General features: G+C 42.5%; 3 protein-coding genes and 2 long non-coding RNA genes across 8 annotated transcripts; 3 read left to right on the top strand and 2 right to left on the bottom strand.

The window, feature by feature from the left end:
- The first annotated feature begins 55,046 nt into the window (after nt 1-55,046).
- TMEM207 (transmembrane protein 207) lies at nt 55,047-74,377 on the top strand. The gene is made up of 5 exons (XM_072621054.1): nt 55,047-55,311; nt 58,630-58,667; nt 64,556-64,600; nt 64,722-64,864; nt 73,179-74,377. Exons 1-5 carry the CDS (start codon nt 55,237-55,239, stop codon nt 73,313-73,315), a joined length of 438 nt encoding a protein of 145 aa, XP_072477155.1. The 5' UTR covers nt 55,047-55,236; the 3' UTR covers nt 73,316-74,377.
- Nucleotides 74,378-92,223: 17,846 nt separating this feature from the next.
- On the bottom strand, nt 92,224-179,275 carry CLDN16 (claudin 16). Of its 4 annotated transcripts, XM_072618857.1 has the most exons (9): nt 179,092-179,275; nt 133,506-133,674; nt 128,016-133,211; nt 127,762-127,882; nt 123,439-127,379; nt 109,672-109,774; nt 106,643-106,807; nt 104,405-104,596; nt 93,399-94,113 (listed from the first exon to the last, which is right to left on the bottom strand). In XM_072618857.1, the coding sequence occupies exons 5-9, from the start codon at nt 123,550-123,552 to the stop codon at nt 93,980-93,982; spliced, it is 708 nt and encodes a 235-aa protein (XP_072474958.1). In that variant the 5' UTR covers nt 123,553-127,379; nt 127,762-127,882; nt 128,016-133,211; nt 133,506-133,674; nt 179,092-179,275; the 3' UTR covers nt 93,399-93,979. The 4 variants fall into 4 exon arrangements, with proteins under 4 accessions (XP_072474955.1, XP_072474957.1, XP_072474956.1 ...); XM_072618854.1 differs by lacking the exons at nt 127,762-127,882; nt 128,016-133,211; nt 133,506-133,674; nt 179,092-179,275 and having other exon boundaries at nt 92,224-93,535; nt 94,005-94,113; nt 123,439-127,751; XM_072618856.1 differs by lacking the exons at nt 109,672-109,774; nt 123,439-127,379; nt 127,762-127,882; ... (1 more) ...; nt 133,506-133,674; nt 179,092-179,275 and adding an exon at nt 109,775-110,222 and having other exon boundaries at nt 92,224-93,535; nt 94,005-94,113.
- Nucleotides 179,276-179,400: 125 nt separating this feature from the next.
- On the top strand, nt 179,401-200,776 carry LOC140510328 (uncharacterized). The gene is made up of 3 exons (XR_011969196.1): nt 179,401-179,779; nt 196,732-199,715; nt 200,323-200,776. It is a non-coding gene; the product is annotated as an uncharacterized lncRNA (long non-coding RNA).
- Nucleotides 200,777-202,182: 1,406 nt separating this feature from the next.
- Nucleotides 202,183-226,752, top strand: CLDN1 (claudin 1). Its single transcript, XM_072618853.1, has 4 exons — nt 202,183-202,993; nt 217,241-217,405; nt 221,234-221,318; nt 224,043-226,752. Exons 1-4 carry the CDS (start codon nt 202,771-202,773, stop codon nt 224,203-224,205), a joined length of 636 nt encoding a protein of 211 aa, XP_072474954.1. The 5' UTR covers nt 202,183-202,770; the 3' UTR covers nt 224,206-226,752.
- Nucleotides 226,753-233,412: 6,660 nt separating this feature from the next.
- LOC140511844 (uncharacterized) lies at nt 233,413-270,018 on the bottom strand. Its single transcript, XR_011969684.1, has 3 exons — nt 269,923-270,018; nt 235,999-236,163; nt 233,413-235,113 (listed from the first exon to the last, which is right to left on the bottom strand). It is a non-coding gene; the product is annotated as an uncharacterized lncRNA (long non-coding RNA).
- Between the last annotated feature and the right edge of the window lie 18,340 nt (nt 270,019-288,358).

The following is a 288,358-nucleotide window of genomic DNA, read 5'->3' as shown; positions in this document are numbered from 1 at the left end:
GCTTAGATATCTTGGGTCAATTTCCCAAATATCTGGTATCTGTTGTGTGTCATTCCTTGGGCATGCAAGGATGATGGACATAAGGGGCAGTAATGCAGGATTCTAATTGGTGAGAATATGGAGTGAGTACATTTTGGGGAACTGGAATGCCTTGAGCACAGCAATGATATGGAAATTGGCAAGATGCCTGAGGAACAAAAAATAGACCAGGATAGATAGAGGCACACCAATGAATGGTGTGAATGAAGGCTGCTCATACAGGATAGAGCCAGAGGACTCTGTAGAGGACTGCAGAGGACTTTGAATGAAAAACTAAATGTAGAAGCAGAGTTGTATGGGATGCTCAGGAAGGTCTAGCATCTCTGGTGTAAGGGTTTGCCAAGTCCTTTTCAGGGTGACTCACCCACCTTTGGTAGCACTGAATTCTTACCATCAGCTCCAAGAAGCTGTTGCATGTGCAGCAGTCACATTCCAATGAAACTTTCTCAGCAGACAAGCTAAACCAGGTGGAAGATAACTGACAAACTTCAAGTCAGTGATTTAGGGGGGATGTCTACCCGCAGCATGTGAAGACTTTCCCCAACAGAGTAGGCGGAGGAGAATAATATGTTCCAAGAGCCATGAAGGTGATTGAAACAGGTACTGTGGAATTCTGAGCGTTTGATCAGGCATTGAAGACACCAAGGTTACTGACCGCATCCTTGGTCATTGCCAATCATCTCGACTTTTGTCTTGTTACTGGATTTCATTGACTCTGGAAGAGGAAGTGAGGCTGGCAACTTCGTACAACTCTGCTTGACTTAGATCCAACTCAGGTGCAAGTCAAGACATTCTCATGACATCACTGGTCTTCTCCAAAAATGCAGGATGTACAATAACAAATGTAAATCTTATTTGGCCAGGTTTTTCTTATCTCTTTTTTTAATAAAACCAATTCATAGCTATATTTATTAATGCAATGGTTTACTTATATTCAGTTTTATTAATCTCACCTTTAATTTTCAGTATTTCCAATTTAGTGTTTAATTGGATATTTTAAATTTGTTTTTTCTGGTTTTTTTAATTGCATACTCAATTCATTAATGTGTTATTTTTTCTATTTTATTAATTTAACCATTTAGAGATATAAACTTTCCTCTGATTACTACTTTTGATGCATTCCAAAAGTTTTGTCTCATTGTTATCATTTTCTTTAATAAAGCTACTTATTTTTTCAATGGCTTGTTCTTTAACCTACTCATACTTTAAAATTAGATTATTTAGTTTCTAAGTAATTTTAATCCATATTTCCATGGTCCTTTATTAAATATAATTTTATTGCATTATAATCTGAAAATTATGCATTTGATATTTCTACTTTTCTCCATTTAACTATAAAGGTTTTTTGCTCTAACACACGGTTAACTTTTGTGAAGGTACTGTGTACCAGTGACAGAAAAAAAAGGTATATTTATTTTACCTATACTTTGCAAATTTTAAAATGGTGTAATAATATTACTTAGAATTATTTCTGCTACTAGAAAAGATAAACTACTAGGAAATATGGTACAAAGGAAAAGAAAGCATGCTATGAATGAGTTTTTTCTTAAGATGATAAGAAGCATCTACCTAAAACCATCAACAAGTTTTAATTGTAATGTGGATGAGCTAGAAGCCTTCTCAATGAGATCAGGAGTGAAATAAGCATGTTCATTGTCACCAATATTATTAATTATTGTTTTAGAAATACTAACAACAGCAAAGAGAAGAAAAGTAAATTGAAGGAATCAGAATGGAAGAAATAAAACTATCTCTCTTTGCCGATGATATGATGATTTACTTGGAAATTCTAGAGATTCAACTAAAATGTAGTTAAAATAACTAACAACTTTAACGACTTAGCAGAATATAAAATAAGCCCACAGAAATCATCAGTGTTTCTGTATATCAACAAAAAATCCTGCAAGAAAAGATTGGAAGAGTTTTCTCATATAAAATAATCAGACAACCCAAAATACCTGGGAGTATACTTTCCAAGACAAACCTGGGAGACACCTGAACATAATCATGTCACACTTTTTACGCAAATAAAATCAGATTCAAATAATTTTAGAAATATTAATAGTTCATGGGTGGGCAGAGTCAATATGATAAAAACGAAAATTCTATCGAAACTAATCTGCTTATTCAATGCCATCCCAATTAAATTACAAAAAAAATGAGCTATAAAAATTAATAACAAGATTCATTTGAAAGAAGTCAAGAATATCAAAAGATTTTATACCAAAAAAGAGGGTTATCAGTACCAGATCTTAAACTGTATTATAAAGCAGTGATTACCAAAACCATCTGGTACTGGTTAAAAAAGAGAGAGGTGAATCAGCATCACAAAGTAGACATATAATATATAGCAGTAAATAATTATGACAGCCTTATATCTGACACATGTAAAGACTGAAGTTCTTGGGATAAGAATATACTATTTGTTAAACATTGTTGGGAAAATTGGAAAGTACTATTGCAGAAATGGGGCACAGACAAATATCTTACACCATTTATTAAGATAAGGTCAAAATGGATACATGAACTAGGTATAATCATAAGAAAACTGGAAGAACATGGAAAACATTACTGATCAGACTTATGGATTTGTGAGTAAAAGAGATAGAAAGCATTGTGAGATGTAAAACCAAACATTTTAATGACACAAAGTTAAAAATTTTTTTGTACGAATAAAAGCAAGCTTAGAAAGAAAGCAGAAAACTGACAGGAAATTTTATAGACTGTTTCTCAGATAAAGATTCCATATCTCAAATATATGGAGAACTTTGTCAAATTTATAAGAATAGGAGTCAATCCCCAATTAATAAATGGTCAAGGATATGAGCAGACAGTTTTGGAGTGAATAAATCAAAATTATGCATAGTATATGTGTGTATGCATGTATGAATGTATATATACACATATGCATATGTAGATATGTGTGTATATGTGTAGATATATATGTAGTCATATAAAAATACTCTGACTTTTTATTGATTAGAAAAATGTGAATGAAAATAATTTTCAGATATCATCTCACACTTATAGGATTGTCTAAAATGCTAGAAGGGGAAAATGGTAAATGTTGAATAGGAAGTAGAAAAATTGAGAGGCTGTGAGCTGATCCAACCATTTTGGAGAGCAATCTGGGATTATGCCCAATGAGTTGGGAAACTGTGTATCCCCTTTTGATGCAGCTGGGACTGTTTTCCAAGGTGATTAGGGGAAAAAAGAAAATAACCTATATGTTCTGAGATATTTATAGCTGATATCTTTGTGAGGGAAAATAATTTGAAATTGAAGGGATACCCATCAGGGAATGACTAAACAATCTGTGGTGTATGATTGTGATGGAATACTGCTGTGTTGTATGGAATAATGAGCAGGTTGGCTTTACCAAAAAAATGGAAAGACTTGCATGAAGTAATGACAAGTGAAATGAGCAGAATCAGAAGAACATTTTATATAGAGAGTAACAGCAATATTCTTCAAAGAATAATTGAATTACTAAACTGTTATAAATATTCAAATCAACTATAAAGGATCTATGAAGGAAGATCCACCTTCAGAGAAAGAACCAATAAATAGAAGTATGTGTAGTGTGTGTGTGTGTGTGTGTGTGTGTGTGTGTGTGTGTGTGTGAGAGAGAGAGAGAGAGAGAGAGAGAGAGAGAGAGAGAGAGAGAGAGAGAGAGAGAGAGAGAGAGAGAGAGAGAGAGATGCTGGTCTTTTCTAGTATGGAGTGGGAAAGGAGGAAGGGAGATAGTTCAAACTTTAAAATGTAACTAAAATCAAATTATTTTTTTCAAAGTTTTAACTTCCCACACGTGGAACAGAGAGTTTAAGTGACTTGCCCAACGTGATCACCTTAGGAAAGTGCCTGAGGGAAGATATTCTTGACTCTACATCCTGTGCTCTATCCACTGTGCCACCTACCTGCTTCAATAAGATGATTTACTCGGTTATAGACTGATTTGATTTTAATCACTGAAAATGGGATCAAGACCAAGGAAAATACAGGCCCTGGAAGCATTGATTTATTGAAATAAATTAGTAATGAAAAATAATCATGCCTCTTAACCTTAGTTCCCTGGCCTTCAAAATGAGAGAACTGGCCTCAATGATCTGATGAAATCATCCCAGGCAAATATTCTACCCTTGTCTTCTGCACCCCAGTGAGGATTCACATCAATGTATTACCTCTGTCAGTGATATTTGTATTTTAAATTTCCTTTCTAATTGAGGACGAACAGACCTCAAGAGATTTCAGGAATTACTCCATTCTTCATTTGAGGTCAAGGGAACCTTCTTTGGGCTACTGAAATCCTATCACAATGGATGATGACCTTATTTGTGTGTAAGAGCAGTTTTTATAAGATTTCATCTCTTTACTCTGAGTGGAACTTTTGCCTTCGTGAATATTTCTGTGTCCCAAGGGACAATATGAGAAGAGTCCATGTATTTGAGACTTCTCTCCCTCTGGATTTACTATTAATAAGTTTTTTTTAATGACATTAGGCAAATAAACTGAGATCTATAGGCCTTCATTTAGAGAAAAAAAAATCAATCAATCAATTAACCTGAGCCTGAAAATCCATTTTTATGAGTCTCTCCTCATTGGTGGGTATTGACTACTGAGTGCTCTAGATATGTGATATGCTGGGTTGGTGAGAGCTTCAGAATTGGCTTCCAGTTTCAAGAAAGAAGTCCTGCCATACCAGACTCTCCTTGTATCTCTGAAGGGAGAAAGCATCTGTGAAGAAGCTGACATGAGAGGAGCTACAATTTCTATCACGTCCCTCTCCCCAGCTTGTTACAATACAGAGTGGGGAATTTCCCCTTGAATGAGATCTCTCTCTCTCTCTCTCTCTCTCTCTCTCTCTCTCTCTCTCTCTCTCTCTCTCTCTCTCTCTCTCTGTCTCTCTCTTTCCCTCCCTCCCTCCCCCTCCGTTCCTCTTTCTCATTAAATGATCTTGCTCTCAAAGGGAGAACTCCTTCATTCTGTGTATCATCTGGTATGTAAACTTGTATATACTTTCTCTGATTTTTGTTTGTTCTCCAGATAAATGGGTGTACTCATTATTTGCTATGGGTATTCATTTTGGAACTGATATCATGTGTGACAGGAGACAAGACTTAGACTTGTGGCTTTGGATCTTCCTTCCTCATTAAGGGATAGTGATTAGGAATGCATTGCCCTATAATAACAATATTTAAGAGAGCAGATAGATCTAATTCTATCCTTGTACCCCTTGTCTCTGAGAAGAGCAGAATGACCAGACTCAGGCCCCAGCCTCCTGCTTCCTCTCCTGACAAGTATCAACGTCTTCCTTAGACAAGAGTAGGGTGAGAAGACACTAGAACAGGGATGGGGAACCTGTATCCTCGAGGCCACATGTGGCCTTCTAGGTGCTTGGTTGAGGTGTTTTGACTGAGTCCAAGTTTTACAGAACAAATCCTTTTATTAAGGGAATTTGTCCTGTGAAGTTTGGATTCAGTCAAAGGGCCATGCTTGAAAACCTGGAGGACCACTTGTGGCCTCGAGGCTGTAGGTTTCTCACTCTTGAGCTAGAGAGCCTTGCCTCCCTGAGTGCAAGATCTAAGCAGACATATATAGACACGCATAACCTACGTAAACAAAGCAAAACAGTGGTGGTCCCTCTTACACCCTACATAAATAAAATGGATTGAATGACCGCAATAGTTCCCAATCCATAGAGCTAACTCGAGGAGTCATTATCCCATATGTCTTCTTCATCATCATCCTCTTCGTCCTTTCATCCTCATCACCATATCATGATCTTTTATGTTTCACAAAGTGCCTTACAAACATAATCTAATTTGATTTTCATCATAGTTTTATGCTGTAGGTGCAATTATCATACACAACTGACCGATGAAGAAGTCAGTCTTTGGAGAGTTGCTGTAATTTGCCCAAGAGCACATGTACCCTAGTTAAATGTGTTTGGCAACATCGGAACCTAAGCATTCCTGACTCCCTATATAGGGTTCTGTCCACAATGCTTCCTACAGGCTTCCTAAACCAACTAACTGATGCTAACATACCAAATACTGGAATACAAGTATAACAGGGTTAGTCAATTAGCAATCAACTAGCATTTATAAGTACCTATTCTGTATCAGATGCTGTGTCAAGTTCTGGGGACACAAAGAGAGGCAAATAATTCTCAAGGAACTTAAAATCTAATGGGATCTTGGCAAAACATATAGCATCAGAATATATGCATTCAACCTATTGTCTGATTATAAGTGATACATGATGTGCTATGATTTTATATGACAAATATCATTCTTGTAGAATAGTATACTTTCTATTAAATCTGTGCTAACTAAATAACTTGTGTGAAATGATGCTTGGTACTCTCTAAAGTACTGGTGTCTCCTAGCAATTTTTAGGAGAGCATTCTTTCCCCTAAAGGGGAGTGGTGTATAATATACTGTAACCTAGTGAAACATGACCAAAAACATAAAATTACAAAGAGATGGAAATATAGACATTGAAACGTAGTGGTGATTGCCTTCAGATTCAAAATCTACCTTCCACATCCTAGAAAAGTCGAAGAGTTGAATAATTAAGTTTCCTATGGACCAGCAAGCAAAGAAACTTTCTTGTAGGTCATGGACTGTATTCTCACATTTCTCTGTATTCATTCATTTTCATGAATGAACCATGCAAAGTGGGGAGTCGTCAGCTGAGAAGGGGAGCAGATTGTCTATCACCAGTATAGCCTGCTGTGAACTTCAAGAGAACCATTTGGAGGATGAAAGAACACAGAGACCCTGAGGCCCCAAGAGGCTTTGGCTAAACAGATCCCTTACACATGTGCTACCCTTGTATTTTAAATCCATGTCCACTCTTCTGTCCATGGGAGAACATGCTCCTGCTTTGGGAAGAAATGCTTTCTAACTATTGTTCTAGGTATTCTTTTGGAGAAAATGGCCTTTACTAAAGATCTAACTGAATCTACGGGCAGATTGCTAGAGAGAAGTCTGTTGGTAGGGGCTTGTGAACTGGAGATTAGGAGCATAGTCACCAATAGGGTTACAGCAGAACTCTGAAAAGTAGTGCAACTGCTGCTCTCGGATCAAACCTATAAGTGTGCATTTTTACTTTTGGTGGGGTGTTAACCCAGTTGGGTTATTATAGAGAGTTTTGAGAAATTTCCTGGTATTTGTAAGCATGAGACTCAATAAATCTTAGGTTGCTGCTATTAACTCTTACTGAAAACCTGATAAACAAACTTTATAGTCCCCCAACGCTATCTTTGGCTGGTCCTCCTGACTTCATTAGAATGCTGTCCATTATCGCCCTTCCCCTACTGCCTCCATTCCTTCCCCTCTCCCCAAGTTATTGTCTGTGGGGAAAGGAGGAGTCCTTGCACTATCAGATTCAATTCCAATGCCATTTTGTATTTCTATTAGCTGGCACACAAGTGTATAGGAAAATGGGAAATCAGGGGAGAGAGAATTTCTGACTACTGACTCAGGACCGTCTCTTAGTGAGGGCAATAGAGAAGAGACAGCATCTGACAGCTGAGTGTACAATCCATTACCAAGTGCTTTAAAGGTCAGGATGCAGGTGACCTCTTCTAATATGAGAATTTGATGATGACTCAAGACCCAATGTTCTGAAGAGATTAGTGGGATAAACTCACCATTTATGGATGTCAGAACAAATGGAGCACAGTATGTGCATTTTTCCCTTTGAATTTCAATTGAGCTATGATGGGGGGATTCATTTGGGTTTAGAGAACAGGACAGGAAAGACGAATTTGGAATGTGATCAGTAAGAACTGTTTGTCTAACGTACCAAGCTGAAGGAACAGATAGCATAGTAGACAATGGCTAAGTCCTTGAAAACAATGATTTCCTCTAGGAAATGTGAAGGTGCCAGGTAGATGAAGAGTATTTTTCTTTGTTTCTTTCTGCCTAAAATGTTGCCCAACAAATACTTCATTATCATTCTTATCATCAAATTCCTCAACTATATCACCATTGTCCCACAGTCCCAAAGATGTTTTAAATGGACATCTATCCTTGGCCCATTTCAGTTCAAAATGTTTCAGAACACATTAGATAAAAACACGGGTCAAATTTTTATTTCATTTGCCAAGGGCAGGACCCCAGGAGGGGTAGCTAGTACCCTGGATCCTGGGATCACAGATCAAGATAGGGAACACAGAGACTATGTAGTCCAAAACTTCATTCTCCCAGTGTAACGAAGCTTTCTGCACAAGCACTAGGGTTTTTGTCTGCTTCTGCATGTATGTGTTGTGGACTGGTGGAGAGAATGCTGAGCATGCTATGACACTGAGTACTGGCATAATGGACTGACTTTTGGGGAAGTTTTGGAGAGTTTTGGGGAAAAGATGTGTATAAGATTGGAAATAGCATCCGGGGGGGAGGGGGAGGGAGAGGGAGGAGAGAAGGAGAGGGAGGGAGAGAGGGAGAGGGAGGGAGGATGAGAGAGAGAGAGAGAGAGAGAGAGAGAGAGAGAGAGAGAGAGAGAGAGAGAGAGAGAGTTTGGAAGTAATAGATACAGAAGTATCTGGATGCCCTGTATGTGCCTGATTTCTGCTTGTCTCCTGAGAAGACTTTCCCATGAAGTGAGATTGAAGCCTCTATCTTAGTTTAAACTGAGATCTACTCTTAGTTCCAGCAAAGTGTTCATTGACTCTTGTATATTTTCTGGGGTGTTCCAATCCATAGAATTCATCCAATGTCTTTTTGCACTTTTGCTAAGATAAATAACTTTAATAGTTATTCATTATTTTTGGTAGTCTTTTTGTAGAATTTTTTGCAAACCTGATGTTTAGTGGCTGGTGGGAATGAATGAAGTTGGTGAGGACAAAGTAAGGGTTAGTGACCAGGGAAGTGGCCTTTCCCCTGGCCTGAACTTGTAGTAATAAAACAGAAGTATTTACAGGTGTGGGGGAATAGACATAATTCTAAATCAGTATCTCTCCAGCTCAGGGTTCTCCTGGGGCTTTCCTGATTCTCTTCCCAGCTAGTGTGCTAGTGGTAGTACAGGGACTGACCTCCCCCTTTCCTTAGAGGTCATACCTCAAATCCTATCTACCCATATCTACCTCACACTGCCAAAAGACAATCCATATGGTCACACATGTTTTACCTGGGCACGTAGATCTTAGTAACATAAGGAAATAAGGCTAAGGTAGGTAAATGACTGACCCGAGATCATCTACGTAGTTATTGTTAGACATGAGATCTAAACCCAGATCTTGTGACTCTGGAAACTATCTGCATTCCACTATGCCCCACTGCCCATTCCCCACAAAGTCAGCATCCAAAAGATCTTAGCAGAGGTGAAGTGAAATGTAAGGGAAATAAATGTAAAACCCAACATTTGGAGGCAAAAAGCCAGCTGTAAGGGGAGAAAGACATAACGAGACAAAGATGATCTTTGAGAAAGATCTTGTGGTCCACTCCCTCAATGCCTGTCTCAGAATCAATTCCAGCCTTTCAGAGTTTGCAGGGACCTTAGAAGTCCAGCATTCATCTGAAGAAAGACAAGTAGGTGACGTAGTTGTCATCCTGTCTCTCTTTGAAGACCTCTCCTGACACACGTGCCCCTTCAGAATACCCATGTTCAGATGTCCCTTAAGTCAAGTGGAAATCTCAGGTCAAGTATCCCTGGGTCTTCAACACTTCAACACAGTTCCTTGTTAATCCCACCTATGAGTTAGATGCAGAATAAGATGAGTGGGGAGCAGTTTCAGAATGGTACATTTTGTTCACTAGGTGGCGTAATCACACACCATATTGGGATATTCCCAGCACAATAGGGGATCATCAAAAGAGCTAATGTTGCCTTGGGTTACATTAAGAGAATCATAGCGTCCAGAGAGAGGGATTTCTTGCTCCCCAGGATGTGCGGATGCCCCCTCATCAGGGGACATCTGCAATATTACATTCAGACGTAGATGTCACACTTCAGGAAAACCATTAACCAATTGGAACAGATCTTTAAGAAGATGACCAGCATGGGGAGGAGCTTCTCAAAAGCATAAGAAAATCAACTAGCCTGAAGAGACTCCCTTGATGGGAGGGGCTACCAGAGATCTCTGTATCTGGAGCTTATCATATTGAGAAGGACTCAACTCAACCTACTGCAAGCCAATTGACAAAACAGAAATTGTGAGTGGAGAATACAGAGAGGCAGATGGTTTTACCCAGTGAAAGGGAAAACTTCCTAATAATTAAAGCCATAAAACTGGCATATGCTATGTCAATAGGCAATAGGTCACACATCGTAAGAGATCTTTACACAAAGGCTGGGTGATTAATCCTCAGGAAGATCATAAGAGGGCTTGTTAACTCAATCACTCATTCACTGTCCAGATGCAGGGTAGACTAGATGGCCCCCGAGGTCCCATCCAACTCTAATTTCGTGCTATTAACTATCTTAAGTCAAGTTCAAGCTTGTTTAGAAATCATTTCAATTCAAGCATCACTGACTTAAGTTCCTAGATGGCTAACTATAACTTAAAACCAATGACAGCAAGGCAACATGTACAGTGCTTGCATATGTTTATGTGTATACAGATGTGAATGTCAAGCGGACCTGGGCTCTTGTTATAGGGATGCAGATCACAGCCACTCCTGGCCTACCCTTCCTCTAGAACTCCCATCCACAGTCTCCCAAAGTTCTCCACTCAGAGTGCATCCCGCATGCTTCTGCCTTCTCTCTTCCTCCTGATACCAACAGGGTACCAACGGAGCAGTATGATCAGCCTCTGCTTGTCATGTTAGGGCTTCACTCTCACCATGTGGCCAACTCATCTGTTATACATTTTTTTGGTGGCACCATTTCCTTCCTTTTCTGTTCTGGAGCTCTCCATCAGTTCCGTGTGGCAGCCTCCCATCATGTATGGTGCCATTTTCATTGTGACACTCCTCTTTAGTTCTTCAGAAGCACTGGGGTTCTAGGGGTTGCTTCCATATGTGAACACCAATAAGATGATAGGATTAAAAAGTGGGTGATCTTTTGCTGTTATGAGAAGCTTAGGAGAAGCTAGAGGACTGTCCAATTGGAACTCAATGATCTTAGAAGAAAGGGAAAGACTTGCCTGAAAAAAGGAAGAGCAAAATGAGCAGTGCCAAGAGAACACTGTACATATAACAGCAATATTAGTTTAAGGATGACTTTGGGCAAATAATCACTTCAATTATTATAAGTACCCAAATTAATTACAAAGGACATATGAAGGAAGACACTGCCTGCATCCAAAGAGCTAATAAATAGAGGCATGCATAGAATAATTTTACATATGCATGTGTGTATGTATGTATGTATATATGAGTACATATATATGTGTGTGTGTGCGCATACATACATACATACATATATATGCATGCATATAAATATATGCACGCATATAAATATATACACATACATACACGCACTCATATACCTATTTGTGTCTAATGGCAGGCATCTCTAGGGTGGGGGGCAAAAAAGGATAATAATTTACACAATAACTTTATTATAAGTTGTACATAATAGATTTGCAGTTGTTGGTGCAATCTTTTTTATTATACTATGTGATGGTTTTTTTTAAGTTCATAAATTAAATTTAATGAATTGATTAATAAAAACCTAACCCAATCTACTCCCCTCCATCTTGGTGACTGGACTCAGCTGCCGGCGTGTCTTTATTGTGTGATCCTGGCTTACATGCTGTGACACTGCCCTCCTGACCTCATTCACTCTGAAAGCTCATTCCACCCCTGTGCTCACATTACAAGTGCCTTCACCTCTGCAGCCTCCTTTGATAGCTTGGAACATTCACAACCTCCATTTTAAGTAGAAGACCCAGATAACAAGGCATTCCTTTCTCTTCAGATTGTCCCGATTCTCCATAGGGATTTGTCTACCATGTACCTGCTCCAGGTTGTTCATCTTTGCTATGAGGGGAAAAAATGTTAATTATAAGTGAGAATGACAAAGATTAGAGTATGGAAAATGTGGTAAAGATCATTTTTACATGAGCAATTAACTATTAAAAAAAAATTCAAGGTTAAACCAAGATCAGAGAAAACTCAGGTGATTCTATGAAGATCTCACGATTTTTAGAATGTTGTAAAACCTGCAACCAAATATGTTGGTGGGAATTTGATGTGATTTTTACTTTGTAGAGGTGGAATGCTGAATTCCAGGAAGAAATACCTTGATATCCTGAGAAGCAGGTATATTCTAGCTTTCTGAAAATTCCCAAATGAAGATGGAATATGAACCCATAATCTTGCACCATCCATGCAGCATAGAAATTTCAGAAATTTATCCATTAGCTAGAGGTGAAGAGACTTCAGTTGTCTGGGAGCTCTCCTGATGGAAAGTCCCCTGAAAATCTATGGGCTATAATCAGGGATGATTTGGAAAAATGGACTGTTTTTCAAAAGTCTACTTAACATCCAAAGTTATTAAAATATAGTTTCATGATGAAAAAATTTTTAAATGTGTATGAAATCCTTTGAACTCAGTGCTAAATTTTGTAAAAAGAAATTGCAACAGAAGAAAGCTCTATTAAATTATAAGCATTATAAAGGTATACAAATTTGTAAAGTGTATTGCATGTCAGTAAATGTCACTATTTTACTCTGTTCCACTTAATCTACAAGTCACCATAACGTGATCAGAGGTAAGTCTTCAAAATCAAGTCTTCTTGCCTGTCCAGACAGCTTTCTCTTCACTAGGACATCTGTCTCTCCAAATAGATGGATATGTTTTTGTGTATGTAACGTATACCTATGTGTAGTATGTATAAATATATTTTTATATATGCATATGTATATACATATTTAGACACGTGTATGTATGGCATATTGGGTATAAATCTAAGTGTATGCAAATGGAAAGACAGCATGGTATAGAGAGGTAGGTTTCCTCATCTGTTAAATTAATGAGTTTGGCTAGATGTTTTCTAAAGACACTTTGAACTCCAGACCTCTGCCCCTATGAAGTTTGACCCTCCTAAAAAGTGAATTATTCCAGTTCTCTTTGACAGTGTCTAGAATTCATTACTTCTAATCTAGGCCTTCTCATTTTGTCTTTCCGTTGGCCACATAAGTAGCCAAACCCGAAGGAAGTAGACACAACTGTCCCTGGACAGGGGGACAGTGAGTGCTGGTGGCCGTGCAGAATTTACAGTCAGGAAGCAGGGCCATTCCCTTGCATTTTCTCTGACCTTGTACGTTGCTACCAGTTTGCAAGCCTTCAAGAGCCTTCATCCGTTCGGATCCCTGGGCCCCATCTCATCTGAAAAGAACTCCCATGCCATGGACTGCATACATTTTTCTCCTATCTTTTATTGTCTTGGACACTGAGAGCAATTATCCTCCAAGGGGTTTGGACAAAATTATCTCAAAGGCTCAGATCTCCATGTTTCTTCCATCCTTTATAATTTCCTATTTCCTGCACTCCAGGTTGTAAGGTTTTTTATTCTCATTTTTAAAAAAGAAAAACTATAATTTTCTTCAAGAGTTTCAAAAAGCATTTCTTTTTTCCTTTTAAAATCTTCTCTCTGTGATAACTAAATACATTAGCAAGTAGCTAACAGCAGCTCTTGGACGTGGACTTGTTTTGCTGTGCAGAATCTCATGCAGTGTACCAGCCAATCTGAAAGCTTCCTGCCTGTACCAATGTCTCTCTAAGAAAGGGCCTCAAATGTCCATTTACCCACTGGCTCACTCTGGGGCCTCGGCAGTCCTCCTGGCCTCAGCCTCCTTACTGAGACCATGAGGGATCCCAAAGCCCATAGATCCCTCCACTTTGACTCTGTTGTCAATGGGAGTAGACCACAGCTTATATCCTATTTGATTGTATAGCTGAGGAAGCTGACACCCAGAGACTTGGGCAGGTCCAGCGGCTGGCTAAGGACTTACCTAGCATTCAAACTCCACAGCTCTGTTATTCATGATACCATTCTGCCTCAACACATAGAAAATATTCGTTGATTTATTAATCGTAGCATTTTAGAGCTAGAGGGAACCGTGGAATTTTAAAGACGTAGAAACAGGTTCAACTCAGTGACTGGCTTGGTGGAGGCAGAGCCAGGTCTGGAACCTGAGATCCATCTTCCAAGGCGACTATTATTGTCACTCCTGATTTCTATCTTGGAGGAGGCCTGCACTAGCTGAGAGATGGGTTGCCATACCGGGATGTTCTGACAAGACTAATCTCAGAGAAATGTATTTTCTCAGTGTGGCAGATCTGATTTTGGCAGCTCCTGAGATCTTGAGAGGAGCACATCATAAGTCCAAGGTTAACATAGTCTCCCCAAAATCATCTGACATCTTGTCCCTCAACTGTATATTCAACCTTCTAAGTAAGGAAAGTAGCTGAACAGCTTCCCCCAATAGGCTCGCTTGCCACCGATAATATGTAGACTATGTAAAATCAATCAAAAACATTTATCAATCATCTCCTACGTTCCAGGCTCTGTGCTAAGTAGTAAGGATGCCAAAAGAGGCAAAAGACAATCTCTGTCCTCAAGGAGTTCAGGATGCATGGGCACCTCCCTTTGTTAAGCACCTCGATATCCATGTGGCAACTGCCAATCAGCTAATGCTAATTAAAGATTTTTCTCTTCTAGCTTTGCCTCCTGATTGGCTAACCTGCAGTAAAAGGGACCAGGGTGAAAGGAATTATGCTAAGAGGATCCTCTGGTTTGAGGAATTCCCTACACAGACCATCTCTCTCATTCACGAGCCAGGCTAGGTTGGCCCTAAGCAGCTGTGGCCTCGGTATTGTCAGTCACTCCTGAAATGTGATAGAGCTCAACCAGGAGACCAGATGTAACCTTGACCCCGTGACAATCCTTCAGAAGCCTTTGCTCTACATAAAAGTGGAAACAAGCCTGAAAAAGCTTACAAGGAAAAGTATTTTTAACTGAGTAATTGACTTTCAGAGCAGCTGCTGGACCCAGGATATTTCTAACCACCCACCCTCCCTCTTTCCCTCAGCTCTCATAATCAGACGACTGGCTTCTCAGTTTCTATGAAGGATTATTCAAAGTAAGGCAGGCCACTGAGTTCACACACATAAAGCTTAAACACTGATTCTACCACTTACTCCTTGCATGACCTTGGCCAAGAAAATAGAGAATTAGGGTTAGAAGCAGCTAACACAATGGCTCAATGGTTATAGCGCTGGTCCTAGAGTCAGGAAGACCTGAGCTCAAATGTCACTTACAAGCTGTGAGACCATGAACAAATCATATAATCTCTGTTTGCCTCAGTTTCCCCAAGTATGAAATGAGGCTGTGCTTCATGGTGTCTTGGGTAATATATAACTCAATCTGTTACCTGTCTGGGCCTCAGTTTCCTCATTTGTAACAGGCAGGGGTTGGGCTACATGAGTTCTTAGGATTCTTCCAGCTCTAGATGGATGATCCTGTCAAAATCACTTTTTTTTTGTCAGGTACTTGCCTTCTGACTCCTGGAGAGGAGGGGACCCAGGGGAAAGGCTTCAGAGACTTTTCCAATCCAAATGCAAATGTTCTTTAGGGTTTCTAAGAACCTTTCAGAAAATGGTCCTGGGTTGGAGCCTAGAGAAATACAGAGGCTTACCATAGGGATGGGCTTCATAATTCTGCCTCTGGTCCAAAAGTTGGCTGCTACTGCCATTAAAACATAGAGACTCGAGCCCTTGAACCACTCACAAGGACTTTAAGTTTGTTACTTCGCTTTTCTCTCTCCCTTCATCCAGCTCTGTCCTTTCTCTTCTACTCCCCCTCCTCCCTCATTTCTGTCTTCTCTCCTTCTGTAGTCTGGGCTATTCTCTCTGTCTTATTTTTCAGCCTTTCTTCTCCTCATTTCTTGTTCTCCCTTTTTTCTTCCTTTCTCACTTCTTCTCTCCCTCTATTCTCTCTCTCATTCCTCACATTAACAGATTGGATGTTTTTCTTTCCCCAGAAGGAAAGGTCAAAATTCATTAGGTCTCCAAAATTTGCTTGACCTTATTCCTGTGAAGTTTATTATAAATGCAGAGGACACAGACATGCCATGAACTAACTCTCACTCACTCTCTCTCTCTTTCTCACTCTCTCTCTCCTTGTCTCTCTCTGTCTCTCTGTCTCTGTCTCTGTCTATCTCTCCCCCCCCTTCTCTATTCTCCTCACCCTCTTTTTCTCCTTTCTCTCCATAGTAAGGGTGATCAGGTATTCAATGAAAATTGATCAATGGCAGCACATCCATTTGTAGCAGTAAGCACCCTGGCATACACAGGAGAGCCTTCTACACAGGTTCTTAGATCTGCTTTTCTAAAAGAAAAGCAACTCAAGAGGTCATCACTTTAATTAAGAACATACACCAACAGAAAAATACAAGCGGAACCAACAGACAGGGCTTCTAACTGTCTGACCATGGGTGATACGTCATTGCCAGAGACAGAAGCACCAGCATCTGGGTTTTCGTAGTGGGAATAGGGGGCTTCTTAAAATGGCTGCCCAGAGTCTCATCTGGCACATGGACCTTCTTCCAAAAGCTAAGCCCCAAAGCAAAACCTCACTTTAAAGTATAGATACTCTTTACAGAGCCAGAGGGTATGATCCCTGCTGACCCAGTGCCTCTCTAGCAATCAGCAATAGGTGTGAGCCCCCATACAAAACAAGACTCACCTAATCAAGCCTCCCTCTGTAGCCCCACCTGAGGCCTATTAATGGGCAGGGAAGATTTTAACTCCTGTTACAACATTCTAGTTCTCAGATTCTGATACAACAACATTAATCTAATTTTGCCTAAAATGTGCCCCGGCCCAAATCCAGGTGCTTTAACAACACAAACGTCTTGCAAATGGCTCCTGTCCTGCCTCTACAAAGATGGGTTCTTCCCTCAGCCCACCGTGGGAGGTAATGTTGCTTTTCTCCAAGCAAAGTTCCAGCAGAAGGAGCTAGGTGGATCCATGGATGTATAGGCACTGGTCTTACAGTCAAGAAAACATGAATTCAAATTCAGATACAGACATTTTCTCTATACTTACCAGCTATGTGACCTTGGAAAAGTCACTTTCCTTCTGTCTACCTCAGTTTCTTCCTCTGTAAAATGGGAGAAATAATATTACATTCACCTTCCAGCATTGTTATGAGGATAAAATTAGATCACATTTGAAAAGTAGTTTGGAAACCATAAAGCACTATACAGGTTCTAAATATCGACATCATTAATATTATTACTGGTGATTTTAGCCATTATTTCTGTTTGGAAAAGCAGTTTTCTTGACAAACTTTGGGATCCCAAGTCTTGAGCGAGCGACGGGTGAAACAAGGAGGATTGGCTAAGGAGATTTAGGTGATTCAATGAAAAATCAAAATAATTTCTCAACTTATGTTAATTCAAATAAATTCAATTTGGCCAATATTTTTGAGACTCTATAATGTAACAAGCTCAATACTAGACTCTAGAGAAACAAGCACCAAAAAGGAGATTGTCTTGTGTTTGAACAGCTAACATTTTACAGTACAATTTTTTTCAAAGAAAAATAGTGGTTTGACACCTAAAAGTAAAACAAGTGATCAGTGAACTGATTTTTAGCAATATTGTTTTAACATAATACAAAATTTTAAATTTGGAAAAGATTTTACTTTGGCAGCTTGATGGAAAAGAAGGAATGCAACCTATGGAAAGGAAGAGAAGTTTGAGAGATATAGACTGACTTCTAATTAATTGTTGTGAGAGCAATTCTGAAAGACAGAATTCGGAGCATGATCCATTTATTAGCAAAACTACCAGTTACCAATAAATGGGGTCAGTGGCTTTTCAATGATCAAAACCTCCAATAGGGTCTGACCTCCCTTTACATATATATAAAAACCTAGGGTATATAGATATACGTACATATTGATTAACAAGGTGACAGGGCAAATGCTTGAGCACCAGAGGTGTACCTTCTTCTGCCTGGCTAGAGAGTAAAACCCTCTCACATCAGCTTGATTTACAACACTTGGACCTCCCCTTCTGCAACTTCCTTAAGCACCAACAACACATGTGACTTGGGGAATTTAGGTGTTGTAACATCTTAAATTGAATAAGTTTGATCTTTAGGTTAAGTAAGTTTCTCCAGAATATGGGTGAGGGATGATTTTACAAAAGTAGAGGAGGAAGTCACAAGAAAAAAATTGTGATCCAAGTGTCCTGAGGTTACCTCAACAAACTTGTAAAAGTAAGAAACAGTGAGGGAGGATCTTAACTCTAGGTTGATTAGGTCAACAAAATAGAATCAAAAATCTATTTTTAAATTTCACACAAGCAATCAATTAGAAAACATATAATGCAAGTCTACCACATGCCAGAGACTGAGCTAGATGCTGAGAGTGAAAAGACAGATACAAAGCAGTTCCTTGCCCTTCAGAAGCTCACATTATCTGAAGGCAGAAAACATGCATACATTACAGTAACTACAAAGTAACGTCTATGGATTGGAGACATTTGAGAGATGTGGGAAGTCTTCATCTAAAAGTGACTGAGTTAATAAAGTGAGGACATAGGAGTCTCATAAAAAGCACTGAGTAAAAGTAGAGATGGGTTGAGATATATGTCAGAGGAGGAATAATTGCATCGATAAAAATTATGGATTCTGAAAGTATTAGATTCTTGTCATTAACTCAAGGGTTGTGTTGTTACAAACAATAAGTAGTAACTATTAGTGTTGGAGAAAATAGTAATAATAATATTGTGCTAAATATTACCTACAAAATGTGCTTCATAGCACAAGAGTTTCCCTCAACAGTAACAGGAAAGTGGAACAGAGGAGGAGTTAGGGGAAGACATAACGAGTCCTGTTTTCGACATATTGAGTTTCAGTTCTTTACTGGACACCAGCTTGGAGATAGCTGAAAGGAAGTTGGTATGCCATGGTGGAGATCAGCAGACAGGTTAGGTCAAGATCAGTCAGTTTGAAAATTACCAGTCTAAAGAGGATAATTAAATCAATGGAAGTTGATGAGATCACCAAGTGAAGTAGTATAGGAGGACAGAAGAGGGCCCAGACAGAACTTTATGGGTCACCTGTAGTGAAAACTGGATGCAAATCCAGAAAAGGAGTCTAAGACAGAATAGTCTAATCAGTAGGAGGGGAATCAGAAGAGAGCAAGGTTCTGAAAAGTTCACAAGAGGAGTGTAAAAGAAGAGAGAGTGAGCTATTGTCAAAGGCTACAGAGAGAGCAAAGAGACTGAGCCCTGAGAAAAGTCCGTTAGATTTGACCACTAAGATGTCACCAGAACTATTCTCTTCAAAGTTACCAATTTTGGTGGAATGAACATGTCAGCTTGTAGGTGTCTAATGGTGACTGTAATGACGACAATGATAATGATAGTGGGGTCATGTTCAATGCATGTATGTGTGTGTCTATATTACATCTGAAAATTTCACCTGTATATAGTGATCAAGGCTGCCAAGGTTTTTATTGTACAATAAACCTGCAAGGAAGATGGGACAAGCTTTATTCTCCCCATTTGACAGATAAAGAAATTGAGAATTTGAGCTCATTGTTCATGGACACTCTGCTAGTGAGCTCTGGGATGGATTCAAACCAGGGCTCCTGAGTACTGCTGCTTGCCTTTTTGCCATAGTTCTAATCAGAGCTGTCAAATGATAAGCTTAAGGAACCAGATATACCTGTGTCTCTGCTTATTCCAGTAGCCGCATGGAATTCAAGAAGGCAGATCAGCTCCTTCATTGTGCTCCAGAGCTCTCAAAATAGGAATGTTTAGTGGGGGATTTCATCCGCTGTGCTGGAGAGAAAAAAAGAAACAAAAGCCAGATGGGCAACTGAGGTGGGAGAGGTTCATCCTGACATTTTGGGAATGTTGGGGCAGATGGGAAAACCATAATAACTGCTCAGTGTGACAGCTTCAGGGGTTTTGTCTTCCTCTGCAGGGAGACTGTTCAAAAAATACTCAGCAAGGACCAATGCCCTAGGCTTCTGGCTAGTCAGCCTTCAGAGTAGGTGGAGGTTCTTTATCTAGCATGTCTGAGGGGGAGTCATGTCTGAGCTGGGAGTTTCCCAACAATAATACTGAAATCTCCCCCCACTTGATTTAAGTAACTTCCATCTCAGAAGATCCAAGGTTTTACTGGTGGGGGGAGGGGGGCATCCTCCAGTAAACATCTCAATCTCTCCAAATTTAGTAAGCTATGCTCTAGAGTTACTGAGGTCAAATAACATATCTCCGTGGAGCCAATCTGCTACCAGACCCTTCTGGCTTTGCTGAGTTTCCCCTTCTTGGAGGTCTTCAGAGAGTTTGGGCAACCACTTGGCAGGTATGTTATAGCAGGGACTGATTCCCTATTAGTTTATGAGTTGGACTAAATGACCACTGAGGAGCTTTCAATCATCTACCCTTTGGTTCTCTAAAGAACAAAGCCTTCGTACAATGGAAAGACTGCAGACCTTGAAGTCAAAGATCTGTGCTCACATCTTGGCAGCAGAAACAATCCATCCCTGGATGTGGACTCCAAATCTTTTGCAGGTATAATAGCAAGCACCCTGACATACCCAGGATGATCTGCCAGCACAGCTTCTTGCATCTGCTTTTCTGAAAGGAAAGCAACTTTTGAGGGGTCAACAATTTACTTTAATCACGTTCACCAAAAGAGCAAATAGACCAACAGAGAGGGCGTCTAACCACTTGACCATAATCAATACATACATCACAGATCAACAGATGTGTCTGACCATTCCATTCCATACATACATACATACATAGTTACCAGAAGACAATCACCAATATCTGGGTTTTCAAAGCCGGGGCAGGGAGGGGATGGGAAGGGGGGATGCTCCTTCATGGCTATGCAGAGTCTCCTCTAGCATATGGACCTTGTTCCACTGAGTAGGCCCCAAAGCAAAACCTCACCTCAGAGTACACATACACTTTTCAGAGCCAGAGGGCATCATGACCCTTAACCCACCTGACCCAGTGCCTCCTTAATTAACAAAAGGTGTGAGCCTTCCTACAGAAACAAGCCTCCCCTAAACAAGCAACTCTCATTAACATTACGGCAGGGCATAGCACAACTTGGACCACATTGAAATAGTTAGAGGACTGTCTAAAAAGGCCTATTATATTAAAAAAAAAAAAAACAAAAAACTACTACTAGGGAAAGCACATTTGCTAGAATTAATGTATCCAAATGGATCAACCTAGAAAGACTTCCACAGGATTCTAGAACATGCAGAATCTTAGATCAGGGTTAACAAGAGTTCAGTGAGTCCAACCCTTCATTGTACAGAAAAAGAAACTGGAGCCCTGTTACTTGCTTGAGCTGAAATAGCTTTTAAAGGACAGAGACAGGAGTTGAACCTAGATTTTTTGATTCCAGGTTCTCATTGTTCCATTGCACTAGATAGTCTACTCTTCCAGAATCTGAGAGCTAGAAAGGGTCCTAGCAGCCATCTAACTGAACCCCTACACCAAAGGAGTTTGCACTATCAGATACCTACAAGTAGTAGGCATGCCCCAAAAGAGGGGGGATCCCACAATTCCTTAAGGCAAACTGTTCTACTTTTGGACAGCTCTAATTGCCAGAAAGGTAGTTCTCCACCTCCCTGACCTCCGGCCTCAACTGTCCCTTTGTAATTCCACCCACCTCCTCCCCGCCCAGTGCCTCTGATTCTGTCTTCCTGTGCCAATCAGAACAAGCCTGACTCCTCTGCCACGTCACCACTATCCTGCCCCCACCCCTCACCCCAAGCTATTTTCCCTGGCTAAATGACTAAATACACTAAGTTCCTTTTTTAATCAATACACATACGTCATGGACCTAAGGCCCCTCACCATTCTTCTGTCTCTCTTGGACTCCTTATGGAATGCAGCTGACACTGAATCCTTGAAGGCTGGGCTCCTGGAGGTCCAGTCAAAGACTTATTTGAGATTATTCAAGGATATGGTCCAGAATGTGGTATTTTCTGCTATCGTGCCCATTTGTGCTCTATCTCCCTCCCTCTCCTCTCTCTAGCAAAGAGAACTGTTGGATGAGAGTCAGAGTACGAAAAGCAAAAGACCTGAGTCATTAGGAACATGATGAGTTCAGATCCTGATGCATCTGACCATTTTTTAAGACTAGATCTCCCCATCTAGTCCAGGCTGGAAGAAGTTACTCCCAGGTCTTGCCCTGCTCAGATCAGCACAGGAGTTTGACCTGCTCTATTCCTTTCCTGCTCTGATTCTGCTGTCCTTAGGCAGTCAGGTTCCTCCCCTTCATCTTCCAAGGGGATCGTCAAATTAATTCTCAGTCAATAAAATGAGTGCTGGAGAGGATGCTAGAGGTCATAGTGGAACCCTCTCATTTTATGGAGGAGGAAATTGAGGCCAGGATAGGCTAAGTGACTTCTCCAGGGACACAAAACTAATATGAGAAGGAGCTGCTTAATTTATACCAAGATCTTTCTCATTTCCAGTCCAGTGTTCTACTCACTATGACATTTTGCCTCAGTTTCTCCATCTGGAAATGGAAGATAATAATAGCTTCTTCCTCACAGAGTGTGTGTGTGTGGGTGTGTGTGTGTGTGTGTGTGTGTGTGTGTGTGTGTGTGTGTGTGTATGAATGAGAGACTCAAAGAAGAAGATAAAAACAGCTAACATTTATCAGCTGCTTTAAAGTTTGCAACATAATTTACAGGTACTATTTCATTCGAGTCACAACAGACTTACTTGAATTGGTAATATTATCCCCATTTTACAGATGAGGAAATTGAGGGTCACAGAGGTTAAATAAGTTGTGTCACACAGCTAGAAAGAGTCACGTCTTCCTTCTCTGACTCAGCTTCATGGCTTCCCTTTCCCACCTCCCACCTTTGCTCTAATGTACAGAGAGATCTCCACTAGCTTTGCTGGTTATTGTACAGATGGGAGGCACAGAAGGTTGAAACAACACTGATGGCGATAGTGATGATGATGATGGTGATGGTGGTGATGATGGTGGTGATGGTGATGATGATGATGGCAGTGGTGGTGGTGATAATGGTGATGTTCAAGATGATGATGTGCCCTTGTCCAGCACTGACCTCTGGGTTTGTCATTGTGAACTTCACAGACACATTATTTATGTTTTCTGTGTCCTGTGATTCTCCCCTAAGGGGGTAAGGAAGTTCAAGCTGATATTCCATTTATTTCTTGCTTACCTAAGTTCCTAATGTCCTCATGTTTGGTGCAGGGTTTCTCTTGTAGCATTTAGACCCTAAACTAATGTTACATTAACTTATTAAGTGATTCTGTAAAGAAGACAAGATCCCAGAGGGATTAAGGCCAGTGCCCCTTTAAACAGGATTTAGCTTGTGTGTTTTGAATTCATTAGGTATGAGACTTTGGGGGCCTATTGGTAATATAACAGTTTTGCACCCTTGCATCCTGAAAGGCTCCATTCAAACAAGCTCCAATCTGCTCACACGCTCTAGGCACCATAGATAGATCTTCTCATTAAGTTATCCTTGTTTGGTACAATCCCTGCAGAAGCCCATGGAGTCCGAGTGATTAATTGGTACCAGGAGCTCATTACCATTCTCTCCATCCTCTGCATTCTTCTTCCTGATCTGTTCCTTTCCTTTTTTCCTCCTCTGTTGGGGCTGCTCTGATTTTTCACTCTAAATGAGTGAAACCCTGGTATCTGCAATTGCCAATGATTCAAGACAGGCAGCGTTGGCATGACCTAAGTCTAAGTGGTTTGGAAGCAGGCCACAGGAAGCACCTCTGTCTTGTACAAAAGGGTGTTTGATTTTTAGCTTTAAGCTACTTTCAGCAACTCTAGAGCTAATTAGATAAGAACTTGACCACATTCCCAGTGGCACCATAGGTGGCTCATAACATTTTGTTTTTCCCTTTGACCATCAGCTTATCGACCCAGATGGTGTTCTAACACTTCCATTCATGCTACTCTGCATGGATCTGCATTCCAAACACCCATCCTCCCTCCAATACTCTTTATTTACCAACTAAAATTCCACCTTGTGCAGGAAGCTTCCTCCAACCTCTTCTCAGTCTAATGTCTTTGCTCTGTTAATTATTTACTATCAACCCTGTACCTAGCTTGCTTTGTCATCTTTGTTTGCGTGTCGTCTCCTCTTTAGATATTAAGCTCCATCATTGTTTCTTTTTGTATCCCCAGGGCTTAGCACAGTGCCTGGCACATAAGTGTTTACTGAGTGGTTGGACCATGATACTGGTCTCTATTGTATTTCTTCTCTTTCCATTTTTATCTCCTTCTTTTCATATAGCCTCTGAACTAGCAGGGGGCAAATGGTAACTTGTCCTAAGTCATCATGATCCTGGGAGCGGAGGAGATGCTTCCTGCAATGATTCCCATCCAAGCCACCCAAAAGATTCCAATGAGGGTATAATTCTCCCAGGTCCTTCTTCCCCAGCAGTCCCAGTGGAGCAAGAATGGATCTCCAATTCCCCTTCACTTCCAACCCCTCATCACACAGAGACACATGCAAAAGCTTCTGTCCTTTCTCTAATCCTGAAGAGCAGTGTGCTGTCTCTTTGTTCTGATAATAATTCAACAGATGACATGATGATGATCATTCATAGCCACAGGCAGATGGTCTGAAGTGAATGTCTGTGATTCCTGGGGCGGAACAAGGATCCAGAAGGCTTTGTTCTTCAGGGTGTTCCTGAGAAAGATGGATGACTGGGAAGTCATGTGACTGATTTTTAAACAAAGATACAAGAATTTAAACTTACACATGAACATTCATTTACTTGATAAGCAATTACAAACTGTGCCTGTCTCTTTACTGAGCATGAGAAGACAAAATTGCCCATACCCCCAAGAAGCTGACTTTCTGTTGGGCTTCCATTCTTCCATTGAGTCCACAAAGGCAGTTCCTGATTATAACCAGATAGGGTTCCAGCCCTTCCCCAATATTCCTTCTTCAATGACTCATTGAGGCATGGATGTGACCTGAATGTTCAAAGGCTTTAGTAGGCACCAACTCAATTAAGTCGTTCCAACCTGGAATGCTTTCTTCCAGTGTGGACCCAGAAAAGGATTACACATTTGTTTTCTAAGGACAAGTCTAGTCAAATATGCAGAGCTCATCACCTGCTGGTTTGGGAGGACATGCTTCTGTTTGATGGCCACCCTTGAATGACTGTCCTCCATGGTAATCAATCATTTACTCAGCACATATTTATTAAGCACTTCTATGTGCCGGCCTCTGTGCTTAGCACCATGGATACCAAAAGAGGCAAAAGAAAGTCCTTGCTCTCTAGGAACTTGCAATCCAATGAGGGAGGCAGCATGCCAAAGAATAGATACAAAGCAAGCTAATGCAGGACAGATAGGAAACAGAGAAAGTGCTGGAATTAAGAGGGGAAAGGGCAGGCTTCCTGGAGAAGGTGGAATTCTGGTTGGGATTTAAAGGAATTCAGGGAGGTGAGGAGCAGAATCCTAGGCCTGGGAGGTGGCCAAAGAAAATGCTGGGAAGTAGTTACTAGAATATCCCAGAGGCCAGTTTGACTATTCAGGAGGAATGTAGATCTAAGTCAGTGAAGGAAATCCCCACACGCAGGATTGTGAATCACTAAAGCATTGAATTACTAAGCACAAGAAGTTCCTTTTGACCACAATTGTTGGGAATTTGGAGAACATTTTCCCAAGGACAGAATATCATAAAGGACTAGTTGGTCCTAGTTCAGTTTGTGACCAACAGCACAAATGCCTTGTCATCAGCGAGGCGATGCCCTTCACTCACAGTTATGGCAAGGCCTCCACACTTTAGTACAGCTCCGTGCTGGGGCTGGGGCTGAACAACTGACACTCTGGAAGCCCACCTGCCCATGACAACCGTGGAATTTATCCAGGCTGATCATTGGATTTGCATCACTGAAGTAGGTAGGATAGATTGGTGACTCCTGTCTTTCTCCCATACTACCTGCAAGCCAGTAGAAATTCTTGTTTTGCAGATAAGGAAACTGAGTTGAAAAGAGGTTAAATGATTTGTTTTAGGTCATAAAATCAGCAATTGGCTGGGGTAAGATTGAAACTGAGAACTTTCTGAAGTGATGCGTTAATCATTTGGCTAACAAACTGGCAGTTATCCATAATGAGTAGTGGGAATAGTTCAACGTTCTCACTCCATCCTCTCTCTCTCTCTCTTTCTCCCTCCCTTACTCCCTACCTCTCTCTGTCTCTCTCTCTGTCTCTCTCTGTCTCTCTCACACACATACACACACACACACACACACACACACACACACACACACACACACACTTGGAGGCTCCCCAAGTGATCTACAGCTCCAGAGAGGGCTCTCAGGGTGCCTCTCTTGTCCTCTAATCTAGATTCTGCCGTGAAGAGGTGAGACCTCCTTCCCTGATTATGGTCACTGGCCCAGGGCTTGTTGTCTCTCCTGGAAGGAACATGAGTCTCCTTTCTGTCTAGGATTTTCTCCTCACTTTCCACAGCTTTCCCCTACTATTGTTACCAGAAGTCCATGGTATTACCAGAAAGAAGACCAGATGTTCTTTCCTGGTGCATCCAATCCTACTGCTGTCAGCTGAAGGAGCCAATCAGTCTCCCAGGCAAGATCAGCTCAGAGCCTTCCTGCTTATTGTTTTATCCTTAATAGTCTAGCTCTTATTTCAGTTCCAGAAAAATCAACCATGCCTTGGCCAGAGCATACCCCAAAAGGAGGACCGCATATTTTAGGCAAATCTTTCCCTCCTGGACCTCTCTTGTATCTCCTTACTGTATGGGAACTAAAGAGTAGTGGGGAGGAGGGAAGACATTGACTTTGAACCTGTACTTAGGTGGGGTCAGTTGTGATGAACTTCTTCTAAGGCCCCCTCCTCACACTGACATGGCCCCAGTTCAGGTACCCATCATCCCCAACATGGGCTATTGCAACAAACTCCTAACTTCCCCTCTCCAATCCAGCTTCTGCAGCACTGCCAAAAGAATATTACTAATCCAGAAGCCTGACTTCATCACTTTCCTGCTCACAAATCTTCAGTCTCCCCTGGCAGTTCTCAGATAAAATATCAATTTATCCACTTGCCTCCAGTCTCCCTTTTCTGATTTATTTTCCAGTTTTTTCCCATCACATTCTATCAGTCACATTAGCTGACTTGAGTGTATCCTCCCTCCTGGCTTTCACCTAGGCTCTGTCTACACCTGCCACACATTCTCCCTCAAGAACTGGCTCTTAGAATCCATGAATTCCCTTGAGGCTCCACTCAGGTTTCACCTCCTCTTTCCTGATTCTCTCTGCTCTCCTAGTTTTTAGCATCCTTTCCCTGCGTTCATTTATTGGTCTCTATCTTCTGTTTGCCAGATCACAACCCATTTCCTGTCGGAGACTTTCCCTGCCTCCCAGCCCCCCATTATTCATGCCGTCTGTTCTGAGACTTCCTTCTGTCTGTACCTAACTTATTTACAGGTATCTCCTTAGAATGTGAGCTCCCTATGGACAAGGACTGTTTACCACCTTGTCTTCTAGACTCAGCATTCAGCGCGGGGCCCAGCATACAGTGCACATTTAAATAAATGCTGTTATTGATTGGCTGGCTAATTGAAACTACCTGATCTGTTAATGTACACTGAAGGGGCCTGAGAAGCAGCACGGAACAGTGGGCGGAAAATAGCTTTCTTTTTGTGTCTTAATTTTTATTCATTTTAAATTTAAATATAAAAAGGAAAAAAGAGCATTTTTATGTACGCAGCAGAACATAGAGTAATCAATATAAAACCGTGAATTTCCATTTCATATTGTTTACTTAAAAAAACCTATATGATAAATACCACGCATTGTTTTGAAAGCTACCCAGCTAAAGAAGGCTACAATTAAATACAAAATCGTGTGTATATGCATATATGTATGTGTGTTTATGTATTGTATCTATGTATAGGATAGGTGTGCATATACAAGTTCACACACATATGGACAATATATTTATACCTGTACAATATACATACATGTGTAATATTTTCGTATACATGTATATAAACATACATATATGTCCATGTTTATACATCTGTCTTCACACAGAATATATACAGTATATATGCACATACGCATATAGGGAAAACCATACTATACACACTTCTGTTGGCAGGTTCTCTCTCTAGAGATGGATAACATCTTCCTTCATAAGATCTCGTATTTGGTCTGAGTGTTTACGATACCCAAGATGAATTAGTTATTCAAAGTTGGTCCTAGAGCAATATTTCTATTACTATGTACATCATTAGGTTCTGCTCATTTCACTTTTCATTTTTTCGTGCAAGTCTTTCCACATTTCTCTAAGTTCATTGAGCTCATCATTTCTCATAGCACGGTAAAATTCCACTACAGTTATACACTTGCTTAGTCTTTCCCCAGTTGAAGGGCATTTATCATTTCAATTGACCTACTAGAAGAAAGAGGGTATCTCAAAATCACTCTAATTTGGATTATTTTCTCAGTAATGATTTAGAGCATTTTTATATGACTACATATGGTTTAGATTTTTTTATTGAAAAGCTTCATATCCTTAATATATATCCATATTTTATTGGAAAGTTCATATCCTTCGACCATTCATCAGTTGGGGAAAGCTCTAAGTTCAGATTTTGCTTCTGACCCCTCATGTTACAGCTGAGGAAACTGAGGTCAGAAAGCTAAATGATTTTTCCAAGGCTACATAGAAAGTCACCCCAGTTCTCTGACTACACATTCTGTGCCCCTGAACTACAGCTTTCTGAGTCATAGTCTAGTAAGTGGCAGACCTCAGACTAAATAAACAATTGAACTACCATCTCTTTGTATGACGTGAACCCATATCATATGACTCCATATGACATCACAATAGTGGTCTTAAATCAAAGGAATGTATTTCTAAATGTGGATTTCTGAGAACTGCAGCACCCCCTCTCCCTCAGTAGGCACGGGGAGGGAAGTCAGACTGGGGGAAGGGGTCACCTTCTCTAACAATCTATTCTGCCTTCAGGGAAAGTTAGTCTTGCCAGTGTGGATGAAGAAAGAGATTTTTTTTTTTTTGAGCCACTATTCTGTTCAGTTGCATGAAGGAATTTAGAGAAACTTGGAATTCCCCAACGATTCATTTCCAGGCATGGGGAAAATTGAGCAATGAGTTCTGTTTGTCCTAGAGGTCCACACTTAATTCTTACCTGTTATTCCATTTTCTTTTCTCCCTACTTACCGCCTTCTATCCCATTCCCACTCCCAGTGCCTGGCCGCCACACCAAATTCTTCCAAAATCAAAACTTTTGCCTCTCCTTTTCCCCCTCTCCAACATGCCAGGGTAACCTCACAATCATGGCCATGCTCTATTGACATGAACTGGTACATAGTCCAACCCAAAGGTTAATTGCTGATGAGGCTTTGATATTACATGCAATAAGGAACATTGACATAACTCTTTGACATTTGCAAAATTCTTTATACAAGTTGTAAAAAGAGTAGCAGCACACATAGCTTGATGGGTAGAAAGCTGGCCTCAAAGTCAGGACAATTTGGGTTCAAGTCCCAACCATGATCCATAATCACTCTGTGAACTTTGGCAAGTTACTAAATTCTCAGTGCCCCTAGGAGATGCTCCAAGATGACAAGTTGTTCAGAAGGGATCTACATGCATGAGGCTGGAGTGGGGCGAACCCTCCTGGGCTTTGCTATTCCACTGAGATCATGGTTCAAGTAGGAAAAGGAAGAAAACAATTCAGGATGTTGCTCAGAGAATGCCCTTTGCCCAGTGCCAACCTGGAATGGTCCAATTTCCCTTTTGGAGTCTCTAGAAACAAACGAATAATGATAACGTTGGAAATTTCAAACAACATGGTGGATCAGGAGAGGCAATGCTTAGATAAATTCCCATTGCTGTAGAAGCCAATCTTGGTTCAGTTGGTGTCACACATATCCTGCCTCCTTGGGCTTGGGATGGATCCAGGATGTTCTGGTGATAAAGAACAGGCCCCAAGAGAGTGTCATACCCTACAGAAAGGGGTAAAGGTTTCAGTTCTCATTTTGTAGAGAGTAAAAAAAGAGAGAAAAAAGCAGAAAAACCTGCGGGACGCAGATCAGCATCATTCGCCCCAAATTCTCAGGGCACGGCTGAAGACAGGAGCTAACCATGATGGTTCAAAGCCATGCAAGTTAACAGATAGTGAGTCAGATGGGAAAAGAAAAAGAAAAAGCCAAGTGACAAGAAAATAAAAGCAAACAAACACAAGAGCACCATAGATTACCCAAATGACCTTCAGCAAGTCACTCCATCTCTTAGCCTCTACTTACTCAGGCTTAAAGAAGAGACAGAAATTATTGAAGGTGCTACATCACCATGGTGTGAGTCTCCCATGAGATATTGTCTATCAAGGGCTTTTCAGATCTGCTGTGGGTGTGAGGAAAGAGGAAAATAGAGAAACAATTTTAGCATCATCCTGGAGAAGGAGATTGTGCCCTTTTTAGACAGACTTCCTTGCTGCCTTGTGGAGCCATAATGAGAGACCATTCAAAATATAGGACATGAGCGATAATTATAAAAATAGCTCACATTTATGTAGCATTTTAAGGATTACAAAATTTCCACTACATAAGCTCCTAAATTTAATATATTCTCTCAACAGGAAGAAATCTGGACAAGAAAGAATGTTGCTCATCTTTCCATGGGCAGTGGGAACAGTGAGGACACTTTGGAGAGAGAGAGAAGCCTTGTCAACTGGAAGAAAGAGGTTTCTTTAAAGAAAGCCCCAACCCAAACAAACACATCCATTTACGAAGGTCAAATAAGAACCACTGGGAATGTGATGTTAACTGCTAGTTAGCATTCTGGGATAACTGCCTTGCAGATCCAAAATGTTAATACATTTAGGGGGCTCTGGTTTCCTATTCTGGTGTTTTCTTTAGAGACCAGGTCTGTGGCTTTGGTCTGCAGTGGTCATTCCCAGGCCCTACGAGGGGCTGTTCCCATACTCCCCTTTTCCCCCAAAGAGCCTCCATGGATCAATCCTTGGGGCATAAACAAGAGAAATCTCTCAGGATTCACCTTGAATCCCTGGCTGACAGTGCACTATTTACATAAAATATTTCAGCTGCCTTCATTAAGTTAAATTGAGAGGAATTAAACGGGAAAGATCTGTTGTACAGAGCACTTATTCAAATGTAGTTTGGAGGGGTAACGAGGTCAGCACAAAACTCTCATTGCATGCACAAGTTAGGTCGAGAGTAACTGAAGTCTGACCAGTGGGCTCAGTTTTGGCATGTAAGCTATCTCTTTTAGAGAAAGGGAGGAAAATAGTAAAAGAAGAGGGAAAATGAGGGAAAACAACCAAAAGACAATCAGGACACAGGGCTCTTCTTCCAGGGGTTGGACAATGGAGAGAAAGAAACAATGAGACAATGAAACAAATGAGGACTTTGATAAAATTCTTTCCTGGTGCTAAAATAAGGGCAAGGCCCAGTCACTTTATTTATTAATCCAAGCAGGATATATGTTCTACATTGCAATATTTAGCCATCTTGTAGGACAACGGATTTAGCTACAGAAGGGATGCTAAAGAAACTGAGGCACCAAGAGGTTAATTGACTTGCCCAGGTACAAATCTTATGAGGTAAGATTTGAACCCTATGCACCATACAGTGCTACCTCTATGACACAGGCTCAAATAGGAGGCCAAAAATATTGAACAATCCCTAAGAAGATATTGAACAATTCCACTTCAGGTTGATTTCCAAAAAGAGTTTTCTTACATGGAATGTGAAAGGGCTGGACCAAGTGACTCTGAGGTCCCTCTCAATTCTAAAGCCATCAGTGTTTCTGATGATTTTCCCCAAGGCTGGAGAGAGCTACTGTCACTTAAAATGAGACATCATGAGAGCTGACTCATGGCCCTCAAACATAGGATTATAGGTATGGAAGGACTTTAGAGGTCATCTAATCTTACTCCCTCCTTTTACAGATGTAGAAACTGAGACATAGGGAGGTCACAGTCACAAAGTCAGACCTAACACAAATGGGATTGAAAACTCAGCTTTGATGACTCCAAATCCATTTTTTTTCCATAGCCTCGTGCTGCCTACACATTCTGTCATATGTGTAGAAATTAATTATGCCATGGAGGGCCATGTTGAGAAAGCATATACTTTTCTTCAGTGTGGGGATCATGGAATAATTTGCCATCTCAATCTGGTTGTCATCTTGAAAGAGCCCTTGTTCTTTCCACCCCTCCCTTTCCCCACTACAATTGTGGCATTTATGGTCACCTGCACTCACACCTACTACTTTGCAATGTAAAGGACATTGGCTCTGGGTTCAGAAGGACTGGATTTGAAACCCAACTTTTCTGTTCACTTTCTGTGCCACCTGGGTTGATTATTTCCCTCCACAGGGTTGCAGTTTCCTCATTTAAAAACACAAGATTGACCTAGAATCATCAGGAATTCTTCACCTGGAGTCTGGAAAATTGTTCTTTTAATATTATAATCAATGTACTTCCATGTCATTGATTTCCTTTGTAATGCTGTATATTTTATTCTGTGCATTTCAAAGCATCCTTCTGGGTAAAAACTTCTCCATCCTGACTGCCCAAGTTTCTAGGAAACAGAGAGTGAAGACACCCTGATGTCTCAAGTGCTTCCCATCTTAAAACCTATGATCTTATCCTTTGGTTGTTTCCATTTTAGTTCATTACAATACCGGACTGCATGCCGGGTGTTGTAAAGTGATAATGCCACAGCCATTACCCCAAAGTGCCTTTCCAAACAAAATGTAATGGATAGATACCTACAGAAGTACCACAAGTGAAATTAGACCATATGTCCCCTGGAAGGCTACCTGCCCCAGGCTACACTAGCTGCATCACAGGCTTTTAGGCCTTAAAGAGCTTGCCCAAACACATCCTCATGCAGATGAGATCAGAGAAGAGCCTGCCCTTTAACAGAACCCATCGAGCACCAAGATCCCTTGACTCTCACATCAGCCCTGAAGAGATGCTAGCTTGGGGTTACAAATACAGGAAGTAAAACAGTTCCTGCTTTGCATTTTAATAGGGAAAGATAACACAAAAGGTGAAGGAGAGAAAGTGATCAGAGCCAGAAAATGGCATGGGGAAAGGCTCAAGGTCTCAGGGGCAGACGGCAAGGTCCATTGGGAAGAAAAGGTGTGTGTGTATGGTTGACAATGCCAAATGCCATGTGTGCATTATATGTGTATGTATATATGTGTGTGTATATATTTGTGTTCATGTATGTATTTGTGTATGTATGTATGTATGGAGAGAGACAGAGACAAAGAGAGACACAGAGAAAGAAATGCACACACAGAGAGAAATACTCTCCATGAAAAGGAAGGACGCCTGCCATGTCCAGGCCTTGCATTTTCGCTTTCTGTCCTGTAGCCTGAGCCTGTGGGTGATCTCATACACTAGCCTTAATTCACCTAGGCCTCAGTTTCTCCTCTAGTCACAGAAGAGGATCTGGTTCTTGTGCCTCTGAAGGTTTTGCACCTTTTAATCCTAGGCCTGTAGTACTTAGGTTTTCTAGCCTTGAGTCCACGTTTGGGCCTGGCCTGATTTTTCAGGTCCTTCCAGAACAGACAGAATGGCACCTACAAAGACCCACAGTTTTGACAACCAATGAGTAGTTAAAGCATGTTGTCTTCTGAAGACTGATGGCTTATCCAAGGAGTTTTGAGTACTGTGTAGACAGTATTGGTAATAAACGCTCACTGAACTTTTACGTACAAAACGTGAGCTGAGGACCTAGGCATGGTTACCTCAAGTAGCAAGCTTATTAAAGTGAGCTTATTATTTTGTCAACATTTTCCTTTTTCCACCTGGTTACTTTAGAATCATGAAAAGAGACAAAATTTTATGTGCAGAACTGGGTACAAACCTAGATTAATGTTATCCCCAGTTTCTAGTTATGTTTCAACTTGAAAAATGACTTTCCGTTCGCTTTGGGGACTTTTATGACTGTGACCAATGCTAGTGATTATCTTCTGGGGTGGCTCACAGTGAGATGAGGTCACTTGGGTGAAGGAAGCTTCCCCCAGGCAGTTAGCTAAATGCTGTGGGGAGCAGAGAATTAGGCCTGACATCAGGAAGACCGCAGTCCAAATACAGCTTTACCCATTTAGGAATGAGAAAACTGAAGGATCGTTTAAAGTGGCCTGTCTAAGAGGGTCCAGTAGAGAAAGAGAAGAAAGGATTTATGAAGTACCTACTGTTTGCCAGGCACTGTGCTAAGGACTTTACAAACATTGTACCTGAGAGATGTGTCATTATCACCATTTTACATTTGAGGAAAGTGGGGAAGACAGAGGTGCATGTAAATGTGTACGTATATATACATATAGAGAGATATACATGTAGTAGAATATTGTTGTGTTTAAAAAAATAAATATTGTAGAGACATATGGAAGATTTATATGACTGATGCGAAGTGAAGTAAGCTGCACCAGGAAAGCTATACACAATGACTACGAGAGTATACATGCAAGCCAAAACAATCCCAAGGCAATTACAATTGTATGTTCTAAAATTATAAAGACCAAGGTTGGCCTCCAAGAAAAGAGAAGGCACCTATCCCTTTTTCTTCACAGAAATAGGTCACAGGTATGGATGTGGAATATAATCAGACTTTTTCACTGTATTTACTGGTTTTCTTAGTTTTTGTTTTTCTTCATCTTGTTAAAAAAAGTCTTAATAAGGAAAGGTTCAGGTGGGAGAAAGGGAGGAATACAACAGAGAAAGTAGATGATTTAAAAATAAAAGGTAACGATGAAAATCTATTTTTAGGGAACCATGCCTGTGTTCTGACCTGTGTTCTATTTCCCAGACTTGATATCTATTTTTTCTTTCTTTCCATATCATCTGTAGGATTGTCTGAACACAAAATTGCTTCTGTTTTCCCTTTCCATTGATCTTTACTCAAAGATACTCCACCATACTTCTGCCATCTCTTTCCTAGATTTCTTGATGGGAACAAACCTTCCCAAGAGACAATGCCAGCCCACCCCATTTTTCTTTTACCTGTCTTGTTTTCTTCTCAAACAAGTCTCCAGCCCTTTTCATAGTCCAGCCAGGAGTCTCACCCCAACAAGTCACAGTGATAAAAATTAATGGTCAAATTTGGCCAGTCCCATTAAAATCCCTAGTATATCTTGTTTGATCCTCACACGTGGTGATTTTGTGGGTCATCATTAGGAAGCTTTTTCTACTGGATTCTTTGTTAACTTCTGTGTCTTGCTTCTGTCTGTACATTTCTAATGAAATTCTGGGTCTTCCATTATAGCTTCTCTTTAGGATGTTTCTAGCTTGGTAGATGTGTGCACATTTAGAGAGGTTTGTTTGTTTTTTCCCCTCTCTCTGTCTAGTTTTAGTTTTAAAGCTTTTTTGATGAAATAGGCAAAAATCCAAGAAAATATTTTCTTATCAGTCCTTGTGAAATACACTCCATGACAAGCCCAAGAGATTGGCATTACTTTCCAAACCACAGCCCCTAAACCCAAAACCTTGGATCTTGTTTGCTTAATTTGTAAAATAAAGGGGATGCACTAAATAATCCTTAAAGGATCTTGAAATCTGATTAAATAAATATGAGATAATATCCCTGTAACAGTGAACTTTCAGAGAAGGAAACAAAGCAATCCATGGGCTAGGGAGAAGAAGCTGGCAGGGAGCTGGAAAGCTGCAATTCTAAATGGATTGAAGGGAAATCTGTAACAAAATTCACTGAAAAAACTATTTTAAAGGGAGTAGGATAAATTCCACCCAGTCATGAGATTTCTGAGGTCTATAACAGTCCTTTTTGGTATTTGTCATGAAACAGTCCTTCCTTTATCCCATGTCAATAGGAAATTTCTGATAACGTACATGAATTAGCTGATAATGGGCCTTAAGCCTTCATATATTTCCAAATTCATTGCTAAATTATTCACTTGATAATGCTTCTCACAAAGAGCCAGATATCATCACCTAATTTTGTAGTCCAGTCCTTCCATAGCACATGAGAGACCATATCAGTAACTCCAAAGCAGACAAGAAAACACAACTCCTTTCTTCACAACTCCTTTCTTTTTTTCCTCAGTTATTCCCCCCACTCACCCACCCCTGCCTGTGTCCTTCAATGCCCTACAAGAAGTGAGACAGAAAGCCTAGAATACGGAAATAACCTTTTTTTCTGCTTTTTTTTCTTAGCTATTTGGTGGCTTAAAGGATATTTGGGCAGAATTCCAAATAGACTCTTGTGGGAGGGGGTAAAGGAGCTGCTTAAAAGGCTAAAATGTCTCTTTCAAATGACTCATGAGGTTCTTTAATGGAGAGGCACTTTAAGAAATTAAAAAATATATGCTTGGAATTTCACAAATTTTGGATATAACTAAGCAGATGGCTCTATCCAAAGAGATAGAGACCATGGAGAGACCTCAGGCAGCCTCTCTGCTGTGAGCTCATTCTCATCTTCATCAGCTTACCTTGTGAACTGGATGGAAATTAGACATGGTGAAAGAAGAAGCATCCTGTTATACAAATATCTAATGCATCTCATCTTTCTCACTGATTGGCTTATTTCCTTCCAAGGGACAGACCATGCATGCCCTTCCATAGCTGTGTGATCTTTTTTCCTTGTCCTCCAATAAATTTGCTAATAGGTATCCCCTGAACCTTTGGGGCCCCCTCTTCATGTCTTCCTGACATTCCAAGGACGCCAGTGAGCCATAGGACTGTCTACCTGTCATCCTTCTTTTTTGCCACTTGATCATCCCATCTCCTTTTCTGATTATATATTTTCCTGATAATGTACTTTACCTGTATTTTTCTTTGAAATGTCTCCTATGTGCTCATTTCTGCTGCTTTTATCCACCTGTATTTCTTCAGTAATCTGTATGGTCACTGAATATTTCTTATTATAGAGGTCAATTGTAACCAAGTCCCCAAAAGAAATCAGTAGGAATGAACACAATGGTAATACAATTATTTACATAATTTAGTGGATTCAGTCAAGGCATTGGAGGGAAGGAGAGGATGGAACCAGGGAACAATCAAGAGAGGAGAAACTGTGCATGGGTCTGCTCTGAAGCAAGACATAAGACATCTTCTCTTCCTTTGGCTTCCCATGTCTTTTCTTTTCCTTTCTCTGGCAAAGCAAGCAGCACTGTACAAAGTATTTTGCTTGTATTCACGGAGCTTGGCTCTGACGCTGTCCAGTGGAGGGACTATGTTCACGTTACCTCCTGACTCTGAAACTCAGTTTACTCATCTGTACAATGGAAGAAATTAAAATGGCATCCCCTTTCTCCCAGGAACATGCTGAGCAAAGTGCTTTGTAATCTGAAAAAATGCTCTATGAATAAGAATAATATCATTGTTGATACTATTAAAGTTTTCATTGTCCTAAAGAAGCTAAGGAAATGATATTTCAGATCTCCTTTGACAGTGTTGGGAGGCTGTTGAGGGAGTGCAGAGAGCAGAGGACTGCCTAGGCATGATCAGCGCTGGGCACTGAAACTCCCCAGATCCATGGTACAGCTCTGACTCTTTGCTCGGAACCAAGCCGCTTCCATGATGATGCCCCCCTCTCACATGTTCATTTTTTCAGTCCAAGCAGAAGAAGCTACTTGGAGAATTTAGACTCCGGATCTCATTCTAATAAACAATAAAGACCTGCTTATGTGGGAATGATAAATAATAATGATAAATCACATTTAGGCAGTACTTTAAAGCTGGCAAAGCATTTTATTGGTATTCCATTATTTAATTCTCCAAACAACCCTGCAAGTGAAGTGCTACTATCTCCTTTTTATGGGTGAGGAGATTGAGTGACATGTCAAGGTGAACCAGTTAGGATGTGTCAGAAGCAGGATGTGTATCCTGACCTCCAGCCCAACACTCTATTAACTGCACCACCTAACCACCTGAAATCATGGGAACCTTGAAGGGAAGAGAACTCCTTTATCCCAAAGAAGAAATCAGGGAGCCATTGGTGATGCACTCTAGATACCAAAGGAGTAGATTTCGAAATTTTCCAAGAAAGGGCCCATAGCTTGCTAAAAACTAAAATTCTACAGAGGAAAAGTCATTGCAGAAGAGAAGCAGAGCTTCCAAGAAGGAAATTCCAAAGAAACAAATGAGGAAAACAATCCCAGAGAAAGTAAAGTGGAAAATGTCTGGTGAGGCTAATATGGATACACAAGGAATCCACCAAGCCACTTAGATTGTTAGTGGATAGGATGCCATACATATAGACAAGAAACTCTGGTTCTTCTTCTCTGTTTTATTTCCTAATATGCAAAATGAGGAGGTTGAACATATTATACCCTAAGGCCCCTTTCAAGTCTAAATCAATAGTCCTACAGTTCAATGTTCCTTTAAAAAAGTGGAACCTAAAGATAAAATTCCATTTAAAATAACTCTAAAAAGTCCTATGTTCTACCATGACCCATGTGTCAGCAACATTAACACTCACAATGAGTTGAGTTTGGTGAGACAACGTAAATAGGACCAGAGAGAGACAGAGACAGAAAGAGACAGAGGCAGAGACAGAGACAGACAGAGAGACAGAAAGGCACAGGTAGCAGAGAGGACATATAAGCATGAGGAAGAAGAACAAAGAGGTGATAAGACTATACCTGGGAATAGATGAAATTATGATGACTGACAAAGAGAATGTAGAGATATTCAACTTTTATTTGGCTCCTTTTCAGTTGTTTGTTTGTTTTTAATTCTCCCAAAGGTAGTTTATTGATATTACAAAGGATAGGACAAAATAAATGCTAATAAGGAATTGAAATCCAAGTTAACGGGTCTAGGTAAGACAATAATTGCAACCCTAGGCTATGTGTTTAAGTAAGACAATAATAAGAACCAATCTAGCTAGTCCATCTGAACTAAAAACAAAGAGAATATGGAAAGGACTACAAGGTGTGGCTGAAGAACCACTGAGTAATATTTGAAAATATGGAAGGAGGGGTGTATCAAAGCGTTAGAGAAGAATAAATGTCCCAAGAGAGTTATGTCTACAAGCAATGACTCCAACAATGATAGCTAAAAACTAGTATGGCTTGTTCAAGATGAGGTTATGTCAGACTAGCCTCTAATTTCTTTTTCAAATCAGTTTACTTGATGGCTGGATCCAAGGAAAACTATTGTTATGTACAGGATGTAGCGATGTGAATAAGATGATCACTCTGTCGAATGAATTTGAAACAAGAATGCCAGGTTCACAGTGCTGTCACTGATAGTTTCAGGCCAGTTGGTACAGAGGTAGTGCTCCAAGGGTGTGTGCTTGTCCTGAGCTGTGTATATGGTTATCAATGATTTGGATAAAGATATAGAACATAGAATTGCCAAATTTGGAGATGATATAAAACTAGGAGACATCACTCCACACAATATAGATTTGATGAGAGAACACTGGGTCAGATCTAATACTATCAAACTTAATAGCCACCAGGATAAAGTTTTATACTTGAGTTTGATAAACCACTTCACACATACAGAGTAACAGAAGAGCAAGGGAATGGCAGTTTATCTGAAACTGGGAGTGTAGTAGATCATAAACTCAAAACGAGTGGACATTAGGGTTAGTTCCTTGAGGACAGGGATGGTCTTTTCCTTCCTTTTGTATCATTGGCACTTAGCACAGTTCCTGGCACAGAGGAGGTACTTAATAAATCTTGATTGATTGATAGATTGAACATTGTGATATGCTAGCAAATAAAGGCTAGTGAGATTATATTAAGAAAGATGTAGTGTGTTCAGTCCTGAGGAGGTGACAGTTTGTCACAGTCTCACGCTGCCTCCCTCTCAGACTCCGCTGGGAGTATTATGAACAATTGTAAGTGGCACATTTTAAAAAGGGCATTGGTACGGTGAAGAGAGTCCAGAGACCAATCAGTAAGATACTAAGAAATTTTCAAATCAAACTCCATGAAGATTATTTGAAAGAAATGGGGCTGTTTGGCCCTGGACAAGAAAAAAAAAATTGAAGGGAAACCTGTTTGTTATCTCCAAGTATCTGAGAGCTTTACATATTCAAAAGGCTTTCTGGTATCAGATACTCAAGTTAGTAATGGGTGGAAACCCCAAAAAGGAAGATTTAGATCTAATGGAAGTTAACATTTCCAAAAGATGACAGCTGTCCAAAAGTTGAATGAGTTGCCTTGGGAGGAAAAGGACTCACCCTCCTGGGTCTTTAACAATAACAGAGATCACTTTGATGTTTACGAAGCACTTTATAAATATTATTTGATTTTTCCTCATTGTAATCCTAGGTGGGGAGTTCTATTATTACCCTCATTTGACATGTAAGGCAGACAGAAGTTAGTATCTTGCTCAGGGTCACACTGCTAATGCATCCGAGGCTGGATCTGAACTTAGGTCTTCCACACCTCAGGTCTATCCACTGTACCCCCTCACTACCTACCTAGTCTTAAAAGCAAAGGTTGATTGACCAATGACTTCTCAAGGCTGGTGTAGAGGAGATCTCTATTCAGGGAGAGGTCAAACCAGAAGACCAGAAGTTTCAGGAACATCTAAATCCAAATCCAGTCCAGTCTCAGATACTTCCCAGCTGTGTGACTCTGGACAAATCACTTAAGTTCTGTTTGCCTCAGTTTCTTCAACTATAAAATAGCAAAACACCTCACAGGATTGTTGTAAGGATCAAATGAAATAATATATATTTTAAAGCACTTAGTACAGTGCTTAGCACATAATAGGCACTATATAACCCCAACCCCTTCCATAGAAGGTTACAGGATTTTTTTCTTTCCCTTTATACACATAAAAAGGCATAATACCATCTAATTAATGCACCGAGCTCCTCCATTTGGAGAATTTATTGCCATTCTGGAGCTAGTTCTAGTCAGATAGCGACATGATGAGGAATCACATGGTTGCTTTACCCATGTAGCTAGAAATAGTATGTCCAAAAGGTGCCGGTCATGGGGTAGGGGTTGTTGCTGGTTCTGGCCTGTTCTGGTCTGGCTGTTTGGAGGTTAAGATGCTATGGCCTTCTGGCTGTAATCAGAGCTTTAGTCTGATGAAGTTCATATGAAAATGACTTGGGAAGTTCAGGCTACCGTGAACTTGGTTATGATCCAGCACCCAAGAAAGAATAATGAATTAAACCCAATAAACAATGAAGTTAAAGTGGTGTTACTGGGGACAGAGAGGTGGGGATAGACATGGGACACATTGCCAAGTCTGAATGGGCAACACTTGATGAGTGAGAAGATATGCAAGTCAAACAAGTGGATAGTATGGAAGATGATTTCAAGTTTGGAGAAGCAGAAAAATCAAGCAGAGTAGCTAGAATCTTTTATGAGGGGTATGAAATCGGGTGGAATAATATAAATTTGGCTTGGATATGTTGAGATGGAAGTATCACAGAGTAGAAATATCCATTGGTCAGGATAAAAGAAGGTTTGATGTTCAGGAGAGAGTTTGGGGCTGGAGAAGGACAACTGGAGTTGTGAGCAGAGTCTATTGATGAAGTATTGATCATATGTTCTCCCAGGCACTGGAGCTGTCCAATCTGTACCTTCTCTCTTGTTTTTTCCTTCAGTTGTGCAATGGTAAATACATGGTTTACAGTACATTTTGGGGTCCTCTAGTTCCATATGAACAACCTCACCAAAGACAGCTCAGTGGGGGTGTAGAATATTACCATTAATTGTTTACATAGCTGCAAAAGTCAGCGTGTAGATTGGTAGTTATTGATGTTTCCATAGTTTCCTATTTTAGATAGTAAGATGGTATCAGATTGGGGGGGAAGTGTATCCTTCCCTCTTTCTGATGCCTTGAGAATGGATGTCTTAGTGAAGGGACTCTATTTACACAATTCCCAATAGTTTTTCAGAACATCAGTATTGACTCAGTTTGAGTAGCTGAGTATGAGTGGGCCTTGACACTGTGCTTTTTTTAATCACCTTTGCTGGTTTGCCAGGGGAAGGTGAAACCTCAGATTTGTTTTGATTTGAATTTCTCTTGTAATGAATGATTCGAACGCTCTTTCATATACTTGTGGATGCTTAGCAATTCTTCTTTTGAGAAGTGTTGCATCATATTTTAACCATGAGAGAATAGTATCTGGTCTAATATATTAATTTCATAATAATATTAATTTCTAATATATTAATCCCATGTACACCTTGGATTTCAGATACTTTTCCATAAAAGATAAATATTTTTTCCTCCCTCTCAAACACTTCTCTTCTTAAAGTAATTGTATTTGAAAAATTTTAAATAAAGGAGAGATGAGAGACTGTCCCACATCCAGACTCAGTCCATACATATGCTTTCTCATGTGGAGTTCAAGAAGATTGTGGAAATCAGGTAAGAAGTTTGGGGGCGGGGGGGGGGGGGGGGAGTAGTTTTCCAACTTTTATCCCAATACTGAACCCTTAGGAAAAGTGCTTGCAGTAGTCTTTAAAGGGAATGACCCCCTGAGGGAATATTCATAAGCATTGGGGTGGACTTGCCATGCTTCTAGAAACTGGGAGGTATATAGAGATATTTTTTTTTTTCAGAGTCCTGAAAGGGAAAAAGTGCTGGCACATGCCTAGAATTTTTGTATTGGGAAGTCTGAGGCTGGTGAATCACTTGAGCTCGGGAGCTCTGATATGTGATAAAGTTAAAGCTGATCAAGTATCTGCACTAAGATTAGCACCAATATCATGGGCCCACAGGCTTCCAAGGGTCAGCAGGCTGCCAAAGAAGGGGTGAAGCAGTTCCTGGAATAATCATTTCTTGTTCAGTCATGTCAGTAGCGTGTGACACTTTGTAACTTTTTAGGGTTTTCTTAGAAAAGATGCTGGAGTGGTTTGCTATTTCCTCTTCTAGCTCAATTTACAGATGAGAAGACTGAGACCAACAGGGCTAAGTGAGCTGCCCAAGGTGACACAGCTGAGGCCAGATTTGATCTCAGGAAGATAAGTCTTCCTCATTCCAAGACCAGTACTCTATTTACTGTGCCACATAATTGCAGATGAAAGCTTCCATGCTCATCATCAGTGTGATGGAGTATGTGAGCAATTGTGCTATATTTCAAGACTTGGTGGGATAAAGAGACCAATTTCAAAAAGAAAGAGAAAGAGGGAAAGAGAGAGAGAAAAAGAGAGAAGGAAGGAAGGAAGGAAGGAAGGAAGGAAGGAAGGAAGGAAGGAAGGAAGGAAGGAAGGAAGGAAGGAAGGAAGGAAGGAAGGAAAGAAGGAGGGAGGGAGAGAGGGGGAGGCAGGAAAGGAGGGAGGGAGGAGAAAGGCAGAAAAGGGGAGGGAAAGAGTGAGGGAGAGAAGGAAGAAGGGAGGGGGAAGGTAGAAAGAATGGGAGAAGAGAGATAGAGAGGGAGGGGGAAGGGGAGAAGTGAGGGAGGAAGGTCCTAGCCCCTTTTGCATTTTGATAGTTCCATAATGGCTCCCAAGCTAGAGCTCTGCTGAGCCTGGAGGTAATGTTCTATCTGAGGAGCATTGGGCACAGTGAGCTCAGAGGAGCCGTAGGTTTCCAAGCTCCACAGGTTCACAAGCCCTCGAGTCTCTCAAAATAGTGCATGGTATTGGCATGAGGCCACTCCTCCCAATATAGACCCAAAAACTTGGAGCATGTCCCCCCTAATTTTTAAATAGAGCAGTTGAGATCCAATTCCCATCTGTTACCATTATTCAGTCTTTCAGGAGCCTACTGAGGCAATGAGTCTAAATTGTAAGGGACACCACTATCTTGGGAAGCTTGTCAGACCCAGTGGGACAATGGCACTTTCAAATCACCCATCAGAGAATTACCCTCAATGCCCTAGATACCCCAGTCGTATGTGGGGTAGAGTTTCCTCACCACCATCATGGTCTACACACTGCTGCTGCTTACCAACTCTCTTCTCCTCCCCTTGATTTCCAATCAATAAACCTTTCTCTGATCAGCCACTTAGCATCTCCCTGTCAAGCCCACACTCCACTCCAAATTATGGAGAGGAAAGCCTCCTGCCCAAAGCCATGTGGGCTGGAGCCTCTCGAGAGGTCAGCTTGTCCCTTGAGGCATGCAATTATCAATCTCGCTTCAAATCCGCTTCCCAAATGCCTTTCAGGAGTGGAGCAGCTGGCAGACTTCTACATAGAATAATGAATAATTTGTCTGTTTGGCACTTGTGGATAGTCAAAGGCTGGCACCCTTTCAGGATTCTCTTAAAATATGGGTCTGCTTCACCCCAGAACCCAGAATCTTTGAACAAACTTTCTATTAGGAATGTGCAGGAGCTAGGCACTTTCAAGATGTGAGACACGAGGAAGCTTTTAACATGACATTTTCTCCAGCCAAGGCTATACATAGAGGGAGAGTAGGAGCAAATTATACTCTGTGGGGTTCTTCCCGCATCTTCAATTTGTATGCCAGAGAAATATGGTTAAAAATGATTTTATAGGTATAATGGTTCAAGATATCTTAGCTCCAAACCATCAGAAATAATACAGTACATAGAGAGAAAAATAGGTTGGGAGGGAGTTGTATACCCATTTTTCACTGTATCATTGTATTTCCTCCAGTTATAAGTAAAATACATAGATGATAATCCTCCTGGGGGCAAGGTCTATTTCATTTTTTTCCGTGTATTTCACAATCCTACACAGTGCCTGATACATAGTAGACAGGTAATAAATATTTCTGGAATTAATGAAAGCAATTCTTAACTGAGTTTTTAGCAAATATGGCTAACATAACACATGTTAAAGGGAATGGTTAAATCCAGTTAGGACTACCTTTATTGCAACCCACAGAAAATTTGGTAGATGTCAAGGACTCACCAAAGCCCATAAAGAATCAATGAAAAGAGATAAAATACTTCTCTTCAAAGGGGAACAAAGCTTTGAGGTTGCCAATAGGGGAACCCTTTGACACCCTGGTGAGTCGACACATTTCCGTAATGTCTTACATGGTCCTCTCCCACAAAACCTGAAGCACCCCCTGAGGTTTAGAACATTCCCAAGTGGGCAAACATACCTTGAAAATATTATACAGGTAATTTCTTCCCAGTGGATACACACTGACCACATAACACAGCGTTATAAAGCAGAGAGGTGTAATTGTCTACATTCTTTGTTTCTCTAAGTCATGGGTTCCCTTTATCAAATCTCCTTAACTGTGAAGTTCATGTGGATGGGTCCGTTCTTTTTCCAATAAACCATGCTAATCCAAAACTACTCACCACTTTTCTAACTACAAGATCTGATCCCTGAGTTCTTCAAATTGGGAACAGCTCTCAAACTTGGTGTTACCAATAAATTAATCCCCAAGGCTAAGACTGCCCAGGCAGTATTCTTTATCTGACCATAAAGCTGGATTATATGATTATTGTACCAGAAAATAAAAATCGCCCCTTTTCTATCCAAGGCGCTGGATCAGGAAAATTGTCCATGAATTCCATACTTGAACTGAGCAGACAAGTGTGGCATGTCCTGCCATGTGCTAGGTGGCATGGTGTGAGGAGGTTCAGAGGCCATCTCAGGTGTTTACTAGTTGTGTGTTCTTGCGCAAGCCAATTAATCACTCCCAACCTCATTTTCCTCACTTTTGAAGTGGTGATATTAGCAGCACTTATTTCTCAAGGTCGTTCAAATGAGATAATTTTTGTAAAGCAATCTTAAAATAAATGTGGTATTTTATAAGACACTATAGAGGATATTTGGCAGCTGGGTGGCACAGTGGATGGAATACCAAGCTAGAGTCAGAAAAATCTGAATTCACATCTGACCTTAGACACTAGCTGTGTGACTCTGAGTGAGTCACTTTACTCTATTTGCCTCAGTTTTCTCATCTATAAAATGGGCTGTGGAAGGAAATGGCAACCTATTCCAATATCTTTGCCAAGAAAACTTCAAATGAAGTCACGAAGAATCAAACAATATTAGAAAGCAACTGAACGAGAAAATATAGTATATCACAGTTACATTGTATAAATATTAGCCGGTATTAGTCAAAATGATCAAAACTGGGACAAGAATGAAAAATTTTCAGAACTCTCTCTGACAATGGTCTGATACTCAATATATAAAGAAAATTGTCTAAGAGCAAAAGCCTTTCTACAAGAGATAAGCAGCCAAAGGACATGATGTTGCAAACTATTAAAAATATATGAAAGTGTTCCAGATCACATAGAAACTAAAGTAGCTCGAAGGTTTCAGCTCACTTTAAATAAACTGGTCCACAGCTAGTAAGTATCAGAAGTAAAATTTGAACTTAGGTCTTTCTTAACTCTGGATTGGGCTTCCTCTCCCTTGTAATTTCCCTTAGTTAAGTAATTTTTTTAAAAGAAGGTATTCACGAAGGTAGTACAATAAGCATATTTGGTAAGCTTTTTTTAAAATGATGACATACCTTTTATCAAGTATATACAGAGTCTAAGGGAAAGTTGATATAAGTTTAGAGAGTACATGTGACAAAAATCATACCTCCTATTGAGCTGCTCACTCTCCTTAGATATGGTATAGTATAGTTCCTTTACATGGAACTTAAACAGATATCCAGTCTGTCCTTCCCTGCAAATGTCTGATCCAAAAATGCTTTTAGGACAACAATGGAAAGATGGAAAGTCCAATTGATCCTCCAAACTCTTTGAAGTTCTCAAAGTCCTCCTTCAGCCAAAGAAATAAAAGAGACCTAGTCCAAGGCCAAAGATGAAATCCTTCCCTGCCTTCTAGGAGTTCTTGATAAAATGATCTATGTCTTAGATCACCACTCCCAGGAACTCCCTGAGATTCTACCTCTATGCTTTTTTCCATGACCCATAGAACACGATGATATCCCTCAAATAATTGGAACCGATGTTTTTTTTTTTTTCATTTCACTTCATCAAATATTTTTCAAAGACTTCTCACAGTTTAAATTGTATGATTGAAACTAAGCATTTTATGATTTACACTAAAAGGAGTAGGATGACTTGACTGAGTAAATATCAATCACCCAGACCCTCACATGTAGATGAGGGAGTAGGGATCCTTTCTACTAGAATTTAGACTTCTACTAGAGACAGGAGATTTATTGGGTAGCACCAAATCTGAGGGCTGCCTCAAGAATAACCCTAAATCTGAGAGTTTCACAACACAGTCTTCAAAAAGGGCAATGCTTGAGTGACTTGTCTCTCCAAGAAACAAGGGAGTCACACACATGGCCCTGTAGCAGAAGGATTACAAAAACCAAGAGATGGAAGAAGAGAAGACTTAGAGTTTTCCATCCTCTCTGCCTATTTTTTAAACCATGGATAATTCCGTGAAAGTCCAATGGCATGAAGGTCAAATGTCTGGCATGTCCAAAGAACATTTGCCTTCACCCACATGCTGGAGTGTTTCTCTGATGGCAGTCCTTAGGTAAACTCCCTTCGAAGGTGTGCTCCATCATCATGGGCTACTGTGGGTGCATTATGTGAATTCCATGTCTCTTTTGTGGATCCTATCATTCCCTCACACCATCTACATCATCTGTGAGCTGAAATAGAGGTGTCCAATATCAATTTTGTATTTAGTAACTTGAGTGCTTAATGCTGACTCTGGAGACCCTGTTACTCACATTTCAGAAAATATAAACACAAGCACTTTTGTCCTCTTCCCATACCCTGGGTGGGAACATATTAAGCCAAGGAGAAAGTAATCTCTTTCTTTCTTTAAATTCCCAAAGCTTAGCACACTGCCTGGCATATAATAAGCATTTAATAAATGCTTGTTTGTTGACTGACTGACTGTGAAGTATTCCAAGGTATGACCCAGTTTATATGAAACCAGAGTTCTTGGGTCTCTGAGCTAATTTTCAAACCTTTCACTCAATAGTGTTTTAGGAACCCCAAATCTAAAACATTTCTTTTCATCTAAATTAATGTAATATCCTCCTATTAGATCTTTCTGCTTGAAATCTCTCCCCTTCCCAATTCATCTCCACATCCCTTATCAAATCATCTTCTTAATATACTGTTATCGCCCTGTGTCACATCACTCAGAACCTTCATTAGCTCCTGACTGCTTACTAAATACGGCATAAATTTCTCACCCCAGCACACAAGGTCTCACATGATCTGGCTCAAACCTACCTAGCCAGTATTATTTTGCATTAACCCCTTCACATAGTCAACATTCCAGCCACACACTGATATCTTTTGTTTTCAACTCTTATCCTGCCCTCTCTCATCCCTTAGCCCTCATTATCCTCTTGGGCTGGATGACAGTTCCAGGCTCATTCCTACAGTCTCCATTTGGTGAAGTGTCTCACTTTCTTTAAGGTCCAGTTGAGGCCCTCCCCCTCCCCCTCCCCCCAGCCCCAAGCTAATCTTAGTCAGTCCCAGGTAAAAGTGGTTTGTCTTTTCTACCTCCAGTTTCCTACTGCCCTTTGCCTGGCCTTCCCCTTTACCCTTAATTTGTTCCCACTGGCGTCCTAGTTGTTTGTAGACTTGTCCTTCTCTAGCTTTATCTCAAAGTTCTTAACTTCTGGGTCCATTCTGCAGGGATTATTGTTTCCCTGGTGATGAGAGTCCTTTTACATAATAACTGCTTGATGAGCCTTTCAGAGGCCAATTAATTGCACAATCCTTGTCCTCTAAATAAAGGGCAGCCTCAGCTACCAGTTCTGTTCAAAGGTTTAAGACAAAACCACCAATAACAAATGCTTGAATTTATTTGGGGGGCACTCTTATAGAAATCCCCTTAGTCCATCTCATGCTAACCTGGCTCGTCAATCATTACCTAAGTGATGGCCTTTGTGGCCACTATTTAACCTTAAGTTATGTCAGAGCACTTTTCAGAGTGCTGCAGTTTGTGTTAAATCCACAAAGAGCCAGACTTAATGGTCCATCACGGACATGGTCCCACAGTTGCTAGTACAATCTAGTAATGAATGTCGAACAAACCAATGTCAAGGTTTGTTTGGTTGCTTTGGTTTGGTTGGATTTTTTTGATCAAAAGACAAAATAAAATTACCTGCTGGCTTGAGGCACATGAAACTATTGGGACCACACAACATCTAAGCTGAAGTCAGGAAGATCCTTTGGGACCATGTCAAGCAGGGTGGAAGAAAAAGAGATGCCCTTCTTATCCCTGATGCTCCCACAAAAATGACAGTGCTAGAGATCTAGGTCTGCTCCCCTCCAAGAATTCACTACTAGGTCAATCAGCTCTTTGCAATTCTGTTTAAGATCCACAATCCTCCAGGACAGGCTCATTCTGGCCTGATTCTCATAAGCGTGAGAGTAGTGGAAAGAAAGGCAGTGGAAGTTGAGTTAATTAACTGCCTTAGTGTCCATGTTTCTATTTTGTTATTGGACTCTGGGACCAGGAAATTGGGTACACTCAAGAGCAATAAAAGATGAACATTTAAGTTAGAAGTCAAATGATAAAAAAAAAAAAACAAAAACCATAGAATATAAGAGGTATGAGAACACAGGGCAGAATGAATGCGGTCAAAGTACATGAGAAGAGCTTTGGGGTTACAGACATGGAGCAGCGTCGCGTAGCAAGGCAAACATTGAACAGGGACTTCATTAGGGAACTTGAGTAGAATGGACACAACTGGAACGCTGTCGCTGACTTGGTGATCAGAAAACAACAGTGTGACTTCAAGGAGAACACATGAAAGCACACTTCCTTATTTGAGAGAGAACTATTCATTGGTCCAAACATTTTGGAAAGCAAATTGGCATCATATAAACAAAGTCACTAAAATGTCCCTAGCCTTTGAGGCAAAAATTCTGCTGCTAGGCTTATATCCCAAGACGTTCAATGAAAGACTTAAAAAGACCCCAGCATCAAAACATTTCTCACAACACTTTGGGAGGGGATAATAAAGAACCGAAAGCAAAGTAATGTCCCCAAATTGGAGAATTATTGAACAAAATGTAGTATACGAACATGATGAAATATTACTCTAAGAAACAATGAACATGATGAATACAGAAAAGCACTGAACGACTGATGCCAGGTGAAGTGAGCACAGCCAGCAAATATAAAAGCAACATAGTGCTGACAATAATATAAGTGAAAAGAAAAATCATAATAAGAAACAATCAAACCGAATGCAGTGAAGCTCGAATGACCACATCTGACGCCAAAGAAGCGATACGAGAAGGTGTCCTTCCAACTCCTTCTCAGAAATGAACTGCCTTGGATCTGGAGCACTGCACGGAATGGCAGATAATTTGTATATAATTCTTAATTTGGGGGGATATTTTTCCCCATCTAAGAAGCCTCACCCTGAGAGATGCCTCCACACTATGGCCACCTATGTGGACTGGTGACTTCCTCCAGATCACCTCCATCTGGGGAAAGGTATGAGCCAGCCATGCTCACTCCTTCACTCCTCTCCTGACTCTGCTTCTGACTTTCTAGACTGCTCCCCCAGGACTCTTCTCTCCTAAGTCCCAACTGCCTTTTGATGAGTTTTAGTCACACTTTAGATGGTCCTTGAGGCCAAAGACTCGCTTTTCACTTGCATTTGTATTCTCAATGCACAGCACAGTATTTGACCATAGAGCAATTTCTTCCCAAATTCTCTCTCTCTCTCTCTCTCTCTCTCTCTCTCTCTCTCTCTCTCTCTCTCTCTCTCTCTCTCTCTCTCTCTCCCTTCCTCTCTCCCGTACATAACTACCTATCCATCTGTCCATCAATCCATCGATCTTACTCTTTTCTTTCTTCTTTATTATAAGAGATAGGCTCCCTGGCATGAGTGAGATAATGTTGGGGGTGTAAGCTCAGTTCCATGAGGACAGTCTCGGGCAGGTAAAAGTGAGGACTTCTAAACCTTAGAGTTCTCATGAGGTTCCCCAGGGAACAGCTGGGAATTGAGGTGTGAGACCCGGACTATCTCGTACATCTCTGAGCACACCTGTTGTTGACTAACAAAAGGCTGAGAGCACACCCGGTATTCAGGTGCAAACTATGCGGCGGGAGAACTTAAGTAGGGTCAGGAAAGCCTGAAGGCGCTCTTAGCGCTGAGGGGCCCTTAGAGGACAGAAGGCCCCTCTTCCCTCTCCCCTCTTCCCTCTTCCCTCTCCCACTCCCGCTTCCATTCTCTTACTGTAAGATCTTTGCCTCCTTGGGAGATTTCTCTCTCCCTCCTAAGGAAGAGTTCCCCCTGCACATGTAACCAAGACCCTGAATAAAGTCTAACCCTTGTTCGACTCTGGAAAGTCTCTTCTCTCATATGTTTATCCGGTTTGGCCAGCCAAAGACCTGCGACAGGTAAGGAAAGACTCGGGTAGCCCTCAGGCCTCTAGGCCTGGCAAGATAAGGCACACAGTAAGAAATGTAGGTGATGTAAAGACAAAAGACCTTAATACAGGTTATTTGTTTTAATGTCAAACTGGAATGGCAAATCCCTCAGGCATTTTTTGTTTGGTCCTGTTCTATTTGACATTTTTATTAACAATTAGAATGAAGGTACAGATGTAGGCTTATATAATTTTTTTTTTTTAAGTTAAGAGGGATAGCTTATATGTTGAATGACAAGAATATGTATACATGCCTTTACATATATACAGGTATACATACATCTATGTTATGCCCACACATATAAAGTCCATGCACATATAAACACACACATACAATAGTGAATTCAAATAAGACGAATTCTTATGGGGAAAAATATAAATATTTCACTTGGTATCAAAAGTCACCCTCACAAGTATCAGATGGAGCAAAACGGAACGTAACGGGCAAAGCCTCCTCAGCTTTACTGGCTGGCGAATTCCACACAGGCGAACAACACGACAGGAGGCGCAGAAAACACTTACCATCATTTACAGCTGGATTAAAAGAAGGCTGGGATCCAGAGTGGGGCGGAGAAAGAGGGCATATAATAACTGTATTATACTGTCCCCTACTCAGATGACACGTGAGATGGTTTGTACCCAACAGCAGCAGCAGCATCAGTAGCAGCAGCTGACATTCAGAAAATGCTTTCATGTGAGCCCAATGACTTGTAAACATTATTACATGTGATTCCCTCCTGTGTTCTCATTTTATAGATGGAAAAACTGAGGTTGAGAGATGCTGAATGGCTTCCCTATTCTCATTCAGCTGAGGGCTCAGAAAATGTTTGAACCTGGCTCTTCCTTGACTCCAAGGCCAGAAAGCCACAATAAGAGGAGACTAGGGAGGTAAAGGGCTTGGACATCACATGGACTAATGCCTCAAACAAACTTGGAATGATTAGCCTTGAGAAGAGTAGATGGAAAAGTGATGTCTGCTAACTGTCTTTAGGCGTTACGTGGAGACGTATAAAACTTTTTCTTTGGACCTTAGAAGATGGAGCAAGAAGCAATGGATGGAATTTGCAAAATGTTAGATTCATATTGGATGTAAGGAGAAACATCCTCCCAATTAAAGAAATCTGTATGTCAAATAGGTTGGGGGAGGGTGTCTTCATGGGATGTACCCAACCCAGAACTGGACAATCCCTTGGCAGACAGATTCAGGGTAGGGTTTCACAAGGTGACTAAGGAGTTTCCTTCCAAACCTGAGATTTTATGTAGACAAATATAGTTTCTAAATTCAAATTTCAGTGTCACATGCTTCCTCTCTAGGGCTCAGTTTCCAAGATTCTCAGAACTCCAAACCAAGATGAAAGACATCTGCCATTTTACATTTGTAAAACTCTCATTCGATCCTGGCCACAGCCCTGTAAGTTAATCAGTGTGAGGATTATCGTCCCTATCCTCCTAGCTGAGAGGAAGAGGTTGACTCCACAAGATGGAAAATAAGTGCAGAGGACCAGAACTCAACGTGGGTCTTCTGAATCCAGGTCCACTGAATCCAAAAGGGAAACAATTGCTATTTACATTAACTCTCATCCAATCAGGGACCAAACAATGGTACAGTGGGGTTTGGCCTGGCGTCTATCATTGGCCAATCAATGAGAGCCAGGGTCATTTAGGTTCAAAGTATGACTATAAAGAAAGAAATGTAGCCTAGAAGTTCCAAGATCACCTCCCTGATGTCAGGGTTCTCTTCGGGAAGGACAGAAACCAAAAGCCAATTGATCCAGTTTTCCTGAATCCTCCCATTCTTTTCTGTTTTAATAGCCATGCTATACCAGACACTTGGCATCTTCACATCTTCTTGGAACTCTCCTTCACCAGATGGGAATACAGCAGATGGGGAGCCAAGAGTCAAGCTCTAGAGTCAAGAAGGCCTAAGTTTGGATCTAGCTTCAGACATTTTCCAGCCTTGTGACCCTGGGCCAAGTAGTATAACCACAGTTTGGTTCAATTTCTAATCTGTAACATGGAAACAATAGTTGTAGCTACTTTTAAGGGATATTTTAAGGGATATTCTGAGGAGATATATATATATATACTTCTATCTCATAGACAATCTGAGAAGTCAAGAGTCCAGATGGATTCCAAGAGGTCCCTCCCAGGAAAGGTAAGAAAGATCAGAAGGGAAAAAATAAAGTGAAAGGAAAATTGGAAAAGAGCTGGGCATCTTCCCTTGAAGACTGGCCTTCCCACCATTTCTTACTGCCTGGAGGGATCCAGATGCAGTTTGGTCTCCACAGGAAAATAAGGTTGAACAAGCTTAAACTCATCATTCTGCTCATTTTACACAATCTATTTTAGCTGTCCCTCTGCAGCATACCAAATTGGTCACCTTCACCATTGAGAATGGCCATTTAATGACTAAAGGAGAAAAGTTAAGTCCCAGCCTTCTCTGAGCTCACTTGTTACATGACCTGAAGACTCAAATAAATGTTTAGTCCTATGACTTTGAGAACCGAGATGGATAACCACAATAGACCTCTCCATGGAAAGAAGGGTAGCCTGTGCCCAATGCAGGCAGCTATGATTTGTGAATGTTGGTCAGCTGTCCATGACACACAACCAACCAAGTCCTCCCTGGCTTGTATCTAGGAGAGAAACCACCTTCCTACAAAGCATAGTCAGGTTAGTGAATTTCTTCTTCATACCTAGAATGATCCTCAGGATTGTAGGGATCTAAATTGAGAGCTGGAGGTCACAGGATGGGAGAGCTAAAGATGGAAGGGGCCATAGAGACCATCTAGTCCAACCCATTTATTTTATAGGGTCACAGGGCTCAGTGACTTTCCCAAAGTCACATAAGTAATGAGTAGCAGATCCTGGATTTGAACACAGGCTCCAAATATAAGATTTAACTGTAGGATAATTGTCAAGTGTTATTACGCTCATCTGAGGGAACACAAATAACCTGAATAACACACAAATGCATAATCCATGTGAATATGTGTATATACAGGAATGGTACTTTCAGAGTTCTCTAGTTCAAAGAGTTGTTTGTGACTCATAGCCCATGTCCCAGAATCTCAGCATAGGAAGAGACCTTAGAGCTCATTGAAAGCTTCACTTCAAACATGAGAGTCATGTGCCTCAGTGACCTGTCAGCATTGAGAATTACAGACAGATTTGTTTAAAAATAAAAATGTCCTTTGTCCTCTGACATTAACACATAGAGACAGGGAGCTTGGCTGAGCTAAAATCATTCAGGAACTAGGGAATTATTCTTTGTAACTCTCTATCTTGCTCTCCTTTTGCTGTATGATCGCATTCAGAACCAGCTTAGATCAAGGTTTACTGGGGCTCCTAGAGAAGGCAATGGAAGAAAGGAACTTGAATTGCTTGCAGGATGGTGAGGATTTGGAGAATCATCACCAACGTTTGTAGGGCATTTTACACACGTTATCTCCTTTGATGTGTGGGTAACTAATAAAAATATACCATTATATTCATTTTATAGGAGACAAAACTGAGTCTAGGAAGATAAGTAATGTGCCCAAGGTCACACAGTCAGTAGGTATCGATGGGGAATTTGAATTCCTCTCCTGATTCCATGTCTACTGCACAGCCAAGGCAGCTTGAGGGGACAGTGAAAGCATCCTAACTGAGAACAGAATCAAACAGAGATGCCACTGGAAAGAGAGCAGGGTCAATGAATAAAGGGCATAGCCACTCATGCGGTGGCCTTTGGATGCCACCTTTCACAATCCCCTGCAGCAAAGGGCCAGCCGCCACATGGCCAAGGGCTTGACTTTTCCATGAGAATTCCTTGGACTCCAGTGCCTACTGGAGTGTGTGCGGGCAGCTAGCATTCTTTCCCCAACCACATAATTTGCCAGTCACAAGCAGAGATCATTAACACATGCCATGCACAGGGCATGATCCAGAGGGCAACACCTGAGTTCTGAAGCCCAGGAAGACACGCTCGACCACCAAGCAGCCAGCTAGCCCAGCACCTTCCTTGATCAGAATGTGGCCACCCAAAGGGGCATGTCTCACCTCACTGCTCTCCAGGACTGCAGCCGGGGTCTTGATGCTCCTCCAGGTACAATCTTTCCTCTGGGTATAGACTTTGGCGTCAGGTAAGGTTTATCTTGTTTGTCCTCTGAATAATTTAATTTTCAACAGTGCCTTGTTAGGCATTTCTGCTTTAGCTGGCAAAGGAAAGAAACATGAAATATGTATCTATTCCAACCATATCACTTCTCTGTCCCACCTCCTCTTTCATTAACTCTGTTCCTTTAGAAATAAAATTACATCTCTCTGATTAAATGCCGGGGACTTTTTTTTTAATCAACTCATTCATGGGATCAGCCTCTTAAGTCTAAAATGTAATGTGAATAGGATGGTGAAAGAGAGAGAGAGAGAAGAGGATCTGGGTTACATCCCACTTCTTCCATCTCTAGGATTTTAAGAAAGTCATGTGGGGTCTCTGCACCTCAGTTTCCTCCTTTGTAAATTGAGAGGGAGGGGTATTAGATGACTTCTAGATTCCTTTCCAACACTGACATGTGAAGTTTCTTCTCTTGATTTGGAATTTGAGGGGAAGAGCCACATTCCAACTGGGACAATTCATAGGATCATAAAATCCCAGCCTTAGAGCTGGGAGAGACATAGGAGTCTGTGTAACCGAAAACCTTCATACAGATAAGGAAATGGAGGCCCAGAGAGGAAAAGAAGCTTGTCACACTTCATAGCTAGTGCCTCCATTTCCTCATCTGGAAAATGAGCAAATTGAATTCCTCTAAGGCACTTCCTAGCGCTAAAATTATTTCAAATCCTGTGAGTTTAGAAACTTGAAATGCCATCCCCAGCTATACATGAAGAACTGTTCTCTTTCTGAATATTCCCTCTGGTTCCACTTATCTATCAATCAATCAATCAGCCTGCAGATTAAAAACATCTATGCTAGGCACTGAAGTAGGTACCAGGAATAGGGGAGGGAGAGAGAGACAGAGAGACAGAGACAGAGACAGAGATGAGAGACAAACAGAGAGAGAGATAGAGACAGAGACAAAGAGAGAAACAGAGAGAGAGAAAGAGACAGACAGACAGGGAGAAGGAAGGAAAGAAGGGAGGGAGGAAGGAAGGAAGGAAGGAAGGAAGGAAGGAAGGAAGGAAGGAAGGAAGGAAGGAAGGAAGGAAGGAAGGAAGGAAGAAATCATCCTGATAAATATCTGCATCTCCACACCTAAATAGCTGAACCAAAACACCAGATAAATGGAGCCACTTCCAAATTGCCTGCCAGTATCGCCCTTCCTAAAGCTGAGAGTGTCCAGGAGGTTTGCTGGCTTCTCAGTGGATCATCAGAGGCCCCCTAATAGCATAGGAGTGGACATTGCTCACCTCTGTAACATGTGTCAGTCAGAACAGGTTGTATAGGTGAGAGAGAACCCTGATACTTGGTGGTCCTCTCAGTTCAACTTGATCCCCAATGATGAATTTAGTTCATAAATAAATCTCAGTATAGATAACATTTGCAGGTTCATTTTCATCTCGATTAGTATGCAAACTGACTTGTGATGGTTGAACAAAATGGAAGGTAACTCATTTTCTCTGCTTATAAAGTGTTCATTACCAGGCCCTCTGATGACTGATTCAGTTCTCCATCTGCACCCCCACAGATCTCTGTGCTGTGAGATACTTGTGGAGGAAATCAGAGATGCCAAGGGATTGGTGATAGGCATGGAGAGAACCCCTTAGGACTGTGTACAGAGCAGCTTCCACACCACACGGAAATTGAAGAGGGCACTCCTAGGCTTCAATGTTAGCTCACATGTGACTCTCATCAATTCCGTGAGCCAACTGTCACTGGTGGTCCTTCTCTAGTAGAACCAATCAAACACTTCAGCTCAAGCAAAGACCTCCCCAAAGGGAGCTAAATATCCTGTCTCAAAGTGGGCATCCAGGGAGGACAAACTGGTGTAACCAGAAATGCTATGAGCTATGCCTACGGCAATGCCAAAGCCAGCTGGACAGAGGATAAGGGGGTGGGGTGGGGAGATATGGTAATAGCATTTTCCAGGGCAGTCACACATGGAGGGCTTAGACTAGGACTGTGATGGAACTGGAGAGGGAGCCAGGGTTTTAGTCTGGAAGTAGTTATATTCCATGAAGGGTGGACTAGAGGGGGATCTCTAAATATAGTGTTGAGACATCGGTTTCTGTAGAGGGAGAGTACTTCCATCACAACTCCCAAACAATACCAAACAATATTTTTAATACCAGGCAAAGTCCTGGGTCACCTATGCTAGTTACAGTTCTGAAGATGGTTACTTTGCAGTACTGCCTGGCAGTGGAGACCTTTTACAAAACTGGATGCAATCTGATTTGGGTTAGATTCTGAAATCCAGAAGGTATGATTTGATTTGGCTTTCAGCTCTCAAGGACATCTGATGAACAGTGCCCAGAGAGTCTCGTGAAAGGAAGGCAGGCTGAACATACTTCGATAAGTACTTGTCTCCCTCTTTTAAATAGAAACTCTTTGAAGTCAGAGGTTTTTCCATAGGTGGGCTGGGGGAGGTTCATTCCATAGTGCAAACACTTGATGCCTGTTGAGGAAAAGGTCATTTGCCCATGTTTCTAGGCATGGTGAAATGAAAAATGGGAAGAACTCCCCAAGGATTGGGAAACAGAGGACTTGGTGACTAGTCCTGGGCTAGTCACTTGCATGACCTGGATGGCCATAAGCAAGACCATTCTCTATAGTGTACTCATCTGTCAGATGATGGCCTTGGACTCAAGATTTCCTGAGTCCCATTCCAATGCTCTGTGTAGGATCCTCTGAAACACTGAATTTAAACAGTGGATTGGCCAAGAGCTTTATGATCATTATAGCATTTGATCCTCACAACAACATTGTGAAGTAGGTGTTTTTATCTCTAGTTTACTATTGAGGAAAGTGAGGCAAATAGAGGTCAAATAACAAATAATTGCCACAAAATCCTTCAAAAAAATTGGAAAATCAACCCATGAAACAGAAAGGATTGTAATATGCCACCATCACCACCACCATCCTTGTACTTCGAACTCATGTATAAGGGCAAATTCCATCTGGAGCAAGAAAAGACTTTTCAACCAGCTCCCACTCCCCAGCCTGTACATGGGGGAAAGAGGGAAATGGGAATTCAGCGGGAAATAAGACATCCCTTCCTGGTTCAATACCAGTACCAGTAGGAAATAACCAGAGACAGTACTTCATTTGGAATTCCACTCCCTTTCAAAGTGCTCTGCTCCTCCAGAGCTTTTAATTAAAAAACAAAGGAAGCCCAATAAGCCCACATTTGTCTCCAGACACCATTTGGAAAAAGAGGATTAGGCTGATAAGATGCTCAGTGTTTATTGTTATAAATCTCTGTTTCAGCCAGTGAGCCCAGACCCGACCTGTGAAGAAAATGAAATGTAAGTAAATAACAAGACGGCTTTCATTTGGCATTCAAAATGTCAAAGGATCAAAGCCATTGGTGGAGCCTTGAAGAAATCCTGGATTAGTCAAAACCTAATAATAGAATCACTAGGAGAAAGCCTAATTAATTATTTAAGAATGCAAATAGGATTTTAAGGGGGTGGGGGAGATTTAGGTCAACCTGAGTAACCAACAGGCAGACAGATGTTGCGAGTCTATCCAGGATGACAGGCCCTTGGGTCAGGTGCCAAGGGCATTTTGTGAAAAGAGGAAATCCTGGACACCTGCAGAACGAAGCAGAGAGCAGAGGAGCCATCTCAATCATTTTCTTGGAACCATCCCATGGATGGTGTCTGTTACCTGTGTGATTCGTACAAAGTGGGGTGGGATCTGAGTTATTTTAATAATGACCTGAGGAGTGGGCAGGAGCACCGGCCAATCAATAGCTGATTCAGCAGTTTATCCACAGACCCCACTGGCTTCAGGGAGACTTGTAGCATCTCATCAAGGCCTTACAGACCAGGACATAACCCCAAGGCGGGGAGGCACCCTAGCAAAACTGAACTCTGTGTGATTAGAAGTCAAAACAAAGAGAAGGCAGCTTTGTAAACATGATGGCAAGGTATGGTAGCCAAATCCAGTTTAGGTTAGGTCGGTGTTACCAAGGTCAGGTCTACACTTGGTCCAGTAGGGGTGGAGAAACTTCCACCTCGAAGCCACATGTGACCTTCTAGGTCCTCGGGTGCAGCCTTTTGACTGGTTCTAAGTTTTGCAGAACAAATCATTTTATGAAGGGAAATTGTTCTGTGAAGTTTGGATTGAGTCAAAGGACTGCACTTGGGCACCTAGAGGGCCACATGTGGCCTCCCGGCCACAGGTTCCCCACCCATGACTTGTCCCAGGACTCATGTGTCCTGGACTCCTCTTGCAATCTAGTGGAACTTATGGAGTCCTCCTCAGAATGGTGTTTATTTTTTCAAGGGCATACAAAATGCATAGGATTACAAAGGAAACAAATTATATTGATATGTAATTATTCAAGTTTTTTTTTTAAATTAATGAACCCATGAAGGATAGCCCATCAGACCATTTTCTAGAGAAAGATAAATAAGCCCAGAAGGGAGTGGGTTGAGGCCAGGGAAGTTTTGACTGAGGAGGAAGTAAATGGAAATTGGGAAAATGGGGAAATGAAAAGGCAGGGTTTACCCATGTTGCCCTGGAAAAGGACACAGTGGGCAGGGGGAGAGGAGAGTTTTGAGATTCAGTCCTATCACTTAGCTTCAGATTGATGGTCAAAAGTTTTAGAGATGGAGGGGACATTCGAGATTTTCAGATCCAGTGCCTTCATCTTACAGGTAAGGAAACTGAGACTCAGGGAGCAAATGAGCTTTCCAAAATCACATAGCTAGGAAGAATCAGAGGTGATATTTGAACTCAGACCAGCACCCTCCAAATCCATCTGTCTTTCCAATAGGCAGTAGAGTCACCAACTTTGGAGATGCTTCATAAGTACTTGATTGACTGACCCTTCGTGTGTTGTTTGGGGTAAAATTCCTAAGTTGAACAGAAGGGACTCTGCAAACATTAGAAGTCATTTTATGTGGGTAGAGTATTAAAAATGACCTACTTCCTCCTCAGGGAAGCAAATGAATCATTTGACATTTCTGAATACTCTGAAGATGAAAAATATCAAGTGTTATTTTAATAATAGTTTAAAAAGAGAAAGAAGGCTTGAAGAACATTATTCTAGCCCTCTAAGAGTTCAGAAAGGAAATGAAGAAGCCCAGAATGTCACAAGTCAGCCAGACCCATCTCCTGAACGTGGGATGAAATTGTGGATAATCATATTCCCTTAGTGTTTACTTCCTCTACACAGATCACTGTGCTATAGACCTGGGAGAAAAAGCCATATAACAACCAATCCCCTCTTGTAGGAACTGAGCCTCAGGAAATCTGAAGATGTCTGTGATAGACCCCTCCTGTACTCCCTCTTCCCCCAGAAAAGGTTCTGAATATTTTGCCTGACTTGACCAGCTCACTTAGGTCTGTTTTATCTGCACAGACAAACTCTCATGTTGGTAAGGGATACAAACCTATTGATGATCACATTATCTTAAGTCGATGAGATGAACAGGACAAAGGGAGAATCAAGGGCCAACCTTGGGGGAGATGGTGAAGCAGCCTTTTCCTTCTCCCTTAGCCTCAATGTCCTTATCTTCCCCTTTTGTATGTTCTCCCCTGCCCCATTCCCAGTACCTGTCCTGTGTCTTTCCTATCCCTGCTAATATTTTTGGGGGGTTAATGGATAGCTAGAGTGAGCTGATGAGGGTTTAAGCTCTGACTTCATCCAGTATGACTTGTATTTAATGGCAGACTAGTCTAGAAGAATCACATTGATCAAGAGTCTTTGAGTGGGCAGGTTCAGAGACTGGCTTGTCCAAACTGTCCTTGACACATTTTCCTTTAGCTTGCCCTATCCCCAAGAGGTGACCAATGGCCTGAACTGGAAGCCCTCAGTGAGAAAATGCGGGCCCCCCCTTCCCCCCCCCCCCCCAAGACAGCCTCATGGACAGCTCTGCTCATTGAGGCAGCTTTCCCGCAGTCCAGCCTAATTGTTCTTTGCAATTCCTACCCGTTGGTCCCAGATCTGCCTTTAGGGGCCTAAAATGATGAACCTAAATCCTCTGTGTGAGTTCTCCCTTAAATGACATGGTATTTGTAAGACACTTACCATACTGTCTGGCACTCACATGGTAGACCCTGGATAAAGGCTTCTTCTTTTGCCTTGTCCCTCCTCCAGATCTCAGTCCTTCATATCTTTGAAGATGGCCATTATATCGCCAGTGAGTCTTCTCTTGTCTCGACTAAACATCTCTAGTTCCTCCTGTGTCAACAAGACATCATATTGAGGCCTTTCCTCATCCAGAGGAAGCCTCCTCTAGACATTCTCAGCTTATTATGGTGTGGCAAACAGAATTGGAGACAATATTCCCAATTTATCTTGACCAGAGCATAGTAGAATATGGCTGTCACTAGGACATGAGGTTTTTCTTAAACCTCCCTAAGAGCATAATAATTTCCTTGATGGACAGATCACCCTCTTGCCAAGTCTTGATCTTTCAAACCACTAAAACCCCAAGCTATTTTTCAAACTCCTGCCTAGATACATTTCATTGAACTCCATCCTGTACTAATGATCTTGATTTTCTGAACCCAAATGTACAATTCTACTTTGAATCTTATAAAATATCATTATTATTGCTGCTAGGTTCAGCCCAATGTTCCTGCCTGACAAAACTCTCTTGATATTTGAGTCTATCATACAGTTCTGATAATTCCCTGAGAACAATGCATTGGACCTGGTATTCGGAATTCACTAAGAAAGCCTTGGTCCAAGTGCCTACTGCCTCCTTGCTTCGCTTGAGTTTGATTTTTCTACTGGTTATTTTGATTCTGTCCATTCCTGCCCAGAGATGATTCTCCTTAGAAGAGAAAAGAAGCAAACTTAGAGGCTTATTTATTTATTTGTTGGTTTCTCTCCATTGTAAGCCATTCTCATTCTGTCTAGCCCAACCAGCCCAAGCGGTGACCTTTAACCTTCTACTTCTTTTTTCCTGTGAAAGTAAAGCAGAAGGACAAAGAATCCAACCCCTCTTTTTACTGTCTTTCATTTTCCTTCATAGCTTCAACACTCCTTAGACTATGCTTTAAAGATCACAGGACATTTGGGATCCCATCTCTGTTACTTTCCCTCACTTCCATCTTTTTTTTTTTTAATTGAAACTGCTTGGTGAGCTCCCTGTGCATCCACATTTGTGTCTTTAGTCACATAAAATTCAAATAGGAACAGGTCGATTAAACCCTATGTAAGGATCTGGGCATCTTTGACTTAGAAAATCACATATTAATGTCATCTATGCTGAATTGCCTTTTATTTATTTTGTGAAACATTTCCAACTATATTTTAATCAGGTTCAGGAGCACACAGAAGTATTTTGACTCTTCTGCCCTCTACAACTCCCTACCCTTCCCCTTCATCAGAGCTGCTTCTGTTTCACATCTTTTCTGGGGTAACTTCCTTTCTAGAGTGGCTCCTTCTAAGCCATTAGGCTTTGCTGCTGTTGTTAGATTTTGGGGTATCTGCCCTCCTCATCTCCAGACCACATGAGAAACCATACCTAGTTTTCTTTTCTATGGCAGCACTGGGACAGTTAGGACGCACAGTGTATAGAGCACTGAGCATGGAGTCAGAAAGACTCATATTAACAAGTTCAAATCTATCTTCATACATTCACTAACTGTGAGACCCTGGCCAAGTCACTTAACACTGTTTGAGTCACTTCTTAACGTATAAAATGAGCTGGAGAAGAAAATGACAAACCACTCTGGTGTCTTTGCCCAGAAAACCTCAAAACAGGATCATGAAGAGTCAGACGCAGCTGAACAACAATAAAAATGGCTCTGTCCCCTGGGGTTCCTTTCATTTACAACCCAGCAGCCTCTTCTTCTCGGTAGGAGAGAAACAGGTTCAGAAATTTGACTCACAGGTTTCTCCACTTTTCAAAAGAGGAAATTGTCACCAAGATAAACTAAGAAATGATTTGTTATTCTGCATTTGACCCAAAGAGACAGCTCCAAGAGATTTCCCATGTAATTTTCATCCTCCATGGCCATTAGAAAGCCTTTAAGAGTCGAAGGAATACCGTTCTAATTTTAGAATAGCGGACCGCGGCTATATATGAGGGCGGACCTACCTACTATTTCCTTCAAAGATAAGCCACCAGCAGAGATCACTGATCACTCCAGTCACCATTTCATGTCATTTCTATCTCCACAACATGTCTGTTAGTGTCTTTTCTTTACTCATCTCACTACCACCCACACTGAGGCCCTCATCATGTCTTGACTACTTTATTGTGTTGACCTGAAAACTTTGTTAAGAAAAGGCAACAGGCTAAATGCATACATTTTATGATTTCATTAATTAATTAATCAGTTCCCTATTAAAGATAACAGTAACATAATGCATTACGGAGCCAGAAATGTTCTGGCTACCCAGTGCAGAAATATTCTGGCTTAAATACATTTTGCTGTGAGAAAGGAACTCTCCTAGTTGAACAAATCATAAATTTGGTAAGACAGGACAATTAACAAAGCAATGTTGGTCAGGCCTTGGGATTTCAGGCTGGGTAAGCATATGGCTCGGTGATAAGGAAAGAAATCCCACCACTACCTAAGATGTCTATTTTTCTTTACCATTAATATGTCATAACATAGTATATGTCTATAAATAATAAGATACAAAGGAAAGTCCCATTATTCATAACATAGTAAATCTTTGCTGTCTCCCTATTTAGAATGCAAGCTCCTTGAACATAAGCATTTTTTGTGTGTGTCTTTGAGCATATAAAGGACACAGTCATTACCAGCAGTTACCGTTAGGATGCAGAAGGTCTAGGAGTAGTGCATGACCAATGCAAATATTGTGGGGAAAGTGAAGTTAGATTACCTGACATTAAATTCAGGTCCTACCATTTGCTCTATGTCTCCTTGGGCAAATCTATGTTCACCTCCCCAGAAGAGTCCCAGTCTCTTCATTTGGAATGTGAGCAAGTTGAAGTGATGGCTTCTAAGGATTTGACCAGCTCAAAATCTAAGATCTCATGAAACTCTGGCTCCCCATTTATTGTCCATGTGACCTTGTGACCTTCTCTGCTCTTTGCCTCAGTTTTCTTATTTGTAAAAGGAGAGGTCAGGCGAGTTACCTTCTAAGCAGCCACCCTTCTTGCTCTGAAGCTGAGATTATGGCCAGGGATAGCACCTTTGTCATTCAGTCCTCACTGCTGCCAGTCTCAATCTGAACCCCCTCTTCTTGTTTTAACAGCTGTGTGGGCCAAGATGAACAACCCCTCAGTGACTGGTACATCTGGTAAGGACACTCTCTGGCCAGAGCTTCAGAAGCATGGGGTGACAGATGGAACTGGGTTGTTTTTTTGAGAACTTTCAGCTGCTCTCTCCCCAATACTCTCCTGTGCTCGCTTTGGTTTCAGGTGCTTCATGCTAATCACCGTGATTGCCATCATATGCTGCATGGTCCTGGCCTGCCTCCAGTGTTGGCTGAAGAGGTCTCACCCCTGTCTCCCTGGGCGCACTGTGGCAGTGTTTGCTGTCAGTGATATCGAGTCTATTTCTGGTGTGTCTTGAGGCTTCTTTTCTTTGATTTGGCCACTGTTGGGGCACTGGGGGAAATGATGTGATTTCCCATAGGCCTATGGAACAAGAGGTTTATTCCTAAAGGATTATCTGAAGAGGACATAATTGGGGGATCAGAAAGATGAGCAGAGAGGTGTCATTTTCCATAATAGACACCCAGCTTCTGTCTCCTGGAGGGAGAGGGCCCAGAGTTTCCCTCATGGGCAGCTACTTTACATTGCATTCTGGACTTTAGAGATTATTGAGTCTAACCTCATTTTCAGATGAAGAAACTAAGGCCCTGTCCAGTGAAATGATTTTCCTAAGGCTACTCTACTCTCCTTAGTGTTCTGGTACTGAGTAAATGGCTGAGGGAAGACTCAGGCCTAGTCTCCTGCTCTCCCAACCCAATATTCTTTCATTCTCCCCCACTAGATCTATTTACCAAAGGCCTCACAATATATCAATTTAGGCACCATTTAAAAATGCTTAATGTTCTGGAAACCTACCACTAATGAGAGGCCTGGCATGGCATTTCAATTCATTTCACTAAAGATAATTAACTGCCTGCTCTGAGGAAGGTGCCATGTGAACTATCATAAGGACAAAGATGGATAGGGCCTGGGTTCAGTCCCCTCAAGGTGCTGATAATCATGAAAGTGAACAAAATGGTTGGGAATAGGGGAACTACAAAGGAAAAATCAGAGACCAAACCTGATGAGAACTTGAGATGGCTGGCAGCTGAAGGTAGGGGCTAAGGTATAATATTGAGGGATACTGTGTAGAAGATTATCTCTGAGTTGGACTTTGACAGAAGGAAGAGGCTTTGGCAGGTGAAGCTGGAGTAGGGAGATGTCCATTCCAGGCATAGGGGAGTAGGGAGTAGGTAAAGACCCAGAAATAGGAAAAGTTGGGACAAAAATGGAGAAGTCAGGGTGCAAAGCACATAAATGGGGAATTATATAAGAATACCAGCACCAGATGAGATAGGTCCCCAAATGTCAGGATCAAAAGACCATGCTTTCTTCCAAGGTCATTCAGGAGCCAGGGAATGTTTTGGAGTTAAGAAGTCATGGGAGCAGATCCATGTGTCAGGAAGATAGCTCAGGAAGTTATACAAGGAATAGACTTAAGAGGAGAGAGCCTAGAGGTGGGAGGGATGATAGATCATAGGCCAGTGGGTCACAGATTTAGAGGAAACTCACTGACCACATGGTCCAATACCCTGATTTCAAAGACAAGGAAAATGTTAGTGGGCTTTTGGGGATGTTATAGGAGTCATGCTAAATTATAAGGGGTGATTTTCCTGGGAATGGAAATGAAAATATGAGAGAGATAGCTGAGCTAGAACTGATTGAACCAATGGTGAGAGCTAAACTACAGAGGAGAGTAATGAGAATTGGGATGGTCTCAAGTTCATATCATATGAGAAGAAATTGAAGGAACTAGATGCTTAGCTGTGAGAGGAAGAGACTGGGGCAAGGGATTGGGGATGTAGATAACTTCTTCAAATAGTAGAACGCTGAATTTGGAGTCACATGGCCTGAATTCAAATCTAAGCTCCACCTCTTACTGCCTTTGTGACTTTGGGCAGACCACTGAACTTCTGGGACTCCATTATAAAGTGAGAAAGTTGGACAAGATGACCTCTAAGTTGAACCCTACTTGGCCAAGATTTGTGATGCTAAGATCCTCTAAGTTCTGAATGTCTGCCACGTAGGAGAATTTTGAGTAATAAAATACAAAACTAAGAGTGGGGAAGAAGCCTATTGTGAAAGTCAAACTTAGGCTTGAGGTCAGAAGAATTTACCAACAGTCAGAGCAAGGGTTGACATCCCCCAATTCACCAATGAGTTTGAGGTCTGTCTCTTACCCTCAACCTGGTTCAGCCTCTTTGCTGAGATAGGGTCCTTCTCAAGTATATTCTTTGCGTAACTTCCTGACCCATGGATCTGCTCTCATGACTTCTTAACTCTGAAACATTCCCTGACTCCTGAATGACTATGGAAGAAAGTATGACCTTCTGATTTTGGTATTTGGGGACCAATTTCTACCTTGGACACCTCTGGGAAGGAAGTGACCCATCTCCTCTCATTAGAGATCTTCAAACAAAGGTTAAATAACCACTTACTAAGGATTGGTCAAGAATTCTTTGGTGGCAGCCCCAGTCCCTGAAGACCCACTGTCTAGAACATACCAAGGTGTGCCTTCTAACGAACTGATTCATTTTGAGCCATGCCCAGTCACTAAGACTTGACCTAACTTTGGTCCAAATGTGCCAGTGAGGATATCCATACCTAAGTCATGGACAATTAATTCTTCTAAAAGAAATCTCATAGACCTGGTAACCTGATTAAAAAGATGTGGGGAAGTTCCCACATGGATTCCTTATGTGAAGATTTGGGTAAAGCAAAAAGGAGGGAGCAGACATCTAAAAGAGATCCATCTGAGCCAAAGTTCAGAAATAGGAAAATCCAAGTTGCGTCCTGGGGACAGGATACCAAGAAGAACTGTGGATATTATACTCCCTCTGTCACAACCTTTCAGACCTTACCTCATGTTGTACTTTGCAAGGAAAGCCAAGTCCTTCTTTGGAAGACTTTTGAAACAAGTGGACAAGAGGCATCAGTGGCATCATCAGGTTATTTTGCAAGCTACAGATCTCGTTTTGTGTTTTTGTTTTTTGTTTTTCAATTTTTTTGTTGTTGTTGCTTATTTCTGTGTTTCCCCCCTTGTAACTTTGGTGTCCTTGTAAGTTTAATCAGAGGTACTAAATTGGTGTGAAGAGAAAAACAATAAAGTATGTCCTCAACAAAAGGAATTATCTAGGTTGGATTGCCTGGACGTTATCGTTGACTGAATGAATGGTGACAAGAAGCTCCAGGCAGTAGGACCAACTCCTCCTATCCAGACAATCATTCAGTCACCTTTGATTCTCCATTGAATACACTTGGGGCTGTTCTGAAGGACAACACAGTAACTTCAGCATAAGTTAAAAGTAAGTTATCAACAAATACATGGCCAAGAAATGATGCCCGGCTTGGCTCTCAGTATTAGCCAGTAATGAGGCAGCCATAGCAGTATCCCTAGATCCAAAATCAGAGGCTACAAGCTCAAATCCTGACTCTTCAGCTTTTGTCCTATGTGATCTTGGGCTAGTCAATTCCCTTCTTTAGACTTCTGTTTCCTCTGAAAAATGAAGGGACTCAGCCAAAGATCCCTTCTTATTCTGAGTCTCATGATCCTTGAATACATTTTCATGTTAGCGTAAGCATGCCAATTGCCTTTTGGGTACTATCTAGATGTTCCATGTTTCCTTAATTCTCCATTACCTGATCATTGATGTGTCCTCAGGAGAATAATGAACTGGGAATTTAGAGCTAGTTACTGTGCTTGGCCATACCCCAAACCTCTCCTGTTAGTTCTTAACTTGTCATTCTCTTGCCTATGTCTCAATATGAATGATAATGCTTCCCAGAAGTATGGATGTGGAATTGTAAGGTTGGTCATATGACCAATTCTCTTTACATATATAAAATAATCTTACACATACAAATGAATGTGGTCTCTTCAAGATATTCACCGTAGGAGGCTATGCACTTATTTTAGCCTGCTTTACTTGATAGACAAGCGGCTACTAGTCAACTAAGTGGTGATACACTAAGTCTTAGAGTTTGAGTTCAGTTTCTATCTTGGACACCTCCTGATTGTATGACCTTAGGCAAGTCCTTTAATTTCTCTGTTTCCTTACTTTCCTCACCTGTAAAATGGGGATGATAATAACACTTCAAAAGAGTGTTGAAAGGATCAAATATGATACTATATGGATAACAATCTGCAAACATTAAAGTTATATATATATATATATACATATATATGCACATATATATTTTTGCCAATATGTTTTATTGATTACTTTAAAAAATAACATTTAAAAAAATTTTAATTGAAAATTCTCTCCCTCCTTCCCCTCTACCCTTTTGAGAAGGCAAACACTTTGATATAGATTACACATGTGAAGTCATACAAAATATATTTCCATATTAGTCATGTAGCAAAAAACAAAAGCAAGAAAAATAAAGTTTAAAAAGTATGTTTTGATCTCCATTCAGATTGTCAGTCTCCCAGCCCTCCCAGGGCAATAGCATTTTTCATCATAAGTGCTTCAGAATTGTCTTGCATCGTTGTATTGCCAAGAGTATCTAAGTCCTTCACAGCTGATCATTGACCACTGTTGTTGCTACTGCGTACAATGTTTTCCTGGTTCTGCTCATTTCATTTTGCATCAGTTCATGTAAGTCTTCTGGGTGTGGCTGCTGCACACAAGCTATAGCTTCTTGGAACCACAAATGAGAGTTGGGTAACAGGTGAATACAAAATGTAGATGAACAGCCCTGAAAAGGGCTTGACAAGCCTTCACACCAGAGGAGTCAGCTATCCTGAATACCCCATACTCCATCTAAGCAAACAGGCTGAACCAGGTTGAGGGTAAGAGAGTCTTCGAACCCACTGGTGAATTAGGAGGATGTTTACCCCAAGCATGTCAAGACTTCACCAAGGAAAAAAGGCAGATGAAAACAATGTGTTCCAGTGGCCGTGAAGGCAGTTGAAGGAAGTGTTTCTTTAGAACTTGGTCAGACATCAAAGATGCCAAAGCCATACTCTGGAACTGGGACATCTCCGATGGTTCTGACTTTTGTCCTGCCACTGAAGTTCAGTGAGTCTGGAAGAGAGAGTGAGGCTGATGACTTTGTACAACTCTCCTGCATTTAAATCCAATTCATACGTAAGTCAAGATATCACGATGTCATTGACACCCTGTGATGTCATTGGCTTTCTCTGAAAACAAAAGATGGTGTCTTTCCAGATTTTTCTGAAAGTATTCTGCTCATTATTTCTTATGGCACAATAGCATTCCATCATAGTCATAGACTACAACTTGTTCAACCACTCCTCAGTGGATGGGCATGCCCTCATTTTTCAATTCTTTGCCACCAGGAAAAGAGTTGCTATAAATATTTTTTTATAAGTAGGTCCTTTTTCCTTTTTTGCATCCTTTTCTGACTAGTTGTCTGACTCCCTTATTGTCTATGGGCTGAGATTTCCTGAAACTGCTTCTGCATCTGTTGCAACTGCCTCCAACACTGCTGCTATCGTTGCCATGGTGAGGCTTACAACACGCTCTGATCTGACCTCTGCTCCGGCATGACATAGCTTTCAGGCTGACCTCATAATTTGTCTTGTGCTGGAAGATTGTTTCATCCTGACCATTTTTTGGCTCTACCAATCCAGAATTCAATTCACAGTGTTATTTTAAAGTTGTTTAAAGGGGAATGTTGGGAGAGTTCTGAAGAGTACCTGCCTCTCCTTTGCCATCTTGGCTTTGCCCAGCCTAAATGTCTATTATTACCACCACCACCACCATCACCACCATCATCATCATCCTCCTCCTCCTCAGTATATTCCTCTTCTGAGGACTACACAAGTGTCAGTCTGTGATGAATGGATTTTCTTTATGGACATGTCCAAAAATCATGTAGAGTCATATCTGTTAAATTGAAGAAGAAGATATAGATAGGCAGTCCTGGCTGGAGTCCAAAGGGAGGTAGTGACATAAAGTAACACTGACTCACAGAATTACAGAATTAAAAGGGACCTCAAGTTATTTTCACTATTGTAAATACCCAAATTAATTGAAAAGGACCTATGAAGGAAGATGCTATCTGCCTCCAGAGAAAGAACTGATACATAGAAGTATATGTAGAATAATTTTACATGGATATACATATTTGTCTCTAATGGTAGCCATTTCTTGATAGGAAGGAGGAAAAGGAAGAAAAAAATGAAAAGAGAAATGTACTTAATAAATTTATTATTTATTTGAAAGGAATAGCAAATTGTACATAATAGACTGCAGTTTCATGGACAATCATCTCTCTCTCCCTCTCTCTCTCTCCCCTAACTCTCTCTCCCCTACTATGTTATGGAACTGTCTTGTTTTATTTCTTAAGTTAAGAATAAAATAAATAAAAATTTTTATAGCTACCTCATTGGTCATCATCACCAACTTGAGGCAGCTGGTGGTACAGTGGATTGAAGAACTGGGCTTAGAATCATGAAGACTTGAGTTCAATTCTGGTTTTTTTACTAGCTGTATGACTCTAAGAAAGACATTAACTTCTGATTGCCTCAGTTTCTTTATTTTTAAAATGAGGCTATTGATATCACCTACCTCCCATGGGTGTTGTGAAGATCATATGCTATACAGACAGTTTTCTCTTTATGTAAGTGGACAGACCCCTACAAAAATAAATTTTAATGTAATACAAATTTGCCTAATGTGAATTTACGTAAATTAAGACAAACAACTGTCTGTATTTGTCATTTGCTTAGCCCTGGGCCTGACCCTCAAGAAGCACTAAATAATGCTTATTCCCTTCCATCCCTACCTTGTGGCTGTATGTGATTGTCTTCAAAAGTCACCTGCCAAAGGCTTTTCTGGAAGATATTCCATCAGGAAGTATTCACTGTCCCCATGTCTGCCACTGTCTCTCCTAATATTTGCACCTATTGTTGTAGATGATGAAGACCACTATGGATCCTCAGTAGGTTTCTGGCATGGCTTTGTAAAGTGATCATTTCCAAAGGACAATGCAGATTAAAAGGGATGGACTCAAAAGAACTTGGGAAGGATGATGTGAATGAATGCAGAATGAGGAGGGTAGAACCAGGAGAGGAGTTTCTACAACTACAACATGGGAAGGGGAAGGTTTCAGAATTGTGAATAGCGCAGTCCACAAGACTGTTGCAGAAGCAATGCTCACCTCTTAGTGCCAATGGGGCATGGGCTTCCTCACATGGGCAATGTGTCATTTGGTTTTACTTCACTGAACATATTTGTTATAAGAAAAGGGTTTGGGGGAGAAGGGGGGAAAGGAGTTAAATTTGTCAGGGAGAAAAAGGGAGTTAATGACAGTGGTGGCAAAAAAAAAAAAAGAACAAAAAACAGGGTATGGATAAAGCATTTGAAAAATGTACAGACAAGAAGAGAATGAAGTTCAGAGATACAAGGGCAAGCAGGACAGTTTTGGAACTATCATGTTGAATTTATTATATGTGGAACTGAAAGCAGCTGTCCATAACAGTGAAAGAACTCTTTTAGAATGTTAACTCTGTGCTGGTCATTGCACCATCGTCGCACCGTGGCGACAACCTGATGTTTTCTTAGCACGGTACCTGGGGCAAAGAGTGTACGTAATCAATACTTGTGGGTTGGATGACTTTTCTGTCCTTTATCTATTTGTTTCTGGAAAACCTTACATTTTGTTTGCTGATTTCAGAACAACAACAACAAACAAGTGCTGTGTAAACTTAAAAGCTTTACATAACCGTGGTTAAAAAACAAAACTCAAGGTCACAAAATATCACCACCATTGAAATAAAAGTAGAATCACCCAAAAGGGCTACTCTAAAGTGGGAAAAACTCCTTTGGTTGCATCCGTTCCAAAGTATTTTCCCAAGACTATTTTCTCTTTCTTATCTTCTGACCTGGGAGAAAAGAATTTTGATTGAAAATAATGCCGAATGAGATCCTGATCTCACTGTGCCCCACCTCCATCCCCCCACCTGCCTCCCAATGTAGTCAAAGTTGATTCTGAAGTTGGATAGATTCAATATAGAATTCAGCTGAGCCTTTGGGTTACATTTTAAAATCAGAATGGGCTTGAAAGTCATCACTCCTATTTATTATAACTAATGATTGAATAACCAATTAAGAAAAGACAAAGGAAGAGCAGCCAGGGAGCCAGGGACACCAATCCCAGGCTGAACCTCTGCCTCCCATAATGAAGCCGTTTGCATTCGTACTTTGTTTTCACATTTGTTGGGACATTATAGCTACCAAAGGTGATGGGATCTCTACTTTGGGCTGTTAAATTGTAAATGTTTCCTGAATTCCTGTCACCCCTGATTTCATTCATCCCAGCTGAGGAAGTGGCATTCCAGGAAGCAAATTATTCTAGCTATGTGTAGGGTAATGGTGTGTGTGTGTGTGTGTCTGTGTGTGTGTGTGTCTGTGTCTGTGTGCATCTGTGTATGTGTCTATGTGTGTCTGTGTGTTGTGTTTGTGTGTGTGTCTGTGTGTGTGTATCTGTGTGTGTGTGTCTGTGTGTGTGAGAGAGAGATATTGCTATGTATAACTTTCTCTTCCCCCATCACTCCAAAAAGGGGCAGATTTCAATGGGCTATGGGTGGATGATGCAGTTCTGTTTTATGCTGATTAGAAAGGTCACTCCACTTCATCTTTATTCTTCCAGGCAGAGAAGCAGTCACCGGTCCAGCAGCAAGTGATGACCTCCATTCTCCACCCCTTGTGCTCTGTCCTCCATCCTGTATTGTCCCTCTGGGGCCACCGCCTCCCTATGAAGATGTTCAGAAGACCAGCAGATTATAATCCAGAGCTTTTTCTGTGAGAAACGTTATTGTGAGAAACGAGCCCAACTGACAAGCCCCCAGCTGTGACAAACATGTTCACCTTAAACAAAGAAGAATACTTGATGTGAAATTGGGAAAGCTTTTATTAATTTCTATGTTCATTCCCCCTGAATGGACAGGTAGCTCCCCAAGCAAGGTTCCAGGAAGATTACAATTTGTTCAGACCAGTGGAAGCTTCTTATACTGTTAGGAATTTTTGACTCACACCACACCATTCACTGGACGTGTCACTTCATGTTCTCTGACAGGCTTTCCCTCAAACAGCTGGTCAAGCCTGAGCACAAGCTCCTGACCTTTAACCTGACTGTGCTAGGTCACAATTCTGATAACTTCAAGCTGTGGAAACAGCTTCTTCCTTGCTTCCTACATTAGGTTCCCTCCAACAGCCAGCCCATTGGAAGATCATTCTTCCATTTTCTGACTTCTTAGTGCAGCCTGCATGAGAGACTGATATCACGGACACGTCTCATTTTCAAATGTAGTTCTTTATCTGACATGGCCCAGAGGAGGACAAAGAGAGGAAGGATGCCCAGTCCCTGGCAATGTGCTAACACCAAAGTAAGACTATTCTGCCTTCTAGTTTCCTTCCTATCAGGGGGAAGATCATATGCATATATTAGTAGACACAGAAATGATGGGGCAGGAGAGGATTCCAAGAAATGCAGGTGAGGAAGCAGGAGGAACTGCCTCTGCAAATCACAGAGATGAGAAGTGGAGCATTATCTGTGAAAAAATAGCTAAGAAGGCTAGTTGAGCTGGATCCAAGAGTAAATTGTACAATAAGATTGGAAAAGCAGTTTGGAGTCAAGCATGGCAACCCTGAGAGGGTGGGAGGGGAGGGGTTTTACTCCTGGTTCAGACGTTATTCTTGGCAAGGGACATCTTCCTGTACCTCAGTGTCTCTTTCTGTAAAGTTGGAAAGACTTGTCCCATGAGGGTACGGTCGACTAACCCCCCCTAAAAAAACAATACTATAAAGCATTCTGTTAATTTAACAAATTTGAGCCTATCAGTAATAAAGTTTCTTCACATAAGAAACTCAAAAAAGAATATTTGTTTTTCTTCTTTTGGCTTTGAAAAAAGGTCTTCCATGAATTGAGCAAGAGACAACTTAGCTGAGAGCCAGGGCAGCCCTCTGTCCCTGAGCCCCTGGGGTCTTTTTCTTCTTCCAGGCACATCTGGGATCATTAGGCTTTGGCTGTCAGTGCAATGGGGCTGAGAGGACACACGTTGTGTCCTGTTTGTAGATTTCCCTGAAAGCAGACTCAGAAAGTCTCCCTCACTTTTCTTCTCCCTCTGGAGTCTCTCTAGAGACCCTTCCTTGCCGAACAGCCCTCGGTGGGGGTGGAGGTGGGGGCTTTCAGCCAGCTGCAGTGGGCTTTCCTTGACTACAACTACTTACCATGCTATATTTCTGTGAGAAAATTGCTCTGCTCCTCAGACAGAGAGAAGAAACATCGAGGTTTTAGCACTGGGAGGTTCTAAGTCCTTGGAAGATAGTCTAAAAAAGTCCGCAAATTAACCATTCGGACTGTATAGTTATAATCTTTGAAAGACTTTGGGAAAGTAGTTGCTTTATTGATTACTTTTCAACTCTAGAATCCACTTTTTTGCCCCTTCCCTCTTCGTTAGTCTTACTTTCAGACTAAGCTCCATGTATAATCCTCTGATCTTCTGAGTTGTGGGCAGTCTCCCCTGATAACTCAGGGTCCACGTTGTATGGGGGCTGAAAACACTAGGGAGAATGTTTAATTGGGAATCACTGAATTTGACTTCCGGGTTGGCCATTTTCTAGTTGGGCCATTTGGGCAAATCCCTTGATCTCTCTAAGCCTGCATTTCCCAGGTGAAAACGTGAGAGTTTGTTAGATGTCTCAAGCAGGGCCCTTCTAGCTCCACTGGCCACCTGTGATCTCATGAGCTTTCTTTCAGTTAAAGCATTGTCATTCGTTTTGGCTATTTCCATGTAAGAGGTAGCCATTACGGCAAATATCCAGCAGAGGGCGGGGAAGATCGCTGAGCACTCAGATTCATGACTATGTCAGAAATTTGCCAAATTGAAATAAATGTGGCCATGGGGCCAAGCAGTGCCAGATTTCTGAAGGGAGCTGGCCTTGGGCCAGTTTCCATTAGGCTCAAGGCAGCAGATTATTGATTGGGAGTGGGTAGGGGCCTCAGGGCCTCAGAGATGACAGAATCCTGAAAGGGAGGCATTAGATACTTGAATTTTTAAAGGGGAACCCAGAATCAAGTAATGAGCAGCTGTTAATGGAAAGTGCCTGCTATGTACCAGACCCTGGGCTGGGTCCTAGGGATATAAATCAAAAGTGAGACCATCCTTGCCCTGAAGGAGCCCACATTTTCCGAGGGTGATTGACACATGTTCACACACCAGGAAATCCAGGATAGTACAAAGTACTAAATGGTGATTGATTTGGTCCAAATTGGGGTGAGGGAGAGACCAACAACTCTGGAGAATGACAAAAAGCAGCAAGCTGTAGTGAACAGAGTGCTGGGCTTGGAGACGGGGAGATTTGGGCTCAAATCCCACCTCAGGCACTAGTTGTGCAAGCATAGGCAGCAACTCAAGTCTCTGGGCCTACATTTCCTCATCTCCAAAATCAAGCAGATGGATTCTCTGGCCTCTTCAGTCCTTTCCAAGATATAGAATGCAGAGGAGTTAGTCCTTGAGATGAGCCCTGGAGAGAGCTGGGAGAAGAGAGGCGCGAGAGCACATCTGGCAGAAAAGAGTCGAAGGTGGAATCCCATAGAAGTCATTTCACCTCTCAGATCTCCAAGGTCCTCATCAGGGAAAATTATGAGGAGAATACTTAGATTCTCCACTATTCAAAACTGTTGGGAGGGGAGAGCTATAGATGGAAGTTATTCTTAACATCATCATCCTCCTCATAGTCAGCAGCAGTGACAGTCACCAAGGGAATCGACTGGCTTACATTTAGATGAGCCACCCTTTCACTCACTAGTGTGAGTAGCCAGTGTTAGAGCTGCCAATCTATGTTGAGCTTAGGGTCAGAAACCACTTAGGTTCTAATTCCTACCCTGTTCCTTCAATATTTACTAACTGTGGGTCCATGGGCAAGTCATGTAGCCTCACCATAGCTCATTTTACTCATCCATAGCAGGGGTGGCTGTGAAGCTCACTGAGCTAATGTTTGTAAGCCGTCTGGTGCTGTATCTGGGTCATGGGTGATTGTCATTGATACTATTGCCCTCAGTGCTGGTCTCTTCTAGGGCCACCAAGTGAAGTTTCTCCCACTGTTATTCCATTTCTTTTTTCTCATACACCAGATTTTTTCAAAGCTTTCCTTCCTCTAACCTCATATTTTCAGTCATTTTCAGAACATCTTGAGAAAGGACAATTTTAATATACAACTCCTTCCATGAAATCTCAATAACCCTGAGAACAGTTCAATAAGTAGAATTCCCTGAAATAGAATTTGCCTTGTACATGACATTTTGGTTAAAATCTGGGCCACTGAAGGAGGCTCTGGGAGAAAAGGAGACAAGGACAACAGTTTGCTCAGAGAGGTGCTCTCTGGGTGGACATAATCTAAGGCATGAGTCTCCAAGTGGAGAACTGACTACAAAGGGAGAAACACAGAAGTGGAGCCACTCAACAGCAGCCTGTCGCATATTGTGCCCTTTGGATTTAGAAATCAGAGATTTTGTTGAAAGAATTCTAGGCAGAGGCCATCTTTTCCCAGCCCAAAGTTGAGCCTAGTTAGCTCAACTCATTCTCAGATCCCAACCTTGGTTGGGATTCTTGGGGCATCAAGAAAACAAACACAGCACAGTATGGCAATGCAGAAGAGATGATCTTGTCAAGTGCAGTGCACGTGCATTTAGGAAATCATCAGCTTCTCCTGGTCAGCCTGCTCCAGACACTCTGAAACACACACACACACACACACACACACACACACACACACACACACATACACACTCAGGATTCCAGAAAATTCCAATGTATTATCTCTGCAGAGCAGCTGGGCTGGGGAGGCTCCCAAGGACGGACTTTCCCCACCCCTGGTGGTCACCTTGCTTCCCCAGTGCACTGCAGTGGTCTTGTTTGTTTCAGAGGCATGTTAGCATCTCTATTTCCTGCCAGTTAGGAAAATGGTATCTTACTTTTATCTCCAAGAGCAAGCTGCCTTAATTTTTTTCTATCAGCTAAGTAGAACCGAGGTTACCGTATCATGGCCATGTCTGTTTCTTCTTTGCAAGCCAGGGTTTACCTTGGGATGCTCAAAGGCAGTAGCTGGTTAACATTGAGGGCCTGCGTTGGAAGTGCTAAGTACTTACTCTTGGTGTTTATTGTGGGAAATAACAAAGACCAGCAAAAGCCGAGATTCAATGACCCCTGAGTGTACTAGATTGCTTGGTTGGTGCCTTTTGGGGGAGGTGACTTGGATATGTGTGAAGGGATACACCAGGAGATTTAGCCAGTGACCTCTGTGAAAACCATCTGCCTCAATAACGTGGGAATCACCTTTCCTTACTGTTAAACCTTAAAATGAGCTGAGACTATACCTCCGAACAAGGAATCGGGATGTTGTGATGGTGTTTGCCATGACTGAGGCCGACCTGTTTCAAACCAAGAACAATTATTTCTTCTTTTAATTTATGTACTTTTATACTCATGAACCCTAATCCCTAATTTGTTCTCATGCATTCTGCATTTGATCTGGTTAAGAATTCTCTGCCTAGAATCCAGTTCATTTAGTTTTTTATGCACTGGTCTCAAGGTGTCATGTTAGAGATAAGAGATAGAACAACTCAAGGAAAGCTTCCATCAGAAACATTGTTTTGGCTTCATATTGTGATTCATAAAAGATGGTTAGGAATCTTTTTTCAAAAGAAATCAGGAAATACAAGGTCTGTGGTCTCAACTCTGTAACTTCCCACCTATGTGACCTTGGACAAACTACTCCACCTCTATGGGCCCCATTCCCTCTTGATGTAATTCCCTAACATTACTATTGACTTCTGGTGTTAACTCTAAAAGTTTCTGAGTCAGAAAATAATTTTCTATGCTGATTATTTTGGGAGGAAAAAAACCCTGTGCACTGTTAATTATTTGGGCACTTAAAGGCAACAGCAGATGCTGTAGGTGCCTTTCGGGCTACCTGGTTTCTAATTCTTCCCCCAATACAAAACAAAACAAAAAAGGAAAGTAGTTTTTCCTGTGTTTTCGTTTTGTTTCGTTTTGTTTTCTCCTAGCCCCAGAATGTGTAGATAAAGAAAAGCTGTCGCAGGAAAATGAAAGAAGAGATTTGGCTGAAAACTGAAGTTAAGACAATCAGAAGGATTCTATTCCGAACCAAGATTTCCAAAAGTTATTCATTAGTTCACAGCTGATCCTGACAGAGAGTTCTCTTTTCCCTGGACCACATCATAGGTATTGTCTATGGATGGAGTAAAGGGTCATGATCTGGTAGACTCACCATCCTACTCTATAAGACAGGGTCTTACTGGGGCTTTGGTGATGGCTTGGGCATCAATAAACACCTATCTTGTGCCCAGCACTGTGGCAGGGCTCTAAATTCAAGGACAAAAATAAAAGCTCCTCAAGGAAGAGAAAATCCACTGGACAAGAGATATAATAAGGACCAAGAGAAATTATAACAAAGTTTGTACCAAACAACACAAATTTCAAGTGGAAGAGAAGGCTAAAAGAGAGAGCTTCCCATTAGATGGAACTTATCTGTGTTTAGAAGGAAACTAAGTATTCCAGGAGAGGAAGTTAAGAAGGATGTGCCTCCAACAGGTAGGATCTCCTGGGCAAAGACACTGTGGTGGGAGATGGATGTTGTAGGGGCTGCTGGATGATGTTGGCCAGTGCATGAAGAAGACTGGCATAATAAGATGCCAATGTAGGTGTGATATGGTGGAGGGCCTTAAATGTCAGAGTGGAGATTGTATATTTTATCCTAAGGACAACAGAGAGTCACCAAAGGGACTTGATTTAGGGGTTGGGGCAGGTCAGGGCCCACAGAGCTGTCGTATGAGTTTCAAGGTTCCATGTAAAATAGAATTGTTATTATTTTGACTGAGTGAAGTTCATCACCAGAATGCTCACCCCCAGGTGATTGTTTTTTGGGTAACAGAAACTGATCTAAATTTTTCCATGTATAGAAAAAGGGGCGTATGAACATGCTGGGAACTGCTGCAATCTGAAAGTACTTTGGGGAGATTCTTGGATTTCAGAGTTGAAAGGGGCTTTAGAGGGTAAATCTTGAATAACACGTAGCATAAGCCTGCATTTTACATGGCTGGCTTCACTGTGGATTTGGAAATACCATTCTTTAAATGACACCCCTGAAATATAACCGCATATGGTCAGAGCTTCAAATAGCAGTTACTCATCAGGGGAACAGGGGTAGGAGAGGGGAAGTTCACCAGTGTTCTTCAATATGAGGGATGGAAAAGAGGATATTAGATTAATAGCCAGTCTTTCTATGGTACCTCCCAGTTTTCAGAGCCCTTTAAGTGCATTATCTCATTTTAGCCTCATCGGAACACCTTGAGGTAGATACTGTAAATATAATTATACCCATTTTACAGGTAAAGAAGGTAAGGTCCAGTGAGATTATGGGACTTGCCCATAATCACCTGGCTAGTCAGCACTACAGGTAATCTGTGTACCTTGCATAACTAACAATGACATCTCTCAGCTTCCCCCACAATGCCCTGGAAGGTTGGATCAGATTGGCATCTCAGTACTTTCCAGCTCTGACACAATTTGAAACCTTCATCAATTTGTCAAAGAATAATTTCTAGCTAAATGAAATTCTCAAAGAAAGTACAAGAAAGTGCCTTGTTGTCATCAGATGCCTTGTGTCTTCTGTTTCCATGGCAGCTGTTAGACACCTGCTTGTGCAGGTGTCCTTCAGCTTGTTATGGGGGACACCAAAGTCAAGTTGAGCATGAATTCACCCAGAAGGCAAAGATCAGTGGCCACTAGATGGTGCTGAGAGAGGCATTTCTGACAGGAGCAGGTGCAGAAGGGAAATCAGCTACACCAAGCTTTCCCCATCCCTATTTCCTTTCTCCTTCTATTTCAGATCCTGGTCCGTTTCCTTTCTCTCTGCCCCACCCCCCCTGGGTTGTCTCACCTGGGCACAGAGGCGAGCCTGAGCCCTTGGAGGCTTGGCTGCTGTTTACTGAGCTCTAGAAAGTCCCACCAAGTGATGTAGCCTTTGAGTGCAGACTAGTGCAAAGTGTGTCTTGACTGAGCCAGTTATCTTCTATTTGTTGTCATTGAGAAGAGAAATTGTGAGAGGAAATGGAAATGTGTAGAGGACAAGGAAGACTTGGACAATACCAGGAGATAACCAAACATGTGCCCAGTAGCCAATTTCTTCTACATAATCAATATCCTGTCTCCTACCTCCAAGTCTTCGATAGGCCTGGGGGTGGGGGACCTGCACTTGAGGACCTAGGGGTCCACATGGGGCCTCAAGGCTAAAGGTTCCCCACCCCTTCTAGGGAGTGGAATGTCATCTTCCTCCACAAGACTCTGGGAATGCTTGGCTTCACCAAAGCTTAACTCATGAATAGCTAGAATGTAATCTTGAGGGGGAGGATCGTGTCTAGCACAGAATCTCATGTACACTTAATTCTTGTTTGTGGAATTCATGTGAGTTAATAGATTCCCTTCCCTAAATGAGAAATAGTGTTCCATTAAAAAAAAATGTATTCTCATTGTACCTGTACAGCCTAATCAGATTGATCGCTTGCTATCTTGGGGAAGGGGCAGCCAAAGGGGAATAGAAAAAAATATGAAACTGAAAATTTTACAAAAATGAATATTGAAAACTGTCTTTGCATGAAATTAAGAAAAACAAAATGAAATACTATTAAGAGAAAAAAAAATGTTTCCAGTGGCTTGATCCCCACTGGAGGGATGAATTTTATTGCACTTAGGGGTCATGAAGAAGGGTACATTCTTATCACAGGATGGGATTCCAGAGATTGGGATGAGCCCAGAAATATAAGATACTGTTGCGGTTCATCACTGACTGCTTTTAAAATGTTGGAATGTGCAATGGCACTGTATCCTACTTGTGACTTAGTCCGTTCTAATCAGCTCCTGATTGTGGAGAGTTGATCTCCTCCAAAGGGAACGGTCATTCTGGTTGCCCTTTAGAGATGGGAAGATTCTTATCTTCATTCTCATTCTCACTGCTTGGGCAGGTCCCCCAGAGCTAGCCTCCCTTCTGCATTTTCAATATGTATGTTCGTCCTTCGTTGCTGAAGAAGACCATTTCCTGATTATACTGTGTATATACATATATGTACATATGTGTACATATTTTCTGATTTAATGTGTGTTTCATATACTTCCTGACTATATGTGTGTGTGTGTGTGTGTGTGTATACATACATAGAGAGAGAGAGAGAGAGAGAGAGAGAGAGAGAGAGAGAGAGATTTATGCATACACATGTGTGTGCATATACTTCCTGACTTAAAACTTGTTCTCTGAGTGCTATGGAAAATCCCTCCCTCATATTTAAATACGTGACCTTGGCTAAAGTACCACCAGGGTCTACGCAACCTTGGGCAAGTCTAAACTTCTCTGTGTCCTAGGAAACTCTATGACAATAAATTGCAGAGGAGATTTTGTTAAAAGGAGTTTACTCATCTGAGAGCTCTCTACACCAATGTAATCATAGTTCTCTCTTTTTTAATGATGTGCCTGAAGTGAGGATCTTTCATAACACAAGATAATGAAACACAATGAGGGATTGAGATGAGGTCACCCAGAGCCTTTTCCGCAACGGTTATGCGACTAATATCTATTAATTAGAAAAGTGCATGCATTGTTCCCTAGATTTGTCCCTGCCCCATGCATCATCCAGTTAATGTCATAGAACAACATGGATATTGTTTGGCCCACCAAGCAATCTTAGGGACACATTGGAGAATAAGGGTCATTCATTACTGAGTGAAGAACAGATATACTCCAGATTCTATCGAGAATGGAGCAGGTGACGGGAGGGATCATAATAGACAAAATCAGCAGCAGCTGAAGGGAGCTCCATGGTTAGCTCATCTCAGCCCCTCCATTATATAGAGGGTGAAATTAAGGTTTAGAGAAATGAAGCGACTTAGCATGGTCACTAAGCAGCAGATGCAAGAATTAAAGCAAAGTCCCTCTAGTCGCCATGGTTTAGTTGGGTTTTCTTTTTCTCCACTGACCCCTGCTCTGTGACTCTAGAACAGCATCCTCAAAGCATGTTCAAGCTCCAGTGGAAGCTGGATCAAAAAGTTGAGTGTAAACAAATAACACTGAAAAGGTTCAAAGTAGATGATAGGACTTACTGATGTCACTGATGAATATATTTGAATTTCCAGACGACAAGCTGCTTTGTGGTCAGCCCTGTGCCCCATGACCCCAGGCCTGCCTCAGCTCATCGTCCCCAAAGTGTTATGGCTTGGTGTTGCAGTGTCTGACTCCAGAGTACCCAACATGAATATACCATGATGGCTCTCATCCATTTCCTTTGGACACAGTGACTTTCCAATGACACCAGCAATGGATCATCTCACAGTAGAAACATCCAAATAAAGGCCAAGGCTTCGCTGCCTTCCATTTTATCTCTGGGGGCATCGATGGAGCTAGATTTCTGACAAATTTAGTTGGAGTGAAAGCTTACTGGTTGCAGCCCTGCAGCAGACCACAGTCATATTTTTTTCGCAGATTTTAGAAAAAGCTTGAGGACTCGGAGAAAGGAAACCTTTTCTGACAGTCCACAGCAGCCTGTGGTTTCCCAGGGCTGGCTTCCTAGAAGCCACTGTGTTGGAGCCAAACCAATTTCCCCCTAGAACTGCTTTGCACTGGAGAAAGAGGGTCCTGCCTTCTTTAAAAGACAGAACAAAAGCAGTCAGGCCTCTCTTTGGGGAGGGCCATGAAAAAAGTGGGGCACTTCATTTCCCTTGATACTTTAAAAGAAAGAAAATATATCTTCTCCCTTTAGGGAGGAGATAGAAATAGGGACTCTCCTCCTCATTAGAATAGTAAAATTTTTACCTGTTAAGACCAATCTCAACTTCTGTGACTTTACTGAGACCTAAAGACTTAATTGAAAAACAATTACGATCAGACCCTATGGTTCAACCCTAGTTGACCCAAAAACTCGAGGGGGAATGTGTGTATGTGTATGTGAATATATATAAATATATGCATGTATATATGTATGCATATATGTATGTATGTATGTACATGTATGTATTTAATAGTTAACAGATTTAAAAAAAGTTATCAGGCTAAGGTGACTTCCAAAATGAACAGTCCCTAAGTACCATTTATATTAGTATTACTAGCAAAAATAGCAGTTTAACCTTTTTTAAAGGTTTTTAAATGTTTTATTACTTGTCATATCATATATTCCTGGGGAATAGGAAGGAATAGTTTCTTTCTGTTGTTATTTGACTGTTCTTTTAAGGAGAAAAATAAAGCATAAAAACGTTGACTGATTCACCCAAAGTCAATTGGAGAATTATTAGCTGAGATCTCACATGGCTTCTTGTAGGAGAGCATGTGGCTGCCCGGTGGGAACTCTTAGACCTGCCTGGTGATGACTGGGGACATCGTTCCCAATCTACACTCCCCATCTTCAGAGTCAAAGAAAGTAAAATGAAAGCAGAGAGCAATGTGGTCTTTGACTGAATGATGTTCTCCCCAGCATAGCAGAGCAGACTTTTCAATAGAAAACTTGTGCTGGTGACCTACCAAACAAAAGAATTACTCTTCTAATTCTTCCATGTGGCTAATGGTTGAGATAAAATACAAACTTTATAAACTGACTCTTTTACTACCCACAAATATACGTTTCTTCCCCATCCTAAAAAACAATCAAATAAACAAATGAAAATCATTTTACTGTTTCCTGCCAGCTCTCCAAGCCTCATCCTATCTCTCCCCCTTTTACAGTCACTGTCTTGGAAAGGACTTTCTAGAAAAAACAGCATTTCTGATCCATGTTGATACCTAGAAGACAAAGAGGACCATTTGCCAGGTGTCTGCTCAGCGTTGATCCTGGAGAACAAAAGCCCCAAGATGCTTGGATGATGGAGGCCCAGTGACAAAGGGCTCCCTTGCTCATCAGGCTCCAAGGCATGTTTCCATCTCAGAGGAGTCTAAACCACAAAGCAAGTTTCCAATTCTTAGGGAAATTAGGGGGCATTCTGTTTCTATGATTAAAAAAAAAATGATCACAACAGCAGAAAGATAGCTTCCACAAAAATACTCAGGTTCTGTTCCATTCTGAGGGAGAACTTACAGGCTATTGGAATACCTTAGGATTTTGCAGTTGTTCAAGGGCATCTGTGAATCCTTAGTCTTCGGTGTTTTATGTGGAATGAGATTAGATTGTCCTGTAGGCAATGATCACACGATATGCTGAATGTCTGTGCAGGACTGGCAGACCACACTGCCCTTGTTTGGGATGCCCTATACATCAACTACACTGAAGACTGGGTGGAGGGGGTGTAACAACAACCACACTGGCATACCCAGGATTGCTGCTAGCACAGGTTCTTAGATATACTTTACTAGGAAATATAGCTGTTTAAGAGATCTACAATCTTTTTTTTAACTACGTTCACTAATTCAGGGGAAAAGTCAGCACCTTGAACTTCCAAGAAAATACAAGCAGAGAAACAAAGACCAAGAGACAGGGCCTGAATCAAAGCAGTATTCTTATATACTTTCCATATACCAATGGATCAAGAGAGCCTTTCATCAGAGTAGTGGGGGGGGGAGGGGGGCGGGGAGAAGGGGTCTGAACACACAGCTACTCAGAGTCTCTACTAGGGAATCACGAGTTCCTTCTCATAACTAAGCCCCCAAAGCAAAACCTCACCTCAGACTTCTCAGAGCCAGAAGGCATCAGAGCTTTCCTGACTCAACACCTAATTAGAAGTTAACAAAAGGTGTAAAAGTCTTCCTACAAGCAAGCCTCTTTAATAGGCTCCACTTGGGGCCTATTAATGGCCAGGGAAGATCTTAAATCCCATTAACATTACAGGGGGACAAAGAGAGACTTCATTAGATTAATCCAGATGGGAACAAGAAGGCAAAAGAAGGTTAATTTGAGGTCAAACCCAGGCACTTTGATGGGGGGCGGCATTTCTGTGCCACAGGTTACATACATCAATAACTTTGTGAACTTTAAAGCACTAAATAAGGTGGCAAAGTAGATACTTCACTGAGCTTGGAATCAGGAAGAGTCATCTTTATGAGTTCAGATCTGGCTTCAGATTCATAATAACTCTGGCAAGTCACTTAACCCTGTTTTCCTCAGTTCCTCATTTGTAAAATAAACTGGAGAAGGAAATGGCAAAGCACTCAAGTATCTCTGCCAAGAGAAAGCCAAATAGGGTCATGAAGATTCAGACACCACTGAAATGACTGAACAACAACCATTGCTTACAGGAGAACATGAATCTCCAAGGATGAGAACATGTGAGTGGGTTAGATCTGCCTCTTTAGAGTGAGCACCTACACCAATGAGACCAGACGCTCATTAAGGTACCAAAACTCCCACTGCATTCACATGCAGACACCTTCTTACCTGACAAAGTTCTTCTTTTTATGGAGTCTTGTGATTTTTTTAGTATAAGAAGAGCTTTGATTAGAGCATCCATTATCGCTACCAAGTGGACCAGCATGTCCCAAAGAGACTATATCCCAAGGGGGGACTATATCCTAAGGGGTTGATGGAAATGTGTGTAAATATTCCTTTGTAAAATGAATCTGATGGTAAGTGGTTCATTGAAACTGGACTGCTTGTCATGGAATCCCTAAATTGGGGATGGGATACAATCAATGGGGGATGAGCTAATGGCAGAAAAGAGAGAATCCCTAAGCCCCCTCAATTTACTATAGAATCCTGTGTGTGTGTAATAGGTCTGGATCTTAGAAAATGTGGTCAGAAAAAATCCAGGGATCTGACCATAAAGCAGGAAGTGTCATAGAAGAGGCACCAGACCTCTACTATATCCTGTCTAGACATTCCCAACCTTGGAACCAAATCTCTAAGGGAATCAAAGAGGAGACTTCTGCCAATTCCAGCCTAAGGGTCCAAAGACAAAGTGACATAACAGCTGGACAGAAGACAGTACTATTCATTCATGTCCGTGGCCCATTGAAGACTGAGCCCATGATACCCAGTGGGTGAATCCATCCCATCTACATGCTGAGCAGAGCCTTACTTGCCCAGTGATCAAGTGGCCTGCCTAACCCATTCCAGGACCAGCTGCCCAGCACCACAGGGCCCCACAAGTCTAATTTGGCAGGAACTTGCCAGTAGCTGAGTGACCAGCCTGGCCTAGTCCAGTAACAGCTACCCAGAGGTCAAGGAACATCTCCAGCCCAGCAGCTGAATAACCTGTGTGATCCAGCCCAGCAGCAGTTAAGCCTGGTACAAACCAGCTCACCAACCAAGTGACCTGCTTGGCTCAGATCACCAGAGGATGGCCCAATCCATTCAGCTAGTATGTCCTGACCTAGAAGAAGCAGGTCCACCTGAGCTATCTATACAGCAGATAATCTGTGCCCTGTAAAGGGTCAGAACAGCTAAATAAGACACTGAGTCATCCTTCTCTGAGATCATAGGCTACAGCAAACTTCAAGAGGAATCCTCTGACAAATCAAAGGCATTGGGACCTAGAAGTTCTGGAGTTCTGAATGAACTAGACTACATGTGTTCCTACCCCAATTATATTTTATATTTGTGTCCATTCTCTCCCTCCTAATCCCTCCTCTTGACCCTGCATGGATTTGACATAGGGTAATTTCCTGATTGGGGGAAAACACTTTTGAACTACTGTTCTTCCCATGCCATTTGAGTAAAGTTCATTAGCTTTAGCCAAAGTACTGCATGATTGCTTAGTAAAATGACATTGGTAGGGGCTCATGACCTATAGGCAGGAGGACAGTGACTCCTAAGGACACTATAAGAATCCTAAGAGTGATCACCACCAAAATAACCCCTGTGGAGATGCAACCTGCTAAGGCCAAAGTGTAATATTAATGTAAAATTAAAGATCTTCTTCACTTAACCAGTGCCATTCCTTGAATAACTACTTAAAGAAGACTATTCATTGAGTGGGTGTATCATAGTCAAAGTGAGAATGTGATAAGACCTCAGACTGAAAGAGCCAGGATCTCACATTGCATCATTAACCATCTTCAGTCCTCCTGATGAATATCAGGCCAGTGGACCCAGATGGCTCAGGAGAAGAAAGTTAGGTTGGTGACCTAGCATAGCCCTACCTCACTCAAATCAAAGTCAACTGCAAGTCATGTCATTATCTTGATGTCATGGTCTTCTTTGAGAACACAGGAGAAACAGGACACAACACAATTGCTCATTAATAGTCCTCAGGTGGAGCCCATTAAGGGGACCTTGATTAGAGGAGATGTGTTTTGTAGGAAGGCCCACACCTTTTGTTAATTTCTAATGAGGAGGGGTGGAGCCAAGATGGCAGAGTAGAAAGATACATATACTTTAGCACTTCCCCCCCAGCCCATAAAATACCTGTAAAAAGGACTCACAACAAAGTCTAGAGCAGCAAAAGCCACAGAACAACAGAGAGAAAGAGATTTCCAGCCAAAGATAACCTGGAAGGCTAGCAGGAAAAATCTATATCCTGGAATGCTGAGTGGAGTGGATCACAGCCCTGGCCACATGGCACTGGAAGGAACAAGACCTGAACAGACTTCTAGGCAGAGTTCCTAGCAGGGAAGGTCCCAGATACCTCAACCCAAAAGCAATGAAGAAAGCTCCAAAGATCAGTGGGGGAGGCCTTTCCCACCTGGGCAAGAGGGAACAAGGGTTTCTCCAGCAATAGCCCCAGATGATGGTTGTTTCCCGGCTTCTGTAGCTGCCTACAGGCAGCAGACTGTAAGCAGCTATGAAGACCAGAAAGCAACCTAGATCCATTGTTCAGGAAGCTCAGCTTAAAGCCTCTGGTGGTAGGGAGCAATTAAACCCCAGCCCTGAGTGACTGCCCTGCCCCTACCCAAAGGCCAGGGGAATTGAGCAGCTGAGTCTAATCTCTTGACAAAGGATTCAGAAGTCAAGTAACTGGCTAGAAATATGTCCAAAAAAGGGGGAAAAAATAAGACCATAGAAGGTTACTTTCTTGGTGAACAGGTATCTCCTCTCATCCTTTCAGATAAGGAAGAACAAGGCTTATTGTCACAGGAAGTTAAGACCCCCTGCCTCCAAAGCCTTCAAAGTGAACTTAAACTGTACTCAGGCAATAAAAGAGCTTGAAAAATGAGTTAGCAGCTTGCTAAAGGAGAACTAACAAAATGCTGAGGAAAATAACATCTCTAAAAAGAGGCTAACTCAATTGCAAAAAGAGGTCCAAAAAGCCAAAGAGGAGAAGGAAGCATTAAAAAGCAGAATTAGCCAAATGGAGGAGAAGGTTCAAAAGCTCACTGAACAACAACAGTTCTCTGAAAAAGAGAACTGAGTTCAGGGAAATGAATGACTATGAGATAAATCAAGCAGTTAAAACACCAAACCAAAAGTTTGAAAAAATAGAAGATAATGTAAAACATCTCATTGGAAAAACAACTGACCTAGAAAATAGATCCAGGAGAGACAATTTAAAAATTATGGGACTACCTGAAAGCCATGATCAAAAAAAAGAGCCTAGACATCATCTTTCATGAAATTATCAAGAAAAACTGTCCTGATATTCTAAAACCAGAGGCAAAAATAAATATTGAAAGAATCCACCAATCACCTCCTGAAAGAGACCCAAATAGAGAAACTCTTAGGAATGCTGTGGCCAAATTTCAGAATTCCAATGTCAAGGAGAAAATACTGCAAGCAGCTAGAAAGAAACAATTTGAGTATTGTGGAAATACAATCAGGATAACACAGGATCTGGCAGCTTCAACATCAAGGAATCAAAGGGCTTGGAATAGGGTATTCCAGAAGTCAAAAGAACTGGGATTAAAACCAAGAATCACCTACCCAGCAAAACTGAGTATGATACCTCAAGGGAATAAATGGTCATTCAATGACATAGAGGACTTTAAAGCATTTATGTTGAAAAGACCAGAACTGTATAGAAAATTTGACTTTCAAACACAAGAATTAAGAGAAACTTGAAAAGGTAAACAGGAAAGTGAAATCATAAAAGACTGTCTAAAACTGAACTGTTTACATTTCTACTAGAAAGAAAATATTCATAACTCTTGAGACCTTTCTCAGTATTTGGGTAGGTGGAGGGATTGTACATACATACACACACACACACACACACACTCACACACATAGATAGAGAGTACAGGCTATGTTGAATCAGAAGAGATGATATCCACAAAAAAAAAGATATAAAATAAAAATTAAGGGATGAGAGAGGAAAATCCTGGGAGGAGAAAGGGAGAAATGGAATGCGGCAGGCTATAACTCATAAAAGAGATAAATAAAAATCTTGTTCAATGTAGCAGAAAAGGGAGAAAGGGAGAGGGGGAAAATGAAGCTACTCTCTGCTCATATAGCTTAAGGAGGGAATAACATGCTCACTAAATTTGGTATGAAAATCTATCTTATAATACATGAAAGTAGGCGAGGAGGTAACAAGTGGGGTGAGGAGAATGATAGAAGGGAGGGCAAATGGGAGAAGGGAGTAACTAGAAAAAAACACTTTTGGAAAGAGATAAGGTCAAACGACGGAATAAAAAAATAAGGCAGGATAGAGTAGGATAGAGGGCAATATAGTTAGTATTACACAACATGATTATTATGGAAGTCTTTTGCAAAATGACACATATATAGCCTGTATTGAATTACTTGCCTTCCCAGTGGGGATGGATAAGGAGGGAAGGAGGGAAAGAAGGTGGAATTCAAAGTATTAGAAATGAATGTTGAGATTTATCATTGCATATAACTGGGAAATAAGAAGCATAGGTAATGGGGTATAGAAATTTATCTTGCTATAAGAAAAGAGAGAAGATGGGGATAAGGGAAGGGTGGGGTGTGATAGAAGGGAGGGCTCATTGAGGGAAGGAGTAATCAGAATGCAAGGTATTAGGGAGTGGGTGGAGGGGAGAGATGGGGAGAAAAATTGGACATGTTACAAAGTGATGTAAAAGCACTTAGTTTTAAAACAATTGACTGAATTAATTACTGAGACCAAATCAGAGACATCTTTAGTTTGGGGAAATGAATTTAGTCAAAATCTCCTAGAGGTAGGTAACTTTGGGTAAAATTTGGCATTGATGGAAAAGTTAAGATTTTAATGATAAATTTGATTTTATGATTGTTATTGAAGCAAGAACCAGAAGAGGCATAGAAAGGCATGTAAGCCACTTAAGATTTGCCTCAAAAGATGTTCCTTAGCCAATGTGAAATTATAGTCATATCTGAAACCTGGTTATAGGAACTTGCCATTTTTTGGATGGTACGGGACTATTAAGTGACTGTTCTTCTGAGTCTAACTCCAGGTATGGGTAGCAAGAAAGGTGATCTGAGCCTCCAATCCATGATGCCAGTAAGCTGGTGAGATACTGGTATGAAGTGCAAAAGGTGATCTCATAGGAAGGGTGGGAGAGTAGCTGTTCAGCCTGGGCTGAGGTAGGATTCTCCTGACTCAATTTCCCCACTGACACCTGGCAGACTCTAAGCCTGACTGAATGCAAGTTGACAATCTACTCCTGCCTGGAATTGACATGAAGTTGGGGAGATATTGTTTCCCTGCCATGTTTCTACTCTTAGTGGCAATTCCTATAGTCAAAAGGTTTGTAAGCTTAATACCAGATCTATTAAATTATAGATTGTTGGTAGGGAACATCCGAGGTCAAGTCTAAAATTAAGCTATAGGGTTAGGACTTTAGACCAACAACGATAAGTTAGGGTCCTTTAATTCTTAGTAATACTGTGGAGACAGTTAGGTCAAGGGCTTGTGAAGTTAGCAAACATAAATATTATTTGTGTCTCGGTTGGTTAATGTTAAAAAAATTCATTTTGTGGTCTATATTGTAAATGCTTTAAAAGAAATATCACCCAACTAAAAGTTGGAATTGTATTATGTGATATGAACTTTGTTAAAAATGAAAAGTAAAATAAAATAAATTTCTAATGAGGCATTGATGCTCAAGGGTCCTGATGCCTTCAGGCTCTGAAAAAGCATATATATACACTGAGGTGAGGTTTCTGCTTTGGGGCTTACTTATTGGAAGTGTTTGTTTGGCCAGATGAGACTCTGGGTTGCCTTTAAGGACAACATCCTTCCCCCTCTAGATGTTGATACTTCTCTCTCTGGTAACTATGTATGTATGTAATGTTCAGACAGTTGGATCTGTCTGATGATCTGTGATGTACGTATTGCCTGTGGTCAGACAGTTGGAAGCCCTATTTTTTGGTCTTTATTTCTCTGCTTGTATTTTCTCTGTTGGTATGTAATTAAAGGTGACTTTCCTTTTAGAAAAGCAGATCAAACAACCTGTGATAACAGGCCATCCTGGATGTGTTAGGTTGCTTGCTTTCACACAAAGTGAACTAGGGAAATGAACCCAGAGGCCGTGTTATATCAAACTTCATAAAGCTATGGAACAGCCTAGGGAGCCAACCACTGCTTATTTGTCATTCAGAACTAGGAAGATTGCACTATGAGATTACAAGTTCCCTTATTGGCTGTAGAGTAGGGAGAACTGATGACTGGGAAGGTGAATAAAGAGGAGCACATTCCTCCTCCCCTCCCCAGTTTTGTACCTCTTACCTGTAGCATGGACACAGCCAAAAGCTATTGTATTGTGCCTCATTAAGATGTGATATATGAGAAAACAATTCCCCTTAGAAAAGCAGCAAACAATTAAACTCATTAAAAATACATATTTTTATTAAGAATCATTTTTAGTAAGAAAATGCATTGCCTCATTCGATCTCTTCAGCAATCACCATCACCCTCTGGCACACTCATCCATACAATAAAGAGAGGCTTTAAGAAAGGACAAGGAAAAAAAGTTATCACTGTTCCCCTGCAAGGCTGCCCTTTCTTTCACATGCAATGCACAGGGTCAACTTTCATCTTTCATATACAAGGACAAAGGATAAAGAAAAAGCTAGTTCTCTTGCATCTTGTGTTTCAAGCACTTCTTGGAACTCTAACCTGACTGACATTCAATTTGGACTTTTTAGTTTTTTTACTTTTCTAAGAGTCTCTATTGAGGTCAGTTATCTGGAGGCATTATGACAGAGAGGGAAGAACATAGGCTAGCCAGGTGACTGGAACCCTGTTCCGCCTCCTTCAGGCACTCGCTATATGACTTTGGTCAAGTGCCCTCAACTTCTGAAACCTCAGTGTGCTCATCTACTCAATATGGGTGTGGGAGTAGACCCTGATCATTAAAGTCCCACCTAGCTCCCACACTTATGACTTTTTTTAAAGGAATCATGAATGTGTTCATCCTACATACATCCTGAAATTACATGAAAGATGAAGCATAAAGGAAACACATCATGAGATGTTTGTATGGTTTGTTTATTTTTAGACACAGCTTCTACCCCATGGGCTGCCATTTGCCCACAAGTTTCCTGGGGAAACTCACCATCATTGTATTATAGATATAAAGACAATTAAATTCACAATATCCAGTTACTTTAAGATATCATGCACTGTACAAAAACAACTTTTACAAGAAATACAGAACCTTTCTCAGGAGAGTTATGTACTTCTATGAAGCAACAACAACCAAATTTATCTCAGCCATAATGGAGGACTTCAAATGAAAGAACCATCCATTCAGCCATACCTCCTGAGGAAAAGTGGGCCAGATGAGTGAAAGCCTTAGTTGACTAAACTATGTGTCTTGGGCAGGCTACTTCAGTCCAAGTCCTTAACACTTGCGGTCTCTGAGACAGCTGCAGAGGTAGAAATACAATAAATCTCTTTGCCTATTACTCCTAAAGTCGATGGTAGCCATGGACTTCTTCTGGAACACAGCCACTCATTTAGCATGTGGAGGGGAATATGTTTCATCTTCACTCTCCCACCACTGGCAGCTTCATGCAGCTGCCCGGTTTTTCTCATTTTCTCTGAAAGAGGACAGCTGTAGACATTGATTTGCTGGACTGATTTATCTTTTCTCATACTTATTGTGTGATTCACAGAACTGAGATTCCAACAGGAACTAAGAGCAAGAGAGTGAGAAGGCATCCATTAGTCACCAAGATCTTAATCTCACCTCTTTCTCAACGTTACTTTGCTTTCTTCTCCGAAAAGATGCCTGCTCTGCTTCATGTTGCTAAGTCATCATCTGTAACACCCACAGACAAATTCCAAACACGTATTAAAGTTAAGGGCAATTTGATCTGAAAGCTAAAGTGGATTTTCTTTCTTTTCTTTTTTTTTTTAATGAAAAAGGAAGTGAGAATCCAAGCCAATGAGGGAGGGGAAATGGATGGAAGATGATCACTTGAGGCTCTAGGGTCAACCTTTCTAATGTTGTTACCATTCCTTTCAGCTGAACACACAAATGGAATGCTAATTTCACCCAACCGGATGGCTCTTTACTGAGCTGACTAAATAGATTAGTATTTGAGTGGGGTGTGGGCACAACCTCCCAGGGAGAAAGTCACACTCTTGTATCCACAGCATACATTTTGGCAGTCTCTGTTCGAGTCGGGACATAGGACTTTGCCATTGAGATCCCAGCATGGGAATAGGCCTTGCTTATGGAATAAGTATATCTCCTCTCTGGCTCCAAATCTGCAAAAAAATAATGACACAAAAATAAATAGTGCATTATAAACCAGGGGAAAAGAGAAAATGAGACAAGTTTTAAAATGTGGCAAATTGAAAGAGGAAAAAAGCTGTAATATGTTCCATGGCATTGAGTCATTGTAGTAGGGATGTATGATCCTGTGGATGGAGTACAAAGTGCTGACTATTTGCTATTTAGCACACAACAAGCCTTAGGAAGTTGTTGGCTACTAAAGGATTTGCTTATGGTCACATAGTAAATGTCAAAAGCTGGATTCGAACCCAAGTCTTCCTTACTCTTAGTCCAAGGCTCATTCTACCTTATGAGGTCCTAAAGGTTTAATTTAAATGATCTACCACTTAAATAATTGTGATGGAACATAACTAGGGAACATAATTTGGGGCATCAAGGTGGTATAGTGGACAGAGCACTAAACCTAGACTCAGGAAGACTTGATTTCAAAGCCGACCTCAGATGCTTACTAGCTGGGTCACCTTGGACAAGTCACTTACTGTCCATTTGCCTCAGTTTCCTCAACTAAAAATGTGGGTAATAATAATACCTACCTCCTAGAGTCCTTGTAAAGACAAGATAAAATAACATTTATAAAGTACTCGCCACAATGCCTGGCATAAAGTAGGCAATGTATAAATATTAGTTTATAAATGGTATTATTAATAATAAATATTGATAATATTTGAAATGATTAAAATTAATATAAAATCAGATTTCTTTGGCTGGTTTCTCTGTTATATTCATTAGGATGGAATAATTGGCCTTAAACTAAAAGGCAAACTTGATTGTAAGCTTTTAAGTGATGTTAACACATAGTTTATACTATGTCAGAGAGGCCATGGTGAGGCCCATGAGACTAAAGTGATAGGAAAGCCATTATGCTCCTAGGTTATTCCCATGGACCTTTCCAGCTTTGTCTCCCTACCCCTCAATGGCATGTCTGCTCTGAACACACACAGTCTTTTCCATCAAATCTGGAATCTCTTAATAATTTTAACAACTTATTGAAAGCTCCCTTAGCTGCTCCAAAACTCATAAAAGTAATAAAAATAACTGTTGTCAAGTACTATACCTATTCCACAGATATTAGCTCATTATGTCTTCACAACAAGCCTGGGAGATCGGTACTAATATTATTGCCACTTTATTGATAAAGAAACTGAGGCAGATAAAGTTTAAGTGACTTCCCCAGGGTCACACAGCTAGGGAGTGACTGAGGCCAAATTTGAAGTCAGGTCTTCTTGACTTGTGGTCTACCGCTAAATCCATTGCCGCACTTACCAAGCTATAATAGTGACCAGCCTTAACCATGACTTCCACATGCTGTGGACCTCCTTAAACACTCTTTTCTCCTCTTTAAAATTTGCCACAGCTTCAGTCATCTCCAGTCTCTGAGGGAGAATATTCTTTTAAATTTGTCAAGGTTGGGAGTATGCCCTTCCTCCACTGCATACTCTGGCTCTCATCCCCACATGACTTCTTCCTTTTCTCGTGGACATTTTCTACCTTAGGATCTGCTGCCGCTCTAGACTCCAGACAGGACATGGAGAAACCATGCCTGAACAGAAGAAAGCCATTTAGCACAATATAACGTACCTCCTTTTTAAAGTGCTGCTTCTGGTTATAGAGAAATGGGGAAATGGATCTAACCAAAGAAAAAGTGTTATAACTAGTGCTAAATGATGCAACACAGTGTTACATTATAGATAAACATTTAGATGACTGAAAGGGGTGGAGCAAGAATGAGGGCCATGCCATGATTAAAAAAAAATCAAATGGGATTTGAACAGGATTGGGAAGAAAATGAACTGCAGATTACAAATAAGCAATCAAATCACCTCATCAGTGATGGCAGAATGATGCCCCATGACACGTAGACAAAATAATGATTTCAAGTGGGCAACAGGGGATAAAACACCTTTTATTTAAAAAAAAAACAAAACAAAAAACCTTGAAAAACATGAATCTGAAAAGGTAAATCCAGGGTAAAATAATGGGCTGGAGGACCATGCAGAAGACGTTAGAGTTGGAGGGTAGTACTTCTCTTCAGCTCAATTGCATCCACACCACAATGATTAGAACAAGAATTTATACAGTGCTGCAAGGTTTGCAACATACTTTACAAATCTGATCTCATTTTATCCTTATACCAACTCTAGGAGGGGCTGTGATTATCACCACTCCCCTCCTCATTTGACAAATGAGGAAACAGAAGCCAACAGAGGTGAAGCGACTTGCCCAGAGTCACACAGCTAGTAAGCGTCTGAGGCAAGGTTTGAAATCATAATCTACCTGACTCCAGGACAAACTTTCTGTCTACTGTGCCACCACCAACTTAAGAGAAACAGGAAAAGAAAGAGACAGATATGGTGAGAGAAACAGAGACTAATAGAGAGTGAAACAAAAAAGAGAAATATTTGGAAACTGAGGTAAGATTTTTTAAAGATTATCAATTATTTGGGGGAAAATTGAGAACTGGTTACTTTCAAGGGAAAAATGAGTCGTTTATGGCTGCTGTATGTATAAATGCTTGATATAAAAGGCAGGGATAAGAATCTGGGATAAAGATTAAAGATACAGCAAAGGGTACAAAGAATGTCTTAGAGGAATCGTGGTCGAAAGAGGCAGTCAATTGACAGAGGTCTTAACCTAAGCCATTGGTCAAGGGCTTCATTGATAACCAGTATTCTCTGACACCCCCTCGTATTAGAGAGAAGTAAAGCATCCCATCTGTGCCTGTTTCTCTCTGCCACCACCTCTGATTTGAGAATGAGGCAGTTGGGTAATCCTGGACCTAGAGTCAGGAAGACTTAACTTGCAATATGATTTCAGAAACTTACTGTTTGTATGTCCCTAGTCAAGTCAGTTAACCTCTTCTCCCTCAGTTTCCTCACCTGTAGGTTGTTGTGAGGATCAAATGGGGTAGCATTTGTAAACCACTTTTGCAAAACTTAAATATTAGCTGTTGTGATGCTAATGAAAAGCTTACTGCTTTATATTATAGTATTTTTAGGTAATGAGATATCCTGGTGCTTAAATAAGTGACTAGTCTAGATAGTCCAGAGATAGCCAATCTGATGTCTGGAACATAGTAGGTGTTTAATTAATGTTTATCGACTGGTTGATGTGTTAATTCTCTGATTTATAGAGGACTGAAATTCGCCTCAAATGGTAACTTTTTCAATGCCCTTTTTAAGACAATGGCAACTTGAAATAACTTGTGAATACTGTGCTGGAGAACTGAAGAAGATTTTTCCAGGTGAAGAGTGGTGAGAACCAGCAGCCAAGTGGGTGGCAGAGAAATGAGCCTGCACTCCAGAGTTGTGAACTACTCCTATCACAAAGGATCACCTACTTCATGTTTCCAGGGAAAGTCCCCCTGTGTGCATAGCCTCACTCCCTGACAGGCACTGGGGCACTAGTGGACGATGTGACCCAGGTTTACGCAAGAATTGTAATGCATTAATAGTGATGCAATTGCATTGATATATGCCAATTAATGTTATTATCTTTGTTGCTGTTCAGTCGTTTTACTTATGTCAGACTCTTTGTGACCCCATTTGGGGTTTTCTGGGCAGAGATACTGGAGCAGTTTGCCGTTTCCTTCTCCAGCTCATTTTACAGATGAGGAAGCTAAGGCAAACATGGTTAAGTGACTTGCTCCTCTAGAGTTACACAGCTAGGAAGTATCTGAAACTGGATTTGGACCCAGGAAGATGAGTGAGTGCCCCTTACTCTGGCACTGGCACCCTATCAACTGTGCCACCTAGCTTCCCCATGACAATTAGCATCATGAAGTAAATATTTTAACATCTATAAATGATATTACTGTGAATGGCTCTTTTAGGCAAATATAACACTTAATGTGTGGATTATCTATACCTGCCCAATGTGATATGTTACATTGTTGGTTATATAAATTAAAAAGGTGTCAGTGGGAAGGGGTCAAGAACTCGAGTTGTGAGTACAAGGAGGATTGTATTTCCCAGTAACAGTTACCCGTAGAACCATGAATGAATTGAAGCACTGCCACTGTGTAATGGTGTCTCACTGGGAACCTAGACTTGCTTGTATAAGAGCATGTCAGAGTGAGTGGGACAATCCAAAGAGTCAGTAGGGATTGAAATGACTTCTCGGAAGAGAAACAGCATCCAAGATGGCATCCTGCATAGGTTTGGTCGCTATCCTTTGTCCTCGAAGACGACCAAAATGACACCATTATGTTAGAGTCAAGTTACAATGCGTCCGACTGTGACTGATCAGACCCATGATGAGCTCGGAAGGCTCTACCACAGTCAAGCACAAATAGTCCATGTGAACCTTTGGGTGAATTCTCTCACTTTGCATATCTCACATGTACTTCATTGTAGGAGAGGTGTCCTTGCCCCATCATGCCCCTGCCATCATGTTAGCACTCCTTGAAATCATACAGACTCATTTTTCTCTAATGTCTTTCTTCTCTGACATCTTGTATGTATACCTCTTTCCCTTTTTACTTCTAGCTGTGAGAACTCTAAGGAAGGCAGCTTTGTCATTTTCTGTGGAAAGGGCAAGTTAATTGGCAATTTTATTGTCCCACTCATCAACTTTGTGACTTTGAGACCCCAGCTCCCTTCCTGTGCTACCATCCCCCTAGATGGACTCTTTGCCCCATTAGAACGTAAGTGCCTGGAGATGAGAGACTACTTCATTTTTGTGCCTATCATCTCATTCCTTAGAACCATACATGAAACAGAGTACTTACTGAAACTTTTCATTCAACCCTTAAACCCAATTAAGAAAAAAAAAGTTGTAGACATTGGAGGCAGGGAGAATATCAATCTTTCTACACTATGTAGAGCCTACAGCTATGTCAATGTACTTGCGTCCTGGGGAATAATAAAATGGTCTTAGTGCTTACTTAAAATGAGTCAATATTCTGTCAATGTAGAGAGACTGAATATGAGGAGACAGAGGTCAGGAGTCCTGTAGGGCCTTTTTTACAATGAGATAACACAAGGGCGGTAGGCTGGAATACCCACATATTTTGTTATCCACATGCCCAAGGAAAGGAAGTAGCAGACCTTTTCTCATGGGGATTTTCTTCAGGGTACTTCCTGGGCCCACAGCCACACTTGTCTCCAAGATCCTGGTACATAAAGCACCATGTTAGAATGGGTCAGTGATGATTCTGTACCTCAGATTGAGATGGATGCTTCATCTTTCAGCTGCCCCTTCTTTTCTGAGGGGCTAGGAAACTGTCACCTCTAAGAAAAAGATTACTTTTTTGTTATTTTACTTCATTCCTTCTTTTCTCTTCAAATCCTTTCATTCTTCTTATCTCTTTTTTTCTGGCTTAAACCCCGTTCTCAAGACCTTTGCTTCTAAGACAACTTTTCCTTGGCTCTGCTCTACCTTTGAATCACCGTCTCACCCTTCTTCTTATTTTGATTCCTAGGGTTCTCAAAAGTAGTTATCAACTTTCAGCAACAGGGCTTCTATTCTCCTTTCCACCTGGATCCCCTCTTCCTAACATTGCCAATGCCAGCCAAAGCACCAAACCCAATTCTATTTCTTCAGTTCTCATCATACTTGCCCTCTTTGTTCATTTTCTCTTTTAAAAGTCTCTAGCATCCTGCAGTCTTCTGGCTTTTCCTCTACCGCTCTAGCCATATTTCTTCAAGGCCTCTTTTCCTTTTTTCTCCCCTAAATGTTAACTTTTCCCAGTGTCTGGTTCTTGGCTCTTTTCTCTTTCTCTCTCTTCCTTCTGTTTTTTCTTCCTTCATTCCTTGATTTCCTGATCCACTGTCATGGCTTCAAATAGAAATACTATGTAAAAACGTAACAGCTCTGTGTCTTCATACCCAACTTCTTTCCCAATTTCCAGACCTCCATTTTCAATGGTCTTTTGGACAGCTTCTTCTGGATTTCCTGTTAGCAACATCAGTTGTCTTATTAAAAACTCAGGTCACCATCTTTTTCTCCAAAATGTGCTTGCCTCCTGACTTCCAGATGTTCACTAATAATACCACCAATCTCTTTTCTGGTTTCTTCCCTCCTCCCATTCTCTAATGTAATCAGTGCCTCCGTTCAGCCGATTCTATCTCTGCTACACTAAAATGAGCAATGATTTTGAAGTATGAAGATTTATGATCAAATCCTGCTGTTGTCACCTGTGTGACCTTGGGACATCCTTTAAGCTTTCTAGTGCTCATCTTCCACATCTATCTAATGTGGAGTTGTCCCATCAGATGCCCTGCAAGGAGTCTTTTAGCTTTACATCTAGGATTCTTGGATTCTTCTCTGCATTTCCCCAGGCATGCCCTATTGAAAATCTTTATTATCTCTTAACTGGATTATTACAGCAGCCTCCTAACTGGTCTCTCTGCTTTCATTCCATACACCATTTTGCTGGTGAAATAATTTCCTGATTACATATCTCTAATGTTACCTTATTGTCAAATAACCTCAATGTCTCCCCATTGTGTACTAGATAAAATTCCCTCTAACTTAGCACTGAAGGTCCCACTTCACATGACTCTAGTCACTTCTCCATCTTTATCTCCCACTTCTCACAGGCTGCATTCCTATCAAACTCACTCTTCTAGAACTATAAACTTTCCCACAGTACTGAATAGCAATTACTTACACATTTTGTCTAGGTTTGGAGTTACTTACATACATATCTTATCTCGTACAAGAAGGATCATTGGGCAGGGAATTGGACTTCAAGAAGGAGCAGGAGAAGGTATTTGGATTCAGAGGACCTATATTCAAATCATGTCTCTGCTACTTACTAGCGTGTGACCTTGAACAAGAAATTCCTTGTTCTTCTGGAAAATGAGGGGGTAGGACTAGATAACTTCTGAGGTCCTTCTCACTCTAGATCTAGGATGCTATGATCCATAAATCCATGACCTCATCCTGCCTTTATCATTTAATACACGTGTAATTTTGGGCAAGTAGCCTCTAATCCCTGAGCCTCACTTTGTTAATCTGTAAAATGTGAGTAATAATACCCAAAGAATAAGTCCTACAACTCCCAGTGAGATTCACATGCAATTGTTATAAGAAGCCCTTTGAGAACATTAAGGAGTTCGATGGTGGTGATCATCATTACTGATACTAAAGCCTTTGGGGCAGAGATGAGGACTTCTGAACCACTCACTTACGACACCGCTTAGCGCTCCATGGAGTGGAGTCTCCTAAATATTTGTTGACAGTGTATGAGTCTGGAATGATGGATATCCTTACTTGAGGCTTCATAATTCTAATATCTGATTTCCATCAAGTCAATAAGTATTTATTAAGCAACTAATACACGCACACACACACATGCACACACATACACAGACTTCCCAATTTCAAAGAGTTCCCAATCTAATGGGGGTTGTGTTCACTCTTTGTTGTCAAAGAAGATCACGCCATCAGAGAAATGATGACATGACTTGCCCTTGACTTTGTTTTGAGTGAGGGAGGGCTGTGCAGGTCACCAGCCTCAGTTCTCCTCTGGAGCCATCTGGATCCAGTGACCTGGATGTCATCAGAATGACTGGAGATGACCCAGGATGCGATGGGAGACCTTGGCCTAAAGGTGCTAAGGTCTACTCAGGAACTCATTTAGGGTGAGATGAAGAGAAGGGAAGGGAAGGGAAGGGAAGGGAAGGGAAGGGAAGGGAAGGGAAAGGAAGGGAAGGGAAGGGAAGGGAAAGGAAGGGAAGGGAAGGGAAGGGAAGGGAAGGGAAGGGAAGGGAAGGGAAGGGAAGGGAAGGGAAGGGAAGGGAAGGGAAAGGAAGGGAAGGGAAGGGAAGGGAAAGGAAGGGAAGGGAAGGGAAGGGAAGGAAGGGAAGGGAAGGGAAGGGAAGGGAAGGGAAGGGAAGGGAAGGGAAGGAAAGGAAAGGGAAAAGACAACACACAAACTACTACGTGCAATCAAATTGTAGAGAGGATAAATCAGAGATAATCTGTGAAGGAAGGCAACGAGATTAAGGAAGCACCACACTCTTCTGGACCCTGGCCAAAGTGACTCAGTTGGGGGCACTTAATTCAACTCAATAACCACACATTAATGAATAAACTCCAACCACAGGACAGTCTGTAAAATCAAATATAGGTCCCTCTGGTTAATGTTTAAAGCCCTTCCCAAGCTTGCTTCAACCTCCTTTTGCAACCTTATTCCACATGACTCTCTTTATAGTCCATTCATACAGGCCTTCTCTCTGTTTCAGACCCATCTCCTGTGGCCACGCCTTTCTATTGGTTGTCCTCCATGCTTAGAAGGCACTCATGCACTATCTGCATCCCTGGTTCCTTCAGAATTCTCAGAAAGTTCCTTGTGGACATGCCCCTCCTACTTGTGCCTTCCCATCACTTTGTATTCATGGGTGACTTAGATCTTCTCTTTTTCCTTAAACACTTACATGTGTCTCCCTGATACAATTCAGAGAAGATCTCTGAATGTAGACATTGTCATTTTCTTCTCTCTATTCCCACTCCTTAATAGTCCCCAGCACACAGTAGGTGCTTAATAAATACTTGTTAATATATTGAGATTCAGATATAGCAAGGATCTAGTATAATGCCTGCACACAAGTGGCCTTTAATTGATATTTACTGAATGGACCCACCATGTACCTGACACATATACTGGAAATAAGCCTTTTGTTCTCAAATGCAGGGAGGTAGCTCTTATATGGTAAAGCATGATTTCTGTTTCCAGATGGCCCCCAAGTTAGGGGTCAGGAGTCAGTCAATCAAACAATTCACAAACACTTCTTACACACTTACATGCTAAACGTGGACCACAAAGAAAGGCAAACCAAGGTCCATGACCTCAGAGCTCACATCAGAATGGGGGAGACACCACGCCCCAGACTCAGCACATGAGGGATACATACAATGTAAACTGAAGATCATCTGAGAATGAAATGTAGTGGAAGGCGTGACCTCAGAGGGGCAGCATGGAGGAGGGTCCTGAATGTCCCTAGGACCCCCCAGCCTGTGCCCATCTCTGCTTCTTCCCTGCCTGGTCACCTGAACTCAGGCATTCTTTGGCTTGTCAAGACGTCACCTGTTGCCATCCCTCCTCCCTCCCCAGAGGCAGGTTAGGACATCCTAAGCCTGGAAAAGCCATCCCCTTGTAGCCAGTGGCTTTCATAGCTGGGCTGGGCTTGGAAGTGCAGTTGTGCAGATTGACACAGAGCTCCTAGGTCAGTATGGGAAGGTTGTGAGAACCCAAGGGCACCTGCCCACCAGGGCAAGGGTCAGGAAACCAAGAAAGGCCAAAACCACTCAATGCAGTCACAGGGTCTAATAGAAATATGCCGTGTTCATAGGAAAACTTCAGATTTTAACACAAAACCAAGTCAGGTGTTATTTGGGCTCGTTCTGTTTCTTTTCCCCTCATGGTCCTGACCAGGTTTTCTATAACCAGGAGTGTTATGAGGCTCAAGTGACGAAGAATGGAAAGCATCTTGCAAATCTTAAAGTACTATGGAAATGTCAGTCATCATCGTCATTACCATTATTGTTATTATGAGGTAACAGTCCCAAAGCCTCCAGGTAGTGACAATTTCATTTCCAGAACCTTCTACCACACCCTTGCCAAGCTCAAGCAGTGTTTATATGGCGATAGAAGGGTGTGTTGCTCAAAAGTCAACAAGCAGGTACTTGTAAGCTGGTTAAAACTGGCTCAAGCAACCTCAGCTCAAACAATTTAACTCTGGGACATTTTTGAGTCGAGGTGTCTTAAGATACTAGGAATGTAGAGATTCAGAGTGGAAGACATGAAAGATGCAAAAAACAAATACTGAATGCACTCTCTGCCACAAGGAAGGAGTGAATGGGATGTGTTGACAAAAGAGGTATGATTATAATTTGAAAATGTAAATAAATGACAATCCCTGGCCCACTCACCTTGGAATCTGAGTACATTTCCTCTCACTCTGTCTTTTTACATCTCTGTCTCTGTTTCTGTCTCTCTCTGCCTCTCTCTTTTTCTCTCTCTCTGTCTATGTCTCTCTCTCTGTCTCTTTTTCTCTTTCCTCTCTGTCTCTCCCTCCCTTATCAGTACAATAATATATCATTATGATAACATATCTGTATATACATTACATTATAAATGTATATCCACATACATATACACATACCTCTGTAGTATAGACAGTTTCAGTTTTAACAGATTAAAAGACTTTTGGAACATCCTGTATACAGCTGTGTGCCTATGCACTAATTAAAGAAACACATACATACAAGCACATGCATGTGCACATATATATAAGCATGTTATCTATATTTATTTACCTTTAAAGAGATATAAGCAGCAAGTGAGGACAGCACCAGCCAGCAGGCATCCCAGGGCACCTGCCATCCCAAGCCAACAGGACCAGCCAAACTTGTACTGGATGCCCAGAAATATATTGTGTAGAACCAAGGAGGTGCGTTCCACATAGACGTCGATGGCATACCACACGGAGCCAACAATTCCGGGGACACCTGAAACAAAAGGGACTCAATGTAGGCAGACTCAGCCTGGGTTGTGTTGACTACAGGGGCCCTAAGCCAGCCTCACACAACAGGGGCAGGGAGAAGAGGCCTGGAAGGAGACCCAAGAGACTGGGACAGCCATGCTAGCTTTGCCTCTGTCTACCATGTGGGGAGGGCATTTTTCCTCACTGAGTCTCAGTTTCCTGAACATCCTATGAGAATGAAAGGCCCTCAAGAATACTGACTGGTTTTTTCTTTTTTCATTTCATCTCCAGAATGTAACAGAGTACCTTCACATAATCAGAACGGATTGGAAAATCAGCATGGACATGAGTTAAGAAAAGTCGTGTTCCAATCCAACCTTTCCAGTTGACTCTCCGTGTGAGTCTGGACACAGGGTTTTGATTCCTCATGTACACAATATAGATGATCCTCCTTGTAGCATCTGCCTCCCAGAATGTTACACATCTCACACAAGAGAGCGTTTTCAAAGCATCTCAAAAACGGACACCACACACCAGTTAACATTATTAAACAAATTACAAGCAAGTTCCATATCACACTAACATGAAATAAATGATGATTATCCATTCTGACTGAACTGAATATTTTAGTGAACATAGTCAGTCTCCTTTCCACTCTAAATCTGCAATCCTACACTTCACAAGGTCCCTAAAAACCTCTAAAAGAGGGAGGAAAATAATCCAGCACCTGTTAAAATGCTCTTTTTCTGCCCTCACACCAAATAGCAAATGAAGATCAAATTGACCTGCTTGTTTTCATCAATGTTATTCACGTGTTCAGGTCTGAAAATATGGCAAATCAACATTGCCTTTCCACACATCTCCTTTGACCTTTTGAGAGAGGATGTGTGGTTTTCCTGGCAAAGCTGGGGATGGAAAGAAAGAGCATTCACTGCTATTTGTTCCCCCCCGGTACCTAGAGGGGCAACACAAAAGTCCTCATCTCATACTGTGCCTTTGTTGCTTCTTCTGCCATATGGAGAGAGAACATTTGTCACATTCTACTTGGAAGCAGTATTGTAGAATGGAAATAGTTCTAGATATGGAATAAAACACCTGGGTTGGATTTCTGGTTCTTCCACTTAACTTTGCCTCTAACCTAGTTCAAGTCCCTTTAACCTCACTGTGCCTCAGTTTCCTCTTCTGTAAAAAGATCCCTTCTAGTTTTAAATCTATGATCTATGAGTTTTTGCTTTACAAAGCTAGTTTTACATTCCATGAGACTGTAAACTTCTGGAAGACAGGAATTGCACCATGTTTCATCTTTTTCAATTTTTTAAAAAATTTCCTTCAGCAGTTACACAGTATCTTACCTCAATGTCTTGAGGTTATGTGATTTGTGTGGGTGTGTCTGCCCACTCCACAGCCTCACTGGATCTTAGATGGTTTTGGTGACTTGCTGTGCCTGAAAAATCATTCCCCTAAGGCCAGCCTGGTAATCTCTGGATTTAGCAAGGCTGGTCCTCAGGAGAATAGACCCACAGTCCCACCATGGTCACATAATCAAAGGCTTCCCCCCTTGGAAATATGTGCTGGAGGTCATCATCCCTTGCCAATGGCTGGGGAACCCTCTAATCCCCTTCTGTGAAGACACCCAAGTATTAACATTTCTTGAAGGTTTGTGGATTTGACCTAAATTCTTTCTTTTATCAGTTATGGCAGTGCAATGAGGAATCATCAAGTGAGCATCTGGGTCTCCCTGGGATAAAACAGACTTAGACTGTGGTATGGCATTCTCATAGTCACTGTTCCCCATGGATTTGTGTGTGTTTGTTCCTTCAAAAAATTGTCCAGTGAAAAAGGGAGGCAACTTGGTGTGCCAGAAAGAATTTTGGTTTCAGAATCCTAGAGCCTGGTTTTGGAACCCAGCTCTGCCATTTGATGACAACGAATCATTCCACCTCTTTGAACCTCAGTTTCCCCCTCTGCAAAATGAGGGGTTGGGCTGAATGGCCTCTGAGGCCCTTCCAGTCAGATACAGGATCCTCCAGTCTCTGAGTCATTGACTTCACCCCCCCACCCTCTCAAATACCTGCTATCACCAGCAAAATTCCTGCTACAAAGCAGATCCGGACTTTGATGAGAGGCTCATTGGGGAGGAACTTCACACAGTGTAGCCCAAGTAGCAGGGAGAGGAATCCAAGGGCAGCCAGGATGTTTGCCGTGATCATTAAAGCCCGGGTCGCCACCAGCTTCACTAGAAAAGCAGGACAGGTAGTTACAATGAGACAGAGGGAGAGATTCGCCCCAAAGCCCTAGACTGAATCAGGTCCTCTCAGGTCACAAGATTATCCAAAAGCAGAGGGCCAGGACCCTAGTACATAGAAGGTTGGTATGCTGGCATGCAGAAGGCCAGGAACCTGACATGCAGAGGGCCATAACCCTCACAGACAGTTCAGCAATCTAGCAGTGCCTGCCCATCAGCCTGACAGGAGACTCCATTTAGCATGGATGGGATAAAACCCAGGGGCACAGAATTCCAAAAATTCTTTCTTCTTTTCTTAGGCTCCTAAAGGGAACACTGTGGCTTGAGGATGCTCGAAATTTTGCTGCCAATAAAAAAATTTTTTTAAAGATCTGGTGGATCTGTAGGCTGGGGCCAATGTGGGTCAGAGAGCTCTTCAAACTAGCCCATCATGGATCTTCTCTGGACAAATTCATACAAACGCCAAGTAGATCTAGCCAAAATTTCCTTCTCAGTTCCCAGCAGGTTCCTGACCAGGAATTCTGGAGCCCTGGACAAATTCCATTTTTGCTGGGAAGGAGGGGGGAGAATGCAGAAAGGGACAGGGGACAGTACAACTACAGTTACTGGGAAAGAGGGAAAGGGCCTCAGGCTGGCCCCAGTGGAGGTCTGGCTGGGCAAAAGTTGGGTTGGAAATCAGACGTTAGGGGTGGCCTAGGAACAAATGTGCTAGAGGGTGGTATGGGAAAGGTTAATGACCACAGAGAAAGATATGGGGTCACCCTGAGGAGAATGCAGACTATCCATAAAAGAAAACTCCCCATCCTAAGGAAAAAACCCACTCTTTCCCTAGATTTTGGCACCCTCGCACAAAGCCCCATTGGCCACATTTTAGTTCAATTCCTGGCTTCCTTCAGAACATTAAGATGGTATATGGTATCGTTTATCAGACTGACTCTAAAAGTGTGCACATGGGGAAGCTGAACAGAGTCTTTCCATAATTACAATGGGTAGGAATCTCTGATAAAGTAACAGGGACAGAGGACATTTCCTCTGAGAAGACAAGAGAGAGAAGAAAGCAGAAGTGGCATCCATTTGGGGTGAAGGATTCAGGGACTCAGACAAGCCTTAAAACCAAATGCTATTCTCATAGAGGGACCACCCTGGAAATGATCAGGAGGCCAGAGATGACTCCGTGGCAATGGAACACTCAGCTCTCTGGCTTTGGCTACAATCAGATGCCATCAATTTGTACGTGAGTCTCTGTCAACTTAAATCTTTGGAAATTGAGAAAGTGGTAAGAAAAGTGTTCCAGGCACGCATCCTGGAAATACAAAACTGGGTCTCAGATATGGGGATTTGGGGAGCATATCTCTGACTTCATTGGAATGAGAGACCACGATATGCAAATTCTCTCTTCCAATGCAGATCAGTACCAACTTTTCAACGGCTAAGAGGTAAAATGACTTGGTTCCTGCGTGTCAGAGACAGGGATATGAAACTATGAAAGGCAACCTTAATCAATAAGCCCTGAGTTTGAATCCTGCTTCGGACTCAAACTGGGCAAGCCCAGGGAAATCATTTCATTTCTCATTTGTAAAATGAGAAGCTGGCCTCTGTCCTCTAAGGTCCCTTCCAACACTAAATCTCCAACCCTGATTCCTGAGTCCAAGCTACTATTTATTCCCCCACATCCTGGTTCCTTTCTGTTCCCAATATAGTCAGATGAAATTATGCACCACCATTTAATCCCAATTACTTCCTATTGAGGTTAAAGTAAATCATGACCCAAGAAAAAAGTCTTCTACATAAAATGTGCATAGGAGAAATATGTAATGTCCAAAATTGTCAGCCTTTCCTTTCTTTTTCCACTGTACTGAATGGTGTAGAGAGATTCTGTATCAGGCACAAAATACATATACATTTTCATCCCCACTGAATTATGCAGCCTTATTATCAGGCAGACTCAGGTGAGCCCTGAGACATAACTCTACTGCAAAGTGAGGCTTTTTAGGAAATGAATGTGCTTTTTGAATTATATTAAACATATTTCAGGCACCTAGCACTAAAATGGCATCAGTATGAGCTCTGCTAAGTTACCTGGAAGGTTTGCTACTCTTTCCTAAAAACCATTTTCAGGGAAAGAGCCAGAGCTTTGCTTCATTTGTCAAGAGGACAACAGCTGCCTAGAAGCCCCTGTGCCAGTCATTGGTGCCAGGAGGGACTACAACCAAAGACTGGATGAGCCTATGCTTCTTGACATTCTCATTTTGTTTGGCTGCTGGGCTCAGTTGGATTCAGCAGAAGGTACAGAGGGGAAGGACTGAGAGGAGCACAAATCACGTTTGCTCTTTTCTGGAGATTTCTGCCTTCTGATGTGTAGGAAGACTTCTGACAGAGTCAGGATGGGAAGTGAGAAAGAAAACTCAAGTATCAGGACTGACACCCCTAGATTTACACCACTTAGAGCCAGCACTCCCATGCTGTTTATTGCTTTGCCTTTTGGTGGGGAGGGAAAAGTGATGAGAAAACCTTTTCTGACAACAAGACATCTATAGAGAGAAAGAAAAACTCCTGCTTTGAGAACTGTATGGGAACAATAGCTTAAACACTGGTCATCTTGTTAATTCTGACTACAGAATTATACTGAAATAATAACTGCTTTTTGTGTGTCCTTCATTGTGAGACCAAAAGAGTGTCTACTCCTCCTAACGCTCAAGAGAGACATTTAAAATTCAACAAGCCTGTCTGTAAAGCAGGGAATGGGGAGCCACAGACAACTTTCCAAAGTTAAGCCTAGAGTGGCCAGGCATCCACGGCCAAGCATGTAGTTTGGTACCTGTGAAAGCAGGGAAGGAGGTCTAAATCATACGTACAGGGATGCTCAGCCAGTATGGAGTCATACTCATCACACGTTCGAATGCCATCAAAAGCGTTTGTGACACACTCCCACCAGAGGCCACGGCACTTTGTACTCACCTAGATGCAAAGAAGACACCGTGTGAAAGAAAGTCCATGGACACACAACACTTATTTTGGATCAAAGGCAGATCCCGGCTGCTGGGGTGCCGGTAACAAAATGAACTGGTCAGAAACGTGATGTGAATTCTCTGTAGAGTTTACCATTTTTCCCTAAAGCACTCTGATCAGTCACCATGAGGAAGTTAACTCACTTCCTGATTCCTTAGTGTTACTAATCATGAAGAGAATGGCTCTGAGTGGAGTGAGACACCCATACCTAGCTCAGCCACCCAATGAGTGTTTTGCCTGGAGGAAATGTATTGCCCCTCTCTGGGTTCCCATTCCCAATATCTGGAAAATGAAGTCAGCCTCATGTCACTGTAGGAATGGAGTGCATAATGTCCATTGGGCTCAAAATATGATGCTTTTAATTCTATGGAAAATATAATCATATTCTTCATGTGAAGAATATTGAGTATGCATATAGTATGAATAATGTATAATATTATTACATAGAGATATATTATCTATAGGAATGTAGGGGACTCACAGACTCTCCAAGTCTAGGATATTCTCCCCCTTTGTACTTTCTTAAAATACCCCCAAGCTCAGCTCAGATAGCATCCCGTACACGTGGTCTGCCTTGATTCCACCTCATCCTGCCGCTTGTCAGTCTTCCCTGTTCTAACCCCTAGAAATCACGTTTCATTTACTTCGTACACGTTTTACACGTATTTATGGACCTGGCATATCTTCCCGATAGAGTACAAACTCCTTGATGTCTTTAAGGACTGCTGAATACTTATCTCTGTGGCTCCAACTCAAAGCCAGAGAGTGGGTGCTCAGTCATTACCTGTGGACCTGGTTTAAATTGCCGAATCTTCATCTTGCCTAGAATTCTAACCAGAAGAGATCGGCAAAGAGCTGGCAGTATCGAGCCCGGAGGAGCCCAGGGCTCACCCCATCTTTGGTCCTCAGCAACATTCCAAACGCTGCAGCTGGGATGACGGGGAGAGGCAAATGGAACATCCCTCTCTGCCAGGCTGACAGGGGCAAACCACTTTACCTTGGAAATGTCGTGCTGAGGATTCTAACCAACCGCTTAGCCCTGAAAGGCACCAAAGCCCTGAGACTTTTCATAATTTATCCATAAGCTGAAAGTCACAGTAGATTTCTCAGAACTGCAAACACGCCAAGAGAAAATAGTTTGGAGTATTCTTGGGAGAGCTCATGCATATTGAACAAGGTTAATATTTTTGTTCCTTCTGCCTCAATTAGTGGTTCCTATTACCTTGGAAATCTGAGAATAGCAATAGCCAGGTTTAAACAAAAATTACCTCAGGGGATGAAAGGCTCAGAGATTGTTTCAATTTACTAATCTGGAAGGGAGCTGAGTCCGTAGGGGCAAAGCAAAGGAAGGAAGCATGGACTGGGGACTTGGAGGAGAGATCTGAAAATATTTACCCTTGCAAAAGAAATTATATCAAAGAACATATAAGCAGAGCCCCGCTCCTCAGCATTTGGAACAAAGCCTGGGGAACAAAGACCTGAGAAAGCACAACTGCCTTTTAAAGTCTCCTTCCTCGAGTGGCATCTCTAGGACCACATTTGGATACTCCAGTGATCTGTGAGCTCTACTCACCTCAGGCTCGTGGGATGGTCTTTGCCAAGTCTATTTGGATGAAATGGTGTAAAGAGATCACCAGCATTAAGAAACAGCACCCAGGTCAGGGACTGGGTTTGGGCCTTTCTTTGTACCCACAGTGTGTACTGGCACCCAGTAAGTGCTTAAGAAATACTTGTTGATTGACTCACCATGTATCATTGCTGCCCTCATTGGTGAGTTATTTCAGTTATGTCTGATTCTCTGTTACCCCATTTGGGGTTTTCTTGGTAAAGATACTTCTCCTGCTCATTTTACAGATGAGGAAACTGAGACAAACAGGGCCTGGTCACTAACCTAGTCACCCAGCTAGTAACGGTTTGAAAATCCATATTAAAAACTAGGAGACAGTCTTCACTGTCTAAACTGTTAAGTGTTTTGCATATCCCTGTAAGCCCTAGGTCTTGATGGAAGCCAAAGACTTGAGCAGAGTGCTAACTGTGAACAGTATGACCACTCAAGGAACCAGAAAACTCAACAAGTCAAGCAGCATTTATTAAGTACTTATTAGATGCCAGGTAAAAGCACCAAACATGCACTATGCACTTGGAAAAACACCAAAAGTCTAACAAGGACAATGAATCTTGAGCACTATGGCAAACCAGACATGTTGGGGAGGCAAGGTTCATCTCCATTTTGAAATGTGTGCTCTCAACACCTTCATTCCATAGTACTCAAGGACATAACCAAACCTAGTCAGTAGAGTCAGGGTGGAATTTGGATTATAATGGAATAATTGATAAACACTCAAAAATTCCCTACTATGTACCAAGCACAGGATTCAGTGAAAATGATGTAACAGCCCCCACCCAGTAGAAGCTTAGGTTGTTTGGTTTTAAGCTACAGAGGCAGCTGGGTGGTCAAAACATTATAGAGCTGAACTGAGAGGAATGAAGATATAACCTGTATGACCCTGGATAGGTGACTCAAGTGTCCGCAGTCTTAGTCTCTGCATCTGTATAATGGGGATAATAATAGCACCTACCTCCCAGTGTTGTAGTGAGTCTATTGAGATAATCTTCAGAAACTGCAAATTTGCAACTTTAGAAGGACTAACTAAGCATTGTCTTAGCTATAGAGAGAACCCACAGAACAGGGAGAGTCTATTAAAAGGCTATACCACATAGCTTTCCAGTGAGTATCCAATAACTGCAGCCCAAGAGGTCATCCCCCTGCCATGGCTGAGTCCATTTTCCTGTTATGCTAATTAAGAACAACATGTGGTGAGGAGCATTGGGTTGGAGACTAGAACCTTCTCTCAGGCCAGGTGGGTGGTGTCCTGCTCCACTGGCTCCCTGACCTCTGCCCACAACTCCCCCTGAGAGGACCTCCTCCTGTATGAGGCAGCTTCTGTGTTAGGTGGTAGGAGCCGTCCAAGCAGCCATGCTAAGCTCCAACTGGAAGAATGTTAGCCTGGCCTACAGCCAACATAGGTGAGCCATGGGCACGCCATTGATCATTTACCTGAAGTAAGCATACTTAGGCCAGCAATGAGCTCATTAGAGGACGCAAGGAACCCCATTCCATTAGGCATTAAGGCCAGGGGCACAGCCAGCCACTGACTCTGGTATTCAGCCTCATTCAGGATGTGAGAACAGGGGCTGTAATTAACCCAGCTCCTATTAATGGGCCACTTAGGAGAGACAACCTCAAAGGTGCCTTTGTACAGGGAAGACAAGGTGAAAAGCCTTTATCATGTTCAGTAATTGTAAGCATCAGGAGGGGAAGAAAGGCTGCCCACATCACAGTAAACAGCTGCCCGTTGTCAACTCTGAGATACTGGGCGTGAAGAAGGAGCCTTTAGGGAGGAAAAGCATAACAGACTTCTTTGAAGGTGGGGCTGTTTTCATACTACTAGGGTGGACATTTTCAAGAAATCCTTAGTTGAGCAAGCAGTATTTCGAGCTGACATTGTAATCACCATCTCCTACGAGCTGTGTCTTGAACACTGATCAATAGCACAGATCACATGGGCATGAGCTCATTCCCATCCCTGCTGGGGTGGTGCTGCTTGATTCTTAGAGAGGGAGTGAATGACTTCAACAATGGGGAAAGAATATTATAGTGTCCAGGAGTTCTTCCCTTTGTTTGTGTCAATGACCCCTTTGGCCATCTAGTGAAGTCTGCAGGCTCCTTCTTAGAATATTGTTTCTGGATGCATAAAAATATAATGCATGGAACTATAGAGGAAGCTATAATAAAATAAAGTTATCAAACATTATGAAAGCAAAGTCACAGATTTCCTGAAATCCATCCCTGTGGACCCCAAGTTAAAAACTCGCTCATTAGAGAGACCTCTATCATCCCCTAAATGCCTCTCATCCCACAGAGGATCATCTTCATTCCATCTTCATCTCCAGCATGAGCGGATTCCACAAACAGGGAAGGCAGACTGAGTTAGAAGGTTCCTGGAGGCCCTCACCTGGTCCAATCGGTAACAAACATCAATATCTTTGGTACCTCACTCAACAAGGGGCCCAGTGCCATCTGTGGGTGCTTAATCCATGCTTGATGAGTGATATTGGGTGACTCAGCCATCCCTTGAAAAGGTCCAATGTGGAGTAAGTGTGACTTCCTGAGGAAGCCTAATTCCATGATTAAACAGTTTTAATTCTTAGAAGTTGGGCTGTTGTTGAGCCAGTTCCGAATCCTTTCAAATTCTACCATCTTCTAGAACCAAATAACGAGCATCATTGCTCTCCCTTTCAAATAATTGGAGATCGTTATAATGCTCCCCCACTCACCAGGTTCTTTCAATGAATCCTTGTAGGCCAGCATCTCCCTGCCACTGAGCTCAGCTAGCTTTTCAGCTTCTAAATATCCTCTCTAATTGGAGTCCACAGAACCAAACGGAGGACACCAGCAAAGTCTGACCCTGATGACTACGCTACCTTATCGGACAGCGGCTTTCTTGGCTCCCAGGTCATATGGTTAACCCATATTCACCTTATTATTCACTAAGCTCTCTAAGGGACTTGGTTGGTTGGTTAGTTTTGCTTCCCCTACACAAGGACCACTTCTTTAAGCTGATGTGGCCTTGTGCTTGGGATATAGATTCATGAAATCCTATTTTAGGATGACAAATGGACCCCTAGGAAAAGTCCTCTTATTGGATTTTCATCCCAGTTGTAACCTGCTGATGTTATGTTGGACTGGACTCTGCCATCCAAAAATGAGGCTGAAGCAGAAATGATTTCCATTTTCAAGAAAGGGCAATAGTGGTTGAGAGGCAGTCTTATCTACTCATTAGACTTGAGACTTGGAGTCAGATAGACTTGGATTTGAATTTCACGCTCACCTGCGTCAGTCACGTCACTACTCAAGAGACTCAGTTTTCTTATTTGTAGAGTAGAGATGGTAATAGCACATACCTCAAAGGGTTTCCATGAGGCTCAAATGAGAGTATTTTATAAAGCATTTAGTAAGCCCTATCAAAGTCAGCTCTTCTGAGTCAGGCCCTTCCATTTACAAAGCATTTTCCACCATTATCTCAGGTGATCTTCACATGGTGCCTTTGAGTTTTTCGTCCTTTATGCTTATATTCTCACTACATGTCACAAAGTAGTACCTTAATAAACAGCTGTAGATTGGTTAATTCATTAATGATAAGTGGTTAATGAATATTTGAGTGGCCAATCATCTGAAAAGTGAATATTCTGTATTGCAAGACACTGTTTTGTCTCCTGACATGGATCATATATATGACTTGTCTCTATGGGTCCTACGTGGATAGCTTCCTCTGATGCTTGATGATGGCATAAAGGTAAGCATGGGGAATCAAAGGCTATACCCAGATAGTGGAAGCCACAGCAGGCGCTAGGATAGGCTAGGACCAGTGTTGCCTCATTTGGGGAGGTTTCACCTTAACCACAAAGGGATAATGTCTTTCGTCACAACAACTTTAGACATTCTAGACCAAGGCCTAGAGGGATCCCAGGCTATGTCATTGGAGAAAACTCTCCCAGGGAGGAGCTTCCATACCTGATCTTTAATGGAAGGAGGTTCCTGAAGGCAAAAGTGTCTTTGTTTTGTCTTGAGCCTCAGGCTTTCTGTGTATATGATAGAGCTCATACACTCAAAGACCTTCATAATCTCTCTGCCTGTCCCTCATCCTTTTCCCTTCTTCTTCCATCTACACATATCCCTCTCTCCACACACTCTGCAGTCCAGTGGCACTGATCTCCCGACTGCTCTTCAAACAAGACCCTCCATCTTCTGACTCCAGGGGTTTTCATTGACTGCCCCATCCCCAACATGGAAGGTGCTCCCTCATCTTCTCTGCCTCCTGACTTCCCTCATGTCTCAGCTAAAATCTCATCTTATACAAGAAGCCTTTCCTGACGCCCTCCCACTTAATTCTGACCTCTGAAATATACACCCCGTATATATCTTGTTTCTTCATACTTATTTGCATGTCGTCTCACCCAGTAGAAAGAACTTTTCAAGAGCAGGGATTATCCTTCACCTTTCTTTGTAATCCCAGAATTTGACACAGTGCCTGGCACATGGTAGATAGTTAATAAATGTTTGACTCAGTGACTTGTCCTAGCAGCTTTAGAGAGTCATTGTGGAAGTTTACTGGTGGCAGAGTAAATGGAACTCGGGGCCTGGAGTCAAAAACCCTTTATTACATGATGATTGTTTTCCGTGTATCAAGCATAAGTGAGAAAGAGTAAGTGCACATTTTAAAGATGAGGAAACTATAGAGAAAGAGAGAGAAAACTTCCTCCCAGGGAATCCATGACAGGAATGCTGAGCTAGAGACCCTTACTCAGTCTATATGGCTGCCATTTTCCCTGAGACCAAAGGCAAAGCCCAACTTGTACATCATGTAGCAGTCTGGTTCCTTGTAGATGGCCTTGGGGATGGCAGACCAAGGGATCCTGCAGAATTTATGGCCAGGTCTTTACGTCAAAGCCTAAAGCCTATTCATGCTCAGTCTCTCAGGACACAGATAAAAGGCTGCAGCTAATTCATAGAAGTCTGAGGGGAGAGGTCACCATCAATACAGAAACGTTACATGTGCCTCCTTCTCAGACACTGTAAGAGAGTCCATGGGGGAAACGAGCCCGAAAGCTGTTGCCATTGTTGGGATGGGAAGGAAGCTATAGCTGGAAGAAACCTCAGAGACCAGCTAAGTCAACCTCTTCATTTTATAGAGGATGAAACTAAGACCCACCAAAGAGAAGGGAGATCCCAAGATCCCAAAGGCATGCAGTAGTAGAGGCAGCATTTGAACCCAAATCCAACATTCCTTCTGCTATATCAGTCAAGTGGTATGGCAGAGTGCCAGGCCTGGAGTCATGAAGACATGAGTTCAAGTTCAACCTCAGACATTTATTAGCTGTCTGACCCTGGGCAAGTCACTTAACCTCTGTTTGCCTCAGTTTCCTCATCTGTAAAATGGGTGAAACCAGAACACCTCCCTCAAATGAGATAATAATTGTAAGGTGTTTAGCACTGTGTGAGGCTCCTAGTAAGCTCTGTATTAATAATTACTACAATATGAGCCTGAGAGGCTGGAAGGACGGTGTTCCCCGTACACTAAAAGGCAAGGCGAGGAGGGGTTAGGCAGAAAGAGTTGAGGACATATTGAATTTAAGATGTCTATAGGACATTCAGTTGGAGTTGTCTGAAAGGGAACTGGAGATTTGAGACTGGAGGACAGCATAGGTTAAGGTGAGAATCTTCCACAAAGAAATGGTAATTAAATCCATAAGAGCTGATGAGATTACCAAGTTAATTAGTACAGAAGGAGAAGAGGAGGGGACTGGGGGGGGGGGGTTGGAAGCTGAGGGACACCCATGGTCAGAAGTCATGATCTGGAGGAGGATGCAGCAGAGGAGGCAGAGAAGGAGCGGTTAGAGAGGGAGGAGGAGAGCCAGGAGGGAAAGGAGTCCCAAAAACCTAGGAAGAGGAGAGAATCAAGGAGGAGAGGGGTATCAATAGGGTTCAAAGCTTAAGAGAGGGCAAGGAGAATGAGGATTGAGGAAAGGTCATTGGCATGAGCAACTAAAAACCAATCAGGAACTTTGCAGAGAGATTTTCAGAAGCTTGAAGCTAAGCAGTGGTCAGAAGCTAGAGAGTAAAGGGTTAAGAAGAGAATGATTGGAGAGAATGTGGGGGAACCTATGGTGGATGGTCTTGTGGAGGAGCTTAGCTACAAAGGGAAGAGAAGCTAGAGGATGACAGTCAGTGGGGATGGAAGGGTTGAACAAGGAATTTTTCTGGATAAAGGAGAAATGGGTTTGTTTGTGGGCAGTAAGAAATGAGTCACAGGAAAGGAAAGGATTAAAGAGAAGGGGAAGAGTGGAGATCTCAGTGAGAGGTGATAAGATTGCTTAAACAATGGGAGTCAGCCTTGGTAAAGTGGAAGGCCCCCTCAACAAGCCAGAAAGAGGAGGAGACAGAGGCAGAAGGCACCTGAGTGATAGGACATAAGGAAGAGGGGAAGAGGACAGCTCACAGAATGGCCTCCCTTTCGTCATAAACATACGAGGCAAAGTTCTGAACTGAGAGAATGGGCAGGGAGGGGGAGCCATGGGACGTCAAAGCCAGCTCCTCACACTCCAAATCCAGAATTTTTTGCACCTGACCCTGAGACCTTCATGAGAAGGTTAGTGGAGTTCAGAGTCTCCTCTCACCCTTAAGAAGGTAACTCTGATCCAAACAGTGGGGAGAAAGGCACCTGGTAGATGGTGTCTGTCAGGTGACCATCCTTTCATTCACTTCATTCTTCTTCACTGTAATGACAACCAGCCCAAAGGTAGCCATGGTACAGTGGTAGGATAACTCAGTGTGGAGGCAGGAAAATCTCAGAGGAAGCCCAGCTCTGCCAATTGTATGACCTTCATCAAATCACTCGACCTCTTCAGACCTCAGTTTGCTCATTGTTAAGTGGAGGAAGCTGGGTCAGAGTCTGGCATCTTAACATTTTTGGTGTGTGAGTCATGGCCTCCTTTGAGAGTTAGTCTGTTGAGGACTAGGGATCTTCTCTCTTAATCGTGTTTTTCAGTGAATTACAGAGAATGACAAAGAAAACTATTGCTGAAATATAGTTGACAAAATATTAAAAAGCAACTCATCTCCCCTAGGCCAAAACCTCTTGGGAGTCTATGATCTATAAGACTTTTTCTAGCTCCATATGCAAAGACCCTGAAAAAACCTTTCTTGGTCTTCCTGGGTCTTGCTATATCTGGAAGTACATTTTTCTCATCCTTGTTTCCCATGTCAGTCTCATACGCACAGCCTTCCATGAGTTTCAGGATCATACAATATAATCTCATGTTTTCCTAATTAAATGAATAAAAAAAAGTTTTTCTAACTGATTTATGTTCCTTCTGCCTGTCTCAATTGCTTATTGAATTTCTCATGATCCTTCAAGACAACTGAAATGCCACCTCCTGCACTAAGGCTTCTCTCATGACCTTAAATGGATCTGTTCTCTTCCACCCGTAATGAACAGTGCCTTGTCTGTTGTGGTCTTGGGAATATTGGTTGGTGCTGGACTTCTACTTCAACCTGTCTCATTTCCATGTTCAGATTTCGAGCTGCCTGAAAGTGCCTGTTAACATCAAGTAGACCACTTAGCATTTGATTCCTTTACAAGAGGCCATATGGTTGGATGGTCAAAGTAACCAGTCTGTCATCCGAGGACATCTGCTCCCTTTGTGACAATAGAGAGGTCACAACATTTCTATTCTCACAAAGAGCTGCCCCAGAGTGGAATAAACTGCCTGGACTTGGAAGCTCTGTCTGCCTGATTATCTTCAGTGAAGGCTAGAGAGTCTTTTGTTGGCCATGCTGGCCATACTGATTTCTTTAGGAAGGTGAAGTCTCTCTCTGAGGTCCATTCCGACTTGGAAGTTCTGTGGTTTTGTCCCGGTCTCATCTCTACAATGAAAGACTCAGCCGTTCACTAAGATCCTTTTCAGCTTCACATCTGTTTTTTATCTCCCCCATCTACGCAGTACATTACACACAGAAGCATTTAATAGATGACTTCCAAGTGAATAGATTCAAGCCTTTCTCAACTTTTTTCTTCTGAATGTAGTAAATGCCTGACAGACATTTAAGTTTCTCAGTTGACCCACCAGCCTCCTAAGCAGAGCAAGGAGGGTTTTACAGCATGTGTGAGTCAAGTCCAAAGGGAGAACTGAGGCTATTACAGGCTTGGAGGAGTATTGGTGTACCACCCTTTGCTACAATGTACAGCTGCCAAGTTCACTTAAAGAAGGGGCTATCTAAATTCTGAGCACCTCAGTGCAACATTCAGTAAGTTTCTCTCCCCTTTAGTGAAGGGGCAATGAAAGAAACCCCTAGAGGAAGAGGAAATGTCAGGCTTCCATGAGCTCCCTGCCCTAGAGAAAGAAGCTTCACAGAGTCCCTCTCCTGCTCCTTTGTTCTACTCACATCAGAACCATGGATGGAAATCTGGAAATTCTCACAAATCTGTTTGGCGAAAGAGAGGAAGAATTCATTCCAAGGATGTGAACCAGACTGTTGATGACGTTTTTCCTCCATGGGCTCCAAGTGGACAGGCCTTCCTTAAAAGTTATACTATTCCACTTTAAATGCCAGGATGTGCAAGTGAAATTGTGATGGCACAGCACTGGGGCCACCACCAGCACTTCCAGCTGTGTGAACAAGGGCAGAGCCCTTAATTTCTCTGAAGTTCAGAGTCATCACCTTCAAAACAGGGATATTGAAAGTATCTCATTCAGGGCTGATGAAGATTAGAGCTCATGTGTTATCTCCTCCTTTAGATTAGAACTTCACTAAGATCAGGGACTGCCTTTTTATCAGCTAGATGTCTGGCACTTAGTATAGCACCTACGTGTTGTAGGTATTTAATAAATATTTATTGGATTATTAAAGAGGCAGGTAGATAGATGGATATGGATGGATAGAAAGGCAAAGAGATAGCTACATATAAATGGATGATAGGTAGCTAGAGAGGTATAGATAGATGGAATGACATAAATGGATAGATATAAATAAAGAGAAGGGTAGATAGATTCTAGAAATGAATATGTACATAAAAGAATAGATATGTGGGGAAGATAGATAAGAACAATAGATTATAGATTTACATAGCAACAATTTGATGGAAATATTGAGAGATATACATCAACTAAATAGATGCATAAATAGAAAGATAAATGGGGAGACAGAAGATAGACTGATTAACGGATGGATAGACAGATAGATGGATAGACAGATAGATAGATAGATGGATGGATAGAGACAACTAGGTGGTGCAGCGTATAGAGTGTCAAGTTTGGAGTCAGGAAAAACTGAGTTCAAATTCAGATTTAGACACTTCATAGCTGTGTGACCCTGGATAAGTCAATTAACTGTCTTTGCCTCAGTTTCCTCATCTATAAAATGATCTGGAGAAGGACATGGCAAACCTACCACTCCAATATTGTGGGCCAAGAAAAATCCAAATGGGGTCACAAAGAGTCAGATACAACCAAAATGACTGACCAACAACAACAAAAAGATAGATAGATAGATAGATAGATAGATAGATAGATAGATAGATAGATAGATAGAGGATAAACAGATAGGTCACCCATTGCTTGCTATGTGCCAGGTCCTGCATTGAGTAGTGGGTGGGAGGAAGAAGAAATAGAAGAGTTTACATTCAAATGAGGGGAACAATAAATAAAGGAGCACTAAAAACGAGATGTTGTATGCAGTATTCAGAAATTTTAAAGCATTATAACAACTTTATAGTTCTTGTTTGAATTTTAAGTTTGGATTCTCTTGAAAATAGCAAGATCGACAAACAGCGCAGTCTTTTGGAGCTAAGACTGGGATGGGAGGGTGCGAATCTCACCCCCAGGATGTCCTGGATGGGTGGCCATGAGCTCAGCCTCTCCTGGGCCTGATGTCTTCCTCCTCACAATGGAAATAATCAGAGCAACTTCCTTGGATGTTCTGAGGAGCCCATGGGATCTCCAATGCTTATAAAATTGGAAGTGTTCATGATTATTCTACATGTTGGCTACCGGTGTTGGTCTCATTGTCATTCAGCAAAAGTTACCATGAGTACTGCTGTTATTAGCAAAGTTTTACCCTGCTGGCCTCTACCTGGCAGAGCTCAGCCAGTGTAAGTTGAACTATGTCCAAAGTGGTTGAGAAGCTAATTCAAAGGGAGCCCTGGCGCTCTTGATTTTGGCAGGCCCCTTCCTCTCCCCTCCTTTTTATGCTGAAGAAATGCTTTGAGGCCTGGACCCCACAGAAGCAGGGGCCTCTTCTTCCTGATATACCAGTTAAAAGGAAACAGAGCTCAGCAGCGCTGTCTTTTAAAATAGGCTCCATTCCTCTGAATTCAGGTTTAAGGGCATCTGGGGACAGCTTAGAATTCTTGCTGAAATGGCGATTGCGCTCAGCATGTAGAGCCAGCGTTACAAGCACTGCAGCCCCCTTCTTTCTCTGATCTGCTTTTACCTGGGGATCAAGAGCTGTTGACATCTCCCCCAGCAAGCAACTGCCTGGGAGCTCCTGGCCTCTGGATCTTAAAATGACTTTGAAATGTGGGGCAAGAGAATGGAGGGGGGTGAAAGGAGGAGAGAGAGAGAGAGAGAGAGAGAGAGAGAGAGAGAGAGAGAGAGAGAGAGAGAGAGAGAGAGATTGTGTGTGTGTGTTCTGCATGATGAGGATTCTTTAAAGATTCCCCAAAGGGGGCATATGTACACAGACGTATATCTATGTATATATACATAAGGGTGAGATTCTTTACAGATGATGAAGAAATTGAAACACCTCTTTCTCCCCATTTGTTTTCCTTCTGCATCACCTTTACAAATGCAGGAGAATAAACCCACTCCCTTGAGGAGACTCCCATCCCTCCCGGAGATGGGAAGAGATCCTCTGGAGGGCCCAGTAGACAGAGAATGAGCTGCCATATGCCACTCATCGGAGATGTCACAAATCAGCTGCCTGCTGCTTCCACCCTGCACCTTTCTGGACCCCAGCATGGCAGCCATGCCTGGAAAGTGGGAGCTCTCTCTGGCTCCCCTCTCTCCATTTCTATGGCAACAGAGAGGCCTCTTGAGCTCCAAGTCTGCTTCCCTAGAGAGGCTTACAAAACTGAGCCTTGGATGTGACCCCCTGAACCTGGTTAAGAGGGGGGCAGCTGTGCTGGGGCAGATAGAAGAACTGGAAGGCAAAGGAGCTGCCATCCAAAGCCAGATCTTCTGCCTCTTTCCCGTACACCTTAAGCAAGTGATTTCAGCTCTAACCTCTGCTTTTCATTTACAAAGTGAAGGGATGGGACTAAGTAGCCTTTTGTATCTCTGCTGTATACATTTTTTTTTTGATACTTGGCTCTTGCTTTGGAATTTAAGCTCCTTCCCAAAAGGACTGGTTACTTCTTTGAAGCCCCAGCACCTGTAGACACTTAATCAAAACTTGTCCATGGTTTAATTCCAGGTCTCTTCCCTGTTTCAGTCTCTGACCCCCTGATTCAAGTACCAGGCCCACCATGTATGGTCTATGTGAGTTTGGGTAACCTTGTATCAGCTCTCAGTCTAGGATCCAGGCAATGGATGGATGGGAAGGAGCTGGAAAAATCAAGTTCCTTCTGCATAAGCCCATCCCTACATAAGATCAACCTTCCTGGAGCGTTGTGCCAGAGCTGAGAGACCCCAGAGGACAGATAAAGAAGCAGATGCCCACAAGCACATGAGTAGTAATGATTAACTTAGGGATTTGAACCCAAGCCCTCTGGTTCCAGGGTTTTTCCCACACCCCTGCCCTGCTTTTTAATCTGGATGCCTCCTAGTTTCCAATTCTATTCTGTGACCTTTAGGTGACTTCGGTCACAGGGGGCAGCTGGGATTGACAGTTTCCATTTTGGGACTCCAACTATCCCCAACTATTGTCAATGTAGCCCCTGAGATGAGAGTTGAGACACACACAAAGCAGAGGCATTAGGTGGGTGTAGATGCCTGTGCTAAGAAGGGAAAGATTCAAAGGGATCGCCAGGCACAAATCTCCACCTTCTTACCTCCAGGGAGTCATCAGCATTCACCATCCAGCAGTCTGTCCAGGTGGCTACAATCAAAAACCCAGCAGAGAAAAATGCCAAGCAACATGCAGTGTACTGGAGAAGGTTCCGCATCCTGCCTGGTGAACTATCAGTCACTCAGTCCAGCAGGGGAACATGAGTGAAACCTCTCAGGATGCTTCTCAAAGTGGCCTCATTCAGCCAGTGCCTAGCTGGAGAAGTCAGGGTTTTCTATTTCCCATCACAACCTTTGGGAACAGCTTTCGAATCACAGCCAGAAAAAATCTCATACCCTCCATGATCAAGTGGGTCAGAAAGGTCATTATCCTGAACAACCACGAGCCAATCAGGAGGAGGAAGGCCAAGTCAAGAGCCAGTTAGGGCTTGGGCAAGATTCAGGCTGGACCTTTGGTGGCATCAAATGCCTAGGCTGAAGGTTAAGGCTGATGGTTCCTGGCCTCTCACCGTTCTTGCTCCAGTTCCAGAAAGAAGAAGGAAAGGAAGAAGTCTATGCCCAGCCTGGAAAGTGTAAGTTGATCTCTCCCAAGCCTCGGGGAAAAGGAGCTGTTACCCTCCCCTGCTGGATGAGGGCGACACACTTGACTGGGCACAATTTTATTATTAGGACTCTTTTAATATTCACTCCGTACTTAAGACATCCAGGTCTCTGATGAAATAGCACCAAACAAACCTTTGCCCAGACGAGTTTGCATTCCAAGTGGGTGGGCAGGCCAGCTAGCAGGTCCTGGCTCCCAGGAGAGGAAGGGGTTGGGCTGGATGCTCAAGAAGAAGAGGAGGAATTTAAGGGGGTATTGGGCAAAAGGGAGGGGGGAATGGAATCTGAGAGCTATTCCCCAGAGAAAAAGGAATCAGAATAATACCTAGTGTTTATGTAACATTTTAATATTTGCCAGAGGTTTTATATATGCATAGTCTCCACTTTGCTCTTCATAATAATAATTTGAGACAGATAGTATTTTAGCCTCACATTTCAGATGAGGAACCTGAACATAAGTGACTTGGCCAAGGTTACACAGCTAGTAGGTATCTGGGGTAAGATTTGAACTCAGGTCTTCCAAATTCCAGGTCCTACACTTTTTGCAAAGAGTCTAGCAAAGTGAGGAAAATAAGAGTGGGTTGTTTGCAGAAACAATAAGACACATTTTTACAGATTTGCAAAGCACTTCCTTCTCACACCCTGGGGAAGGGCATATTGAATGTTTCCGTGTCCTCAGTTTACAGATCAGGAAACCTGAGTTTAGAGAGCCCGAGTAATCTGTCCAAGGCCACTGAACTAAAAGGGCAAAAGGAGGAGTTCAAGTCACCTAGCATTTATTAAGCACTTAGTGTGTGCCAGGCGCCATTCTAAGCACGGGGGCTGCAAAGAAAGACAAAAGACATTTCCTGTTCGCCATGAGCCCCCAGCCTAACGGGAGAGACAGCCATGGATAGACCAAACAGGTGCAGGATATGGCAGGCTATCCTAGAGGTAATGAGCAGAGGGGAAGAAGCACAGTGAGCCAGATCAGGAAAGGTTTCCTGGAGCCAAGAAGCCAGGCATGATGGAAGGTGGAGATGAGGTGGGGACAGTATTTAAGGCATGGGGGCAGTCAGTGAAAATGCCTGGTCCAAGGACCAGTGAGGAGGCTGGAAAAGAGGCACCTGCTTAGCTCTTCCACCACTTAGCTCACTGGCTTCCTCCAAATCTCAGATCAAATCCTGCTTCCTGCAAGAGACCCTTCTCAGGCCAGCTGTCTCCTGGGTGTGAGGCCTCTAAGATGGCCTTCTAACCACCTCACACCTCAGAGCCACTTTGTGTCTACCTGTCTGTTTATATGAGGACTCCCCCATGGAAATGGGAGCTCCTTGAAAACAACGTCTGGTTGCTGCTTTCTTGGTTTTCTATCATGTTTTAGTGCTGACCACAATGACTGGCACATAACCATCTAATAAATGCTTTTTCATTATTCATTCATTTATTCATTCTATCCGCCAACCCACTAGACATTCATTCTTTATGCTGCTCCATGCTAATCACAATACACCCTAGTCTGGCTGTTTTCTCCAGCTCTCCTCCGTGCTAGGAATGTTCTCTGTCTTCATGTCCTGGCCTCTCTGGCATCCTTCAAATCTCATCTCAAAGTCTCATCTTCTTTGAGAAGTCTTTCCCATCCTTAATCTCAGTGCTTTCCCTCTGAAATTATCTCTAATGTGTCCTGCATAGACCTTGTTTTCATGGCAAAGATACTGGAATGATTTGCCTTTTCCTCCTCTGGGCTACTGCACAGATGAGAAACTGAGGCAAACAAGGCAAAGGACTTGCCCAGGGTTACACAGCTGGGAAGTGCCTGAATATAGATTTGAACTCAGGTCTTCCTGACTGCAGACCCAGTATTCTATCCACTGCTCCACCCAGCTGCCCTAACATTTAGGAAGCACTGATGAAAGGTTTGTTGGTTTGACTCGCTAGAAAGGGGACGTGACCAAATCTCAGCCTGCTGCTTGTCAGCTTGTATGCAAGACCTTTTTGAGTCTGTTTCAACCTATGTAAAAGAACTTCTATGGTAATTGAAACTCTAAAGCTATGATCCTATGATCCTCTCCCTCGAGCACCTTACACCCCTAGGTCAGAGGGGACACAAAGTTAGGGAGAGAGATTCCAGAGAAAGAATAAGAAATGCCCAGTGCCTATGAAGACAGCATGTATCTTATCCAGTTCAAAAGTGTTTCTGGGGGAGGAGAGAGCAGATTGACAGAGTGGGAGAATAGAGCTTCAATAGCCAAGGAAAGAGAAACAGAAACAAACCATCTTACTCGAGTGGTCAGAAGGCACGAGGTTCTTGAGCAGGCTCCTGGTTCTTGGAACAAAGAAAATCAGTGTGTGTAACGTGAGGTGGACAATCCCCCCACATGACAGAGGCTGAGGAGCTTACTTCCAGAAGGTCATGGCACTGAATCAAAGCTTGTCTGCTAACCCTGTGATAAAGAGGCAGACTTCCTAGGTCGTGTGAAAAGGCACTGACCAGCAAACCCAGTGTCTCTCTCTTGATTCTAAATCTTTCCCATCTGGTTCAATTCTGGCCACAGAGACAATGAATATGGCACAGAATGAGGCTCTGGCCCTCCAGTCCCATTCCAGGCTGCTGTGTGTCTCTTTTTCTTTGCTCTCTCCTACTATTAGGTGAAGAAATATTGGAGAAATATATGACCTTGTGAACTTCAACAGGCCAAAATTGTGAGCTGCCAGAGATCTTGGAGGCTGTGGGATCCATAAATGTGAGTGTGAGGACCACAGTCCTAGCGACCTGCCTCCTGGGTCAGCTCAGCAGGAGCAGAAGTTCAGACTCATCCATTTTTCAGCCATGACTCATTTGGAATGAATTTGATTGGGTAAGTGCCTTGTAGAAATTATATTAAATATCACCAAGTTCTCCCCAGGTACCCAGATATTGTAGGGAGAGGGTGCCCCCATGTGTTGGGGGAGAACGTTTATACTTCTGTTCTTTTAATATCCTCAAATAAATATCCCTTTGTAAATGCCAATTCATGCTAATTGGCTGAATGGAACTGAGACCTTAATCACTGATGGCTGGCGGGGGGCAGGATATACCAGAATGAGGGCTCAAACCTACAACATTAGAGATAGACAATCCAACTTCACACCTTGGTGTCGGCAGCCTCCCTCTGGGAGTGAATACAGAGCTATGACAATAATGATGGGATAAGACAATCTCACGGTTGGACAAGCCCTCAAACCTCATCCAGCTCATTTCCCCATGAGGAGAAGTACCTCCTCAGCAGCATCCCTGACAAGCCCTGTTTAAAGAATGAAGGCTCCCAAGGTGGCATATGCCACTCGTAGGAGCTTCCAAAGATTAGATCCTTTTCTTCAGGCCAAGCCAAAATCGGTCCCTCAGCAATTTTGTCACTTTAATTCTGTCCTGCAGAACAAAGAAAAACAAGTATAAGTTTGCTTCCAAGTGACAAACTGTCCAATACTTGAAAAGCCCTGGAAAGATCACATAAGCCTTCTCCTCCAAGCCAACACAGTCTCTTCCCCAAACAATTCCTCCTGCGCTATATCCAAGTCTCTGCCTGAGACCTCCAGCCAGGGGGAACTGGAGCAGCCTGCTTGGAGCCTGGACAGCTCTGATCATCAGCAAGTATTTGCTGGCATCCAGCAAAATGAGCATGTTCTGGTCCCTAGAGCTAAACAGAACAAAGTCAATTCCCCTCCTACATGACACTTTTCATCTACTTGGAGGCAGTGATCACGAAGTCAGCCCCACCCAAGGGCTTCCCTGCCCTGCCCCAAGTCTATACCTGCTCAGTTCCTGCAGGTGGCTATCCCCCATGACGCCCCATCTCATGCCAGCTCTCTGGGGACTTTGTCTGTTCTTTGTATCCATTCTTCTGCTATCATCCCAAAACAGAAAGGGGGCATCTAGAGGGCAGAGATATATCAGGTTATCATCCTACACCATTCCCAAGTCCACATCTTTGAGGTGGTTGCCACAGCCAGTAATGGTGATCATGTTTTTAGTGGCCAGGGCTATAGGAGTCAGAAAGTGTGTTACCGTGTCAAGGTGACGATGACCATGTCATTTTCATTCCATTGAACATCCAGTTTCAGCAAGAGGCTGGCAGCCAGCTTGGTAGAGACCATCCACTGTTCTGGGTAACACGAGAAATTCCTCCAAGTCACTACCAACACTGACCTCAAGCCATTGTGGCCTGTACCCACTAAACCAATATTTTCGAAAATTGCTCATGTTTCCTGCTCATTGGGACACCAGGGAGGCCTTCTCAGTCTGTTGCCACAATCCTTGTGTGGTTTCTCTGCACGAAGGGAGGGCCAAGCTGGCAGGCCGGTCATCATCACCTGGGCCTGCAGGTGGCAGCAGCTCTGCATCATGCACTCACTAACAGCTGTTTAAAAACAGGATTTCAGGTCAGCAATCATTACGTTTTGTCAATAGATAAACAATAAGCACCTACTATGTGCCAGGAACGGTGCTAAGCGCCAGGAGTACAAAGTAAAAGACACTCCCTGTGCATGCACACACTCACACACACTCACACACACACACTCACACACACACACACAAACTCACATACACACACTCACTCACATATGCACACACACTCACATACACACACACACATACATATGCACACACACTCACACACATTCACACTCACATACGCACACACACATATAAATACACACACACACATACACTCAAATACACACTCACACACATATACACACAATCACACACATACACACACTCAAATACACACACTCACATACACATACACTCACACACACATACTCACACACACTCACTCTCACATACACACACTCACTCACATATGCACACACACACACTCACATATGCACACACACACTCACATACCCACACATACTCACATATGCACACACTCACACTCATACGCACACACACATATACTCACATACACATACTCACACACACATACTCACATATGCACACACACTCACATACACACACTCATATACACACATGCACACACACATGCACACACACACACACGGGATGATCCATGGAGGGAAGACACTAGAACTCCAAGACATTGGCAAAGGCTTCCTTCACAAGCTGGGATCTAAGCTGGGACTTAAAGGAGGCCAGGGAAGGCAGGAGGCAGAGATGAGGAGGAAGGGCAGAAGGAAGGGGAAGGAAGGGGAAAAAACAAGGATTCACTAAGCTCCTACTATAAGACAGTACATAGTGCTAAGTGCTTTACCTCATTTGATCCTCACAACAGCCTGGGAGGTGGGTGCTGTTCTTATCCCCATTTTACATTGAGGAAACTGAGGCCAACAGAGGTTAAGGGACTTGCCCAGAATCACACAGATAGTCAGTGGCTGAGATCAAATTTGAACTCTGGGCTTCCTGACTCGTTCCCAGTGCTCTATCCAATGTGGTCCCAGTTTCAGATTTGGGGGAACTACAGATTTCCCTACTCACAGTGCTTTCTATCTGTTTTGTATAGAGCGAGGAAAGTATGGGAGAGAAGAGGTATTGGACTCCCTACCAAACTCAAAGTCTACAGAACCATTGGGCTGGCCTCATTGTTGTATGCCTGTGAAACCTTCACAGCCTACCAGCGCCATGCCACAGAACTGAATCGCTTCCACTTGAATTGTCTTAGAAAGATTCTGAGCATCACCTGGCAGGATGAGGTACCAGTCAGTGAGGTCCTTTCTCAAACAAAACTGCCAAGCACTCAAACTCTGCTGCAGACAGCGCAACTCTGAAGGGCTGGCCACGTTGTTTGAATGTACAAGGTACACTTGCTAAAAAGACTGTTTTGTGGAAAACTCACACAGGGCAGGCGCTCACATGGTAGTCAGAAGAAGCGATACAAGGACACTCTCAAGGTCTCTCTTAAGAACTTTGACATTGATTGTGAGACATGGGAGACAATGGCACGGGATGCTCAGCATGGTGTGCCCACATCAGAGAAGGTTCTGTGTTCCATGAGCAAAGCAGAAATGAAACGGATCAAAGGAAATGCAGGATGCTCAAATTTAGAGACTCCACCCCAAATGTTCACATGAACTATATGTGCCTGTACTGGTCTCACGAGTCACAGTTGCACACACTGTACCTTGACTCTAACACAGTGATGCCATTTTGGTCCTCTTTGAGAACAAAGGATAACAACCATAGAGTACTTACTAACAATTTTTTACATTACTATGTCTTTTGCCTTTCTTTGTGTAGGGACTGGAGCTTCAAGAACACTTGATAAGAGTTTCTTAACTTATGTAATATGTTCTTACCAATCTCATAAAACATCCCTTCCAGAATCCAGGCAGATGCTGGCATGTGGCCTCTTCCCTATAGGCAGTAGTGGTACCACCCAAGTGGATTCCATTTGTCATCAGCCCTGAGAAGAAGAACTCATTGCCCTTCCATTAGTCCTGGTCAGGTGCCTTCCTGCACGTTCACCTGACTCACCTCTTTCTGACTCAGTGATACCCATATGAGGGTGTGACAGGGGGAGTGGGCAATAAGCAGGACTTAATGCAATGGGGTTAACTGTCCCCATTGCCTCCATACCTTGGCATAGTGCAAAGAGCAGTCTCCTGGGTGTGAGCAGTACCTGGTTTCAAGGCCTGGTCCTGTCACTGTGTGACCCCTTGATTTCTGTGCCTCAGTTTCCTCAGCTCTAAAAGGAAGTGGCTAGATCAGGTGACTTCTAAGGTGTGTTGACATGTGGCTATTGACAACCTCAGATTTCAAGGCTGCTCAGTTACTTTTCTGAGCAATCATCCACATTCCTCTCCTTGACCCTGCATCATTGTTGGGAATACAGTGTCATTGCCCACTGAATTCCCTGGGGAAAATATCTAGTAAGGAAAAATTCATGGCCTCCTACTTGAGGCAGTTATAGATCTTGGGACATTTTCCCTCAAATCAAGTTCGGATTTGCCCCTTGCCAGTGTCAGTCCCTGATCCTCCTGCTGATCGGGAAGGCCAAGGATAATGAATAAGTCCAGGCACTTTTCCATGACCTCAGCTTTCAAATACACAAGGATGATTGTCAGGCCCTAGTCTTCCCCCAAGTCTTTCCCTCTAAATATTGTGACATTTTCCCCTACTTTCTTGAACAATAGAAACTTGAGGTCTGTTACCATCCTGGGTGCTCTTCCTCCAAAACCCTCCAGCCTCGACAGACCTTTCTTCAAACACAGTGCCCAGAATCCCAAGCAATCCTGAAGACCTGATCTGACCAGGGCAGGGAACGGTCGAGCTATGCCCTCCTTCTTCTTCTGCTCGTCTTCACTCAGCTTCCAATAACATCAGCATTTTTGGGCTGCTGTAAGATACCTCTGACATGTATGCAGGCAATCAAAAATTAATAAGCATTTACCTAAGAACTCCCTATGGGCTAGACCCTATGCTTCTCATTAGGAATACAAAGATAGCCAATGAAGCAGTCCCACACTCAAAGCATTTATATTCTAACAGGGGAGACAAGGCTATACCTAAGTATACACAGGATAAATATAATGAAATCAACACAGATGGGTACTAAATAGGTAGACCCAAGGCAGTGTGGGAGGGAAGCCATTGGACTCATCAGGAAAAATTTCATGGAGAATGGCGATGAAGCTTTTGGTGCATCCCAGACCTTCTGGAAGAAAGTTGGGCGCTATCTGCAGAGAATTATCAAACTATGAATACATTTTAACTCAGTTATACAGCTACTGGGCTTGTAGCTAAAACAAGTCAAGGAAAGAAGAAAAGGATTTGGAGATATAAAAATACTTATAATAGCCTAATAGCCAACACTTAGAAATTGAGTTCTCTGAAGAGAGAATGACTGAATAAATTATGGTATATGAAAATAATGGAATGTTATTGAGTCATGAGACATGATGAAACAGACAGAATCAGAAGGAACTGGGACAATGTTAATGAACTCACGTGCTGTAAAAAAGTCCAGAGCTATTTGAATAATTCATACAATTGCCAACCACATTCTAAAGAAAACCACCTTTGGAAGACTGAAGGATCCGACCCATGCAGAGAGAACGCACAAGTTCAAAAGAATGACGATCAAACATTGCATTCACCTTGGGCCAAAGAGGTGAGGAATTGGAAGGAAATGCAGAAAGAGACAGAAAGGGACAGAAAAAGACTCTGCTTTGGGACTGAATGAGGGAACTGGTTTGGGTCATGCTGGGGGTGGCTGTTTGGGGTTTGTTTTTCCCAGACTATGTGCTAAGAACTCTATTTTTGGTTAGGTGGGGGGCTATTATTATTATTAATTACTAGCATTATTATCTCAAGTACAGATGAGATAGGGGTAGGGAAGGATTAGCACACACACACACGCACACACACACATGCACAAAAGCCTTTAAAAAAGTGCTGCTCCATGAGCTGAGGCTTTATATAAGATAGGGACTCTATGAGGTGGAGGCAGGGAGGGAGGCTAGAAAGATGGTAGGTAATACCTTCAACAGAAATGGGAAAGATCAGAAGAGAGGAGAAATTGGTGGCAAAGATAACCAGTTCTGTTGTGGGCATATGGAGTTTGACATGTCTCTGGAACATCCAGCTGAAAATGCCCATTGGGCAGTTAGTTGGTGATATAGGACTGAAAGTTCAAGGGATAGATCAGTGCTGGTGGCAGAGAACTGTGCATCATCTGCATAAAGATAACAATGAAACCCAGGAGAGCTTATGAGATCATTAGGAGAGAGTTCAGAACAAGAAGAGGGCCTCCCACAGAGCCCTGGGAAACACTCATAATTTGGGGGCTGGGTAGGAATGGTAAACCAAGAAAGGAATTAGAGGAATAGCCAGCCAGATGAGAGGAGAACCAAGACAGCAGAGTGCTATGGCACCCAAAGGAGAGGAGATTATCCAGAAGGAGAGGGGAACAACATGAAAAGTGAAGATATATCAAGTAGATTGAGGACCAAGACAGGTAGATAGGAGGGAAGGCTGCTTGGCACCATTGAGAGCTGAATGGATGTAACCACAAAGGACTGTCTTTCAAAGCTGGGCTATGTCACTGACTGCCTAGGGGACCTGGAGCAAGGGATTTCATCTCTCTGGGCTTCAGTTTCCTCATCTGGAAAATGAGGGGGTGGGACTAGATGACCTGGAAGGCTCCAAATCCATGATCGTATGAGTCAGATGTAAGGAGGTCGTTGGTTGTCTTGGAGAAAATAGTTTCAGTCAAGCAGTAGCATAAAAACTAGTATCTGTCTGTGAAAAAAAATGAAAATTACTTAAGGAAAAAGCTGACAAATAAACTTTATACAACATACATATGTATAGGGGCGGAAGAGGGAAGGAGAGAGAGCAGAAAGATGAAGGGAAGGGAAGGGGAGGGGAGGGGAAGGGAGGGGAGGGGAGGGGCGGGGAAGGGAAGGGAAATCCCAAGGTCAGCTCCTATTTCTATATACAGACCTTTGGATGAGGAAGACCAGGTGGAACCCTATTGTTGGGATAGGCAGATGGAAAGCTGTAGGGGATCCCCACCTTCTCTGATCCACTCACCAGGTGCTTTTTCTGTTCAGAACAGAGGGGTGGCTGGGCTTGAGTTTGAATCATTTTATTTTTGCTCAGTGTTGCTCCATTTTCTGTTTGTGGAAGAACTCTGTGCAGTTTCACCAGAAGGCCTAAGATCTCAGTGGACTTTCTGACCATAAGCTAGAACATTGTTGAACTGAAAGCCCCCAGAGAAAACAGAGCAGGTTAGTTTAATTAAAGCAAACACACAAACGATTCAACCCATAGAATAGTTCAGAAGAAAGGCAGTTAACAGGACATAAAGTGAAAAAGAAAACACACATATGAAACAAGGTCATTTGATAAGGAAATCACACATACATGCTCACAGTCACATACATACAGATACACCGACATTTACATAGATAACACACACACACAATCTCAGTGTTAGAACAACATATCCTCATCTCTTAGATGATGAGCATGAGTGGTACCATTTGATTCCCTGGGGAAACCTGGGAAGGTCAAGTGTCATGGCACCATCACCCACTTAAGCCCCTCTCTGGCTCATACCTCCAGGAGGACCCAAAGTCACTGAAGGCCAGCACCAGTGAGTCCCTCACCTGAAACCATTTCCTGAATGTAAAAACCCTGCGGGGTCCCAGCTCAACAAAGACCTGACCAGCAGAAAGGCAAGATTTTCATGATACAATTGAATTAGCAGGGTCATATAATGACAATAATGATGCAGTGCCTACTACGTGCCTGCTACCACACTCAGTGTTTTACACATATCTCACTTCACCCCAACAGCAATCCTAGGAAGTAGGTTTCTATTTTATGAATGAAGAAATGGACATAAGGCAAAGACTTGCCCAGGGTCACACAGCTAGTAAGTATCTGAAGATGAATTTGAACTCAGATCTATCCTGACTGTGGTTCTGTCTATTGTATGACCACTTGTCTCCCATCTGTTAGAGCCACGCTGGGAGAACAGCACTGGCTTTTGGAGATTTCTGGTTAAAATTCCAGGAAAACTTATGGCATGTGAGACAGAAACAAGTTTTGTACGTACACAAATACATATATACACAAGGACCCTACCTTCACTAATGAGGAAGACAAATGGGACCATCAAATGGGTACATTTTGTTTAGTTTTACAAGCACAAGAGGTGAGGGATTGTGGTGTGAAACACTGCAAACACTAGCATGCTGTAACTCAGTAGCATAGTGGAAAGAGTACCAGTCTTGGAGTCAGGGAGATGTGAGTTCAAATCCTTTCTTACACACTTGTAAGCTGGGAAACTATGGACAAATAACTTTTAATTTCTGTGAGTCTGTTTCCTTAACCCTAAAATGGGCATACTAACAGCACCAACTCCTGCCCTGAGGGGCTGTGAGATAATACATGTCAAGCACTTCGCAAACCTTGATCTGCCCCCTGCATGCATACTGGCCTGCCCTTGTCATCATCATCGTCATCATGTTGAACTGTTGTTTGGTTTTACTGACTTGATTTTGTTTTTCTCCCTTTAAAATTCTTTGTTACATGGGATGACTTTCTGGGGAGGGGAGGAAAAGGAATTTTTTGAAAGTAAAAAAAATTGCTCACACATACAAAAACACATGTGTATGTACATATGTATGTATGTGTATAATTAATTTTATAAGCAAAAAAAATTCTTTTACTTGTTACATTTGCTTGAGCAATATTGAAAGTTTCCTGCTATGTTGCCTTCTACTCTCTCTCTCTCTCTCTCTCTCTCCTCTCCCTGTCTCTAGGTCCTTTTCTGTCTCTGTGTGTCTCTCTCCCTGTTTCCATCTTGATCTCTCTATCTCCTTCTCTGTCTCTCTGTGTCTCTCTGTCTCTGTCTTTCTGTCTCTGTCTCTATCTCTCTCTCACTCTGTCTCTCTCTCTCTCTCTTGTCCTTCTATATACCTTTGTCATTTGGTGGTTTTGTTACTTTCTCTTTCTCCCTGTCTCTCTCCGTCTTTCACCACTTCCTCCCCAGCCACTCCCCCACTGACACATCCCTTGTTTTACCAGGTTTTTAGCTCCTCTACACATATAAACAGAGCCTCAAAGAATGCCCAGATCCCTACCCGACCCCAGGCAGACTCATTGGTCCCAGGATGTGTTGAGGAGGCAAATCTGAATTCAGTGTCCTCTGAGATCTCTTCTAACTCTAAGACAGTTTGTAATCAATGATCTTGAAGATGTCCAAACCTGTCTTTTCTCTCATTCTAAATTTTGTGTGAGGTAAGTTAGCCTCCCACAGAAAGTATAGGGCCCTAGGATTATTCACTCGGCCACACCCTGGGAGTGACTTTTGCTCTAGAAGGAAACACTCAAGAGTTTTCTTACCTGAGGCAGAAAAGATGTGTCCATTTAATTAAAATTCAATTTCAAGTTTTACTGTGTTTTATTAAAAATTTTATTAGGCACAATATTAAACATCAATACAAACAAGGAAACTTGCTTGGCAACTATTTAAAATTAAATTAATTTTCAACCCGTAATGTCCCACAATGCCTTTTTCTATCTTTTCCACTCAGACTCGGTTAGGATTCTTCGTTCATTTCTTTTAATTCATCATCCTTCATGTGACGGTAACTCACAAGGAAGCCATCCTTCTCATTTATTCCCCTTTCATCTGGCTTTCACCTGTTGTGCGCCTTCACTATCTCTGTAATCGAATGAGTGAGCTTAGCACAGTGCTTGGCACATAGTAGTGCTTACTAAACGTCTATTGCCTTCCCCCCCATGAAGTAGCTCTGTAATCCTTATCCTATATTTTATTTAATCAAGATTTTTCCATATTTCTTGTATTCTACACATGATTGAACAGAATTCCGTTATAATATTCTATTGCATGCAGGGACCACAACTCACTTAGTTTTCAATGCATTTTTGTTTATTTTTCTGGCACAATTTCAGGTCAGATTCCAACAATGGAATTGTTGGAGTAGGAATATGAACATTTTTGTAATTGTTAAATGTACATCAGATCTTGCTCCAATGGTGTAATTTTTTCTTCTACATCTGTATCATTTGAAAACCCTTCCTTTCATTTTATTTGGTGATTAAGAGAATTTGGTACAGTGACATCATTTGAGGATCAGCCTTGACTGGGTCTAGTCTGGCGTTTCAGTGGGAGACCAGACTTGAATGAGACAACTGAAAAAAACTACTGACTACTGAAAAAAGGAGGAAAACTGAACCGGACCATCGATGGAGAGATTATCTGATGAGGATCCAGTGCTAGGTCAGTCAGACCCAGAGCTATCCTCAATGCCATACGTCAAAGCATCAGCTCAGAAGGGCATATTGACTCACACAATTGCAAATGGGATATGCCAAGTCCGAAGGGCACTGGCTCCTCATTGGTTGGCTTTTCATACTCTTAAAGATAGAAAAGGGGAGTTAACAACTTGGACCTTAGCCTCATGGACCAATCAAGTCTCCTGGATGGTGTGTATTTCTTTTAAGGGGAAAATGAGCCCAGCCTATATGGAAGGAACTTCTCATGCCTATTATACCTATTTTAAAAGTCTTTCTTAACTTTTATTAATCAGCATTTATTTGTTTGTTTTTCCTGGGCAGTTGTGGCCACAGCTCAGTCTGTGGCTGTGATGTTTCTCCTGCTTCAGTTTTCTGTGTTGTCCAAGTTCTCTGGTACATTTTATGGTAAAAATTCTAGTATCTGCTAGTTGATATGGAATAATAAACTTCTAATATATCATCCGAGCCACTTGGTTGGTATTTCTGGGTGTCCAGTGTTTTTTTTATCCTGATACGACCTGTGGCACAGTGTTCATCACTGCATTGCACGATTTGGGTTTTTGGCCACTTGTTCTTAATCCAACTTTTCATGACTCCATTTGGGATGGTCTTGGCACTGACACTGGAGTGCTTTGCCATTTCCTTCTCAAATTTATTTTACAGATGATGAAGTGAGACAAGCAGAGTTAAATGGCTTCCCCAGGGTCACACAGGTAATAAGTGCGTGAGGCTAGATTTGAACTCAGGAAGTTAAGTCTACTTGACTTCAAGCCAGGAACTCTGTACAGTATGGCACCCCCTAGCTGTCCCACATTGCATGCTCTGCAGCAATACATAAGCCAGGGCCCCTAGGGATAGTTTTTCTGTAATATCTAGTAGGGATTCCCTATACTTAAATAACTATTTTTTTAAAATCTCCATTTATATAAACAGATCTGAATGACCCACCCATTTATTTGATGCTTATGTATTGATACATTGTGTGTTCATCCTTCATTACCAAAAAAGACCACGCCATCAGAGAAATGATGACATGACTTGCACTTTACTTTGTTTTGAGTGAGGGAGGGCTGTGCAGGTCACCAGCCTCACTTCTCCTCCAGAGCCGTCTGAATTCAGTGACCTGATATTCCTCAGAATGACTGGAGATGACCCAAGATGCACTGGCAGACCTTGGGCCTTTTAGGCCAAGATCTTTGCAGGTACTCACTTAGAGTGAGGCAACATAAAACCCACACCACCATCTCTCTTCAGTCAGAAGGGAGTCATTTTTCACTCTCTTAGAACACATAAACCTTTCTACTTTGAACTAGACTTTTCAAAGATAGTTTGGATAACGGTTACATGTATTTCAATACAATGGTTCCCTATTTGCCAAGGACTATGTTAAGTGCTAGGGCTTCCAGAAAGGCAAAAGACAGTACCTACCATCAAGGACTGTATGTTCTAATGGGAGAAGACAACACATAAAAAAGAAGCTGAAAATGTAAAAGGGGAAGGAGACAAGTAGGGTACCCAGAGCAGAGGCACGGTGAAGTTCAATGATGTGGCGGCTACCCTGAAGCTTTTCCTTAAATAGAGGATCTGAGAGGAACTCCCAGCTGTACAGACTTCATGCTCTATCCTCTGGTGTTAACTGTTCTAAATATATGCTTTCTGATAAGCTTTAACTTCAAGATGCCAGTCATCTCTTAAAATACTTAGCTTTCACTAGAATAAACTCATACTTGATATGCAAAGACCATAGTATGCATGCATATCTATATTAATTCCATTTGGCTTTTGGATTAAAGTTCAAAGCCTTTAATCACTCTTCGTCCTCCCTCAGAGTTCATTAAGAATTTATACCTATTGAGTCCAAATGGCATTCTCATATCATGGAATAAAGGTTCCACTCAATGGAGTAGCTGCTCAATGTCCTTCTTAGAGGAGTTATCAAACTTGATCCCACTCAGGCATAGGACATGATTAATACAATACTTTGGCACAACACCCTCAGATTTCAAAGCCATACTTCATTTTCTTTATTAGTGATAATAATAGGTTCAAAACTAGGGAGAATCATAGTGAGATTAGCTTTTATATCAGGAAGAACCCATGTTTTCTATCACTTGCATTTTACATTATGATGCTGGGGTATGTCTGAAGTAAAAAGCCAGAGAGTAGAAAAAGAATTATACTTGGATCCATTTTATATGTTTGCAGCACAGGACTAGGTCATGAGTGTGGAACTGAGTCAAAGGCTCTGCCATAACCAGTCAACAGAGTTTTAAGTTTTAAGTATTTTGTAGCAAGTGCCTTGTTCAATCATCCCTTAACTGATAGAGTTTTTCTCTAGAACCTGAGGATTTCTGGCAAGCTCTTTCTGCTCTTTAGCTAATATATCATTCTCTTGCGAATGTTGGAGCAAAGATACAAGTTACAAATGCTCTGTATAAAGGACATCATAAAGTAATTGGTTTATCTTTGAAGAGGGTCATTGTTGTTCACATCTTTGATGATAAATATGATACCTTTCAGTAAGAAAAGTGTCATCAGGCCTAAGTCAGAGAGGAAAGCGCTACTGGTAAGTGATATGCCAGCGGGAAGCAATTGAGTCAAAATTTATGAATTTCATATGGAATTACCACTGTTCAGTGCTGTCAATGAAGTCAAGTCAAATCAAGTCAACATGCATTTATTAAATGCCTACTATAATGCACCATTCTCTACAGTAAGTGCTGAGTATGCAAAGAAAAGGAAGGAAGGAAGGAAGGAAGGAAGGAAGGAAGGAAGGAAGGAAGGAAGGAAGGAAGGAAGGAAGGAAAGAAGGAAGGGAGGGAGGGAGGGAGGGAGGGAGGGAGGAAGGGAGGAAGGAAGGAAGGAAGGAAGGAAGGAAGGAAGGAAGGAAGGAAGGAAGGAAGGAAGGAAGGGAGGGAGGGAGGGAGGAAGGAAGGAAAAGAAAAATTGCTTTTTCTAAGGAGCTCACAGCCTAAGAGAGATATTCTAATTTACCTAGAGATTCACTCTCTTCCCTTAAGAGGAGTGCCTTGTCATACATTATCCTAATGGGATCTAAGATTTTGTTTTATATTTCTAATTTGTGTTTCCATTACATCAGACTTTTTTCAATCATCACCTCAATGGTTGAACTTGTCCATCTCTTCCTGTTTTGTTGGGGGTTGGGAGTGGGGGAAATCTCCTCTAATTTTTTTTTTTACTTCTTCAAGTCTCTCTAGTATTGTTCTTGATTTGAGGAGGTGGGGGGAGTTGTTCATTTTGCTTCCTAATACTTTAACTCTTTGCATTGCTGTTGTGGGCTCAGTCTTAGCCATTTTGTTCTCACCTGTCTGGTGTACTTTTTCTCCCATCTCTGTGTTTCCTCTTGTTCCATCCTTCCTCCTGTGCGCCTTACAGTGACAATGAACCTAATATGTGTTTTTGTGAACATGTTCTAAAACACTTACAGTGTCATGGAGGGAGAATATGTTCATTCCCAAACATTTCAATTGTGAGTGTGCTGCTAAGGCGATTTACTACAGGCTCTTGGTGGGGGAACTATGGTGTTTACAATGTTCAAGAGACATAATTTCTGGCTAACTAGTTATCTGATTAATGCTAGCATTTTAATAAATGGTCAGTGCTGCTCCTGAACGTCAATGACAACCACGGCAGCAGACTCACGTCTTATTTGCCCTTGGAAGAGGGATGTTCCTGAGGGTGGCAATCAACTCCTATTGGTTAATAATTAATGAGACAATGAATATTACTGAGAGAAATGATCATGTCTTTCTTGTATTAATAGCTAATTACTGAATCAGAGCCAAAGATTTTGCTTTTTTTTCTTTTTCTACTTCCTCATCCAGAAATCAAACAATGTAGGAAATCTCTCTCAAAGACTTAACCAGAATAAAAATGAAGTCAAAAACAGTAACAGAAACTCTAACTTGAGGCTAATGGAGGAATTTCTGCTCATTTTGTTTACTCAGACAGGTCTGGAAAAATGTAGATTCCCGCTTTTGTTAGACAGGTGACATGGAAATCGAGAAGTCTCTGAGCAAGACGTGAGTGATCTATGTCATGTACCTCAAGACTCTCATTTTAATATAGCCCACCTTTCATTATAATAGTCATTCACTCTTATTACTTGCTAACCAATAAGAGCTGATTTTCACCTTAAGGTGCGTCCCTTTTTCAATAAATATTGAAGATTTGACAGTTTTGTTCTCTTGGCTACTGAGGGGACAATGAACCTGTTTTTGTTGACTGCTTTCTATATCTATCAATAAAACTGATTTTAGTGTAGCCAGAAACTCTGTCTTTCAGATCTTTTTTAAACATCACATGACAATGAGAGGTTGTATCTATCATAATGAATTTGGATGATGTCATTTACTTCTAAGTTATCTAATAAAATCTATTCAAAAACACTCCACCCCGCACCCTGAAGCCTGAGTAGAGCATAACGATTTCCCATCTGGGTGAGGTCTGGACCAGACTGATAACAAAGTTGATTCAGTCTCATGATCAGTAAGGTCCTTCAAGAGACTGAATTTTGAAATAAGGACTCCAGAAAAAGGAGGAGTTCTGGCTCTCCCCAATCATTGATTTTTAATAATCATTTTTCTCAGAATCAACCTATGACTCACTTTTAAGTTAACCTGCATTGTTTGTCTATCTTTTCTTTAAGGCTATAATTCAACGAAACAATCAATTAAGCCTTGATTTGTAGCACTTGATAATTTCCAATTTTTGAGGTGTCAGTGATGACACTGAAATTTAACAGTTTGCTCTCTGAGACTATTCCTGCTAGCTTTGGCATATTCTGGGTACAGCAGATACCAGCTTGTTTGAATTCATGTGTTTGGGGACAGTTGGAGGATTACTTGGGTTTAGGGCATAAAATCCAAAAGAGGCACATCAAAATTTCATTCAGAATTTATTCCAACATTTTTTTTTCAAAATCAACCATCTCTTTTATTATCAGGAACATTCTAGAGTGAATCTATGTTCATTGTAGGTTGTCCATGGCTTTAGTTCTTCTTTTTTTTTTTCCTTCTTATTTCATCCTGAGTCCAGGAATAAAGTGACTTTTTAGCCAGCCTGTGTACTGATTGACGGCACATCACGTGTGACTTAGAGCTAAGGATGTCCTGGACAAAAAACAGTCTGGAATCCTGGCTTCATACCCAGGAGCTTGATTTTCAGTTTTCTTCCAATCTCATTCTGACACTCAGTAAAACACACCTACTCAGTTCATTTCGTCTGCTTGAGTCACCTGGGCTATCTACAGAGAAGTGGTTTAAGCAGGAGTTTCGGTACAGTTCCATTTGTCTGCCACCTTGTGGTACCAAACAGGGAGTTCCCCTGAATCCTCTATATTCAACATTAGGCTAACCCTCAGTGTTTCCAGTAGGACCAGTCCACAGACAGACGCTTCATTGTAAGTATCTCTGCTTCACAGGAACAATTACGTCACATTGGCTGAGGCACCAACTCAAGAAGGGAAATACCATACTATACTGAACTCTGTCCTATTTAACATGCTTATCAAATGCTTTGTGAAACGTATAGATGGCATATTTATCAAATCTGCAGATGGCACAAAATTGAATGGGAAGGTTAACATGTCTGATGGCATAGTTAGGACCAAAACATACACACACACACACACACACACACACACACACACACACACACACTGAAGTTCAAAAATAACAATTTCACAAGTACAAGATGGGGAAGCTTGACAGCACTAAACATTGTCTGAAAACTAAATGAAAGACTGAGTGGACCATAAACTGTATGAGTCAGCAGTATAGTATTAGCTAGGCAAACAGCCTTGTACTGTATGAAGAGAAACCAAGTTTCTCCAAACAGGAAAGTGATCGGGCCACTGTCCTCTGTCCAGTCACACACCTTCTGGTGTAGTTTATTCAGTTATTTTTACCACAGTATAAGAAGAATATTGATGGACATGCTGGAGAAAATCCAGAGAAAGATGACCAGTATGGGGAAGAGTCTGGAGACATGTTGCATGAGGAGAGGTAGCTGGGAGAGGAGAAGATTCAGGAAAGCTCAAAGAATCCCTTAGGTGAAGTGTTTACAAAGCTGTCACCTGGGAAAGGGCTAGGTTTGTTCAATTTGGCTTCTAAGAACCAGACTTGGAGCAATGAGTACAAGGTGCAAAGTGACAACTTTCAGGTGAAACTGAAAAGCAAAACCTTCCTGAGCTCTGCGAAAGGAGAGTTGGCAGCTTCTGGGGATAAGGGCGCCTGTGCCCATGCATTATGAGTACGCATGATCATTTGCAGGTCATATGAGAAAAGGAATTGCTTTGAAGATACCTGTGAATTTAGATGCCCATTGAGATTCCTTCCTGCTTCTCAGAGTTCACTGACTTCTCCTAAGACACTTTGATGGTTGCTCATGAATTTCCTGCCCATTACCCAGGGGCATTTCTGTCCTCTCTCCTCTTCTCTTCTCCATTTGTATCATCTTGCTTCATGATCTCCCCACTTCTCATCTCCATGCAGGTGATTGTCATGAGTATTCAGTCCTAAGCTCTCAACTGATCTCCAGTCTTATATTACCACCTGCCCACTGGACATTTCAAACTGAATATCCAGTGCCCGTCTCAAGCCAGGTATGTCCCAAATATAGCTCAGTATCTTCTTCCCCAAATTCTCCCCTCTTCCCAACATCTCTGTTTCTTATCAGTCTCTCAATCATCCAGGTGTTCAGTCTCAGTGGCTTTCCTATGTTTTCACTTGGCCCTCACCCCACATAGCCAATCTATTTTCAAATTTTGTCATTTTTATTTCTTCTTCTCTGTATTCAGTAAATCATCACCATGAGTTACATTTCTTTCCTGGGCCCCTGTGATCACCTTCTGACTGGAATCTCTACCTAAAGTCCCCACCTCCACCAATCCATCCTCTACTCAATGGGCAAAATGATTTTCTTATAGTCCTTATCTCACCAGGTCACTCCTCTGCTCTCAGTAAATTGTAGGGTTCCCTATGACTTTGTAGATCAACAGCAAATCCTCTATTTGACCTTCCCAACCTGGTCCTCTTCCTACTTTTCCAATCTTTTTTTTTTTTTTTACTATTTCCTCCTCCCTATACCCTTTGGGATCCAGTCACACTGACCTACTGCTATTCCCCCCACATGACACTCTCTCATTTACATTGAACATCTTCCATGTTCTCATCTTTACCTCCTGGATTCCCTAATTTGCAAGATTCAGCTGAAATCTCACCTTCCAATGGAAACCTAATGCAGTCACCTCTGAGATAACCTCTCATAATTCTGAAACACTCTTGTACATACATGACTAATGGGGAAGCTGTTATCTTCCTCCTTAGAAACAGGGGCTTTTGAGCAAAGGAACTCTGTTTTCCTTTGTTCTTATTCCTGGTACTTAACAGAATACCTGGTACAAAGTAAGGCCTTGAGAAATATTACTGTTGACTGATTGCTAAAATGTTTACGATTCTTCCCTGTGAAATGATGTTTCTTGTTTCCTTTGAGTATGTGTCAAAACTCACCCTCCATATGCCTTTATAAGTCTGTTTCAGGAGACAGAACCTGGGAATCAAGCTTCCCTCGAGCTGCAAGTTCCTTTGGTTTTCTGGTTTCATTTATAGCAAGAATGTCAAGGTTTCTACCATTTCATTGTTCAAGTTGTATTTGACCTACTGGTAATGGGACCAGGGCCCATGTGAGCATGCCCAATGGTTAAATGTCTCTAGGCAGTATAAAAACAGTTGGAGGGTCAACACTCTCTGGCCCCGTTTACACCATGCTGCCACCATTTCACAAGGAGAAGAGGGCGTCAGAAGCCAAAGGGCAATTTGATAGTTTTCTTGGCTTCAGTGGTCAAAGAATCCATTGCCAAGTAGCATCTCCAAGATCAGAGGGTGATTAGAGACATTCTTACAGCTATTTTAGCAAACACTAGATGAACTCTCTCATATTTTTTTCTCATGCATGAGGTATGCCAATATATACTAGATGACAGTTTGGGTGGGTGTGTTCTCAGCCAGTGAGAGAACCAGACATTAATAGCATGGATTAATGCTTTGTTTTTAGACCGGAAATCATGCTACAAAGCCCATGTCCTAGTCCCTGTCTGATTCAAGATGTTCAATAATGATTTGGTTTATTATAGCCAAAGGCATGCCATGTTGCTGGTAGACTTTGTAAGTCAAATGAAGCAGAAAGGCCTGGATAGAACTGAGGGAGGAAGCTCTCAAATATGCAAATTGTCCTGCACAGAGTCCTATTCCAATGCCTTATTATGGCATGATGATGACCTGGGTTCACAAAAGCTAAGCAAACAGAACACAAGCTCTGGCAGGTTCCATTAGGTTGGAAATGCATCAGTAGAGCACCAGGAATAAACCAAGTCTGCTTTCAAGGACCAGCACAGCTAAGTACCAAGAGGCTCAGCACCAGGAGGTAAGTCATCACTTAAATGATGACTATTTGGTCCATGGTGGCACATGAAATAACCAATCTTCAAAAGCAGGGCCCAAATACTCTGCTTCCCTTAAAAGGCCTAGAGCAGGAGATGGTGAATTCCTTGGCATGACAATGTATGATACAAAGAACTCTGACCTACATGGTCCATTTTACCTGGGACATGACTGAGAATGAGAAAATATGAAAGGCTTGAGATAGGCAGTAGAGGAGGGAAGAGCCCACTGATGAATTCTTGAATCCATCAAAGTATTGGAGTCTAAGGCCTGCTCTTGGAGGATCAGAATGATCTACACTAGTACAAGGAACAATACAACTGGCTTAATGGTAAATTATATTGAGAAATGGATGAAGGGTTTTAATTGACTCCTCACTTCCCATGAACCAAGAGTAAGATGTGGCAAATAAAACTGCAACTTCGGCCATGTGTATAATATTCAGATCAAGGAACTGAGTAGTTTCAGTCATGGAATCTCAGAGATGGAAGAAACATCAGCAGCATTTAGAGTCTGGTCCAATTTGGGATTAACCAAACCTGTTGCCCCTCTCAAGGTCATCCCAGCATCAGGTAAAGAAAGGAGTCAGAAGAGCTGATTCACATTTGATCCCCTTTACTGACTCTGTGGTCCTCAGAACTTCCGAATTCTATTATACACAATGAGAGTAAATGTTTCCAAAGCAATTCTCTCTTTTCTGTTCTTGTAGGTTAAAATGTTCACATTTCAAAAGATCATAATAAAAACAAAATTGCAATATCAAATAGAGAGGACATCACTCATCGCACTCCCCTCCACTGCTGGTGTGAATTGCCAATTGTTGCAAAGGCAGTTGGATTGTAAGAGGCTGGACCCGAGAGACCTGGTGTCAAGAAGACTGGAGCTAAAATCTGGCCTTAGATACTTGCTAGCTGCATGACCCTGGATAAGTCACTTGAGCTGTTTCAGTCTCATATGTAACGTGGGTAAAAATAGAATCCACCTCCCAAGGTTGTTGAGAGGATCAAATGAGGATCCAAGTTTTGCACCTAAATTGCTTTACAAACCTTGACTATATAAATATTGAGATACAGAGACAGGATGCAAGACAGCACAATGCTCTTTCTATATATGTATATATGTGTGCACACGTGCGCACATACACACACACACTCACGCATGCACACTGTGGTTACAAACGTTTGACTTGCAACAAGGTCTTCGGTCGTCATTCTGTCCTTTAATGTCCACAGGATATGATTTGCTCAGGAGCAGAGCCAAGTCCCTCATAAGCTCAATTTCAGTGATAGGGAAGGGAACATGATGAAAGAACCGATTAAGCCTGTTCAAAATTGAGAAGGACTCACTGAGAAGTCTCTCCTTGTTCTGCCACCCACCCATGTCCATGAAACATGGAAGCAAAGGGGCAAGCCTTCAAGTTCTGGTCCTTGGATAGATGGAAGAGATCTAACTGTCACAATACTGGGGTTTTCATCTTTTCTTAGCAAACTCAAAGGGAGAGGTTGAAGCAAAACCTGTAAACACTTTCCATTTCCTTTCACAGACCTGGTCACTTGAGATCTTCCCATAAGGATTCTTGGAGATTGATATTGCCTTGAGTAAGTTTATTATACATAAGCTGAGGTGTGTACTCCAAGCAAGAAAATGGGGTCTTGGTAGTTACGGAATAATTAACCATAGAACACTAAGAAAAGTGGTGTGGCCTTTGTGTGAAGCTAATCACACCCTTCTATGGCAATTTAGAAATATAAATTGTTTTATGGGACCCATATGCCTTTTGAAATCTTCTCTAGGAGATCAGTGCTACCAGACTCATTGTCCTCTTGTAAGAGACAAAATCTCCCCAATCACGCACATGCATGAGACTCATCTTTTGGGTATGGGAAGTATCCCAGCCATTACCAGCATGAGAGATAAAGACTTTTCTTTTAAGTATACCTTTAAACTAGCTCAGAGGGAAAGTTCAATTCCCTGGTTCAATTCAAGGATTTGCAAGGTGGCTTTAGACAGATGAAGACTCAGTCATAAAAGTCATAGAGTATAAAATAAATTACATTATAGAGTCAACACAGCAGAATTCAATAAAGAAGAAACCAGAGGTAATATTCATTTTAATGGTTTCAATGCCTTACCTGAAAGAGGCACACTTTTAATACTAGACACTAGCTTTTTGATCTTGAACAAGTTTCTTCCCCTCTTGGTGCCCCCTCATTTCCCTCATTTGTTAAAAAAAAAAAAGGTGGGGAGAAGGAATGCTATGTAATTATAATCTTAGTCCTGACGAGGAAATGAGAAATTGTCCCACCTTATTTTGTTGTAAAGGCGGGGGACTGCAGGTGTAGAGTGGTGCATACCACTAGCATGTAGTTGATGTCATTTGGTTTTTATTAACTTTTTTTTCTCGTCAGAACAAGGTCAGTCAAAGAGGGGCACATACAGAAACTCTTATTCTGTAAAACTAAAACATCTAATCAGTTTGCTTTGTTTTAAATCGGTGCTAGACTAAAAGGTCTGTTAGTCCACCCAACCCTGACATTCTATGACACTGGGAAGTGAGTTCCTTGTTGTAAAGTCAAGGAAATGCCTTGCCTCGAAGATATTTGTCACATTTTTCATGGGAAACTAATGCTCCCTGGACTGCACTGTACCCAGAAGTCACCCCTCCACACATGTGCTCCCCAGAGAGCTCTGACATTTTGTCATAATACTACTGCCAAAATTAATGATGTTGCTGGACTGTTGTTAGAGCATCTTTTGAGGGAGGACCACAAACATATTCTGGAAAAGTAGCTAGTGATGACAAAACAGGAAATACAGGACATTTTTGCTGAGCTTCCCTTTCAATGGCTGACCTAGCCCCTGAGAAATAAATGGGTTAGCCCTAGGAGGGTAACAAGAAAGGGGCACCTGAGACTCAAAGCAGGGCTTCCCAAATGTGTTGGGAGAGTGAAATAAGGGGGAATTTGGATGGGGAAACTCAGACTATGAAAATTCCTTTTCTCCTTGTTCCCCGGGTGACTTTGAACAAGGTTTTTATCTTATCTAATGGTTTCCTCCTGTAGAAAATGAGGGGGCTGGCCCAGATGCCACCTGAAATGCTTTCCCGATCAGCATCTAGGACATCACGTTGCCAGGCCCTTTGGCACCACATTGTAGAACAAGTCTTAGAAGAGGCTCACCAATGATCTCTTCAATGTATTCTCTAATTTCTCATTTTCCAGTGGGTTCAAGTACTAACAGCTCAAGCTGATCTTTAAATGAGCTGAAATCCTTGAAGGCAAGAAAAAGACCCTGGTAAGAGGCTCCCTCAGCAAACTTTCGTTAGGCTTGAATAGAAACACAGAATTTAAGACCCCAGGTTAAGAAACAGCGCTTCCTTCCTAAAGAAGAGCCTGGGGCTGGGGCTGCACAGACATCCCTGTGAAACAGAGGCTTCGGAGTCGAGGGCCAGGACATGGTCATTGCCACATTATCCGACGCTACGCTGGAACAAGGCACTGGGTTAGAAGTCAGCTGCTTCAATATGACCAGTGTTCTGACAAACTACTTCAATTTACTGGGCCTCATTTTCCTCATCTATGAAACAAGGATGGGCATGGGAGTTGGACTAGATTAGAAGTTTTTATCCTGGGGTCCTTGAATGTGTGTGTGTGTGTGTGTGTGTGTGTGTGTGTGGGTGTGTGTGTGTGTGTGTATTTAAATAACTATTTCACTATAAATGATTTGCTTTGTAATTCTATGCATTTGATTTTCATTAATTCAAAACAAAATTCTGAGAAAGAGTCCATGAACTTCCTCTGAAATGACTACCCATGGTATGCATGACCCCTAACATTGGTGAAGAATCCCTGTATTAGATGAGCCCCTTTTCGATCTAAGGGTGTAGAGATCAAAGCTCTCTTGTCTTCTTTTGGAATCCAAGAATTTTGAGTTAGAAGTGGCCTGACAGGTCACCTGGTCGAAGTTCCTGATTGAGGAAAGTCAGGCTTAAAAAATGATAGGACAGGCCCTAGCTTCTCAAGAAGCAGCGCTCAAATTAGGACCCTACTCAATCTCTCTGTCTGTCCATCAGTCAACCACTGTGTCCATCAGTCAGGCAAGATCAGAATCCCCTAGCTCTGATCCTAATTTCTCTTTTGTACTCTGGCCATAGTCACCATTCTATCATTTTATTTCCTATCTGTGCCCAGAGGAAGGCTACCAGGCTGAGCCTTGAATTCCTGTCATATGAGGACATATCAAAGGAAGTAGTGACATATAGACTCCAGAAGAGAAACTTTAACAGGGACATGATAGATATCTTCAAGGCTCTGAGGGGCTCTCTTGTGGAGGCCACATCGGATTTATTCCATTTGGCTCCAGAAAGCAAATGAGGTACCACAGATGAACACTGCAAAGAGGTCAGTTTAATCTTGAGTGTGTGTGTGTGTGTGTGTGTGTGTGTGTGTGTGTGTGTGTGTGTGTGGAGGGGGTGGGATTCATAATGATTCAGTCTTTCCCAAAGTATAAAGAATCACCTGAAGAATGTTCCTGGGAGGACTTCAGCAGAGCCTGGAAGACCACTTGTTCAGAATGTTATAGATTCTTTTGGGAGATGGCTCATACTGGATGATTGGTGATATCCTTCCCAACTCTCAAGTTCTCTAATTTTCTGATATAAATTTTAGGCTTATTTTTTCTTTTCTTTTCTGTCTTAATCCTTTCCTATTAGACTATCAGTATCAGCATATTTGTGGATAAGGGCGGTCTCATTATTCACTATTATATACCCCCAACACCTAGCAGAGTTCCATGACAATGTAAGTACTGTATATATTTGGTGCATTAGCTTTGCTGAGTTGAGATGCTGTAAACAAGCTCAGAAGGATCATGTTTTACAAATCTGGTCACAGACAGATTTTACATGAATTATTCCAAGAAATGTCCATGATCTGGGATGAGAGCCAGCCATGGCAGAGAGTTTATTTCAGTCCCATTCATGCTGAAGGGAGTGATAGAGATGGGAAGTTCCTGGCCACGTGAAGCCCAGGATGCGGAGTTTAGCCATGAAGTCCAATGGGACAAGGTCTCTTTTTTTGTTATTCCCATCAGCAGCCCCACATCCTTTCTGAGAAGCTAAATAAATCTGTAACTTGTGAGGGTTTCAGGAACATCCGAAATGCCTAGATCTCTTTGTCACAGCACATGACATAACTCATGTCCACAGGAGATGCGTTTCTCCCAGCACCCTGGAGCCAGGCTCCTCCTGGGAGAAAAAATCGTGGATAGATGCCAGCAAGTGGTTTTCATATATCTGGGCTATCCTCATTTCTTAGTCTCATAACACACACACACACACACACACACACACACACACACACACACACACACACACACACACCCAAGAAAGTGATACTAAAAGTTGAGTTTACAAAACAAAATTCAGTAGAAACTATGGGGGGAAAATGCTTCAAAACAAAACAAATCAGAAGCTGCAAGCAGATGAGGAAGGCAGTACCTTCCCAGGTGACCTTCAGAGAGAAGCTCTGAAGGGAAAAGGCAGAGCCCAATGACCTCTGCCCCAAGTGCATTTTGCTTCCTGACCCTTCAGCATTTCTGGGGAATAAAACAAGTCAAACATGGGCTGGATGGGGCGGGGGGGGGGGGGGAGGGGGGGAGGGGGAGAGGGTATGGTATGTGGGGTAGCAAGGCCAGGCTCCAATCTACCCCAGCTGTCTTGGGAGACTTCTACATATGTGCCTCTGTCCAAGGAGCAAAAGGACATGTGGCTTGGATGTTTCGCTTGCAGAATCTATACTAGGTTTTGCTTGTAAGATTACTAAGCATGTTCCATACATTATTTCCTTGGAACATCACAATATCCATGAGAGGCAGGAACAATTATTATCTTCATTTTACAAATGAAGAAACTGAGCCCAAAAGAGGTTAAGTGACTTTCTCATGGTCCCACAGCTAGCAGGTAACTTAGATGGGATTCAAACACAGGTTTTTCTGACTCCAAGTCAAGTGTTTTCTCCACTCTCCCTTAGTTACCTATAAGTGGATTACGACACACTGGAGACTCAGTATGAATTGAACTTTTTCCTGAATTTCTCCATCATTTGTCATTTGAGGATCTCAAAGTCCATTTAAGGCATTAGCTCATAGGAGCAGAGATTTAAACCTGTCATTGACCCCAAAAGTTACTTTCTCCAACCCCCTAATTTTACAGATGAGGAAACTGATGCTCACAGAACAACTTGTCACTTAAGTGACAGTCACAGTTCAAACCCAGGTCTTCTGACTCTAAATCTCTTCACTGTATCATTACTAACAATGTCAGGTGGAAGAATCCTACTAGGTGGCATTGATCATGGAAGCTTTGTATCAAAGGCTATCACATGACAGACACGCTTAAAGTGATTTCTCACCTCTGTGACTCACTGCCCCTCCCACAAATCTGGGAAACTCACCATGTGATGATGGCAGTTACGTATTGTTTCTAAGTCTTCTTTTACTTTGATTCACAGAACTCAAAGAAGAAAAAACTACTTACTAATTGAAGAAAAAGGTGCATATAGACACTAACGTCACCAACAGATGAGTCATCATTCCCCCAAACTTGTATAACCTCAGGGACTTTTGGCCAAATACAGGAAAAACTCCTATGAATTGAGGACTTTTCTAGTTCCTGAGGACAGAGCATCTCCTAGAGTTCTCTGGAGCTCCCAGCAAGTGGAGTCATGATGTCTTCTGGAGCATTCCCTGTCCCTATGTGTCCCTCTGTCTGAGAAAAAAAAAATTTTTGTTAACTCTGTCCAAGACTTCCCAGGGGAATGCTGCAGAATATTGTCTTGACAAAAGGCACAGTTATCTCAGTGTTGAAATTCTGAAGTAGCACCAATGAGGAATATCATCTCTAAAATGAGAGGGGTGGTTTACACTTCTAGGATTCCATGCCGGTAAAGGGCTTTGAGATCCTCCAATGACACTGTAGGTGAGAGAGTGCCCAAGAAGCAGCACTAACTTCACCGTTCTCTGGAAACAGAGGGACAGTGAAAGTGTTTAGAAACCTTGGAGTCACTGTTCCATGGAAGCCACACTTCCTGTACAGCCCTGGGGAAGTCACTTCATTCTTTGGAGCTGAGTTGTCTACTCTACAAAAGGAGGAAGCTGGCCAAGGTGACCTCAAAAACCTTCTAGCTGCATCTCTGATCCATGTCCAAATTTCTGATTTGTATGGCTTTCTATCAGCTTCTGGTCTCTCGTAAATGAACCTGATAATCAGGTGATCAGGTATATGTCTTTTCTGTCTATGAGCATGTCTTCAGCTGAATGAGGAATTGCTAAAAATCAAGAGCTTGACAAAGCACTCCAAATGCTTTCTAATGATCCCTAATGTCACCATCTAGGATATTCAAATTATTGAGGTGTACATGGAGTAGGAGAGCTAGCATGCCCATGGCCAATTACCATAAATTCACAGGATCATAGCAGGTAATAAAGTTGGGACTGAAAACCATGTACTTTGTCTCTAAATCCCTTATTCTCTGTTGGGTACTACATTGCATTCCATGGTGGTAAGGTGTGCCACGTGAGAGAAAGTGTGCCACTCTTCCCTAGCAATAGCATGCTGAGGGAGTTGGGGAACACACACACACACACACACACACACACACACACACACACACACAGGTTTGCTACATCAGTAGGCACTGTTAATGAGCCTGGTGAAATAAACAGCACTGCAAACTCCTCCGAAGACTGAGTTAGAATCCCAGCTATTCCAATTGTTAACTATGTAACCTAGAGCAAAATATTCATCTTGGTTCTGAGGCTCCACACACAACCCTCCCCTGGCCCAAGCCTAAGTGGACTCCATTGAATAGGTTGACACTTTCCTGACTGGGAAGATGGGGAAGACCATGGCCATGAGGATTCCTCAGTTTGAAAGCAGAGGTATTGTGTGATGAAGGAGAGTAAAGACTCTCGTAGCTAGAAGGTCAGAGCAGAAAAAGGTGTGTGGAATGAAAGGAGGGATACTACATTTTCCAGGTGGCCTCAGGCTATAGAGATTCCCCAAATTTTGATCCTGCCATCTGGCTGCTTCAAAACTTCCCAGATGGACAGCTCTTCCCCTTGTTACCACCATTCCTCTTCTAAGCCATGGTGGGCAAACCTCTCTGAGCATCAGTACGTTCATCTGTAAAATGGGAATGATACTTGTACTGTCTATTTCACCGAGTTCCTCTGATGAGATGAAATGAGGAACTCCTTCCACTTGTAGATTTTGTTGTTTTATAACAGTAGATGGGAGGAGTCATTCTTGTCAACCCCTTTTGGCAACTACAGATGTAGATGAATAGTGTGTGACTTAAACCTGGGGCAAGGTGACAAGTTGGTCCTAGGGTGAGAAAGGGAACACAGAGATCTTGACCATTCTCACCACCGAGCCCCAGAGGCTGCCAGCTTTCAGAATAAGAGTCCTGATGACTAGTTCTCCAAACAGATCCCCTACAACAAGTCAGATCTTGTATATTCTGAAAAGCCTGGTATTTGTACATGTGGGGGTTAGTGAGGGAGGCTAATGAGGAAAAAAAGGAGGGGTGTTCTCTGGGGCAGAACAAAGGTGAAGCCAAGCAGAGAGAATAATCAGTTTGCCCCTCCCAACAATGGCATCCCCTAATCAGCCTTAAAAGCTCTGTGGGTTTTAAACTTCTTTGGAAAATGTTGATGTTTATGTGTTCCATCCTGTACCAGTCAAGAATTTTCAATCCCTTACTGGGAGAACTGAAAACCTGTAGGGAGTGATCACCCAGTCACTACTGCCCCCACTTCATGGAAGGAAGGAAAGAAGGAAGGAAGGAAGGAGAGAAGGAAGGAAAAAGAGAAAGAGAGAGGGAGGAAAGGTGGGAGGGAGGAACAAGAGCTGCCCAACTTCCCCATTATCATGGTGTGATGCCCCTATTGGTCATGAGACTGGATTTCATTTCCCACCAAGGGAGTGAGGGACAGACTTTTTTTCACCTAAAGATCCCTTTCTTTCTGCTTCCAATATCTGTGAAATGATTTCAGGAATTGTGATAAGCAAAAGCTGGTCCTGGATCCACACGTGTCCTGCTCCCACCCACAGTTACTGGGAACTAAGTGGAGATAAGCACCTGGCAGAGACTTTGACCCAACGGAACTTTCTTCCAAAAGAGACAGAAAGAACAAAAAAGAAGAGGGCGGGGGCTCTGGCCCTATGTGTGTGGGAAAATGCAGTTGATCAACAGGTTGGGTTGATTTTCTAACTGCAGGGACGAAATTTGAATTATTTTATCGGAGCAGAAAGAGAAGAAAGTTTTTCTCTTTTTTTTAAAGTAAAAATAACTTGATGCTTTGCAGATAGACAAAGAGTGAGAAACAGAGGGGGGTAAAGAAGGATAAGAGACAAAGGAGGAGGGGTGAAGAGGGGGAGGCAGGAGAGAGAATGATAGAGAGAGAGAAAGAGTGAAAGAAAGGAGGGGGAGAAAGAGAGAAGGGGTAGAGAGAGAGACACACAGACAGGATGAAAAGATTCTCAACAAGCCATTTAAAGCACACACACACACTAACACACACATGCACACATGTACATGCACACATACCACACACACAAACACTAACACACACATGCACACATGCCACACACACAAACACTAACACACATGCATACACACACATGCACACATACCACACACAAACACTAACACACATGCATACACGCACATGCACACATACCACACACACTAACACACACATGCACACATACCACACACACTAACACACATGCATACACACATGCACACATACCACACACACAAACACTACCACACACATGCATACACACACATGCACACATACCACACACACAAACACTAACACACACATGCATACACACACATGCACACATACCACACACACAAACACTAACACACACACACATGCACACATACCACACACACTAACACACATGCATACACGCACATGCACACATACCACACACACTAACACACATGCACACATACCACACACACTAACACTAACACACATGCATACACACATGCACACATACCACACACACAAACACTAACACACACACGCACATGCACACATACCACACACACAAACACTAACACACACACAAACATACACATATACACCATCTACTCTCCAGCTTCCATGTTATGACACCCCCCCCCCCCCCATGATCCTAGGCTGTGGTTGGGCAGCACTCTATCTCATCCTGCCTGCTCTCACACTGTCATGCCATTTCCCTATCATCTCCCTGGCATGTAGCCTCTCCCCACTTCTACTCCTGCTTTCCATGTCTAGTTCTGGGAACAACAAACACTTCCATGGTACTATTCCTGGAAAGGTTCTGTCAATCAGCTGCTCTATGATTAATCCCCATTCTCCATGAATTGTCTCGCAAAAAATCACTTCCCTGGATATGACTTCTAACCATATTTTGTCAAAGTCCACTAAAACTCCTTGAGCTCCTTGAGGGCAGGGGCTCTCTTGCTTGGTTGCATTTATCCATTTGCTCAGGGTCTAGAACATAGGAAGTGTGGGATACATACTTTTCCATTCATTCATTCATTCAAGAAAACAAAAATAGAGTTGAAAAGGGGACAGAAATAGGGCAGCTTTATTAATTTAATGTTAATTTTAATAGACAAATTGTCTCCCCTCCTATCGGAAGAAAAAGTTAATTACATATGAAATGACAAATACTTAAAATATAACCTGAGTTCAAATCTGGCCTCAGACAATTAAAAGCTGAGTGAGCCAGGCAAGTCCCTTAAGCTGTCTGCCTCTATTTCCCCATCAGTAAAATGATAATGTTGTAATATCAGTACATCTCATGGAGTTGTCATCCACATCAAGTGAGATAACTGACAGAAGCACTTGGCAAAACTAAAGGTGCAGTAGTGATGGCAGCTCTGAACTTGGTACTCCAGAGAAGATGAGGAGTTGTGGGGCAATGTCATGTTTGCAGCATTTGTCAGAGTTGACTTGTGACTTTTTAAACATTCTCTTAGGATAGAGGAAATAAATGATGATTGTATATTTGGAAGAAAAGGGCATTCTGAGATGGTAGGAAAACTTTATAAGAGCTGATGCAGAGCAAAGTACGTAGATGCAGGAGTTCAATTACATTATGCCCTCGATAATGTAAAGGGAAAGGAGTTTGTGAGTTATCCGAAATTCCCTCAATGAGAGGATCCTTCATGGTGTCAGAGGGTTACAGGGTGACACCTGCTCCCTGCCCACTCTGTGAGAAAGGGTTGGGGAGAGCTGGTAGCAAGAGATGCGACTATTTTCAAGTGTGACCACTTTGGGAATTTTTTTTGCTACCCATAATTTTTTTTATATTATGAGAGGGAGGAGTCTATTATGGGGAAAGGAAAGAATCACTGGAATATGACAAAAATATAAAAAGGAGGAGGAACCAATAAAATATTTATAAAAGAAACAAAGAAATGCATCCTAAGGTGTATATATTTCACATCATCATTACAGACTCACCCTGCCAGGGGATGGACTCCCCCTGACTCCAGGGCAGGTACCAAGGACAGCTGCACTCCATCCCCAGCAGGTCCACACAGTGGAGAACACATAGCACCTACAGAAGAGAAGGCTCTCCATTGTCCTCAAAGTGCACTACATGCCCATTGTGCCTCAGCTCCTCTCTCCACTGCAAAGACTTCTTCCCAGAGGTAGCAAGGAGGCAGTCATACAAACATCCACTATAGGAGCGATAATTCTCCCTAACTCCCTCCATCATGCATTGGAGGGTGACCATGAAGGACTCACCTGTTCCCCTCACCTCTGCACTCTGCAGGGTTCCCCTAGGTGCTGTACCAATATAGGAGGTGCTGAAATATGGGCCTATTCCCCTTCCCTTTCCCACTTGAATAAGTGAAGAAAATAAAATGCCCACTTCCAAGGCATATACTTGGCAATCACAGTGGACAGCTGAACAAAGCCAGAAGAGAAAGAAGACTGGGGAGAGAACAATACCAACAACAAGAGAAGATGACTTCAGATTTAGTTTTCCTCATAGCTTGAGACATAGAGGATGAGACAATGAAACATTGGAGGTCTCTGAGTTGATTCAGTCTACTCTGAGAAACCAGTGGTTTAAGGTTATGGTATGGGGAGTGGAAGAAAGAAAAGGAAGGTAGGACAAAGAGGGAATAGGGAGACAAGAAGAGAGACAGAGAGAGACATAGTCAGAGAGAGAGACAGACAGACAGACAGAGACTGACAGAGAGAGAGACAGAGAGAAAAAGAGAGACATAGACAGAGAGACAGAAACTGACAGAGACAGAGAGAGAGAGACAGACAGAGAGAGTTGACAGAGAAAGGAAAGAGAAATGGAGGGAGGAAGAGGATGAAGAGGGATTGAAAGAGAGGAAGGAACAGATGGAGACAGAGAAATAGACTCATAGAGATAAATAAAGGAGAACAGACATAGAGATTCAAACAGGAAAAAACATTATTGGGAGGAAGGAAGAGGAAAAGGAGGGACAAAGGGAAGAAGAGTGCGAGAAAGAAGAAGGGAGAGAGAGAAACAGGAAGAAAGAGATAGCTAAAGTGTGAGAGAGACAAATAGAGGCATAGAGATAACACCCATGCCACAATTACAAACAGTTGGGAGCAACAGGTCAAGAATGGATTTGTCAGGGAACCTCAATCAGGAAATATGACTGGCAAGTACTTAAGCACAAAATGGAACAACAAGCATTTATTAGGCACCTACTATGTGTCAGACATTGTGCCAGATATCCCTGACCTGAAGTCAATCAGTCAGCCAATAAGAATTTATTGAGCACTTACTCTATGCCAGGCTAGATGCTAAGTGCTGAGGTTACAGTGATGAACAGAAAGAAAGATTGCCCCTGACCTCCAAGAGCTTACATTCAGATGTGGGAAGATGATATATAAAGGACAGCTGAAAAGTCATGGCCACAGGGTGGGGGGGAAGGGGGGAAGGGGAGGGTGTATGTATTCATGTGCAAGGGGGCTATCTGCTCTATGCCCTTCCTCAAGATGGAGGATCCAGAATTCAACAAAACAGAGGACTTTCAAACATTCTTGACAAAAAGACTAGAGCAGAATAAAAAATTTGATTTTCAAATACAAGACTCAAGAGAAACATGAAAGAGAGATGAAAGGTAAAGGTAATGAAAGAAAGGTAAACAGGAAAGAGAAAGCATAAGACACTTATTAAAGTTGAACTGTTTATATTTCTACATGGAAAGATGATATTTGCAGTGTGTGTGTGTGTGTGTGTGTGTGTGTGTGTGTGTGTGAGTGTGTGTGGTGAGAGAGAGAGAGTGCACAGGATGAATATGAAGGGATGATATCTAAAAAATAAAATTAAGAGGTGAGAGAGGCATGTACTGGGAGAAGGAGAAAGGGAGAGATAGAATGGGATAAATTATCTCAAATAAAGGAGGCAAGAAAAAGCGCTCACAGTGGAAGGAAGGAGGGGGGAGGTGACAAGGAATGAGTGAACCTTACTCTCATCAAATTTGGCTTAAGGAGAGAATAACATACACACTCAGTTGAGTATGAAAATCTAGCTTACCCTACAGGCAAGTAGGAGGGGGGAAGGGGATAAAAAGGGGAAATGATAGAAGGGAGGACAGACTGGGGGAAAAGTAATCAGAAGCAAACACTTTTGAGGAGAGAATAGAATAAATAGGGAGTAGGATAGGATGGAGGGAAATAGAGTCAGTCTTGCACAACACGACTATTACGGCGGTGTTTTGCATAACTACATATGTGTAACCTATATCGAGAAACCAATGGCTCAATCTGGGTGGGTGGGAGGGAGGAAGGAGAGCAGCTAGAACTCAAAGTTTTTGTTTTGTTTTGTTTTGTTTTTTATTTAATTTATTTATTTAACTTTTAACATTCATTTTCACAAAATTCTGGATTCCAAATTTTCTCCCCATTTGTCCCCTCCCCCCACCCCAAAACACTGAGCATTCTGATTGCCCCATCACCAATCTGCCCTCTCTTCTATCATCCCTCCCTTCCCTTGTTCCCATCTTCTCTTTTGTCCTGTAGGGCCAGATAACTTTCTGTACCCCTTTACCTGTATTTCTTATTTCCTAGTAGAACTCAAAGTTTTAAAAACAAATGTTGAAAATTGTTTTTACATGCAACTGGGAAATAAGATGTTCGGCCAATAGGGTATAGAAATCTATCTTGTCCTACTGGAAGATAAAGTGGAGGGTGATCAGAGAAGAGGGGAGGGTGATGGAAGAGAGGGCAGATGGGGGAGAAAATTTGAAACTCAAAATCTTGTGGTAGTGAATGTTGAAAATTAAAACTAAATTATACATATGTACATACTTACATGTATGTATGTGTGTGTGTGTGTGTATGAATGGAGGATCCAGAAAGAACTGAGTAGTGCTAAAAGAAGCCTGCAGCAGTAGAGCAGCTAAAGTATAGTGCTGAAGTGTAGCTCCTCAGAGTGCTTCCATTCTATCAGGACAAATCACATGTTTAAGGTTTAGGGTTTACAAAAAATTATCCAAAGTAACAAATGTAAAGCTGAAAGGAATTTTGAAAATTGTTGAGACAAACATCATCATTTTATAGACGAGGTCACGGGGAGCAGAGAAGTGAAGTCACTTGCCAAAGGTCATATGGGTGGCAGAGCCAGGATTTGAACCCAGGTCCTCTATCACGAGAGTCAATGTTCTCTCCACTACAACCCACCAACATCTGGGGCACTAATGGTTTGAACTGTAAGATTTGAACTTGTTTCTTTAGTTCTACAAAACTTTTGCCCTGTAATATTTTGAATTACCTGCTTGAAAATGGGAAATCCAGCCCATCAAACAGGAAGTCACACGTAGACTTTCCCAGGCTTATGTTGTGGGGGCTATGTGAGAAAATCCTTCAGAATATTTGTGGACCATTTGTGTCAGGAGGTTTATCCTAACCGATCTATTTTGGTAACTGAAGTAACACTTTGTCAGCCTCCCTAAACTTTATGTTTCCTTTTAAGATAAGAATTACTGTCTAACTTGGAGGTTACCAGAAGAGATTAAGAAATCAGGGTTTAGCAGAGATGAAAACTCTTCCTGACATTCCATTCTCCCTTGAAACTCAGACAAGCTTAACAAGAGAACAGAGTGGTGTCTCTGTTTGGTGCCCATCCCCATTGCTCGTAGAATTTCTCCTTTTGCTGAGATGGAGAATATTTCAAATATCACCAGGATTTCTTCTCCAATCACACCCCATTCTTGTAGAGGATAATGGACGCTCCAGTTGGCCTTTGTGTAATTTGAAGGAATGTCATAATTTGCTGTAGAGGGGACAGGATAAACAAGTCTAGATGATAGCTTTGTATTTTTCTTCACCCTTCCCAGTCGGAGACAGGAAGAAAAATATGTAGTTACATTAATATGGTCTGATTATTGCATCATTGAAAACTACCATGCTTCCCTATTAACTAAGACTGAGCCTGGGATTGTCAAATCGCCCATTGAGTTCTATGTGGCAAGGTTTGATTTGGGCAAATCCCAAAGTCAACAGCTAGGAGAGGTAATACTGAGATAGAGGTGCCATTCTCATCCAGGGTCACAAGAGAATGGACCCTCCAGACTAGTGGAGAATTGGGACCGGCCAGAGTCAGACAGAACCACCCAAGGAGTTCAAGGGTCAACTAGTCTAGACCTGAGCAGTTTTCTTGGATTCACAATTCTAATGCCTGTACCCTGATGTATTATTTAGGAACTGTGCATGTAATCTTTTCCATTGTAAATAAACCATAAAATTGCAATGGCAGTAGCAACATCAGTCATGGCTTAGAGTATTTGTATCAATCAGGAGTAAGAAGGGAAAGAGACAATAGATACCAATGATCAAATGAAATCATTATAAAGCATTTAGGACAGTGCATAGTACATGGTAAGCTTTATAGAAGTGTTAGTTGTTCTTCCTGTTCTTATCATCAACACCATCATCACCACCACCACCACCCACCATCACCATCGTCACCGTCATCACCATCACCATCGTCACCATCATCACCATTATCATTTCTTCTTCTTCTCTGTCTTCTTCTCCTCCTCCTCCTTCTTCTCCTCCTCCTTCTTCTCCTTCTCTTCCTTCTTCCTTTTCTTCTTCTTTTTCCTCTTCATATTATTATCATTTTTACTGTCTGTGAGTCAGACAAGAGGGGTAGCAGAAGGGCTTAGATTCCTTAAGATCATGGACCAGGTATCACTATGTAAGATCCTAGGGAGCCCAATGAGCTCAAGGATGAAGAAGAGAGCTTTGAGAAGCTGACCTGGGCACACAGTTGGACTTGCTGTAGCCTGTCTAGGGCAGAGGTCGCTGTTTGAAAGGAATGCTAATCCCAGAGAGCTTTTCTGGACTCTCATAGCACATGGTTTCTGCTATGTATATCTTGGAATAGAGAACAGACCCTGAGCTAGAAAGACCACAACTGGAAGACATTAGAATGTTTCTGCTTATTCAGAACTGAGCTTTGAGTCTTAGATCAGTTCGCCATTCTACATTCATTGCTCAAGAACAGGTCCCTGGGAACATACCCTGTCTTTTCCCTCCAGGGTTTTTTATATCTGTAGCTCTTTCACTCTGAGATCTAAGTCCCAGACTTTGATAACCCCAGGGGCTCTGGTTTGGCTGGGTTCAGAGAGCTGTCAACTCTAGTCCAACTCCCTCCTTTTACAAGTGAAGAAATTAAGATCTTGGGAATTCAAGTGGCTTACCTAAGGTCATACAGAAGTAACAGAACTGGGATTTGAACCCAGGACCTCTGGTTCCTCTCTGCTGAGCACCACTGTCTCCCTGAAGATATGAACTGGAGTTTCCCACATTTGCATGTGTGACTCAGTCCCATATATCACTGTGATCAATCAACCTGTAATTCCCCTCCTCACTCAACCCCCCACCCTGAACCCCACCCTCAGCTCTCTATGGATAAACAAAGCTCAGCAATCTATCTGCATTGCTCAGACCTTACCACCAATTTGCTTCACGACTGAGTTTGCAGATTCTTGCTTTTATCCTGGATTGTGGATTCTATCTCCACCCTCAGAGCCTGGTGCATCCTGGGAGTCTGCCACCTCACTCTGATATACCAAGAGATGATTTATGATTCAGCAACATAAACCTGTCTCAATAGCCTTTATTAGTTGAGTGAACCTTTCTTTGCTGTTATGAGAATCCAAAGGATACTCTCTTATTGTCTTGTTGGTTTTTACCTTTTCCTTTGGAATATGATGGAATCTCTAGGTCTTTCCCTGCTTCTGCCTCCTTATCAGCATGGTCTCCCTGGTACACTGCTTCTCACCAAGCAGCTGGCCCTAAACCCATGGTCCTGACCCCGGAGATCTTATTCAGTTCAAGAAACATTTTTCAAGCCCATGCACAATGAAATTGGTGTTTATGTTCTAACAACAAACCAGCCCTGTCCTCAAGGAACTTACTTTCCAAGAGAAAAATAAAAATTAGCCACTAAGAAGCAAAATACAAGTAGGGACAGATTAGGTGTAAATGAGGAATTGTGCAAGATGGTATATATCCATGTGTCTGTGTTTGTGTGTATATGTATGTGTGTATACACATGTGTATACATGTGTGTAGGTGTGTGTATATACATATATTTGTGTATATACACATGCATACATACATATGAGATGTTAAGGTGGAACTGAGCACAAAGTGAAGGTGGGAGAGAGGGACTGCCTTTACCAAGGAAGGTTACCTGGTGCCTGAGTCTTGAAAGGAAACAGGTTTCCAAAAACTCTAGGGGCTGACCCTCCCAAGGTGGAAGGAGTTTCTGAGGCTGTCTACACCAGCTTCCTCATTTTATGGTTGAATAACTTGAGGCCCAGGGAAGTTAAGTAAATTCCACACATTCACACAGGCAGTGTCAGAGTAAGGATTTAAACTCAATATAATTTGAACTCTTAATAGAGTTCTCTTTTCTGTTGTTTAACCCTGAAAAAGAAGAGCTTTTCAAGAACAGGGTGAAATCTATCCAAAGACACTACTAAAAAGATGGAATGGTGATCCTGAATGAGGCTGTGGAAAGAGCATGCAATGGAGGCTTAGACAGAGGCTCAATCCAACCTCCCCATGTGACCTTGGGCTTGAAGCTTTGCAAAGTACTTTACAAGTACTGTCTCCATTGATCTCACAACAACCCTAGAAGGTAGGTGCTAGTATTATTCCCATTTTACAGCTGAGGAAACTGAGGCAGACAGAGGTGAAGTGAAGGATCACTCAGTGTCTGAGACCAGGTTTGGAATCAAGTGTTCTTGATGGCACAGTGGACAAAGCCCCAGGCCTTATGTCAGGAAGACTTGAGTTCAAATCTAAGCTCAGATACTTACGAGCTGTGTGACCTCGGCAAGTCATTTAATTCCTATTTGCCTCATTTCCTCATGTGTAAAATGGGACACATCGGAGAAGGAAATTCCAAACCCCTCTAGCATCTTTGCTAAAAAATCCCCTTGGACAAGTCCATGGGATCATCACTGAACAATAACCTCCTCTCCAGCTTCAAGCCAGCACTCTGGCCAAGAGCACTGCTAATCACTAAGAGGCCTCTATGGGGGATAATTTGCTAAACTGAAAAAAATGAAAAGACTGATTCGGATGCCATTGATGGCTCGTTCCCTCTCTCCATCCATGGCCCTATTTGTACAACCTTGTTGGAATTTAGAATGGGGGAAGGAAAGCATTTTCTTCATGGGAGATAGGTTAAAACCAGACTGTGGTGGGGCTGAAATGTCAGGGTAGCAAGTGTGAATTTTAACCTACAGTCAATGGGGAATGACTGAAAGATTTTAAACAAGGGAAGGAGAGAGTCAGACTTTGAGGTTGGAAAGAAAAGCTATAAAGGGGAGGGACTCAAGCAGGCAGCACTGGAAAATAGGAAGCTATCACAACGTCAAAGATGCTGAAGTCCTGAATGGTTATCATCTACATGGAGAGTCATGGGGAGATGTGAGGAATGCTGCAAAGCCCAAGATAGCCAGAGTTTCCAACTTATCACATTTGGAGGGTGAGGAAGAATTCAGGGTGCAGGAAGAATCTGACATTGTGAACTGGAAGGTTGGGAGGATGGTGATACCCATTATAGATACAAGAAAGTGTGGAGGAGAGGCAGAACAGGGGAAGGAGAGGCATTCAGTCTTTAACCTGTTGCATTTGTGACACACAGGGGACATTCATTTGGTGATGTCCAGCAGGCAGTTGGTGATGGAATTGAGGAAAGAGAATTAAAATGTATACATAGAGTGGGAAGACTATTGCATAAAGATAATTGATCCTTTTGGGGCCAAAATCACCAAGGGAAATGTGTAGAGAAATTTGAGAAGAGGACTCAGAGCAGAGCTATGGTTCATTGACTGGAGAGAATGATGAGATGATCCAGCAAGTCAGAGGGGTAGGAGGAGAGCCTGAGGAGAAGAATATCCAAAGCAACAAAGGATGCCCAAAAGGAGGGGACAGTGGTCAACAGTAACATAGATTGTGGAGAGGTCAGGGAAAGTGAGGATGGAGAAAAGGCCATGCAACCAATTAGTTGCAAGACCATTAATGACCTCTGAAAAGCCACTTTAATAGAATGATGGGTTTACTAGCCAAGGTGAAAGAGAACAATAAGTGAACCTATAGCACAGAAAAAGAATTGAAACAGGCGCACACTGACGAGCTTCTTAAGGGCAGGGTTGTTCTTCCTTCTTTTTCTTTGGAATTCAGTCCCTAGTGTATGGGATGGCAAGATCCCCTACTAAAATTTATTACTCAGAGGCCTCTCAAAGTGGTGACAGAAAGTTTATTTATTCAATTCTCGAGAAGCGGGGCAATTCCTCCACCAGGTGGTCTGGAGCAGGAAAAGCCGAAGACAAAGGAAAGGCAGTGATACATATAGACCCTAACACAAAATCTTCCTCCCACCACTGACCATTATTCTCATTAGCTGAGAATATGATCTTACATTCTAGACACAAAATCTAGCCAATCTCCTTTGAAATGAAGGCATCAAAAAGTTATGTAAGTTTTACCCTGTCATTGAGACCCTAATGCACTACATAGTCTATATCCTTATATGGGAATTATTCCACTCTAAAGGCATTGTAACCTGAGCCTCTTGGTCTCCTTTATCCCTGGGAGAAGAATTACAATCTGAGAAGTCTTCACTGAATCTATTCCACTCGCTAGCATAGGCTCTTGTACACAGTAGGTGCTCCATAAATGTGTGACTGATAAAACCTGATGGAATTCCAGGTTTTACGTGAAGGATGGTGGTGGGGGTTTTTGGGGGGGTATTAAGGATTGAGGAGACATGAGGATATTGTAGACAACAAAGGATTGAATAGATAAAATCAGGATGAGGTTGAGGGAGGGACAGGGAATGACCAAAGGGGGAATTACCTAAAACAGACAGGAAGACACTGGATCAAAGACACAAGCATAATTCATCTTCACATAGACATATAGATAGATAGACACATGCATGCGTGCATGCATACATATGCACATACACACACAGTACATATATACATATGTACATACATACTATAAGGATGTACCTGAAGGAATGAGCTTGACTAAGACTGAAACAAAGGACAGAATGAATGTAAATGAAGAGATCTTGATGTGTTAGGAGTGGTCTACACAACTCCTAAAGAAGGTTCATGGCTCTCTCAACCACAATTATTGGCCTCACGCCTGCCTTTAATCAGGGTACAGAATACTGTTGTGTTGCTGTGGGATATAAAGTGTCAGCAGGTAGCTCAGTGGATAGAGCTCCAGGCCTGGAGTCAAGAAGACCCATCTTCTTGAGCTCAAATTTGTCCTGACAGTTAGTAGCGGTGTCACACCAGGCAGTCATTTAACCCTGTTTGTGTCAGTTTCCTCGTCTATAAAATAAGCAGGAGAAGGAAGTGGAAAACCATCCTAGTCTCTTTGCCAGGAAAACCCCAAAGAGTCTGACACACCTGAAATGAATAAATAACAACATGAAACTTCAATCATCTTGGCCATAAATTGACCCTCCCAACATCTCAGTATAAGATAAACTGTCTCCTGGACCTCGAACAGCCCTCAGCTTTTCAAGACATAAAAGGAGGTCACACAAGTGGCTTCTACTCCAATGTGGGTTGGATTCAGCGGCCTCTGGAATCCCAAGGTGGACAGCCTGTGAGGATTGTTCATGGAGTCATGGAAGCAATTCTGCATGGCATTTTTTTTCCTATTATGAATTGGGCAGCCTCAAGAATTCATTCTCCTTCGAATGTCATTATGGACCAATATTTCATTGTGCAGATTGCCCCAGGCTTCACTGTGGCATTAGGGAATTCTGTCCTAATCTTCATGGGTATTTCATAATTAGGCAGTTCTGTGCAACTGCAAAGAAAAAAATAATCCAAGCTCTTTAGTCTGCTCTTGTCCGTACCCGAACTGTTATCCGAATGAAACTGTGACTAAGTCAGAAACGTGTTCCAAGGCCCCCAGAGTCTCACATCACTTCTGGGCCTCTCATGCAGTATCCCCGGAACCTCCCTCCCTCTTCACAGGCTGTCTCTGGCTCCAAATTCAATGCTCTCTACTGTTTCCTCTGGGTTGGAACAGAGGGTCACTAACATCCCAGGAAGCTCAGACTCTATGAGACTGCATTATTGATCATTTTTATCAGCTGACTTAGACTTAGGCCTTCATAGACTCCGATGGAGGGACGGGGGAGGAGCTTATAAGTGAACATAAGTATCATTGATAATTTCAATACGTTCTGTACCAACAAGCAATGGAACCCAGTTCTAAAGTCTACATGCTGGACGCTTACCAGATGTTACTTTCTGTTCTCTTAAAAATATGACTCTTAAGGTGGTTTGGTGTAGTGTGCAGAAGCCCTGGGTTCCCATCCTGCCTCTGAGGCACAATGGCTGGGGCACGCAGAGCAAATCACTGGACCTCTCAGGACCCCCAAAAAGTGCTCGAAGGCTCTCCATGATATGTCTTCATTGGCAGAGGGAATTTCTTCACTGGGAGCAAACCATACCCAAAACAATAAAAATAAAAATCACAGATCTAGTTAAAACACACCCACACTCCACGCCTACCCCACTCATATGTTCTCATACACACCCTCCCACACTCTCCCCCCCCCACACACAGTTCACTATGGAAAGCTGGTTTATATCACATCAGTCTCTTAGAGTTGAGGAGTTTAATAAATACCTCAGGAATACAAATATATTGTTGGTATTCAATTGTGTCTGACTCTGAGACTCCATTTGGGTCTTTATTGGCTTAGCTCAGGGCCATATGTTGCCTCCTAAATCCACTGGCTTAGTTAGTGGCTGGTTTGCCATTTCCTTCTCCAGTTCATTTTATAGACAGGGAAACTGAGGCAAACAGGGTTAAGTGACTAGCCCAGGGTCACACAGCTAGTGTCTGAGGCCAGATTTGAACTCAGGATGATGAGAGTTCCTAACTCTAGGCTCACCCTTTTATTTACTGTGCCATCTTGCTACCCAGGCAAGTACATAGGGCCTCATTACCCCATGCCTTGACTATTACAATAGTCTGCCAGATGGTCTCTGAAGCAAGTTTCTCCCCAAACCAGTCTATCTTCTCTCAGCTGTCCAAGTGATCTTCCTAAAGAGCAAGTATGACCTTTACACACCCTGCCCCATTCAGTCAACTCTGCTGGCTGCCTGTTAGTGGTGACTGACCTCCGAGACCTTCCTCAGACATAGCGCTTTTTTTTTACTTTGAACATTGTCACTGGCTGTTCCCTGGCTGCCCTCCAAGCCCCAAAAGCTTTTCCTCCTCCTCTCCCCTCTTTGCTTCACTGGCTTCCCTCAAGGCATCTCAGATTCTACTTTCTAGAAGCCCTTCCTTACTTCCCTTGGTGCTAGTGTCCTGCCTTTGAGATTATCTATCTATCTATCTATCTATCTATCTATCTATCTATCTATCTATCTATCTATCTATCTATCTATCTACCTACCTACCTGTCTCTCTGCCTGCCTTCCTGCCTGCCTGTCTGTCTGTCTGCCTGCCTGCCTGCCTGTCTGTCTGTCTCCCTACCCAGTTGTTTGCTCGCATGCTGCCTTCTTGCTTGCACACTTTTTTGCACGTTGTCTTCCTTATTCGATTATAACCACATTGATGGCAGGAAGTAGTTTTGTCCTCATTTTTATCCTCAGACCTTAGCATAAGGCTTTGCATACAGTAAGCATTTAATAAATGCTTGTTAAGTTGACTTAATTAGAATTGCATCACACAGTTTTGCACATTGCCATCTTCACAGTCCAGTTTCTCAGGCACAGAAAACATGGCAGTCATCTTGCTACTGAAAAGGGGGTGCCCACAAAAAGGAGTATGACTGCTGTTGCCCCATCATGCTCCTCCTCTAAATCTATAATCTTCCTCACATACCTGCTTTGGAACTGAGAAGGGCCTTGGAACATACCCAGCTGTGGGGTAGACAGGCTACTGTTCCCAGAGTCATCAATGACACACAAAATGTTCAGGAACTTCAAGAAAACCTCAGATTGTATCTAGTCCTCGAGTCCTGCATATATAACTTTTATTTTTTTTTCTTAATGGCTTCACCTTGGTGCTGCTGAAGGCACTAAAGGTCAGTCCAGTAAAACCAAGAGATGCCTGTCATCATGGAGCGCCCAGCAGTGAACATTCGAGATAAACACCAGACCCCAAACTGAAATCACCTGTCTGGAGAGCAGTTCCAGAACAGAGCACACAGAGCACTGGAGCAAGGGCACACAATCATCCACATGATTTGTGGCTCTCTTGCATGTGTGGTTTGATGGCCCGGTTTGGAAAAGAGGAGTCTGAATGGATAGTCCACACTCTTATCTTTAGATGCTTATGTTGTATTTGCCAGCAAGGTCCTGGAGCTACAACAGAAGCAGCAGTGAGAATCCTGTGGGTCATCTAAACTGATGGGTATTGAAACCAGATTCATTCACATAAAGTGAATTGTGTTTCCATACTACACTAGGCACTGGGCATGAACAGTATAAATACAAACTGAAGAGCCTCTGCCATCAGGGCACTCGAATCCTCTCATTTCTGACCCCTTGGCCATCTCCTCCATAGCACTCACCCACTGCCCCACCTGGCAGCTATGACCATGCCTTTTGCTGGAGCCTTCCCTGCCTGGTCTCTCCCTGCAGCTCTGGAACGAGGAACCAAGATGGCATCAACTTTGGCAATGACGAAAGGGCCCTTCTTGTTTGCTGCTTCCCTCCTCAGTATGGAAGCTCTGGGAGGTCAGGAGCCACCTTTACTTTTGGAATCTGGGTTCAAATTTCTATTCTTCTATTTCCTACTTGTATGAACTTGATCAAGGCACCAAGCTTCTCTTGACCTCAGCTTCCTCTTTTATAAAATGAGGGCACTGGACTAAGAGGGGTGAGAGGAATGACCTCTACTGTCCATTCAGGCTTACCAAACTGAGGCCCAGAAAGGTGACTTCACAGCAGTGATTAACTCAATGAGCAAAGATTTGAAGTCAGATCCAAGGTCAACTTTTCAATTTGCCTTGAGCACCTCCCTCACTCCTCATCCTCCCTTTGTTCTCTTGTCATTCAGAATGGCAGTTTGGGGGGAGTAGAAGCATTCACCTAACATGTACTATCTTCCTCAACGTTTATCTTTCCCGTTCCCCCAGTTATCACTGACCTGGTGCTGATCCTAAATTGGCTGTACTTTCTTCAGCATTCCCCACCCACCCACACCCTAAAACCTCTGAATTGTCCACGGTGGGGAAAATGTATGCTCCAGCCACAGAAGTAACAAGTCTCAACAAAACTAGTCAATCCTCCCACAAGGCTTTAGTGAGACTTGTTTACCGAGTGGTTGAGTCATTGTTTTCCCCACCGAGACAGATTGGAAAGGGATTGACCTGGGATTGGAAGGCCAGGCTACATAGCACAGATAATGGGGAGTGTCTGCTTCTCAATGCCCATGAGAAGTCCTCTGTGTCACAATAATCCACAATGACGTTGTAACCTTGTACATCAGCCTCACCTTCCCAGGCCCATGGAACATCACTGCCACGTTCTGTCGCAGGCTTCCTTTACCAGATCTAGAACCTAATTTCTGCCTGGTTTTCTGACTGTAAGAATGTCTGGGCTTTCTTCTCAGGGCACACCCTTCTCACCCATGATCTGGTGAGACGCCTGAAGGTATTTAAGGAGGCCCCCTTTCCCCTCAAGAAATGAGGATAAGCATAGAATTTTTAGGTTTCTGGATACCAGAACTCCTCCCCTAACCTCCTTAAGACTCTTTCTCTGTAAAATGGGGATGGTACAGAGAAATGATCAAGGGGCACTTTGCTCGTCTTTTGGTAAGAGGGTGGATGACTGCATGTTGGAATGTGGCATACCCTGCCAGTTTGGCTTAGTTGGTTTTTATTTGTTACCATGAAAGATTCAGTTGGAAAGGCCATCTTAAGAAATACCTCTGGAGGAGTAAGTACAGGCAGTCACAGGCACTTGTACAAGAAGGGGAAATGGGGATGTTCCTGGTTGCACCACCCCAAACTCAAAGGGCTGATGGAGGTAACGTTGAAAAACTGTAAACAACTGCTGATATTTTATACTGGAAAGTCGAGAAAGTACTTGATTCCCCCGGGCCTCATAGCAGCCCATAGAGAAAAGATCCACCAGGATTATTATCTGGATTTGAAGCTCATTATCATGATACATAAATAGTGATAATCTACCTGAGGTAAAGGTACATAGCGCTCCCTGACTCTACATTCTTCTTTGTCTCTCCATGACTTCTAGGATACACAAGAAACTCCTCAGGCCAGCATTTGAGGCCATGTAGAGTTGGGTTATGCCTTACCTTTCCAAACTGATTGCATGTGACTCGCCTTAAAGCACTCTGAATTTCAAACAAGCCAGACTTCCAAATGGCTTCTAAACTTGATGTGCTACTTCCTACCTGCGTGAATTCACTTTGACTGCCCACCGTGCCAAAGACACATACCACCATTATCTTTACTTTTAACAGCCCTGATCTCCTTATTTTTCTCCAGTGTTCAACATCCATTCATCTTTACAATAAAGCTTTCCCTGATTCCCACCTACCCCTGCCCCAGCTTAAAGTGCGCTGTTATCCACCAATTCCCAAAGTTTCCCAGAGTCCTGTTGGGCTCTATCCTTTCCTCTCACCCCTCAATCTTATTTGAAATAACTCTTAACTATATACACACACACATACATACAGACCCCTTTCTCACCTCAGTAAAATGTAAGTGCCCTTCCCTGAAGGACAGCATTTTCTTGGTTTTATCTTTGTATTTTCAGAGACAAGCATGGGACTTTGGACACTGCCAGTACCTGCTTGTGAGATGCTTGGTGAATTCTAATAAATATTACTTCTTAAAACTATTCCACTAGTCATGGAAACTAGGCAGGTGGACATCTGTGGACACTCTGGAATATTTTTGCCTATTTTCCTTCTAGCCCTGTACACATTGCTTATGCTTTGGGATGTGTTGGCATGTAGATTGCAGAAGAGCTACATTTAAAGACAGGGGGTTACCATAAGGGAAAGAATCTATCCCTATGTAGGTAAAATTAGGGGAGAACAGAGTGGGATTGGTTGTTAAAACATTGAAATGGTGCAAGATAATCAAGATGCCAATTTGTAATGATGGGGAGAAAAGACAAAGAGAAGGGTTAATCAGAGTAGAGGAAAGGCTAATTGCTGAGGCAGAGGAGAAAGCACTTTGGAGGGAGGGAGTTCCGAGCTGTGTGAAGGCAGTGACATCCATAGGTTGGCAGAGAGAAAAGTGGGAGAAATATAGGTATAGACATAACATGAGCTATCCGTAAGCTATCCACCGGCTTCCTTCCATTCCACACCCATACTGATGAGGGCATCCCATGCTAACTGAATGGGTGCCTTCCACTCACCAGTAATGAAAAATACAAGATCTGAGCTCTCGGACTAAGTTTATCTAGCCCACAGGAAAGTGCCAAAAAGCATTGTTATCGTTTGTGCCTGTTGTAAAAACACAACAAGACTTTAAAGGTTCTTAGTGATTTCTGAAAAGATCAGAAGAGAAACATGCTGTTCTATAAAAGAACATTTATTTTTCATGAAAATAACATGAAGTACTCTGTACTTCCCAGAACAGAAAACACAAAGAATTCTGCACTGAAAATGAGGGCGTTCCAAAAGTGCCAACATCCCAAGTTCCAACCTTGGGGAATGAATCAAAACTGTAAATTACAAACTTGCCAAAGTTTGATTTAGAGAGGTGATAACAGCTTTCCTTTGGACTTTCATTGGTCTTTGCCTTTGCATCCTTCCTTCTCTGCTCACTCTCATTTTGTTTTTCTGGAGGAGAAATACTAGAAATACGAACAACAGCCTCTGAAGTCTTCCGCAAACACTGAGGCTACATTTTCAGCCCATACAAATGTCCTTGGCTCAGTGATTCATAGTGACAGAGTCAAGGGACCCCCTCTTCCTGCCCCCATCACACTCTGATGGCCCTTTTCATCTCCTTCCACACTGGAATCCCTCTCTGTCTCTTGTGTGTGAGTGGGGAGGAAGGGGGTGTCTCTATCTACATGTTCATGTGCATCTCTTACGATTTCTTTCTGTCTGCTTTCTTGTCCTGATACCTGTTTCTTCCTTTTGCCTCTCCCTCTCCTAACTTAAAATATATGATTGATGTTTTATTATGTTTTTGGTTGATTAAATTTCATTCTACCAGAATTTTCTACCTGCCAACTTTGTGCCAGGTTCTATAACAGTCCCTGGTGTATCAAGATAAGACTGGAATGTCCCCTATTTTCAAAGATCTTATATATGCTGTTTATTTAAAAGAGTATGATATTTCCTAGTCCTAAAAGGTAGAGGAGTAGGACATCATGATTTGTATTTCTCCCTCTTTAAGTACACCACCAACCTCCAATTGTTTAGTTTTAAAATAGATTTGGCTGCAGATTGAGTTTTGGTTTTGTTTTCCCAAAGTTAGTAGATTTTAACATAATGATGATTCCTTAGACCCACAGCATGGGTTCTATCAACATCTTTTCTCAAGCTATCTCCAGGCCAAGAATGTGACTTCACTGAAGGCAATCCCTGAGTGGAACTTGATGACAAAAAGTGTTTAAGAAAGGTGTAGCAGGAGTGTCTAATGGAAGAGGAAACGTGACAGACTATAGGATTGGGAACAAAGGGAATCCAGGTGTTGAAGTGCCCAGTCCTTCTCACAGTTTCACCATAACCTAGTCCTCTCTTCCATCTTCCTGGGACACACACTTCCCCGACTGGTCATCGAACCTTGTGTGTCCATCCACAAAGGAGAGTTTGAGTGGAGTGCTGTACTTTGTAGAACTTCCAAGGACTAAATCTAGAAGAAAATTGAGAGGCTAACCAGTCTAACCCTTCTTTTTACAGATGAGGAAACTGAGGTACTAAGCAGTTAAATTGTTTGTTCATGGTCCTATAGAAAGTCACTTTCACAGGTGGGATTAGAAGCCAAGTCCTCCTTACTTCAAGTCTGGTGCTCTAAAGTTCAAGAAACTGCCAATAGAATGGAAGGTCCTTGGAGGGAGAAGTTGTTTTGCCTTTCAACTTTATGTCCTCAGAATCTAGCATATTGCCTGGCACCTAAGCATAACTTGCTGAACTGAATTAGAATGAAGAAGCTAATGAATTCCATCAGTGCTGTGGGCAGGGAGGTGGTCAAGTGCAGTCTGGCAAAGGCAATGGGCCGAAGGTTCTAGGTGGGTGGGAGAATTATGGGGAAGGGGATGTGTTAGATCGTGGGGTCCTGGAGAACAGGGACTAGTTGTGTTTATTGTTTTTGCATTTGCTTTTCTTTACATCCTCATCATTTAGCTCAGTACCTGGAACATCACTGGTACTTAATAAATGCTGAATGTCTTAGGGAGGGAGGAAACAGGAGTGGGACTCTTTGGGTATATATTCGGAAATGCACAGATCTTCTGAAAAGATGTGCACATTTAGAGCCACCTCCACTCCAAACGTTCCTATGAACTAGTTGTGCCTGCCTGTGATAAAGCCTTCTGAGCTCATAGTGCTCTAACTGGCCACAGTAGGACACACTGTACCTTGACCCCAACAGGGTGATGCCATTTTGGTCTTCTTGGAGCCTTACGGACAACAGCCAACCACCTCCAGGAACAACCAGTAGACATCTTTAAAGCTAATGATTATGAAGTGCCTGTCCTCACCTCCTCATTTGCCTAACTCCCTCTGAGCCTCCCTGTTTCCAGCTCACCAGGACAAATAGAGAAAAATCAACCATGAAAGGACAGCTGCCTGCCCTTTCCTCCTCATTTGCCCCAAATATGAGCGGTGGGAGCAGTGGTATTATAATTCACAATTATCAAACCAAATATTTAAGGGAAAGCACCTCAGGAGCTGCCTGTATGATTCAGGGTCAAGCTAAAGAGGATGTCACAGATAGGAGAGAATCAATTTGGAAGGAATTGTGTGGAAGCTGCAAGAGGAAAGCACAGGCTTGGTGTCTGGAAAAAATACCCTGAGAATTACAGGCAACCTAGGACTGAAATGACCTAAACTGGGAAGGAGTGATGATCTAACCCACTCCAGGAGATCATCAAGCAAAGGCTGGGGGGTCACTTGTGGGGAATGGGGAGGGTTCTCGTCTAATGCTACGGGTAGCGTGAGATGGCCCCTAAGAAGCATTCATTTATATTCAGATAAGTGATCAGTTTCACTGCAAATGATATTTCTGCATCACTATTCCATCCGCACGCCCACCCCTAATAAATCCCAGCCAGCAACAGTTTCTTCAGATAGCTGATGAGCGAAGCAATGAGGAGGAGGAATATTTGCAGTACTATTTAGGATTTGCAAAGCATTTTATATTTCGATAATCTTATTTGATCTCACAACAACCCGGTGAGGTAGATGCTATTACTGTACCAGTTATGCTGAGGAAGACACTGAACCTCAGAGAGATGAAATGACTCTGCCAGAGTCACACAACCACTGAGCGTCTAAATCAGGATTTGATCTCAGATTTTCCTGACTCCCAGCCCAAGGCTGCTATCCACTATGGCACCTTTCTTGCTCTCAAGTGCCTATATCCATATGCATTAACTTTAAAATACTTCATAATTCCATCAGCTTGTACATTTCTCTAGTGTTAATTGGGAAGTTTTCAGTAGACTTTGAACCAACACACAACAGATAACCAGCTCTGACTAGAGGAAAAGTGCTCCTTGGGTAGCGTATTCCTTAAAATGGACAATAAATCTTAGTGGACTTTCAGAGTCTTGGCAAAGATAGGAATCAGAATGAAGCAATGCCAGCAGTAACGGGGCTGCCTTTGAATAGACAATGTCTGTGGAGATTGGGCTCACTGGAGCCAGCACTATAGGTCAGAGCTGGCCTGTTGTTCTGACAGATGCAGACCTTGGACCCCAGCCCAAGGCCAGCTTTCATCCTTGGCAGATGGAATTTCAAGCATCGAGTGAGCATTTTGATTTCCCAGCATAGTCTTACTATGGAGTCTAATTAAGCTGTGTAGAGAATGGGCAGCCGCCTCTTCTGGCTGGGCAACCCACACAAACTTACAAGTTATACACAGTCGCCTTTGTCCTGAGAGACCCTCATGCTTCCAAAAGTCTCCTTGTGTGTGTTGGTACGCAGGAGTGTGTGTGTGTGTGTGTGTGTGTGTGTGTATGTATAAGTATGTTTGTCAGTATGGATGAATGTGTACATTGGTGTCTACGTGTATGTGTGTGTCCATGAGTGTGCGTGCAAGGGAGGATGTGTCTATGTGTATGAATATATGTCTGTGTGTATGTGTCTATTTCTGAGTGTGTCTATGAGTGTGTATGCCTGTGTATGTCTGTAGTGTGTGTCTGTGGATGAGTATGTGTCTGAGTGTGTCTTATATAAATCTGTGAGTGTATATTTGTGTACGTCTAGATGTCTGTGTATGAGTGTGTCTGTGAGTGTGCATCTGTGTGTATATGCATATGAGTGTGTGTCTATGTCTATGAGTGTATCTGTGAGTGTGACTGTGTTATATGTGTCTGTGAGTGTGTGTCTGTATACGTGTCTGAGTGTGTGTCAACATATGTGTGTGTATTTGTGTATGTCTGGGTGTATCTGTGTATAAGTGTGTCTGTGTGAGTATGTATATGAGTATGTGTCTGAGTGTGTCTGTGTGTATATATGTGTGTCTTTGAGTGTATGTGTCTGTGTCTATGAGTGTGTGTCTGTGTATGAGTGTGTGTCTGTGTCTGTGTGTGTCACAAATTAAAAAACCTGAATCTGCAGTTGACTGATTCCTTTTCTATCTTCTTGTCAAGAACCAAGCTGAAGTTTTCTCTACACAAGGAGTCCATTTCTCAGACTAAATATTGGCAGGTTTTATGAAGTGGGCTCCTTTAACATATAGGAATGAAGAGGGCCTCAGTCTTCCCTCCCCCATCACATCCATTCCATTGTCAAACAAACCTTGTTCCTGCTGTCTCTCCAACCTTTCTCATGGCCACCCCTATCTGGCTGCTCACACAATCCCCTCCCTTGGACAAGTCCTCTTGACTTCTTGCCTGGACTATGACTATTGCCTTCTAATGAATCTCAATGCCTCAATATAAACCTTCCCCTGCATGGATGAGGTTATTGCCCTACTCAGTAAACTCCAGTGGCTCCCTGGTACCTCCAGGATAAAATGCAAATTCCTCTGTTAGACCCTCAACACCCTTCACACCAAGACTCTAATTTCCCTTTCTAGCCTCATTATACATTATTCCCCATCTAGCAATCCAAACCACAAGTGCCCTGGTAAATGTTTAACACCAGTTTTTGGGGGGAGGGGGGTCGGCACAGAGATGTGCACACAATACACAAGTTAATCTGCATTATTAACGTTTTCTCCATTGATTTCTAAAAGTAAATCCAGGCAATCTGTAGTATTTGCCAGTTTCCAAGGCATTAACACTCATCCTGAAAATTTAACAACTGGCTTTCATGAACTCAACCAGATCCAGAACATAAAAACTGAGCCGCACTGTTGTTCTTTATGCACAGTATTTCATTTCCCATCTCCATGCCTTTGCATTGACTGTCTCTTAGGCCTGGAATATTCTTACTTCTCACCTATGTATCTTGGGATTTCTGGCTTCCTTGAAGAGCACCTTAAATGTCACCTTTTCAGGGGGGCCCTCCCTGTTCCCCCAGGTTCTAGTGACTTCCCTTGAATATCATCTTGTGTCTATTCTGTGTGAATATTGAATTCATCTGTGGATGTGGATCTTGTTTCTTCCACTCCAATGGAAGCTCCCTGAAGGGAGGCACCATTTAGGCATCTGTAGCATTGAGTCTGGGGCTTGGGCCACACCAGGCACGTACTAAATGTTTGTTGATTAATTGTGACATTAAGCAGAGAGGATTTATGCTGTGAGCCCAATGAACAGATGCATAATTAAAAAGTAGAGTTCCTTGTATTTTAGCTAAGATCCAAGATGTACCATCTAACAGGGAAGGGAAGAGCTTTAAGGCAGATGGTTCCTAAGCGTGTGGTGCAGTAGATGACAGTGGATGTGTGGAGTCCACAAGACTTTGGGGATTTCAACCCCTTTAGTTATCGTTTGCCCTGTGACCCCAGGCCTCTGAGGTAGACAATGATAATACCAACCCTGCACAGCTGATGTGAGGCCCAGGAGCCATGGTGGATGCCTTGTGCTTTACCAAGCTTCCAGTCTTCTAGAAATAGAATCTCTTGCCTTTTTGGTCCATGTAAGTGGTTGAGGCATCGCAGCCCAAAGGACAGGTCCCTGGTCTTGGGGGTGGCTTAGGTTCCACTTGGCTCTAGCTCTACAACCCTGGGATCTTAGATGTTTAAAATGCCTCCTAGGGCAAGAACGCTGAGCTCGGTGAGAGCAGGGGCGGGGCTCTGGAACTGCTCCCAGGCTGGTTGGCCACAGATTGCAGGCTGACCAGGGTGGCATTGGCCATTAGCCATTTGAGGGCTTGCAAAACATGAGAATTAGTCTGAAAGAGCAGAACTGGGAGCAGACAGGAGGTGTCTGGCTGCCCTTCAACAACGTTTGTCACAAACAAATGGTTAGAGCAGACAGGCGGGAGGGAGAGAAGGTACTGATTATAGCAGGAGGCTGAGGCTACAACAATTGTCAGCAGTGAACATGGGCTGCTAGGAACACAAAAGAATACTCGAGAAAAATGCTCTACTGTGCTGCCTTAAAGTCACACAAGATAGGCAAAGGAGTATATAATTACTGGCAAATTATTCTTTCTCTGCCAAATAGATAGAAAAACACACTCCAGCCCCACCCAAATTCAAAAGATTTACCAGTTTAGGAACCCTCCCTCAGCTTTTTGCACTTTTCCAGGCACATCCTACTATCTCAGCAATGTCTCCCCTGAGGATGGCATCTCTGGAGTGAAGAGAGCTGTGGTTTTCATGCTTTTCCTGTAAAAATTCCCTCTTCCCAGTTGCCTCATTTATTTCAGGTTAAGCCCAATTTCTGTTTGTCCCTGAACCTGTTGGACTCAAAATTTCTGGAAGCTGAATATGGTGATGTGCAGATTCCCAGTAGAGAACAACATGCCCTGGAATTCTGGGAGAATCTGTCGAGACTCACTCCTGAAATGTGTTTCTGAGCTAGAAAAGGCCACTGACACAGGCTTGGAGAACAAGGCAGTCACCTGGAAAGCTAGGAAGGAAATTACAAACCTCCTTCGCATAGCTGGGGAGGAGAAATACACAGGTAAAAACCTATCCACGAGCATTTATCCTGCATCTTTTTGTTCAGTTGCTTCGGTCTTATCTAGCCATATCCTACCTTTGTGAATCCATTTGAGGCTTTCTTGGCAAAGGCACTGGACTGGTTTATCATTTCTTCCTCCAACGCATTTTACAGGTATAAAAACTGAGGCCAACAGGTTTAAGGGACTGACCCAGTCTCACACAGTTAGTGTCTGAGGCCAGACTGGAATGCAGGAAGATGAGTCTTCCTGATTCTAAAGCCAGCGCTCTCTCCATTGTGCCACCTAGCTGCCTGTACACACCTGTTGTGGGTCTAATAAAAACACACTTTGTATCTAATTGCGACACTTTGTTACCATGTAACAGCGATGCCATAGAACAATAACACAGCTCGTAAACGGTCTTCATTGAGCCCTGGAGAGGATTTGCATTTTTTCTTTTATTTTCATTATGTTTAAGCCACCTTGAGAACAGAGAGCTAACATGACCTGCATCCTTGTTCACATTTATTAAAAGGAGAGAGGGGAGTTTTACAAGCGGAGAAACAGGCTCCAAAAGAACAAAATGATTGCTCCTAATTGCCTTCAAAAAGGATTCCCGGAAGAGAAAGAATTAGAGCCCCGAATTCTCCACGTAGAATCCAAATGCAGGATGTCTGGAAGAAATATCGCATGATTCCTCCCCAAGAGAGGTGCGTGGGAGACACGGGATCAGGAGTGCTACAGAATGAAAAGCCTGCCATTTACGAAGCCACATAAACAATGGTGAGCTACCATGCTTAACAGGGCCAAACAGCCGCCTACAGTAAACATTTAATTAGCTCAGAATTGTGCCACGGCTGTCTGCTCAACAGAGGCCAGCCAACGTGAAGTGTAGGGTTAGCCAGGGAGAAAACAGCTGTGCTGCTAAAATAGGCAGAAACTGCTTCTGTGGCTTAACTTTGGTTTCGCCCTTTTCAGTGATCAGCAAGTGTAAAAATCCGAAGGCTCTTAGGAGAGATTTAGCAGCAGCAGCAGCAGCAGCATCTTAACACCTGCAGGTTGCCTAGTCTGAGAGGTGCAGGATGAATGGGGCAGGGACAGCTCGCTTAAGGGGAAGATTCTCTCTCTCTCCCTCTCTCCCTCAGAGAGAGGGAGAGAGGGAGAGAGAGAGGAAATGAAGGTCTGGGTGTTAGAAAAGATCCCTGGCTTTGGAATGAAGATAATTTGATTCATATGTCACCACTGACACTCTGTTACTATGGGTAGTATGATGAACTCTCTGGGCTTCAGTTTCCTCATCTGCAAAATGGGTAGGGTGCTGGCCCCCAGGACTTGTGGGGTACCTTCCTCCTCTTGAACTATGATACTAATATCCTTATGGCATTCTTATACTACTCAGTTATTGAACCATGAATAAAAGGAAGGACCATCTTACTCTACTAATTCAGGAAAAAAGCCTGGAGCTTGGGAAACAAGGTTCTGGCTGATATCTGGTTTATTAACAAATAAGGAGAGCTCACATCCGTCTAGCACTTTACAGTTTACAAAGCACTTTACATCGGCAACACTCAAACAGATCTATGATCTCATGAATTTAGAAACTCCTTCCAAACAGACAGCTCACTACCAATCCATTCCTGCTCATGTTGGGGGGCTCGCCTTCATGTCTTCCCCCCCCAAAAAAATTGACACATTTTGGTATTTGATATAAGTTGGAGAACATAAATATATGTGTAAGGAAACAACTTTTAGATGAGATTTTTGATTGTTTTGATGAGAAAACTATCAGTAGAATCGCAGCGAGGACTCAGAATTTGTCAAAACTGATGATGATGATTGATGAAGATGAAGATGATGAAGACAATGAAAACTCTCATGTATATGTTTCTATGTGCCAGGCACATCGCTGAGCAGCTAACAATGATCACTTCATTTGATCCTCAGACTTAGGTGCTATTACTATCCCCATTCTACAGTTTAGGAAACAGAGGCAGACAACGTTTAAGTAATCTTCCCAAGCACTGTATCCACCATATCAGCTAGCTACATGCGGACTGGTACCTCACTTGTGTGGGGACAATTTATCATTTTAAAGCATAAGAGAAAGATCTTTTTATGTACTAAAAACTATTTTAAAAGATTCCAAAAAACAGGGGAAACCAGAACCAACGACATCCACTAGGAACTAAGGCAGGATGAGTACCGTTAATATGAGCAGTGGTTCTCTTTAAGCTGGAAAACTACAAAGCTCTTCCTGTCGGCTCTCTCAGGACCATGGAGACCTATCTAGCCAGATTTGAAGTTCCCAGTGGCAGAGCTTTGCTTTACTCTTTAAGTCCAGATCACTAGGGGTCCTGCTCACTAGGGTGCCAAAATAGGTACAAAGTCCCCTCTGCTCTTCCTTCTCAAGCCAGAGATAGCAGCAGAGAGTAATGAACCTTAGATAGCTTCAGAGCTCTTGGCCAATGATATCTGCTGGCTCCAACCAATTAGAGAAGCCTTCTCTCAGCAGACTGCTTCTATGTGCTCAAAAGCCAACATCACCGTGCCTTCTCCTCCCTTTAGATGCTTCTCCCGATGCTGTGCTTGGTGATGCTTACATGAGAACCCCCAAAGGAATAGTCTTTTTTTAAACTAGATAGATAGAAGATATAGATATATCTATCTATATAGATCTCTATCAATTGATAGGTAGAGATATGTCTTCAAAGGTTATATTATTTCTCATTTTCTTCTATTTATTCTCTATTCATAAAGTATGCTTGCGCATGGCAGCCAAGCTAAGCTCTGTGACCGGGAACTCCAAACCTGGCTAGACAGGTCTCTGTGCCCCAGAGATGGCTAGCAGGATGAGCTCTACCATTCTCCAGCTTAAAGAGAACTACTGCTCATGTTAACAGTTAACTCTAAACACACTTTAAAAAAATCACATTTTATGCAATTTTTAACATTTTTACTTCAAAATGTTTTGAGTTCCAAATTCTCTCACTTCCACTCTCCCTGGACCTTTGAGAAGGCAAGCCATTTTATATAGATTACATAAGTTATGCAGATTATATAAGTTATGAAAAACATTTCCACGTTAGGCCTGTTGTGAAAGAAAACAGCGACAATGAACAACCCAAAACCAAGATAAGTAAAGAAAAAGTATGTATTGATCTGCATTCAGACTCTATCAGTTCTTTCTCTGGAGATGAAGAGTTTTATCATCATAAGTCCTTCAGAATGGTTTAGGATTGTCCTATTACCCAGAATAGCTAAGACATTCACTGCTAATCACCATTCAATATTTTTGTTACTGTGTACGATGGACTCCTGGTTCTGCTCATTTCATTGTGTGTCAGTTCATGTAATTCTTTCTAGGTTTTTCTGACACCATCCTGCTCATCATTTCCTACAGCACACTAGCATCCTATCACAATCATATATAACAACTTCTTCAGTCATTCCCCAATGGATGGACTTCCCTTTAATTTCCAATTCTTTACCACCATTAAAAGAGGTGCTATATTGTTGTCCATACAGATCCTTTTCTTTCCTGTTTGGGATACAGACCTAGCAATGGTATTGCTTGGTCAAAAGTTATGCATGGTCTTACAGCCCTTCGGACATAGCTCCAAATTGTCCTCCAGAATCATTGGATCACCACTTTAAAAGCAATGCATTAGTATCTCAATTTTCCCACAGCCCCTCCAACATTTTCCATTTTCCTTTTCCTATTAGCCAATCTGATAGGTGAGCGGTGGTAGCTCAGAGTTCTTTTAGTTTGTATTTCTCTAATCCACAGTGATCTGGAGTATTTTTTATATGACTATGGATAGCTTTGATTACTTCATCTGAAAACTTCCTGTTTATGTCTTTTGACCATCTGTCAGTTGAAGAATGGCTCTTATTTCTAGAACTTTGACCTAGTTCTTTATAAATTTGAGAAGTGAAGTGTTTATCAGGGAAACTTGGTGTGATTTTTTTCACAATTATGATTACTATGTATTACCCTCCATCCTATTTCCCCTGTTTATTCTAATCTCTCTCTCACTCTCCTTTCACCCTGTCTATTCTCAAAAATATTTTGCTTTTGAATTTTACCTCAGCCAATCCACCCTTCCTCTCCCACCTTCTTTTTTCCTTTCCCTTTCTACTTTCTGATGTAGTAAGATAGATTTACGTACCCAACTGAGTATGTTATTCCCTCTTTGAGCTAATTCCAATGAGAGTAAAGTTCATGCATTCCCCCAACCTTCCCCATCTTCCTTTCCATTGTAAAAGCTCTCTCATGCCACTTTTGTATCAGATAATTCACCCCATTCTACCTCTTCCTTTCCCATTCTCCCAGTACATTCCTCTTTCTTGCACTTTATTTTTTATAGATTATTATCCCATAATATTCAACTCACACCCATGCCCTATGTCTATGTATACTCCTAATAACTGCACTAATAATGGGAAAGTTTCCTTTTTTCTTTTTTTTTTTTTTTAGGAGTTACAAGTATCATCTTCCCATTAAGGAATGTAAGCAGTCAACCTAATTAAGTCCCTTGTGATTTTCCTTTCCTGTTTAGATTTTTATGCTTCTCTTGAGTCTTGTATTTGAAAGTCTAATTTTCTATTCAGCTCTGGTCCATGCATTAGGAATGCTTGAAAGTTCTCTGTTTCATTGAATATACTTTTCCCCTGAAGGATTATACTCAGTTGCTGGGTAGATAATTCTTGGCTGTAATCCTATCTCCTTTGCCTTCCAGAATATCAGATTCCAAGCCCCTGATCCTTTAATGTAGAAATGATTAAATCTTTTGTTGTCCCAACTGCAGCTCCATGATATTTGAATTATTTCTTTTTGGCTTCTTGCGACATTTTATTCTTGAACTAGGGTCTGTAGAATTTGGTTATAATATGCCTGGGAGTTTTCATCTTGGGGTCTCTGTCAGGAGGTCATCAGTGGATTCTTTCAATTTCTGTTTTACCTTCTGGTTCCAATATATCAATATTTCTTGATAATTTCTTAAACCATGATGTCTAGGCTCTTTTTTATCATGATTTTCAGATAGTCCAATAATTTTTAAATTCTCTCTCCTAGGTCTATTTTCCAGGTTAGTTGTATTTCCAATGAAATAATTCATATTGTCTTCTATTTAATTTTTTTTATTTTTGCTTTGCTATTTCTTGATGTCTAATTGAGATATTAGTTTCCATTTTCTTGATTCTAGTTTTTAAATAATTATTTTCTTTCAATGAGCTTTTGTACAACCTTTTCTATTTGGCCAAGTCTGCTTTTAAGGCATTCTTCTCTTCGTTGGATTTTGTGTCTCTTTTAACATTTGGCCTATTCTGTTTGTTAAAGTATTATGTTTTTTCCTGCTTTTTGTTTGTTTGTTTGTTTTTGGTGTCTCCTCTACCAAGTTGTTGAATTTTTCCCATTATTTTCCTTCATCACTCTAATTTCTCTTTCCAATTTTTCCCCTACTTCTCTTTCTTGATTTTTAAAATCCTTTCTGAGCTCTTCCATGGCCTGAGACCAATTCATATTCTTTTCCTTTGAAACTTTTGATATAGCAGTTTTGACTTTATTGTCTTCTTCTGAGTTTTTGCTGTGATCTTCCCTGTCAAGATAGTACCTTTCCATAATTAGGGTCTTTTTCTACTGTTTGCTCATTTTTCAGCCTATTTCTTAACTTTAAACTCCATTGGGAAAATGGGATTCTGCTTCAAGGGTAGGGGGACACTGTGTAAAGCTTCGGATTTTTGTGCAGCTGTTTTCAGAGATAATTCTGGGGACTTGTAAATTTTCAGTTCTTCCAAGGTGATATGATCTAGAGAGAGGTGTGTTTACTACCCCCCTGAACTGCGCTCTGGTCTGTGAGTAACCACAAGCACTCTTTTCCTCCCTGACACTGAGACCAGGGTCCCAGTTCTCCTACAGCCATAAGCTCCAGTGTGCTAGGACTCCTCCTTGCCCTGGGGACTGTGACCTAGATCCAGGTATGGGAAACACAACAGAATCATGCCATCATTGTCAGCAAAGAGACCTCTGTAATCTCCTTCTGACCAACTGTCTGATGCTCTTATTGTCTGTAGGCTGAGGGGCCTGTAAACCACCACTCTTGCCACTGACTCAGTCACCCCTAAGGTGTATTACTGGTTTGCTGGGGTGCAGCCTGGGCTGACTGTGCTCTATTTTCACCCTGGTACAATAAACATATTCTATCTATCTTCTAAGCTATCTTGAACTGGAAAATCATTTCTCCTTGTCCTTTTTGGGAGTTTTCCTGCTCCAGAATTTGTTTTGAGGCATTATTTAAAGTTGTTCAAAGGGGTTTGGGGGAGAACTCAGGCAAGTCCCAGCCCTTTTTCTGCCATCTTGTCTGCACCTCCTAAACCTAAACACTCTTGATGAAGGCTGATATTTATGTGAAAAAGCTTTAAAGGTGAAAGACTATGTTTGAGTAGAGAAGAAAAGGGATTTCCCTAGCTGAAAAGAGTTGGGAATCAGCAGTCAATCAGGGATTCCAGCAGTGATTTTGTGTGGGGGACCACATGACATCCAAGTCATTCATGCAGAGTTGTGAATTTCTCCAAAGATGTGAGTTTTCCCACCTCATGTGTTTTGCTTCCTGGTTCCTACACAGATGTGTCCAATCTTCTCCATCATCAGTGAGTGCATTGGTGGGGAAATGTGACCTGGATTTATATGCATTTCAATTGATCAACATTTATCAAGATTTTGTATGTGTCAGGCAGTGTGGTAAGCTCTTGTAATCCATAGCCAGACAAAAGGGATTCCCTGTGCCTAAAGAACTCACAATCTAATGAAGGGAGATAGCATGCAAAAAATACATCCTAACAAGCTATATTCAGGGGGAAAAACCCAATAAATAAATAATACCGAGAAGTAGGAAAATTAAGAGACTTCCTTTGAAAGAGAAAGCTTCTTTTTTATTTGTTGTTGTTATTTCAGTCATCATGTCTGACTCTTCACAAACCCATTTGGGATTTTCTTTTTTTTTTTTATTTTTAAAAATTATTTTATTTGTTTTCAGTGTTCTACAATCACTTCCATATATCTTAGATTTTTTTCCCCTCCCTTCCTCTCCTTCCCCGCTACCTCTCCGCTCCCTCCCTGAGACAGTGTACAATCTTATATAGATTCTACACATACGTTCCTATTAAATACATTTTCACCTTAGTCATGTTGCTTAGAAGAGTTAAAATGAATGGGAGAAATTATAAAAACAAAAAAAAACATAATACAAAAGAAAATGGCATGCTTCATTCTGCAATCAAATTCTATACTTCTTTCTTGGGATGTGGAAGGCATTTTGCCTCAAGAGTTCATTTGGGATTTTCTTGACAAAGGTAATGGAGTCATTTACCATTTGATTCTCCAGCTCTTTTTACAGAAGAAGAAACGGAGGCAAACAAGGATAAGTGACCTGCCCAGAGTTCCATATCTAGTTAGTGTCTGAGTTCACATTTGACTTTTGAATTCAGGACTCAGGAAGATCTGTTTAAAAGACTCCAGGTATGAGATGCCTGAAAGGCAACTAGAGAGGTCAAATTGGATGTCTACAGAGAGGTTAAAGGAGAAAAGGCAGATCTGAGAATCATTAGCATAGAAATGGAACCTAAGTTCACTGGATTCAAAGAGTGAAACTGTGATACATTCTGTTTTTTTCAAGTATTTGCTTTAATGTGTTATCTATAATATGATTTCATTTCCTTTATTATTAAAGAATTGATTTTATTTAAGAACTATAAATTAGATTGTTGTGAATGGTTGGTTGTGTACCATTTCTTACTTTGTGGCTTTATTGTCATATGAGTGACTGGATATGCAGCTAGAAAATATATTAGATTGGGACTCAAAAAATAGACAGGTGGGTGGGGAAGTGCATTTCCCCTCACTGAGATTACTCCTAGGATCCTGAGAGAACTGGAGTATGACCGGAGTATGGTCTGCTCTGTAAACTCAGTCTTGTTAGGGGGAGAGCAGTTTGAGACAGTGAGAAAAACGGAGAGATGGGAGGGAATTTACACATTGTATGAGTTGTGTGAGGCCCCTGGGAGACACTGGGCTGTTGTTTATAACTTAGTTGGTATGTAGGCCTCACCGTATGTTTACACAGTTAGTTACATTACATTTTAACCCCTTGTAAGACAGGAGAACAAAGAAGGGGAGGCCCAGGAAAGGAGAGGGCAGAAAAGATTCAAATAGAGAGAAGGCTGAAAGAGGGAGGAGGAAGAGATGGGAGAGGAGAGGAGGGCAGAACAGAGGGGAACAAGAAGGTCAGTGAAGGTTAGGGGGGAGGAAAGAGGTGGGGAGAAAAGGCAAGGGGAAGGAGGGAGAGAAAATAGGAGAAAAAGAAAGAGGGGAGGAGGGTGAGAGAGAAACCTTGAGGAATGTTCCAGTCCCCTTAAGGGTCATCTAGCCCAACCACTGGATTTTTCTTAAAAGATGTGAGCACAGGAAAGGTTTGTGTCCTTGTCTACCGTTTCCCAGCTAGTTAGCAGTCTGAGCCAAGAACAGAATGCCGGTCTCCTAAGCTCTTCATGCTTTTCCACTCCATGGATGGAGCCCTGGATGAGCAATGATGCGGGGAAGATCAGTCACGGATGCCTTTTTTTTATTTTTAAAGAGGGAGAATATTCTCAAGTGATTTGGACGTTCCCCACTCAACAACATGATTCACCAATGCCAGGAAGAGAGGTCCAGTGACAATTTCCTTACGCCTTGAGAAAATGCGTAACTGAGTGAAACAAACTCAAATTCCTCAAGTTCAAGAAGTGTGTGATCTGAGGCAGAGGGTGGCATTCCACCAGCTGAAACAGATCACAGCATGTAAAGAACATCTATGCAGAGACGTCAACACACAGGGACAGGGTCTGGACTTGAAGATCCAGATCTATATCTCTTTCAGTACCATCCTGGGACAAGGTCCAACTTGCCATTGGACCTTGGCAATGATCCTTGGCCTAATACCATGATCAGGGACAGCCCTCCTGTGCCAGCCTGATCATTCCAGCCTCTTCATTCTCAAAGCTGGAACCACCCCCAGCAACATGGCTTGCTCCAGCTTCTCCTCTGTTGTTTGCCATATTCTGGGGCAAAGCAACATTGGTCTACATGTCTGCATGAAGGCATTTGCTTGATTCTCTCCCCACAGAAATGTGACCAATGGGGCAGCCAAGCACCCCAGCCTCCATGATCCTGGAAGAAATTCTCAGCTGCCCCTTGCAATATTTTCTCTCAAACAAAACAAAAATCTGAATTTTCACTTAGGATTTTTTTCCTTCCTCATTTAGTAGACTTTCGTTCTGAGTTCCTACATGGAGGAGCAAGAGTTGCTTTGATCTCAGAATGTAGGCATTCTTCTATCAGAACATGAATATCCAATAGAGGGCGACAGAGAGGCAGATGGCTGGAGTGACCAATGAGAAAAGGCACAGAACAAGTAGAGATGCTATCATGATGGAAGAGACTGAAGACAGGGAGAGAAGACTCAGCTCCACACTTGTACCGGCCTCTCTCCTTGTGCCCACCTTGCAGAATTCCTCTGTTCCTTAAAGAAGCATCTCAAACACAATCTTTAGTATGAAAGCTTTTCTGATACTCCAACCTGCTGGTGCAGTCCCATCCCAAACTTCTCTCTCTTTCTACATATACACATACATATATATACATATGTATATATAGACGTATATATGTACCCATATATGTATAGGTGTATACATATAAAGCTAAAGCAGTTGATATACGTACAATATATAATGCGCACCTATTTGCTTATATATGTATTAAACATATGCATCCATTTATTAACTTTATATATATGCTGTCAATACCTTAACATGCACTTGCTTCTCTCATTAGAATATAAACTCCTTAGGGGTGCAAAGTATTTCATCCTTGTATTTCTATAGCATTGTAGATTGAGTGCTAGGCCTGGAGTAAAAAAGATCATGGGTTCAAATCGAGGCTCAGATATTTACTATCTGTGTGACCCTAGGCAAGTCACTTAACCTCTGTTTGCCTCAGTTTCCTCGTCTGTAAAATAGGGATATTAATAGTACCCATCTCTCAGGATTATTGATCGATGGAGGTCAGATTTCTAAAGTCCTTAGCACAGTGAGTACTGTAGAAACAGTAAGCACTATGTATTGGCTATGTATTGTTGCTAATATTTATTGGTAATTAATAATAATTACTGATAATAGTCACTTTTATCCCCAGCATCTGGTATGTCGCATAACACATGACTTAATAAATGCTTACCGATCCATTCATTAATTAATGGTCTGGCTAGAGGCAAGGAGATGACAGGAAGAAAGTCTCATTGCTTCAATGAACCTTTCACTGCCTGAAGGAATTGGAGGATTTCTAGTACACCAAATAAACTCTTTATGGTCAGCTTCTGGGAGGAGAGAGTGGGCAGGAAGGGATGTGTTTCAATCTGCACTGTTAGGAGGATCTTCCAAATCAGCAAGATTCCAGACCATTGAAATATTTGAATCAAGTCAATTCAACCTGCATGATGAAGCACCCTTTCCATATGAGACATGGTGTCAAGTTAGAGCACTGAAGTGTGATCTCTCCCAATGAAGACTTCCTTTGAGACCTCATCGGACCCCAGAAGTGACTCTGGGATTTCAAAGACTGCCCCTAGGGAGCACAGTCTCTGATAGGATGCACCAAGTTAGAAAGACTTAGAGTCTGGTGTGTGTATGTGTGTGTATGTGTGTGTGTGTATGTGTACGTATATGTGTGTGCATGTGTGTGTATGTTATACACAGACCAGCCTGCCTAAGGTCCAGGAAGATCAGTGCCAGGATGTTCAGTGTCAGAGGGATGCAGATTTTGGCCACAACAATTTTCAAAGATCATCCACTTACTTGTAGTGGAGCTACTTTCTGTACCAACGGAAGGTGTGCTAACTGAACGAGTCCTCCATCCTGCATATCATTTAAACATATTTACGAGACATGATAGATATAGCTCCAGCTATTTGGGGTGGAGGTGGGGGTAGTTTCAACACTAAAACAAGTGGTGAGGTCATCCCACATTATCGCTGAATGGGAATTCCAGTCTTCCTTACCCAGAATCAAACAGAGCTCTTGTTTAGACTAACATTTTAATATGTAACACTGACTCATTCCACTACATGTTAACTAATCAAGCAACAAACTTTTGACTACTATGTGCCAGGCACTGATCTAAAACCTGAGGATACAAATGTACCATGGTGTTCTAACTCACTGTCCCAGAACCAAGCTGTTACATCTGGCCTTCGGGGCTCCAGGGTGTACCTCAGAATGTCTGGGGTGTCTTTCTAGCTTTACTGCCCTTGGCTCGAGCCCCTGTTGACTGATATCCCTCCCCCATGAGACACCAGTGAGTAGCCCCAGTTCCATGTAAACCACAGCATCCAATAGCTTTTACAGAGAGATGTTTGCTTCAAATATAGAAAGAACTGAGGTATAACTATTTTCCCCAACACCTTGGAGGCCTACTCTGTCCTACATCACCTGAGTCTGTAGGCTCAGAACCTAACTCATACTGACATAGCATTGGTCATACCAAGTTCACGTCCACAGAAGGCATCCTTGAAAGTCTTTGCCTCAGATGCCACTGGGCTGGGGCCCCAAAGGTCTCTACTCCTCAGGAATTCAGTGACACATTGGCTCTGAGATTCAGAAGCTGGAGGTCTCTCCTGACTCCTTGAATTCAAAAGGTTGGGAGCTCCAAGCTCCTTCAACTAAAAGGGAAAAGAGAGACTGCAAAGGCCAAGGGCTGAGGCCCTTTCATTGGGAAAATGGCCCCAAAGGAGAGAAGGCTTCTTTCACCTTTCAGTTCTTTTTCAAGAATGAAGGACAGACACAACCACACTTTCACTGGACACAACACAAAAGACACAACAGTATCTTTCACCGGACACTGTGATGAACAGTCACCAAATGAAGCTGAGGACCCTTTTGGAATGCCTCTGAAGACAATCAAGGGGCCTCCTCTTCCATACACGTTGAGCCCGTCGGAACCAGTGACAGATTGCATATACATACTTTACAAGGTCCTTCCATTCTATGTCATCATGACTACAAGGGAAGCAATCTCCCCTCCCACCTATCCCTCCCCTCCCCAATCCTCCTCCATGTGGAGAGACAACTTCTGAGGCACTCTAGGCATGCTCAAGATCCCCATTACACAAAGACAAATCAAAAAGTCCTTGCCTTAAAGGAGTTTATGTTCTACTGGGGGTGCCCACTAGGCAGAGCAAATATTACAGAGCTCTTGGACTCTGTACTGTAACAGATAAACATAATGTTACTCAAGATTTTCATGCCATTTGCCTAATTTCTCATCTTTCTATTATTAGAAGGTAAAATGTCAAACAAGAAAACATGTATTTGTACTTTTTTATTAAAAAAAAACTAATCCGTCAGTAAACCAACAGACATTTGTTAAGTATTGATTATTTTCAAGCACTTTGTACGGCACTAGAGATTTCGTTGTTCAGTTGTTTTGGTTGTGTCTGGCTCTGTGTGATCCCATTTAAGGATTTTCTTGGCAAAGATACTGGAGTGGTTTTTCATTTCCTTCTCCAGCTCCTTTTACAGATGAGGAAACTGAGGCAGAGTTAAGTGACTTGCCCAGGCTCACACAGCTAGTAAGTGTCTGAGGTCAGATTTGAACTCAGGAAGATGAGTCTGTCTGATTCCAGACCAGCATCCAATCCACTGCATTACCTAGCTGCCATTTACTCAGATAGCCCCGGATTATATAAGTCTCAGTTTTATTGTTTTAGTTTGTATCATAGTCTCCCCTGGTGTTGTCTATCTTTACAATCTCACCCCACTACCCATTCAACCCAAATTCTAGTTGATTTAACTAAAGCTGCTGCTGACGACTCCCACTGCCAACAGCCTAATCCAGTTATGTGAGGACTGCTCCCGATTTCTGAATGGAAAAGAGCAGAGGTTATTCTCATTCAGCCACCTCATTAAAATATCCGCCAATCAGAATTGTCTTACCTTTGCCAGCAGAAGCCAAATGATGCATCAGGCTAATCAGAAGGAAGATGTGCCCATGTTTAACGGACCCTTCAGACCTCACTCAAGGTCTTTGCTCACTGAGAGAGGCCATTGATCCAATCTGATAGACACTGATAACCTAAATAAAACATTGACGGTGTTTGGCTCTCAGTTTATCTTAATTTTCGAATGTAACAGGGTTCAGAAATAGAAGGGAACTAGCCCTATATAGTGCAATCCCTTTGTTTCATAGATTAATAAATATGTCCAAGGTTAAACAGATTGAACAAGTACAAGATGTCAGAAATTGGATTTGAATTCAGACCTTCAGACTTGAAATCTGACACTTTCCCCGACAGGCTCCCATCAAAGGCCCACCCAATGTGATACATCAGAATTCTGTCGTTCACTTTTGTTCTGGAGATCTTTCTCTAGAGCAGGACTGTTTTACACTTTTGTGTGACCTGGACCCCTTCTCAGGATCATGGTTTTCAGTGCATAAAATAAAACACCCAGGATTGGGAAGGAACTCAATTTCACTGAAGTAGTTATCAAAGTATAGAGAAGGACAGACAGTGGATTTCAGGTAAATACCGCAGCTCTTAAAAAAAATACAAATGTTTGAAAGTTTTGTTGGTTTTGTTCAGTTGTGTCTGACTCTTTGTGATTCCATTTGGGGTTTTCCTGGCAAAGATACTAGAGTATATTGCCATTTCCCTCTCCAGCCCATTTTACAGATGAGAAAACTTAGGCAATCAGAGTTATAGTGACTTGCCCAGGATCACATGGCCAATAAGTTACAGATGCTGAATTTGAACTCAGGTCTTCTTGACTCCAGGGCCAGTGCATTATCATCTGTGATACATAAATAAACAGGAGGGCAATCTCTGAGGATAACGAGCTACTACTTTATAACTGGTGGAAAACCCACATAAGAAGGTTTAGCTGCAGGGCAAATAGACCCCCAAATCCCCAAAAGAAGAGGAGAAACCATGGAACACATCAGTTCACTAACACTGGAAAGTAGGGAATGAGGCCAGGGACTTGGTGGAAGGGATTCTGGGTTCCCTGTGGGGAAGGAGGTTGGAGTGTAGCCTGGGGCAGAGAAGGCACAGGGTGTTGTGGTTTGTGGAGATGAGTATCTCAAGACATGGATGTTTTCCTTAAATGAATATATACTCCCAAAATATAAAAGAAAATATAAATTTTGTTTTCGTATCCCTACTGTCTGGAAGCTATATGGTGCAGTGGCTAAAAATGCCTGTCTTGGAATTAGGAAGCCTCATCTTCATGAGTTCAAATCCAGCCTCAGATAGTTACTAGCTGCATGACCCTGGGCAAGTCATTTAACCTTGTTTGCCTCAGTTTCCTCATGTCAGCGATGAGCCGAAGAAGGAAATGGCAAACCACTCCAGGTATTTCCACCAAGAAAACCCAAAAGAATTGAGTCGCGAAGGCACTACTGAGCAGCAACAGTCTCTGAGTAAAAGGTGGAGGTGATTACAAGACAAAAGCTTGCCTGTAGGCAGGTTTCTCCTGGGCTTAGGTGAAGGGTGAAGGACTCACATGATGTGGGAAAGTGTGCCAGCTTGATTGAATCTTAAAAAATAGCATTCGAAGTTGGTTTTTTTTAATCTTAACTTTGAAAAATTTTTAAATTTTCAATTTTATAACCCTCTGATCTCATATAGTGACTTTTTGGAATTGAAAAATGAAAATTTCTTTAACTGAAGTAGCTTTTCCTTGGCTAATTTTAAGCTGAGAAAATCCTCATCTTGCCCTTCTTTTACCTCTTGGAGGCCTCATGTGCTCCCCACATATCACAGCTCTACGTGCCGTGGGGACAAAGGTTTGCTTGTTTCTCAGTTACCTTGACCAAATTGCTGCAAAGTCAACAGACTTTTATTCTCCTAACATATCATAAGCATTAGACATGAGGGTGAAAATTTGCCACAACAAAATACATATGTAAGAACTCAACTAAGTGTGAGAGTGTGATTAGGAAGAGTTTTACAATTGATAAAAATATAATATGATCTATTTATTCTCTATGCTCGGTCAGTTTTCAGTCATGTCCAAGTTTTCATGACTCCATTTGGGGTTTTCTTGGCAAAGATCCAAGAGGAGTTTGCCATTTTACAGATGAGGAAACTGAGGCAAGCTGGGTTAAATAACTTGCCCAGGATCCCAAGGCTAGTTAAGTATCTGAGACCAGACTTGAACTCAGGAAAATGAGTCTTTCTGAGTCCAGGCCTGGCACTATATACACTGCACCCCCTAGCTGCTTTATGTATTTGGGAGAGAGAGAGAAAAGGAGAGACAGACAGACAGACAGACACAGAGACAGACAGAGAGCGAGAGCACTGGATATACTACCTATGTGCTATATGAACAGGGGATAATAGGCACCCTATGCACTACTTTAGGTCTACTTTAACCTCTGATGCTGGGATTATTGGGCAACTACTGTATCTAGGTTCTTTTTTTTTTAACTTTAGCTTCTTTGGCTCTTGAGCAATATTGTACTTTGTCTCCAAATGAATCCACCTCTCTTTATTAGATATATTCTTGTTTTTTTCTTATATATCGTGTGTGACTTTTAGAAAAATGGTCTATGTATGCACACATTTTTTTTTCTATAGCCTATTGTGCTCTAAATCCAGCTACTTCTCATTCCTTGATCAAAGGTGCCATGGAGCATCTTGGACATCCTTCTTCCCAATCTTACTGGAAAGCCCTGGTTCCCATTGAATAGAAGCATGATGTCTAAGCCCAGTGACTGGTGAAGGAATCAGGAATCCAACTGATCCGTTCTATCCACTGGATCCACCCAGCTTTCCAAGGAGCATTTTCAAAGCACAGATCTGTCTGACTTTGCAAGTCCTTTGCTCAGGAAGTTGCCCCACATTATTGACAGGACAAAATACAAATTCCTCTGTTTGCCTTTAAGGCCCTTCCCAATGCAGTGTCCTCTGCCTATTCAAGCTAGATACCCACTTGTAGCCTCCTGCTCTTCCTGCTGAACAAGCCTCTGTTTCCTGTCTATAATGTTCCATTTTGAGTTTGCCCGTCTTTCTAAAGGCTGTGCTCACTGTCCAGAAGGCCCTCCTCCTTTCTTCTTCCTCTTCATCTTCCAAGGCTCAATGTGCATTCCTCATCTCTTCCTCCATGAGGCCCGTGCTGCTCCTCCAACCCGGATGGTGAAAGTCCCCCCCTTTACTAAAATCACTTTGTATTCACTGGGCACTTTTCAGTGTGTACATTATTTCCCCCGCTCCAGTCCCCGCCCCCATCATAACATGCTGTTCTTTCTCGTGTTTGTATTTCCAGAACCTAAAAATTTGCCCAGCACATAGTGGGCAGTTAATGGTTGTGGAATGAATGAGTCAGTAGGCAATAAACGTTTAGTAAGCACCTGCTATGTGCCGGACACTGTACTAGATGCTAAGGGGGCAAACATGGAAGGAAAAAAAAAGAAGATAATTCCTGCCAACCCTCGGTGAAAAGTTGGGGTTTAGGGGTTTCTTGGCTTGGGGGCACAATGATTGCTAGAGAAACCAAAGAAAATGAGTGCAGCCAGGTGGGAAAGGAGGAGAGTCTCTGGAGACAACTGTCTGGTCTCCTTTCCTTCAATGGAAGATTTTATGACTCCACCCTCCAAGGATGAGGTGGGAGGAACAAGGCCAATTGAGTCAGCCTTGATGGAGGATGAAATTTGTCCCAGATGAGCCTACTGGGGCATGGAGGGGAAGTTAAATAAATCCAAAAGGAGTGCTGGTTGGTAGGAAATAAGATGGCTGAATGAATGAATGAATGAATGAACCTCTCCTTTCTTCAACAAACATGTAGTAGGAAAATAGAATACTCCACAGTTAGGTTTGGGTTGTAGCCTCAGATCTCTTACTTGCTTACTGTGTGGTTGTAAGAAAGCTTCTCAGCTTCTCTGCTGTCTTCATTTCTTTTTTTTTAATTATTATTCTATGGCTTTATTTTGAAATAGGAAAAATGACAAGCCATGACTTGCTTATGGAAAAGGCTTTGGGGGATGGGACAGGAAGGCTGGTAGGTGGGCAAGGAAGTCCTCTAATGGAGGCAAGAGGAGTCAGAGAAAGTCCCCAGTCAAGCCACTCTCAGAAGAAAATATCTAAACAAAAATTTCCAGTAAAAATCACATGGAAGTAACCAAAGGGAGCTGTTTGAACAGAGATGATTAAAAAGCCTGGGATTTCACACTCTAGAGTGCTCTTCAAATCAAGGAGGCACAAAACCATTGCACCATTTTCTAAGTATCTATGGGTACTTCCGCATTTTTCTAAATGTTTCATTGGTAATGCTCAGTTAAGTAAGTCTTGTTCCAAAATAATCTATAATGTAACGAGTGTCATCCAAAGGACCAACATGAATGAAGTCATTCAGGCTGCTGATTCTACAATGCTACTGTGCAAAACTTTCCCAAACCTAAAGCAAGGTATTCCAGGTAAAACCTGTCTGCTCCTGACTAGCCAAGAGATATTGATCACCCACTGTCACCCAGTAGGAATAGACGTTTACATCATGGCAAGGTATGGTCTTGAAAAAAACAATTTCACTTCCATTAAAATGGGTTTCATTGCTGCTAAAGTCCTTATAAGTTATGCTGGGTGCTGGGAAATGTGATCCATGAGCTGTGGAATTTGTACAGTTAATAGGTTCTTGAGTGGCCTCATTTATTTCAGGTCTTTCAGGTCCTTGCTCAGCGTTGGTGGCTGATGCCTCCCACAGCCCCACAATCAGGCTCGCAAACAAGAATCACAGGCTGCCCAGAAACTCAGGAGTGACCTCTGGGGTGCTGCCTTCATTTCTACATCTGTAACAGGACATAGGGTGGCGAGGTAGTACCTCGCGAACTGAGTACCAAGCCTAACGTCAGGAAGACTTCAAGTGTCGTCTCAAATACTTACTAGATGGGTGACCCTGAACAAGTCACTTGCCTGTATTTACCTCAGTTTCCTCACCCATAAAATGAACTGGAGAAGGAAATGACAAACTACTCCAGTATCTTTGCCAAGAAAACCCCAACTGGGATTAAGAAGAGTCAGACATCACTGAGCAGCAAGAGGAGATTGGACTAGACAACATCACTTCCATCCAATACTAACATTCCACTATTCTCTGATCTCAAAGCATTTTCCAGACACAATCTCACTATCAGCTATACTGATCACGTTGTTCAAATGCAAAACTTCTGCTTTCCAAAAAGACTGTTTTATGGAGAACTCACACAAGGCAAGCATTCACAGGGTGGTCAGATGAAACACTACAAGGACACTCTCAAGGTTTCGCTTAAGAACTTTGGAATTACTTGTATGACATGGGAGACGTTGGCACAGGACCACTCAGCATGAAGTGCCCACATCAGAGAAGGTGCTGTGCTCTGTGAGTGAAGCAGAATTGAAATAGCTCAAAAGAAATGAGAGATGAGCAAGTTTAGAGAAGCCTCCTCAAATGTTCATATGGACTCTTTGTGCCCAACCACAGATAGAACATTCCAAGCTCACATTGGTTTGATCAGCCACAGTCAGGTGTACTGTACCTTGACTCAGGCATGGTGATGTCATTTTGGTTCTCTTGGAGAGGACAACACCAACCATGTTATGCTAGAAGCAGTAATGCTGGAGACAAACAAAGTGGGTCTTCATTTATTGTTTTAAAAAGGGTGTGTTCTTTAAACTATAGGCCAATGAGCATGATTCTCATTCATGACAAAATTTTAAAATGTTTTATTATCACAATATGGAAAACAACTTGGGTAGAAATAGAAGCAGTAGTCACAAAGTATTAGCAAGAAGAACAGATCCTCAATTATTCATTTAGCAACCACTTATGAAGCTCCTACTCTGTGCCACGCTGTAATTGTGCTGAGGATACAATGAAAGAGACCAAACATCCCCTGCCTTCCTGGAATCAACACTCTCTTAGGGCATACAACATTTATTGTATTTTCAGAATAAGTACTGGATAAATTTTAGTTATGACAAATTACTGAACAGGAAGATCAGGAAAAAGGCAGTTGTAGACATTTTCTGTACTTTGACTGGACTGGGTGACTCCATCTAGAACTTTCAGCTTTTCTGGGAACTTATAAAACTGAACAAGACCTGTTACTCACCATGGTCAAAACTGACTTCGGGCTTCCTTCCTTGGTATAATTGTGCAACTTTGACTTGGGAATTATAAATGGTGGCTCGTCTGTTAAATCAAAAGGAACATTCCTCCTCCACCCCAAACACACACACACACCCTCCAAGGGAGGCAATTTACCCATCAGAATTTGTCTTGCATCAAAATCTAACTTTCCTCATATTCCCCAAAACCTTATCCAGCCAAGAATTTCAAAGAAAGCTAGTCCATCACCCTTTGATTGAACCAGAAGCAGATTTAATGATCATTTTCTAATAAATGTAAACCAAAATCTGTTTCAAGAACTCTGAGGTTCCAGAGATCTCCTCAATTCCCCAGATCCTATTACTGTGTTAAGGGGGGCAGGGAAATAGAGAGCTAGTTGGTTGGGCTGTAAAGTATTGTTCCAAATCACTGAGACAAATGCAAAACAAAAGAAAACAACTCCTTTGATTAAGGCTGAGAAAACTGGTAAGATGACATATGATGGAAAGATGGAATTATGCTTTTTTCCTGTGGACACATCCATCTCCCCTTTCTCTTTTTCCCTCCTTAGGATGTAAGCTCCTTGACAGAAAAGGCTATGCAGTTTTCCATTTTTTGCATCCTCAACATCCAGCATCAGACCCTCCAAATAGTAAGAACTTAATGACTGTGGAAATGAAACTAGACCAAATACAGACTAAAGTAACATCAGTCACTTTGTGTCTAAAGCACTGGACCAGACCTGGGATATCTCCAGTAGTTCTGATCTATGTCTGGACACTGAACCCAGGTGGCTCTGGGAGAGAAAGTGAGGCTGTGACTTTGTACAGCCTTCCCTCTCTCAAATCCAATTCATTGGATCTTTCTGATGTCATGAGAATGAAGGACAAACCACAACCATACAACCACAACTGCTCTAGGTCCTAGAGGTGAAGGTGGGGGATGGGTTCAGGAAAGAAATAAAAGATGAACCCCCTATCTTGGAAGAAAATAAAAGTATACAGGCACCACAACTCTGACCTCAACTTCTTAAATACACTCCACGTGTCTTCTTCAATAGAATATAAGCTCCATGAGGACTGGGCCCCCATCATTTTGGTCTTTGGATTGCCCGATGTCTTGTTTGGTGCCTGGCATAAGGGGAGTGATTAATCAATGCATGCTGACCAGTTGTCTTTTGTTCTGGACAGTTGTGGCTGCTCGAGGACTCAGGAAATCTTTCACAGAGTAGGACATTACAAAATGCCACACTTGACCATCATGGTGTCATCTTAAAGTGCCTCAGTTATTTTGAGGGAGTGGCTTTATGGTCTTACTTATCATTTGATTTCCAAAATGGAACTGACTCTTCCCTGGAGGGAAGGATGGAGAAAGTTGATTCACCAAATCAACACAGAACTTTACCCCACCAAAGTACATCATTATTCTGCTTGGAGATCATTTGGCATTTACACACCGGCTCTGCCTTCATACTTCTGGGCCTCAGTGAGATCTCCTAGGAAAGAAGGAATTCCCTTTTGTGACTACCATGAAAGGGATGTAACCTTACTGGAAGGTTAGTGTGTTTACTGGCCTGGAGGACCTTGGAAAGCCTCCATCCCTCGGGGCTCCTGACCACCCCTCCCCATTCTCTTTTTGATTTTCAATCATAGTCTTGAACCTCTTTCTCCTGATACACTTGGGGTGCTCACTGTATTCAGACTTCTTTACTGTAGAATCAGGTGGGAGTTCAGTCAAAGGAAGGGGGCACAAAGGCCTATCTGAGAAAAAGAGAAATGGGTCTTTGGGACCTAGATTGTTGGCCAATAAAATGGGAACTTTCTACTGCAACAACAAAAAATACTAGAGGTTATTATGAAGTTTAGTTCAGTTATGACAGCTGCAACATACATGTTTCAAGCATCCACATATGTTTGTTAATCATCCATGTTACTCAAGGTAGATGAGGGTTTAAATCACTAATTTTCAGAACTGACATCTTCCCATGGCCCTCACTGACTACTCTTAAGTAAAACTAAATCATTTACTTTTCTTTTTAATCTTAAATAAAAAATCTTCTTAAAATTTAAACTTTTTTAGTAATTACTAGGTAAGTAAAATATACTCAAGGGATTTTAGATATAAATTATATTTTCACATGAACTGATGTATTTGTCTCATAGAACTGTTTAGAAGACCCTTTGGAAGGGTTCAATGGAGGACACAGACATGAGTCATAAAGAATGAGAAGGCATAGGTGAGTTATGATCTGCTTCCTTGGAAGAGTACCTACTTTGAAGAGATCACCAATTCATGGAAATATCACAGAACTGAAGTCTGATGAGTTGTCTTCTATGCCAAAGGCATCATCACTCACAGTCCTAACCATTTTCTGAAAATAACTCTTTGGTTTACTAGCTATTGACTACAGGCAATTCACCTCTTCTCTCTGGGTCTGTTTCCTCAAGTGTAAAATGAATGCGTTGACTTAGACAAGGCCCAAAGGTTCTTCCAGCTCTAGCCTTTCTTTCTATTTCCCTCTGGGACTTTTTTGATTGTTCTTACTGTCCCACCCAGTGCCACCCTCTGTTCAATATCCTTCTGGTCATCCCTTCTGGCCATCCCTTCTGCCCTCCTGTTGCCCCTGCTGCTGGATGTCAGCTTTGGTGAAATCTGCAGGAGTGATTAAGTCGCTTATTTTCCATTTGCTACCTAGTACCTCCTTTCAGCACCCAAGTGTTTGTTTTCTGGTCCTTCAGGGATACAATATTAGGAGGCAGTGATATAACCAAGAAGGACCAGAGAGGACAGTCTGATCATCATCCCCAGTAATGCATTAGCCAGAAACCTGAGCAAGCCACTTCAAAGTTCCTCCTAAGTCAGATCTTTTATGCATCTCTGCCTTCAGCTCTCTTGGTATGGAGGAGTCACCTACTCCCTTACTGTTCCCAGGTCCTGCATTAGCTTCCGATGAACATAATTCTTTACTCTAGAAGGACCATTTTTCCAGGTTCTGAAAAGATGGAAACATTGATGACTGCCTGCTGGATTCACACAATAAGATCTAAGCTGTTTGAGGCCAGGGGCTGTTCCATGTATAGCAGGCACTTCATAAATGCTTGCTGGGTTGAGTAGCTGAAGGTTTCACTGTCCCTGGACATCCAGACCAGTTCCCAAGAACCAGATACAAGCCGCTGCTTAACTAAGGGGTGGAGAATGAAAGCCGAACTGGGCCAACTGGACCCTGCTCAGCACCCACACTTACCCCGGGTCCTTAGGACTTAGGGCTTGAAGGGACCTTAGAGATGGCGTCACCAGATCATCAAATTCCAGATTTAGAACTGCAAGTGCCCTCAGGAACCCTCTAAGGCAATTTCCTCATTTTACAAACGTGGAAACTGAGGCCCAGAGAATGAAGGGGGCATGCCTAAAGTCACACAAGACAAAAACAAGAGGAGACGGGGTCCTAGCTAGCTCTCCCAGGGCAGGATCAAGTGCTCTCCCTTCTGGCCCTTCCCACTGGTAAAGCAGAGCCCAGCTCCGGGCTCATGACCGGGCTCATCTTCCTACTACACAGGCCCCGCGAGTCCCAGTTTGTGGTCCTCTAGCCGAACGAGAGCGGAGATGAAAGCTGGCACCGGACTGAGTCTTTTCCTGGCCATGGCCAGGAGCCTCCCACATTAGACCCAGGCCTGGGTTTTGTTTCCTCCTTCTCGGCTTTTGTATTGTTAGAGATCTAGCTAACCTGGGGTCCTTCTCCCCCCTCCCCCGATCCCCCCCACAACTCCCAAGAAAAGCTGGGCGGGAGGTAAGGGAGGCGGGCGCCACGCGCTTGTCCCATTTCTGATAACCTTTAAGGAAGAAAAGTTGGGAGCCCTAGACGGTCCCTGGGGAAAGGGCGGGGGCGCCATGGGCCCGGGGATTTGCCCCCTGTTGCAAGCAGAGCATACTTGTGGGGAGGCGTGTTCGCTGGGGCGGGAGGGCAGGTGAGTCCCGCTCTCTCCCTCTCCCTCTCCCTCTCCCTCTCCCTCTCCCTCTCCCTCTCTCTCTCTCTCTCTCTCTCTCTCTCCATCTCGTTCCTTCTCCCTCCCACGGGGAGAGGCCAGAGCTGTGAGTTCGCCTGAAACCGCCAGGCGGCCGGACCGGGAGGGGGCACCCATTTAAAGGGCAGGGCGAGGGGGAGGTGTTTCAGAGCAGGTGCTCGGGAGCCCGCGGCGGCCGCTCAGCCAGCAGCAGCAGCAGCCCCCCCAAAGCAGCAGCAGCCCCCCAAGCAGCAGCCCCCCCAAGCAGCAGCCCCCCCCAAGCAGCAGCCCCCCCAAGCAGCAGCAGCCCCCAAGCAGCCGCCCCCCCAAGCAGCAGCCCCCCCAAGCAGCAGCAGCCCCCAAGCAGCAGCCCCAGCGGGAGCTCCCCCACTGCCCAGGCAGCCCCCCACCCCAGGGGCGCCCCCGAAGCCCTGCTCCCCAGCGATCGCCCCCGAGCCAACCTAGCGAAGCCCCAAGAGCTAGCGCCCGGCAGCCCCTCGTCGTCCCCACCGCCCGCCGGGAGGGAGCCCGCGACTGCGGGGCAGGAGTCCAGAGCCCGGGAGCCAGGCAGGCAGGGAGGGGGCGCCGGGAGGCCGGCTGGCCACCAGCATGGCCAACGCGGGACTGCAGCTGCTGGGCTTCATCCTGGCCTTCCTGGGCTGGATCGGGACCATAGTGAGCACCGCCATGCCTCAGTGGAAGATCTCGTCGTACGCGGGGGACAACATCGTGACGGCCCAGGCCATCTACGAGGGCCTCTGGATGTCGTGCGTGTCCCAGAGCACGGGCCAGATCCAGTGCAAGGTGTTCGACTCGCTCCTGAACCTGAGCAGTAAGTGCGGGGCCGGGCTCCGCGCCCGAGGGCGCTGGGGTGGGCAGAGGGGCCCCGGGGCTCCCTCCGGCCCGGCGGCCTCCAGCGGGGCCTGTGTTAGCGCAGGTAGAGGGAGGGCCACGTCCAGCCCAGGTAGGAGAGGTGAGCTCGAGGGAAGCGGACGGGGGCCGGGGCCGGGTATTTCCGAGTGTCCGCGGTCAGCTCTGGCCACCCGCTAGGCTCTGGCCGGAACACAGGATGCCTTGCGTTTTGTTCCGTTTTAACCGCTCTGTCACTGAGCCAGTGAAGCCTCGGTTCCCCACCTGCCAAAGAGGGGACTGGACTGTGGCGGGAGCTCCAGGGTCCTCCCAGACTTTTGTCTGTGGAAAGATTTCCGGGGATGAGCTCTCCAGCTGGAGTGAGCCTTTGTCCTCCCTCCTGGTGACTTGGGACGCGGGCGGGCAGGGTTTCCCTAGCTCGGACTCCAGGTATCTCTTCTTTCTTTGCTAAGGTAAAAGGGATGGGGGCACACCTTGCAGGATGTTTCAGCTGGAATTCGGGTTCGCTCTGGGTCTCCCCGGAGGTCCCAGATTCCGATGGAACAGGAGGGAGAGGGAGGGGCTTGGCCAAGAACTTTCCACCTCAGTTTGAGGGAGCTCCCTGGGAATTGGAAACCCTAGGACCGCGGGGAGGGGACTTCCGATCTTCCAACAATTCCGATGCATTCCCGTGCGCACACCTGGCTCGCACCTTTGCTTCCTAAGGGGTGTCTAGGAACTGGAGACACCTAGTTGGGGAATTAATGGGGGAGGGACATGGAGCCCCGTCTGGAGCCAGTAAACAAGGTTTGAATTGTTCAGGGGCTCCGACTGAAGGGGGTTTTGTTTGCTGGATGAACTCTCCTCTGTCCTAGCAACAAGCGGAGAGGTGGGTGGTGAGGGAAGGAGTTAAGGTGCCTTTGGCTGGTGCCTTTATGTTAGTCCTGGAATTTCCACTGTCTCCAGTAGCTCTGAGTCACTGCCTGAGTATGCCCCCTGAACCACCAGCCCCGTTTTATGGGAGCTGTGTGTAATGGCCTCTCTACGCACCTGAAGAAAGGGGCCTTGGATATTGCGCTGCCTAGGCAGCTGGGGGCTGGCCTGTCCTCTCACCCCGGGGCCGAGCTTCAGGACTTAGAATGGCTTAAAGCTGCAGGTGTATTGAAAGCCTCCCCGGTAATGAAGCCTCCCTCTTTGCAATAGGATTGACTGTCACTGCCCTTTGCCTGTAAAAGAGCAACTTTCACAGTTTTGGTGAGATAGTAGTGGAGTGGGAGTTAGGAAGTCCTGGGTTCAAATCTTCCTTCAGACCATTATTAACACTGTGATTGTGGACAAGTGCTGTCCTGTCATGGAGCTGGAGGTTTCTCATGGATAAGATGACAATGGTAACAGCATCCTCCTCGACTTGTTCATGTGGCCCCCTCCAGAGGGAACTATTCCTTTATTAAAAAAAAAAACAAAAAACAAAAGAGGAAACATGCCCAGAGAAAGGAGGGGCCTGGCCAAGGGGATTCCAGAGCTCAGGTAAGAAGTGAGATTTGAACCCAGTCAGCATGCTTTCCATGGAAATGATGATATATGTGTATGTATGTATGTGTATATGTGTGGTATGTGTATACACACACACACAATCCATCTCACTTGCAAAGACACATTACCCCCCTGATGTCATTGGCCCTCTTCCAGAACAAAGGACACACAACATAGAAGTCCATATATGTTACTTTGCAATCTTTACCAAATATGTAAATGCCGGCTGTCACAGAGCTCCTTAGAACACACATGCAGCACTGAGCTGAGGAGCACAGCTTCCAGAGTGATGTGGGCATCCTTCCTCTGAGGGCTTTTGGCCTCTCCTGCTCTCCCCTCACCCCTGCAGGACCGTGTCTTCATCCTATGGATGCTGTCTGCTTTCCTCATCTTCTTTGGGTCTTTGCCTTTGATTCTGCCCAGTGCTCGTCAGCAGTCTAGATCTTCTGTAATTATACTTCGGCCCTGCCTGCCAGGGCAGAACCTGGCATTTAGATTTCCACAGATACGTGAGAAGTGGCCCTTTTGGTCTCTGAGACTAAAGAGCAGGGCAATGATTGCCTGCCTTTTGGAAGGCCAGCAGTCAGGTGTTTTCTGATTCATTATAGCCGGTCTTTCTGAAGGCACCTGTTGCCAATTTGACAGTCTGTGTTTTCAAGGTTTTCTCTTAGCAAGTAAGTTCTCCAAAGCAGAGGCAGTTAGCCACGTGCATGTGTGTGTAATTGAGCCTTTCTCAGAATGTTTTTAAATGCATAAAAATACAAAGGATTAAAAGGAAGTCAATTACATTCCAGTTATCAATATAATTTCTAAAACAATTTCACAGACTGAATTAATTTCATTTCATTTCATTAAGGATCCCTGATGTAAGTGGATTTATGTTTTAACTGAACTGTGGTGGTAGGTATTGGCCTTACCTCTTCAAATGAGGCTGCCCCAGGGCACTGTAGGCAGCAAAGTGCAGCTTTGAAAACCTCCAGTTGGAGGTCTAGTTCTGCCTCTCTACTCTGGACAGCTATGTAACCCTGGGCCAATTCTTCTCCCCCCTCCCCAGTCTGCCTTTCCCCATTTGTAGAGCGGGAAGGTTAATTTGTTCTCTATTAGCCTTTTGGCTGTTGAATTTGGGGATAGCTAGTGTCTTTCTGAATTAACTTCTGAGTTTCCAGTTGTGCTTCTTAATAGATATTATGAAATGGTGAAAATCTGTTGAGATCTAATGTGAGCTCATCTTTTCTTACCTTTCTTGGTTATCTACTTTTGGTTAACTGTTTTCTTTCATCTCAGGCTAAGATTTTAGCTGTTCCCAAGGATTGGGCATGGTAAACAGGAGACTCTTCAACTTGGAAGCTGATTCCAAGGGAAGAAGCCTCCTTTAGCTCTCAGGGCCTTTGTCCTGTCCTCTTCATGAGGCATCTGATGCCATTAGATTAGACAGAGAATCTCTGTCTCTTGACTTCCTTTACCTGGAGCTGAAGCCATTATCTACTGTCAGAGATAACTGTGGGTCCAACATTCAGTGGGGGATGTGGGTACAGGTTCCTAATATCTAGAATCAGTTGAATTCCTTGAGGCTATAGCTTTCCTGAACCTCAAAAGGAGCTTTTGCCATCCCCCAGGATGGAGGGAGTCCTCCCTAACTCCAAGGTTGGGAGTTAGGCCAGAGTGGAGTACACTTTCAATGCCCCCTACTGGGATCCCATGCTGGTACACCACCCTATGTCAGTATCTCTTATTTTATCTCCATTATTAAGAAGAAAGGAAAGGAGTCAAGGCATAAAGTAGTCAGTGCTGGCTGTAGTGGGGCCCTTAAAACTCATGAACCTTTCAGTAGAAAACCTTTTTGGAGTAATTGGTGCTCCGAGGCTTCACTGTGTCTCAGACAGAGACACAACAAAGGGTCACATTTCCTGGGTTTTATGGAAAGGCAGCTTTGCCTTTTTCTTAGATGGCATCAACTGGTTTTTTGCCCGTCCTCACCAATGCTGCTGAATCTCGTCCTCAGCAATTAAACTTCAAGGTAAACTTCAAATTTCAGAGCTCTGTCCATTGCCCAGTAGACATTTTTTTTCATTGGAAAAGGTGGGGATTCCTATGGAGTGGGGGAAAAAAGTATTTGACGTAGAGCCTGGTACATAGTAGGTATTTAATAAATATACTGAGTGATTCTTCCAAGCCATTGAGCATCTTCAGTCTTTGGGGAGAGTGGGCTAGTGTTCTTTTGTTAGATCAATGCTCACTTAATAGCAAAGTCTCAAATCAGTATTCCCCCAGTCAAGAATGTACACGAGCCATTCCCCATTTCCCTCATTTTCAGCCCTGCCGTGAGTTGTGAGCCTCCAGCTTGGCCTATTTAATAGAAAGCTTCCTCTTTGGGTCTAACTTGTTCTTTGTGGGTGCACGAATGGGTATGCTTGGAGCACATTGGTGTGGGTGGTGTGGTTTCCCAGAAGCACCTTCTTACTATGACGTCAGGCCCAACCATAGTCTGAAGGTCCCCAATAAAGGAAGTAACCTACACCAGTAGTTTTCCTAGTTTGTCTTTCAGGGCAACTCAGGGAAAATAGATTTTTCTAGACTATATTCTGAACTGATGATTGAAAAGTAGATGGAGGGTTCACATCTCAATGTTACCTTGTCATGGGATGAAAGATTCAGATCTGGGAGGAATCCTAATATTTATCTAAGCCCATACCCTGGAAAAAACTGAGATCCAGAGAGTTTAAGTAATCTGCACAAGATCACACAGGTAGGAAATGGCAGGGGCAGCATTACAACCCATGTTCTTCTAATTCCAATGTGCCATTCTGATCTTGGCTTTCAAGCCAATGCTGTTTGCAAAGACATCTGTCATCACTAATTATCATGCTTGGAACAAAGAAAAGTAGCAAGATTTATGTAGCCTCTGAAGTGGAGAAAGATGTAAAGAAGAGGAAGCAGACCTAATTGAGAAGCAGCTGCTTTATCTGGGTCTAGTTTGGAATGGAGTAGGTGGCGAAAGAGGAAAAAGGGAGTGGCATGGCCAGATGGATGGAGTGGTGGCTTTGGTGTCAGAAAGACTTCGACTCAGATCTCACCTCCTGGAAAAATCACTTAACCTCTGAGCATCTCAAGCAAATCTCTAAGATTTATCACCTGAGCCCTAGACAGGTTGCTCTGTGTGTTGGGGGAGGGATTTCCCACACCAGGAGTTCCTTGAACTGATTCTGTTCTAGATCCTTTGAATGGGCAGTGCACATGATGGTATAACATGTATAACATAGTTTTAGCCATGGATTCTTAAAATCTGCCCCATTGGAGGAAGTAAACTAGATCAGTGAAATCAACACTCTGTTGGTGGTTTGTTTTATGGACTTCCTGAGAAGTGGTTTGCCATCCCATCCCACTTCCTTCCTCTCCCATTTTAGACATCCACCGGCTTGGAATAATTCCCCTCCTACTTGGACATGACCACTTCTACTTATGAGACCAGCATGTTCTTGATCATTATGAGTCATGCCACCCATAGGCTTTAGTAAAAGTAAGTCTCAGGAAACCAGTATCATCCACATATAAGGCTTTGGCTTGTATGAAGTCCCATTTGTGGTGAGAGAATTGTTTTTCAGGAGGAAGAAAGGATTCTCTCTAATTTTGGCTTGAACTTGGATATTGTACAAAATCTGGTGCCAGTGCACCACATGTTCATATCCACCTCTGTCTTCTTGTGTTCCCAAAGTTCAAATTCTTGATTTGATCTTGGATACTTCTGTGTTCATCCTTCTGTACTTGGTTTATTTTTCTTTTTTAGAGGTTCTTAACACTTGCCTAACTTTTTTTCTTCTAGCTGCTAGGTCTTTTAAAACCTTTTCTTCTTTCTCTAAAACTAACCACCACCACAACAAAACTCTTTAGGTTAAGGGTGCAAAGAACTGATTCTGTTTGTCTTCCACCTTGAGACCATTGGTTCAGATGCAGGCCAGATCAATAGTGCTCTGAAGCTGACTTCCTCTGACCTCTGCAGAATGACCTGTGAGGAACACAGCTGAGCTTGGGCAGATGCCAGCCAGGCTTCTCTTGGGCAACTGTCCCCAACGATTAGGATGATGGAGTCCACTCCTAAGACTTTTGTTGAGAACCTATGAATCCCTCTCTCACTTTCCACATCTGGGGTAAAATTAGGCATTAGATTAGATTCTTAGAAAATCAAGATAAAAATACAACAGTCTCTGTCCTCAAGAAGCTTCTATTGAGTAAGTACAGGCTGATTGGTGGATACAATACAATTTGAGATATAAGAACAATAAATGGGCACGTGAGTTAGGGAGGCACAGTTTTGCATTCTGGCTCTAAGCCCTTGTGTAAGCAGAACCAAGGCATTTCACTTGTTTGGTTTTCAGTTTTTTCATCTGTTGAATGGAGACAGGGGAAACCAGATTTACTCTTAAGCTCTTTTTTGGTTGTAAATCCTATAATCATGGAATCTCTGAGTAGAGGGAGATTTTGATACCATTCATTCAACCCAGACTGGAAAAGAATCCTGTTGTGTCTCCCTTAAGCAATGGCCATCTTGGCTTTGTCATGCCTTCCATGAAAGAGAACTCACTGTCTCTCAAGTGACTCATTCCATTTTGAAATTGTTCTTATCATTGGGAAAGTGGTTCCCCTCTCCCCTGCCCTTCAAGCCTAAATTTGTCTCTTGGGAGCAGACACCCAACTCCCCATTGTTCCACATTCTGCCCATGGAGGCCAAGACTGTCATTGCTCTTCCCTTTGACCTTTCAAGTCTTTGAAGAAAGCTATCACTGATCCCATCTCCCAACCCTTCCCCAAACTTTCCTGTATCCAAATTGAACATTCCCAGTACCTTTAGCCAACCTATTTCTGGACTGCCCTGCAGACTCTTTAGTAATTCTGTTTGTACTATTTTGAGGGTTCTCTCTTTTATCCATGACCTTCTTGAAAACTGAATGAGGAAACTGAGGCTCACTGCTAAATGGGCAATCCTGTGACAGACTCAAGAACACTGTCCTAGAATTAGGACAAGAATAATGAAGTCTCTAGAAAGTTCATTTCCCCTCACTCTCTGCATTTCTTTCTAAATATCCTTCTCTAGGAGTGAATTCTGAAGGAAAATATCCAAGCAATTTCCTCTCTGCCCATCCTTTGCTGTGCCTTTAACTTTTGAAGGGGCTTCATCTATGGAATTCATGGGATCATTTAAGCCCATCATGAAGGTGGATTAAAAAGCAAAACATTTTCATATCTAGTATAAATTCGCAAGTTAAAATTTCTGATGGAATTATAAATCCTGGAACTACTGAAGTCTCTCTTTAAATCTTATCCTTTATGCCACCATATTCTGGTACCTAAAACGGGGGGGGATGGGGAGGGATGGGGAGAGTATATTCCCTGTCCAGGACCACATTTGAACAGGGTGGAAGGTATTATTCCTGAGCCATGATTCTGAACTTAAACATTTTAAAGGTTAATTAGAAGTTTGTTTTATTTTTCTAAAGAAAAAAATATAGACCTTGAGCCCTTGACATAAAATTTCAGTCTTGTACAAGAAGGATCTACATAGTCCAGGTTTAAAAAGAATTATGTAATTTGGGAACACTCCCCCCCCCCCCCCCCCCCAGCTTACAACCTGTTTCACACTTACCTTTTCTTAAACAGCACTTTTTAGAGCTTTTCAGCTAAATTCTTTAGACTTGAAGTTTTCTCTTTTGACATAGGTCAGAGCCAGGGAATTAAAAGCTGTGATGGGTATGAGTCCTGAAGCCCACATACTAAGCCTTTCTAACTCTAGTGAATAGTCTTGGGAAAGGCTCAGTCTGAGTAGATAGACCCCCACATCACAGAGCAGAATGACATTCCCCTGTTCAGAGAATAGGAGGTCATTCATGAAAGTGTACTTCCTTTTGAAAAGGAGACTCCACAATCCTTCTGACAATCCATTGAATAGAGGACATGGTAGAAGGATTTGGAAGGTTCTCTTTCTTGTTCAGAAAACATTGAGAACTTCTGAGAAAGAATTTGGCCTTTGACCTCAAAAAGTCTTAGGAATCTAGGGACACCAGCACTTAAAGGATCTCAGAGCAGAAAGGACCTTGGCCGCCATTTTGTCCAACAGTTCCTTCATCATGAATCCCCTCATCAGTATCCCTAATGAGTGGCCATTATCCAACCTCTGCTCCAAAGGTTCCAATAATGGGGAACCTACAATGTGCTAAAGTAGAGCACATCATTAGGGAGTTTCATATCGAGCAGACCTAACCCTCTCTTTAGCTTCCACCCATTGCTCCTAGCTCTGTCCTGTAGGATCAAGTAAATACAAGTCAAGGCCCTCTTCCAAATATTTGACTATAACTAGCACAGCATGCCCATGCCTTCCCTTCCCTTCCCTTCCCTTCCCTTCCCTTCCCTTCCCTTCCCTTCCCTTCCCTTCCTTTCCCTTGCTGTCACTTCCCTTTCCAGCACTTTACTTACATTTAAATGAGATGGCAGACCCAGTTTAAAATAACTAAGAAAGGGCTCTGTGTTTGGAAATCCAGGGCCTTGGGTTCACGATCTGGCTGTTGAAAGAAATGATCTCTGTAAAATGTTCTTCACACTTTGGAATACGGTGTAAATGTTAGTTTTTACTGTTGTTGCGTATACTCACTGTATGACTTGGACAAAACCACCCAACTTCTCTGGCCCTCAGTTTGACCACTTCGCTGTTAAATGATAGGACTGAGGTATATGACCTCTGATTTCTCAGCTCTCTATCTGTGGGCCTTTATTCCCTCCTCAGATTTTCTAGGGCACTTGGCAAGATTTCTTCCTTTTTCCTCCACCATTGGATTATATTAGTCTGTACATATGCCACTACGTACCCTTCATGCCATATCAATTCCATGAGGGCAGGGAATATTTGAATTTTGTACTTGTGTCCCAAACACAGAACAGAATTCCCTTCACTTAGTTGGTGCTTAATAAATGCATATTTAATTGAATTGGGCCTGATTCCTCAAACTTTATTTATAAAGTTATTAAGAGACTAATGAGTTGGGCAAGAAAGTGAAGTCAAGTCAACACTCAGTGCTAAGCACTGGGGACGCACAGAGAGGTAAAGACAGTCCCTGTTCTCAAGGTGCACACAACATGGTGAAGACACAACACACCAACAACTACATGCAAATAAGAATTAAACAGTATCCATGGTCATGGGCTAAAATTCATTGCCTACATGAAGTTTCCAGGTGCAACCCATGGCAGGACAAAAGGTCTTTGAACAATCCCAGGTGGGTTTGCTGGCTATGCCTGTATGGCCCTGTCTCTAAGAGCCTGACTCAATGTGGTGAGGGGAGGGGGATTCCAAAGACAACTCCCAAAGCTGAGTGCCCTAGATAGAATTGTGAGTGCTCCAACCAGTCTGGCCAGTCTGTTACTGCTTCCCCTGGAGGGGAGGAGAAGGAAGGACCAGGCTATTGTTCCTAATCCATGTGCTGTGTCCACTTCAGGGGGCTGTAACTAGTGAGAGGTGGAAAACCTGGAGAGGCTTCAGAGAAGGGAAGCACTGATAATAATTAAGATTTTAATATTAATAGACCTTATAGAGTTCTTTAAGGTTTGCAAAGTGCTTTACCTGTGTCTCATCTTATCCTCACAGCAATCCTGGGAGGAAGATACTATTATTATCCCCATTTTACATATGAGGAAACTGAGGCAAATAAAGGTTAAGTAATGTGACCAGGGTCCCCTGATCTGAGAACGGTTTTGGATTTGGGTCTTTCTGATGCTAGGCTTAGAGCTCTCTCCACTGTACCACCACCAGCTGCCTTGCCAAGGAGGCAAGAATTGAGGTTTATAGGGAAATGGTGCTGGAGTTGAGGGATATTGGAAGGGCTGTGGGGTGGAGACTAGTTAGCTTCTATACCTATACAGGGATGGATGCCAGAGGAAGTAAGAGTGATGAGCAGGAGCTCTGCAGTTCTGAAAGCTTCAGGGGAGCAGAATTCAAATGGAATGTCCAAGCCCAAACAAAACCCCTTTCGGTTTGGGAATGGATGGGCTGTCCTTTCATTTGAGAAAGGAGAGAAAGCTGTCCATGAGTCTGTCATGACAGACATGGCTAAAGGCCAGGGACTTTTCAATCGTTTAGCAAAGGTTTCTCCGCCTGAAGTCAAAGAAACGATTCCTCAAGGGTAGTTGCAGCACATCTTTCCTGAGACGGTGATGGTCTGAAAGTCTTTCACTGTGGAAAAGGCATGGGATGGAGGGTTGGGAGTCCTGGATCTCTTCTGGGCTGTGTGACCTTGGACACTTCATCTCCGTTCTCTAGGCCTCAGATTTCTCACTTACACAAAGAGGCTGGTGCAGCTTACTCTCCAGTCTACCAGCTTAAGCCCTCACTGTGTGCTAGGGATAAACTGGGGATAAAACACTGTACCAGCTAGTTTGCCCATAGGTTGCTGAGGTTACATCTGAACTCAGGTCTTCCCCCTGAGAGCTCGATCCACTGTTCCACTCAGTGACTCTAGGGCAGAGCCTATGTCTTTTTTTTTTTTTAACCTTTCACCGTAGGCTTGACCTGGTGTTTAACAGAGCTTAACAAGTATTTGTGGAATTGAATTATCTTTTAAATGCCAAATTTCCAAGGAAATAAATGTTTGTCGAGAAGCCGCAGGATGGAATGGATTGTTCCTGAGGTTCCTTCCATCTGAGAAGTCACGCCTTGTTTATAAAATAGCAAGGAAGTAGTCTGTGGTAGGGCAAACGGTCACACTCCATGGGAAAGCACTTTGTTTTAAGACTGGCCTGCAGTGTTCTACCTGCAGCCAGCGGTTATGAGCACATGGCCAAGAAAAGATCTTCCTGGGTTTCCTTACAGCACCAGAACCACTCCAAAGAAACCTTAGGCCCAAGATACAAAGTCTGACATTCGCATGATTGAGCTCTGGGGAGAAAAACGGTGTGACATTCCCTGGAATGTGAGGTTCATTTTCCCTCCAGCTTGGGCCACCTGGTTCAAGAACCTCTCCATATCCTGAACAATAACTGTCTCTGTTCCAAGATTTCCTTTATAGGAAAGGTGAATTAATTAAGAAAATTATTTCCATTTCTGTAGGAAAGTGGATTGCCTTTTATACTTTTAGGTAGACTGTGACCCCAGCTGATCTGCTAGGTAGGGCTCCAGTGTTAATGGAGAAATAGAACTCAACACCCTATGAACCTAGGGCTATAGGGTACCAGTCCAAGGTGGGACAGTCTTCTCTGCTGCAAGCAGATGGACAGGAGCAGGGGTGGGGAACCTGTGGCCTTGAGATCATATGTGAACCTCTAGGTCCTCAAGTGCAGCCCTTTGACTGAATCCAAACTTCATAGAAAGGATTTGTTCTGTGAACTTTGGATTCAGTTAAAGGGTTGCACTTGAGGACCTAGAGGGCCACATGTGGCCTCAAGGCTGAAGGTTCCCCACCCTTGGATAGGAGTGACATGAGATGAGGAAGGCATGGGTGGTTTGGAAGCACTACCACTGGGTGAAGTCTATATATCCACGAGATCACTGATGAAATGAAGGAGAGACACAGCAAAATTTTTACATGAAATTTGGTTTTTTTGAAACAAGAAATCCATCTCGGGGCAAAAAATATACCCATGATCAAACAAAGGAACCAGAAGGCGCCTTGGCCTCAGGATCCATTGAGGTCTTCCCCATGGAATGTTCCATGTTCCATACCCTAATGGGGTGGGTGGTAAAGCCATTTCTTGTAGAACAAAACAGAAAAAAAAGGGGGGGAAAGGGGGGCCTGATCCCTAGGGAAGTGTAGTTTTTTTTTTCCTGAAGGATCAATTTAGAAAATTTTAAAATTTCCAATCTCCAAAGGTCTATAGTTTTCATTTTAAATAAATTTTAACTTCTCCCTTTTTTTTTTTATCAAGTCCAAATTTTGGTTCATGTGGTAGATTTTTAAAGAACTGTCTGTGAAAAAGTCCCCCACTCCTTCTTTCTTAATTTAACAGCCATAAAGATAATGTGCAATCCCAAATGCTCCCTAATATCTTCCTCTCTTTTCCTTAAGCACTCTGACTTAAGCAGCAGGTTCCAGAAAGGCTTTTCTGCCATGCTTGTACTTGTGGAATTACGTCTTCAGGGTGGTGGGAAGAGATGGAAATCAATTTTAACACCGTGGGGAGGCAGGGAGGTGGTGCCCTGTTGAAATGAGTAGGTCTTCACTGACTTGTCTAGAATTATAGTCCTTGCCTGAAGGGACTCCGCCAACAGGGAGATGATTATGGCAAGTGCCTACTGTGTATCTTATATGGATGCTGAATTGGGGAAAACAGCAACAGAATCCAAAGGTCTATGGCTTGAAATTGAACTTTCCCTGATGAGGACACCAGCCATTTCTTTTGATTCAGTGTAAAAGCCACCCATGCAGGGACCTTGGATTAAGATACACAGCCCAGTTCGTGTCCCTAAACCCAAAGGTGGCATCACAGCCCCATGCTAACAACGAAGTGGGATTCCTGGAACTTTCCTGGCCTTGCCTTGTTCTAGAGATGTTGATGTGGTGGAATTCCATGGAAGGCACTCTCTGAAGGAATGGCCTAGGCTCCATGAACAGCATGGCTGCCTTCCCCTGGCTTATACCAAGAAATGTCACTGGAACTTGTGTGTTGTTTCCTATGAAGTCAGCACAGATAATGAGCTGGGTTTCAAAAGTATTTCACAAGACAGGGCAGGAAAGCACCCTTGGGCTTGCTGAAAAGGAGTTGCTAGTGATGTGGAGCATCAAAACAGCATGAGAGAGAGAGAGAGAGAGAGAGAGAGAGAGAGAGAGAGAGAGAGAGAGAGAGAGAGAGAGAGAGAGAGAGAGAGAGAGGAAGAGAGAGGAAGAGGGGAAGACAGAGAGAGAGACAGACAGAGAAAGCTGGAGACAGAAAATGTATGTGTGTGTGTGTACATGTGTTTATAGTAGAGAGGGGAATGGGAAGAAGACAAAATAAACACTGTTAATGGGTAGAGGGAGACTTTTTATTTTGAACATTAGCACAGTTGTAGTTTGGAGTTCTTTGCTCAGCAGATTCACTTGGGTTGGGTGGAGGGAGCGGAAAGGGAGGGAGGGAGAGGGAAGCAATATTGGAGTTGTGGTATAGAGGCCAGGTCAGTCTCAAATGTGATCATTCAGGGGGTTGAGGACAGTTGTCCTAAGGCAGCATAGGCCTGTGAAGGACCATGAGTGGAGATGAGAAGATTTAATGGCCTCCCACAGTGGAGCAGCCTGGGACAGTCTCAAATGCCCCCATCCTAGGTCCAGCTCTGTTCCTTACAATCTGAATCCAATACTCCCCAGGCTAGAGGACGAGGAAGGGGAGGAGGCTGTCCCATTCCATTTCTTGGCAAGATGCCTAAGTCCCTTATTTCATCCTTGTTCAAATAATCCGGTGGTTCTGTGATCTAATCCGTGTGGGCCTTAGCTATCTCACTCACTAACAAAAGTATTTAGGACTTTGAGGTGGACGGGGCCATGCAGGAATGTTTAGATCATCCCTTCTGTTTTCCAGACAGGTCACATAGTGATATCCCAACTGTACAGATGAGGAACTAAGGGCTGGAATGGTGAGGAGTCCAAGTGAGGCCAACTCATCTTTTCTCTGTACTTACAGAAGTTTTTAACTTTTCACAATGCATCAGTTGGTTGACCTTTTTGCAAAGTCAGTAACTGAGGCAGGGAAGCTCCTTCTTGACCTTTAGACAAGAATGAAACTGGTATCTGTTATTCAGCACAGGCAGCTTTTGCCAATCAGCAGTTTAGCCCCTGTCCAAGCCTTAAAGACTTTGTGGTCACTTTAGCTCTAATGATGCAAATTAGCCAGTCTCCAAAAGGTTGGCATCACTCTGCATCACTCAGTATGCATGACAGGCTTCACTTAGCAACCTGAGCAAACATCATTCCTGCATCAGAAACAGGGCAAGTGAAGGGGAATGCAGCCCAGGGCAGCTTCACACTGGAAATTGTGTGTAGGGCATGGTTTTGGTCTGTGGCTTTTTCTCTTCTACTAACTTTTTAAGATGAAGATTCTAAGCCTGTATTTAAAAAAAATACATTCCATTTTAGAATAAAAATAATAATAGGCTTTCTATATTATCTCATTTGATCCTCCCAACAACCTTGTAAGGTAGGTATCCTTATCATTCCCATCTTACAGATGAAGGAACTGAGTCTTGGAGATGTTGGGGAACTTGCCCAGCATCACACACCTGGCCTCCAAGGCAGGGCTGGAAGCTGGGTGTTCCCAGGTCCAAAGCTGGCCCTCCTCCCATTGCACTATGCAGCCTAAATCTAGCCCAGAGAGCTCCCCTCCACCCCCTCCTCACTCAGGGCATAAATGTCATTTACTCCAAGCTGCAAGCCTTAAAGCACTTTGTGACTGTCAGCCCTTCATCTTTGTCACGTCCCTTTGGGAACTCGGTGTTTCTCACGAGTCTATTGCCAAGGATGATTAATGGGCCTCAAAGAGTTGCCCAATATAAAGCGAAATTATAGTTTCTCATCATGGCAATGATTTCTGGTTAATCGTGGCCTATCTTGTGATTCTGGGACTCAGAGCAGCTTGGAGGAGCTGTTAAGGAGGGATCAGCTGCCAGCTGCTACTGTTAGGTTGATCCCAAGTTTACTCCTCCTCATCCTTTGCCCTCCAACGCTGAAGGCTTTGGCCTTGCTCTTTGCAGGTACCCTTCAGGCTACCCGAGCCTTGATGGTCATTGGAATCATCGTGGGTCTGATCGCCATCTTTGTGGCAACCGTGGGCATGAAATGTATGAAGTGCATGGAAGATGATGAGGTGCAGAAGATGCGGATGGCTGTCTTTGGGGGCGTGATCTTCCTTGTGGCAGGTAAGAACATGCCCTCCACAGGTGGCCTCCAGACTCCATTTCTAGGCTTCCTCCACATTCTTCCCCTTCATGTACTCTGCATGTCAGATAATCAGCTGATGCTTGTGTTGGCATTCCATCCCTCTCCTCCATGGCTTTTCCCAGGCTATTCACCATACCTAGTATGCACTCCCCCACCAACCTCCACTTCCTTAAATCCTTGACTTTCTTCAAAGATTTGTAAGTTCTTCAGAGACAGCCAAGTGGCAGAGTGGACAGAGTGATGGACTTGGAGTCAAGACCTGAGTTTGAATACTCCCTTAGAGTTTGAATATTCAACTTAATAACTGTGTGACCCTCAGCAGATTGCTTAACATCTCTGTGCCTCAATTTCCTCATCTGTAAAATGGGGCCAACTAGGTAGCAGAGTGGATAGTGTGCTGAGACTGGAGTCAAGAAGACTCATCTTCATGAGTTCAAATTTGGCCTCAGACACTTCCTAGCTGTGTGACCCTGGGCAAGTCACATAACCCTGTTTACCTCAGTTTCCTCATCTGTAAAATGAGCTGGAGAAGGAAATGGAAAACTATTCCAGTATCTTTGCCAGGAAAACTCCCAATGGTGTCAGAGAGTCAGAAATGACTGAAATGACTGAACAACAACAAAAAGCACAGATTATGGCAGGATCTGCCTCTCAGAATTGTTCTGAGGATGAAATGCAGTAATGTTTATAAAATATTTGCAAATCTTGAGGCATCGTATAAGTGCTCACTGTTGTCATGCAGGGTGGACACCCTCCAGTGCACCCCTCTATCCAGTTTGGGGGACACAGCAGGAATTCTCCTGTTTGGAGTCCCTACGCACATTGCATGGTGAAGGAGAAAGGCAACCTCTTTGTATGAGGTGGAGATAGAGAAGGAGATGGGGGGAAGGTATCTGAGGGACTTGAGGTGACGAGGAAAGAAAACCCTGGAGTGGTCTCTGGCTCCCATCCCATTTTTAACCTTCTCCTTACTGTCAAACTTAGTGGCTATCCTTTTACCACTTCCATTTTTTTCCATTTCCCTTCTACCATCTGGTTTCTGCCCTCAACACTTAACAGAAACTTGACTCTTTCTTTCCAGGATCCCTGTTGGCCTCTTTATCACCAAAGCCAATGTATGTTACCCTTTCTACTTTCTCTTTGCTCACTCTGAAGCTTTTGCTGCTGTGGACCACTGATCCCTTCTCTATTAATCTCTGGGCTTCAACGTTACCAGATTCTCCTTGGCCTCTTCTAGGATTTTTCACATTTCTTTCCTGATTCTTTTTCTTCTCAGTTTTTTAGTGTGGTTTTGCTTGAGTGTGCTCTTTGACCTAGTTTTCCCTTCTTTCTTCATACTCTTTTCCCTGTCAACCTCATTCTTTCCTATGGCTTTGACTAACACTGGCTGGATAGGTGGTGACTGGACCTGGGATGTTGAAAGTTTCCAGTAAGGAGATTCCTTCTACACATGCAGATCAACAATATGGAGTCTTAGAAAATTCTTAGGGTACCAAGGGGCTAAGTGATTGCCCAGGGTCATGTAGACAACATGACTCAGACAGGACTTGAATCCAGGAACCCTGTCTCTGACCACAATTCTACCCACAGTGCTCCATTCCCTCTGCCCAATGATTCCTAAATCTACATTTCTATCCCTGGACCATCTTCCAAACTGAAAATCCAAATCTCCACCTCCTTGTAGGTATTGTCTCCATGGAGGGACCATTCATTACCTCACCTTCTACTGACCCAGCACTGAGCACCTTATCCTTCCCCTCCACTTGGTCCTCCTTTGCCAGGCCTAGAGGCCTGAGGGCTACCCAAATCTTACCTTACCTCTATCGGAGGTCTTTGGCTGGCCAAACCGGATAGTCGTATGAGAGAAGAGACCTATCAGAGTCGAACAAGGGTTGAGCTTTATTTCAGGGTTCTGGTTACAAGTGCAGGGGGAATTCTTCCTTAGGAGGGAGAGAGAAAGATCTCCCAAGGAGGCAAAGATCTTACAATAAGAGATTGGAAGCAGAAGTGTAAGTGGGGAGAGAGGGGGAGGGGAGAGCGGAGAGAGGAAAAATGGAGCCTTCTGTCCTGTCCGATCCGAGCCCCTCCCGCCTAAGAGCGCTTTCAGGCTTTCCTGATCCTAATTAAGCTCTCCAGCCGCATAGTTTGCACCTGAATACCGTGCTGTTAGATAACAATAGGTGTGCCCAGATCGGGGACAATCTCGAGGGCGGGGAGAGCTCTCTCCCATCACGTTTCTCACGGGAAGAGGCGGAAATACACGAGATAGCTCGGTTCACCTCGATTCCCAGTCGTTTCCTGGGGGGCCTCGTGAGAACTCTAAGATTTAGAAGTTCCCACCTTTACCAGCCCGAGACTGTCCACATGGAATTGAGCTTCCATCCCCAGCACTCCTTGACCATTTTCATTACTCCAGTTCACTTGAGGGCTCTCACTTTTGAACTCCTTTGTTACTGATAAAACTGCTGGTCGTTTCCCAAGTTCCTTCATTCCATTTATTATCCTAAATATCTCTGCCTCTCTATTCCTTTCCATCCTCCCATCACAGTAGGATCTTCTCAGTGGTCTTCTTGTTTCTATCTTCTCACCTTTCGAATCCATTATCCTTCATACCGTTGGCTGACGAATTGTTCTAATGTATAGATCTCTTTGTGTCACTACTCAGCTCAAATATATTCAGTGGCTTCTTAGTGCCTAATGGATAAAGTTCAGACTTCTCTTCTCCATCATTCTTGAGCCTCCACTGTGTGGATCCACCCTGTTTTCTTTTTAATCTTATCTCCTACTACTCCCATCCAGTGAAACCAGACTACTTTCTGTCCCTCTCATTCACTCATGCCAAGGACATACGTTATATTCTTATGGCCTCCATACAGAGAGGAGATGATGAGAAGTGTATCCTGGCTGATGAGGTTTTGTGCTGGTGGAAATCAGGTGAAGTTTCAACTATATACTGGAGATAAGATGAACACTCATCTCTCAGAGCCTGGGCTGGTTCCAGGGGCAGAGTCCAAGCTTCAGGTGGAAATGAGATGTAGGTCACTGGAGGGAGGCATCACGACTTGGATCTGGTGGCCAGGGAGTGAAATCAGCGTATGATTCTAGGGGAGATAAGGTAAAAATGAACCATTTGGAACCCAGAGTATTTACAGAGGTAGAGCCTAACATTTGTACCTGGCAAATACATTTGGCAGGTTATGATGTGTATTATAGGCACTTCCGTCTTGTCCCCATACTATACGGTAAAGCTCATCCAGTCAGGGCAATGCCTCATCCAAAGTTCCACCTCCTCTGGGCCCTAGCAGTGTATATGGCATACAGTTGGCACTAAATAAAAATTGGTTCAAAAGGAAAAGGTGTTCACCCTTCCAGTGAAGGTTGTAAAGAAAGGATCCTTATTTGCCTGGATTTTAAAAACAACTAAGAACGACTGATTGAAACAGGGAATTTTTTTGTTTATCTAGTTCAACTTTACAAGTTGGAATATTAGCATGCCTTCCTTTTTAGTCTAGGTCAGGTCATTAAGCCAGTTTTCAAAGGGTCCCCCTGCAGTGTCCCATACAACACCACGGATGTGCGTTTTCAACCAGGTGGCACAGAAAGGCTCCAGCACTCTGGCTGATTTTACTATTAACTCCTTAAGTGACTTTGAACAAATAATTTCATCTCCATGCCTCCATTTCCCTGGTGTCCAATGATATTACCAAGAGAATGGAGGGTAAGGACCTTTGGAAGGGGCGGCGGGACTTCTGTTTGGCTTCAGAGTTCTGTCTTTATTAACCATTTTTCCTTGTGAATTCCCGCAGGCCTGGCTGTCTTGGTTGCCACAGCATGGTACGGAAACAGAGTTGCTCGAGAATTCTATGACCCCATGACCCCAGTCAATTCTAGGTAATGCCATTCGTTTTTTCATCAAGGTCACGGTTTTCTGAGGTTTTTCTTTCTGTGCTAACACTGGGTCTCCTCATGTTTTCAACTAAGAGTTTGTTGTTGCATTCTTTAAGCTTGCTAGTTGACTCTTTGTAGTTTGACCTGTGATTAAATGTTCAAAGGAACACATGAAAAGCTTTCTAAGTGGAGAATATAGGCTGTATAAAAACCCTGAGCCATTCCCCAGTGCAGGTCCCAAAGATTATGATTTCTATTTGTTTTACTCTGGTGTTGGAGGCTATTAATAAAGACAGACAGTCACAATGCCATCCCAGCACCTTCAGCTTTGAAGTGCATTGTCTGACGTACTTTTACAACATCCTGGCTGCTAATTATTACTAACATACCATGGGAGATAAATGTTAAATAGTAATTACCTGAGGTGGCTGATAGAGCTTTATCCCCAGTTTGACAATGAGAAGAAATATTTACCTCTCAACAGTTCAACTTGGGTCTAAATTGGAATGGAGGAAGAGGCAGAATCCAAAAAGAAATTAACAGGCCAAAACACTGGCTGATTCCATTAAGATCCCCTAGGGATCAATGGAAAGTCTTTCGCTTGGGATCAAAAGTTCAACTTTTACAGGAGAGAGAGATGTTTAGTTAATTTGTCTGAAAAAAAGGTATGGTGATTTTAGAGGACTACAGACTCTTTAGGAGCAGTAGGGTTGTACTGAAGCCAGACTTAAAAGCTACTGTGACCTTGGACCTTCCTGAGAGACCTTAAGGAATAAAGAAAGTGATGACCCCCTCTGCACTCTACCCTCCTCTGACTTCATCTCAAGGATGATATTCAAAGAGCTGCCAAGTAAATGAGGGATATACCTGGCTCTGCCTGTCCCCAGAGAGAAGAGCCACAAACCATGGGGAGAGGTTGCCAAAAGACAAATGTAGGCTTGGCGTCAGGACCAATTTCCTAGCTATTAAAGACATGTTCAAGTGGGATGGTAGTCACTGACTCCCCCATCATTGGAGCACTTCCAACAGGCTGGCCAGCCATTGCTTGTCAGACCGGGATGTTGGGGGCCTTGTTTCAGGTATAGGTGGGATTAGATGAAGATCCTTGCCAGCTCCCAGTCCTGTGGTTCTGTGGGTGACTCTCTCTCAGCTTAGTGTCTAACCATAGTCTGTTGAGTTTTTAAACTTTGATCTCAGCATGCTTGACTCTTCAAGGTTAAAATACCCAGGGAGACTGAGTCATGGGGATCAAAGGCTCAGGCAGGGTCTAGAATCCTTGCTCTGACTGTTTGACCAATGGTTGAGACCACCACTTCTATCTTTTTACCTATAAACAATTAATGTTGCAATTAGCATCATACATGTCACATTAAGGACTTAATGTTTATAAGTGCTGTGAGATACATGGATGAAAGTTAGAAGATGATGTAAATCAGGTAGAAAGGTTCATTTATTTAATTCCTAGTTACAAGGGAGCCTGAAGAGCTAGAAGGGACCAGAGTGGTCACCCAGTCCAACTCTCCCATTTTATAGATGAGGAAACTGAGCATAGGAAAAGCATTGTCCAATGTCCTGGAGAAAGCAAATGGCACACCTGGAATCCTGACCCAGGTCCTTTGATTCCAAAATCCAGTGTGCTCACTCCCACCCTGAACTACTTCAGTTAGAATGGAATTCCTCCCATTGGCCTTATAGAACATGCAGGGGCAGCAGCGCCTGAAGAGGAACGTTCCCAACTACAGATCAAACCTGACACTTCAGAAGTCTGTGATCACCTTATCTACATAGGATGGTTTATTTTTATTTTTCTTAAATCTTCATGGATAAGATAAAATGAATTATTCCAGGAATATGGAAACGCTAGTCTCACTGTTCTCTGCCATGCTCAGAACACCAGAGCCCTTTAGCTGTAAGGGCCAAAGTCAGGAAAAGACTGATAAACAGGAGAGTCTCCACATGGAGGCAGCCCGGATGATGAAGGTGAGGGCCTTTAGTCTATGCCATATGAGACTCTATTGGAGGAACTAGGGATGTTTGGCCTAAAGAAGAGAAGGGACCAGGAGGACATTAGGAGGACCTGCCTTTGGGGATGTGAAGGGCAGGAGACATTGCCCTTGTTCTACTTGGCTCAAAAGGACAGAAGCCAGAATTATGGGGTAAAGTTGAGAAGAGGAAAGCCTTGATTTGATGTCAGGAGAAACTTCCAGACAATTAAGAGTTCCAACAGTGAAAGAGATTTCCTTGGGGTGTTTCCTCATTGAATGCCTTCAAGTCAAAGCTGGATAATCACCTGCTAGGACTGGGGTTGACCTGGGTGGCCACTGAGGTCCCTTCTGAAACTGAGATTTTTATCGTTACAAATTAGAACAGCCCAAGTGGACTGGGAACAGCTTAGCCCCTTCCCATGTGCCCCCCAAAGAGCTTTGTCCTAGCCAGAAGTTAAGTTTGTTAGGGAGCATTTAAAAGTTTGGGCCACTGCCCTGGAAAGGTTTATAGAAATGACTGAAGCTGCTGAGTAGTATTATGTTTGCTGGCCTAGAGCAAGAATGACTTCCTTCTTCCCCCGCCAGCTCCCAGGGGTTGCAGAAAAAAGACAAGTTTAAGATTATCATGTTTACAGTTTTGGGGGCAGGAGGGCAGAAGACGAGAACATTTTACATGAACAGCTAGTTGCCATTGTCTCCGTGACCAATGACTTGGTTTTTTTCCTCTTCTGCTTCCTCTTAGGTATGAGTTTGGACAGGCTCTCTTCATAGGCTGGGCCTCGGCTTCCCTGTGCCTGCTGGGAGGTGCCCTCCTTTGTTGCTCCTGTCCCAAGAAAACAACTTCTTACCCAACTCCTCGCCCATACCCGAAGACCACACCCTCCAGTGGAAAGGACTATGTGTAACAGAAAGAAAGGGGACTCAGCCGCTTGGGGAAAAAAAGCAAAAAAAGGACTTAGATTTTGTTTTTGTTTTTTCATTTTTTAAAATCATGAGGCACTCAGACCTCCTGACTATGATATTCTGCATTTTTGTATTAAAAAATGTATTTTTTTTTTTTGTAATTTCCATACCTTCTTTCACACCCTTCCCCTAATAAGAAATTTTGTATTCTGATTCTCTAACTCATGTAATCCTTGAGCTCTGGTGTTTCTCTGTTGGCTACCTACCCAGGGGAGGCAGACCCAAAGGAAAACTATTTCATTTTGTAAAAAAAAAAAGAAAAACCCATTAAAATGGTAAAAACGAAAACCTTGTAGGGAATAGGCCCTAATCTCACTCTTCATGTTTCCTTTATAAACAAAATAGGAAGATTCAACACCTGACCCTCCTACTTCCTAGCTACACCTGCATGTGTCTTCACCTCACCTGTAACATGAGGGTGTCAGACAAGACTGCTTCCCCTGTGTATGACCTCAGATACTGTATTTTCAATTCTTTTCAGGTATTTAATCCCATAGCGACAGTCTGGATGAGCTTGACTTGGTACTCTTGGTATGCTATGCGTCTGGCTCTTTTGTTTTGAATATTTTGGTTTGTGCCACAATTAGCCAACAACAAAGCAAGAGGAGGGCCTAAACCATCCTAACTAGTGTCTCTTGCTTCATCAAGGTAACTTGTGTTTCCTTAAGCCAATCAATCACCTGTCTGGGCTCACAGACCACAGCACTTACTCTAAATGCTTAATTTGAACCCTCACACCCTGACCTTGGGGGTGGCTCATGCACTGTGCTTTGGCTGTGTTCCGTGTTTCAGCCCAGCTAGACTTGGGGCCACCTTGTTCCATCTTTGTTCTTTTGCTTTGGATATTTCTGCTCATTTCATGCTTCAGCTTCTCCAACCGCAATCTGGGATGTTCTGGGAAAGAAACAGAAAGCATTTTTTTGAAACTAGGCCCCCCTTTCTGCTCTGTTTCTCTTAAATACACATCCTTCCCCACCTTTCCATGTTTCTTGAGCCATGGGCCAGTGTCTAACGCACTGATCTAGGATTGAGTTCAGCTTAAGCACTAGCTTAAGTGCCTATTATGGGCCAGGCCAGGCTTCTGGGAGAGAAATCTAAAGTTGGAACAATCCCTTCCCTCACTGGGCATCCATTCTAGTGTGGGCTTGTCCAAATGTTGCCCAGAACGTTTCTTGACCCAATTCTAATGGTCTCTTGCTTATACTTGCATGTTCTGCTAAGAAGCACTGCTGCTCCTCCCCCTTCCCTTTCCTCATCCCATTTCTGGTTCCCTAGCTGTTAACCAGGTCATTATCTTCCGGTTTGCTTCTCCCATACAGGTGTGGTTTGTTTGCCTGATGGAAGATTAGATATTCTGTAGTGATAATCTAATGTGGAGTACCCCCACCCCCTCCCCAAGCCTCAGGCAGCCTCTCTACCTCTGATTTTCTGGTCTGTAAAATGTGGATAATGACACTTCTCCCACTGGTACAGGGAGGTAGGAGAATTAATGAGTTTCTATCTCTTTTGAACTTGAAAAGTGCTAAGTAGTATGGCCTGATCCGCTGATGAAAGCCTGGAAACACTGTCCCATCCCTCCCCAAAGGTGTCAACCCTTGCCCATTTTCTTTCATCTGTGCCTAACCTATTAGTGATTATGGTCCATTTTTCATCAATCCTTTCCTGCCCACATATATATGTGACCCCATATGTATGTATGTATGTATGTATGTGTGTGTGTGTGTGCCCCTGAATGTATGTGTACCTGTGTGTGGCTTCCCAGGTAGAAGGAAGTCTTCCTTATGGAAGACATAATGGAGACATCCCCTGGTATTTCTTTCTAAATGACTGATGGGAAAATTATAAAGCACACTTGGGTTCCCACATGGTGGTCATCTCAAGAGAATAGAAAATTGCTTGAGACCAAGTCACAATTGCCTGGTTAATTCAGTTTTTCCTTTGCCGTGAGGCTTTGCCCTTTAATCCAGGCTGTACATCTCCTTCCTTCCCAAAAGGCCTTTGGCAGAACTGATGGTAACTTGGAGGGTGATTGCCTAAAATATAGCAGCTGGCATTTTCATGAATGATTGTACCTCTTTGGGAAAACTGGTACCCTTCCAAAAAGATACTGCCTTCCATGTTTGTGTTGCTTTGCTTTCTTGCACCTTCAGAGCTACCGTCAGTGTTGGTCCAGACCAGTTATGAAGAACACCACAATAGACATCCAGAACCCTTTATTTACAAAAACCTCTTCCCTGAATCCTACTCCCACCCCACCTCCTCTGTCCCAGAGCCCAGGGACATGTGTAAATGTATTATCAATGCTGGTACCAGATTGGGAAGGTCTCCAGTCAAAACCAAATGCCAATGAGTCAATGGTTATTTTGTATTCTGCTTGTACAACTGAGAAACAGTGAAGAGACTTTTTTAAAAATGTAAACTTATAAGAAAGTTTTTTTTTTCTTTTTTCAATAAATATTTGGGGTTTGTTGTTTTTCTAAAGAAGAAAAGTTTCTTGCTTTGGATCATCTGATATTGGCCCAGTCAACTCCCAGTGATGGAGCTGGAAAGGGTTCTGGAAGGTTGCTTTAAACCCTTTCTCTCCCATTTCCACTCATTTGATCTCAGGCCTCAGTTGCCTCCTCTGTGAAATGAGGTTGGTAGATTCACTCAAAGGCCTCTTCAAGTCCTTTCAGCTCCCAGACCAACCCTGATTCCTGGAGGGAGTGTCAACATTCTTCATCTCAATGGAATGGGAGTGACCAGTGTGTCTGTGCTACTGCTCGTTGTCCCAACTATCACCCACAGCTCCAAGTACTTAATCACCTAGCACTTAGTAAGCACTTACTATGTGGTATCATTCAAATTTCTGGGGAGGCCAGAGGAGGGCAGCCCTGGAGGCAGGGAGGTCTTGGGCCACATTGGGGAGGCCCAAACTTGGGGGATGGCCTACTCATGTACTTTTCCTCTTCCTTCTTCATGGGGCACAGTATCCTTCCCTTTTGTCTTCCCATTTTCTTCCTTTCTCCGCTTAATTCTGATCTAGGAGATGGTTCTTTATTTACTATTTAGAGAAATGAGCTGAAGGTGGAAAGTCTTACTTCTCCTCAGAAACACATCCTCACCAGAAGCCAGGTTTAGTTTGTTTTAAGTCAAAACAATGAGTTCTAAATACTGAAGTTCCCATTTTGTGCAGACTGGAATGGGCAGTGGCTGGTATCAGATCTCCAGCTGTCCTGGCTGTCCCCTGGCCACCCAGGTAAGGCCAGCCCCAGGAGTATGTCTGCTGCTCACTCGCATAGGGCTTTGTTTTCAATGTCTGTGCAGTCCATTCTTACGCAAGAAATAGATTGGGTAAAGTATGACTGGTTATCCTGCTTGTTTTTGTGTCAACACTTCCATGAGGGATGAAGGGGACAGGCCTGAGCCAAACTAAACATTGGCTCTCTCTCTTCTTGCAAAGCTCCCGATTTTTGAATCTCAACAAGACTGCGTTTGATTTAACAAAGCTTTCTCCATATGGCTCCTTTCACCCACAGAGGGATTAATCTCTGATTCACACTATCTCTCTGACTCCTTTCCTCCTTTCTAGACCTCCTTCTCTGTCATTCATTTATTTTCTCTTTCTCCCTCCTGCTTAGTTTTTGCCCCATTTCCCCACTCCTTAGGCACATGAATCCCTGGAGAGTCTTCAACCATTCCTAGGATGTGCCGAAGATTGGCATTTTATCTCCTGATGCCTTCTCTTCAATGTCCTGAGATGAGCATAGTAGAGATGAGAGATAATAAGAAATGAGGACGCTAATTCAGCTCTCCCCTTATTCTGTGCAGTCATTTCAGTCATGTCCAACTCTTCATGACTCCTTTTGGGGTATTCTCAGCAAAGATACTAGACTGGTTTGCCATTTCCTTCTCCAACTCATTTTACAAATGAGGAAACTGAGGCAAATAGGGTTAAGTGACTTGTCCAAGGTCACACAGTAAGTGTCTGAGGCCAGGTTTGAACTCTGGAAGATTTATCTTCCTGATTTCAGGCATGACAATCTATTCACTGGGCCTCCTAACTGCCCCTGAATTATTTTAGGCACCCCTTATCTGATACCTCCCGAATCTCTGAAGCAGACAGATCTCAGTGATCTCAGATAAGGAATGGAAAATCCCCATGGAGCTGTGTATACCTTTGCTCTCACCTGGGCTTTTCTCACCTTGTTTGGTCAAAGGAAACAGAGCAAAAGCTCTCACCTAAAACTTAGGCACATAGGCACCTACACTCACAGACTCTTGTCTCTAGGACTACAGCTCTAGACTTATTCCTCTCTCAATGTGTCTTTCTATCTCCCTTCACCCCAAGCTGCCTTTTCCATTTTCCCCCTCCCCCCAAGGTTACATTGCCTCTTTGCAAAGCCTTTTTTGGGACAGATTTAGCTAAAGGTCGATAGTCATTCTGGGAGCGGCCACCAGAAGACAAATGCCTTCAGACTTTGATCTCTGAGTTCCTGTTCCGGGCAAGAACTGAGCACCAACAGAAATATTCAGGGACCTCCCCCTCCCCTTCCCTTTAGAGCTGGTAAAATTCCTGAGTTTGTTGTTTCAGTAAAGTTGCCTTGGTCCAGAGCACAATGAAGCCCCTTCCAATTAGAAGTTAAAGTCTCAAGAGAGGACTCACAGCCTATTCAGGGAACTGGCTGAAACTGCTCAGGGCATCTTGTGTTCCACTGACAAAGCAAGGTGGCTGGCCCCCTCCCTGTAAATGCTCCCGTGGGACCTGCTGAGGTCCTTGCCTAAGGGCCTCCAACAGGAAAGTCAAGTCAGACAGGCTGTGTACAGTACAAGGTGCTTGGCTAGGGAATGGAGGTATGTCTCAGGGACAATCAGGCTGTCCTTCCATCTGCCATGGGAACCAAGATTTAGAGCTAACAGGTGATTTCGGGTTCATTTAGTCTGTCACCCTCAAAGTAAAGGGGAGGAAACTGAGCTGCACAGGCTTGAAGTTCTCTAGGGTAACAAATGACAGTTTGGATGTGAATTCAAGTCCTCAGCTAGTGTAGGAGATAAATGTGGCCCACTTTCTGCCAGCTCTTAATCATATGGAACTACTTAATACAGGACACAGGGAACAGCTAGGTGACTCTGTGGACAGAGTGTGGTACTTGGAGTCAGAATGGCTCATTCTCCTAATGTCCAGTCTCAGATACTTGCTAGCTGTGAGATCCTGGGCAAGTCACTGAACCATGTTTGCCTCAGTTTCCAAATCTGTAAAATGAACTGGAGAAGGAAATGACAAACCACTCTGGCATCTTTGCCAAGAAAACCCCCAGTAGGGTCATGGATGTAACTGAAAAATGACTAACATCTCAATAGGGCATTGAACCCCAGAATTATTCTGAAACAAAGTGAAGACTTCCAGGTTTGTCTCAGGGAAGGGGGCGGGACTTTAAAACATAAGCCATATATTTTAGATATTTAACTGTTGTCCATCTTCTGATTTGGGGACCCATTCCCCTGCACCTGAGTGTACACCTTCTCCTGTAAAAGACCACATGAAGAAGAGTTGTGAGAGCAGCCCCTGAAAGAGCTGAGAGTGTTTAACCTGGAGAGGAGAATTCATTGTGGGAAGGGGGGAGGATCTGGAAAGGAAATGGCATGTAGCTTCAATTATGTGAAGAGTTACCTCACTGAAGGGGGTTAGACCTGTTCTGCTTGACCCCAGGGGGCCAAACTAGCAGTCAGTTCAAGGACTAGAGAAGAAGGTACAGAGAGGCAAACTTGGGGTTGCTGTCAAGGAGGAACAATCTCAATGATTTCCTAAGAAAGAAAGCTGTCCCAAGTGGAGCAGGCTAGCGAGGGAGAGGGGGTGCTTTAGGGTTAGGCTGGGTTTGCTTGTTCTCAGTGGGTGTCTGGAAGATAAGGCATCTGCATTGTAGAGGAGATGCTGCTTCAGAACCAGGTTGATGCTGATGAAGCCAGAGGTCCCTTCCAATGCTCAGTCTGTGGTCTGCTCAGTCATTTGACCAATCAGAACGAATTAGGTCCCTCTTACCAACCCTCGTAGAGACATGGAATGTCAGCACCTTGAAGGAGCTGGTAAGAGATCATCTAGTTCATTCCCTTCACTGAGAAAAAAAGCTAAAATCTGCTGAGCTTTCATGGGATTTTGAGCTGTAAGAGATCTTAGAATTCACAGAGCTTAACTCCCTCAGGCTGCAGAAGTACAAAGAGCTCCAGAGAAGGACTGTACCTTGGCCAACACTTCCCATCACAAACCAAACTAAAAGTCAACAAAAAGCATTTATGAAATACTGTATTCCAGACCTGTGCTCAGCAGTGGGGATGCAAAGAAAGGAAAAGGCAGTCCCTGAAACCTAATGGTGCAGAGAGCTTGCCAACAATTATGTTCAGCCAAGATCTCTCTCTCTCTCTCCCTCTCCCTCTCTGTCTCTCTCCCTCTCTCTCTCTTTCTCCCTCTCTCTCTCTCTCTCTCTCTTTTTGTCTCTCTCTCTCTCCCTCCCTCCCTCTCCCTCTGTCCCTCCCTCTCTCATATGTCATATATATATATATATACATATATATATGTATACATACACACATGTTACATTAGAGATAATTTTAAAGGGAAGGCAGTAGCTTTAAGAAAGACCAGGAAAACAAAGCCAGGGATCATAAAAGAATATCCATACTTTGGTTGGTTGGTTGTTGTTCTTCATTCTCAAAGAGGATCAAAATGACATCGCTATGCTAGAGTCAAGGTACAGTGTGTCCGACTGTGGCTGATCAGAACAATACAAGCTCAGAATGTTCTGCCACAGATCAGGCATAAATGGTCTGTATGAACATTTGGGGTGGATTCTCTAAATTTGCTCATCTCTCATTTCTTTTGAGCTCCTTCTACTTTGTGTTGCTCATAGAGCCTTCTCTGATGTGGACATGCCATGCTGAACCATCCTGTGCCAGTGTCTCCCATGTTTCACAGTCAATTTCAATTATTATTGGAAAGCTTTCCTCACATATAAAAGAATCACATGGCTTACCTGGCCAGTTGGCAAAGGTGTATCCTGGGGTAAGGTTAAATCACCCATCACTGTTGGCTACCTATTCTGTCTACACATAAAGTCATTTGGAAAGATCTGTCCTTCCAACTTCTGGCACCCACAGTGATTACCTCAGGTACCTCTGAATCTGCATTTACCAAAAAATGGTTCAAAAGCCTGAACTAATGTGTTTATCTTTCCATTAATTAACCAGTGGACACATTCCTCCCCTCCCAACAAAAGTAAATGAAATACCTTCTTTTTTTTTTTTCCAATTATTGGTTTATTTGTTTTTGGTTTTCTACAATCACTTCCATGTCTTAGATTTTTTCCCCCTTCCTCCTCCCTCCCTTCCCCCTCCCTCCTTGAGACAGCATGCAATCTATATGGGTTCTACACATACATTCTTATTAAGCACATTTTCACATTAGTCATGTTGCATAGAAGAATTAAAATGGAGAAACTATGAAGAAAAGCAAACCAAAACATAACAGAAGAGAATATAGTCTACTTCATTCTGTGTTCCAATTCCATAGTTCTTTCTCTGGATGTGGAAGGCATTTTGCTTTGGGAATGTTTTAGGTCATTGCATAGATGTGAAGGGCTAAGTCTACCAGAAAAATTCCTCTCACACTGTGGTTGTGATTGTGCAGAATGATCTCCTGGTTCTGCTCCTTTCACTCAGCTTCAATTCACATAAGTCTTTCTTATGTGAAAGGCCTCTCTGAAGTCTTCTTGTTCATCACTTCTTATAGCACAAGGGGCTGCTAGGTGGTGCAATGGATAGATCACCAGTGCAGGAGTCAAAAGGACCTGAGTTCAAATCTCACCTCAGACACTTGACACTCACTAGCTGTGTGACCTTGGGCAAGTCACTTAACTCTAATTGCCTCATCCTGGGTCATCTCCAGTCATCCTGATGAATATCTGGTCACTGGATTCAGATGGCTCTGGAGGAGAAGTGAAGCTGGTGACCTGCATAGCCCTCCTTCACTCAAAACAAAGTCAAGTGCAAGTCATGTCATCATTTCTCTGATGGCATGGTCTTCTTCGGCAATGAAGGATGAGCACACACACTCTTCTAGCACAATAGCATTCTGTTACATTCGTATATCACGATTCATTTTAAATGAAATAACTTAAGAAGTAAGGATACAATAGAACATTTCCTTTCAAACTGTGGGTCACACTGTTCCACAAATGTAAACACCATTATTGGAGAGAATGGACATTCTTAGGAATCACACATGAAGAGTGCCCACATATTGAGCACATACGATCAGGCACACATGTAGAAGGGACTTGATGCCTCCATGGATTCAGGACCAGTGATGTCTTCTGATGATGATGTCACTCTGAACTCTTGGGAAACCTCCCCCACTAATTACCACAATTCCAGTGGATACAGTGTTGTACTGGTCTCAGAATACCTGCGAGAAACCTATGAGAATATAGTCTTTGCAAGGCATTGATCTCTCCTTACTGTCTCTCATCAGGGTTATCTGTTGACTTTATCAGCTTCTGTCTGCTAAAATGAAGGGACTAGAATCTCCCCATCATGACAAACATTGGTCAGCTCTTTATTCAGAACCACCACCCCCAGTTAACAAAAGCCAAACAGAATACTCATAAACTAAGATTGCTTTTTCTTTTTTACCTCCTCCTCTGGGCAGAGGTTGTAGTCCTCTGTTCCAGATAACCGTTTAACTTAAGGTTAGAGATTTCCAACATCCAAGACTGAGTCAGTCAAACAAATCAAGATATAATAAGGCAAATTCACTTTTCTCTATCTACACAGATGCTTTTCCTACCTGGGCTCTATCCATTAACAGCAAGGCCCATTTGCTTTGGTTCTATACTTTGCCTGGTGAAAGCTTCATTATCTATTTTGACTGCAGTTATCATCGAGCTCTCCAGGGATCCAGGCAGGATACATCAGAGATTGGAGCTGGAAGGGGATTTTGAGGTCACGTCGTCACATCCCATTTCTCACAGGTGAGAAAACTTAGGCCCAGAAATGTTGATTGACCTGCCAGACCGCAGCGTTTCAAATACAGCTCGTCTACCTCCAAAGCCAGAACACTTTCTTACACTACAGGTTCCCTCCCCACCCCCTGCTCTTCCCTTACCTGTATCGTAAAAGTTACACATGCATTGCTTACTTAATGTTTCCAGGTTGCATGTGACGCAGACATACGTCCTGCAAGAATAATGAAAATGAAATTGGAGGTAGTCACATGTTCAGGACAATGGGCGCTCCCAAGCAGGGACTATTTTGTTTTCTGTGGATACGGAAAATCGCTAGCAATCTGTCTAAACGTCATCTTCTTGGATTTTCCCGTTGATCAGGCTGTGGAGATGTTTTTTGGGGTTTTTTTTTGCATCTCAGATCATTCTAAGATACCTTAGGCATCCCATCTAGCTTCATGTCATCTGTAAATTTGATGAGCATTCTATCTACAACCTCACCCATGCTGCGGATGAAACTGAGCAGTGTAGTGCAAGGATGGGGGCTTTTCCCTAGAGATTTCCCTTTCCATAATCATCCCTTCCCTAGTAAATACCCTTTCCACCTGATAAATGGTTCCTACACCAGATTACTATTATTATTATCTCCTAATCCCTCACTCCCCATTTTCTGTGCAGTTTTAAGCTTCACAATTAGATCTACATAGCAACTTAAAAGTAGCCAAGCACTGCATTGGTGTAAACTCATCTGATCCTCACAATAATGTGTGCTACTGTTATCATCCTCATTTTGCAAATGTGGCAACTGAGGCTGAGGGGGGTAAAGTGATTTGCTCAGTGTCACACAGTTTGAAGGCATCTGAGATAAGATTGGAACTCAGGTCTCTCTGACTCTAAGCTCCATTTAGTGCCAAAGGCCTTGCTTCAGATATTGAGGTAAAGAAGATGGGAAAGTCAAGGATCACTTTGAGGTTACAAAATAAGGTGATGGGGACTTCATCCCTGAATAGGAAATATTATAAAGAAAATAGATATTTTTATAAAAAAAAGACAAACCTCAAAATGCAGTAAACAGATACAGACCTAACTAGAAAGGTCAAGCCCTGGACTCAGACAAAGTTTTCCCCACAAAATGCCCACTCAAAAGTCCCTGCATTCCTGTGAATGCCCACCTCATTAGTTTCAAGTCCTTCCAAGTATCTGAATTCACCTTGAATTACATATTTAATTCCTAAGCTTCAAAGCCTTCTTCACTGGTTGTTAAAAATTGTTTTTCCTGTCCAGTCAGGGAGGCATTCCAACTGCTAGGGGGAGTAAAGCGATTGTACAGCTCAAGCCAAACCCTGGGGCTTTCATTTGCTTAACCAAATTATGGTGAAATTGCTAAATGCTCTGCAAATTAACTGGGATAAAATAAAATAATTAAAAATGACATGAAATTAACCTGAGGATTTTTTTTAGTATCTTAAAAAATCCTTTAATATTCAATATTTCTGGATTTCTCTGGCTTCCATTTTGCATGATTGGGTATTGAGTTCAGAACACATAATCTTTAATTATTAATCATGAAATCGTACTTTTATCACATTGACCATTAAGCATACCTTGGATGAACACTCAGTCCATTTCTCCAAGTTTAGCCTGATTGTAGATTGAAGATTGCCAGTAAAATTGTAAGTTACCTCCGTTCCCAAGCCACTGAAGCGAGTTCAGTTCGATTTCTTAGATAAATGTTATGACATGGTGCAAAATGGTGGTGTCGTACTGTCTCCAGTGAAGATTTTCTGTAATCCCAGAATGATTCTGCTTCTCCAGATACCAACATTTTCATCACAACCCACGATTCTCTCAAGGAAGACAGGTCTTCCAGGACTCCTGGAAGTATGCAAACAAACAAACCTATAGTGTGTGTGTGTGTGTGTGTGTGTGTGTGTGTGTGTGTGTGTGTGTGTGTGTGTGTTCGGGCAGGGGCATGGTGGTTAGAGTCAGATGAAGGGTTACAGGAAAGTGAAGTTTTAACTTCTGATAAGCCCTGAATCCTTTTAGGCAAATCCTTCCCAAGCCAATCTATTCTCTTTCCTAGGTGCTTGCTGTCCTCTTTATAGTATCAGCAAGCTTCTCAGGATGGAGCAGGTTTGTCAGCATTCCTGCCATGAGCTTTTCTCATCAATAGGAGCCCACATATTTGGACTGTGACAGCCTAGGAAGCTCTGTGCTGCAGATGTAAGGGGAATCTCATATCAGAAGATAGAGAGGAGAAAACCAACTGTCCCTGAACAGCTCCATAGAGATAAAATCTAGAATCAAGGACATGGAGCTGGAAAGGGCCCTCCGACTGATCCGCAGGACCTCTCAAAGAGGGTATAGAGTTCCAATATAGTGGGAGTGGTGATTCTACCCTCCTTCAGAAAGGGTGACTAAGAAACCAGTAGAAACCAGGACAACGCATACCCACTTCATTCCCTCAACATTCCCACTAGAATATAAGCTCCTTGAGGTCATTTTTTATCTCCAGAACTTTAAATAGTTCTGGTAATAGACTACACATTCAATAAACATTTTCAATTCATTCAATACAATGTATATAAGAATGGTTTATACACATATCTATCCCAGGAGTCCTTTATGTTTTTTATGCCATGGATCCCTTGGGCAGCATTCTGGGGAAGTCTATGGACTCCTTTTCAGAATCATATTTCTAAATGTATAAAACTCCTAGGATTGCTATTATACTGAATAGTTATCAAATAATTAACTCACCAATTCAAAGGCCTAAAGTTAAGAACTCCTAAATTTTCAAGTAAGTTTGATCAGGCTGTGATCATAGACCAGGAAAGTTCTGAGGATCAATCCAAGGGCTCTTTTACAATGATATTTCTTCTAGTACAGTGATTTTCCCGGGCAGATCACATCTCCAATCTACACCTGAGAACCAGAGGTAAGAAAGCATTTACCACATTTGCCATTTGTACCTTCCCCCCACCCCCCTTTCCTAACAGTAATTGATTTAGGGAGAAACATCATGACACAACGTTCAGTGTTGGACTGAATTTGACACAGTGGCTGTGTTGAAGGCACTGGAAGAGTCCTTGCCTGCTCTGATAGACCAAGAGAAACCAATGCAGATGAGTTGTCTCTCTCCATCAGTGCAAGTAATGTCCACAGGACAGCCCCACCCCCTTCCCCACACAATTACTAAGGACAGTAAAAATATAGTTCAAAAATTCATCCTATTATGGCATCTCCATTGGATAAGATCATACAAGACTACACAAATAGTTACAGGCCATAGGGTCCCAGACTTCATGTAGCTTAACCTCCTCATTTTACAGAAGATGAAATTAAAGTCTTGAGGTTAAGTGACTTGACTAAGATCACATAGATATTAAGTGTTCAAGCCAGAATTTGAAGTAAGATTTTTTGACTTTAAGTTCATATTCTTTCCACCCGTTGATGCTGAACCTTGACTGATGCAAAAGCAATGGTAGTTTTCTGCAACAATACCATGATCAAAACTATTAGCTAACAAAACTGAGAGACAAATATTGGCTTTGCCCACTATTGTGGCAGAAACTAAACTTTTAGCAATGGCATAAGATACAGTGGGGTAGAGACATGGGGAGACGTGCAGTGAGTTATTCATTCACTCAATGCCAGGCAGTCAATCAACATTTCTTAGATGTCTACTCTTTGTAACACATTGTCCTAAGTGCTAGAGATATAGCAAAAAATAAAGGGAAGCCCCTTGCCCTCCAGAAAATTAAAGTCTAATGGCACCAAGAGCATGCAAACAATTCTGTGCAGACAAGATAGCCAAGAAAAACTCAAGATAACTAGCAGTGGGAAGATGCTGACATTAAGTGAAATTGGGAAAGACTTTGGACAGGAGCTGAGATTATAACTGGGACTTAAGGAAATCATCAGGAGGGAAACTTCCCAGGCCTGCAGAATAGCCAGTGAGAGCAGTCAGAATTAGGAGCTACAGTGTCTTCTGTGAGTATTTATGAGGCACCTATGGTACACATAGCACCTAGATGCATATAGCATTGGTACATAGGTACATGGCACCTATGTTGTACGTAGCACCTTGTTCTGTACATGGATGATGAGCCCAATTGGATTGAGGCATATAGCCTTGACTACCAGTGATTTACCAGTATAAGAGGACTATTAGAACTTTCTTAGACAACAAGCATTTATTAACGACTTATGCGTCAAACACTGGGCTTAATGCTTCATATCTAAAAGGCAAACTGATGGCTCCTGCCCTCAAAGAGTTCATATTGTCATTAGAAATATACGATGTAAACCACTATGCACATGCTAATGTGGATGAAAGAGTGGATGGAAGGTAACCTTTGGGGGAAGGCACTAATGAGGGAAGGGGTGACCAGGAAACGTTTTCCTACAGAAGAAAAAATAGGAAGTGAGTCTTGAAGGAAGCTAAGAAATGTAAGAGGAGGAGAGGAGGAAGGGGAGCTTTCCAGGTGGGGGAAGGACAGCCAGGAAAAAGACACAAAATCCTGAGATGAAGGGGCCAGTGCTAGGAGCTGCAAGGCAACTGGTGCCCTTCATCATAGCATCTGTGAAGGGGAGTAAGGTGTAAAGAAAACAGAAAAGTGAAGAATGGGCAAGGCTGTGAAGGGCTTTAAAAGCCATGCAGGGCATTTTAAATCACATCCTGGACATCATAGGGAGCCACTGGACTTTACTGAATGAGGAGAGGATGGGACATGGTCAAACCTGGGCTGTAGGAAGGCCTGGGCTATAGGATGGACTGGAGTGGGGAGGCACTTGAGGTAAGGATATCAACCAGAAGATCATGGTGCTAGTCTAGTCTAGGCAGGAGGACATGATGGCCTACACCAAGATGGTGGCAGGGTGAGAGTAGAGAAGGGGTCATAGAGGAGACATGTTTGGTAGGCAGAAACAATAAATCTTTACAACAGACTGGGTCTGTGGGATGAATATAAGAAAGGAAGGAGTCAAGGATGACACCAAGGTCAGAAGACTAGGAACAGGGAAGATAATGGTTCCTTCAACATAACAGGGATGTTTAGAAGAGAGCATGGTTTGAGGGAAAATTAGTGAGTTCAGTTTGGGCCGTGATGATACTTGTGGGACATATACCTGAAGCTATTAAGAAGGCAGTCAGTGACAGAAGCAGGGAATTCAGGAGAGAGGTCAGAGCTGGAGAAGTCAATCTAAGATAAATTTTTAAAGAGATAATAATTGAATCCATGTGAGGTGATATGCTCAATAAATGAGACAGAATCAAGGGAGAAGAAAAGATGGACACACATACATATGGGAATGATTTGCAAGACTGAGAAATGGTCAGACATGGAGGACAAGAATCAGGAAAGAGCAACGTCAGAGAACCTAGAGAGAAATGGCTGCCTAGGAGTAGATAACTGAGAGTGTCAAAGGTTGCAGGATCAAGATGGAGGCAAGCTCACTGGATCTGGCAATTCAGAAAACATTGATAACTTTGGAGAGAGCAGTTTCATTCAAGTGTAGCATTAATAAAGCAGATTGCGCAAGGGTAAGAAGCAAGGGTAACTGAAAGAAGGGCAGACAACCCACACAGATGGGTTTATTAAGATGTCAAGCCAAGAACAGAAGAGATTAAGAATGCTAGGTAGAGATGATGGTTGAGTTGAATGAGACTTTTTCTTCCTAATGATTGAGACAGATATGAGTATGTTTTTAGACAGCAGGGAAGTAGATAGGGAGACAATGAGGATAATTGAGAAAGGGCAATCTGCTGAAGGAGAAGGGATGGAATGATATCACTGGTGCATGAAGAGGGTTTTGGCAAGGAGGAGGGCCACCTCTACATATCAAACAGGTGGTGGATGAAATAGATGGTAAAGTGGCAGCTGAGTGGCATAAGGTGAGGAGCGGAACAAAAGAGGGAGCAGAAAATATTCTTTTAATGTAAGAATTATGATGACGATTTTGGTTGTTTTTGTTTTTTGGAAGGGGAAAGAAGCCCTTTGATATAATAGTAGCATGAGGTAAAGACAAAAAAGCAAACCCTGAACCCCAGTCCCTCAATTGATTTAGAGCTAGCCCAAATCAGGATGGGGTATCCTAGGAGCTAGAGAGGTCTTCCTTACTGAAGTTCCTCAGGTGAAGACTGGGGGGTACTTTTTGAGTGACTTCTAGAGGGGCTTCATGTTCAAAAATAACTTGGACTCCAGTAAATTGCCCTAATGTCCCCTCCAGTCTTGAGAATGGAGAATACTGTTTCTTTGGGTCTATTTGTTCATATCCAAGATAACTCTGGACATCGGTAAGGGGACACTGGATGAGCCTTAGTTGGATTTCACCTAGAAGGGATTATTGGTCACTCGATTGTTTTCCACCTGTAAATGTGGGGCATCACAGAGAATCCTATCATATTCCTAACATACAGTTGTTCATTTTTACCAAAAATTTATAATAGACAAAAATAAAAACAAAAACACTTCTAATCTTCAGTAATCCAACACCTAATATCCAACTGTAGCTCCAACTATGTAGAGGAATTAAGCTCTCCTGGCACTTGATCTGACAAATGGCTCACTGTCCAGAAGCCTGAGTGGTTCTCACCCAGACAGTGCCTCATCCAGAACACCTAAAGAGAAGAGCCAGCAGACCCTGGTTCAGGTTTTCCTCTACCAGGGGAAACTCCAAGAGGAAGTTCTCAAGAGTTATCTTGTGTTTTTCATTTACATTGTGGCATTCTTCTTCCTGATTCTGTCACATGTTCCAGTCTCCCACTTCTTCCTTCCTCATTGCCAATTGCTTTCTTTGGCATTAAGTTCTTGAGTAAAACAAGTTGATATCAAGGCTCAATTTCTACTTTCTCCCAGTCTCTCTGGGTGATGTAAACCACTTCAAAGTTTCAGTTTCAGGATCCTCATTAGAAGAACGAGGATGGAGAAGGGAAAAGTTCTGATTTTCAAAAATAGTTTACATGTGATAGGCCTGTTATTTTGATTTTGGATGCTGGGAAATTCTAGAAGGTATTATTGAAGGGATTGCTTACGAGCATGTAGAAAAAGAAGAAATGATCAATCAGAGTCATGGCTTCCCCAACAACAGGTAGTAATACCTGACAACTATACAATGCTTTATAAATGTTAGCTCATGTGAGCTGCCTGATAGTCCTGGGATCTACATGTTCTATATATTATTATAGTTCTCTGTCTACCTTAATCTTATGCCTCCTGGGTTTACACTCAGCTTCCACATCTAGCATTCTAGCTCCCTCCCTGGGTCCCTGGGTAACTGATGGACAGGAGTTCCCTTTATGTATCCTCACCCATACTCACCATGTGTCATGCCTCCCCTTCCTTTTCCCCCATTTTCCTCCCACCTTGACTTGTGTTCCATCTCTAGCTTCTGGAAAAATAATCAGATTAACACTTTCATTCTTTTAAATCCATAAAATACCTCATGGCTACAGGTGGGGACCAGGACTGCTTCTAGGTCACATTAGAAGTGAAAGAGGAGAACCCTGGCAGTAGAAACAAGGAGATCATATCTAACTTGGCCCATCCCATAATTACAGCCAGGAATGGAGTCAGGGCCATGGGGACCAGGAGTTCCCACCGCAGAGTTGAGCTCTTTCAGTCATCACTGGAGTCTAAATGACCCGAGTTCCTTGAAGGATATTTTACTGTTAATCCTTGAGAAGGAAACATCAGAGAAGGCATGATCGCAATCTTCTTATGTTGTAGGACTGTCTCATTGAAAAGGGATTGGATCTGTCCTACTTGGTCCCTAAGGATGGGACTAGGGCAAGGAAGAGAACTCACAGAGGCAAATTCAGTTCTGATGTCAAGAAGAATTTCCTAACCATCTAAGGAAGCTCCCAAAAGAGAGTAGGTGGCCTTGGATAGAAGACTGAGGTGATTGTAGGCATAGAGCATGGCAGGAGTACTGGTGCTAGGTTTTGCAGGCTGCCATGTTAGCAGCAGCAGTAACTTTGACAGCAGGCCAGAGACTGTAAGGGGGTGTTCAACTGGTCAGAAATATTATAAGGAACCCTTTGCTGGCACTGAGTGTACCTGGTGCTAATTGGCAGCTTTATTGACCATAAGCAGTTCTGAGTCACAGTTCCAGGTCAGAAAGCATGATTAGTCATTAGGAGCAGGGCCCCTGGACACAGTTCCAGAGCCAAGAAGAACACTACATTAAAGGCTTAGAAGGATGGGAATGTGATATTCCTGAGGATAAAGGAGCTAAAATTACAACAAAAATAACCTCCCTAGCAAAACTAAGCATAGTCCTTCAGGGGAAAATGGATTATGAATGAAGTACAGGACTTTCAATTCCTGCTGAAAAGACCAGAGCTGAATAGAAAATTTTGCAGTCAAACAGAATACTCAAGAGAATAATAAAGATGTAAACATGAAAGAGAAATCATAAAGAACTCCATAAAGTTCAGCTTCTATAAGGGAAGATGATACATGAAACTCCAAAGAAATTTACAGTTCTCAGGGCATTTAGAAGCAGTTTCCATAGACAGAGGGCATGAGTGTGAGTTAGTTATGTTGGAATGATATCCAGAAAAATAATGTAAGAGTGAGAAGGAGGAATTTCTTGGGAAAAGGGAGGAAGAAGAGGTACAATGGGGCACATTTTCTCATGTAAAAGAGGTATGCAAAAAGGAGCTCTTGTAGCAAAGGGGGAATGGGCAGCTGCCTGGCAATACTTGATCCTCACTCTCATTGGAATTGGTTCAAAAAAGGGAGAAAAAATACACACATGTACATATACATACAAACATACATCTATACATACACACACAGTTAGGTATCTTATCCAATAGGGAAATAGGGGGGGAAGGGGATAAGAAATATTAATTTGGGGAGAAGGGTGATAATGGAGAAAGCAGATTGTGGGAGGCAGTGGTCAGAAAAAACATCAGGATAAAAAGAGGGAAGTATAGACAGAGAAAAATAGGGTGGGGGGAATGACAGGGATAGCAATTATGGACGTGAATGGAATGAGATAACACATATAATGAAGGAGGATAGCAGAATGAATCGGAAATCAGAATCCAAAAATATTTTGTGTACAAGAGACACACTTGGGACCTAAGGAGATACACAGTGTTGGGCAGAGTCCGTAATGCTTCAGCAGAAGTGAGGACAATAGGGATGGTAATCATGATCTCAGATAAAACAAAAGCCAAAATAGACCCAGTTGAAAGAGATAATCAAGAAAACTACATTTTGCTAAAAGGTTTCATAGACAATGAAATAGTATAAAACAAAAATTTGGCAAATTTCACTGATGATGTCCTCATTTCTCAAGTATATAGAAAACAGGAAAAAAATGAGTCATTCTTCAGTTGATAAATGGTCAAAGGATACGAACAAGTAGTCTTCAGAAGAAAGCAAAGCCTATCTATAGTCACACGAAGTGAAGCTCTAAATCACTATTGGTCAGAAAAAAGAAAACTAAAACAGCTCTGAGGTACCACCGCATACCTATCAGAAATGCAAGTACTGGAGGGGCTGAATGAAAAGAGTTACATTATTGAAATATTAGTGGAACAGCAAAATGGTTCAATCACTCTGGAAAGCAATCTGGAACTACTTACTCAAAGGACTACAGAACTGTGCGTACTCTTTGACCCAGCAATGCCACTACTAGATCTATACCCCAAAGAGATCGAAGAAAAAAGAAAAGGACTTACAAGTACAAATATATTTATAGCAACTCTTTTTATACGATTTGACATATATAATTGATATTGTATTATGGACCTTCTCAGTGGGTGAGGGAGGGGTGGAAGGAAGGCAAAAATTTGGAACTCAAAATTGAAAAAGAAAAAATGTTTAAAATAAATATGTTTTTAAAGAATAAAAAAAATTATACTTGGGGTTCTTTTGGGATCCGGGTTGAACAAGGACAGTAAATCAATCACTAAGTACTTATTAAACACCTACTATGTGCCAAGCACTAAGGGGTCACTGAAGTCCTTTCTATCTCTAAAATTCTATGATTCTATAACTTAGACTGTGCCCAATGATGCAGATTTCTCCTGGAGTCCCTATCTCTCCTTCCCTTCTTCAAGATAAATCAGTCATCTCTGATTGAGTCTGCTACAGAGAGTGTTGGTTTTTGGGTATGGATTAGACTGGACAAACTTGGAAATCTCTTCCAAATAAGAGATGCTATAACTACTTTGCCATGCTCTAAAGCATTAGAGTTTGATTTCCAAATGTTGTTCCAAATAAAACTATTATTCAGACTTCAAGACCCCTCCCCATCCCACCCCAAAATCTCTGGTATTTGCTGGAGTGACTCAGGATATACCATTCCCACACACAGTCAGCCATGCCACAGAATGGAAACCTGGCGAGATGTCTGGGTTATCTAAATTGGGGCAGACTTAATTCTGTGGTCATGGAGACACTCCCTACAATCATGGGCTGCTTGTGGTTTTTCTTACAATTTCTAGACTTAGAAGTGTTCTCTTGATCTGGGCTAGCATAACTTTTGCATCATTGATTATTTTTAGAAGACCTTGTCACTTTTAGGTTCAGCTTAGATGTCACCTCCTCTAGAAAGCCCTTTTGGAAGCCACCAGTTATGAGAGTGCTTGCCTTTCTCAGATTATGTGCTATTGACATTTCTGCATATTTATTCTGAGAGTAGAATGTGTACAGGAATACAAACTCTGTGAAACAAGTTGATTAAACCTTTGTCTTTCTATGTCCCATGCCTAGCTCAATGCCTTAGAGTTAAAGCCATCAGGGACTTCAGCCTAACCCAGCCCAACCCAATCATGGCACAGAAGAAGAAACTGGGAGTTAACAAAGTTATGGCGATTTCCCAGGGTCCCAAACATACTGAGGGGTGGGAGCAGCATTCCAAGTTGGATGCATATTTACATGGTGTCCCTTTGACAGGACCATCCTGATATAGAGCAGGTATCCTGGAGTTGGGGGAAAATGTGATGACCCTGTGAATCCCTTCCAGCCATAATTTCCATGATCCCAGGAATATCAATAGGTTCTAAGCTCTGTAAAGGTGGGGAACATTTGAGTTCTCACTCTGACTTTCCCCTTAAATTCTTGGAGCTCCTTTTACTGATCTGTAAAGCAAGAATAATAAAACATTCACTGACATTCATAGATTTGTTATTGAGCAAGAAAGTGCTTAGTAAGCCTTAAAGCCTGTATAAATGGGAACTAGTGTCATTATTATTCACTTTCAACATAGGAGTTTAGCTGTCTTTCCTAGCTTAATAATAACTCACGTTTATACAGTACTCTGAACTGTGAACTGGTACTCCACAAAGCTGGGAGGGGTGGACAGTATATTAGATGGTACTGGATGAGAGCACCAGCACCCAACAACTTGAGAAACGAGAAAGATGTGTCCAGTTCATTCAGGGGAAATGGAGAAAATTGAAAAGTGCTACATATGGGTTTATAAAAAAGCAACTTTGCAAGCACTGGAGAGTAAAATTATGTCTGTACTGTAGATACTGTGAAAAAAAATCAGGGGGTTTCATCTGCTAGAGTAGAAAAATGCAAAAAAAAAAAAAAAAGAACCTTAAGCTCCAACAGTAAGCAAGTGACAGTGACCAAAATTAAGTATGGTAAGTACGAGTCTGCTCTCTCAACCATCCTTGGAAATATCACAATTACAAGAGGCATCCAGTGATGGGGAAAAGGAAAGAGAGTGGAGGAGAGTAAGGAAGCAGAATGACTCCCTCCCTCCCCAACTCATCTCCAGCAACAGCAACAGTTCATGTGACTTAACTGAGGAGGCGACTTTCTGTTGTTAACAGGGCAGGACCATCTGTGGATTCAACACTGCCTTGACCTTCAGAAAATGGGGAAAACCTCAAATTTTCTCTCACTTAGGAAAAAAACTTCAAATGTAGAAGGTCTGGTGCTGCCTTTGATCATCAAGACAAGAATCAAGCATTGATTTAAGCAGAAAGGAATTCACCTGAAAGGAACCTCTGACTTGATGGAGAAGTGAGGAGGTAAAATCCATAAATGGAATATGGCTACTCTTCATGAATTTATTTTATGCAAAAGACAAAGGCTAGATAAGAGGGAGAGGGTAGGAGAAAGAGTATTATGCTGCATAATTAAGAAGGTATGAACTCATGGGAGGAAATCTAAAAATCAAAGGGAGGGAAATATGGTGAAGGCCATTTGGCTCAGTAGAGAAAGAAAGAGAAGATTTCTGCCCTCAGATTATATTACAGGACACATAGACAAGAAAAGGAACTATGTGGACAGTTAAGGAAACAGACTACGAGTTTATCAGGGAAAGTAGAAAGCAGTGATGGGGGATTTCATTCATGTAGGTGTCTTCATAATTGACTCTCTGTTCAGAGTAAAGCAACAAATAATTTCTTGACTTGCTTTGATGTTTTTATCCACTAAAAGACTGAGGAAACAGTAAGGGAAAAGTTTATTTTAGATGTGAGTCTCCTTAATGGAGAGAAGCTGGTCACTGAGATAGAAAGGGTAACAATCTTAGGGAAAAGCAAGACTGATATCTATTCATATGGAACTGCTCAAGAAACTTAGAATTTTAGAACACTAAAAATAGATAACAGAAGCAAGGTCAGGTACTAGGGGATAAATATAAAAGATGAACACTGTCAAATACTCCAATGGATCTGTAATCTCATGAATTTGGAACATCCCCCTGTTGACGGAAATGATAGCCCATCTATATCTGCCCATCCCATAAGACTCCTGTAAGCAAGTCTATTCAACATGTTGGGGACATTCTTCACATTCTCTTGGCATAATGATATCACAAGACTACAAGTGAGTCCTTCTAGCTGTTCACTATCTCCACTCACCCTCACTGTCAGACCAGCCCGTGTTCTCTTCCTGTCATATGTTTCTTTGATGACAACTTATCTTCTTCAAAATCCCCATTGATTATATGTTGCAGCCTGCTCACATCCACCATTTTCCCCTCCCTTGATCTCCCTGTGTGGGGATTGAGAATGGCACAAAATAGCAGCTGGACTGCTTGGGCTTAGAATGAATTGATGCTGGCCAAGAACAACAGAAAACACTGTTGGTTTTATTAGTTACACTGAGGTAAAGAGCAGGAACACAGAAAGGCAGGATCACTGTATGGGGTGGAGGAGATGGTGAGAACAGAAAATAGAAGTAAGGCAAAACTATTTTGTTTGACTTTTTTTTCTCTACCAGAATGAATGACTATAAGAGTGGAAATGACAGAACAAAATGGCCGATTGAAAGATGGAACCCCCAAGGTGACTAAGGTGAGATCAGTAAAGCCCTTGGCTTCCTGTAGCTTAAAGATCCATGGGTACCTAATGAAGATAGCACAGAGGATGTCAGAACCATGGACAATGAGAAGTGAAAGGAAATGGAAAATGGAAGGGCTACCACAAAACTGCAGTTGGTCAAAAATTGATACACTTCAGAGGCAAATGCCTGAAGGATCAGAATTGAAGGGATTTCTACTAGGTTAAAACTCCCTACTCCTTTAGCTGAAATGACAGCTAGACTGGAAGGAGGAGGCAGAGAAGACTTGAACTGCTTAGTGAAGACCAAGCCTAGAGAGTCCCCCAGAGTGACTCAAGCAAAAGAAGCTCCTTGATCTTTGGGAATCAAGCCCAACCAATCAGGGAGAGTAACTTGCCCATTGCAAATGTCCCATCCAATGGAGAGTCCTGGAAGGACATTAGGAAAAGGAGAAAGAACTTGGAACCCATTGAGAGTTACCTTGGCCATACATTTCCTAAGTATATACCTTTCTTTCAGTGTGTGTTAAACATATAATTCTCTTCCTACTAATGCTGTGGGCATTTGTGAGAAACTGTGCCCCAGGATTAGGAGAGGGACAGCTAAGACACTAATTAACAGTCAGGATCCAAAAGGCTCCTTACAGATTAGGTAGAGTATTGTACTGAATCTAATAAAATTAAATTAAATTAGAATCAATGTGAAGCCTTACATTTAGGTTCAAGAAAATCAGCTTCACAAGTACAAGATGGGGGAGTTATGGTTGGAAAGTAGTTTTTGTCTGAGCAAAAAAAAAAAGATCTGGGGGTGCTAGTGCTTTCCAAATTTTATAAAGTTAGTGTGATTGGGCAGCCAAAGAAGCTAATGCCCCTACATTAGGAGGGACACAGATCCTAGGAACATAGAAGTATTTATGTGACTATATTCTGCCCTGCTCAATAGATACCATGCAGGGTTTTGGGCACTAGATTTAAGAAGACCATTGATAAATTGGGGAGAAAACAGAGGATAGCAAATGAGTTGGTGAAGAACTTTGAGCCTGTCATGAGAGGATTGGTAGGGATGCTGTGTTTGGAGAAGACTTGGGGTAGTGCAATAACTGTCCTATAGTGGACAGGAAGTTCTCAAGAGTAAAAAATAGTCTTGAAATCAAGAAACTGTCAAAATTCCTAACAGCAAGATCTACTCTAAAGTACAATAAGCTGCTTCAAGAAATGGTGGGTCTCCTTCAGAAGTATTCATCAAGCAAAGACTGGATGACCACTTTTCTTAGGTTGTTGTAGAAGGGATTTTATTGGGGGGGGGGTTGGGCTAGGTGATGATTAGGGTTCTTTCCATCCCTAAAATTCTATGATTCTGTAGGTAAACAGTGAGTCAGAGGAACTGTTTACATAGAGGTCTTATGAGGCATCTCTCTCTTCTTTTCTTTGCTCCCAGAAGATGGAGCAAGCAGGAAAAATGATAGCCCTCTCTCTATGGCAAGCCTTCCTTCTATGGTATCTCAGAGGAGGCTAGAAGTGGCCCTCTTGACCATTACTCACTTTGAGCCCTTTCTGACTGGCAAAGGAATAAGCAGCCATCTTTTTCTCCATGATTCTTCCCTGTCTCTTTTGATTTCTTCAAGAAGACAGATGGTCAGGTGTGGAGCCAAGATGGCAGAGTAGAAAGATGCACACACACTAGCTCTTACCCCACAGGCCATAAAATACCTGTAAAGAACTCTCAACAAATTCTAGAGCAGCAGAAGCCACAGAACAATGGAGTGGAGGAGATTTCTAGCCCAGTGTGACCTGAAAGACCAACAGGAAAGGTCTGTCACTCACTAGATGTGGAACAGAGCCCACCCAGCCTTGGCCACACAGCACTGGGAGGAGCAGAACTGAGCAGGCTTCAGGGACAGAATCTCCAGCTGCAGCACAGATCCCTCAACCCACAGGAGCTAAAGGTCAGTGAGAGAGTCTTTTCAGCTGACCAAGAAGGGAGCAGTGTGTTCCCACAACTCAGGTCTCCTCAGGTGGCAGCAGTGGAGGCTGCAGTGGATGAGGGCTCCCAAAGCAGGCAGTAGCCCGCACCCATTGTTGAAGGTCTCATCATAAACCCCCTGAGGGAACTGAGCCCTGGGTGGCATCCCTGCCCCACCTAAGCAGCTGATCTTAATCTCACACTGAATAGCAGCCCTACCCCCTGCTTAAAGCCTCTGAGGGATTGGAGCAGCTCATCTGAATCTCAGCCCCCAGTGTCGGCCTGGTGGAACTGGAGGAGAGGTGATTGTGGAGAAGAAACTCAGAAGTTAAGTAACTGGCTGGGAAAATGCCCAAAAAAGGGGAAAAAAATAAGACCATAGAAGGTTACTTTCTTGGTGAGCAGGTGTCTCCCTCCATCCTTTCAGATGAGGAAGAACAAGACATACTGTTAGAGGAAGTCAAGGCCCTTGCCTCCACGGCCTCCAAAGGGAACTTAAATTGTGCTCAGGCAATAGAAGAGCTTGAAAAACAAGTTAGCAGCTTACTAAAGGAGAACCAAAAAAATGCTGAGGAAAATAACAGCTTTAAAAAGAGAATAACTCAATTGGAAAAAAAGGTCCAAAAAGCCAATGAGGAGAAGGAGGCTTTAAAAAGCAGAATTAGTCAAATGGAGGGGAAGCTCACTGAACAAAGCAATTCGTGGAAGGAGAGAATTGAGTTCAGGGAAATGAATGATTGAGATAAACCAAGCAGTTAAAAAACAAAACAAAAAGTTTGAAAAAATAGAAGATAAAGTGAAACATCTCGTTGGAAAAACAACTGACCTGGAAAATAGATCCAGGAAAAACAATTTAAAAATTATAGGACTATCTGAAAGCTATGATCAAAAAAGAACCTAGACATTATCTTCCTTGAAATTATCAAGGAAAACTGCCCTGATATTCTAGAACCAGAGGGCAAAATAAATATAGAAAGAATCCACAGATCACCTCCTGATAGAGACTCAAACAGAGAAATTCCTAGGAATATTGTGGCCAAATTTCAGAGTTCCCAGATCAAGGAGAAAATACTGCAAGCAGCTAGAAAGAAACAATTTGAGTATTGTGGCAATACAATCAGGATAACACAGGATCTGGCACCTTCAACATTAAGGGATCAAAAGGCTTGGAATGGCATATTCCAGAGGTCAAAGGAACTGGGATTGAAACCAAGAATCACCTACCCAGCAAAACTGAGTATAATACTTTAAAGGAATAAATTCAATGATATAGAGGCCTTTGAATCATTTCTATTGAGGAAAAGACCAGATCTGTATAGGAAATTTGACTTTCCAATATAAGAATCAAGAGAAGCATGAAAAGGGCTAAGGATATATATCATAAAAGGATTCATTTGGGACATTTCTCAATTTTTGAAAATAATTTGTGAGTATAGATGTTGTTTTGTTTTTTTTAAGTTTGATAGAATTGTCCTGTGAATCCATCAGGACCAGTGATTCTTTTTTCTTTGGTAGTTCCTTTGCAACTAAATTTATTTTCTAGGTTGATATTGGGTTATTTAAGATCTTTAACTGGTCTTCTGATAGTTTGGGTATTAAATATTTTTGAAGGTATTCTTCTATTTTTTTTTATGTGTGGTTTTAGTTTTGTCTGCACATAACTGTATATAATGTCCTGATTATTATTATTTATTTCTTCTGGTGTTGCTGTGGCTTTTCCTTGTTCATTTTCTATTTCATTGATTCATTTTTCTGATCACTCTTAAAAAATTTAGATTAGGTAAAGGTTTATTAATTTTATTAGTATTTTCAAAAAGCTAGCTTTCAGTTTTACTTATCATTTCTAGGGAATTTTTATTTTTAATATGCCTATTTTACCTCTAAATTTTAATATCTCTTTTTTGTGAATATTTATATTTGTTGGATTCCTATTTTTTTTAACATACTTATCCAGTTAGTTTATTTGTATTTTTCTATTTTGTTTAACGTATATTTGTAAAGATATTTTTCTCCCAAGGACTGCTTTAGCTGCATCTCAGAAATTTTGGTATGTTTTTTCATCTTGATCATTTCATTTTACATTGCTATTGATTGTTTTTAAGATTTGTTCTTTGATTCACTAATTATTTAGGATTTCATTTTCAAGTCTTCATTTTGGTTTGTATTTTTTGTGTGTGGTTCCTAAACCAATAATTATTTTTATTATATTATATTCTATAAAGGATAGATTAGCTATTTCTGTCTTTTTGTGTTTGTTTTTAATACATCTATGCCCTTGTACATGATCAATTTTTGTAAAAGCTTTTTGTGATACTAGGAAGTATGTATATTCTTTTACATTACCATTTAGAAGATGCTAAAACTCTTTAGCCTCTAAATTTCTCTAGCAATTTTTTCAGTTCCATATTATCCCTAATGATTATCTTTCTGTTAGACTTATCTAAAACTGACAGACGGCTCCCATTGCTATTATGTTACTATCTATGTCTTCTTGTATTTTGGATTTCCTTTTGGATGCTAAGTCATTTGGAGTGAATAAGTGTATTATTGAGAGTGAAATAAAAGAAATTATGAACAGGAAGACTTCAGAGAGGCCTGGAAGGACTTATCTGAACTGATGCTGAATGAAGTGAGCAAAACCAGGAGAATATTATGCACATTAACAGCCACAGTGTATGAGGACTGTTTTTGATCAACTTAGACCTTCACAGCAATGCAAGGACCTAAAACATTTCCAAAGGACTCATGATACTAAATGCCATCCATATCCTGAGAAAGGAACTAAGCAATCAGAATGCAGAATGAAGTGGACAATTTTCTCTTGTGTTATGTTTTGGTTTGCTTTTCATCATGATTTTTCCCACTCATTTTAATCTTCCAGGCAACATGACTAATGTGAAAATGTGTTTAATAAGAATGTATATGTAGACCCCATGTAAGACTACATGTCATCTGGAGGAGGGAGGGGGAGGGAGTGGGGGAAAAATTAAGACTTATGGAAGTGGTTGTTGCAAACTGACAACAAATAAATTAATTAAATTAAAAAAAAAAGAAGACAGGTGGTCTACATCACCTCACATCAATAGGAAGACTTGTGTTATATAACACTAATTATTTCTATAAAGAATTATATTCACTATTTTTATAAGTAGTTTTGAGAAAACCATGAATTATTCCAAGCTAAGAATTCTGTGAAAAGCCTTGGCATAGTTGGAAGTCTTTATTGAACTTTTGTCTCACTTTCTCAAATTGTCTATGTATTTGGTGGGACTCAGTCCATTAAACATTCTACATTACACTGCAGAAAAGTTTCTGAGGTCAAGTGAATTTGCTTTGAGGAAGGTGGACATGCTGTAGGGTTGGTAGCAGTACTGATGGAGAAAAATGTGAGCTGCTTATTTCACGCACATTTCAAGGAATGTGACTTCCTTGAGATCAAAGACTTTTCAATTATACCTTTGTATCTTTGTCATCAGGCAGACTTCTGTGATACTGTGAATGAATTATATAATGGATGGATGAGTGGATGGATGAGCAGACAGATGGGTAAGTGATTGAATGTGAAACCTGGGAGATGGTAACCTTTGCATGGTCTTAAACTCATTGCAAAAGAAAATCAATTGAAAGAATTGAGGATAAAGGGAGATGTGACTGATATTTTCAACTATTTTTTTCAGCTGGTTCTCATATGGCTCACTGAAGAGCATTTGGCAGATTTAGGCTTAAAGGAAAGAGAAATCTTCTTATCACTAAGAGTTAAACCAAAGTTTATTACACTTTCACTGAGCAACTATGAGTTTTCCCTAACTTGAGACTTCCAAGAAGGGCATTGACATCACTTTTTTAGGATATCATAGAGGTATCTGGCTCAGTCTGAGTTGGACTCTGAGGTCCCTTCAAACTCGAGAGTATTGGATTCTATTTATGAAGTATCACAAAAAACAAATAAAACAAAAAAGGGGTAGATAATGTACATACTTTTAAATGTCATTTGAGAGATGTTGGACATGAGGTATAAAAGATACTTTTTTATATTTTAGCAGTTAACATGGGAAGTGCCAGGACCAAGCCATGAACTCAGGCATCCAAGTCTCATATTCTCTCCACCCTCCTCCCTCATCTTGGATCTCAGATCTGATGATGACTGCAGGCATGGGGAGATAGAAACTGATGGTCTTTCATTACACACTTCATTGGAGAGAGTAAATAAACACATCCTGGTAGAAAATATGATGTGATTGGAGGCAGCCAAGCAATTGTGTAAGCCCCAAACAGAAACTTTGCCCTCAAATTCCTGACTGAGAGGGTGCGTCCAGGGAGGGAGGGACACACCAGTATTTTGAAAGCTAATACAGAGTGTTATTAGAAAGAACAAAAAATAGTATTGTTGGATCTGCAGCATACCATATCATCTTGAAGGGCCCTTGAGATCATGCTCCTACTATCAGTGAAAGTGACATGGTCCAATGAGAAGAAGGCTGGGATCGAAGTCAGATGGTCTGTATTTGAATTCTGTTTCTGTCCCTGATGGTCTGTGCCACCTTGAAAAAGTCCCTTAAGTCCATTGGGTCTCCCCTTCCTGTCTGTAAAATGGGGAAGTGGGCCTCGATGAAGGCTCAGGTCCCGTCCATGTTAATATTTTTATCTACTCTTTGAGTATCATTGCCACGTGACTTTTGTGAGCACCGTCTCCTAATACATGGACTAGGCAGGAGGCACACACATGTATGTCCATTCAATGTTCATAAAACGTATACAAGTAAGTTTAATGTTCAGTAATTTTCAAATGACGATTATTTTTTATTGCTGCAGAGACAAGTTGGTGCATCAGACAAAGTGCTAGACTTGGTGTTGAGAGGCCCTGAGTTTCAATATTATTTGAGAGACTCACTAGGTGAGTTATCCTGAATAAGTACCAAACACAAACTCTCATTCTCTGATTTGTCATCAAATGAGAATGTGTGAAATGTGCTTTCTAAACCTTGATACTCTGTGTAAATGGAAACTACTGTTACCTTGCAGGGCATTCTAGGATTTATCTTTTCTCTGTTCTCATCACGACCCCTACACTAGAAACACGTGCTATAAATGGGAGGAGTAAATCTGATTTTTGAAATCACGTGATTGGAGAAGGAATGGTCAAGTCTCCCAGAACCGTATGACCTCTTTTGGCAAAGTGGCTGTGGAAGATACCAAGATTGGCCGCCTGAGTCTCCTGGATTCTCTGTTTCACTACCACAAACTGTTCTTATCTTGGCCTATGACCAACAGTCTTGATCTTGACCTTTTAAATTCATATCATCTTTCATAAAAGTGAATCAGCATGTCAATTATTTAATAGAAATCATTACTGCACTGCTAGAAGGCACCCAAAGCATGAGCTCCACTCTTGACTTTCCACTTCTCTGTCTATCCAAATCTAATCCAGCCTGCATATCTAAATCTCCCGCTTCTCATGATGCCTTTCCTCTCCTCCAATATCCTTAGAGAGCCTCAGCCTAGACCTCACTCATACATCAGGACAAGAATTTGTGATTGCTTCATGTTTGGAAAGAGCTGGCATTTGGGCTTGAGAACTCCTTCTACTTGACACAGTTGCCAATATACCTGTAATTCGTCATCTCAAATCAAGAGGTCTTCAGCCCCTTTGCATGTGTGTGTGGATGTGGATCATGGACCCTCTAACAGTCTGATAAAGACTGGATACCTCTTCTAGAAAAAAGCTTTTAAATATGGAAACTAAAGTACAAACTATTACAAAGGAAGCCAGTTGTACTGAAATGGGACATGACTGAACAACAAAGAGCTACCAAAAGAATTTCTGAGATCCTGGATCCCACATTAAGGGCCTCTGTCTTAGAGCTATATAAGGCTTAGAGCCATTAAGCAAGTTTCATGTAGTCACACAACTAATTCTCAGAGATAGGAACTGAATCAAGTTTAGGAAGATTGTCCACAAAGGAGGAAGGATAGCGTAATGGAAAGTGTGGTGGATCTGAAGTGAGAGGACCCAGGGCCCAATCCCAGCTCTTCCACTTGCCACCTGTGTGACTGGACAAGTGGCCTAACCTCTCAGGATTCTGTTTCTTCAAGTATAACACAAAGATGTAACACATGTACTAAATATCCCTTATGATCCCTCTCAGCTCTACATCTGAGACCTGATGACCTTATGGCACATTGTCTCTCCAAGTATTTCACAAAAATCTCCAGATTTTCTGAGCTAGGGAGGATAAAAAAGTTCATCTAGTCCATCACATACTTAAGAAAGATACCCTCTTTTCACCTTCTCTGTGCTAGGAGACATGCCAGGTGCTCAAGACACAACACAAGCAGCCTCCGCATTCTATGGAGTCTGGGCATAGAAATGAGTGAATATAGGGGAAGTTACAAAGGGGGAACCCAAAAACAAACATTGGAGGGGAAGGGAAAGAGAAAATGGGGATTAACAAACCCAAGTGGGAGGTGCCACTGGTGCTGAGGCTTGAGGAGAAGTAAGCTCCAAAGACTTGGAGGTAAGGAAGGAGAATATTGTGGCCATTGGGCACAGCTCTGTGCAAAGGCCCTGAGATGGGAGAAGGAGTGGCAAGGAGAGTGTCAAGTATGGGGACAAGAGTAATACGAAAAGATCAGAAAAACCCTGGAGCCTCATTGTGACTAGCTTTGAAATGCCACACAAAGGGTGCATATTATCCTAGCGATAATAGGGAGCCACTGAATCTTCCAGAGCAGAGGAATGGCATGGCCATAGTCCATTTTCCTTTGCATGGTCATGTTCAGGGCTTTCTCCTAACACCTTTCTTGAGGAAGATGCTGATTCTGATCTGTTTGCCCTCAACATCTGCTAGTTTATTAGCCATCTGCTTCTCCATTTATTAATTCTGAGATATATCTTCAGTTAAAAAAAACTTTCTTTATACCTACCTTCACCTTGAATTTGTCACATTAAAGTATGTAGAGATTTCATTTGGGGAATCTCAGAGTGTTCTTTTTTTTTTTTTTTTTTTGGAGAGGGAAGGAAGGGCGGTTGAAGTTAAGTGACTTGTCCAAGGCCACACAGCTTAGTAAGTGTCAAATGTCTGAGGTCTGATTTGAGCTCAGGTCCTCCTGACTCCAGGATCAGTTCTCTATTCACTGCACCACCTAGCTGCCCCAGAATACTCTTGATGAAATATGTCTATCCTCTACCCTTAGTGATAGATGTTGGTGACCGAACCATGTTTGGTCTCTTTGCACACACACACATGAGGAGTGATGGAACACAAGATGGAGGCTCACTCAGTGGTGTCTCTTGGGGTCTTTGGAAACACAATTCAGTCAATTCCATTGACTCCTTTGTTGGTCCCTCCAAAGAGAACTTGGAAATCTCCTACGTCCTCCATAGTAGCTACAGTTTCCTTCTGCCTTCTGGTTGCATCCATAAGGAGCAGGTTGACATTGATATGATTAGATTCTTCCATTAGTGTGGACAAGGAGTCCACAGATCACTAGCAGTTACATTCATGTTATATAATGGTGGTGAGTATGGAAATCAAGCCTAGAACTATTATTGATTTGGTAAAGTCTATATGAGACACATCCTCCTACCCATGAAGATTAGGGTCTACTCTGTAGCCGAGTCTAAGTGTCATCTCCAGCCATCTTCAGCCCCTTCTTCTGCATGTGTGGAAGTAGAAAGGACCTCCTAAGTTTATTAGTCCATTCTGTGCTCCTCTTGGGTGACTATAGTAATAGATCCCAAGTAGCCAGCCTAGTGATGGACTTCTCTGTCCTAGTCTAGACTGGACCCCAGGAAGCAGACTCAGTCTGTCACTGGAATCATATGCATAGCCTTTCCTCCAATGTTCTCTTCCAAGGAGTCACTGAAATTAGACAGTGTGAGTGCTACAGCTCCATTTTACAGATGGATCAAACAACATTCCCTAAACTCTAGTAACATTCTCATGATTGTGTAACTGATGAAATTCTGATTGAAATTTGAACCTGCACCTCCTTCCTCATAGCCTCTTTCACTGATGATCTAATTCCCAGGATGCAGACTAAGGCCAATGCAAGGAACAAAATGAATGAAACCTTTATCTCTAGATTAGTCAGTGAAGGCTGGGGAATGACCAGCTACTGGATCATCCTGCCTGCCCACAAATCCAGGATGATTGTATTATGCAGGGCAATATTAAGCCTGGCTATATTTCATTTTTGTCCCTTGGTTACACCTAATGACTATTTATTTACTTATGGGATCACTCAGATCTCTCCTCCAAAGAACACTGATATTCAAGAGCAGTCATTCTAAGCCTAGAAGACTGATCCCAGGTGCAAAAAAAAAAAAAGCCCACAAACAAGCAAACAAACAAGTCTAATCTGCAGAATGTCACGATGGAAGCCTGCAGTCCACATTTTCCTTTTTGTCCTTTTTTCGTGTGATTTCTTCTTCTGCTTCTTGTTTGTACAGCTCCCAGGGTGAGGGAATCAGGCTGCCTCATTGTTAATTGCTATGTTTCTCAGCTCCCCCATCTGGGATGGCCACAAGGTGACTTCTGCAACCTTGGCACTTGCTCAGCTTGGCTGGTGGCCAGATAAGACTGCTTAGGGAAAATGTGCTGAGAAATTGCTGTTGGTATTTGAAGTGAAATTGTTTGGAGCTGACTTTCTAGGAAATTCATGCTCCGAGTCTGTCCCCTTGTTCTCACCAAAAACCTCAAAGTTTTGCTAGAGGGTGAAAACCGGGTGCTACAAAAAGTCTGAGAAGGGAAAACATGCCCCTTTTCCAAGATGGCCCTTGGTACAGAACACTGCCATTGGGCACTGAGGGAGTTATAAAGTTTAAACAAACTATGGTCCATTCCCTTATGGAACTTACAGTGGAGTCAGGGAATGAGAATAGATAATTGTTCTGTACAGTATAATATGAGCACCCTGGAACATTATATCCAATTCAAATTACAATGATAAAGCCCCTGTGGTGTGTAAGGAGAAGAGACCAAGTCTGAACACAAAAGATCTCAGCTCTGATGGAGCTTACAGGTGATTTGGGGAAATATACAAACAGCTAACTCCATTGCACAATAGTACATAATTGCATATTATCCACTTATGAAACAAAGAATGATGTGACTTCTGAAGAGCCAAGTGGCTTCTAACAAGGGAATTCAGAGACAGCATCTTAGAACAGGTGACATTTGATCTGGACTCTAAAGAACAAAGAGGAATTCTAGATTTGAGATGAGGAGCAAGGGTACATCAGGCACTGAGAGCTATGTGAGCCAGACCACAGAAAATGGAGAGTTTGTACAGATTCAGGGATCAGAGATTCTAGAGAACCCAGTGGGACACTAATGGTAACTAAAGGAAAGGAAAGGTAGGGTGAACTCATTGTGTAAAACTACCAGTGCCAGGCCTTGGTCATCAACAGGGAATCATTGAAAGTTTCTGAGCAGAGGAGCAGCAGTATTAAATAGACTCCTAAGTATGCCTAGAGACAACAAATGAACATTTGTTGTTAAAAGATAGTGCTGAAGGAGGAGATTAGGAGAATAAGCTTGTGAACAGGGGTGGGGAACCCTGCAGCCTCGAGGCCACATGTGGCCCTCTAGGTCCTCAAATGTGGTCCTCTCAAAGAACTACACTTGAGGACCTAGAAGGCCACATGTGACCTTGAGGATACATAGTTCCTCACCTCTGAAGAAGTCAAAGCAATGGAATAAAGGACACGAGTAGAAGAACTGGCCCGAGGGGCAAAGGTCTGCCACTTCTGTAGCCAAAGGGAAAAGGAAAAGGGTAGCAATGGTGAGATTAATGATATGGATTGGAGAAATGAGGGAGCCCCAGGCAGTTGGCTTCAACCTTATCCAAGGGTCTGAAAACAAAACACCTTCTGGAAATGTGGGAAACCATTTGTGGTTTGTAAGGAGAGGACAGTTTGGAACAGTTCCTGCAGTCAATGAGATAAGAGGTCAGTTAGCAGAGAAGGAACATTGAGCGGCAAGGGCACAGGTAAGGTTGTGAGCCATGAAATTCTAGTGAGTGAGATCAATTGTGTGTGTGTATGTGTGTGTATGTGTATGTGTGCATGCACATGTACATGTGGACACATGGTGTCTTTAAAGATTAAATCTTAAAGATGAGATTATCCATTGGTCAAACTGACCCTCCAGAAGGGGGAAGGGAGCACAATGGTCTAGGATGGTGAGCAATGGGTAGACATTGTAAAAAAAAAAAAAAAAAAAAAAAAAAAGGAAAGAAAAATTTAGGTTTGATACCAAAGGGAAAAATCCTCCCGACAACTAGTGCTAGTCAAAATTAGAGAGGATTAACTGAGAAGAAACGCAGCTTACTAGAGGTCTTCAAGAGAAACATGGATGCTATTTTCAGGGTGTTTGCCATGAAGGGGAATCCTTTGTGCATATGGGATGGACTAGATAGCCCCAGGGTCCTTGTAAAATCTGAGATTGTGACATTCCCTGATTCTGAGTCCCAGAGAATGAAGGTCTATAAAAGCTTACCATTGGACCAGAAACTCTGGGACATTCTCTTCATACACAATGAAAGAACTTGGGGCACTGTGGCGAGCCAGGGCAGGCAGTTTCCAGAGTCACTCATTTCCTCCATAAAGGCTTCCAAAGCTTCTAGGCCTGATGGCACATGGTATATGTGTGTGTGTGTGTGTGTGTGTGTGTGTGTGTGTGCACACGTGTTTGTGCACACCTATGGGGGGTCAGGGGCTTTCCGTATCACCTCTTGCTGCTATACCAGACAGGAAGGGTTTCCACCACTCCCAGGGGTGCAGCTGGAAGGACAGCTTTGTGTTTCTTTTTATGTCATGAGATGATAATGATAATCATTTCAGCTTCAAGGCTACCATGGGATGTGAGTAATGGACCCAGAGGAGGAGCTCATAGTCAGGGAGAGGGCCATGGACAAAGGATGCTGTCCAAGTACTGTGCAAGGAGGACCCAGAACACAGGAGAGTCAATTCCAATGACTTTTTCATAGACACAGAAATGGACTGCTAGATGGGACTAAGGAAATGAGGGCTGGAGAAGTGAGCCAAAGCTGGGGCTCAATGGAGGGAAGATATTCCAGGGAAGGACACGCTGCCTCCTGCAAAGCTTCTGGTGAGGGGCATGCCTGATCTGGTGGAGAATGCAGGCCTTGAGCTCAAAGGTATTATTTCCCAGCAGACCTGACCCTAATAGAATCAGTTTTAATATCCACATGTCCACACAAATACTGCCACGAGTCCTTCTGAAAGATCCTATTGGTCAAGTAGAGATGGCCCATGTTATTGACCCTATATTTTATAATGTTTTTCCTAGGTAGAGAGACCGAGCATCAAGGAACTGAAATGAAATGACTTTAACACTATCAGAATTAATAAGTGTGAGAGACAGAATCTGAATCCAGCTCATCTTGATCCCAAATGGAGTGGTACAGCAGGGATTCCTTTTGGTTTGAGTTGAACTGAATAGCTCTCAAACATTCTGAGAATTATGTCTCCTACATATAATGATTCCCAAAAGGGACTACAAGGTTAGTGGATAATGGGCCAGACCTGAAGTCACAATGAGATTGATCCAAGACTGGACCAGCGAAATGACCGTGGATAAGTCAGGTATAACCTCTCCATGCTACAGATGACATTTTTATTTCCAGATGGGTGGTAGGATTTTCTATGCCAGGAGTTTCTTAGATTAACTTGTAAGTTAACACACACACACACACACACACACACACGCACATATAGACACACACAAACACACTTCATTACTTTGGTGCACTTGAGAATGAATTTCATTTTTGAGAAGATTTATTGGATACAGATTTTACCCCATCTGAACCCTGAAGGTTTAGAATTTCCTTCAAAGGAAAGGACCTTACCAACCTGAATTCTTAGCCATAAAAAACTGTAAGGAATGGAAATAGGATCACTGAGGCTGCTTTTGGGCTTGACAAGAACTGGCCCATACTTCTCTGACTGGCAACAAGCTGGCCACCTCTTCTGAGCTGGAAAATAGTCCCCAGAGTAGCTGTGCCCTGTAATTTGCAAAGTGTGCTCACACCCACTCCCCTCCTCCAAATGTAATGGTGTGTTTAGGCAGATGAAAGAGCCTTCTGTGAGGTGCACGCAGCAAGGGAAGCCAAAGCCAGAAAGAATAAAGAGAAATTGGGTCCTAATTGGGCTATTGAACAAAAACAAAAGGTTCAGGTGGAGATCAGGTTAAATAGACTCTTTACAAGGTGGGTGATCTTAGGAGCATCTTTTGCCTTTCTGGGCCCTAGTTTGGTCATTAGTAAAATGAAAGTTTTAGATATTTGACCTGTAAGGTCTTTACCAACTCCAAGTCTACAAAATCCAGTTAAACAAGAGAGAGACAATTTTACCAGCAGAGCTGACTGCCAGAATTTGCAGTCTATCAATTTATTTTAATTGTTGGGTGTGCTAAGTGTCTGGTGCTGCTAGACTTTTAAACTGAGCCCCAAACATCTGTGGTTTTCTTCTAGTTTCATGGATTCTGTGTTACTGTGTTGTCTGTGGTACTCATTGTAATGTCTCTTTCCTAGATCTCATGCCCAGTGGGGGAGGGCAGGGGGAGCACTAAATTGGGAATTCCTATTGGCAAACTTTTTGACATGGTGGAGTATGGTTTGGTGGGAGAAGTGGAATGAAGAGAAGTGAAGTAAGGAGTGATATTGCTAGGGAAGGTAAAAAAAGGAAGAGGAGAAGGAGAAAGAAGAGAAGACAAGAAGAGAAAAGGTAACAGAAAGAGAAAGCTCCCTGAACGAGTGGATCTGGCAGCTGCCATCTGCCCTGTCCACTGCAGAACAACACAGAGTCTCACACAGTGTAAATACCCCATAAATGCTTGATGACTGACTGACTGACTACAGGAGTCAATTAACTTTGGAAATAATTTTACCGTTCCATAGAAATAACAGTGGGCCCCAAAGTCAGCCAAGACTAGTGAACTTAAATGGGCAGGAATCCCTGAGGATTGGGAAGGCCAGCCTTTGACTATTGCTTGATGAAGCTTGAGAGGTTGGTAGTCAGAGTAGGCTCTAGCATGGGATGAGTGGATGAGTTAGAGGGATCTGGGCTTAGAGTATTAGAAGTAGCTTAAGCCTAGGTTACCAAGAGATGATAGCTAATGTGGAAAGAGAAAATATGAGTTCATGAGTAGACAACCAGGTAATGATCCAAAGTGAGAGCAGATTTTCGGGCTGTTCTAAAGGCAGTAACTGGAGATAGCTTTTGGAACCATGTAGAGGGGCACATCCAGAAGGAGATGAGGATGGAGAACAGAATGGATGGCACACCAAGTGAACTTGGGTTAAAACAAACCCAAACAAACAAACAAAAAAAACACCAAAGTTGTTTAGCTTGGGAAACAGAAGCCTTGTGTGGGAAGGAGGGGTATGAGAGCTGTTTTTAAATCCTTACACTTGTTCAGTTTTATATCTGAGAACAGAATCTGTAGGCATGCCCAGATGAATTCAAGGTCGATTTCAGCTCTTCCCCATTAGAACCAGATCAGAGTGGAATGAGCCTCTTTTGGCTTGGATGGGTGTCCCCTTAATGGAGAGCTTCAAGCACAGGTTGCCCGGGCTCTTGTGGAGGATGAGGTTTGGACTGCCCTGAGGTCTTTCCAAATGTATGATTGTAATTCTAGGACAGCAGAAAGGGCTGGGGTAGCAACATCGCTGAGTCTGCCAGCCCTGGGACCTCACAGTCAGCCTCTGTGTCTCCTGCACCCACTTTACTGACCCTGGCTCAGTACAAAGACCAGTGTCAACAGCCATGTGAAGGAGGCAGAATCAAGGGACAGTGCTTGGTGCTGGAAGGGCAGAACAAACAAAGGCTAGACAGCAAGCGTCCACAGTTCAGTTTCCATCAGGAACTGTAGGACTTGACCTTGAACTTTCAGGACAACTGAGCTAGGGATGTAAGCTTCAGTCAGAACATTAGCTTTGCCATCAAAGACTTCTCTTCCCCCTGCTCCATCCTTCACCTCCTCATCTCAACCCTTTTCAGACATTCAAGTGAAGATATTGAAATCCTCGGGTCAGGATTGGCTGGGCCAAGAATTCAAGCTGCCTGCCTCACAACTTGGCTTAATGAGAGCAATTCTGCGCCAGACTCCTCAGGCATCTATAAAATATGGCTCCTGTCTGCGCATCTGGGAATTTGGGCACTCTCGGGAGGTGAGTGCGTGGGCGCGATGCAGAGAGACTTTTCCATTTTCCCTTTTGAGTCTCAGATTTATGCGAGGCATAAATAAAATCCAGCTTCATACTAGGTTCCTATTTTGTTGTTAATGTCTCTATTAATGCAAGGACAAGAATTGGACATTGCAAAAAATGCTGCTCTGCCCCTGCCCTTGTAAATCTTAGTTCACTTCTGCAGAAGGTGGCTGTCATTACCACCGTCATTTATCTAGCTATTGTGAGCGGTCTCTCTGATCCTCTCACTACATGAGTTCTCTGGGGATCATGCTGAGAATTCTTTCAGTTCTCTCTCTCTCTCCTCTCTCTCTCTCTCTCTCTCTCTCTCTCTCTCTCTCTCTCTCTCTCTCTCTCTCCTCTCTCTCTCTCTCTCTCTTCCCCCCCAATCAAATAGAAAAACAAAAGAAACCCTTTTCTCCAACATAAAAATATGGTGAGTGACAAAGGGACAGCTATGTCCAATTGAAACAGCACTAGGAACTAAGGGGAAGAGTAGCCCATATAGAATTTACCCATAAAAAACACAGGGAATGAATCTTCAGCTTAGCAGTCATGAGAATTGTAGAAGCAGCAATGACAAAGGAAAAGAAAGAAGGACTAGGTAATCAGTAGATGCCAGCAAGCGCAGAACCCAGGACAGTCGGTGGAATCTGCCAAGAGGAAAATGTTGGCTTGATTTCAGTGTTTCCCAAGTATCACAGCTGCCTTGGAAGGTGCTGAGCCCCCACTCAAGAAAGCAGGGAGAATAATTAAATAACAGGCATTGTCATCAAGCACCTGGATAGGGTAACATGAGGAAGGCAATAAGCCTCAGAGGAGGAGTGTTTTCTCAAGGACGGCAGAAGGGAGAGGGTAAAGATGTCAGTGGGGGCCAAGGATATGGCTAGCTCCTCCTTTTGGCCTGGTCGGTTGGGGAAATGAGAAAAGGAGTGGTCAGCACTGGGGAGAGTGGCCCACTAACCAAAGCAAGCATTGTTTTTGCCTTCCTTCTTATACCAAATCCTAGCTCAGTGTCTCACTTAGCAAACGCTTATCAATCAAACTGAATTGACCATGAATATGGTGCCTTTTTGAAGAACCTACAGGCACATGAGGGCAAGAAGATCAAAAATGGGAGACCAACGGATGTAGGATGAAGAGAATTTTGTTAATACAGGGACAGGTGTGCCATGGGGCATCATCATGAGCCTCATAGCTAATACTTAAATAATAGAGTTTTAAGGTTTGTAAAGCATTGGGCATAAATCTCATTTGATCTTCACAACAATCCTATGAGGGAGATGCTATTATCATTCCCATTCATTGATGAGGAAACTGAGGCAGAGATAGGTTAAATAACTTGTCCACGGTCACAAACACAGCTAGGGTTTGAGGCAGGATTCAAACTCAAACACTTCCAATGCCAACTCTTGTTTTCTATCTATTACACCATCTAGCTGCCAATGGAAATGGAGGAGTAGGGAAAGATATTGGAAGTGGTGGAACTGAAATGGATGTAAATGAGATAGCTGGGAATAGTCCCAAGGGAACGATGCTTGGGAATCAGACAGTAGAGGGCAAAGAGAAGGGTGTATCCTAGACATACAAAGGTGTTCGAATTACAAAGCAGAAAATTTAGATTTGAGATATGGGAAAAATAATTATTCACAACTATTTTTTTCTGAAGGACAGACCTCTCTGCCATGTTTTAGACAGCATTCTTTTATCAGTCGGAGGTTGAACTAAAAGGCCATCAATCTCCCTTCCATTTAAGACGTTATATGATTCAGGGAATCTGAGGAGGCAACAAATGACTGGGTGTCCACTCTATAGTGCTGAAAGCCAGTGTCAGGCTGTTCTCTCTGAAGCACTAGGGAAGAACGGGGTGAAAGAAATGAAAAGTGTGTGTCAGGCCAAGTGCCTAGTGATTGCGGAGGGAGCTTGCTCTCAGTTCTCTTATTTTGTGCCTCATTTCAGAAAAGTGTAAAGTGACCCACCCAGAAAATTCTCTGCATATAGAGGCCCTGCTGTCTGCAGCCCAGAAGCCCAGGTTGGCCCAAGGCTTAGAATCTCTGACAGGGGCAGCTTGGGATCTCTGAGGATGTGAGTTTTGTTAACACTGCCTCTCGGGATCACCTTTGGGGCACTGATTCTCTAAGTATACAGGCTCACCCCCGCCTAAGCTTTCCCACCTTGGCTCAGCAAGAGAATGTAAAAGGAGGACAGACAGGAGAGAGACTGTCCTCCCCATCAGGGACCACAGCCCTGTTTGCTAGTGCTTGTTGACTAACGTGTCTATATTTACTCTGGGTCTCTGAATCTAGAGTGCCAACTCCAGCCCCCACTGGCCAGCATGGCTTCCTTGGACTCTGATCACAGCTCACAGCTTGCCTTTCCCCTCTTACCTCACCTCATCTCTTGGGCTGGGAATGTGGTCTGCTGACCTGTCTGTGCCCTATGATCCATGTTAAGTCTCTCCACCTTTAGAGTAGCCTCAGCTACATGGATTTAGGGCCCTGACACTGACCAATAATAGCTAGCAATTGGTGTCTGAGGCGCCTCCTGGTGTGTCTCATCACTTCTTGAAACCTTTGGTTTCCACCAGAACATCCCTCTCTCACTAGACTTCTTATGTGATCCTGCCAGGCTGAGCCTGTCTGCTTTCTACCTGTGCTCCTACCGAAGACTCATTAAGTGCCTACTATGTTCCAAATTTGTTCTGTGAGGTTTGGATTCAGTCAAAGGGTCACACTTGAGGACCTAGAGTGCCACCTGTGACCTCAAGGCTATAGGTTGCCCACTCCTGAGTATTTTAGGGTTAACCCTAAATGAGCTCCAATTCGAACGCCCTACAGAGGAAACACTTTCAGGTTTGCAAAGTATTTTACATGAAATTATCCCATTTGATCCTGACAACAACACTGGGAGATAGGCGATATTATTATCCCCATTTTATAGACGCAAACAGGGTTAAGTACCTTGTCCAAGGTCACACACCTAGGAAGTGTCTAAACTGGATTTGAACTCATGTCTGTCTATTTCCAGGTCCCTTTCCAAAGACCACTGATTAAGAATGAACAGCTACTAGAGAAAGAGACTCTTACCAACTGAGCCCCAGAGCTTGACATTATGCTAATAATAACGAGAGGCATCCCAGCCTACTGGCTCTGACCTGATGAGGACTTCACTGGGACAATTTCTGCTCCCAGGAGGGGCTAAAGGCAGATGATGTACGTTGCCGTTTGGAAACAGGGTTCAAGTCCCTAACCTTCAGCTCTACCAAACACAAGCAAAGGCCTTTCAAAAACGTGTTTGATACTGATGTGACTCCACAGCTGCTAATACAACAAGACTCAATTTGCTCATTTTTAGCTCAATTTTCCAGTGCTGAAAGTCTCAGGATGACTTTCAGAATGTGGCATAGAGAGAATCTGTGCTTTGTTGCTAAGAGTATTTTGCCAATGACTTCCTCCCAGCTCAGAGGTGGAGCCTCAAAGAAAGGAGGATGTCCCCAAATCCTCGTACAGAGTGAGTGTATCCAATCAAAGAACATGGAGTTCTAGCATTCCTTTGGAAGAGATGGGAGCAGATAAAATCGTTTAGAGACACCTGTGGCAGAAAGCGGCCCTCGTACCTGCTCCCCCATGACTGAGCCAATCCAAGAGCACAGATGGTACCTGCCTTGAAAAAGCCCTAGAGATCCTTCATTTCATAGACCAATCAGTCAATAACCATTTACTTAGTGCTCAGTATGTCACAAACCCTGGGGTTCCAGGGACACAAAGAAAAGGGGAAAAATGGTAGCTCCTCTCCAACAGCATCCACCTTGATTGGGAAGCAACATTTAAATCAACAATTATGTAACGTGGAGAGTAGAGGAGAGGGAATCTTACACAAGAAGTCTCTAGAACATGGCTTCTTAACCTTTTGGGGACCACAGATCCCTTTGGCCATTTGGTGAAAGGTAGAAACTCCTTCCCAGAGTTGTTTTAAATGCTTAAAAATAAAATATATAAAATTACAAAGGAAACCAACTATCCTAAAATACAGTTATCAATTTTTTTTAAGTTCCCAGAACTCAAACTATGAATCCCTGCTCTAGAAGATTTGGATTTCCCTCCCATCTCTGCTAATTGCTACTTGTGGGACCTTGGTTAAGTCACTTGGATGACCCTTTGACCCCCAGTTTTGCTAGAATGTAGGCTCATTGATTGAGACTAGGGGCCATTTCATGTTTGTCCCTGTATCTCCAGTTTCTCACGCAATGTCTGGCACAGAATAGGTGTTTAATATATGCTTGTGATTAGATCCATTGGTAAAATGAAGACTTTGGATCAGAAAGCCTCAGGAGTCCCTTCTGGTCTGAACACTGTATTTCTGTAATCTTAACAAACCTCTCACTTGTACTCTTTAGGAACTCAATTCTTTAGGCCTCGGGTTCACTCCAGGTCCTATTTTTGGTTGTCTGGTTACAAAGCCAAGGATAAGGAACAAAGAAACATTTCCTTCATCGTCAGGTCTAATTCAGATTGAGGAGAGGCCTAAAGGAGGGAGCTACCTCTCCAGATTCAAATTCTGCTCCAATTAACTAATAAGAGAATGACTAGTGGAGCCCTGGCTATTCAGAATGACTCAATTTAATGGCTATTGTCCCTGATCTGGAGAATTAACCAACAGCAAAGTCTATGAAATTACTTTGCAACTTTCCACTTGAGGGGAAAGGTCCATGAAAGAGATGCGATCTTCAATGGGAGGCTGAGCAAGAAATGGATTTTCTAATTCTCAGGTGACATCATCATCGTCGTTGTGGTCGTCATCGTCGTCATAGCTAATATTTGCATGGAGGACTTCAAACGCTGTATACACGTTAGCTTGCTGTATACACATTATGAGATGAGGGCTCTTATCCCCATTTTACAGATTTGGTAATTGAGGTTCAGGTAATGTATTTGGTTTGCACATGCTCACATAGCTACAGTGGGAAAGAAGAAGGATTTGGAACCAAGGAACCTGGTTCAAATTTTAACTGTTAGTTACTTCTGATCCCAGAATCCAAACATAAGATCTGAAGCTAGAAGAGACCATCTAGTTCAAAATCTCTCATTTTATAAATGAGGGAGGAACTTGGTCCCAAGAGGGTTGTGCCGAGGCAGGTAAACAAGCAGTCTGCTTCCAAGGAGCTCCTAGTCTAGTTAGCGGAGGAGACAATATGAAAACAACTATGGACAAACAAGCTACAGACAGGATAAATTAGAGACAATCACCCCAGCAAAGACACTAGCATTAAAGGGGATTAGCTAAGGCTTCTTGCAGAAGGTGGGGTTCTAGCTGGGCCATGAAGGAAGCCCAAAGAGCCAAGAGGTAGAGATTAAGGAGACAGGGTGTTCCAGGCATAGGGGACAGCCAGAGAAAATGCCCGGAGCTAAAAGGTGGTGGTCTTGTTAATGGAGCATCTGGGGGCCAGAGTCACTGGGCAAAAAGTGTGTATTGGGGAGTAAGGTGTGAGACTAGAAGGGTAGGAGGGTGCTGGGTTATGGATTTGAATGCTACACAAAGGTTTTGATTTGCTGCTGAAGGTGAAAGGGAGCCCCTGGAGTTGGTGGAGTGGCGCAGGGAGAAGGGAAGGACTTGGTCAGACTTGCACTATGGGAAGATTGCTTTAATGTTAGCCTTGCTCATCCTTCATTCGTCAAGAGGACCAAGGACCTCCTGAGGGCAGTATCTTGACTTGTGCAGACGAAGGACATACTGGAGTGGGGAGAGATTCAAGGCAGAACAACAGAAGTCCAGGCATGACAATTAGTTAATGCTGGATTTGGAATCAGAGCCTGGGTTCCAATCCTAGTTCCCCCTAAACGGCGGCTAAATCTCACTTAACCCCTCCCTCTGGGGCTTCTGGTATTTTCCTTCCCCAAATTTACTTTCTCTTTGCTTTGTAGACATGGTGAGTGCTCTTGTTTATGTACAAATTATCTTCCCTAGTAGAATGTAAGCTCCTTGAAGGCAGGAGCTGCCACTTTTGTCTTTGTCTCTTCAATGTCTAGCACATAGAGATGTTAGTGGAAAGAACTCTGGGGTCTGGGAATGAGAGCACCTCAATTCAAATCTAATCTTTGATGTTTACCATATGATTTTAGTCGTCACTTAATCCTGAGGGCCCCAGGTCTTCTTGACTCTAAGGTTACTTCTCAACAATAAATTATTATCATCATTAATCTACTTATTAAAATACCTCGTGATACAATTTTTATCATTATTGATAAGTAACATTTATGGCTACAAATTGCTTTCATTTAATCCTTTCAACTCAGTGTGTTGGGCATAATTATATCCATATATGTATATAATTAATTATAATTATTCCCATTTTGTAGATGAAGAAATTAAGTCACAAAAAAAGTGGTGGAGGGGAAAGGATTTAAACCCAGTTCTTGGACTCTAGACCCAGCATACTTTTCATTCATTTTATGAGGCTGCCCCCCACAATATGATTATTTTGATATCCTAGGAAATGCACATTTATTATCATAGCAGAAAATATTTTATTTACGCAATTTGTCATCCTAGGGTAGTTTCTATCTGAACTCCACTGGACACAAGGTATGAAGCATAAGAACAATGATGATGGTGGTGTCATTTTCACAAAATGAACACATCAAAGATATGTCTTATTTGGACTTTACCACAACCTTGTGAGATGTCTAGGGAGAATGCTTTATGTCCATTTCGTTGAAAAGTCCTTGAAGTCAAAGGCTGGCTTTGCCTCATTTTGCATCCCCAGTTGTTATAAGGCACAGCACTTAGCACATAGTAGGCAATTAATAAATATTGATTGAATGACCCTCCTGCTGCTGTGTAAATGTGGGCTGTGATGATTATTTCAAATGACAGGGAGCCATTGAGTGCATGGGGACACCTGGAAAGACCAAGGCCATGATTCTTACATCCTTTGCCACAAAGGGAGTCCTGAAGCCATCCTCTCTTTGGGTGTGCAGACATTGGTGCCACTAAGCTTTCTGCCTACTGAACTGCCAGACTTTTCTGCTCCAGGAAAGCTCTCTTCTACCCATCACTGGGACCCCCCCACACATACATACACATGTACTCTGCCTCTCTTGACTTGTTTTCCAGACCTTTCCTCACATCATGTAGCAGCCTTTCCTGCAGCTGAACTTCCTCAGCCCACCCTATTCATGTTTCCCCTTCTTCAGACCTCTGTGCTGCAATCATCATTATGCCTCCATGACCCACATGTGCTCACACCAACATGGCTGTCATGGTAAACGGAGGTGGGCTGAGATGTCATATTCCTCTCAGCTTCTGGTCAGTCTGGGGCAATGCTTCCACTATGCCTCCCCTGTTTCCATGGCTTCCCATGCCAAGGTTCCAGAGAAGGATCATCACGACTAACAACCATTATGACATTTATGCAAAGGTGGGAGGGTGGCTGTAATCTTCAGGAAACTGTCACATCACTTTCTTGAAAGATGCCCAGTTTGTCATGGGGTCCAGACACAAAGGTTTTCCTTCTCTAGCCAGGCTGAGTTTAAATCAGTTGGGTTTCAGAATCTCATAGACTCACACTTAAGGCAGTGGAAGGCATAGAAAGCAAGTTGTGACATGCAGGTGTATACTATCTGAACCAAAGAGAGTTGGATGAAAGAGAAATGAACCATACAAGGATGGAACCAGATGCTTATGGGGGGAGGGATGTGGTCATGTTCAGTCCTTAAACAGAATGGCTTGTGGAAGGGAAGGGAAACAAGCATTTATTATTTTTTACTTGTCAAAAGAATATATAATTTATTTATTTTTCTGTTCTTAACACTCACTTCCACAAGAATTTGATTTCAAAATTTTTCTCCCCATCTCTCCCCACCCCTCACTCCAGGACAGCATGCACCCCATTCACCCCTGCCTCCAGACTGTCCTCCCTTCTATTACCCACACTTCATCCACCCCCTCCTTCCCCTCTATTTTCCTGTAGGGTAGAATAGATTTCTGTACTCCATTGCCTGTATAGCTTAATTTCCAGTTGCATGCTAAAACAATTTTTAACACTGATTCTTAAAGCTTTGAGTTGCATATTCTCTCCCTCCCTCCCTCCCCACCCTCTTTGAGAAAACAAGCAATTCCATATAGGTCATACATGTATGATATATAATGACATATATGACATATAATGCAAAGCATTTTCATAATATTTATGTTGTAAAAGACTAACCACATTTCCCTCTGTCCTATCCTGCCTTTCGTTCATTCCATTCCCTCCCTTGACCCGTCCTCCCACAATAGTGTTTGCTTCTGATTATCCCTTTCCCCAATTTGCTGTCTCTTCTGTTATCTTCCCTCTCCAATCCCCTTTTCCCCTTGCCTTTCTGCAGGGTAAAGTAGATTTCCATATCCATTTGAGTATGGGTTATTCACTCCTTAAGCCAATCCCATGAGAGCAAGGCTCAAGTATTTCCTTTCATCCCCGCCCCCCTTCCCCTGCCTTGTAGAAGCTCTTTCTCCCCTCTTATATGTGAGATGATTTGCTACATTCTACCTCTCCCTTTCTCTTACTCCTACTACATTCCTTTCAACAATAAATTTTATTTATTTTATTTTTTTAGGTATTCTCCCTTCGTATTCAACTCATTGTGTGCTTTCTGTCTATACACACACACACATATACATATAGACATACACACGTACGTATACATACCTACACACACACACACACACACATCCATATGTGGAAACATCAGTTACAACAAATGGAGAAGTTTTTAATGCTGTGAATAAGTTCATCCCCACTGGTAGTGTACTTTCCTGGGATGTACATATTGACAATAATGTTGATACACGCATTGCCAGAGCTAGTTCAGTGTTTGGGAAACTCCAAAGAAAAATTTGGGAGAGAAGAGGTATTAGACTGATTACCAAACTGAAGGTCTACAGAGCCATCATGCTGACCTCATTTCTATATGCTTGAGAAACACGGACAGTCTATCAGCACCATGCCAGGAAACTGAATTGCTTCCATTTGGATTGTTTTAGGAACATTCTGAGGATCACCTGGCAGAATAAAGTACCAGAAACTGAAGTCCTTGTTTGAGTTGAACTGCCAAGTATTCAAACTATGCTTCAGAGAGTGCAACTCCGATGGGCTGGCCATGTTGTTCAAATGCAAAATGCATGCTTGCCAAAAAGACTATTTTATGGAGAACTTGTATGGGGCAGGCAATCACATGGTGGTCAAAAGAAGCGATACAAGGACACTCTCAAGGTCTCTCTCAAGAACTTTGAGTTTGACTGTGCAACATGGGAGACACTGGCACAGGACCGCTCAGCATGGTGTGCCCACATCAGAAAGGGTGCTGTGCTCTTTGAGCAAAGCAGAATTGAGACAGCACAAAATAAACATAGGATGCACAAATTTGGAGTATCCAACCCAAATATTCACATGGACTATCTCTGCCCAGACAGAACATTCTGAGGTAGAGCATTCTGAGCTCATATTGGTCTGATCATCCACAGTCCGATGCACTGAAATTTCACTTTGTCATGGTGATGTCATTTTGGTCCTCTTCGAAGATGAAGGACAACAACCAACCAATCAACATACACACATACATCCATGTACATATACATAACTACTCACTTATAATATACACACACGTATATACATACCCATACACACATACATATATATATATGTGTGTGTGTGTGTGTGTGTATATATATACTTGGGGCAGCTAGGTGGTACAGTGGATAGAACACCTGTGCAAGAGTCAGGAGGACCTGAGTTCAAATTTCACCTCAGACACTTGACACTCACTAGCTGTGTGACCTTGGGCAAGTCACTTAACCCCAATTGCCTCATCCTGGGTCCTCTCCAGTCATCCTGATGAATATCTGGTCACTGGATTCAGATGGTCTGGAGGAGAAGTGAGGCTGGTGACCTGCACAGCCCTCTCTCACTTAAAATAAAGTCAAGTGCAAGTCAGGTCATTATTTCTCTGATGGCATGGTCTTCTTTGGCAACAAAGGATGAAAACACACACACACACACACACACACACATATATCCTCTAAATAACCTAATACTGAAAAAAGGTCTCATGAGTTACAAATAACATATTTCCATGAAGGAATATAAATAGTTCAACTTTAATGAATTCCTTAAGGGTGCTCTTCCCTGTTTACCTTTTCACGTTTCTCTTGATGTGTGTATTTGAAAGTCAAATTTTCTATTCAGCTCTGGTCTTTTCAACAAGAATGCTTGGAAGTCCTCTATTTCATTGAAATTCCATTTTTCCCCTGAAGTATTATACTCATTTTTGCTGGGTCGGTGATTCTTGGTTTTAATCCTATCTCCTTTGACCTCTGGAATATCATATTCCAAGCCCTTTGATCCCTTAGTATAGAAGCTGCTAAATCCTGTGTTATCCTGATTGTGTTTCCACAGTACTTGAATTGTTTCTTTCTGACTGCTTGTAACATTTTCTCCTTGACCTGGGAACTCTGGAATTTGGCTACAATATTCCTAGGAGTTTTCCTTTTGGAATCTCTTTCAGGAAGTGATTGGTGAATTCTTTCCATTTCTATTTTACCCTCTGGTTCTAGAATATCAGGGCAGTTTTCTTCGATAATTTCTTGGAAGATGATGTCGAGGCTCTTTTTTTGTTCATGGTTTACAGGTAGACCAATAATTTTTAAATTATCTCTCCTGGATCTATTTTCCAGGTCAGTTGTTTTTCCAATGAGATATTTCATATTGTCTTCTATTTTTTCATTCTTTTGGTTTTGTTTTATAAGTTCTTGGTTTCTCATAAAGTCATGAGCTTCCATCTGCTCCATTCTAATTTTTAAAGAATTATTTTCATCAATGAGCTTTTAAACCTCCTTTTCTATTTGTCTCATTCTGCTTTGTAAAGCATCCTTCTCCTCATTGGCTTTTTGGACCTCTTTTGCCATTTGGGTTAGACTATATTAAAGGTGCTATTTTTGTCAGCATTTTTGAGGTCTCCTTTAGCAAGCTGTTGACTCGCTTTTCATGATTTTCTTGCATTGCTCTCATTTCTCTTCTCAATTTTTCTCCACCTCTCTTACTTGATTTCCAAAATCCTTTTTGAGCTCTTCCATGACCTGTTTCCACTGCATTGTTTTTGGAGGTTTTGGATGTAGAAGCCTTGACTTTTATATCTTCCTCTGATGATCTTTTTTGTTCTTCCTCATCTGAAAGGATGGAAGAAAATACCTTTTCACTAAGAAATATAACCTTTGATAGTCTTATTTTTTTCCCTTTTTGGGGAATTTTCCCAGCTAGTTACTTGACTTTTGAGTCCTTTGTCAAGCGGAGGGTGTACTCTGGGGACCTGTAAGTTCTCAGCTCCTCCAAAGTGGTACAATCAAGGGAGAAGAGTTTACTCCTCTGCTGTCCTGCACTCTGATCTGTGAGCAACCACAGGAACTCTTTTCTGCCCTGGATCTGTGAGTATGATTCCCTCTCCAGAACCTCCACCAGCTCTACCATGCTAGTGCTCCTCCTCACCCCAGGACCACCACTCAGGACTGAGACCCAGATTAACTGCTTGATTTCCAAGAAGAGGGTTCCAAAAATGGACACTTCTGCCACAGTGGCTGCCACCACCCTGGGGCCAGGGCTACAGTCAGACCCACTCCCTTCTTATCAAGGTGAAAGAGCTTTCTCACTGACCTTTGAAGTTGTCTCTGGCATTTGTGGGTTGAGGGATCTGGAAACCACAGCTGCTGCCTGTGATTCCGTGCCCTGAAGCCTCCTCCAGTTCTGACCCTCCAGTGCAGGGTGGCCAAGGCTGGGCTTCACTCACTTTGAACCCAGTGCGATAGACCTTTTCTGTCAGCCTTCCAGGCTATCTTGGACTGGAAATATCTTTCACTCTGTTGTTTTGTAACTTCTGCTGCTCTAGAATGTGTTCAGAGTCATTTTTACAGGTATTTTATGGGCTGTGTAGGGAAAGCTACAGTAGCTGTGTCTTTCAATCTGCCATCTTGGCTCCACTCCTGGGAACATGCATTTATTAAACACTTACTATGTACCAGGTAGTATATAATTTTATCCTTATGACATTCTGTGAGGAAGGCATTATTATTATACTCATTTTACAGGTGAGGAAACTGAGGAAAACAGAAGTTAAATGACTTGCCCAGGGCCACATAGCTAGTATGTATCTGAGACTGGATGGGAACTTAGGTCTTCCTAACTGCAGCCCCTGAGCTCTGTCCCCAGTGCCACCTAGAAACTTCAGGAAGAGGTTTTTATTCCTTCCATTCCATTTAAAGAACAAAACCAAGGCAAGTACTTACATGTCTAAAACCCTACACGAGATATAGCTAAATTAAAAAAAAAAATACCTCAGTTGTGATTTCAAGGATTTTCCAAGGATCCTGTGAAACGTCATTGATTCCTGGAATGGTCCCATTCAGTTGACTTTGACACCGGTTGTCTATCTCTTCCATCCATTTGTCCTAGGTCTGCCCACTGTGTCCAAGTCAAATCTTTCTGACCCCTCTTCCCACTGACAGCCTTTTAAATTAATACTTGAAGACAAACCTTGTGCCCCCTCCTCCAATTTCTGATCTTCAGGTCTTGTGGCATCTTCCTGTTTGTCAATGTCTTTCCTAAAATGACATGGTGGGGACTCAACCTGTCAGTCCCTGAGGAGCAACCATCACCTTCATGTTTCAATTCAGTTCAGTTTAACAAATATGTATTAAACTCCTCCTACATACATGTTGGACTCAGACTCAGTGGATACAGGCACAAAAACCCACAGCTCCTGCCCTCCAAGAGCTTTCATTTGCTCCAGAACCCAAAGTGTATTAATTGGATAAATGAGTACAAGGCATTTTGAGGATAGTGGGTGCTCAGTGCCTTCTTGTAATGAAATCTATCATGGAGTAATGTTTCTTGGATGACCCATCATAAGTTTAACTCTCATCAAACTTGTAGCCCACTCAACACAAGATTTGTTTTCACCTAAATTGCTACCTGCTAACTTGTTAGAATGCTTCATCAGCTCTCTGACTCACCTACTTCCAATCTCTTTGAACCTACAACCGACATATTAATACTTAGGAAACAAAGTTCTCATCTTGATGTTCTTCTATTTAAGAATCAACTCTGTTGCCCTGAGATTTATTAGAGTAGTTGGAAACCTTTTCAAAGTGGGAGACCATGTTTCTTGATACAGGAGACGGTGAGGAGATGAGGTGGCCAGTGGAGGAGGTAAGAAACATCAAGAAGGCAGGAAAGAGGCCAGCAAGGGGCACTGTTTTTGCTTCCAGTCCCACTTGGACAACTCCTGGATCTTTTCTTCTTTCCCTGGCTTTGAGATTCTGAGACCCAAACCTGCCTGGGTGCAATATGTCTCTGGCTCTTATCCTTCTGATTGCTTTTCCATGTGGGTGGCCTTTTGTTTTTCCCAGGACCACCTCCGTTGATTTGCACTCCACAGATAAATAGCCACTGATGTAGCTCAGGGGAATTCTAGAGCCCTACCCTGCATCTGAGCACTAGAGCAGGGCCAAGCCAAGCCTGGGTCAGGACACACACCTGCTGTGCTTCTCTCTCCAGGCCCAGCTCCACCCATAGATTCCTCCATCTGGAACTGCTCTGGTTTTGTCAACAGTGCATCTAGGCCAGGGGAACAGGGACTAGAGGTTGTCTTCTGAATGGTGGTACTTGTAAAATAAAACTAGGGAGCTCTTCTTTCCTCCTCATCCCCCTGCAGAAAAGAAAAAGGAGACACCTGGGGGATTCTATTTTGTTTACTTCTATCTCATCTAAAAAGCTTCTCCATACTGGGATTGAATTTTGTCCTGGGGCATGTGGGTGACTCTTTTTCTTGGAGTTCACATTCCAACAATAAAATTAGAGTAGTATTCTTGTGTGGAATCCAAGGAGTTGTCCTGCACTCTACTGAATGCTTCATACATTCTCATAACATACATAAAAGTCAGAGAATTTTGGTTATTGGCATCATCTGGCAATTTACAATGGGGAAATCTTTCTTGATCCAAGCACTTTTCCATCGTGATCATCACCATCATCATCTCTATGAACATTGCCATCGTTATTGTCAAGATGAGAATATCAACATGATAATCCTCAGGTCATCCTTGAGGATCCCAGCACTTCAATCATGATAGATTATGCCGAGAAATAGTAGAAACTCCTAACAAGTCACTGCAAAGTGCAAAAAGTTAGTCCACTAAATACTTAAGAAGATGTGACTTAGTGCCCAGAATGATGCCTTAGTAACTGGGTAAACTTTATAATCTAATAGATGGTAAATCTTGAGCCTTCAGATGAAAACTCCAGAATGCCCTTGAGAATTCAGTGAACAAAGTCCATCATTCCCAGGGCTTCACCACAGACACAGCTGCTGCCCTATCTGTCCCAACAGCATGAGAATCCATATAAAGGTAAGATCAGTACTTTTAATAGATGTCTCTCTGTCACATATTCAAAGCTTATAAATCACCTGGAATGAAAACTCTTACAGTAAAGAGTTATCAGAAGAAGCAGAAACCACATGGGCATCAGAAGGGGTGCACATCATCCCTGCGTGATGCCTGGTGTGTTACGAGAGAGATCCCAAAGAGGTCTTCAGCCAGTCTAGAAAGTCTAGAAAGGATGTGCACTCATCTAAGCACATCTATTCAATTACAGAAAAGGGATCACGTCAGCCGTCTGTACCAATGGCTAGTCGGACAATGAACAGCTCCACAGCAGCCAGTAGGAGGACTAGTCCCTGGACAAGTACCGTCCACCCTTCATTGAGTCTGATGTGAAGATGAGAACAGCAGTCATGAGAACCGTTATGCTGCCTATTTCTAGAACTCTTTAAGGTTTCTCCAGTAGTTCACATCCATTATTGTATTTACTTCTGTCAAGACAACTGGGCTTGAATTTCACCTTAGGTCCTCTGTGACCATAATGGGGAAGTGACTATCTCTCTGAGCCTCAGTTTTCTCATCAGTAAAATGAGGTTGATAACATGCTCCCTTTCCCATCATGTCTTTGTGAGGAAAGCTCTTTGCCACCTTAGTGCTCCTCATATGGGTGTTTTCAGCATAATTCTGCACTGGATCAATGAACAGAGACATTAGTGTCCTGTAATGAGATTCCATAGAAGGCAGTCAGTGATGGAAGTGGGAGTAGAAATGAAGTTTCCCTATTCCCAGCGCAGTGCTGGGGCTGAAGGCAGTCCTCTGAGAAGGTGAACCAGGTTTCTGTATGTCTGGCATGCTGACACTGTGGGTTGTGACTCTTTTTCAACCCCACAGATGCTGACTTCGAACCACTCCTATCTCACCATGACATGAAAACTGGAGAGTGCTGGCCTGCTATGGGGGATGGCCAACTGGGACACCAGGAGGGAAGAGCAGAACAGACTGGGCAAAGATGGGCCTCCCTCCCCCACACAGGAGGTGTACATGTCCTGGGATTGTAAAAATGCAGTATTGGTTAAGTTTCCTTGTTTTGTTCAATGACCTTTCGTTCTCTCTGAGCTGATCTCTCTAGCTTTCACACCCCTTCACGCTCAGGCGTGTTTAGGAGCATTTGGGAGAACTCTCCCATTTACCTCACTGAAGCTCCCTGGCAGCATACTGCTGCACTTTCCTAACAGCTCTTAACCGATTCCCAGCAGACTCTCTCTCTGGAAAACAATTAGAGCCAGTCTTGGCTCAGCCCCCGAAGGTTTGTAAAGCACTTTGCTAGGACTTTCTCATTTAAGTACCACAATAACCCTGTGGGGTAGGCACTGTCTTTATCCCTTTTCAGAGGTTGAAAGAGGTTAACCAGCTTGCACAGTAGCACACAGCCAGAGTTTGAGCAGAATTTGAAATCAGAATCTTTGTGGCTCTAAGGGGAGCATTTTATCCACTGTGGCACTGAGCTGGCTTTGTATTATAACATGTGGGTACACGAGTGTGCATACACACACACAAAGGAAGGACTAAGGAAGGAAGGAAGAAAGGAAGGAAGGAAGGAAGGAAGGAAGGAAGGAAGGAAGGAAGGAAGGAATCAAACATTTCCTTAAGCCCTCACTATATGCAAAGCATTATGCTAAATTCTCAGGATGCGAATTAAGATATCAAACAATGTCTTTTCTCAAGGAGCTCCCATTCTGATGGGAGAGACAACAAAAACCCAAGGACAAAATCAGCTGCAAGTCAGATGAGAAGGTGATCCTCAGGGGACTGCAGTGGTCAAGTAGTGTCGTTTCTATCATGTCATTTCCACTGGTCAAATCCTATTGCTTTCTGAGGTTGAACCACTTGACAATGCCAAGGTTTTAGTGGAAAGAATTAAGAGTTCAAAACGTTTTGGGGAATCTCAAAGAGATTCATTCATTTATTGATTGACTCATTCAAGAAAAGTTGATCATGATATGCCGGACCCTGAAAGGACAGAAATATAAATAGAACATGATAATAACTATCCTCAAGGAGCATATAGTCAAGGGTGTCATCGGTCCTCTTCAAAAATGAAAAACAAGCAACAATAACAGATACAGTACATACATTACAGAAGAAGCCTCTGTTAAGGTTTATAGCATCAGGGAAAGATGAAAAGGTGAGAAGCTGGGCCCCTAACTCCCAAGACTACCCAGTAAAAATCCCAATTTACTACCACCATTGGGCAGGTAATACCTGATAATATCAATTCCAGCAAGTACAGAACCAGTCTTTGAGTCAGGAAATCCACCAGCACTCAAGGCTCAGCCCTGACCCAGTCTAGCTTTGGTGTGACCCCAGACAAGCTGATTAACTTCTCAGCTCAAGAGGCAAATCTCTCAGACTGTAAGGTATAGACCAACTGTTAATTTGTGTCTTTGGCAAAGGGATTTTCCACCTGAGTAGTTACCCACATAGATTTAATCACAGGTGTGAATTTAAAAAAATCCCATAATAATTGTTTATACTTGGATAGCCGGCTACAGTCTTATCTCATTTGATCTCCATAATAATTCCATGGGGAGTTGAGTCACAAGAAAAGGTAAATAGCATGCCCAGGGTCATACAGGTATGGTCACAGGTGGCATATTTTCTGTCCATGTTGCCTTAGACAAGTTGACAAGGCATTGGATGTTATATTAGGATAAGTTTCTAGACTCGGCATCAGGAAGACCTGAATTCAACTTGCACCTCAGTTACTTACTAGCTGTGTGGTGCTGGGCAAGGCTCAGAATCTACCTCAGATTCAATTTCCTCATATATGAAATGGAAATAATACTAGCACCCAGCTTCCTGGGTTGGTGTAGGGCTGAAATGAGATAATAGGTATGACTATCACTACAATCCTGCCACTGCCACATAAGCAGCAGCGATTATTACTGATTTCACTGAACCTCAGATTCCTGGCCTAGATGATTCTGATCTGAGGAAACTGAGTCTCCGAAAGGTAAAGTGAGTTGCTAAGGATCCCACAACTCGATTTCCAGAGTTCTGACTTGGTTCAGACCTTCTCCTTCCACGTTCCAGGGTCTTCTTATCTGGTTCGCATGAAGTTAACAAGTCACCTCTCCCAGGTCCATCTTCCTCTTGCCTTCCCATGGACATCTTAGATTTCTTTGAATTCCAGAGACAGGCATCAGTGTAGTCTCAAGCTGAAAGACATCGGGCCCAGTTCTTGCTGGTGGAGTTGGACAGGGACTGTTTCCCTGGTCCAGTCAAGGTCCAGAGAAGCTACCTAAGCAGCCTGAGCTATAGATCTGGGAACTGCTTCTCTTTGTAATGGAAATAATATTCTACCTCTGTTCTCTTTTTTGCAGTCCAGTCTCCAGCCCAACTTCCAAAGTGCTTTGCCTTAAGTGCAGATCTGACTATGTCACTCTTCTGCTCATTAAACCCTAATGACTCCCTATCATCTCCAGTATCAAATATAAAATCCTTTGTTGGTCATTTAAAGCCCTTCAAAATCTAGCTCCTTCCAGTTTTTATTTTGTTTTTGTTTTTTTTTTTCCAGTGTTCTTATTCAGTAGTCTCATCATTCAGTGACCCAGGCCTACCCACTGTTCTGTGCACATGGTCCTCCATCAGCCCCATGACTTTGCAGCCATGCTTAGGATTCTCTTTCTCCTCACTTTTTCCTCTTAGCATCCTGGGCTTCCTCCACAACTCGGTTAAAAATCTCATTTTCTGCAGGAGGCCTCTCCTCATATACAGCTGCCAATGATTTTCCTGTTGCCTTGTATTTTCTTAATGATTACCACATCCCTTCCATCATTAGAATGTTATCCCCTGGATATTGGAGATATCCTGGAGTCCAGGAGCTATTTTTGTCTTTCTTTGTATTCTGAGTACACTGAGTAAATGCATCTCATTCATTCATTCATTCCTTCGTGTGCCACTTATAGGAAACTTTCCCTGATCTCCCTAATGGCTATACAGGCTTGCATGTTTCTATGTGCACCAGTTGTCTCTCCCAGTAGAATATAACCTCCCTGAGGGCAAGGACTATTTGGTTTTTGCCTTTGAATTCCCATGACCTAGCACTGTGCCCAGCATAAATAAGGTCCTTAATAATTCCTTATTGGTGATTGATCAGTAATGACCTTTCCCATGATAGTTCTCTTATACTTACTCATGTGTGAACATGTCATATAGCCAAGGTACAATGGAAAGTGCTGAAAGGTAAGGACTCACTTTAATTGGTCTTTGTATTCCCAGCACTTGGCCCAAAGTCAGGTAAACAATAAGTGCTTAATAAATGCTCATTGAAGGGCTAAATCACTTGCTTTCATCCTCGCCTTTCTACTTCCTTTGCTCTTCCTAATTTCAAAGAGAGGAAGTCTGTCAGATATCAAGGGGCAACCTGGGCCCCTGATATTCATGGTTTAGTATTGTCCCCCAAGAGGAGGAGGCCACAGAGGCATCAGGCAAAGAGGCTGAGATGAAGCATTGAAAATGGACCCAGAAAATGATCCAAGGGCATTTGGTGAAGGGTTAAGGAGTGAATAGAATTCTGGGACACTTTTCTGAGAAGTCAAGGAGTCTGGCAGGTGGTCAGAGGGCTCCTCTGCATGAAGACAAATCAATTTCTCTAGACTTGAAAAAATTGATTAGACCATTTGACCTGTCATTGTCTCTCTATTTTCTGTGTGACTACCCTGATGAGGCACTGTGAACTGTCAATGCCTTAGGGTAGGGAGCATAGGGCACACAGCTCCTGAGAGTTCCTGAGAGTTCCTGAGTGCTCAGTCAGCATTACGCTGTCAGCTATGTACTTGTGTGGATGTATCATCTTACCTACATTGCTAATGAGGGAAGATGCTAGAAAGGACTCTCTGACATACTTTGCTCCTTCAAGCCTTCTGCCTCACAGAGTAATGGTGAATGACAGTATTTTTTTTTATCATATCTGTTCTACAGATGAAGAATGAGAGAGAGACAGAGACAGAGAGAGACAGAGACAGAGAGACAGAGAGAGACAGAGACGGAGACAGACAGACACACACAGAGACAGAGACAGACACAGACAGAGACAGAGAGAGAGACAGAGACAGAGACAGAGACAGACAGAGACAGAGAGACAGAGAGAGACAGAGAAAGAGCCTCGTGACTGAGTTGCAGAGAAGGCTGTCAGACCCAGACCTCCTGGCTCTTGACTGATTCCCCTCAGCTTCGTGCCTCGCTGTCCCAGAGAGTTTTCATAAAAACAACTGGCACCTCTGTGATTTCTTCGATTCAGGATGCCTAAACACCCTCTGAGTCTCTAGTCCATGTCCTCCCCAAAAGTCACTCCAGGGGTCCATCCTCTCAAGCGCCTGGAGGACTTCTTCACGTTGTGCCGATATCACCGTGGAACCCCGTGGAACCCCCGGAGCCTTCTGTCCACCTGTCCTCCTTCACTTGCCGTGTGCTTAGCCAGTCACCTCTGCCTGTCATATTTTGATGCTGTTTTCTGCTATTCCTTCAGATTTCCCTGTTGATTGTATCCTGCCTGTCTGCCTCACCATGGTCCTCTCTGCTTGTCTGCATGATGTTGATCTTTGGTTTCTCAGGAGTGACAGTGTCCCACATCTCACTGATGGACAGCCATAGCAGGAAAGTTGAAAAACGGGTTTTTTATTTTATTGGAAACACGGAGTTAGCAAAAGCTTTGCAATTTCCTGAAATCAATCCAAACCATTCTTCTCTATTTTCCTTCTTTCCCATTCTAGGGCCAACACATTGTCCAGCTGTAACACTGTACCCACTGTTATACAAACTCTGTAGATGGTCTATCAAAATCCATGATGCAATCTGGGCAACAAACATCATTCATCACCTCTGACTTTCCTTTGTGGATGGTCAGGCTGAGCACCATGGAATGATCTCAGATCTATTCCAAGAAGCTCTGCAGTCTCATGGGGCATCCATATCACCAACTCCTCACCAGCAATGGGATTCCCTTGTTGACCTGGGATCTGGTAAGGATCTCCTCCATTACTGTGCCAACCACATTTGGTGACCATACATCTTCCTCTCTTGTGGCTGGCCTGACATTTATTACCAGACAGTTATTAAGCAGAATTATTTCTGTTCCACTTTCCAAGGAAACATGAAAGATCTTGATGTATGGATGGAAGACATCTTGTTGTAAAAGATTCTATGAGGTAGCACTTTGCTCTACTCAGGGGGATGCTTTTTCATGAGCAAATATTGGTCATTTTCCAAAGTTTTGGATTTCTACATTTTTAAGTAGATTCTACCCAAGTAGTTTGCCCCTTCCTTTACTCACACTTCCCATTCAGTCCTTCCCACTTGTAATGGCAGGTTCAATTAGGACTGTATTTTTCAGAGCTTCTGTTCCCAGATTTCTGATCTCTAGACAGTGTGGTGTCAAGAACAGACAGCGATGCTTAAGGTCTTCTCCTGTACTCCTCTCCCATTGATCACAGGACAGCTAGAGTCTGATGCTTTTTTCACCTTGACACCCACTATGGGGCACCAAATGTGTGCCCAGTAAGCAGCTATCCCTCCCCCCATCCCACTCCTATCACTTCCTCAGCCCAGAACTCAGGTGGAGGGGATGGAAAAGGACCTCTGTCACATATTAATTAAAGCTTTGTCAATCCTGAATGTTTGCTCTCAAGCAGGGAGTGAGATGTAGTAGTAAAGCCCAAGACTTTCTTCCAGATTCAGTCACCCTCATTTCTCTACAACCCATGCTGCAAAACACAGAGAAACCTGATGGACTTGTCTCCTAGAACTACTATCCCTCTGACAAGGCTCAGCTGGCCCCACTCAAGCCAGCCTTATTTCTTCATTTATTCTGGGGTTTGAAGCTAGCTTCTCGAATTCAAAAGATTTCAGCTGCCTCACATATAGCCTCCTCCAAAGGTCCTAGAAAACTCTCACATTCAGGCAGATTCCAGGCTAGGTCTCTCATTTCCCTTCAAGGTCCTTGTCATCTCTTCTAACAATATGCAATTCTGGGAAATGACTTAACCCATTTAAGTCAATTAGTGGCACATCTGAACTCAGTTTTGCCTTCCAGGGCCATTTCTAACAAAATGTAAACTTCCTGAGGGTGGGGACTATTTTTTCCCTTTATAAGCCCAGAAATCATGACAGAATTTGGCACAATGTAGGTATTTACTAATTCTTTGATTGATTGAGAAACGATGCTGCCCTTTGAAGAACAACTTCCCAGTCTTGGGTCAAAGATGTAGGTGGAGTAAGACTGAGACTGACTTATGAGGAACACTCTCTTAATCTGCCTAACTGTTTCTTCACGTGGAAAATGAAGAGGACAAGTTCTCTGTATACACAAATGCATATGGAATCTACAGAGAACACCCTTTTGAGTCTGAATATCAGCCAAAGAAATGACTGTTGTAGTCAGAGGTTTCAGGGTAAGGGAAAAAAAGTCCGTTTGATGTACTAAAGCCAGACAGAAATGTTTATGAGCTGAGAGAGGGTAGAAATAAAGAGTAGTTCTAATGGTGGCTGGAGAACCTGTCTGACAGGTTGGGGGATTGCCTCCAGTATGCAAAGAGAACTGTAGAGCAAGCAGGCTATAATCAGGCCTCACCTAGGCTGGGCTGTCAGCAGATCTGAAGATTTTCCTTCTGAAATTGGAGTCCAATAGGCTGACTGGTGGAAACTGGTCGGGTGGGCTGTGGAGTTACAGGGAGATGGTACCATGGGCCTTCTCTGAGACAGAAACATAATTCATTAAGGACCTTTGCCTGTATGAGGAGGTCGAGGAATTAGGAGGGGCCTGTCCTCTCATGCAAACCTGAAGAATTTGGCCAGCAGTTAACACTTAGTTTTCCTTCAAAGAAAAGGAGAACTGTTTTTTTGTTTTTTAGGTTGCTGAAGGGTCTAGCAGAAAGAAAAAAAAAATCCTACAATATTCTAAGATCAATTAGTCAATGGGCTAGCATCTACTATGTGCCTCAGAGTATAAAGACAAACATTCAAGTTCCCTTGCCCTGGATAAGCTTACAATCTAGCCTAGGGAAACCGCATGCGCTTATGTGGTTACAAAGTGGACCCAGATGGACACTAGCAGGGACCAAATTGTAGCAGAAAGAGTTCTAGGCCCCGAGTCAATCAAGTTTGCATCTTGCTTTTGCTTTTCATTCTATGTGTGGCCTCAAGAAAATCCCTTCAGCTCCAGGCCCCTCAGGTTGCTCATTGGTAATTAAAGGTCAGACTTTGCCCCCTGGACAGTCAGTTCCAGATCTAAGGCTTTGATCTTAATGTCCTTCAGTTCATGATTCAGATGAGTCCTCCAAGGTCATCAAATCCACCCCTTTATTATATAGAGGAAAAAACTGAGACCCAGAGATGGGATGTGCCCATTGTGACTTAGGGAGCTAGCTAGTAGCAGAGCCTGACCTTGAACCCAGCTCTTTTTGAAGAAGAGTCCATTTGAATTTGATGAAAAGACCACCGATATTGAATCCTCAGATATTCCAGGAAAGTAGAAATGTTTGGCTGACACCTGGTCTTTTCCCTGGCAAGTCAGTTAAGAGGGTGTACAACTGATAATAAAAGGTATAGCTGCCAGCTTTGGAGTCCTGTGAGACCCAATGGGCATGGCCTCAGAGTAACCTGGAACTTGCCAAAGATTCTTCTGCTTCCTCCATCTCTGAAATATTCTCCCCATGGTCACACAGAGACCTTTTGTTACCGAAAATGCCAATTTACATTCAAATGATAGAACAAAGAGAGTCATAAAATCCCATGGACTTTCCAAGGTAAAACTGGTCTGTCCACAAACATTAGTAAGTGCCTTTTATATACCAAATGGGCAGTTTGGTGACACAGTGGACAGTGCTCTAGAAGACTCATCTTCCTGAGTACTTATGAACTGTGTGACCCTGGGCAAGTGATTTAATCCTGTTTGCCTAAGTTTCTTCATCTATAAAATGAGATAGAGTAGGAAATGATCTTTGCCAAAAACCAAAAAAAACAAATGGGGTCATGAAGAGTTAGACACAATTGGAAATGACTGAACAACAACATTTACAGGCAGAGAGTGTGCTAAGAGCTGAGGATATAAAGAAAATCAAAAGACTGTCCCTTCCCTCAGTTTCCTTTTCTGTAAAATGAGGAGTTGGAATAGGTTTGGCATCTGAGGTGTCTTCCAGTCAATAATCCTACAGCTCATACCTGAAAAAAACCATGTTCCCATTGACATATCACCAGTGTTAGCACAGAATCTGACACATAGTAGGTGTTTAATGTTTATTTATTGACAGAGTTTGAGCAGTGATCTCCTCCAATGGTCTCCTGTTAAGGATGAGCACAGTGGGAATTAGGTGATTACCCAAGTTCACACAGGTAATCAGGCACATTTTAGGATTTAAAACCATATCCTTTCACTCCAAATCCAGCTTGCATTCCCTCTCTGTGTCATTAGGGGAATAGGAAAATTTTGAATTGTGTCTGTGGGTAGGTGATCACAAACCCCTTTCTGTGCTCTGAATTCAGCCTTTAGTCACTTAACTCAGTCAACAAGAATTCATTAAACACTTACAATGTGTGTACCAGAGACTGCTGAACACAGGTGATAAGAAAAAACGCAAAGACTGTCTATAACCCCAAGAAACTTACAATTTAATAAAGCTGCCAACATGTAAACAACTACGTACAGACAAGCTAAAAATAGGATAAATTGGAGGGAGTCTGCAGAGGAAAGCCACTGGAATTCAAGATGTGAAGAGTCAGGAAAAAATTCTCATAGAAGATAAGATTTCATCTAGGACTTGAAGGAAGGCAGAAGGCACTGATGAGGAGAAAAAGCCTTCCACATATGGGAAACAACCAGTTAAAATGCACAGATTTGGCAGGTGTAGTGGCTTGTTCAAGGAAAAGCAAGAAGGTCAAAGTCATTGGATCACAAAGCATGCTGAGATGAGTAAGTTTTAAAAAGACTGGAAAAGTAAGAAAGGGCTAGGTTGTGAAGGTCATTGAAAGGCAAATAGAAGATTTTATGTTTGTTGTGGAAGCATTGGGAGCCCTTGGAGTTTGTTCAATGGGGGAGAGACTTGGTCATACCTGTGTTGAAGGAAAATCAAACTGACCACTAAGTGGAGAGTGGACTGGTGTGGGAAGAGATTTATGAGAGACCCAGTGGCAGCTATTGCCATGGTCTGTGCATGAGATGCTGAGGGCCTGTACTAGAGTGCTATCAATGTCTGAGGAGAAATGGTGGGATTAGAGATGAGATGTTAGGAAGGTAAACTATTAAAATCAATAGGTCTTGGCAACAGATTGAAAATGAGAGATGAGAGAGAACGAGGAGTTGAAAATAACACCTGAGTGGTGAGTCTGAGTTACCGAGAGAAGATGATGATATCCTTGACAGTAACAGGGAACTTATGAAGAGGAGATGGTTTGGGGGAAAGATGGAGTTTGGTTTTGGGCATGTGTAAGTTTAAGATGCTTATGGGGTTGCTGTTCAAGATGTCCAATACAGGCAATTGAAGATGTGAGCCTAGAGTTAGATGAGATATTAAGGGTGGATAAGTAGATGTGAAAATCATGAGAACAGTGATAATTGAATACAAGAGATCTGAGGAAATTAACATGGAAAATAACATTGATGGTGAGAAGAAGAAGGCACAAGATAGACTTCTGTCCGACTCATGGTTAGCAGGCATGACCTGGATGAAGACCTAGCAAAGGAAATTGAGAAGGAGTGGTCAGGTAGACAGGAAGAGAGCCAGGAGAGAGAAGTGTGTCCAGAAAACCTGAAAATAGACTAGCAAGGGAAAGGCAGTGATTCACAATGGCCAAGGCTACAAAAAAACAGAAGGATGAAGACTGAGGGAAAAGCCAGTAGATCGGGCAATTAAGACATTGTTGGTAACTTTTCATTAAATGATGAAATTGGAATTAGAGTGAGTTGAGGGTGAAGAGAAAACAGGTGGAGGCACCTATTGTGAATGGTTTCCTCAAGGAGTTTAGTCCCCCCCAAAGGAAGAGAGATGAGGGATCAGACCTAACAGGGATGTAGAGATTGAAGGAAATTATTTTTTGGATGCTTTGTAATCAGCAAGGAAGCCACCAATGTATAGAGAGTGAAGGTATGTGAGAGACTGGGGATGATTGGGGGTGCAGTTTACTGAAGTCTAACCTGGGAGACTCAATGAATATGAGATTTTAGGACTCTGACAATGCTTCACGCTCCATTGGGAGTCTAGCTCTCTTGAGAACTC

The sequence above is a fragment of the Notamacropus eugenii genome, chromosome 6 (assembly GCF_028372415.1).
Source record: "Notamacropus eugenii isolate mMacEug1 chromosome 6, mMacEug1.pri_v2, whole genome shotgun sequence".
Classification (NCBI taxonomy): domain Eukaryota; kingdom Metazoa; phylum Chordata; class Mammalia; order Diprotodontia; family Macropodidae; genus Notamacropus; species Notamacropus eugenii.
This window is presented reverse-complemented; position numbering and strand designations above follow the sequence as displayed.

Bases quoted from the DNA above. Each gene is read 5' to 3' on its own strand.
- TMEM207 (XM_072621054.1), top strand. From the start codon at position 55,237: ATGTGGCCACCCAAAGGGGCATGTCTCACCTCACTGCTCTCCAGGACT. The intron at 64,601-64,721 runs GTAAGGACACTC...CTTTGGTTTCAG, and splicing joins CTCAGTGACTGGTACATCTG to GTGCTTCATGCTAATCACCG. The intron at 64,865-73,178 runs GTGTGTCTTGAG...TTATTCTTCCAG, and splicing joins TGATATCGAGTCTATTTCTG to GCAGAGAAGCAGTCACCGGT.
- CLDN16 (XM_072618854.1), bottom strand. From the start codon at position 123,552: ATGCGGAACCTTCTCCAGTACACTGCATGTTGCTTGGCATTTTTCTCT. The intron at 106,808-109,671 runs GTACGTATGATT...CTGCTTTTCTAG, and splicing joins CATACTGGCTGAGCATCCCT to TGAAGCTGGTGGCGACCCGG. The intron at 93,536-94,004 runs GTATGCTGTGGA...TCTTGCTCTTAG, and splicing joins CGAACAGAGACTGCCAAAAT to TTCCTGTTGGAATCTCAGTT.
- CLDN1 (XM_072618853.1), top strand. From the start codon at position 202,771: ATGGCCAACGCGGGACTGCAGCTGCTGGGCTTCATCCTGGCCTTCCTG. The intron at 202,994-217,240 runs GTAAGTGCGGGG...TGCTCTTTGCAG, and splicing joins CTCGCTCCTGAACCTGAGCA to GTACCCTTCAGGCTACCCGA. The intron at 221,319-224,042 runs GTAATGCCATTC...GCTTCCTCTTAG, and splicing joins ATGACCCCAGTCAATTCTAG to GTATGAGTTTGGACAGGCTC.